At 38.2% G+C, this 237579-nt stretch overlaps 36 protein-coding genes, 1 long non-coding RNA gene and 5 pseudogenes across 51 annotated transcripts; 13 read left to right on the top strand and 29 right to left on the bottom strand.

The window, feature by feature from the left end:
• The first annotated feature begins 486 nt into the window (after positions 1 to 486).
• Positions 487 to 3061, top strand: LOC110767704 (protein HOTHEAD-like). The gene is made up of 5 exons (XM_021971327.2): positions 487 to 647; positions 736 to 1380; positions 1545 to 1945; positions 2148 to 2701; positions 2811 to 3061. Exons 1-5 carry the CDS (start codon positions 560 to 562, stop codon positions 2869 to 2871), a joined length of 1749 nt encoding a protein of 582 aa, XP_021827019.2. The 5' UTR covers positions 487 to 559; the 3' UTR covers positions 2872 to 3061.
• A 5080-nt stretch (positions 3062 to 8141) lies between these two features.
• Positions 8142 to 10401, top strand: LOC110767701 (Pyridoxal phosphate (PLP)-dependent transferases superfamily protein). Its single transcript, XM_021971323.2, has one exon. It carries the CDS (start codon positions 8298 to 8300, stop codon positions 10215 to 10217), a length of 1920 nt encoding a protein of 639 aa, XP_021827015.2. The 5' UTR covers positions 8142 to 8297; the 3' UTR covers positions 10218 to 10401.
• A 411-nt stretch (positions 10402 to 10812) lies between these two features.
• Positions 10813 to 13625, bottom strand: LOC110767703 (Pentatricopeptide repeat (PPR-like) superfamily protein). Its single transcript, XM_021971326.2, has one exon. It carries the CDS (start codon positions 12642 to 12644, stop codon positions 10845 to 10847), a length of 1800 nt encoding a protein of 599 aa, XP_021827018.2. The 5' UTR covers positions 12645 to 13625; the 3' UTR covers positions 10813 to 10844.
• Positions 13626 to 13753: 128 nt separating this feature from the next.
• On the bottom strand, positions 13754 to 15490 carry LOC110767705 (TCP family transcription factor). Of its 2 annotated transcripts, none has more exons than XM_088248238.1 (2): positions 15389 to 15490; positions 13754 to 15080 (listed from the first exon to the last, which is right to left on the bottom strand). In XM_088248238.1, the coding sequence occupies exon 2, from the start codon at positions 15051 to 15053 to the stop codon at positions 13908 to 13910; it is 1146 nt and encodes a 381-aa protein (XP_088104364.1). In that variant the 5' UTR covers positions 15054 to 15080; positions 15389 to 15490; the 3' UTR covers positions 13754 to 13907. The 2 variants fall into 2 exon arrangements, with proteins under 2 accessions (XP_088104364.1, XP_088104365.1); XM_088248239.1 differs by having other exon boundaries at positions 13754 to 15066; positions 15389 to 15475.
• Positions 15491 to 16669: 1179 nt separating this feature from the next.
• LOC110767564 (Peroxidase superfamily protein) lies at positions 16670 to 17986 on the top strand. Its single transcript, XM_021971143.2, has 3 exons — positions 16670 to 16929; positions 17011 to 17199; positions 17293 to 17986. Exons 1-3 carry the CDS (start codon positions 16708 to 16710, stop codon positions 17854 to 17856), a joined length of 975 nt encoding a protein of 324 aa, XP_021826835.2. The 5' UTR covers positions 16670 to 16707; the 3' UTR covers positions 17857 to 17986.
• A 788-nt stretch (positions 17987 to 18774) lies between these two features.
• Positions 18775 to 21707, top strand: LOC110767760 (subtilisin-like protease SBT4.3; annotated as a pseudogene).
• Positions 21708 to 21729: 22 nt separating this feature from the next.
• On the bottom strand, positions 21730 to 23202 carry LOC110767588 (2-oxoglutarate (2OG) and Fe(II)-dependent oxygenase superfamily protein). Of its 2 annotated transcripts, none has more exons than XM_088247722.1 (4): positions 23021 to 23202; positions 22605 to 22846; positions 22177 to 22390; positions 21730 to 22006 (listed from the first exon to the last, which is right to left on the bottom strand). In XM_088247722.1, the coding sequence occupies exons 1-4, from the start codon at positions 23159 to 23161 to the stop codon at positions 21884 to 21886; spliced, it is 720 nt and encodes a 239-aa protein (XP_088103848.1). In that variant the 5' UTR covers positions 23162 to 23202; the 3' UTR covers positions 21730 to 21883. The 2 variants fall into 2 exon arrangements, with proteins under 2 accessions (XP_088103848.1, XP_021826863.2); XM_021971171.2 differs by having other exon boundaries at positions 22605 to 22852; positions 23021 to 23200.
• A 5527-nt stretch (positions 23203 to 28729) lies between these two features.
• Positions 28730 to 34391, top strand: LOC110767756 (MADS-box protein SOC1-like). The gene is made up of 8 exons (XM_021971398.2): positions 28730 to 29231; positions 29353 to 29542; positions 31578 to 31659; positions 33322 to 33383; positions 33480 to 33579; positions 33676 to 33717; positions 33829 to 33870; positions 33981 to 34391. The coding sequence occupies exons 2-8, from the start codon at positions 29361 to 29363 to the stop codon at positions 34110 to 34112; spliced, it is 642 nt and encodes a 213-aa protein (XP_021827090.1). The 5' UTR covers positions 28730 to 29231; positions 29353 to 29360; the 3' UTR covers positions 34113 to 34391.
• A 3110-nt stretch (positions 34392 to 37501) lies between these two features.
• On the top strand, positions 37502 to 41328 carry LOC110767667 (uncharacterized). Of its 2 annotated transcripts, none has more exons than XM_021971274.2 (4): positions 37502 to 38457; positions 38547 to 38635; positions 38775 to 39869; positions 40062 to 41328. In XM_021971274.2, exons 1-4 carry the CDS (start codon positions 38238 to 38240, stop codon positions 40809 to 40811), a joined length of 2154 nt encoding a protein of 717 aa, XP_021826966.2. In that variant the 5' UTR covers positions 37502 to 38237; the 3' UTR covers positions 40812 to 41328. The 2 variants fall into 2 exon arrangements, with proteins under 2 accessions (XP_021826966.2, XP_021826967.2); XM_021971275.2 differs by having other exon boundaries at positions 40065 to 41327.
• Positions 41329 to 48688: 7360 nt separating this feature from the next.
• On the bottom strand, positions 48689 to 51939 carry LOC110767666 (junctophilin-like protein). The gene is made up of 7 exons (XM_088247825.1): positions 51604 to 51939; positions 51450 to 51481; positions 50724 to 50821; positions 50513 to 50595; positions 49969 to 50046; positions 49801 to 49899; positions 48689 to 49222 (listed from the first exon to the last, which is right to left on the bottom strand). The coding sequence occupies exons 1-7, from the start codon at positions 51691 to 51693 to the stop codon at positions 48941 to 48943; spliced, it is 762 nt and encodes a 253-aa protein (XP_088103951.1). The 5' UTR covers positions 51694 to 51939; the 3' UTR covers positions 48689 to 48940.
• Positions 51940 to 52398: 459 nt separating this feature from the next.
• Positions 52399 to 56211, bottom strand: LOC110767663 (pfkB-like carbohydrate kinase family protein). The gene is made up of 7 exons (XM_021971267.2): positions 55879 to 56211; positions 54782 to 55026; positions 54020 to 54232; positions 53721 to 53918; positions 53466 to 53606; positions 52949 to 53065; positions 52399 to 52847 (listed from the first exon to the last, which is right to left on the bottom strand). The coding sequence occupies exons 1-7, from the start codon at positions 55898 to 55900 to the stop codon at positions 52707 to 52709; spliced, it is 1077 nt and encodes a 358-aa protein (XP_021826959.1). The 5' UTR covers positions 55901 to 56211; the 3' UTR covers positions 52399 to 52706.
• A 2306-nt stretch (positions 56212 to 58517) lies between these two features.
• On the bottom strand, positions 58518 to 61482 carry LOC110767665 (MADS-box transcription factor 6). Of its 2 annotated transcripts, none has more exons than XM_021971268.2 (8): positions 61226 to 61482; positions 60196 to 60298; positions 60030 to 60091; positions 59844 to 59943; positions 59415 to 59456; positions 59078 to 59119; positions 58878 to 58990; positions 58518 to 58774 (listed from the first exon to the last, which is right to left on the bottom strand). In XM_021971268.2, exons 1-8 carry the CDS (start codon positions 61405 to 61407, stop codon positions 58669 to 58671), a joined length of 750 nt encoding a protein of 249 aa, XP_021826960.1. In that variant the 5' UTR covers positions 61408 to 61482; the 3' UTR covers positions 58518 to 58668. The 2 variants fall into 2 exon arrangements, with proteins under 2 accessions (XP_021826960.1, XP_021826961.1); XM_021971269.2 differs by having other exon boundaries at positions 60196 to 60271; positions 61226 to 61473.
• Positions 61483 to 62856: 1374 nt separating this feature from the next.
• PGM (phosphoglucomutase) lies at positions 62857 to 68425 on the top strand. Its single transcript, XM_021971266.2, has 22 exons — positions 62857 to 63325; positions 63450 to 63515; positions 63693 to 63737; positions 63834 to 63926; positions 64073 to 64125; positions 64242 to 64293; positions 64398 to 64466; positions 64656 to 64724; positions 65044 to 65166; positions 65256 to 65305; positions 65511 to 65589; positions 65691 to 65755; positions 65836 to 65903; positions 66158 to 66276; positions 66374 to 66448; positions 66568 to 66683; positions 67187 to 67328; positions 67479 to 67560; positions 67630 to 67676; positions 67785 to 67862; positions 67973 to 68078; positions 68152 to 68425. The coding sequence occupies exons 1-22, from the start codon at positions 62963 to 62965 to the stop codon at positions 68217 to 68219; spliced, it is 2028 nt and encodes a 675-aa protein (XP_021826958.2). The 5' UTR covers positions 62857 to 62962; the 3' UTR covers positions 68220 to 68425.
• A 6728-nt stretch (positions 68426 to 75153) lies between these two features.
• GA20OX2 (gibberellin 20 oxidase 2) lies at positions 75154 to 77054 on the top strand. Its single transcript, XM_021971185.2, has 3 exons — positions 75154 to 75891; positions 75983 to 76304; positions 76400 to 77054. Exons 1-3 carry the CDS (start codon positions 75317 to 75319, stop codon positions 76664 to 76666), a joined length of 1164 nt encoding a protein of 387 aa, XP_021826877.1. The 5' UTR covers positions 75154 to 75316; the 3' UTR covers positions 76667 to 77054.
• Positions 77055 to 82084: 5030 nt separating this feature from the next.
• Positions 82085 to 83299, bottom strand: LOC110767709 (carboxylesterase 20). The gene has a single exon (XM_021971337.2). The coding sequence runs from the start codon at positions 83186 to 83188 to the stop codon at positions 82208 to 82210; it is 981 nt and encodes a 326-aa protein (XP_021827029.1). The 5' UTR covers positions 83189 to 83299; the 3' UTR covers positions 82085 to 82207.
• Positions 83300 to 84781: 1482 nt separating this feature from the next.
• On the bottom strand, positions 84782 to 85963 carry LOC110767571 (carboxylesterase 1). The gene has a single exon (XM_021971150.2). It carries the CDS (start codon positions 85858 to 85860, stop codon positions 84928 to 84930), a length of 933 nt encoding a protein of 310 aa, XP_021826842.2. The 5' UTR covers positions 85861 to 85963; the 3' UTR covers positions 84782 to 84927.
• Positions 85964 to 86333: 370 nt separating this feature from the next.
• LOC110767597 (carboxylesterase 1 pseudogene) lies at positions 86334 to 87581 on the bottom strand (annotated as a pseudogene).
• A 603-nt stretch (positions 87582 to 88184) lies between these two features.
• LOC110767706 (Protein kinase superfamily protein) lies at positions 88185 to 92267 on the bottom strand. The gene is made up of 5 exons (XM_021971333.2): positions 90929 to 92267; positions 90319 to 90732; positions 90172 to 90219; positions 88638 to 90059; positions 88185 to 88468 (listed from the first exon to the last, which is right to left on the bottom strand). The coding sequence occupies exons 1-5, from the start codon at positions 92046 to 92048 to the stop codon at positions 88449 to 88451; spliced, it is 3024 nt and encodes a 1007-aa protein (XP_021827025.1). The 5' UTR covers positions 92049 to 92267; the 3' UTR covers positions 88185 to 88448.
• A 5708-nt stretch (positions 92268 to 97975) lies between these two features.
• LOC110767740 (PTI1-like tyrosine-protein kinase At3g15890) lies at positions 97976 to 100232 on the bottom strand. Of its 2 annotated transcripts, none has more exons than XM_021971371.2 (4): positions 99909 to 100232; positions 99674 to 99821; positions 99278 to 99540; positions 97976 to 98872 (listed from the first exon to the last, which is right to left on the bottom strand). In XM_021971371.2, the coding sequence occupies exons 1-4, from the start codon at positions 99998 to 100000 to the stop codon at positions 98230 to 98232; spliced, it is 1146 nt and encodes a 381-aa protein (XP_021827063.1). In that variant the 5' UTR covers positions 100001 to 100232; the 3' UTR covers positions 97976 to 98229. The 2 variants fall into 2 exon arrangements, with proteins under 2 accessions (XP_021827063.1, XP_021827064.1); XM_021971372.2 differs by having other exon boundaries at positions 99674 to 99818; positions 99909 to 100230.
• Positions 100233 to 103397: 3165 nt separating this feature from the next.
• On the bottom strand, positions 103398 to 104708 carry LOC110767570 (transcription factor bHLH118-like). The gene is made up of 3 exons (XM_021971149.2): positions 104298 to 104708; positions 103782 to 104150; positions 103398 to 103668 (listed from the first exon to the last, which is right to left on the bottom strand). The coding sequence occupies exons 1-3, from the start codon at positions 104640 to 104642 to the stop codon at positions 103606 to 103608; spliced, it is 777 nt and encodes a 258-aa protein (XP_021826841.1). The 5' UTR covers positions 104643 to 104708; the 3' UTR covers positions 103398 to 103605.
• A 1781-nt stretch (positions 104709 to 106489) lies between these two features.
• On the bottom strand, positions 106490 to 107787 carry LOC110767777 (transcription factor bHLH118-like). Its single transcript, XM_021971423.2, has 3 exons — positions 107453 to 107787; positions 106850 to 107191; positions 106490 to 106710 (listed from the first exon to the last, which is right to left on the bottom strand). The coding sequence occupies exons 1-3, from the start codon at positions 107663 to 107665 to the stop codon at positions 106639 to 106641; spliced, it is 627 nt and encodes a 208-aa protein (XP_021827115.1). The 5' UTR covers positions 107666 to 107787; the 3' UTR covers positions 106490 to 106638.
• A 1800-nt stretch (positions 107788 to 109587) lies between these two features.
• On the top strand, positions 109588 to 111345 carry LOC110767711 (transcription factor bHLH118-like). Of its 2 annotated transcripts, none has more exons than XM_021971341.2 (3): positions 109588 to 110085; positions 110356 to 110733; positions 110857 to 111345. In XM_021971341.2, the coding sequence occupies exons 1-3, from the start codon at positions 109792 to 109794 to the stop codon at positions 110947 to 110949; spliced, it is 765 nt and encodes a 254-aa protein (XP_021827033.2). In that variant the 5' UTR covers positions 109588 to 109791; the 3' UTR covers positions 110950 to 111345. The 2 variants fall into 2 exon arrangements, with proteins under 2 accessions (XP_021827033.2, XP_021827032.2); XM_021971340.2 differs by having other exon boundaries at positions 110353 to 110733.
• Positions 111346 to 112696: 1351 nt separating this feature from the next.
• LOC110767674 (Protein kinase superfamily protein) lies at positions 112697 to 114990 on the bottom strand. The gene has a single exon (XM_021971283.2). It carries the CDS (start codon positions 114801 to 114803, stop codon positions 112863 to 112865), a length of 1941 nt encoding a protein of 646 aa, XP_021826975.2. The 5' UTR covers positions 114804 to 114990; the 3' UTR covers positions 112697 to 112862.
• A 3350-nt stretch (positions 114991 to 118340) lies between these two features.
• LOC110767776 (glycosylinositol phosphorylceramide mannosyl transferase 1) lies at positions 118341 to 121334 on the bottom strand. The gene is made up of 5 exons (XM_021971422.2): positions 120886 to 121334; positions 120398 to 120797; positions 120136 to 120299; positions 119965 to 120035; positions 118341 to 118780 (listed from the first exon to the last, which is right to left on the bottom strand). Exons 1-5 carry the CDS (start codon positions 121182 to 121184, stop codon positions 118620 to 118622), a joined length of 1095 nt encoding a protein of 364 aa, XP_021827114.1. The 5' UTR covers positions 121185 to 121334; the 3' UTR covers positions 118341 to 118619.
• Positions 121335 to 131832: 10498 nt separating this feature from the next.
• On the bottom strand, positions 131833 to 133862 carry AHG1 (Protein phosphatase 2C family protein). The gene is made up of 4 exons (XM_021971147.2): positions 133155 to 133862; positions 132666 to 133052; positions 132487 to 132559; positions 131833 to 132279 (listed from the first exon to the last, which is right to left on the bottom strand). Exons 1-4 carry the CDS (start codon positions 133692 to 133694, stop codon positions 131945 to 131947), a joined length of 1335 nt encoding a protein of 444 aa, XP_021826839.2. The 5' UTR covers positions 133695 to 133862; the 3' UTR covers positions 131833 to 131944.
• Positions 133863 to 141160: 7298 nt separating this feature from the next.
• LOC148297068 (uncharacterized) lies at positions 141161 to 142012 on the bottom strand. Its single transcript, XR_015833402.1, has 3 exons — positions 141946 to 142012; positions 141414 to 141544; positions 141161 to 141283 (listed from the first exon to the last, which is right to left on the bottom strand). It is a non-coding gene; the product is annotated as an uncharacterized LOC148297068 (long non-coding RNA).
• A 1540-nt stretch (positions 142013 to 143552) lies between these two features.
• SBT1.3 (subtilase 1.3) lies at positions 143553 to 146380 on the bottom strand. The gene has a single exon (XM_021971204.2). It carries the CDS (start codon positions 146185 to 146187, stop codon positions 143839 to 143841), a length of 2349 nt encoding a protein of 782 aa, XP_021826896.1. The 5' UTR covers positions 146188 to 146380; the 3' UTR covers positions 143553 to 143838.
• Positions 146381 to 158318: 11938 nt separating this feature from the next.
• LOC110767734 (alpha-L-fucosidase 1) lies at positions 158319 to 160348 on the top strand. The gene is made up of 3 exons (XM_021971364.2): positions 158319 to 158928; positions 159025 to 159264; positions 159590 to 160348. The coding sequence occupies exons 1-3, from the start codon at positions 158387 to 158389 to the stop codon at positions 160281 to 160283; spliced, it is 1476 nt and encodes a 491-aa protein (XP_021827056.2). The 5' UTR covers positions 158319 to 158386; the 3' UTR covers positions 160284 to 160348.
• Positions 160349 to 163588: 3240 nt separating this feature from the next.
• LOC110767600 (cytochrome P450 704C1) lies at positions 163589 to 166166 on the bottom strand. 2 transcript variants are annotated; one of them, XM_021971184.2, is made up of 6 exons: positions 165816 to 166164; positions 165261 to 165476; positions 164870 to 165160; positions 164443 to 164763; positions 164113 to 164316; positions 163589 to 163991 (listed from the first exon to the last, which is right to left on the bottom strand). In XM_021971184.2, exons 1-6 carry the CDS (start codon positions 166125 to 166127, stop codon positions 163794 to 163796), a joined length of 1542 nt encoding a protein of 513 aa, XP_021826876.2. In that variant the 5' UTR covers positions 166128 to 166164; the 3' UTR covers positions 163589 to 163793. The 2 variants fall into 2 exon arrangements, with proteins under 2 accessions (XP_021826876.2, XP_088104359.1); XM_088248233.1 differs by having other exon boundaries at positions 163814 to 163987; positions 165816 to 166166.
• Positions 166167 to 169867: 3701 nt separating this feature from the next.
• On the bottom strand, positions 169868 to 172752 carry LOC110767608 (pentatricopeptide repeat-containing protein At5g66520 pseudogene; annotated as a pseudogene).
• Positions 172753 to 172981: 229 nt separating this feature from the next.
• On the bottom strand, positions 172982 to 177418 carry LOC110767720 (cytochrome P450 704C1-like). 4 transcript variants are annotated; one of them, XM_088248231.1, is made up of 8 exons: positions 177287 to 177418; positions 177011 to 177159; positions 175008 to 175060; positions 174623 to 174810; positions 174256 to 174546; positions 173834 to 174154; positions 173517 to 173720; positions 172982 to 173405 (listed from the first exon to the last, which is right to left on the bottom strand). In XM_088248231.1, the coding sequence occupies exons 1-8, from the start codon at positions 177401 to 177403 to the stop codon at positions 173199 to 173201; spliced, it is 1530 nt and encodes a 509-aa protein (XP_088104357.1). In that variant the 5' UTR covers positions 177404 to 177418; the 3' UTR covers positions 172982 to 173198. The 4 variants fall into 4 exon arrangements, with proteins under 4 accessions (XP_088104357.1, XP_088104358.1, XP_088104356.1 ...); XM_088248232.1 differs by lacking the exons at positions 177011 to 177159; positions 177287 to 177418 and adding an exon at positions 175955 to 176276 and having other exon boundaries at positions 174623 to 174838; positions 175008 to 175211; XM_088248230.1 differs by lacking the exons at positions 177011 to 177159; positions 177287 to 177418 and adding an exon at positions 175477 to 175650 and having other exon boundaries at positions 174623 to 174838.
• Positions 177419 to 178878: 1460 nt separating this feature from the next.
• Positions 178879 to 181184, bottom strand: LOC110767642 (cytochrome P450 704C1-like; annotated as a pseudogene). Its single transcript, XR_015833619.1, has 6 exons — positions 180850 to 181184; positions 180422 to 180637; positions 180021 to 180311; positions 179611 to 179931; positions 179298 to 179497; positions 178879 to 179207 (listed from the first exon to the last, which is right to left on the bottom strand). The product of XR_015833619.1 is annotated as a cytochrome P450 704C1-like (transcript).
• A 612-nt stretch (positions 181185 to 181796) lies between these two features.
• On the bottom strand, positions 181797 to 185128 carry LOC110767719 (Peptidase family M48 family protein). Its single transcript, XM_021971348.2, has 3 exons — positions 183947 to 185128; positions 183674 to 183822; positions 181797 to 182315 (listed from the first exon to the last, which is right to left on the bottom strand). Exons 1-3 carry the CDS (start codon positions 184886 to 184888, stop codon positions 182066 to 182068), a joined length of 1341 nt encoding a protein of 446 aa, XP_021827040.1. The 5' UTR covers positions 184889 to 185128; the 3' UTR covers positions 181797 to 182065.
• Positions 185129 to 185418: 290 nt separating this feature from the next.
• On the bottom strand, positions 185419 to 190236 carry PRH75 (DEAD box RNA helicase (PRH75)). The gene is made up of 14 exons (XM_021971347.2): positions 189590 to 190236; positions 189300 to 189434; positions 189077 to 189217; positions 188869 to 188980; positions 188366 to 188436; positions 188074 to 188228; positions 187852 to 187963; positions 187575 to 187676; positions 187437 to 187497; positions 187170 to 187338; positions 186999 to 187095; positions 186788 to 186882; positions 186268 to 186401; positions 185419 to 186066 (listed from the first exon to the last, which is right to left on the bottom strand). Exons 1-14 carry the CDS (start codon positions 190064 to 190066, stop codon positions 185852 to 185854), a joined length of 2076 nt encoding a protein of 691 aa, XP_021827039.1. The 5' UTR covers positions 190067 to 190236; the 3' UTR covers positions 185419 to 185851.
• Positions 190237 to 191826: 1590 nt separating this feature from the next.
• LOC110767716 (Embryo-specific protein 3, (ATS3)) lies at positions 191827 to 193407 on the bottom strand. The gene is made up of 3 exons (XM_021971346.2): positions 193184 to 193407; positions 192982 to 193089; positions 191827 to 192279 (listed from the first exon to the last, which is right to left on the bottom strand). Exons 1-3 carry the CDS (start codon positions 193301 to 193303, stop codon positions 191956 to 191958), a joined length of 552 nt encoding a protein of 183 aa, XP_021827038.2. The 5' UTR covers positions 193304 to 193407; the 3' UTR covers positions 191827 to 191955.
• A 917-nt stretch (positions 193408 to 194324) lies between these two features.
• On the bottom strand, positions 194325 to 196288 carry GT18 (glycosyltransferase 18). Its single transcript, XM_021971345.2, has one exon. It carries the CDS (start codon positions 196131 to 196133, stop codon positions 194682 to 194684), a length of 1452 nt encoding a protein of 483 aa, XP_021827037.2. The 5' UTR covers positions 196134 to 196288; the 3' UTR covers positions 194325 to 194681.
• Positions 196289 to 200829: 4541 nt separating this feature from the next.
• Positions 200830 to 202468, bottom strand: NEET (2 iron, 2 sulfur cluster binding protein). Of its 2 annotated transcripts, XM_021946740.2 has the most exons (3): positions 202082 to 202468; positions 201481 to 201611; positions 200830 to 201149 (listed from the first exon to the last, which is right to left on the bottom strand). In XM_021946740.2, exons 1-2 carry the CDS (start codon positions 202363 to 202365, stop codon positions 201509 to 201511), a joined length of 387 nt encoding a protein of 128 aa, XP_021802432.2. In that variant the 5' UTR covers positions 202366 to 202468; the 3' UTR covers positions 200830 to 201149; positions 201481 to 201508. The 2 variants fall into 2 exon arrangements, with proteins under 2 accessions (XP_021802432.2, XP_021802431.2); XM_021946739.2 differs by lacking the exon at positions 200830 to 201149 and having other exon boundaries at positions 201237 to 201611.
• A 2048-nt stretch (positions 202469 to 204516) lies between these two features.
• On the top strand, positions 204517 to 210478 carry KEA5 (K+ efflux antiporter 5). The gene is made up of 20 exons (XM_021971343.2): positions 204517 to 205019; positions 205143 to 205186; positions 205486 to 205547; positions 205684 to 205768; positions 205867 to 205928; positions 206246 to 206321; positions 206502 to 206576; positions 206677 to 206748; positions 206889 to 206972; positions 207071 to 207139; positions 207241 to 207318; positions 207431 to 207519; positions 207774 to 207870; positions 207967 to 208020; positions 208581 to 208676; positions 209004 to 209192; positions 209289 to 209366; positions 209598 to 209642; positions 209744 to 209839; positions 210088 to 210478. The coding sequence occupies exons 1-20, from the start codon at positions 204797 to 204799 to the stop codon at positions 210130 to 210132; spliced, it is 1719 nt and encodes a 572-aa protein (XP_021827035.2). The 5' UTR covers positions 204517 to 204796; the 3' UTR covers positions 210133 to 210478.
• Positions 210479 to 210801: 323 nt separating this feature from the next.
• Positions 210802 to 213640, top strand: PBS2 (cysteine and histidine-rich domain-containing protein RAR1). Of its 3 annotated transcripts, XM_021971162.2 has the most exons (6): positions 210802 to 211036; positions 211661 to 211663; positions 211802 to 211884; positions 212066 to 212220; positions 212835 to 213070; positions 213174 to 213640. In XM_021971162.2, the coding sequence occupies exons 1-6, from the start codon at positions 210932 to 210934 to the stop codon at positions 213267 to 213269; spliced, it is 678 nt and encodes a 225-aa protein (XP_021826854.1). In that variant the 5' UTR covers positions 210802 to 210931; the 3' UTR covers positions 213270 to 213640. The 3 variants fall into 3 exon arrangements, with proteins under 3 accessions (XP_021826854.1, XP_021826855.1, XP_088104906.1); XM_021971163.2 differs by lacking the exon at positions 211661 to 211663; XM_088248780.1 differs by lacking the exon at positions 210802 to 211036 and having other exon boundaries at positions 211661 to 211689.
• A 2597-nt stretch (positions 213641 to 216237) lies between these two features.
• ERL1 (ERECTA-like 1) lies at positions 216238 to 222735 on the top strand. The gene is made up of 27 exons (XM_021971445.2): positions 216238 to 216591; positions 217045 to 217183; positions 217285 to 217356; positions 217459 to 217530; positions 217626 to 217697; positions 217773 to 217844; positions 218012 to 218083; positions 218242 to 218313; positions 218412 to 218483; positions 218580 to 218648; positions 218755 to 218826; positions 218941 to 219012; positions 219090 to 219161; positions 219246 to 219317; positions 219391 to 219462; positions 219556 to 219627; positions 219719 to 219790; positions 219872 to 219943; positions 220021 to 220092; positions 220183 to 220254; positions 220349 to 220420; positions 220505 to 220576; positions 220650 to 220723; positions 220835 to 220966; positions 221054 to 221392; positions 221560 to 221930; positions 222006 to 222735. Exons 1-27 carry the CDS (start codon positions 216510 to 216512, stop codon positions 222390 to 222392), a joined length of 2961 nt encoding a protein of 986 aa, XP_021827137.2. The 5' UTR covers positions 216238 to 216509; the 3' UTR covers positions 222393 to 222735.
• Positions 222736 to 222932: 197 nt separating this feature from the next.
• On the bottom strand, positions 222933 to 226641 carry LOC110772364 (Cell cycle regulated microtubule associated protein). Its single transcript, XM_088249319.1, has 13 exons — positions 226417 to 226641; positions 225962 to 226120; positions 225680 to 225842; positions 225267 to 225372; positions 225002 to 225052; positions 224761 to 224855; positions 224623 to 224659; positions 224430 to 224492; positions 224286 to 224342; positions 224155 to 224198; positions 223777 to 223855; positions 223547 to 223609; positions 222933 to 223440 (listed from the first exon to the last, which is right to left on the bottom strand). Exons 1-13 carry the CDS (start codon positions 226586 to 226588, stop codon positions 223375 to 223377), a joined length of 1155 nt encoding a protein of 384 aa, XP_088105445.1. The 5' UTR covers positions 226589 to 226641; the 3' UTR covers positions 222933 to 223374.
• Positions 226642 to 229641: 3000 nt separating this feature from the next.
• Positions 229642 to 234997, bottom strand: LOC148297067 (disease resistance protein RPM1-like; annotated as a pseudogene).
• Between the last annotated feature and the right edge of the window lie 2582 nt (positions 234998 to 237579).

Raw genomic sequence — 237579 nt, 5'->3', positions numbered from 1 at the left:
ACTTGAAAAAAAGTATCTGCCACTGCCACTAGTAGCGAGCAATAAACCTTTGAATGTCAAGGCATGCAAAAACAGGCACTGGGGCGGTGCCAAAAATTTAACTGTTGAATAAGACTTCGTCAAGATGTACAGAATAGAAGCTAAACCATACCATTAATATCATGTCAACTTTACTTGTTGCCTTTGTAAATTCCTCAAAAAAACAATGATATTGATTTTTCTACTAATTAGATACGATTAGCTAGCTAATCCCTAGTTAGTGAGCACAGATGGAAATGGTGCGTTCGTATTATCAAACTTCATGAAGGACGTTGTATCTTTACATGAGTGGGTGAAAAAATTAATGTTGTTGAACTATAAATTTATGATCTCTTTAATTAGGTCTTTTTGTGTGCACAAAGAACGTTAGGCCACTAGGCCTTAGGGTTTAGGGTTATTTAAAGGAGAGTAGCTGGTGTGGTTTTGGATAATTAATTCGAACAAACCCCAGATCACAGATATATTGCAAAAATAAATTTTATAGTCTTTGGGGAAGGTGGTTAAATTGGAAACACACACAATGGGTTTGGGATCCTGCATGATCACATTCTTTGGAGCTTTTCTTTCTGGGTTTCTCTTCTTTCTTCCCATTTCTTATTCAGATAAAGGTAAACAGGATCATATTTGTGTTGTGCAGATCAAATGTTTAATTAGAGACTGTTAATTAATTATCATCAGTTTGATTCATTTATGCAGCTCCAGACTACACATTTGTCAAAGAAGCAACATCAGCTCCGGCAGTGGTTTACTATGACTACATAATCATTGGTGGTGGCACCGCCGGTTGTCCGTTGGCCGCAACTCTGTCTCATGGTGCAACCATTTTAGTCCTTGAACGAGGCGGCTCGCCTTATGGCAATCCAAACATAACCAACATTGCCAACTTTGGCCCCACTCTTTTGGACACCTCTCCCACGTCCCCAGCCCAGCAGTTCACCTCCGAGGACGGAGTTTACAACATCCGGGCACGCGTGCTAGGCGGTGGCTCAGCAGTGAACGCCGGGTTCTACACCCGTGCCAGCACACATTACGTCAAGGAGGTGGGTTGGAACCATAATTTGGTCAACCAGTCTTATGAATGGGTTGAGAAAGTAATGGTCTTCAAACCAGAGATTCTGCAGTGGGAGAATGCCTTGAGAGATGGTTTGCTTGAAGTGGGAGTGTTGCCCAACAATGAGTTTACCTATGATCATTTGTACGGGACTAAAGTTGGAGGGACTATTTTTGATGCAGAGGGTCATAGACACACTGCTGCAGATTTGCTTCAGTATGCAGACCCAAGAAAGATCACTGTCTATTTGCATGCAACTGTGCAGAAAATTTTGTTTAGATATATTCCTGGTAAGCAAATTTTTACTCTAGAAAAATCACATTTTTAATTGAGAAGAAAGTAGAAATATGTTTAGTAGCTAGCTACCTTTGGTTTTGAATTTTTGTTGGGTTTAATATTTATGAGCTTAATTATGGTGTCACTTGTTATATATGTGCATCTATTTTTGATGCAGGAAGAGCAAGGCCACAAGCTTATGGTGTGATATATAAAGATGCATATGGGGTTTGGCACCAAGCATACCTAAAGAGGAACTCCAGTAAGAATGAGATAATCTTATCAGCTGGTGCTATTGGGAGCCCACAGCTGTTGATGCTGAGTGGTGTGGGGCCTGCTTACCATCTCCGGGCCCACGGTATCAAGGTGGTGGTGGACCACCCCATGGTGGGCCAGGGGATGGCTGATAATCCAATGAATGTTCTGCTCATTCCCTCACCAATCCCAGTTGAGGTCTCCCTGGTTCAAGTTGTGGGCATCACAAGATTCAATAGCTACATTGAAGGAGCTAGCGGACTGAGCCTTTCTATTTCTTTGGCTCATAGGCTTTCCAATAACTTCAAGCGCTTCTTGAATCAGGTTCCTATTTCTTACTTCTCTCATTCTCTGCCACCATATGCATTTTTGGCACATCACACATGTATTAGTTGTTACTATGTGATCAGGTCACATATGAATTTCATGATCCTAGACCTAATTAACCATGTGGGTTATTTGATGTGCACAGATATGCAAAAAGGGAACTAATTAATCAACGAGGGTTTGATTTTTACATTTGCAGACTGAGCACCCGCCTTTCAGAGTTTTACCAGAAGCCATAGCCAGAGCTGCTGAGATGGTACATGGAATTGCGAACAGAACAATCAGAGCCGGAGTCATACTTGAAAAAATCATGGGTCCACTCTCCACAGGTCATCTTGCTTTGAGGAACACAAACCCTGATGACAATCCCTTTGTCACATTTAACTACTTCAAAGAACCAGAGGACCTAAGGAAGTGCATTGAGGGCATGAGGACCATTATAGATGTTGTGAACTCAAAAGCCTACTCAAAGTTCCGTTATAAAAACATGCCCGTGGAAGCTCTCATTGACCTGATGTTGACTTTGCCGGTGAACAGGAGGCGAAAGCACGCGAATGCCACATTTTTGCTGGAACAATTTTGCATAGACACTGTGATGACCATATGGCACTATCATGGAGGGTGTCAAGTTGGGAGGGTTGTTGATAAAGGATATAGAGTTCTTGGTATTGATTCTCTGAGGGTTATTGATGGTTCAACCTTTTATCACACCCCGGGTGCTAATCCTCAAGCTACTGTCATGATGCTTGGAAGGCAAGTATACTTGGAAAACATATCATTTATACATAATCTTCACGAAAATCTTATACTAATTGCTGATTAAACCTGCATTTTGGTTTCGTTTGTTGTGCATGTGGTGCAGGTACATGGGGCAAAGGATTCTGCATGACAGATTAGTCCATGGATCAAAAAAGAAAAATTGATCTGGTCACTTATGTTTCCCAAACATAAAGTCGATTAGTGATTACTGGAACATATGTCTCTGAGACATTTGATTAATATTGTAGAGATTGGAACATAAAATTTGAAAATCTATATAGTTGATGTCATGTTTATTTACCTATCATCACATTTGGTGTTGAATTGATCAGATCTGGCATGGTTCAAGCAAAACTGTCTGTACTCTGCTTGACTAGATTAGCCTTCCTGTGAATAAATTATGCCTTACTATTAAAGCTAAATTAGCTCTAAAAATAATTAGTTAGTTTTTGTTTATTTTGTTAAGAGCGTAATTAGGAAGGAAACTAGTAAGGAGGTGAGGATGACACAATACAAATGCAAGCACTTTTAGAACTTTTGATCACATGGGCTGCTCTAACTTCATGAAGTCCTTCAGGCAGGCCTTATTTTTCTTTAGTTGTGATGATTTTTTTGAACATCGTTCGCAAAAGAAAGATTTGAAAAATGATTACCAAATTAACGAATGAGGCATTGCGCACAATCATGGCATGGTTAGAAAGAGATACCCACAGAAGGACTGAAAGTGCAGCAGATTAACTAAAGTCAAACTAATTTGGAGTGATGGTTCACTATAAAAGTGAGACTCTTTTGTATTCAAGACAGAAATTACTAATATGCAGACGTAGGCAAAAAAGAAAAGAAGACGAATAAGATTAGGATATTGTGTTAGCCCTTCTTTCTCAGCCCCTTATAATAATATGGGGAGGCATCTCCTTTCATCTACTTTTTCCCTGCTTCAACTTCATTGCACATTTTCATAGACACAGAGTGGAAGAATCTCATATGCTAGGAAAGAGCGCTTTCAAGGCTCGGATAAGGAGGAGAAAAATCTAGCAGCAGAATGAGCCCTGGCCCCAAACAAAATCCCTGAAAGCAGCCCTTGATGGATGTTCATAGCATAATCCTCAGGATATGCCATTTGTGCTTACTGGTTTATTCCATCTCTTGGAGTCTTTGAGCCCTTATATAACTTGTGCCGGGCCATCATTGAACACAAGCAGAAGCAGCTATACATACTAGAAGAAGTACAATTGTCAAATAAGCAAAGCAGTCATAGGGCTCCTCTTTCTTGGCAGGCACTGGTGACTGATGCAGCTACAAATGTACAATCACTTTCATTGACCTGCCAAAGAAGAGTTGCCCTACGATTGCTTTGGCTTAATGAAATTTGCAGCCTGTCTGGTCATGCAGTAGAGCCCTGTCATGCAAAACATATACGGCAAGGTATAATATTAGGCTAGGCTAGCCAAGGATATACGTAGGTTTTGTCATATTTGAAAATAATGGTAGAGGTAGAGCTGTAATACTTAAGTTATTTTTGTTGTACAAAGTTGTTTTGCTTTGTGACTAAGCAAGCAAGCAAAGTGACTTTGCACAATGCTGGGAAATAGTGTGATTTATATAGGTGGAATGGAAGGTGGAAGCCATATATACAAGCAATTACTAATTTCCCTAATCCCTTTTGTCATTTGTGGCCATATATAGCTTTGTCTGAAAGGATGTTCTTACTATGTGCTTATACAATGCATATCAAAATAAAACTATTCTGTATAAAAGATCACTAAGTTTCTTTTCTACAGCTATTTTTGACACTCAAGGGAAGTCTAGCCGACCAATGAAGCCACTTTTTCAAGGTAATGGATTTCTTTTTGGATAAAGTAAAGAAGCAAAATACAATTTGGTTTGGGATATATAATTGTGATCGTAGTCAGGTATCCCCCACTCCTGGTTTGGAAAGTATTTTTAGGGCTCTTGTTTCTCGAAATGTCCTTCATCATTTATTCATCAGAAATTCTATAATAAGGAGTTGTGAAAATGGTTCAATCCCATTATCCAATAAGAGGGAGAAAATATTGAACTTAAAACTTTTTTTAGTAATTGAATGATTGGATTGAACCCCTCATTTAACCAAATCCCCTTATTGTAGCATCTCCTTTCATTCATAGGGTCCTTTTAAAACCACATATGGGGTTGTTTTATGGGCCTTGACCTTGCCCAAGATCAAAGTAAAAAAAGATGATGAGTTTTCATAACATCCCTAAGTCCATAAATTACAAGTGGGTTTTCTTTTCACTATAAAAAACTTTAACTTTCAAATGGGCTTGGATTGCAGAGATTCATGAATGAATTTTAATTTGAAGGCAGGCAGAGGTATCAAGAACCCAAACTCGTGTTAAAAATTAGAAATTAGATAGATTGTCCACATCTCAACCGCAGCCTGAACCTGCTAGAGACTGATATAATTCCAACACCGTGAACGTTATTTCATTTATTTAAGAAATTGTGAATATTGACTGGTAAACCATAATTAAGGTTGATATATTCTTGATCAGTTTGAAACTTTGAACTAAGATTTTCTTTGTATAATACATAACATATGTGTGTGATTATAAATTGCGAAGCCCAACAACCCTTTATAACATTTTTATATACTAATGTTGTTTAATTTTTTTATGTATAGAAGCAATGAAATATTAGACTATACTTATATGCCTTGTGGCCCAATGGTAAGCAACCATGCCTTCTTAATTTCTCTAACACTTATCTTTCATTCATGTCGTTTGCTTTGCAATTAATTTCACACGCAATCACATTCGTCCATTTTATTTATTTTAGGTGAATCACACTCTCTTCTTATTTGGTAGACTACTTGTCTCTGTCTCCAAAAATTATGAGGCAGCCCTGAAAATTACAAGCCTATTAGTTTGAAGGGTTAATTGTTTTATTAGTCCCTAAACTTGGATCCGATTTGCATTTGAGTCCCTCAATTTTCAAAATTGTTTTCGTGGTCTTTCAACTTCAATTTTGTTAGGACAAATGATTCTATTTTCAATTTTGTTAACTTTTCTGTTAAATATAGGGGCAAAATGGTATTTTTGTATCAAAATTGATTAAAAAATAATTTAAAAAACTATCAAATTAAAATTAAACTCTCCCTCTCTTCCTCTCCCCCTCTATCCCAATTTCTACTCCCCTCAAACTTTTTTTTTTATATTGTTGGTTTTTTATTTGATTAGATTTTATTGTTATTTTAAAGATATAATTTTTTATTCATTTTTTTAAATTTTAAAATACCATTTTACCCCTGCATTTAATGGAAAAAGTTAACAAAATTGACGGTAGGGCCATTTGTCCTAACGAAAGTGAAGTTAAAGGACCACGGGAACAATTTTGAAAATTGAGGGACTCAAATGCAAATCGGGTCTAAATTTAAGGACTAATAAAACAATTAACCCAAGTTTGAATGTGATGTGAGACAATGCCTCCCAATAATAATAAGTTGTCTCTTTCAACAAGTTGAAGACTCAAACCACACATGTTGCTGCTGCTATCAAATTCATAAATTTTTTGCTTGCCATACATATAATTTGGAATATCAGAGGGGGGTAAATCGGTGCTAGTTTATCTTAGGAGACTTTTCAAGTTGAGGCAGTTTCAACTGGAAATTACCAAAGACTTCATGACAATTTTTCTTTTTACTAAAAAAATCAACGATTGAGATAAATTATTGAGTGGTACTGTAATTAATTGTCAAAATTTTATACGCATAATAAATTATAAGTGAATATATCACCAATTGATGTAGTAATACTATACCACTCAATAATTTCTGGAGGAGTGATTTAATTAGTTGATCAATTCAATGCTTCTCTTAATCCTCAAACTCCAAGCACATAATTCCTGCTTTCAAATTGTGATCTTTGAACTTGGAGAGCCCAAAGTCAATTATATGACATTTTTTTAATTTTGGGTACATTTTCGTCAATATGCGAGATTTAACAAAATCTTTGTACGACTCTTTCCCATCAAAGATTTTAGATCCGTGTGAAGCCTGTTGTTTCCTTGTTTCTTTATCTTTATCTTTATCTTTTTCTCTTTTGCTTTTTTCCTCATTCCGAAACATCAAGGACACTCCAACCACTGGCTTTCTCTTTTTCCAGTTTTGAGCTTTTCTCCCTCACTATGTAAAGAATGGTTCCTACGCTCCATGTTTTTTTGGCACATGATTTAAATTTAAAAACCCAACAATTATTCAGCAGTTTATCTTAAATATTCTAAATTTTAAATAAGTTTCTATAAAAAAGAGAAAAGAAAAAAAAGTTAGCTGTAGATGTCGTTGCTTCTAGAACGACCTGCGTATGTAACATTAGAGTGTTCAAGTAATGTTCACTGTCATCATGCCTCTAATTATTTTGGCTCGAAAATGATGTTTTATAATTATTCATTATGTTTCCATTCAATTTGGACCTGTCGTTAGAAATTGTAGATAAAGATTAAACCATTGTTTGGTTGAGAACTTTGAGACCAATGGTGCTGATTGCCGACACCAATATTATTAATCCAGTGTCAAATTTTTGTTTTATTGAATCTTCTTCTCATTTATATTTACATACAAACGACTCACTCGTATAGTGATTTGAAGTAATTGTTCCCCCAAGTAAGATTCTGGGGTCAAATCTTAGCATCCGTATTGTGTGTGTGAGTTTAATATATATACCTCTCATTAGGAAAGGTCCTAAAAACAACAGCTGCACATAATAGGCTGTTATATTCAAAATTTAGCCCAAATTATACTGGAGAGCTAATGTATTTCTGGCCTCAGATTTACACAATAATAAGAAGGCGAAGACAGTTGGTATATTTAATAAAATTAAAAAAAGATAAAATTGGCTAGTACAATTGGCATGCATAATTTCGATAGCGGCACAATCAATGGGGCTTCAAAGAAAACTTCAAACTTAAGCCTGAAGCAAGTTGGCAAGCACCAATAATGCCGGCCACAATGCAAAAAGCCCTTTTTGTCTTCCCCACTTTTGCCTGTTGCTTTCTCTTCCACCCTCTGCTTTTCACAAAAGACATACACAATTAGAATTTTAGTGCTTCTAGTTTTTACATTAAAGTTAAACAAACACTGCATAATTCTAATTTAAATTGGAGAGCTCCTTATAATCAATCCATTTTACATAATTACTTACCAGTGTCCATGCTCCGCATGCACATGTTCATCATGACCTTTCCCTCTCAGAGTCTCTGCAATTAGTGCTTCAATTCACGCCTTGTTGACTGAGTGACTGGTCCAAAACAATTGACCCCCCATGACAAGTTTGCAAAGTAAACCTTGCTGCTGCTTAATGCGTGGTTAAGCATGCAATTAATGATAGAAAATGTCAACTAAGCCACCTTGTTAAGCATCGTATTTTAGACTGATCTGACCTGTTCAAACTAATCATACCATGTCTATAAACCAACCCGGCCCAAAACATACATGTAAGACAAAGTAAAACTTCTGCAGTTTCTTTGTTTCTAACAAGAAGAACAGTCGTTATAAATATAAATCATTGCTTCATGATTAAACCAAAACCACAAAAATACCACAGAAAACAGAGAGATGCAGTCACCTTGTTTGAAAGAGGTCTCAGAAGTCTGCCTTAGCAGCTGCTGCTCCGCCCCCTTGTTTAAGTTGTCGGCGCATCACGATGCCATGCCCAAGTCCAGAAGCACTTCTGCAGCTTGCCGCCGTGACTTTGCAGCCACGACTTCATCATCCATCTTCCCAAACATCCAGTTCACCAACCATGAGTCTCTCCCGTCATTGCAAGAGTCTTTCTCTGACTTCACCAAAGTTTATCCTCGATACCAGGAGACTGCCCAAGTGGACCAAATAAGAGCTCAAGAATACTACCATCTCTCACAGTCAAACCACACCTGCCTTGATTATATTGGCATCGGCCTCTTCTCCTCTTCCCAGCTGCACAAACAGGAATCTTCTTCCCAACTGAATTCAGATTTCCCCTTCTTTAGTATATCCTACAAGACGGGGAATCTGAAGACACAGCTACTTCATGGCGGCCAAGAATCAGCACTGGAATCTGCAATGAGAAATAGAATCATGGATTTTCTTAATATTTCTGCAAATGATTACAGCATGGTTTTCACCGCCAACAGAACATCAGCTTTTAAACTTGTGGCAGAATCTTACCCGTACAAGACTAGTAGAAAGCTTCTGACAGTTTATGACTACGAGAGTGAGGCAGTGGAAGGAATGATTATTAACTCAGAAAAGAGAGGAGCCAAAGTCATGTCAGCAGAGTTTTCGTGGCCGAGGCTGAGGATTCAGTCGGCGAAGTTGAGGAAGATGGTTGTGAGTAAGAGGAAGAAGAAAAAGAAAAGGGGTCTTTTTGTCTTTCCAGTGCATTCTAGGATAACTGGTTCCAGATATCCTTATGTATGGATGACCATGGCTCAGGAAAATGGGTGGCATGTCTTAGTTGATGCTTGTGCATTGGGGCCAAAGGATATGGATAGCTTTGGCCTCTCTCTCTTTCAACCAGATTTCCTCATTTCTTCTTTCTACAAGATTTACGGGGAAAACCCATCTGGCTTTGCATGTCTCTTTGTCAAGAAATCTGCTATTTCATCTCTAGAATCTTCTACAAGTACAGGAATTGTAAATCTTGTCCCAGCAAAGAAATTGCTTCAGATAGCAGGGGATTCTTCTGGTACCGACACAGAGCTTGAACAGATATCTAGACTTGGCTTGCAACTAGATGCATTGGGCACAGCAAGTTCTTTCTCTGGTCTGATATCCAATCACACAACACAGACAAGAAGATTGGAACGAGAAGGCTATGAGAGTACAGAAGAAGGTGCAAACCGGACAGGACTAGAAACTTCAGAGATATGGGAATCAGAGACACAAGCCAATTTAATAAAGGATAAAAATTCCAGAAGCAGCAGAAATGGGGACAGCCTAGAGGTTGTATGCAGGGGCTTGGATCAAGTGGATTCACTGGGGCTAATGATGATCACTAACAGGGCAAGGTACCTCATCAATTGGCTGGTGAGCTCACTGAGAAAGCTTAAACATCCTAACACAGAGGGATTTCCTTTGGTCAAAATATATGGGCCAAAGATCAAATTTGACAGGGGACCAGCTCTGGCATTCAACGTATTTGATTGGAAAGGAGAAAAGGTTGAGCCTGTTCTTGTACAGAAACTAGCTGATAGAAACAATATTTCTCTTAGCTATGGATTCTTACATCATATCTGGTTCTCGGATAAGTATGCAGAAGAGAAAGGGAGAATCCTAGAGAGAAGAGAAGGTGGAGTGAAAGGAATGGATGCAAACAAGTTGAAGGCCAAATCTGATCTAGGAATATCTGTGGTTACAGCTGCACTTGGATTCCTAGCCAGTTTTGAAGACACATACAGGCTTTGGGCTTTTGTTGCACAGTTCCTGGATGCAGACTTTGTGGAGAAGGAGAGATGGAGATATACAGCTCTTAATCAGAAAACCATTGAAGTTTAAGTAACATATATTTATATATTTGTTTATTATCTAATTGATCCCCAAGTATAGAAAATCAAACATCCTCGCAGACAAGATTCTGTACATATGGAATTTAAACTGTAAGAGGAAAACAAAAATGTAGTACAGTTTCATTCATTCTTTCAGAGATAAGAGTTTCAGAACCTTTCAAAAGATTTCATTAGCTTGTTATGCAATCTTATATTTGGTTACCTAAATCTTACCCTTCAACAAATTTAAGTCTATTACAGCTATGAGTTGGAATGAATTAAATTATCTTCATAGGCTCAGATAGAGGGGAAATCTAAGTAACAAGAGGAGGAGGTTCAATCGGTGGTGAGATCAAAAGCCCAGATAGACACCTTTCCTCTAAAGAGAATATTCTAAGTTGGAACCATCGAATCCCCACTCACCAAAATATCAGAATTAATAACATAAAAATAGTAGCACAAAATTTGAAGCAGCTATTATTGCCCAAATCTACTTCTTGTAAAATTGATGCATGGGTCTTTAAATTAGGATACTAATAATGTCATGAGTGTTACTTGTCCTGATTTAAAGAGTAATATGCCAAAAAGTATGAAATGGCCTCAACTGAGAAAAACATGAAGGTATATACTTATCTTATCAGGAATGGATGGGGAATATCCCTTCAAGATAGACTTGATTAGCAAGGATGTTCAATAGTACATGGATATCCTCATGTTGAGGGTGGCTAGTATCCCCAACTAAAAATTCATGCGCCTTACCATCCACCTCTATAACACTAGACCCGGGGAACTTTTGTATACCTTTCTTCTTCATCAACCTCCTTACCCTTGTTACATCAGCCCATCTTTCATTAGTGGCATATACGTTTGATAGGAGCACATAAACCCCACTATCTTGCAACTTGAGTTGCAGGAGACGGTCTAGTATTTCTTGAGAGAGATCAACATCACCTTTGGCCTTGTAAGCACTTAGAAGAGCTCCCCATATCAGCACATCAGGTTGCATGGGCATAGTGTTTATCAATTCCCGAGCTTCATCCACGAGTCCAGCCCTACATAGCAGATCAACCATGCATCCATAGTGTTCTAACCTTGGAGAAAGATTGTAAGGTTGTTTTATCATCTGATAAAAGTACCCACGGCCTTCATCAACCAAACCAGAATGGCAGCAAGCTGTCAAAATAGCTAGAAATGTCACTGCATTTGGCCTGGTGCCAGACTTAGTCATGTCTTCAAAATTTTGGAGTGCCTCATGCCCATTTCCATGCATTGCTAAACCACCCAGTAACGCATTCCATGTAGAGACATTCCCACAAGGCAATTCATTGAAAGTCTGCAATGCCATCTTTATACAACCACATTTCGCATACATATCAATCAGAGATGTTCCAATATGGATATCCCATTTGATTCCTCTACGATCGATATACTCGTGGACCCATCTACCATAATCAAGAGCCCCAAGACTGGCACACGCTGAAAGCACACTAGCAAGTATAATTTTATCAGGCTCGATGCCTAAGCTTTGCATGTTGCAGAACAATTCCAGTGACTCCCTTGGACGTTTACATTGTACCAATCCACTTATCATGCTAGTCCAAGATACAATGTCCCTTTCAGGGAGCTCATCAAATATTTTCTTTGCATCACATAAACTCTCACACTTAACATACATATCCACAATAGCATTGCCTACCACCAAATTTGTACCCAATGAACGCTTGAAGATTAATCCGTGAATCCGCTTCCCCACCCTCAAATATCCCATTCGCCCACAAGCCACAAGTACACTAACAAAAGTTGCCACATTCGGCTTCACATCCATCCTGAAAAACAAAGATATAGCCTCGTCAAACAATCCTGCTTTAACATAGCCAGATATCAGACCAGTCCAAGAGACCACATCTTTCACAGGCATCTCATCAAACACTCGGATGGCACCACCACAATCACCACAATCACCACAAACGCTATAGAAATGCACAAGCGAGTTCTGAGCATAGACATCACACTGAAAACCCATCTTAACAACCACCCCATGAACCTGTCTTCCCTCTCCCTTTCCCAAAAACTTAACACAGGATTTCAAAACCGCTGGAACAGTGTACATGTCAGGCATAAACCCATCTCTCACTATCCTTCTATAGAACAAAACCGCCGCCCTTGGCTTGTCACCATTGGCATAGCCAGAGATCAGCGTGTTAAATGGAAAAGAGCTGACGCGCCAATCAACTTGTTTCAAAAAGTCACAAGCGTAATCAACAGAATTAACATTTTTTCCGAGAAAACCAACAACATTGTTAGCAACCAAGTCATTGCAAGCTAGGCCAGAAGTTACTATTTGTGCATGGATTTGCTTGAAACATCTCAAGCCGCTGCACCTATCAATCAAATCCAAGAGAACCCATTTAAGAGAATGCATAGTACTACTCATCATATCAGCTACACAATGTCCATTTCGAGAAACAGCACTCTGAATTCCCCATTACCAAAGCTCCCATCCATATAAAGGAAACGATAACCTCTTTCTTTACTATTGTGACCCAAATTGAAAGGCATAACATAGAAAATTCCATTGTTAACCACAAGCGTGCTCATAAAGAGAGAGCATTCATTGATGCATCCAACTCAATTGTAGTTTCGACTTGAGAGAGACTTCAAAACTGGAAAGAAAAAAGAAAAAAGAGAGAGAGAGAGAGAGAGGTGAACTGAGCATTTGCAGAGGAACATAAACTTTGCCGAAGTATCCAACTCAATTGTAGTTTCCAGTTTCGAGTGAGTTCCAAACGCCAGAATTGTGATCAGACCCTTCCATTGCTTCGAATTTGAGCACGAGCAACATCGAACATCCTCGGATCGGATTGTCATCCAAACGACGTCGCTCTTTTCGTTAATTTTTGTTTGGGCTTCTGAACACCCGCTTCATCACACACGTTTTGGTCTTATTTGTAAACCCACAAAGAAACATGTTCTGGGCTTGACATAGTACGGTCCATGCTGTCTTGTGTTAGGATTGGACAGGATTACGTTTATGAGCCCTTTAAGACGTCTAATAAATTGGGCTAGGACATCCATAAAATTACAATCACAAGAACAGCTACACATGAGACGCGTGTAACGATGGCCAGCCTGGAATTCTAAAAAGTATGACCTAAAAGGATGGGCGGGGACCACCACGAGGGGTCAGCGTAAAAATAGAACCAGCCGGACCCGCATACCAAAGGACACGTGCCTTCATCGCATGGAGATGACCGCACTTCATGGCCCACACTGAGCCACTCGGCTTGGCCCACCACGCCCCACCAAAACTTTCGCTACTATTGTGGAACCCACCAGAGCACCACCCTGCACGTGCGCAACCCAACCTCAAGCGGACTTCTTCGCTTCCTTTTTGCCCTACAGCCCGAAACGGGTCTCACCTCACACGTGCAACACAACTTCACGTGACCAGGAGTTTGCAAAAGATTATTTCCAATTGCGAAAGATTAAAGTTTAAAGTTTAAATCAAAAATTGAATAGTAATGCTACTTGCTTGCTAGCAAAACAGAAGCAAAGAAAAGGGGCCTTGCATTGGTAAAACCCAGATTAAACAAAACCAAACAGGATGAGTTTTTTTTGTGCATTACAAAAAGGCCTAAAACGCTAAAAACACCCCTAACCCTAAACTAACACTAGAAATTTGTTGACTAAAAAGCTCAATCTAAGGCTTAGAGTATGGTGTTTGTGAATTTGCACCCATGAACTGAAGCTCTCTCTTATCATAAATCTCCAAAGAAAAATCCCTCAACATCTGAGTTGTTGTGGCACTAGCAGCAGCAGCAGCACTAGCACCAGTCTCACTACCAGTAGAAATGGTGTTCTTATTAGCTCTGGTTCCTGAGGCTGTGCCCAAACTAGGTCCCAAACTAGACGAACAACTCCCCCCCGAACCCGAAGTGGCACCGCTCGAAATCGAACCCGAAGAGGCCTGCAACTGCACATCCCCACTAACAACGTGAACACCTGGTTGAAAAGCCGACAAGAAATTGGAGATGGGTCTTGCTTGGAAATTGAAAATCGGGGTAGCAGCATCCGCAGCTGGAACAGCCCAAAGCTGGGGCTGGTTTGGGTTCATAGCCCCGTTGTTTGGGAACATGAAGAAAGGCCCAGCTGCACCAGTTGCCCCAACTTGCCACATGGGCACCAACCCATGTGCCCCACCGCCACCGCCTCCGCCGCCATAGCTCATTGGGGCCAACCCACTAGACACAGAGCTCTGTTCATGCACATCAACGAACTCACTGTTCGACCCTCTCTTCCGTCGCTTTCTGGGTATTTCAGTAATCTCACCGTTGGGTCTCGCCGGTGAAGTTGTGGGTATCTTTAGAGTGCCACCGACGGAGACGGCGATGGCTGGGACTGTGCCCGTGCCCGTGGCTTGCATAATAGCAGGCTCGGCGTGCTCGAGCAGCCACCTTATGGTTTCGCCGTCGGACTTGTGGCCAAGTTCTCGGGTCAGTTGAAAAATCCTGGCTGCACACGTGGCGGGCATTCGGATCCTCCGGCCCCGGCCCTCCACCTTCGTGTGGCGGTCCTTCGACGACCTCTTTGCCGCCACCACTTGTTTCTCCGGCGACGTAGGAACCGGCACCTGAATAAGACCCATAGGCAGAGATCCTTCGTCCAGTTCTTGCACTGTGTCCGTCAGCTCTTCTTTCATCGTCGGCGCCGTCAACGAAAATATTTTCTCCGGAGGGTCCGCCACTGATGGGTCGGATGCTGAGGTGGTGTTGTCGTTGCTACTGCTATTGCTGTGCTGTTCAAGCTCGTTGCTTTCTTCAAGGCTCTGCCTTTGATTCGGTTCCATCTTCAACGAAAGTCTGAGAGAAAAAATCTGTTGGATTTCAAGAATCGCAGCGACACTCAGAAATTTTTGGAAAGCAGAAGAAAACCCAGAAAAAAACACACGAAAACAAGCTAAAAGAACGAGGAAATTTCACGAATTTAAAATCAGTAAATCTGGGTTAGCTGCAGAAGCAGAGCAAGAACAGGGCATGATACTTTGACTGGGTTTGGAATCTCTGTTCATACTAAGGGGACTAATTGAACAAATAGAAAGTAAAAAAACAAAAACAAAAATTGTTGGTAATGTAAAACAATTATGAAATCAAGGAACAGGAGAAAGGAGAGAGAGAAACAAACCCTAGAGAATCAGAAGAGCCCCACTTATCCTCTTTTCTCTTTGCGAGCCCTACCACCACCAAGAGGGACCCTCAAGCGCTTTATTTATTTATTTATAGCGGATGGGGGTCCTATCAACGGTTCGAGACTCTTCACACACATCCTGGGCCATGGAGATGGTGACACGTGATGGTTCCCTGTTTTGTTTAAGAAGGTACGTTTTTTAAAAACCTGGTGATTTGATCTCTCGGTGTGATTTTGTGGGTTCAGAACCTCCGGATTGGGCCTTACATAGAGGTGATCGCCTGCAACGCGGTCCATTTGATGATGAGTATTACTAATCATGTCATGCCACCTAATCATCATCAAGAACCCTCAAAAGTCATCCTTATCCACTTGTGGGCCCCACACATCCCACGCATAAGATTCTTTAGAGAGAGTAACCGATGTGGTGGAAGCCACTTACATTAACGATTGACAACCATTCACACGCACGTTTGTGAGCAATTGTCGTATCTTTGAATGATATTAGATTTGGTCACATACTAGTTCATGCTTTTCCAAGAATTTCATTTCCTTATTTTCTTTTCAATATTCTGATTTTTAATGTAGCAATTAACACACAATAAATTTGCTTGAGAAAAGGGTATTTGTTTGTACAAGTCATGATATATGCACATAATTTTTTTTCCTAGTCCTCGACATGAAAAAATGAATCTCAAGTCCAACTTCACCCTCTTCAATATCCTATTTTCTTTTTAAACTTGTTCGCATTTGAATTAGGATATAGTTATGTGAGTCTCAAGAAAATAATAAGAACCTTCCCAATTCCCAACAGGAAAGAAAAAAGAGAAAAAAAGAATAGTTTAGTATATAATGTAATTTGCAGTAGCAAAATGTTGTACTCTCTCTCACCAACCCCACGCATAAGCATAACCAAACTTGATAGATATAAGCCAACAGTCACTTTAACATTAATGGTGTAACAATGTGAGTTTTGCTTCTTTCTTCTCTTTATATTTATAAATTGGAATACTTCAATTTGAATCAATCAACTAGACGTTGATCCTACTAGAAAAATAGCTTAGGTAGCCCTAATAATTAGGTGGATCACAGGCCAAAAGCTCTAGGTCAATTTTGCAGTACATACAGATTGAGGTTGTTCCTCCATTGAGTAACTTGAAAGTACGATCAATATGTAATGTACACAAAATATTCCTCAAATGTGTATATACTTGTTATTAAAATCACTATATATACTGGTTCCATTGAATTTTCTCAGCACATTCGAATTAACATCTCTTGGTTTTGTGAATTTTGTATCTCTTTGTCCTATAAAAATGGCAATGTATGCACCAAAAACAATCTTGTTCCACACATTAATCTGTCTTCTGTTAACTATGGCTTCACAGTCAAAAGCATCGCTCGATTCCAACTATTATCATCAAACGTGTCCACAAGCTGAGAAAATCATATTACAGACGGTATATAACGCTTCCATGCACGACTCTAAAGTCCCAGCTCGTATCTTAAGGATGTTCTTTCATGATTGTTTCATAAGGGTATAATCTCTCTCTCTCCATATTAATATTAATGTAGAGTTAGGTGTATAATTAGCTTGTGTTTGCTTATTGGTTACTTAGGGATGTGATGCATCGTTGCTGCTAGACTCAACCCCAGGGAACCAAGCAGAAAAAGATGGTCCTCCCAATATCTCAGTCCGATCATTCTACGTGATCGACGATGCCAAAGCTAAGCTAGAAATGGCATGTCCACGCACTGTTTCTTGTGCTGATATCATTGGCATTGCCGCAAGAGACGTAGTTACCATGGTACGTCCCATACGTTTATGTTACTAAATTTATGTTGCCTGACAAATGTTTATGTATACAAGAACAATATGTACATTATTTATTTCTTGATAGTCCGGAGGTCCTTACTGGAATGTGCTAAAAGGGAGGAAAGATGGTAGGGTTTCAAGAGCTAACGAGACCATCAACTTACCAGCTCCAACTTTCAACGTATCCCAATTGATCCAAAGCTTTGCTAAGAGAGGCTTGGGTGTTAAAGAATTGGTTGCCCTATCTGGCGGCCACACTCTTGGGTTCTCACATTGTTCTTCTTTTGAATCCCGGCTTCGAAATTTTACTTCATTGCATGATGTTGATCCAAGCATGAACGATGAATTTGCTCAAAAGCTAAGAAAGAAATGCCCAAAACCAAACAGGGATCGCACTGCCGGAGAGTTGTTGGACTCAACCTCCTCAACTTTTGATAATGATTATTACAAGCAATTAGTGGCAGGAAAGGGCTTGTTTGGATCGGATCAAGCGCTGTTTAGTGATTACAGGACTAGATGGATTGTTGAATCATTTGCTAAGGATCAAAGTTTGTTCTTTAAGGACTTTGCAGCTTCTATGGTGAAACTTGGAAATGTTGGCGTGATTGAGGATGGTGAAGTGAGACTGAATTGCCGAGTGGTGAACTGATCAGACAGAGAGAGAGAGAGAGTGAGTAATAACCCAAAGATTTTTCTCTTACTATATTGTTCCCAATTTGATAACCAATGATGTAACTTTGATTTCTTGTTTTAAAAATAAAATAAAAGGAAAATGCTTAGTAACCCAACAATGGTTAGTGACACGAAACTCTCTTCAAGAATGTTATTTATTTAACTTATATAATCTGCAGTCTAAACTACTCTAAATTGTGATCTTTTAATTTTTAATTAATTAAGTTTCCATCAAGTTTGATTAGCTATTTGTTAATGCATAGATCCAAAGTTTTCACATTTTAAAAGGCCAATGTTTTTTTTTTTTTTTTGAAGTATCAAATTTTGTTATTAAAGAAATAATCACGAATTCACTTTGTAAGTGTTTCCTTTCATGAAAGGCAAAATTAATGATAATAAAAAATAAATAGGTAGGTAGGTTCCCCTGAGCGATCACAGTTTTTTATTTTTCTTGTTGTTTGGTCGAACACTGAGCACGATCACTTTAATTCACATAGTTCGTACACATTTATGTATACCAATCGATTAAAATAATTATACGTACGAATACGATCTCAGCATGATTAGAGTAGAAGATACAGAGCAATATTATTTGTTCCCCAGGTGAGTTTTAGTTTTTTAATTCCAATAATAATAAAATGGATTGGGTCGTCAAAGGCCCGGCCCAGAAAAATCACATGGGGCTTAAACAGTAGTGGCCTTAGTAATTGGAGGGAAATACCGATAAAACACAAAACCTTTGGTATATTTGAAAGAGGAGAATATATCATATGTCATATATGTAGTGATCTTTGAATTACCAGAAGTGTTTAAATGGTTAAGTCAATTGGTTTAAATTATGAGAGAGAGAGAGAGAGAGAGAGAGAGAGAGAGAGAGAGAGAGAGTGCCCTAATAATGGCCGTAAAATTAAAGTAATTGTGTGTGGCTAAAAAAAAATTACCACTTATTTATTTATCTATAATTTATATATATTAAGACTTATAACGTACTTGTTTCATCGTGCAGTACTCTAGCTGCAAAGGAATCGCTGATATACAGCAATAGCAGGAGTTTTAATGGATTTGTAGCTAAATTTTTAGATGAAGCAGCTACAATACTTGGAGGTGAAGTAAATATAAACAATTAAAAGAGTCACTATTTGTGAATATTATTTGAGTTTTGATAAAATCACATTCATTTACAGGAGATGGAAGACGTTGCCTCAGTAACGGACTGCTGCAGCTTCATACAAGAAGATCATGGGACTTCCTGGGATTACCTCGGTCCCATGTCAAGCATAGAAAAGGGGGAGATGAAATCATTGGAATGATGGATTCAGGTGATGATCACCAACAGCAAACAAAACTCTTAACACCCAATAATAAAACTTTCACATGCAACAAGTGAGAAACAAACCCTTTTTCCAGTTTGGCCTTCTTACTAATTTGTCCTTATGTTTGAAACTAATCTAATGTACAACATTTTGACAGCAAAATCATCGGAGTGCGATACTATAATAGCCAAAACTTTTACGATACTACGGACATCATACCTCTGAGGGACTCAGTCGGACATGGGACTCACACAGCCTCCATTGCAGCAGGTAGAGAAGTGGCAGGCGCAAGTGTCTTTGGCTTGGCTCAAGGAATTGCAACGAGTGGAATTCCTAATGCAAGAATTGCTGTGTACAAAGTTTGCTGGGCAATGGGATGTAGCATTGCAGATATCTTGGCTGCTTTTGATGATGCAATTGCTGATGGAGTTGATATCATATCAGCTTCTTTTGGGATGTCTGCAGCTTACACCTTCACAGACCCGGTTGCAATTGGATCCTTTCATGCATTAAAGAAAGGGATTTTGACCATAACTGCTGCAGGGAACTATGGACCTCTTCGTGCTTCTATCAGTAATGTCTCACCTTGGCTACTTACTGTGGGGGCTAGCACTATTGACAGGAAGTTTGTGACTCAATTGGCTCTTGGAAATGGAAAAACCTTCATGGTGAGCAATTCTTACCTACCCTACTCTATAACTTTTGTCGTCCAAGAAACTTTCATCTCTAAAACTTTTTTCTCAAGCTAACAAGCCCTTGATTTCTTGACGATACAAAGGGGAGTGCTATCAATAACTTTGATCTTAAAGGAGACATGTTTCCCTTGATTTGGGGAGGAGATGCTTCAAACTATCCAGTCAATGCAAACTCCGAAACATCAAAATACTGCAATGCTGGAGATTTCGATTCACAGAAAATAAAGGGGAAAATTGTTCTCTGTAACTACCGATCAAACGATGCTGGCATTCTCCATACAGATGGAGTCGGAGTTGTAATGCCTTTTCAATCTGTTGACGATCCTGACTTCTTGTTTCGAATTGCAACAACACTCATCAGTCCAGAAGAAATTCCCAAAGTACCGGACTACATTAAGACTTCCAAGTAAATAACCAACAAACCGACCTATGGAAAGTTTTATAAACATTTATAACTTGGTACTCGTTCTTATTTTGTACCACTAAAACCTCAGGAATCCAAAGGCAACTATTCTAGTTATTGAAACATGGAAGGATCTATACGCACCATATGTACCCTCTTTTTCATCCAGAGGACCTAACCTAATGGTGCCTGATATTCTGAAGGTAAAGTATTGCTTTGTTTTGCCCTATAAACTACTTTCAATTTATATCTACTCTCACAATTTGATCCCTGGAATCAAATTAATAGCCTGATCTGATTGCTCCGGGTAAATATCCTTGCGGCTTGGTCACCGGTTGGAAGAGCTTCAGTTTACAGTGAGGACACAAGGAGTGTCAAATACTATGTAGAACCTCAATGTCTTGCCCACATGTAACCAGCTGCTGCTCACCCACGCTGGTCTCCTACAGCAATTAAATCTGCACTTATGACCACAGGTATGTCAAACAATCTACTCTTTGATTTCCTAAATTCTTTACACACCTTAATGTTTTTCCAATACAGCATACGTTGTGGACCCAAAAAAGCACGAAAATGAAAGAGAATTTGCTTACGGGTCGGGTCTCCTCAACCCAACCAAGGCAGTTGATCCTGGGCTAGTTTTTGATGCATCTGAGAAAGATTATGTTGACTTTTTTGCAAACAAAGCTACAACACCACCACGGTAAGAAAAATTACAGGTGACAAAAGTGTTTGCAGGGGCATCAAACCTGCTAGGGCATGGACCTCAACTACCCCTCCTTCTCTCTAGCTGTAGAAGATGGCCATGAGATCAAGGGCAATTTCCATAGGACTGTTACAAATGTTGGTAAACCGGACTCAACCTACAATGTCAGCATTGTCATGCCTGATTCTATAAAGGTTAATGTGGAACCATCTGTACTTTCATTCACTGATGTTGGAGAGAAGAAATGTCAATGGACCACACATAACTCAGGTTCCAATCATATCGGGTTCTATCACACGGAAAAATGGAAAACATGTGGTGAAATCCCATTGGTAATTTACAATGTGCTTCCATCTGTATTCCTTACCAATCCGGTACATCGCACACAGAGATTATCCACCCATCAGACACATATATCACCAGGCGAGAAAAGTTCTTTCCTAACTCACTAAAATAAGAATTGTCAAAGAAAAGAAAAATAAGCCTATATTGCCCAGACAAGGTGCGGAGGATCTGGTACTCTGGTTCTATCATCTCTTAATGTAGTAAGAAAACAGAAATAACATTTTCTTCTATAGTGAAGAATGTACTTACATTTATTTCTCTTTCTGGTTTATCAGCCAGAAGACAAAAGGTATTCCGATAGATATATACTATCTTTTACATTTTTTTTTCTATTTCTTTTTGCTTCTTGGTAGGTATTCCAAGTGAATTTCTTTGGAAGCATGTAATATCTTAAGAACAAAGAAATTCCAGATAAAAAATGAAGCAGTGTTCGTGAAGAGAATACACATTTCTGCTACTACATTTTTCAGTTATGGAGAAACCTTAAGAAGGCTTTCAGCTTTTACATGCTTATATCAGATAACGATCAAGCACTTAGCACATCAAGCAAATACTACATCGGAACGAAAAACATACTTGATACCCTTAGTAACGTTTCGAGCTTCATGCAACAAACATTTGTCTCCATGTATGTGTAGAAGAGCCATTCCTTCAGTGGGAGGCACCTACAGAATTTTTAAGTAGGATTAACGGGCGCTGCATATTCCATAAAATGCTACGATAAAACTAATTCAAGAAAGAGAGAAGATTTTAATTCTTGAAAAAGTTGAAGATAAAAATGAAAGGGAATAATAGAGAATAAAAGCAATATGGTATGAACAAAAACAGAACCCACCTCTGCCACAACAGTATTCCTCGAACCGTAGAAGACAGTTTCTCCTCCAACCAGAGGCTCTGAGGAAGAACCCTTAGGACTGCTCTTATCATTTGTAGCTTTTGGTTTGAAACCGCCACTCAAGTATATTAACAAAGTATAATGGGTGCGTTTTCCGTCTCCAAGATCATTACTTTCATCAATATGCCTTCCAAAGCGCTGCCCAACCTTGTACCTGAAAACACATGGCAACCAAAATAATTAAGTTTCAAGGTGCACAAGCCAACAAAATTCAACCTTTCTATTTTTGTTTGTAATCAGAGAAGAATTTCTCAAAGAACAAGTAAAATCCACGTCCCTTAATGAATGAAATCAGATAATGGACCAGCTCAAAGTTACAAATAGCTTTTGAATTGGTTCGATCGTGTTCACAGAATGAGATTACCAACCTATAGAATCTGATATTTGGGTTTAAGCCAACAGCAGCCTTCCCTCGAATTTTGATATCAAAAAATAATTTGTCAAGACCAGACTCCCAAATTGTGCCTGCAAGAACAGGATCATTCACAGAGATTCTATCATTGTCTCTATAAGCTTCGCCTTTTGTTGGGCCAAGACTCCCTTGGTGAACAAACCCAACAGATTCTGCAGCTTTAACGAAAGCCTTTGATTCAGCAGATGTGAGGAAATTCTGCACCTGAATACATTGCCTAACTATTAACAACCATGACTCAATTAATATCTTGCAGACGCGTAAATGTTCAATGGTTAGAGAAAATGTATCCATCTAAGAAGAACCCATATGCCAAAATACCAGAAGAAAAACTGAATTTCAAAAGAGATGCAATCTTTTTGCAGTTCTTACAGTAAAGAGATGAGTATCTTTAAGACAAGTTATCTGAAGATTTGATTTTGTTTTGATGGTTGGCCACTTTGACGCTGTTTTGCTGGAATCAGCTTCTCTTCTGTCTCCCATTTTCCTCTTGTTTGTTCGTGTTTCTGCCATACGATACGAGTATGGCTCGCCCTTCTTTTTTTTCTCGCCTACTCTGTTTTATGAGTTTGTCCAGGCCCATTTTCTCGAGTTGTGGCTTGTCAAGGCTTTGGCGTAATTGGGCTGAGCCTGCAGCTTACTTTTACCGTCCATTGAACCATTTGGTCCATTGCTATTCTTTTTACACCACCATGCATATATGCATTGTCGAGCCGAAGTGAAAAAAATAAGAACAAAAATAAGCACGCCACCATCACCATGCAACGGAACTGATTCCTTCGCTTTGATTTTGTTCATGTTTATCTAAGTGATTTACTAAATATAAAACATTTTTTTGGAAGAATATAAAACTTTTTTTTTTTAATGAAGAAAAGTTTAAGGGGAAAATGGGAGGGGAGGCTACACCATTACAGGTCAGGGCATACTAAATAAGGCCTCTTTGAGGACTTATAGAGGGGGTTCTTAGCCCTTTTTTGAGTTTTTACCAATTACCCATAAAGAGGGATTGTTTACAACAGGACTCGAACTTAAATTTGGACAGCAAGGGGAGAACGATCCTTACCAACTACGGAAGAATATAAAACAGCATAGAAACCCCTAGGAGTTTTTTTTTTTTTTTTTGTGGTGAAAACCAAGGTATCCCTCGCGCGGGACTAACCCTCGAGGTACTGTCGGGCGCAAAGCGGGGACCTCTCCCAACAAAGTCTGCTCTATTCGCAAGCGCCTGGGATCGAACCCAGGATCTCTTGTTTAAAGGATCCAAGCCCCTTCCACTTGGACCAACTCATGTTGGTTAGGAGTTATTTTTTAATTTTTGCCAAAATGAGTTAATTTTCAAGGTTAGTATATTTCAGCCCAGCTAAGTAAATATTAATCCGTAAAATATTGCATTGCCGGTAGCAAATATAATTAGAAGGATTTTATTTTATATAATAAAAAAATTTATAAAATAAAAATAAAAACAATGATTACTTGCGCATTTCAGATGCCATAAATTGAAGCGACTTGATTGAAACCTAGCATCGATCAACCACCAGCACCACAATCATCAAATCCCATATCACAGCCTAGTGTTCCACTGAGATAGCTAGGAAATCTTCCTATATCCTTTTTCTTTTAGGCTTATTTTTTGATATACCCCTGAAAGTGTATTTGAGTCTCACTTTGTCTCCTGAAACTCATTTTGTCTCACTTTACCTCATTTTTCCTACATTGTTGTTTCGCTTTACCCCATTTTTCATAAAATATTAATTAAAAATTAATTATTTACAATATTTTTATGAATTTTAAGTTTTAAAATTGAAAATTGAAAATTGAAAATTTATGAAAAATGGGATAAAGTGAGATAATAATGAATTTTAGAGGGCAAAATGAGACTCAAATCGCTTTCAGAAAGTATATCAAAAAATAAGACTAAAACTAATTGCGCTGAAGTTCATCTTAGCCTGTCCTACGTTTGCTTTTTCGCAATTAAGTGGAAGCTTGAATCACATTGCCGATGTAGAAAAGTAAAAATGGCTAATGCAATGCCAAAATATTCATAGAATGAAGCTGATCAGCAGCCCGACAAAAGACAAAAACTAAGGGCTCACCTCCACTAAATATCTTCGTTAGGAATGAAAAAAATAATATTCTAGGACATTGGATTGTATGGATTTTAAGTTTTAAAATTGAATTTTTAATTTTTAATTAATATTTTATAAAAAATGGGGTAAAGTGAGACAAGAATGTAGGGAAAATGGGATAAAGTGTGATAAAATGAGTTTCAGGAGGCAAAGTGAGACTCAAATACACTTTCAGGGAGTTTATCAATAAATAAGCCTTTCTTTTAATCATCAAAACCTATATCCCAATAACCATATGACATATGTGGGAAAAACTTCTCTAGCGACATGAGCCAACCGAAAAGCTTAAACAACTTGAAAGAATCACTCTCGAAAATAACTTTTCTATAATCCCTTTCAACCACCATAATTTCCCCAAATCTAGTCTAATGACATCAATGACAAAAATAGCCGCCAATTGGCATGACTCTAAAGAGACTAAAAACACCCAGCAAACTAAACTAAGTTTCTGAAATCATGAGAGAAAAATCCAAAAAACTCATAGAGTTTTTAGAATTTATTGAACAAACTAAACCAAAATAAAAAAGCTAAGCCGGCAAAAGAAAAACCAACCGCCACTAATCGTCATTCAGGACATGACATAAAGATCGCCACCTAGTTACTCCAGGGCCTCACCGCACCAATTAACAGTGAATCTACCATAAGCAAGTTGCAACACCTCAAGAGCAACCTTGCAAGATGAGATATAACCAAAGCCAACCAAGATTTGAGACAATAGATATGCCAAAATAAGAGGATATCAACATAGGTTCACCAAAAGCCGAAGAACATCAAAGATCCGATGAGATCTAGAGAAAAACCCCTCGGATGTGAAGCTTTCTCTCTATTAGCGGTTAGGTTTTTGTGTGTTAAAAAAAAAAAATCAATATTAGGATTTAGGAATTGATCATCAAACATTCAAAAGGTTTGGAACTTAATGATACACATTTTGTTCTATATCAAAACGGCAAGATTTCCTCACTTACAAAAAAATTTCAAACGTAACAACTTCATTTTCAAAAGACAAATATGTAACACAATAGTCTAGTAAAATATAAATTTTTTATTATTATTATTATCAAAAAGCAATAGAAAAGTAAAATGAATAAGATTTGTTCTCACGCGTGAAAAGGCTAGTACATAATAAAAGGGTGCTGTTAAACAAACCCTAAAATTAATTGAGTACGCCCTACTACCAAACTATTTAGTGAATTACTAATTTACCCATATATAAAATGACCAAAAAGAATATATTGAATTGTGAAACAAATGTAATTTTAATAAGTACACCATACTCATCATATTCAACCATAATTAAACGTAAGCGAAATTTTTTAATAATACTAAAAAAATCCTAAAATAAAATTATGTGGGCTTGTTAAATGGGCTAATCTCCCCCCTCCACCCACGGCAGCCCCTTCCTTCTCCATCACCACCACAATTCCCGTTCCCCTCACCCACTCCATCTCTCTTTGCCTCTCTCTACCCCTACGTCTTCCTCTCTCATTCCCTCCTGAAAGCACCATCGTCGTTCCTCTTTTCTTCTGAAGTTTATGGAGTTTAGGAGTTTTGTACTTTCCAAAAACTAAATATCTCCGCTTTGCTCTTGACTAAATTATGTTATGCACTTGTAGGAATGTTTGTAATGGAAAATGGCAAGCAAAGTTGTGGGATTAGGCCATAGACGAAGAGTACAAGGGTGGGGAAGGAGGCAGGGGCTGCCATGGGTAAAGGGGGAGATTGCGAACAAGCTATCCTTGTTTTTCTAATTTTCTAATTTTTAAAAATTATTTTAGGAATTTGTTTATTAATTTAAAGGACAAACTACAGTAAAACCCCCCAACCTATAGGGTCATTTACAATTTCATACCCGATTTTGGGGACATTTACAAGTACATATACAACGTTGCGGAAAACTTATAAATTGCCCCCTCCGTTAGCGAGATCGTCAGGAAATCTGTTATCTACCTACGTGGTGAATGTGGGGTCCATTTTTTGATGATGTGGACTTCCACGTGCACAAAAAATTAATAAAAAATTATTTTCTGTTTAAATTATTTTAAAAAATATCTCTCTCTCTCTCTCTCTTCCCAGCCTGCAACGAACCGAGAACTTTCTCTCAGAACCCAGAACCATCCCAGCCATAACCTCACCTCCATCTCCAGCCATCATCATCGTAACTCAAGATCCCAGCCCTATATGTATAATTTGTTTTCTTGAGAAGATGAGTCATGAGCCACAAACGTGTTGGCTCAGTGCATAGGTAATTCTAATTTCCAGATTTAGATGAGATATACACATCATTCATATCATAAAAGAAGTTGATAGAAAAACGTATGAGAGTTCCAGATTGAATGGGACGTACTTGGGATGAATTCGTACGAATGTTCCAGATTATTGGCTCTTCCAGGGATGGATTTAGGCAATTATTTTGACTCATTTTCTGTCTGAAAACCCCAATTTTTTTTTTTCTGCCCTTCTTCTAAACTCAACAATGGCGTCTTCCTCTGCAATCAAAATTGAGGGTCTTATCGGCTTGATTACTGTTCGGTTAATTAATGCTAATTTCATGAAATGGAGATTTCAGATTGAATTAGTTCTGCAAGGATTCGATTTATTTGGGTATTTTGATGGCTCCATTGTTCCTCATCCCAAATTTGCACTTCTTACTGCAGGGGGTGTTTCTTCTCAAATTACTGTAGCTTATCAGGAGTGGCTCAAAACTAATAAGGCGTTACTAGGTTTGCTCCTTGCGACTCTCTCTGATGAGGTGATTGATTATGTAATTGGCACAAAGACGGCTAGTGAGGCTTGGTTCGTGGATTGTGGGGTGGCTGGGGTTGCGACCGGGGCGGGGCTAGGTTCTTGAGTCCACGTCATAAAAAAAATGGGTCTTACTTTTGACACGTCAGCATTTAACAGATTCACTAACAGTCTGACTGACAGAGGGGGCAAATTGTAGGTTTTCCGCGACGTTGAGTTTGTACTCGTAAATGTCTCCAAAATCGGTTATGGAATCGTAAATGACCTTATAGATTAGGGGGTTTACGGTAGTTTGTCCTAATTTAAATTTTTAGATGAATTAAAAAAATTAAATAGACCCACCTTTAATAGAAAATCTAACGGAAATTGACAGAGGTGGTAGATTAGCACCAAAACTGAAATTTAGGTGGCAAATAGTTAAATATTTTTTTGTTGGGTGGTAAATTTGCACAAGGGGTATTTTTGGTAGTTAAATAGGGTGTACCTAATTAATTTTATATTTTGATTTAAATATTAAGATATACTTAAATTATAAAATGTACTCAATTAATTTTAAGGTTTGTTTAACAACACCCTAATAAAAAGAGCTAATCCACTGTGAAGAAACTTATGATAAAGTTAAGATATTAACTATAGTGAGTATTCTGTTTTCTTTTTTCAGGCAAGAGATTTGCTTGCCAGGCTTCCAGCCAGTATTTTTTTGGTTGATTAGCCAATGCTAATCCTTCCTTGAATTATCCCAAACACGTCCTCGTCTCGCTGCTAATACTCTCTTTCCCACTTATTTTATTTCCAACCTTATAAGCCTGCTTCGTTAACTAATAAGCACCTAAAAACGAAACAAATTTAAATGATAAAGAAAATGAAAAAAGTTAGACTCGCCACTCAAGGTTAGCCACGTGACACTGTCGTCTCCCATTGGAAAATATGACGACGGGATGCTGACAAAAGCTGATGTGCTGTCCTGTTCTTATTGGCCAGTCACGCAAAGTCATTGTACGATGATCTTGACATTGCTCCATCTCAAGACAATGAGGGATGAATAAAAACGAATGCCATTTTTTATTATTCCCAATGCGCTTCCGAAAAAGATCAATAAAAATATATTCCCTCTTTTACTTCTTCTTTGTTTCTTAATTTTGCCAAATAAGAGAAGCCATGCGCATTTAAGTATTGTTTTATCTCATTTTTTTCACTGTCTTTCTTTCCTCTAATTCTTATCCCTTTCTTTTTTTAGTGGGGTAGAATTTTTAAGACAAAAGAAGACACAGAGAATAATGGAAGTGAGCTATCGATCAATATGGAAAAAAGGGGTCGGGTGGCCTGAGGATAAAGAAATTGGAACATCCACAATCAGATAAAAAGAAAGTTCTTCCCTTCTGCACTGCACTGTGGACTATTTCTAGGGTTTCTGATTTCCATATTTGTATTCTATCATCCTCCTATACCCTTGTGTTGTGTCCTTTGTTGCTCTTTTTGGGTAATTCATGTCTATGGGTGGCGTCTCTGGGTTCTATTTTTAGAAACCTAATTTAACATCTTTTTTGGGGGCTTTCTTTTATGAATCCTCCTGGGATTTCATCTGCTAATTGTTGCGATTTTCTAAACTAAACCTCTCCTGGGTTTGCTTGGTTGTCACAGGTCCTTCACAAATTTTTCCATTTTTCTCTACTAGCTAGTGTTCGAGCACTTCAAATCTTCGAGGGAGTTTCCAGGTGTAACTCTTCTCTACTAGCTTATTTCTTGAGCTATATATGTATAGCGCATCTTTACCAATTTTCATGGTATTATTATTATCTCATTATGATCTTGTAATTAATGATGGTGATGATCTAGGCTAGGACATGGTGAGAGGGAAGATTGAGATGAAAAGAATTGAAAATGCCACAAGCCGGCAAGTGACCTTCTCCAAACGTCGAAATGGGTTGTTGAAGAAAGCCTTTGAGCTTTCAGTTCTTTGCGATGCTCAAGTTTCCGTCATCATCTTCTCTCAGAAAGGCAGGCTATATGAGTTCTCCAGCTCTGAGTATGTTTCTGTATTTTTTTATATATACCTCATATGTATAAGTTTGAAGCCCCATTTTTTTCTTTATCTGTATGCTTTGTTTCTTAAAGATGGAAACATCATTTACTTTTTATGGTGTTGATGAGCAGGTATGGGTTGTTGTACTGGTTTTGAGGCCAGTGTGTACGATGATACAGACATATATATATATATATATATATATATATATATATATATATATATATATATATATATATATATATATATATATATATATCTATATATATCTATATATAAAATATAGATTTCTAGCTTTCTATCCACTCTGGTCTTAAATTAAAACTTGACTTTCTATTTTATGTTTTATTTGTACCAACCGCATCTTACAAGTTACACATCTGCTCGTTTATAATCTAGTCAAATTGAGGTTTCTTTCTTGCTGCTTTTTAGGGGATTAATATTTGTCTTTTCTAACAATTTATGCACACTTTATAATTAGCGCATTAATATTGAATGAGATTTCATGGGGCTTTTCAAGTTTCAACTTAGCGTTTCTCCCTAAATAAATTATTGAAACTAGTGGTTCTTTGTTTTAATGCCTTTGTGCTTAACTTCTGGCAATTCAACTTCTTATTCTACTAACTAATGATTTTGTCCAATATTTCATCATTTCATGGAGTACTTGTCTGTGCATGCAACCCTTCTAGGCTTGCATTATATATGTTGTTAAAATTTTAGAGGGATGGATCAATATTCACTACTAATTGGTCCAACACCGATATTTTCTTCAACTTAATCACTTGTGTAACTCAACATGTGTGTGAGATTTTATCATACTAGGGCTTGGTGCTATTAGTATAGAACCACTCACTTATGTATTATATTTTATTTTGTCAATTTCCCAATATGGGGATTTATCACGGCAAAAAGCTCTCATCGGTAGTTCATGATATAACAACTGACAAAACAGCTACAATTAATTCTAAAACTTCTTCAGATTTGTAGGTATTCATGTGCAAGTTCATCACTTAATATATGCATTTTAAGTTTTGTTAAATAAAGGAGTAGAAGATGAATTCAACCCAAAAATCTTAAGCTCCTATGGTGAAGAAGTCAAGTCTTGCACACACAGCAAGGACCATATCTGTAGAGGGACGGAGCTACCGTAGAGGTCCCCAAAGATGAAAACTGCAGTATCATGAGCATTGTCATTGGGGTAAAGAACATGGTTGTCATGGTTTAAACCATATTTATTTCGTCAGAATGAGCTACATTTTGAATTGGGGAGCATGTTTACATCTTTATGTATAATCGTTCTTATCTGCAGCTTCAAATTGAGGGGGTATATTTCATTCATTTCTATTTGCAATACAAATCTTCCTTGAGGTTCTATGTGGGGTGAATAAAAAATTTAAGTTCCAATTTGGTTATACTTGTTGAGGTACTTGATATGTTCATCTTTCTTTGTTTGGCGGGCATTGGAAAATAGTGTATCCTTAGAGTGGTTTAAGAGCTCACGTGGATTTAGGCCATGTTGGGTGGTTAAACTAGGCTATGGTACCAATTGTTAAGAGCACATAGGTAGAACTGGCCCCTAAAAACCGGCTTGTAAGGGAAGGGTGCCCAAGAGGTCTTAAACCACTCTAGGATATGTTAATTTTCCAATGTGGAATCTTGAGTCCCAACATCTAATCCCTCTTTGATGTATGAAGTGTAATGGGGTTTCTTAGCTAGCTAATTCTCAGTCCAAAACAAAATTATTGTTCTTATTAGTTCTTTCTTCCCGGCCCCCAGTACTGTTAAGATCATAGACTCATAGTACATGTGCCTAGTAGTTTGTATACTCTATCTTCTGGCATTGAGCATAACACAAATAATCGTCTTGTTATATGGGAAACCTGAATAATCACAGAACACCATCATTGATGGTGAAAAAAAAAAAACAAGGTTTAATTTTTTGAAAATATCATATTAGAGATTTTGTGATTGCAGTACTATATTTAATTTCATTAATGTGAGTTGATTGATTTTGACCTTTTTTTGTATTCTGATACAGCATGCAAGATACTATAAAACGATACCACAAACATGCAAAGGCTGGGCAAACCAACAAGATTGAAGTGGAAGAATATGTGGAGGTTAGAAGCTCTATCTTGGAATTTGGATTAATCCATCTTTGAGAAGTTGTTATAAAACAGATGGATGAATAATCTTTGGCCATGTTTGATGATTGGGATTGGATTAGGAAGGTAGAATTAGATTCCATTGGATTGGAAATGATAACACTAATCCAATGATGTGTTCGATACTTCACATGATTAAGGAAGGGGTTTTGGATTAATTAAAATGTGCTATTAGTATTAGACGTATTCCAATCTAACTTAATCTCAACCTTTTGGCTCTAGTAGGATTAGACATTAAAGCCGTACAGCCCTCCACTGTTACATCTCTAGAGCAATCGTTACCTTTGGATCATATATAGCTCGATCAACATACACATGACCAATCTGATTGTTAATACACACGTGATTGTTCAACTGATTAGGGTTAAGCTGTTAGTTTAGTTAGAAGAGAATCCTTTTAGTTATTAATGTAAGCTTCACTCTTTGGCTATATAATAGCCTCCTTGTAATGATTATTGCATAATAATGAGAAATTCAGTTTTTACAATTCCCTTTAGACATAACACAATCCATGTTGTTTTTAGGCTGCTAAACATTTTGACTAGGATTACGAATCCTATCCAACTACATAATCCAACTCACCAAACGGACCCTTAGTAACTTAGATAGAAACAAGTATGATGTAAAGACTAATTTAGTCATACTGATATTAGGGGTAAAAACAAAACTTCTACATTTTTTTGCTTTTTCAGATGAGTAACTTTATAAAATAGAAACGAGTATGTAACTTTACTACTTATTTTTCATGACAATGACCTCTTTTAGCGGAAATGATTTATTTCAGGCTAGAAGCTTATAATTACAAACCTAAAGTTTAGAGTTCTACACCTATATATATATATATATATATATATATATATATATATATATATATATATATATATGATGAAGGGATCCTAGTCGATCGGCCTTGTAGATTCACAAAAATTAATTTGGAATCCTTTGATAGATAGAGAAAAGGGTTGTAAATGGTGTGTCAAAGCATGGTGTAAAGAAGAATATATAATATATACATGAGTTAAAGACTGAAACTTAGAGCATTCCACTCAATGCGACCAAGCAGTGTTTCCCAAAAGTAACGGAGGAGTATATGAACAAGATGCTAAATGTCAAAATCTGTTAAAATTAGGCACACAATTGAACAAGTTGCACGTATTTTGGCTCTGGGAATCATGTATTGCCAAAGGTAAGCATGAAAGAGGCTATGTCAATGAGTTTCTGGGGTTGTTCTTGCTTTTTCTTCCTATTTCCTACTTGGTTCTGATACCTAGTTATTAGTCCAGACATATGAAGTGTTAAAAACATGCAGACGCATTTGTTTATGTACAAATATGGACTTGTTGCTTCGTGAAATATAATTTCTTGGATTTCATAAGTTCAGCTACACCTACACGTCCGTCTTCTTACATGTAATTAAGCTTCATGTTTATTTATCAACAATGGGACTTGGTACATAAATGATCATCAAATCAAATAGGGTAAAAGAAGAGAAGTCGGGGAGGGAAGAAGGGGGGCTTCAAGTTGTTGAACTAGGTTAACTTTTGGCAAGTCCTATTACATGTCGCTCATGACATTTTATTCGTTTACAGTTGACAAGTTAAACCTATTTGCATGCAGCAATTGAAGCATGAATCGACTGCCATGGCCAAGAAGATAGAGAACCTAGAAGCTTCTCAACGGTTTATGGCTTAGTTTGATTCTTCGCCTGTACTTTTTAACTCATCTAACATTTCACTAGACAGGTCTTCCTAAACCCTGAATTTTGTATATCTCAGGAAGCTTTTGGGACATGGCTTGGACTCTTGCTCTGTCGAGGAGCTCCAAGAGATCACTGGCCAGCTGGAGCGAAGTGTACGCAACATAAGAGAGAGAAAGGTATATATATTTCACCTGTTCACTTATTTCCTGCCATTTTTATCAGTTCAATAGGAGAGGAGAGGTTAAGTTAACTAGAAGTGATTTCCATTCCAGGCTCATTTATTTGCGGAGCAGATGGAACAATTAAGGGCAAAGGTATTTATTTCAAGTGCCACAGACTAATAATAGTAATTTGTACGTATAGCGTTCAAGTACTTGTTCACTGGTTTTAATTAACACCAATATCTTTATCTCCTTGAAAATCAGGAGAGGCTCCTCTTAGAAGAGAATGCAAAGTTAAGTGAAGAGGTGAGCCTTTAAATTTGAACCCCTGTTTTACATTACCGCTACCATCACCACCATGGTGCCTTGTGAGTTTTCTGGTTTTTGTCTTATATTTTTCTGCATTATTATGATAGTTTGGTGCACAGCCGAGGCTGCAGCAGCTTTCAGTTGAAGAAAAAGGAGCTGTGAGCTACTGGAGTCAAAGTAGCCTGAGTTCTGAGGTGGAGACTGAATTGTTCATCGGACCGCCGATAACGCGCTGTTGAGAGATCACAGCCGCCCAATCGTCCTCTAAGTCAACATCAGATATAATAATATTAATGCTCGTCAATAATCTCTAGACAATGCCATCAAAAATACAAATAAACAAGAAAATAATGTAATATGGATCACGTATCTTTGTTAGGACGTGCTCTCAAATAATAAGGTCAAACAATAAAAGATCTAGGAATTGATTTCCTCCGACTCCTTTCACCCTGTATGTATATCTTGCAAAATTTGACATTGTAACATTATATATAACTGTATTCAACTTCATTTTTTAAGACGTTTTCTATTGAGAGAGGTTATAGAATACTAAACTCACACATACTACACGGATGTTAGAACTCGAATTCAGAACCTTGCCTGAGAGAGTAAATATTCTAAACCACTGTACTAATGAGTCCTCTGCCAAAAGTGTTTTTAAAAAAAGAACTTGTATTCAACTTCATGACAATGATTTGCCTAGCTTTGTACCTACCTCCCCCCACCACAAAAATAAAAAAAGAGGATTGGTTGGGTTGTATAACTTGGGCTGGCCCAAAAGATAGTTGTAAAAATTCATTCAAATTGGGCTTCATGCATGATTGGAATTGGACTGAGGTTCATCTGTTTGATATTTACAGATCCATAAAAACTATTTTTTTGGGCTTAGAAATGAGTATTTTTTGTTTTTCCTAATAAGCACTATTTGTAAATTATGTTTGTGTTCCTAATTAAGCACTATTTGGTCGTAGAGAGTAATTTCATATCTTACATTACATAAGTGGAATTTCGTAGAGGAAATTTGGGTATCTTTCTCTGTGTGTCTTAATAATGGTTGCCTGCTGCAACATGATTTAGGCATGCACAAAAATAAAACAAGGAATGGGACCTCTTTGTATCTAAGTCTCTATTACAGTATGTTTCTCCTTGTTTTCCCATCTTCAATAATTAGTTTCTTCTTTTTTATTTATTTTGTCTGTCTATACAGAATATGTCCCACCATCAACCCTACAAAAGTCCCTACTAATCTCTCCAGCTACCCTGTCAAACTCTAAGTCCCACCATCACCATTCATCATTCACCAGTCGCTCCTATCTGTCTAACTATAGACATAGTTGATAATCATATGGCCCTAGCTAGCTAGGCACTGAATTTGGTTTTTTCCTCTTTTTTCTGAGTTAAATGTGACAGGCAGGGACTGAGTTGTTTTATTATATTTGTGGTGGATTCCCGGGAAGAGGACCACTTTGAATTTGAAATAGCTCTCTCTCTCTCTCTCTCTCTCTCTCTCTCTCTCTCTCATGGATTCAATTTAGAATGTAGAGCAAATGTAAGTCGTCAGGAATATGATGTAGGGGAGGAATCTACCAAGTTTTGCGCAACATCTGAATCAGATGACCTCACCCCTTTATCAGATACTCTTTACAAAATTTAGATAGGATAAGGTAATATCCATAATCTTTATATAAAAAATTACTTGTCCCACTTCCTACTAAATATACTATATCATTGTGCTAATCATGTTACCATCAGCATGTGACCCTGAAATTGGTCGAAACCCATTTCTTAAACACAAATGTCATCGATACTAGTGTAATTTTAATCTTGTTATACACCATAAGAAAAATAAATCAATATAAATCACTGCACTTATACAAAAAGCGCAAATACAATGGAGCGATCCTTCAAATAAACTTATGTAAGTATTTCCTGCGATTTTAGGACCAGCTGAATTAGCTTCATTTTTTTTTTGTCTGAACCGCGAGGTGGTCATGGATGAGCCCCAACTATGGGTGGCACCTTTAAGCCTTAACCACAATCCAGACTAATCCCCGCCCTCACCGGGTCGGCTCGTAAGGGGTAAAGTGCTGGCCAAAATGGTGACTCAATACGAGAGCAGGGATCGAACCCCTGACCTCTCTTAAGGAATGAGAGTGCCGAACCACTCACACCAACCAACTTGGTTAAATTAACTTCATTTTTAACTTTGATGATAACATTGTAAATCTTTATAGAATTCTGACAATTGGGTATGATTTATTTTTATTTTTCTCTTGAAACATAAAACTTGAATAATTTCAGTACGTAAAAAAGCCAGGTGTCATGTCAAGGAAAGAATAGAAGCATTTTAGGTTTAAGCCATGCTTGTGGTCCCCAAAACTCAGAAAACGCTCTGGCCAGTCACCGAAAAATCTGAGTCAAGTGGGATTTCTATGCACAGTTTTTGGGGTCCATATGCATGGCATGATGGCAGCCATTGCCATATGGTTTGGTTTCATCTGTCCAATTGTCCTCCGCTGCCCTTCCCATGTCGGGTGAGATTTCTCTGTTCACGCAGTGGCTGAGTGGCTGAAGCAACAACACAGTCACAGTGCATGATTTTAATTTCAAACGAAATTTGGGTCGTTTTACAATATATATATATATATATATATATATATATATATATATATATATATATATATATATATATATAGGCTCTGCTGCGTACTTGTTGTGTATACAAACAAACCAAACTTAGCAATGGTACGTATAAAAAAAAAGGTAAAGATTGGCCAACAACTTTTATATCATTAGTCTGTTAATTATGAATTTCATACATGCAAATTAGGAAACGAAATCAAATTCTTAAATGGATGTTTGTAAATCTCAATCCCCGTGTGTGAGAAAAGTAAATATAAAAAATTGGGATGTTTTCTATGTAAATGTAATATACCGACAATCGTTGCAGTATTCATAATTATGTATAGCTTCAAACTTATGGAAATTACTGTTCATGACTATTTACCCCTCCTGTGACAGAGAAGAACGCTGTTTAGGATTGTGTAAACAGTCTTCTGATCCATGATGGTTTAAGGTTTAACATATATATAGAAACTACACACACACACACATATATATATATATATATATATATATATATATATATATAAGGCTGCATGCATATGTTATGTTATATAAGAATTTCTCTGTCACAGGAGCCGTACGTATATGTTCCTAAGAAAATTGATGTGATCCTCCTGAATTCAAGTGGAGCTTATAATATTTATATTTTGTGATAAGAATATTATACGTACTACATTTTGTTTGTTAATATTGTGGTTTGATCCAAGAGAGATATATATAGGTTATGAAAATTTCAAAAAAATTGTTATAATTATTACTACTTGTGAAGTTGTGAAGGAAGGAGGAGGAGGTGGAATGGTATGGTACTCAGTCATCAATTATTGAAATCAATGACACCTTTGAGTTTATGATACACATTTGTACTGTCCTTGAGGCTTGGGTTAAGTTAAGCCTATAACCATGGTTAGTTTGTTATGGCTAGCATCAGAGAGAAAATCAAACTATACACCTTTAAATAAATATTAGATGCTCGCAGATCCCCAATATACACCTCCTCGTCCTCGTATATCAAAAACCCATCAGGGGCTGTGCTGTGTGGGAATCACTTTGACACTGCATCTACAGTCAAATATATATATATATACATATCTAAAGCGAAAGAGAGTGCTAAAGAGGTGCGTGGTCATATCGTCATCTTTTTCATTTCTTTGCATATAAGTTCCATTTCCCAATGAGAGAGAGAGAGGGAGAGGGCACAAGTAGTTGTTTTCTTGGTTTTGGTCTGGTAAAAGCTTGAGAGTGAGTGTTTAAAAAACAACACCAAGATAAAAAGAGATAAAAGGAGGTAGTGTGGGAGAGAGAGACAGAGATACCCGAAAACTCACACTGACCCCTTTGCAGTTTTTGCTATATACTTATTGATTTCCTCAAATCAAATTGTAGCTCTCTCTCTCTCTCTCTCTCTGTCTCTGTTTATGCTTCATGGATCCGCTTTTAACGCTTCTTCATGAGATCACAGCATCCTCCCCAGTCCCCACAAGCTTTTCCGCTTTTCTTTCGTTCCAAACTCTCACAAACCATGACCAGTCCTAGTCTATTTTTCTTTCTGCAGCTGCTCTAAAGTCTTACTTAACACTACTGGCTGCTTGCTACCTTCTGTCCTTTTCATCATTTCATTCCTGTTTTCCCATTGTTGGAGAAGCAAGCTTTTCATCCAGACCCACGATCAATCTTTTTGGTTCTTGTTGAAAAACCAAAGAGAGTTTTTTTTTTCTTTTTCATCTTTTGGTTTTCTAGTTATGGGCATGAGGGAGTGGTATTGGGGTTCTGGAAGATCTTCAAAGAGAGGTAGAGGTGGCGGAGGAGGACCAGCTGAGAAAGACATGACCACCTCTTCTGGTTGCATGTGTGCTGTCTTTCAGCTCTTTGACTTCCATCAACTTCAGCTTGCCAACTTACACCACCCACAGCAACCCTCTTTCAACACTTTCCACCAAGAAGATCTCACTGTCCCCAAAGGTCCTCTCTCTCTCTCTCTCTCTCAACGTTTTCTTTTAAGAATATATATTTTTGAGTAATTAACAATGTAGTTTTGTGGAATTCATCAGGTGTTGAAGCACCTAGGAACAGCTTGGATTCATCAGAAGGGACTTCACTGTCATCTACCACAAAAGAAGAAGAAAATTTAAATAGTCCAGTAAGTTTCACTACTACTAGTACCAATGCTGATATATATATATTTTTTCTCTTTAATTTGTTTCCCCCTTTTGGTGCTTTTAAAAAGTAAGTAATGATGATATAATAATGATGGAACTGGACCCTTTTGTGTTGTGCAGATTTTGAAATTCCAGATGGGTATGCAGATCAAAACAAGTGGAGGAGGAGGAGGCAGAACATCTTCAGCTGATTTTTCATCAGATATTAGCTCACCAGGAACAAAGACCCCCAATTTGGTAGCAAGGTTAATGGGTCTTGACCTTCTTCCTGATCAAATCCAATCACCCTCTTCCACTTCATCATGTAGTAGCACCACCACTCATGCAACTTCAAAGTCAAAAGTTCGGACTCGGAAAGCCCTCCAAAGTAGACCAAGACGACATGTCGTGGATATGAGCGACGCTACTAATACTGCAGCAGCTGGTACTCGTTCACTGCCTGAGACTCCAAGAATCTCATCAGCCAGAAGATCAGACGTTGATCTTCATCACCGCCTTTCGCTTCAAATCAACAAAGAGAATGTTGGGGTGGGGGGTGCTGAGGAACTGGATTTTTGCAGGTCTTCATCTTACAAAAGGAGGGACCTAAAGCTGATTAATTTTGGAGATCATGAGAATGTTAAAAGCCCAAGCCACTATGCTAGGCAGATTGTGAAGCAGGTGAGAGAAAGTGTTAGCAGGAAAGTTGGTTTGGACATCACAAACACCACCAGACCAGTTAACAGAGACAAGCAAGGCAGAGATGAGGTCCTTCACCAGCTTAAATCCAAGAATGGTAATGCTGCTTCCAAGAGTTTAATCAGCAAGGAAGACTGCTCTCCCAGGCTCAGATTCTTGGGGCCCAAGACTACTACTACAACGCCTGCATCATTGACAGCCAAGGATCAAATTCAACTATTTCCTCCAAAACCCAAATCACCTCTCTCATCTTTACCTCCCAAGCCAAAGCCTGTGCAGCAGCCACTGAAAGAAGAAAAACAGCAGCAGCAGCAGCAGAAAAGCCAGACATCAATTCAAAAGCGTAGAAAATCTGCTCATAAGCAACAGGAGGAAGCATTTGTTAGTCCATCAACAGCTACAAGAGCCATCCATAATAATATTCCAGCTGACAAGAAATGCAAGAAAACCCAATTATTGTCAAGCAACAATGTCCCTACCATTCTTCCAATCAAGAAAGATCCTTCACCTCCAGCTACCAAAATCCCCCAGAAACAGGTACATGTTTGTCAAGTTTTTATTAATCTTAACTGGGTTGAAATTTAATCAAAGATCAAATATTCCAATGTTGCAAAATTATTCTTGGTAGCTAGCAAGCTAGAGTTCGTAGTACTTTGACCGTTTATATTATTCTCTCAACTTAAACTTATTATAATTATTGTTTGTTGCAATGCGTTATGCAAAATAAAGCAGGCACAACAACAAGTATCTGAATCTGACGCCCAACAATCGAAACGTAGGTGGTCACAGTTATCTAGTTCCACGAGCCAAATGTACAAACAACAACAAGAGCAGCAGCAAGTGAGCCGGAGGACCCCCCATGAGCTCGCCACCCGAGACATCATCAACATGCCTAACGGTGGCGCCACCAGTTCAGCCACCGCTGCCGGCTCTGCTGGTGGAGCAGCAGCAGAGGCAGAGCTGCTCCAGTACGTCACAAGAATATTAAGCCGTACTGGCATTGATAAAGACACCCAAGTTTCCTTCACCAACTGGTTCTCTCCGTCTCATCCACTAGACCCTTCCATTTTTCACCACCTTGAAAATTCTAACGTTGTTGATGTTACTGGTCAACTTGGTCAAAGGTGCAACAGGAAGTTAATGTTCCGTGTGGTGGATGAAATTTTGGTGGAAATTTTGAGGCCATATATCAACATGAAGCCATGGGTTGCAACTAGCTCAAATAATATTGGCATGTGGAATAATATGAATGGGTCAGAACTGGTTAACATTTTGTGCCACAAAATCCAGAGGTTTCCGTGTGCCGACTGTCAGGTTCTTGAAGACATTGACGATTTAATTGACAAGGACATGCCTGCAGAGTCGAAGGTGCAAAGTGAGATGGCGTTTGAGGAAGAAGGAGAAGGGATCGTTAGGGAGGTAGAGAAGGACATACTGGACACACTCATACATGAAACGGCTAGGATCCTATGGTTTTGAATTTTTTTGATCAATTGAGTGCCAAAACGGCGCCGTAGGGTGCATGCAGAAAGGGTCAGAGAGTGGACTGGGGTCACATGGGTGGTTCACGTGATGAGATGCTATTGGTCCGGGGGGGTGGGGGTGACGTGGCAGATTGGGAGCTGTAAAAATGTGGGGTGGGTGACACGTACGGGCTTGACAGCCCCGACAGCAGTGACAGAGGACCCTCAGAGTGCTCAGAGGAGGGAATCCATTGCCTTCTCTCCAGCCTCTTGTAATTTGTAAATTTTTGCTCTCTCTTTCTTTCTCTCTCTTTTTTCAAAATTATTTGTATTATTCTTTGCTTATTATAAAAGTTCGACGTTATATATAAGTAAGTACATCTTGTTTTGGTCTGGTACGGATGTCTAATTTATCATGTAACATATATATATGGATAATATGGTCTACCACTACCACCCACTGTTGTATCCGTTATAGTTGCAGTTGCAGGTATCTCCACCATTTCTTTATTTGTAACACAACAATCAATGCCAATTTGTTACCATTTGGGATTGCGAAGAGGTATATGCCATGGAGAATCCTAAAGGATTTGGTTCTCATAAATATATATATTATTGTCATTGGGGTCTGAGCTTTTTGCTGTGCTCCAAATTAGGTGGGTTCTCCTAACTAAAAAGATGGTTAATTTGCACAGCCAGTGGCGGTACAAGAATGAACGTGGCTTCTGATTTCCTCAAAAGAAAAAGCTAATACACAAAAAAGTAAATTCTGAAAAAAGCCAACCTAAAAGTTGTGCATGCAATCAAACTTTTATGCATATATGCGTATGCATGCATGATTGGAAACGTTTAAACAAGGAGGAACCACTCGCGCTCGCGCGCTCTCTCTCTCTCTCTCTCTCTCTCTCTCTCTCTCTGGTAGCGGAAGACTGTATTAAAGAGGAGGAGGAGGAGGAGGAGGAGGAGGATTAATTTGATAATAATGCAAAGCATACATCTCTGCTCTTATCTTCTCCTCTATATTTTAAGCCTCACGTTATATATACTAGCTAGGGACAGTTAGGTCAAACAACCTATAGAGGAAGTAAAAAAAAGCGTTTTAGTTGCCATTTAATGTTTCCAATAATAATCTTGCATATAGAGCAAAAAAGCGTGGCAGCAGTGACTGACTAGTGAGCTAATAAAACGCTACAGATATAGAAAGAAACTGAGCGGGAAATTCAAATCAAATGCCATATTGCAAATGACATAATAATATATATGCATGTGGGTTGGTGCATATAGGAGGGGAGGGTGGGGTTTAATTATTGGTGTTGACGAATGCAGAGAAATATCAGGGTGGAGATCTGAGGGTTGACTGCATCCAATTAATGATGATTGAGGCGTTTGGGGTAAGAGCTGAAGTTACCTATAGCTTATGGATCTGTATTTTTCTAAGCTTCCCTCCCTTCCTTGAGATGTGTGATATATGAGTTTGGCACCTCTAAACATTAACTTTAAAGGGTATATGAAATTCACGAGGCTGGCTAGAATGAGAGAGAGTTAATGGCTTGATCGAAAAAATGCAGTACTTGTTTCATTCATGCTACCATAACGTACGTTTTTGTTGTGTAAAGTATTTACTCATGTCTCATTTATATATGCCATGCCACCATAGAGAGAGAGATGAGAGAGAGATGAGAGAGGCAGAGGGATTTTACTTGCTTTCACTCAAATGGGCAATATATAGAGAGAGAGAGAGAGAGAGAGAGAGAGAGATGAAATCGATCCATGTTCATTTCCCTCTGACGTGACAAGTTAATAAAAGAGAAGAGAGCGGTAGCCAGTGAAAATGATGGAAACTTTGAGCTGGGTTGGGTTTGCAGGTTCAAAATTTGAAGAGTTGCCTAACTTTCGCCTGTTAGTAAAGTCAAAGACAAAACATAGACATCCCTAAATGGCTTGTCTACCACCTTGTTACTTTTCCTTGTTTTCATATTCCTTGTTTTAGGGATGGAAACTCTCCATGTTTCCCTCCATGTCTTGTGCATTGTTTGTAACTAATAATCACCTTGTATACTTGTATATCTAACCCTTCACTAAGTAAGAAACTCAATTGGCAGATTTGAATTCTCTGCAAAACCTATCTTGTTCTTCTTATTATACATTCTCAACTCTCTCAATTACACTATCTTTGGCATGGTATCAGAGCAATCGATTTTGGTTGCCTCTGCATAACCTTGTTCTTGCCTAAATCTCTACCTATCCTTGCCCATAATTTGCTGTTATATTATTCCTACCTCATACTTTGCCTTGCCTCAAAATTGGTCTTGATCACAAGCCCTTTTTGTGCTCTTGTTTGCTGAAGTTTTAAGCTATTTCTTCCTCTACATCCTTTTATATACTTACCTCATGGGTGACACCAACGACTCCATCAACGACTCCACGGACGACTCCTCTAAAATCGACTCCACCAAGATCGACTCCACAACACCACCAGTCATTGAAGCTTATGCACTAGTGCTAGAAGAAGATAATCGCCAATCTTCCATGCTTGGCGGTGGGAGTGCAATGGCGGTCAAGCCATATCGGCCACCACACCGTACGTCCTCCGGACTTCCCCCCCGGGGTCCCAAAACTGACAATGCAAAGGGAACTGAGAAGTGCACTCATTGTGGTGGTGATCATCTTGTTGAGAAGTGCTTCAAGCTTCATGGTTATCCTGAGTGGTGGGATGCTTTCAAATCCCGCAACAAAACACCCAAGGCAGCATGTGTTATAACTACCGATGCCTCTCCATCTTCCACCCTACTCTCCGACTCCGAATCAGGTACACAACCCACTACATGGATAATTGACACAGGTGCCACTGATCATATGACTTTTGACTCTACTATGTTTTCCACAATATCTTCTAAGTCTCGTCATCCTTACATCACTAGTGCCAATGGAGTCCCCTCTAATGTTGCTGGTGAAGGAACTATATCACTTTCCCCTTCCTTATCTTTATCTCATACACTACTTGTTCCCTCCATCAATTGCAATTTGCTGTCTGTTGGAAAATTACTTGACTCACATAACTGTTATGCCACATTCTATCCTTCCCATTGTCTTTTTCAGGACCTCACGACTCACGCGACGATTGGGCATGGTAAACGAAGAGGGGGGTTGTATTCCTTGACGGTCTCTTCACCACCAAGGGCAGCTCATACTCAAGGTTCCAGCTCACAAGCTCGCAATCAACATCAGATTTGGCTTTGGCATCGTCGTCTAGGACATCCATCCTTTGGCTATCTTCAACGTTTGTTTCCGTCTTTGTTTCGTGGCCTAGATCATTCTCAGTTTCAGTGTGAAACCTGTGTATTGGCCAAAAGCCATCGAACTGTTTTTCCCTTAAGTGATAATAAAACGGAATTCCCTTTTGATTTGGTTCACTCTGATGTTTGGGGTCCTGCTAAAGTTTCTTCCAATGGCAAAAGATGGTTTATTACATTTATTGATGATTGTACTCGCATGACTTGGGTATATTTACTAGCTCATAAAAGTGACGTTTCCGCTGCAATCCGTGAATTTCATGCTATGATTACCACACAGTTCCAAGCTTCCATCAAAGTATTCCGGTCTGATAATGGTGGGGAATATGTGAACAATGTCTTGGCACATTTCTTTCGAGACCAAGGCATCATTCATCAAACCTCCACATCTTTCACTCCGCAACAAAATGGTGTCGCAGAGCGAAAGAATCGACAATTACTTGAGGTTACTCGTGCTTACATGCTGGATAAATCGGTCCCTCACTACTTATGGGGACATGCCCTTCTTTCTGCAGTATATGTAATTAATCGAGTGCCGAGTAGTGTTTTGAAGTTTGAAACTCCACTGAACACCTTGGCTCGTCATGTCTCTCTTCCTACAGTCCTCAAGCTGCCTCCTCGCATATTTGGTTGTGTTGTATATGCTCATGTTCCATCTCATCAAAGAAGTAAGCTGGACCCTTGTGCCATTCGATGTGTGTTCGTTGGGTATGGATCAACTCAAAAGGGATACAAGTGTTACCATCCTCCTACTCGTAAGCTCTTTGTCACTATGGATGCCACATTTCATGAAGATTTATCCTACTTTAAAGCTGCTATGCCCCCTTCTCTTCAGGGGGAGAGAAGGAATGAAGAGAAGGAAGAAAAGGAAGAAAATATCCAACTCTGTGACAAAACGACCGGTCGCAACCCAGAAGCGATCGGTCGCTTTCCTGAAACGACCGGTCGCACTGACCACAGCGACCGGTCGCATTGCTCCAGCGATGATGAAGATCGACTCTGTGACAAAACGACCGGTCGCAACCCAGAAGCGACCGGTCGCTTTCCTGAAACGACCGGTCGCACTGACCACGACCGGTCGCCTTGCTCCAGCGATGATGAAGATCGACTCTGTGACAAAACGACCGGTCGTAATCCAGAAGCGACCGGTCGTCGTGACAAAACGACCGGTCGCACAGAATCCAGCGACCGGTCGCCAAGCACCAGTGAACTTCAAAATTTGGACAGCGATGAAGGTATTGGAAAATTGTCGTTCTTATTTGGTGAAGATCCCGGAGGAGACAATTCAAATGGTTGCTGCGATCAACAACAAAATACAACCCCTTCTTCTCAACCATCGGACCAGTCGTCTCGTGATGAGGAAACACTTGAGGTAATTCCCGAAGCACCTAATGCTATACCATACACTCTCCCACCTAGGACCACTAGAGGAAAACCCAAGCCTCAATATTGTCCTGACCTTACTGCCAAATCTAAATATCCCATTAATAACCATGTTTCAACTCATAGATTGTCAAAGTCATATGCATCATTTGTCAATCAATTATCTACTGTATGTGTTCCAAATAAGTGGCAGGATGCTATAACAGATTCCAGATGGGCTGAAGCAATGGCGATTGAAATGGAAGCTCTGGAAAAGAATTCTACATGGGAAATGGTCCAGTTGCCACAAGGGAAGAAACCAGTTGGATGTCGGTGGATATACACCATTAAATACAAAGCTGATGGATCCATAGATCGATACAAAGCTCGATTAGTGGCCAAAGGGTATACACAAACATATGGAATTGACTACCAAGAGACATTTGCACCTGTTGCCAAGATCAATACCGTACGTGTTCTCATGTCATTGGCTGCAAACCTTGATTGGCCACTTTTGCAGTATGATGTAAAGAATGCATTTCTTCACGGGGAATTGCAAGAAGAAGTGTATATGGAACCACCACCAGGGATCTCCATGGCACTTGGTCCCAACACCGTGTGCAAGCTGAGAAAATCATTATACGGGCTAAAGCAGTCACCACGAGCCTGGTTTGGAAAATTCACAGATTCTATGAAGCGCTTTGGGTACACTCAGAGCCACTCGGATCACACTTTATTCTTAAAGCGTCGTGGTGACAAACTTACGGCCCTTATCATCTATGTTGATGATATGGTGGTTACCGGTAATGACAATGAAGAAATGAAGAATCTGCAGAAGCTCCTTGCTAGTAAATTTGAGATGAAGGAATTAGGTGAGTTACAATATTTTCTTGGCATAGAAGTTGCTAGATCAACACATGGCATATTTCTATCCCAACGAAAATATGTGTTAGACTTGTTAACAGAAACTGGAATGCTTGATTGTAAGCCAGCTGACACACCTATTGAGCAGAACCACAAGTTAGGGATGTATCCAGACCAAGCACCCACTGACAAAGAAAGGTATCAAAGATTGGTTGGGCGACTGATTTATCTATCACACACACGCCCCGACATAGCTTATGCTGTGAGTATGGTGAGTCAGTTTATGCATCAACCAAGTGAGGCACACATGAATGCAGTAACTCGGATCATGAGGTACTTGAAGGCTGCCCCTGCCAAAGGGTTGATATTCTCCAAACATACACATATGAACCCAGAAGGATACACAGATGCGGATTGGGCAGGATCCATCACAGATAGACGTTCTACTTCTGGATACTTTACATTTGTGGGGGGCAACTTAGTCACTTGGAGAAGTAAGAAGCAAAAAGTTGTGGCTAGATCAAGTGCTGAAGCAGAATTTAGGGGAATGGCTCAAGGAGTTTGTGAATTGCTCTGGTTACGGAAATTACTGAAGGATCTGGGAATTAAACCATTGAAAGCTACAAACTTGTACTGCGACAATAAATCAGCTATCGAGATAGCACATAACCCAGTACAACACGACCGTACCAAACATGTGGAAGTCGACCGACACTTCATCAAAGAGAAACTAGAAAGGGGTATAATCAAGTTTCCATTTGTAAACTCGGAAAACCAACTTGCTGACATCTTGACGAAGGCCGTATCAAGTAAAGTTTTCCATGACTCACTGGACAAGTTGGGCATGCGTGATATCTTTGCACCAACTTGAGGGGGAGTGTTAGTAAAGTCAAAGACAAAACATAGACATCCCTAAATGGCTTGTCTACCACCTTGTTACTTTTCCTTGTTTTCATATTCCTTGTTTTAGGGATGGAAACTCTCCATGTTTCCCTCCATGTCTTGTGCATTGTTTGTAACTAATAATCACCTTGTATACTTGTATATCTAACCCTTCACTAAGTAAGAAACTCAATTGGCAGATTTGAATTCTCTGCAAAACCTATCTTGTTCTTCTTATTATACATTCTCAACTCTCTCAATTACACTATCTTTGGCATCGCCAACATCTTAATGCAGAAATTAAATAAATTGACAGGAGCACAGGGCTTGACCAACTACTGTCCTGAATTACTCCACACACACAGCATCTTCATGAAAGTTACTCTGAACTCAATCAATGTTATGATTATAATTGCATATATATCAGAGCCTATGAGACTAGTAGAGTAGTAGACTTAGCGTTAGCAGGTAGGTTAGGTAGGACCAAGGGGTTAGCCCACAAACAAACAGCCAAGTGGTCCTTGTTGGTTTCGTTGCTAAATCAGCTTATTATTCTCAATCAATATAAAGTTTAATCTTGGATTTATTTACCCACTTCTTTTAATTAAGCTTGAGACATTTTAAGGAGGTGCACCAACTTATTGAACAAATGTTTAAATACAAGCGATGGTCTAAATTATAAGAGGAGAAGGGTTTTTCACACACACTACCAAGGCGCAACGAGGGCTTGAACGCAAGTATGCAAGTGAATGCCTTTTTCCACACAACTATACCCCTTTAGCAACTTATCCAATAATGTTTCATTTGTTTCATATATAAGTTTACTCTCAACCTTATTTATTCACAGTAAATTAGAAATTATTGTATTAATTAATGACCACAACATGGTGGGAGAAGGTGTATGTTTTTATCACTCATCTGCCCCAACAAAGAGCCCGGGGTCCATAAACGGCCTAATTTTTGACAAAAGGATCAAATAATGCAGAGAAAAGATAAGACGTGATTTCGATCCAAAAAAAAAGATAAGACGTGATGGCACTAGAAAGACTTGCACCTACTTCACTTTTGTTATACGAAAATGGGCTCTGGCAATAATTTTTTCAAATCACAACTCTTTCGTATCATATTTATTCATAAAGTTCAGCTGTACTGTTACGATTTTCCGTAATAACTCTCTCTCTCTCTCCCTGTCTGTATGTACAATTCCGAGCGCTCAGGTTGGCTGGTTAGATAAAGAAGATCTGCAGTGTGTGTGTGGAGTGGCAAGCGTAGCATTGTGTACCACCACTAGCAAGTAGCAACAAAATTACCTGTCATGTTAGTTAAAATTTTGGTGTACCTTCCGAGTAACGGGCTAAAAAAATAACCTACTTTTGGAATGTTAGACAATTCCACGAACCCTATACCCCATTGAAATTAGACACATAACTTAATTGCTTCTACATGAACATGATCATGATCATAATCATGTCATATAATTTGATAATGATGATGAATAATTAACAACTACTTTCTTGATTTTTGCTTAGTAAGATTATATTGGTAAAAATACACGGGTGGGTGGGAAGAAGCAATCAGAAGTCAGAAAGGTCAGCTTGCATTTCTCATACGAAATGCTAAATACAATTAAAGAATACAGGGGGAGAAAAATGGGCTAAATAATATATTCAGTGATTGAGCGGAAGTAATGCTGCTACTTATCATCCAAGAGCTTCCAGCACAGAGAGAATCCAGAATAGTGCTCCTAAGCATCAAACCCAGCACCTGTCCAGCCAGGGGCGGGAGGTCCCCTGCCCTTGGGCACAGCTCCAATTCCCCTCCCTTTTCCTTGGAATTGACTTTTCTTCTTTAGTCTTCCTTCTCCCTCAGCAGAAGGCTGCTGATTGTGCCCATTTGTGACCAAAACATTTCCACCATTTCCTGGATTAGGGGTGTTTTCAGTGACTCCTCCTGATTCTGTTGATCGGGGAACTGTAGAAGCATCTGGCGCCGTGCCACTTTGAGCAACTCCCATTGATTTCCTATCCTAAACACAGTTCCAAGTTCAAGCTATTAGCATTTCTGTACTAATGATTATATAAATACATATATAAGCATTTGAGTGACCCAAGTTGGTGCCAAGTATAAGATTTCCAAAATATGAATGTTCCCTAGGCATGTAATTGTTAAGGAAAAGAAGCAACTTGATTTGGCCCCTAAGGTAGGCATACCCCTGGGGCTCAAACTTACAGTGAAATATCCCAGATTCCTATATGGTATCTTTCAACTAACTCCTGCACTGCATAGTGCATACAGGAAATGCAATCTGTCTGACACCAACATGAAGCAAAAACAATTTCGTGGAAGATAATGAGAAAACAAAAATTTACAAACATGCAAACTACACTGAAACATAACCTTTCCTTCATCTGATAAACATGCTTGATGCAGTACAACGTTGCATACTTATGAATTACACACACACATACTATGACTAAACTTCATTACTATTACTGATTCTCAGACAACACGAAATTCACTCCAATCAATAACCATGATGACAATGCCATCTAGCCCATCCATGATGTTATAAATATGATCCTCAAATATGAAAAGATAACATACATAAGAAACAGAGGTCGATGATCTGCTTGGGTTCAAAGCTTCAAGTCGTCTTTTTAACTCCTCCAGTCTTGTAAACTGAGAACTGCTGCTTTCTTGTACCTGTTAAACCAACAGTGTCAGAACCAATTTTTCATAACTGTAACCTAAAGGATGCGTTTAACTATGTACCAGTTGGTTTAAGTCTTCACACAGATTCTGCTTGATAGCTTCCTCGTCCTTTACAACCTGTACTGCTGCTTCCCACGCCTGAAATACATCAAAACAAATCAGACTGCATAGACAATAAAATTCATGCACCATTGGAAATGATTTGACACATAACCACATTCAGCTGAGTGTATACAATCATCAAATCTCTATCCATTCGTTGCAGCTATGAGTTTTGTGATGAATCTGCATTCATGTGTCTTCATCCATCCCTGATGAATTGTGTATGGCTGGTGTAACTCTTAGATTTTCAACTTTAACTCCACCACATCACCCAATTCAATCTTGCTTTATTATAATTAGACAAAAGCAGACCAATTTTATTCAAAAACTTTGATCTTTAACTATACTAGGTCATCTTGCTCAAGTTGAATAAAATGTATCAATTTTCATGAGCATTTGGGAAACATGCAGGAGAGTTTTGTTCAATATTTGATGAACGCCAAACAGAGCAATACTATGTAAGGATGAAGGCAACTCTTTTCTATAATTAAAAGGAACGAACCTTTCGTGCTTGTTCTTCCTTCAGCTTGGCAGCATGAATTCTCTCTGTTGACGTCTCTATTTTCTTCCTCAAATGTTCAAGAGCTTAAGAAGATGCACCATACACAGAAAGTAAAAGGAAAAATACGATTAATCAACTTTTAATATACATGAAGAGAAGAAAACTCATCAAACTGCAGAATATGAGTAACTAACAACGATAAGGCAACAACCTGATTTTTTTGGCCCAGCCGTGAGCTTCATCTCCATTGAAAGATTTGCCAGCTCTCGCTCGACATCACGAATTTTAGTATAATTTTCTTGAATGTATCTGAAGCCATTCATCAGTTTCAAATCATAAATAATTAATCTTCCTGAATATGGGTAATTACAATACACTAATACAGCAATGCCCGTTGAAACAAATCCAAGAAACATAAAGACATTTGAGGACCAAAAAAGATAGAATCAACAACTGAACTGATGATCCCGTGTTCTAAATTAAAGCATTACATAATTCATGACTCGAACACAGGAGAACCAAAACCAGAGAAAGCTTCCAATTTTAAAAGTATGTTGACTTCCCACACCTCTTGACCACAATTGTTCACATCCTCGAACTGATTACAAAACAGTTTTTCCATTGCCATTATTTCCAACTATTGAACTAAGCTAAAGAATCTCCCTTGAGTTCCGGTTTAACCCTAAACTTCTTGTTTTCCCGGATCCCTAATTCTCAAGCAAATTTCATTTCTAAGCAAATTTCATTTCACTAAATGCAGAATGCAATGATCATCTGATTCATTTCTGTCATAGATTGGAGCAATCATTCAAGTGTAATTACTGCATTAATGCTTCAACACACAATTCAAGCAATTAAAATTCCCTAAAATGATACATATAAATATTAGCACATAGTAGAGTGAATAGAAATGTGTGTTCAAACGAAGCCTACTTACTTCCTTAATTGATTCTGTTCTTCCTCGATGACCTGCCACAAAACCGAAACAAATACACATTCAACAAATCGCGAAAAACAGAAAGAAACAGAAAGAAACAAAAAGAAGAAGGAGAAGAAAGACGAAATAGAGAAATTGATATAGAGAGAGAGACCTTCTCAGTGTATGTAATGACAGAAGCCTCTCGAGCAAGGCCATCGGCTCCGATCTCAGGCAGCAGAGAAGGATTCGAATTCGAAGCCATTATGTTTCTTATTCGAATTTGAACCAGATGGCAATGGCTTCTGATTCAAACTCTCAAACATACAAAAACCCAACCCATTTTCTTTTCTTTTGTTTTCTTCCCTATATATTCGATTAGTGAATACGTCGTCTTCTTCCTTTCTCTCGTTTCTCTTTCTGCTCAAAAGAAACGTGATTATCCTTTTCTTAAATTTAGGAAAAACATGTATTTTGATGGAGATTAATTTTTTTTGTTACAATAATAAACTTTTCTTGAGATTACTTATTTGAAAATGATTATACAGTCCGATGGATTTAATTTGGTGGGCTTTAATCCGTTTCGACGGGCAGCCGCAGGTCATTTACCGCGAGATTATTTGTAATGACTAAACTGCCCTTGTGAAATGGATCCCCCTCATCATGCACGGATTATTGGATCTTGTGGGCTATATCATGTGCTGCGCCAACCGCACATGCAAACGTCGCGGTAAAAGTCCAACTGTTACGTATTTTGATGCCAGAAGTCCAACGAATTGTGTAAAACCACCGTTGTTAGTCATTATACTCTTTTAATTTTATAATTTTTTAAAAATACATTTTCAAACACAAGACTTCGAGTGTATAAGTAAGTAACCACTCGAGCTACAAAAGCATCTATTTTTAATACGTTGGGATCTAGAAAATTAAGCATGAAGAAAATTCTAAAAATATATAAAAATTAAACAACTTGTTTTAAAAAAAAGTTTCATTCACAAATGCAATTATGCTAACATTTTGGACTTCAAAATTTATTGGCTGGCAGTGGTTTATATTGATAAAACCACTACATCAGTGTACACTTTCAAAGCAGAGAGACACCTCCTGAGTGCTCAAGTGTAATAAAACAAGCCAGGGTGGGGCTAATACGAAACTTTATAGTAGGGAGGTCCTCCAGGAGCAAAAAGCTCAAAGGTATCTCAGCAGGGGAAATGAAACTCAAATTACACTAAGGTTGATGGATGATACATGAATACAGTGACTGACTGACTCTCGTCTCTACTTTTTATCAGCAACCTGAGCTAAGCACCGAAGCACAGCTTCTCTTGTTGGCATTGCAGGAATGGCTCCTCTTTCTGTTACTGTGAGTGCACCACATGCATTAGCAAAGAGTAGAGCTTCTCGTAGCCCCTGCTCATTCTGCAAGTGAAATTTTATGGGTGAGTTTCAGATGCAGGAAATATATGAAAGTATTCAATGGGGGGATGATTTTCTCAATCCCTTGCAAGAACTTTATGCACCTGAAAAAGACTCAAGTCAGAAGCTATGCTGTTCAGTACCCCACTGACGAATGCATCACCGGCACCAGTCGTATCAACAGGTTTAACTTTAACACCAGCAACCCGGCCCCGAAATTTCTGAGGAATATTGGTTGGTGTCAATTTTCTTATAACCAATCAATGTGATACAGAGAGTAAAGTGGAAAAAAGGCGAACCCCATTCCTATTGTTCCACAATTTTTTCTTATAACAAAAATATGAATGCCTCTTCACTACCAGATGAGCCATAACATGGTGTTGAGGCCACTGACTTTGTAAAGGGGGGCCAAGTTATGCCAACAATTGTTTTTCCAATTAAGAACAATGCGATGACAAACTTTTACAGTTTCTATCTTATACGGTGTGGAAAGGACAAAATGGCATGATTGTTCTCGAAATAACTTACTGAAGTCAGAAGTAACATAGTTTAGTGAGCTTTTATCCAAGATAGGAGAAAGACAATGAACATAGAAAAATAAAATAGATTTCACAAACTTACCTGAGTGTAATATCTGCAACCCTCTGATCCTTCAGTTACTACCAACAGTTTAAGGTTGGGATTAAAAAGCTTGGTTAACACCACATTATCATCATAAGGATCATCACCGCCAGTCAGGAAAGTGATTTCATCCTCACTTATCTGCAAGTTTGTATATAAGAAAAAACCTGATGAACACCAAGGCTACAGATACAAACAGAAGATTTGCACCTATGCAACAGCTATACATGAATTTTGTATCTTCAGGTATTATACCTTGATTATATCTGCTTGATCCCATATACTCATTATGCCCTTCCGTGCAGCCTCTTCTGATGGCCACAATGGCAATCTTAAATTTGGATCATAAGAAAGGATGCAACCAGACTTCTTGGCAATCCTCATCGCAGCAAGATGGGTTGACCTGCATGGTTCGTCAATCAAACTAATTGAACCATAATGGAAGATTCTTGCCTGCAGTCAATATCATCTGGATCAGTAAACTTCTGAAAAATGGGCAACCTTCATATATTTTATGCACAGTTTCCTAATTCAAATGAAAAAGAAAGGCACACCTGTTGAATGAGATTTATGTCGAGTTCTGATTCACGTAGAAGCATATCAGCACTTGGATTACGGAAAAACAGGAATTCACGCTCTCCATCAGCTCTGAGCGTAACAAATGCCAAAGCAGTTCTTGCACTGGGATCAAATCGCACCCCAGAATTGTTAACATTGTTTTGCTTTAAAATGTCAGCCAACATGTAGCCAAATTCATCATCACCTACCTGTAATGCAAGTATGTATTAAGTTAAAACAAGGTCAAAATATCATACAGAAAACTCAGGCAGTTTTAAGATTATGCAATGAATGGAACCACTAAAAACCACTAGCTTCCGTAAGAAGACAGGGTCCTTATTATATTGGAGAAAAGGCTAGTAGGATAACATATATATTAAAGAAAAAAACTTTCAGAGTGCAAAGATGTCAAATCTAAAGGTGGTCCCCTGAAACTGTGAGAAAACATCGTTTGAATTACACTTCTAGAGATTGTGAAATGGGCTATATACAAAGAATTGAGAAAGATGCATATTTTGAACCATCTAATACTCAAAAAGACTCAATATACAGTTAACAAAGGGTGGAGAGGGAGATTCAGCAAACAGGATGAAAGTGACATTCTATTTGTCATAGTTCTTACAATTACAACAAAAGGTGACTATAAAATCTTTCGCCATAACAGAGATCCCAGGAGAAAAGGTAAAAGCAAAAGGAAAACATGATAAAACTAACTTAGACAGAAGCAAAATACAGAGGAGGGAAATACTCTAATGCACCTTGCCTATAAAACCTGATGAACCACCCAGTCTTGAGACGCCAACAGCCACATTAGCAGGAGCACCACCAGGAGCTTTTTTAAACGCAGGTGCTTCAGCAAGTGAAACTCCACCGACTGTGGGCACAAAGTCAATCAGCATTTCCCCAAAGCAAACAACCAGGGACTTGTCATCTTTCGACCCTCCTTTTGCATCTGAGGAAGGATCTTTAGAATCTTCACCCAGAACCAATTTTTTATCAAGAGCTGCAGTCACATAATTTGAGCATTACAAATCAAACAACAAAAAGGAAAAAAAATTGTCTTTCAACATACTATTTCTCGGCCACCATGTTGCATATTTAGCTGTCCTGGTTTGGATATATGCTTAAGGTCAATTAATACCCAAAATTTCTTAATTTCGAGACATATATTGGGGAAAAGAATTAGCAGCTACAAGATAAAGCTATAAACTGCAAGCCAACTGGTTCAAAATCAAAATCACACAGTTGCACCAAGAAAATACAGATGATGTGATTCGGCATGTTTAGTCAACTAAAAAGGTTCTTCTTTACAGAACAACTGTTTCCCAACTAATCTTCTACTGTTCATTCTGTAATTTTTCAAACAGCTTCAAGACAGTTCACAGATCAACAACCAAACTCATGTTCCGTATAAAGCTTAACATATAATGAATCCATATAAAAGCAAGATTTTTTTTTTCTTCAAATATATTAAGATTCTGGATCAACTGCTAGAGAGCAGTGACATGATTTTTCCCTTGAAAGAAAAGAATTTACGATTAAAGGTGTCTCAAAATTCGGTGCAGTGAACTTTGTAACAGAGATGCAATCAAACATTAAGAGAAAAATATTCATTACTGCGAAAGGAAATTGAACAAAACAGAAACCCAATACAAAGAAAAGCCCAAGAAGAAAGAAATCAGAAATCTTTTTTTGCAAATAAGCAATCTTCAACAAACAAAACTAGCTCGAACCCAGATTATGAAAGTTCCCAATGAGATACTAAATGGAATCAAAATCCCAACTTCAATTAGGAGGCATATAATAAAAAAGCAAGTGTACATGTGAAAAACAGGGAAATAAGTGGTAAACTAACCTGATGTGAGATTATTAGCCATTGTAGGAATGGAATTCAAGAGACTGAACTTTAACCAGAGAGCAGAGTATGCAACAAGAAATGGAGAGGGAGGGAGAGAGAGAGAGAGAGAGAGAGAGAAGGTTTGGTGTTGGTGGCTTGGTGAAGTGTAGTTGGTGGTGTTAATAAGGAGAAGGAAACCAAAATAAAGCAAGTAGAGGCTTAATAGGAGGGTAAATTTGCGATCTTGAAGTCGTCTGAGATTGTTGAAGCTGTTATAAAAAGCAAAAGAAACACATATGCAGCCATGGCAATCTCGCAATTTTATAACCCAGATCCTCAGCCTATTCTTACCTGTCTTAGCCTAAATCTTGCCTGTCTTTTCTGACCCATAAAATAAATAAAAATTATATTCCCTTTTCCTCCTGCAATTTTTTCTTTTTGCTTTTTTATTTATTTATAATTATAAGTCGTCAGGGCTACGTGTAAAGCATTTTATATTAGAAAATAACAATTTAATTAACACATCACGCGGTAATTTTTGTTTTTATATTAGAAAAAAAATAGCTTCGCTATTTTGATACAAGCGCAAGAAATTTGTAGTTTAAAATATGTACCCTGCAATAAAGTCATATGTTCAATAATCCCCTTCTTCAATAATGCTTTATGTTAAAAAATATATATATAATATTTTAGTATGGATTTGTCCTTGGGCCACATTTGTCTTGAATGGTCTGAGTGGAGGAACTGTTTTTCCTAGAAAACTTTGCATCTTTATTTACAACACTTACGAACAACCAGGTGGTCGATTGTCCACACATTTTAAAGTAAATTGTTTCTGTTAAACAAAAATTATTTATTAATGAAAAGGAGACAAATTGAATTTCTTGTTTGTAAAATTAATTTAAAAAAATGGTTAGAAGCAAGCATGCCGAGCGCAGGCGTTGGACATTTTTGGGCAGCATCCTTATCAGTGTGACTACTGGACTATGCAGCATCTTAAATTTGGAGTGTTTAGGTACTTTTATTGATTAATAAAATCCTTAATTAGTTTATAATTGGTTGTGGGGACCACTTTTCAAATTAATAATAATAATAGGATTAAAATTAGAGACCAATATTAACGTCAAAGCTTTGATTTACATGCTTAAAATAATAATTACAGTAAGAATCCAAATCCCAAATACAGTCAGCTTGGGGAACAAGCTTTTGTCTTTTTTTTCTTTCCATGAAAACTACATGCATACACAATCCCAGCAATTAGCAATAATATCAAAATAAACACAAAATACTCAGCCCATCATATCGTATTTGCACCACCTAGTAACATGCTCAGGGCTCCCATCCTATCAACGGAACTAACTGCACATTGACCAAACGTTAATTATCAAAACAGATTAATTAAAGGTACACCATCAAGTTTTTTGTTTTCTCCTTATCAGCTATTATCTGCATCTCATTATATTATGCGCATATGACCAGTTTTATGCTGTTTGATGGTTTTTTAATGTTGTAAAAATGTTCCAACAAAAAATAAAAGTTGTAAAAATGTAAACGTTATGAAACGGACCCTTAAAATAGAGAATGATTCTAAAATAAAGAAGTTTGTAGTTTAAGTGGTTAAGAGTAGTTATATCTCCACTCGTAATCTTGTGTTTGAATTTCCTCACTCTCCTAAATATCTATTGTAAAAAAATAAATAAATAAAACTGAAAAATAGAATGTAAATAGATATAGATAGGTAGGAAGGAATTATGTTTGTGGATAGATGTCGATATCGGTGGTCGGGAGACCGACAACCCCCCCAATGAAAAGCCAAAGCACAATCCTCGTGGCAGCATGCATGCCGTGGAGTCGAAAGCCAATTCGGAAAGCCAATACGGAACTTGGGAAAAAGGCAAATGCCGCCGCCTCCTTAATTATCCTTTTGAAAACATTATAGCTCTCAGCCTCAAAGTGGGAATCCTTGGGAAAAGATTTTGGAACTTAATCATGCATTCATTGGAATAAAACAATGCACGATCAACCATTTAAGAGATTAAATCATGCAGCACAACAGAACATATCCTTCATTTTACATATATATATATATATTTGGATTTCTAAAATAAATAAAAAACTTAGTTGCAATGAGGATAACACTGTTTTATTATTTTCGGCCAATAATGTTATGTCACGTGGAAATGTTATCATGCATGTCATAGGCTCATAGCGTTATTGGTCGGAGATAGCAAAATAGTGTTATCTCATGTTTCATGGAAGTCTTTCTCCTAAAATAGTCATGGACAAATCTTTTGATTGCTAAATAATTCAAGTTATTTGAGAGCCGAAATAAGTTCACCTTGGTGTTTTCAAGCCACACAAAATCCTCTAATATTACGGAAAGAACAATTAATATGACATTAAATTTGCAGCTGCTCCCACCCCACACCATGCTCCTCCCCCGCACCACACCACCATGCTCCTCCTTTCAATTGATGTACCCGGGCGACTGGTTGATATGGTCCATGTTTCGAAAACGAAAGTTCATAGCTAGTTAAGCTCATGTGGAGTACATATATGTATAATTTTTTGGGGGGATAACAAAACAAAAGGAAAAACAATTGACTAAAGTGGAAGAATGTTTCATTTTATGCATCGAAAGAAAATTTCTATGGATATGCTAACTTAATTATGTCTTCATTACTTTAAATTAATAATGTTTCAATAATAATTAAACATGTCTTGAAAGTACTAGTTATGCAGGCAAATCAATCGCTTGCTTCGCTTGAACAAGTTATAGTACATACATATATATAATGTGATGAACTTTTAAAGAAGCCAACCCCGCTGGTTGCAGTTACTCTTGCTCCCACCCACCATGGTCCTCCTTTGATCATCATCAGTTGCTTTTTCTTGGGGGACTGGTTGGTGATCCCTGTTTTATAAATTGAAATTTTATATCCACAACCACATTTATCAAATATTATTGTTGGTGAGAGCATATATGAGAGGAAAAGGATATATGATCGAATGTTTACCATATCTGTAAGCGTAAGGTGGGATCCTCTGATTCAGTGCGATTGTCTTTTGTAAGTGGAAGCCCCCCCGGACTTTGCAGTGTTGCTTGAGCATGTCCTTCTACTTCCTCAAGCTGAAATTTCAAAATAGAAACGTGGAACATTGAAAATCATCACACGGTGGGGCTCTGGGAATTCAATACTAATATTGTTAAAAGTACCTCGGATTTGAGCTGCTTATTTTTCTCTCCAAGATCGTTTTCCTGTCAATTCACACAGAAATTATTATATGATGTCAACTTAGAAGGGGAATAAATGAGGAGTGTAAAAAGTTTTTTCTTTTTCTATTAAGTTAAAATTCCATCGCCCTTCTAAACATTAGGGAAAAATCAAACATGCACATTGTATACACTCGAGCATATCTATCTAGTACTCTTTAAGGAATTACATGTACAAAGTTATGGCCAAATTCCAAAACAGATCAGAATGAGAAGAAAATATGTATCTTAATTGAATGTAGCTTCAACTTCATTTGGTTCAGGATGGCGATATTCATACCTTTTGGCGCAGTTCTTCTAATCGATCATACATCATCTCCGTCTGCATATATTATACAACAGCAAGAATGAATATTATACGAATCAATAATCATGGCAACGTTGTGAGTATATTTATAGCTTAATCCAAGATAGAACAGGATCAAATAGTTTTTGCTAATGATCCTTATGCACGCTCGAATTCTTGTAAGGGTTCTAAGCAAAATTCAGCTATCCGTCCTTTTTTTTGTTCGTTTATAAAAATGTCAAAGTGTACTATCTTTCAAAAGAATTTAGAAAATATCCTCCTTTCCCTTTCCTGTACTCATCATCTGATCGGCTATGGCTGATATATCTCCCGTTGACCGTGGTAACTAAGACGTCATAGTTAGGGATCTTTGAGTATTTGACAACATAACATGTGAGACTATATAACACATATTACTAGTACCTTTCGTTGTCTAGCTTTTGAGAGAGTTTTGTCAAGTTGATTCTCAAGATTCACCAGTTCTTTCAGGCGAAGCTTTTCAAGATCTTCTCCAAGCAAATGCCTAAATATGCGAGGTTAAGAATTCATTGCATATTGAAAGAATGATGAAAAAAAAAAGCAATAGATTTGAATTATGATATTACATACCTCTGTGAAAGTTGAAGAGACTCGTATTTGACCTTTAATTTTGAGACCTCTTGGTATAAGTTCTGCATAAGACAATAAAAAGATGAAGAAAATATAGAAATGAGACCGAGAAAGAAGGCCCTCTCATTCCAATGTGATATTGCACAAGGTAATTATGAAATAGCACCTGTGTTTCATTCTCAGCAACATTGCCTTGTAAGGAGTAGCAACATTGACGGTACCGCTCAAGAATTTTGTTCACGCTAATCAAAGAATGAACTGAGTTATGACTGAGAGAGTTGCATATATATCAGTAATCATGAAAAGCATTGGTAAAAAGATGACTGGATATGCTAACTTTCTTGGCTTTTTTTGTTGAAGAATTTATTTGACATTGAGAACAACCATGAGACTGGATATAATTGAGATACAGTAATCAATCTATATGTATTATATATATGAGCAGAATAGGAAGAGCTCTTGATTACTCCCGCAACCGCAAAAACTTAATTGAAGAAGGAAACATGAAGAGGAGCTTATAAAGATACTCTTTTTATTATTATTAAAAAACAGGATCCACAAAGCTACTTAAGACCAAAAGAAAAGCAAAAAATTAAGAATATTTAAACTACCTAAGTAAGTGCTGCAGTCCGCAAAATGAAAGCTAAGCTAGTAAGTAACAGAAATGTACCTAAATTTTCCATATCAGAAAAAAATGATGTGATAGGTCAAGCCAAAACCGACAGGTCATGGATTCTACCTCCTTGGCAAAAACCAATAAATCTCGACTCTTGAATTCTCTCTCTCTCTCTCTCTCTCTCTCTCTCTCTCTCTCAGCCCAGACATAATCAAAGCAGGTACTGAGGTAGATAAAAAGAAAGAAACCCTAGATATATAAAATCCCAAAAGAATAAACTGAGAGGAGAAAGAAACCCTAGCTAGGATGACGACCTTCAGTACCTCCAGTCAAGACCCATCGGAGTAGCATAGGCTCTCAATACAAAGTCTCCCCCCATCGGAGGAAACAAAATTTATTGTCACCGAAAACAAGCAATTAGGTTCACCAAATAATCATATATAAACTAAGAATTCTTATATGCACACAAACTTATTTATGATGTTTTAGGAATGAAATGAAACAGAACTTGTTAAAAAAATCAAGAACAAGGGAATTAATAATTATATAAAAAACCAGAGAAATATGTATATATATATACTCAGTGCTGCCAAACTCATAAAGCTTGCCACGGCTGGAGGAGATGATGAGGGCAACTTGGGCATCGCAGAGCACAGAGAGCTCGTAGGCTTTCTTGAGCAGACCATTTCTTCGTTTTGAGAAGGTCACTTGACGGTTGATCTTGTTTTCTATTCTCTCCAACACGACTCTCCCTCTCCCCATTGATGATTGAGAGATATTCTTTTCCTCGTTTCTTTCTTTCTCACTCTAATATTATAAACGTATGTGTATTATACTGCAATTGTAATTGCACCACAAAAAACAAACAAGGAAATTTTAAGTTCATTTGTTTTTTTATGGTTTGTGGCCCTATCTATCTACGTCACTTTGTGAGAGACTGAGAGTTAGGGAGGGAAGTGACATAAACACGTGTCGACTAACGGGCATCGGATAGTGCTTCTTTTCACTGATAACATTATAAAAAGACCCCTACAGCTACAACCACTCAGTTTACTCCTAAACTCTAAACTTTACCATTGCTAAGTCTACTTTAACCAGTCTGCCAATACTATCTCGACACGTATCCGAAGCTCCTGAAGCCATTGAGCGCGCCTTGTACGATATAGTTGGTTTTCTAAAAAGTCCATCGTTTTCCTTTCCCAATTGGTCATTAGCTTCATAATTAATAGCTTTTTTTTTGTCAAGTGGTAATTTTGTTTCTTCCTAAATAATATCAGTTTCTATTAGGGGTGAGCGCAGTCTGATTCGGTTCGGTTTTATCTCGCATCCAAATTGAAATTTGTATTATTTAATCAGTGCGGTTTGGAATCGGATTTTATTTATTTATTTTTACAAATTTCAACAAAAATTTTATTTTTGGGCTTTAAAATTCTCAAATTATCCAATTTCATGCAAAGAGAGATGATTGGGCCTAGAAAAGAAATGTGCTTTGAAGTTGGGCTTGAGGAAATATTAGTAATGGGATTAGAAATTAAGCATTGGATTTAAATAATTTTAAAATAAATATAAAAAAAATACACAGTTGATCCAGTCTAGTTTTGTAAGGTGTGAAATTGACACCAAAATTGATTTGAACCGGTTTGGTCCGATTCAGTGCTGGTTTGTTGACTTTTTAGTCAGCACGATTTTTTTCCTGTTTTTTCTATTCGGTGCGGCTCGATGTTCTAGTTTTCCAATCTCGATGTCCACCCCTAGTTGCTATATTCATCTTAAAAAATTAAACTTATTTATTTATTTATTTATGAAAAGACGATGATTTTAAAAGAAATCTTCCACCAAAGTATTTTGGATGATAATGAGAGTTGTAAAGGATTACATTGAGTTGGCAGTTGCTGGGTTGAAGGGTGTAGGATACACCCAATATGGTCTGGGTTGGGCTTGATTTGAGTTGATGGGTGTTTGGGTACAAACCCCCACAAACCCAGACCATACTGGGCCCTTGCTTTTGGAAAGCTTTTTGTGTGCCTCTAGGCCTCCTCTCCTAGGCTTGCTGAATTAAATATATAAAAAATAGAAAAGAAAAACTGAGCCTGGTATCTTTTTAATCAAATGATAAAGACTCTCAAAAGCATATACTACGCAGCTGTCACAATCTAAAACTGGGAAAGTAATCAACTGCTTAATTTATACCTTAGCCGAAGTGATTAAACAAATAAAAAAGATTTTGCCGAGAAAGTATGGAAAACAGGGAGGGAGGGAAAGCAAAGCACTTCACATGATGACATAAACTTAAGATAAGTGATGATACCCAACGTACATGTGGCAGCCATGGATTTTCCAAACTTGTATGAATCTGTCAGCATTCAGGCCTAGATCTTCCCCAACTTCTTCCATTCTCTCTCTCTCTCTCTCTCTCTCTCTCTCTGCCTCTCTGCTCTGCAAACAAAAACTCTCAAGAATGGCGCTTTCTCTTAGATTGCACAACCTTCTCTCACCCACCTTCAGACCCAAACCAGCATCAGTTTTAAATGCCTCCCTCTCTCCTCCAAACCCATCTCTCTCTCTCCTTTTCTCTTCTCTCCCACACCTGCCTCTCAGAACCTCACACTCCCTCACCATTAAGGCCACCTCCTCCTCCCCTTCTTCTCCAACAACGGTTGCTGATCAACAGGGAATCAAGGTCTCTCAGTCTATAATCTATGTGTTTGTTGTATCATGCATACATGAATGTGTTTTTCTCTTTGAATCTGTATTCGTTTTGAATTTTGGCTTGATTTAACAAATGGGTTTTCTTTTTGTTTCAGATTAATCTGGTTCCCGCTAAACCAATAGAAGGCCAGAAGACTGGAACCAGTGGTCTCCGAAAGAAGGTTGGTTCTTTAATCTTTTCGTTATTCTCTTTTGTTTAATTGAATGGACTTAATATCATCTAAAGGAAATCAAAATTGAATACTTTTCTTCCTACATTGTCTTTGCAATGAAACAAAAGAGCACTTTGGCAACTGAATGAAGCCTGATTCTCTTCCCGCAAAATGTTTGGTTTATAGGTGAAAGTTTTTCAACAAGACAATTATCTTGCAAATTGGATCCAGGTTTGAATACTTGCACTTCTTTATGGTGTTGAATTCATCTCTTGTTCTTTAGTGCATTGTGGTTTTGAAAGTGATTTAGAATTTTCTGCTCTGTAGGCGTTATTTAATTCATTGCCTCCCGAGGATTACAAGAATGGGCTATTGGTTTTGGGAGGTGATGGTCGTTACTTCAATCGTGAAGCTGCACAGGTGCTTTTCAATGTTTCATCCTTTATTTTCTTGAACTCTCAATGCTGCATTAAATTTTGCTGTTCGCTTTTTACTTTCAGTCTCCGTTCATTTAAAAAGAAATCCTACTTTCCGTGTTTATAAGTCTTTGTGAATTTGTAATGCAGATTATTATCAAAATTGCCGCAGGGAATGGTGTTGGGAAAATTTTGGTTGGCAAGTAAGTGTCTTGTTTGGCAGATATTTCCAGTGGTTGTGCCTTTATATGTTTGCCCTTCTCAAGTAATACTTTAGGCTTCAAATATATGAGCTAATGATGAACTTTTGTTAATGCAGGGAAGGAATTTTGTCAACGCCTGCAGTTTCTGCTGTAATCCGAAAGAGGAAGGCAAGCCGCAATATACTTTATTTATTTTAGCATCCTGGAACATCATGTATTATTGAACTCATTTGCCCTTTCTCTTCTTTCTAATTAATCAATACGTTTTATAGGCCAATGGGGGCTTTATAATGAGTGCAAGCCACAATCCTGGTGGACCTGATTATGATTGGGGTATTAAGGTGAGTTCTTATGCACACATAATGTAAAGAATGGATGCTGCAATATATAATCTGATAGGATCTAGTCTTCAAAGTTTCCATGTCTCAATTAATTTTTTTGTCCCTGAATATGTTTCAGTTTTGTGTGTATGCTTTGCAATTTCTCCAAATCCACTACTTCCTGATATCTGACTCATGTTCACTTTCCAGTTTAATTACAGTAGTGGTCAACCTGCACCTGAGTCCATAACCGATAAGATTTATGGAAACACCCTTTCTGTAAGTATCTGGTTTTATATGCATATTTGCTTCATTTTATATTCTGCTACTGGTACTTGTTAAATGTTGTTAGTTTATTTGTTTTCCTGCTTTCATGTCTTCTTCTGGAGTTCAGTGCAGCAAAAGCTCTAGTATCAAAATTAACAATTTGAAAAACAGCTAGTTGACAGATAACAATCTCCAGTAGGAGAAGTTGACCTCTAGTTATATGTTCTTGAAGCATAAGCTCCAAAACTTATAACTATGCATCAACTTTCATGCGCTCTTGCCATACGGTTCTCTATTTGATTTGAGTTTGAATCATATAAGTGCAATGCAGATCACTGAAATAAAGATAGCAGATATTGCCGATGTTGACCTATCTACTCTTGGAGTTATAAAGTATGGAAACTTCAGTGTTGAAGTTGTAGATCCTGTTTCTGACTATTTGGAACTCTTGGAGGTGGGAAACAAAAATCATGCGTCTTTAGAATTTTTTTTATGACAATTAATCTAGTTTGAATACCACTAATTGTATGGGATTTTGTGCAGAACGTGTTTGATTTCCAGCTTATTAAAAGTCTTCTACAATTAGAATTTAGGTATATTCATCTGCCCTGTACCAAGGATTTTTATGGTATTTGAGTTTACTTTCAGTCTGGATATGGGTTTATAACCAGTAATTTGTTAGTAACTGGGAATCACTTCCTATTCATTCATGCCATGCTTGAGTGTAAAATTTCGAATAGGGTAGCAGAAGGTAATTTCATGATTTTGCGTTATTTCTTAATGACTGGAACTTTTCAGGTTTCTATTTGACGCAATGCATGCTGTTACTGGTGCTTATGCAAAACCCATCTTTGTGGATAAGCTGGGAGCCAGTCCGGTATGTTAGACAAATAGGAGAACACGAAAGTGGTTGTACTCTGTATATTATCTAATAACTATATTCCTGATGATGAGAGATGTCTGGCATGTCATGTATAGGATTCAATTTCAAATGGGGTGCCTCTGGAGGATTTTGGTCATGGTCATCCAGATCCTAATCTTACGTAAGAGTTTAAAAATTAAATTGATGCTACCTTGTTATTATGGCTGGACATTGCTAATTTTGACTTGTGTTGTCAAATAGATATGCCAAGGATTTGGTGAACATTCTGTATAGTGAAAATGGACCTGACTTTGGGGCAGCTAGTGATGGTATGTTAACTGACTAAGGAGGTAGAATTTGTGTTAATGGCTTCATGACTAAAGAAGCATATAGTTTTATTTAGTATATCCTGTTGATGTTCTAAACTTATTTGTGCTAACCGACAAAGCACGGAAATGCTGAATTCATAGATTATACAATTTTTTTAACAATTGTTTTAGAAGTTTCAATGGACATACCATTTTGTTGAATAACATACAAATTTCATTTTTTTGAATAACATACAAATTTCATTTTTGATTAGGGGATGGTGATAGAAACATGATTCTTGGTAGAGGCTTTTTCGTTACTCCTTCAGACTCTGTTGCAATTATTGCAGCCAATGCACAAGAAGCTATTCCATACTTCCGGAGTGGCCCCAAGGTCAGGCACCTATATTTCCAGCTTTATTTGTCTGCTGTGAATTTTTGTTTCAGAGCAACCATAAATGACTCTGTTTCTTCCCTTTAAAACTATTTAGGGATTAGCTCGATCCATGCCAACAAGCGGTGCACTTGATCGTGTTGCTGAAAAATTGAATCTTCCTTTCTTTGAGGTTTGGCTCTCTTTGACTATTGTATTGATAAAAGCGTAGAATCATAATGTATTTCGCGCAGTGGTTTATTCTTACGAGATACTCCTCTAGTAACATATGATGTTCCTTCTTGGGCTCAGGTTCCCACTGGTTGGAAGTTCTTTGGGAATCTTATGGATGCTGGGAAGTTATCTATTTGTGGGGAAGAGAGTTTTGGAACAGGTTCTGATCATATCCGTGAGAAGGATGGCATATGGTATGTGTCTAAATCTATATTTTAGGGCAGTCACAGTGGTCCACAGTATGTCTACATTAAATAAGATTTTTACTATCTGGGCTGCTTATGAGCAAATTCTCTGCTTAAGTTTAGCTTCTTGAATCTTTATCTATCATGGGATTTCTCACTTTTGCCTTATGTGATTTCCCACCTTTTTCTTCGGTGAAACACCCCCGTCATATTTGCATAGTGTATAGTATTATTACAGTTCTGCCCAGACATAGGCCCTCTTTTAATTTAGTAATTTTAGTTTCTTTTATCAAAAAGTTCTTGGCATACTTGATATGTTGCTCTGCTTCTAGTTCTATATAATCACTATACTATCCGTTTCAGCACTGTTATTTTGGTAATGACACACCTGATCCTTCAACATTTTATAATGTGACAAGTCTTTCTGGTTCATGGGCATATATTTTTCACCATTCTATCGCAATCAATTGTTACTTCTTGTGTGAAATGACTCATGTATTTACAAATGACAGGGCTGTTTTAGCTTGGCTTTCAATCATTGCATATAGAAACAAAGACAAAAAGCCTGGGGACAAGTTGGTCTCTGTCTCAGACGTTGTGAAGGAACACTGGGCAACCTATGGAAGAAATTTCTTTTCTCGATATGACTATGAAGTAAGCATCGCAACTGCGTTTTTAAATCATAATGCACAATCACAGTCTGTACTTCAGTTTCAGTTTTGGAACTTTTTAAGTCTACAAACCAGATCAATTTGTATTTTATTGGGATAAGTGCAGTTTTTTATATAAGTGACCCTTATCCAGGAATGCGAGTCTGCAGGCGCCAACAAAATGGTAGATTATCTTAGAGAATTGATCTCTAGCAGCAAGCCCGGTGACAAGTATGGTAAGTTTGTACTTCTACTTCTCTTGATACTACCATGACCTTTGGATGCTGAAAGTTATCATCCCACAGGAAATTATGTTCTCCAATTTGCCGATGACTTTACGTACACTGATCCTGTAAGTTCCATTACATGTTTTCCATCTTCCTTTAAATGTGACTTCAAGCAACTGAATTCCAGTTTTCTAGATCAACATGTTTGAATCCAATCTCATACAATCTTGCAGGTTGATGGAAGTGTGGCGTCAAAGCAAGGTGTTCGGTTTGTTTTTACGGATGGATCAAGGATCATATATCGCTTATCAGTAATAACCTTTCTTCCTTTATTTTTCTTTTGATTGTGACTTATTTATCCTTTAATTTCGAGACCTTATTTTCTATTCAGTGGAAATAACTTTTAATTTCATATATATAGGGAACTGGTTCAGCAGGAGCAACTGTTCGAATTTACATCGAACAATATGAGCTAGATGCCTCTAAACATGATGCGGATGCCCAAACGGCTCTGAAGCCGTTAATAGGTTAGTTTACTGCTGTTCTGTAACAAAGGCTTACATAGACTGTTACTTATTCATTTTCTGGGTTGTGCTTTAGATTTGGCGTTATCCGTATCGAAGCTGAAGGACTTCACTGGAAGGGAGAAGCCCACAGTCATCACATAAGCACCAATAACACCATGACTGGTTTCATCTGCCAAAGTGTTACTCTAAGCTTATGCCCGAGGCAGTGAGTTTGGGGAACATATTCCACATGTTCAATTTTGGTCTACGGCGGGTAGTTCCAGATTTCTGGAAAAATAAGGCCTAATTCTTGTATAATATGGTTATATATATGAATGTGAGAATAAAGATATCAATTCCTTGTTCAAGAGGTGATGCCCTTTTCTTCTCGTTATTGCTTTAAAAAGCACCTGAATTGAATAATACTCAACTCGTAAACTGTACACAGAGCAAACACAGTCTCTCAATAAAGTTTCCAAGCTATACAATGCCATGCCAAAACAGGGGAGAACAGGGGACCTTTGTTGACATGTTTTACCTAGTACTTAAAACACAATATCATCTAAACTGAATCCCTCTTTAATCCTCCGTTAGAAAAGCAAAGGTGTACCATAATAAGGGTAATGATCCATTTCGAAGAGAATTCTTCACCCTTTAAATGAAAAGAAATTAGGAAACCAGGCACTGCCTCAGTGCCACTACCGAGTAGCAGTAATCCCACGTCTCTCTCAGAAAGGCAATGTGCAAACCTAGTAGCCATTGGTGCACAGCTATGCCAACATGTCATCACGGTCGTCCCTTTTGGATGCATGATCAGGTGGGAGATTTGATTATATTCTTCTGATCTGAGTCTGACGACCAAGAAACAAGAGCTACTGTGAGATGGATGGATCCTATGGTTTCATCTGAAGCTGATCGGATGTCCATAATATGAAACATCCAATAGCAGGTTCCCGACCCTCCTATATGGGGGCTGACTGTACAGCTTAGACAAGCAAGACTTAGACTTATACCTCCTAGAGTAGAGTAATCTCTCTCAAAGTGGCATAATGGCACAGCACGTACGCACTCTACATGGGAAATGGGATATTCTTTGCTTTTTTTGCTTCTTCTACTCAACTCTCCATCCATCTTCTAGTATATGATATATCAGCCACTACTTCAAAACTCAATCTTCACTTTATAGGGATGTGACAGTCTTCTGGTGTCTTCTACATTTTGCTGGGTGTTTCTTATCACATCAACTGATCTCATGGTTGGTTTCAAGATTTCTTCCATATGGCTCACTGATGGGTTTTTTCCCACTGATACAATCCATTTCACATATGCAAAGTTGTGCATTTGGGTGGTAATAGCAGGAACCAAGAATGACAGGAATTGGGTCCCCTTTGTTGTTATTCTAGTTGTACTATTGGATCTGAGGACAAAACTGCTATAGGAGGAACAGTTCCAACTTTAGTTCAATGTTCTATTCTAGATTTTTGAAGATGACACGAGAGCTAAACCGTATCCATCGATCAACAAGCAAAGTGAGCATAAAATAGATCCAGCCGGCTTTTCTCTCTTTCAAAAGTCCAAAACCAAAATCAGCACCAGATTGTCTTTGCCCCCCATTTCCAATATGATCTAAATGTCCCTCCAGACCCACCAGCAAAAATAATGGTACAGACAATGAGAAAAGCAAGCAAACCTTTTAGTGGGATATAGTAAGAGGATGGAACTGTGTTTGTCCTGGTTGTGACACACTTAAAAGTATAGTTGTAAATAGATCCTACCTTGTTGGGTCTATCAGTTTCATGGGATCTTGCTCTTCAACTTGAAAGAGAAACTCATTTGCCCTACTTTTTATCTGCATGACATTGTGACAACTCCACCATCATGTTAGTTGCCTCAATCATGTCCCCAACCCTCTCTCTCTCTCTCTCTCTTACTCTCTCTCTCTTCCACCTACTGTCTCCTGTCCTCTAGTGAGGGTTTTGGGATGTATAGGAAGTATTTGAAACTGTTGGGACAAATTATAAGTTCTGGTGCTTCCAATTATATATATATATATACACATTGAAAACTTCTATTGAGGAAACCCTCAAATAAGTGTAGAGCCCTCAGCATTATATTTCACTAATCTAAACCGTCTATTTTGTCGATATTCATTCAAATATCATCTTTACAAAAAATCACTTGAATTTGATATCATTTGGCCACTTAATTAAATTATTGAAATTCAAGTACTTTCTTAAAGCATTGTGTTCATTGATTTTGTTGGTTTCATTAGATGAAATGAATGAATAGAAACAGTCTTTGAGAGCAAAACCTAACATGTTTGACCTGTTTCTTGAGAAAACTGTGAGTTTTACTATAATAAGAACACACTGATGATTATGGGTATAATTACTGATTATGACTGTTAAGATTGGCTGAATATGGCCACTGAAGATCACACTTGAAAGATATTTAAAGAGTCAAATATTTGATCCCCCATTACACAGACAATGAATTAAGGAACACCACTTGTGCTAATAGTGGTCATCTAATCAAAAAGAGAAGCTAAATGATGAAAACAAAGAATCAATCGATAGTTATTTCTCAAGTTTGGGTTTTTACATGTTGTTACCTTCTTTAAGAATGTCATTCAGTCATTGACTTCGTGATTTGAAACATCAAACCAAAAACAAAACGAAGGAAAGAAAGTAAAATTTCCACTTCCACTAACAACCATTTCCTTGTTTGTTTTGTCCAAACTCTTCAAACCACTTTACACACTTGTATATATGCATTTCAGATATTTTGTTATGCTCCAACATAATTAGCTAAGCCGTACATATTTGATCCGCCCTGCCTTCCCACTTAACAAATAATCCATGAAACAATGGGAGAAAAGGTAGAGACTTCATGCAAGTCAACTAGACAAGCAAGTTTAATACTACTATTTTTGTTACTTGAAGATGTGATTCGATCTCAGTGCTTCCAACACACACTCCATTCACTTTTCCAGGAGAAAAACATAAAACAAAAAACCCTTGTTTAAGATAAATTTGCATGTTACGCCAATTTGGAGATCTAGAATTACACATAAATTTTCTTATATATATACACTTCTTCTCTCATCTCATCTCATTCACATTGGAGTAGTTCACGTATTTCAAAAGAAACGCGGTGTGTTTAATCTACACTTGCACTCTCTGTTTTGCAAACACCGATTCCATTTTTATTGCCACAGTGGTGTCTTTCTTATGTAGATGTGCTTCTCAAATTTACCGATCCGACATTGACTTTATAAGGAGTAATCAATTGGCATATAAACAATTACACTAATGTATCGTGACGCATTAGTAAAACTTAATACTCGTTTTGTACCGTACCTGGCTAAATCGGGCCCAATACCGGCATGCGTGGTGTTGGTGGACCTGTGAAGGTGCGTTTGGGACTCAAACCCACCAGCTTGGTGTACGAAGAATGTAGCTGTAGGCAATAGACGAGTACATGCATGCATGTTGTGTGGCTGCTGCTACCCTATTAGATTCACAGCCAGATTTCGGCTGTTTCCGAAATTCTGATGAAATAAAATTTGTTATTTACGGAAAGAATAGCAAGGGCAATATCTCAATCTCTAGTGTTCTGTTTAAGCAGTGTTTGTACAAGTGATTAGGTAGGTTTGTCTGTGTACCCAAATTTACATTATTTATATATTGTTGCGTAGAGAAAAGGCCGAAGGAGAAGAGAGCTTGATGAGGTGGATGTTTTATGACATAGATGCATTCAACACTCAAGTGATATGACTTTGCATTTACAACTTACAACAAAGGGGCCATGGAAAACTGATAATTGTGCCAATTGCCGACAATATATAAGCAATCACTGGACCCTCTAAACCACGTAAACTTTTTTAAGTGCACGCACATTTTTGAATTAGCGCATAACACATGTAATAGGACTATTTAAAATCCAATAAAATATGCTTCGATTCAATTCAATTCAATTCAATTCAATTCAATCCAACTTTAATCGATTTGAATGATTTGAGTATATTTAGCTTTACATAGGACCAAAATGGCTATACAACAAGCTACCAATAGTGGTCACTGGTTATACATGCAAATGATGTGAAAACTTAGCTACCTGCATAGTGTTGTTATACAACACGCTTTTCTTGTTATCAACTCTTTTCTGTCACACTCAATCAAGGAACAGAACACATAAATTATGTGAAAAAGCATCAATTTTATATTGCATTTCCACAACTTTGGTCAATTACTGGCTCATTGTTTCTTGGAGTGTCCATTTGATTATATTATAATATCTGATTATGTTATAATGTTATTAAGAGTTGCCGACGCACAAGTGACTGTCATCTATTGATTGATTATCAATGGAAAAAGTGACTGTCATCTATTGATTCATCATCAATAGTAGTGCGTGAACAACTATCAATAGCATTTCACAATTAGATTTGCTTAGATATATAGTCCTGAACTGTGTTGGAACAGTAATACTTGTATGCATATAGTCTGCAGTTGCTAGCTTTTTGGTGTCTGTGGAATTGGAAACCACAAGTAGCCAGTCGACTCATGAAGAGAATATCACTTAGAAAGACAAAGACGCATGTTTGTGGCTATACTATCTTTTGTCACATTTTACAAAGGTGAAAATAGGATAATAAAGATTGCATAGAAACGAAAAAGATTTGATTTCTATTGCCACATAACTATTTGTCCCTTCTTTTGTATGATTCGTTGGAGCTTCTGCTTCTGCTTCTGCTTCTCCTTCTTGTTGCAAGTGTGACAAATGCAGTTCACCACTTTTCTTTTCTAACAAAATATAAATATATACACACAAATACACCCAACACCAAAAAAATATATATAATATAAAATTTTGGGTTTGTTTTTTCCCCTAAGCATAGACAGCAGAAAGAAATCACGATACCTGTGACTGAGACCAGTTCAAGTTTGACATTTTTGCTGCAAAATGATGTCCTTTGGAGGCTATTTTGTCAATGCACTCTGGAATATTAATTCTTGACCTATAATATCAATTGGTATTTTGTCAATGCACCCCCCCAATTTTTCTTAGAAACCAGAATCTTAAAAGGTCCACCAGGAGATGTCTGATGAGATGGCATATATGGGGCGAAAAAAAAAAACCAATCTTTTAGTGGAAAATGAAAGAAGGCTATATAGCTCAAGTCTGTTGCCGACGATATATATCATACGGCACTCACAGTCACTTTTCTACATAAAGTTGTTGAAGGCAATCAAGTTTCTGAGGGACTGGTGGTTTTTGGTGCAAAACTAATAGGCTGCTGCTCATATTCATATATATGCACACGCACGACAGTGTGTTTCAAACCCACCACCCCACCACCCCACCACCACACCACCACACCACCACACCACCAGTATCATGCTGTCTAGTTGCCTTTAATCACTTGACCTTGATTGCCACGTCCTTTACTGTACCCACCTAATGGAAGATTTAAATAAACACATTATTAGAATCGTGGCAAGCTATTAATTAATCAAGAGGTAAACCCCCTTAACTTCTTAATTAATGAATTTGTTTTCAACTTTTTATTAAACAATCAAAGTATTGTCTCCCCCACAACCACAACCACTCACTCACAAACGGGTCAAGTTCTACTTTTTCCCACATTCAAGAGGAGAAGAGGAGAAGTGGAGAGAATTCATCTACCAATTGAGATTTTAAAACTATATGGTGTATATGTTTACCAAGAAAATTTGCAGGGTGTAAATTTAAATTTTTTATTAAGCTTGTTGATCCTGCATTATTGTAGAGCAAATTCTCATGAATCAATACAATTTGTCTCTTTGTGATGCTTTGCTTGTTCATCAGTAATTAAGTCTAAAGTATGTACTGTTCAACTTGTTCTTGTCCATTAAAATCTATTCCAAGGACACCATATATATTCTCAACTGTAAAATCTTGTCTTGGTACGCGATGGTCATAGCATTTATTTTCCCACTTCATGTTCATTATCAAAAATATTCCTCTCCTTGCATGCCCTTCAAAAATCATCTTCAAAACCATCTTACTGAGCTGACAGCATGCGGTGATATATCTGTCACCATGTTAGACCCTACAGACAGAGTACTACAGATGGTGACTGTTAATTAAGGCCACCATTTGGTCAGCTATTTCCATGACATGCAAACCTGAATTAGTCTCTCCATGTTGTACATCAGGCAAATCCTTGTGACATGCAATGCAAGCCCCTAAAATCCATTTTTCAACGCTTGCCAGTTGCCAGATTGTAGTGACATGCAAGACCCTTTGCCATTCCCATGTGACAAGTAAGCCCTGGGGGCCTTAATTAGTCTCTGTGTGTTGTTCATCTGGCAAATTCTAGTGACATGCAAGCGACCTGCATGTTGTTCCATCTGTCTGGCAAGTTCTAGCGGCATGCAAACCACTATGGCTTTGCCAGGTTGCGATGGCAAGCAACCACACACCCCCACCACCCCCCCCTTCCATGGCCCCTAATTCCTTACCCTCTGTGTCAGTCATTTCTTCCTCTGCATTTGTTTGTCATTTCCTAAATCCTAACGTTGGATTTGCAGCCATGGCCATTATTATAGCCCCTGCCGATTGCAAAACCTCTGCATGACCTGAGTAACCATTTTGTGTCAGAATAAGTTTACTATTAATCAAAATTTGAAGTGACCAAGAGGAATTGGTTACTGAATTTTGATAGCTCTCTCATAGGCACTGAAAATGGTTGGTCCAATTATATAATACTACATCGAAACATAATTTACTATATATAGTATACACTCACAAATCATTTAGAAATTTATTCTTTCTGATTGAAAATAGTACACACAGTATTATTTGTTGGTCTAGTAATGGCACTAAAACCTTTGTACGATTTAGTGGGTGACATTAGCATTTTGCCTCCACAGAAGGAAATGCCAAAACACCATTGGGAAACGCTTTCTGGAAACAACAATAAAGACAATAAACTTCCTTGAAGAGGGTTCCAATTCCCAATTTTGCCAATTGTCAGGCCCCTCGCCCTGCAAATTTTCTCTCTTTTTAAAGTCCTTTCCTGCAAACAACATAATGTGAAGGAAGAGAGGGCTAGCTATAAGATTCCAATTTTTGTTCACTCATCCACCCAATAACCGGCCTTGGCTTTTCTCTCATCATACTTCTCAAACTTATTTCACTCCCTCCTTCTCTCTGTATATCAGTCAGCCTCAGAACCAATTCATCCCATTCTCTCTATCTGTTAAGTTAATGCAATGGCAATTGAGTGCATGATCACAACAACAAGAAGCACGCAATCCATGGCTCAACCCCCTTCCCTAAAAACAGAGCACAAACAAGATGACCAAAAACCATTAGTTTTTGATGCCTCAGTGCTCAGGTACCAGACAGAAATACCAGAACAGTTCATATGGCCTGATGAGGAAAAGCCCTGCGCAAACACCCCTGAGCTCCAAGTCCCTCTTATAGACTTGGGTGGTTTTCTCTCTGGCAACAAACAAGCTGCAATGAAAGCCTCCACAATTGTAGGCGAGGCCTGCCAAAAGCATGGCTTTTTCCTTGTTGTGAATCATGGTGTTGACAATCAACTCATAGCCGATGCTCATCGCTACATGGATGATTTTTTCGGGTTGCCTCTGTCTGAAAAACAGAGAGCGCAGAGGCTAGCAGGGGAGCACTGTGGCTATGCCAGCAGCTTCACTGGTAGATTCTCGTCAAAACTTCCATGGAAGGAGACTCTTTCTTTTCGCTACTCTGCAGATAAAAGCTCATCCAGTATCGTCCAAGATTATCTCTGCAGTAAAATGGGAGAAGAATTCAAGGAATTCGGGTAGGCACAATGTTACTTTAATTTCCCATTAATTGATTCATTTCCTTAATTGGTTCTTACCATAATATGACGTTCTTCTGGTTTTGTTTAGGAGGGTGTACCAAGATTACAGTGAGGCTATGAGCACTCTTTCTGTTGGGATCATGGAGCTTCTGGGCTTGAGCCTTGGGGTTGGCAGAGCCCATTTCAAGGAATTTTTCGAAGACAATGATTCGATAATGAGGTTGAATTACTACCCACCATGCCAGAAACCTGATCAAACTTTAGGCACCGGTCCTCATTGCGATCCAACATCTTTAACTATTCTCCACCAAGATCAAGTTGGAGGGCTTGAGGTGTTTGTGGATGATAAATGGCATTCCATTAGCCCAAATTTAAATGCCTTTGTTGTTAACATTGGTGACACTTTCATGGTGAGCAGCAGCAGCATTTGAAATCGTTCTTCTTTTTTCGGCGACTTTATTAAAAAAATTGTTGCTGATTAATTTTGTTGCTGCTTAATTTATAGGCTCTTTCAAACGGGAGTTACAAGAGCTGCTTGCACAGGGCAGTGGTGAACAGCCAAACACCAAGGAAGTCTCTTGCATTCTTCTTGTGTCCCAGAGATGATAAGGTGGTGAAGCCACCAAATGGGCTGGTTGATGATACTTCGTGTCCAAGAATATATCCAGATTTCACATGGCCTATGCTGCTGGAGTTCACACAGAAGCATTACAGAGCAGACATGAAGACTCTCCAAGTCTTCTCAAACTGGCTTCAACAGAAAAGCAGCTGAATTTTTACCAAAAGGGTATGGGGTATGGGGTCTTCTTCCTGCCAAAACTATGAGAAAATGACATCATTGAAGGAGATGAACAGAGGCGGTAGGCCTGAGAGTTTTGCTAAGAGTTGAAAACTTGAAACGAGTTAGGACAAAGGCAAAGTTAGAGGAAAAGCCAGTTTTTTTTTCTTTTTTTTTTTTCTACTGTTTCCGTTGGGTCTTGTAATTAGCTAGCTAGTTTTTCTTAGTGACCAACAAAAAGCCAGACAAAAAAATTGACATAAGGAACCAATAAACTAAGAGCTGGTTTCACTCCAGTTTTTTTGTACTCTTTTACTTCTATAATGTAGAAGAAAGGTTATAATTTATATATAAATATATATATATGTAGCTTTACCTTTCACTCTCTCTCTCTCTCTCTCTCTCTCTCTCTCTCTCTCTCTCTCTCTCTCTCTCTCTCTCTCTCTCTCTCTCTACTCTAGCTTACTAGCTTTAATAGCTACTAGCTACAACTACATGTACATGGTGCCATAATTAATTAAGCAGCTTAATTTATTAAGTTAATCATAATCAGTTATCAACCGTGAATTAACAGTTTAACTAAACTGTAGCTCAAGTGGTTAAGAGCTTATGAGTTTGCAAACGATTGATTTGATCATGACCGTCCATCACTAAATCCAACGGCCAGTGGGTCGCACTATAACCAATAAGCAATACATGGGTTGGGTTAAAAGGTAGAGAAAAATCCAATGGAAGAGATGGCCCACCCTAATGGATGATTCAGAGTAATAGGATGCTAGAATCCATGGAGGATTGACAGAGCTTTCTTTCAAGTGTATTCATCTGCGAGAAAAACTTTAATTATATGCATGTTTTCTTGGATTTATTCGTTATTTTTTTTAATACCTGGAGATTTGGAGGCTTGTGCGGCAATATATATGTATATATAAAAGAAAGCAAAGGAATACTAGCTAAAATTGTCTTGGTGTTTGTCTTTAAATGCTGCAACATTCTTCCGATGATATTATAAACATATTACAACATTAATTTTGAACATGAGAGATAGGGGTGGCATACGTCTGTCCCCACATGACATGAAGCTCGCGTTCATCACATAATTATTGTTTAAGACAAGTTTTGTTACTAACAAGGTTGAAAAATACCATGCCTAGTCAAAGTAACAAAGGTTTTAACTTGTAACTTCGACTAATCGCCTTATCGTATAACCGCAGCGACTCCTAAATTGAAGGTATGCATTGTAGCTTGACTATAAGATATTTTGAGATTCAAAAGTAAATAATGAATCTCATATCGTATTATCTTAATTAATCTATTATCACCCCCGGCCATAAAAGTGTGGTTATTTGTTAGATATCTTCTTCATATTCTTCGTATCATTGTGCAATGTTATATGATAGCCAAAACTGTTCAATTTATCTTAACCCAAGAAATGAAAAAACTGTTTCTTTTTTCATGCCATATTTTTAAGGACCATTCATGATTCATCCAAGTGTGAGAATTCAGGGTTGAATCAAAACACTGCCCTATTTATTTGAATGATTTCCAATTTAGTCAGTTTGATAATAAAAGATAACCTTTAACCTAGAAGAGAGACAGTGTCGCTCATCAATCCAATGGCCAATGCCAATATTAATTATAGTACGTGACAAGGAACAAGTAGCTAAGGTTATATGAGAAGGAATTGATGCGATTTTCTTTAGGAAACAAAAATGAAGATGAAAATGAAAATGAAAATGAAATGAAAGGGAGAAAAGGCAAGAGGAACAGCCGCCACAGGTAAGGACAATGACAGTCCCATTCCCGTACTCGCTTCCAAAAGGCCCGCATCACGTGGAAACCATCTGTAGTTTGTTCTGGCACCACACTACACTTTTCTCTCTCTCTCTCTCTCTCTCTCTCTTCCATTTTCTTTCTAAATTTCTAATCCAACTCTCCAACACAAACATTTTGTGCACAACACACAACTATTCTCTGATCCATTAAACGACAACTCTTCGGATCTCTCTCATGGATACCCACCTGCCCTTGGGCCCCTTTCTCCCCTATCTATCTGTACCTTTCTTTGTCTTGTTCCTCTTTCTCACTTAACCCCCTAATCTAATCCCCTTCTTAATTGCTCCTTAAACACACTCTGTCTTCAACTAATTACTCGAATAAATTATGGACTCAAACGACGTGTCGCAGAAGGAAGCCAATACGTTTCATGCAAACCCCTGCTGCCCTGCATGAGAGAAGAAGGTCTCCTCGACACTTGAGTCACTTGGAGATATAATGAGGATCACTCACTCACTCACTCAGTCGAATCATGGTCGTATGCATTTGGCATTACAATTATATGAGAGTGCATTAATTATAATTAGGGAACGTGAACCATGTTTTCTCTTTTCTCTTTTTTGAAATTGGCGGAAAGGGAAACATTCTTGTTTTTACTGCAAATTTCAACAAGTAAATCAGAAAAAGAGAAATTTGTGGTGGCACATATAATTAAAAAAAAACAGTCCCATGACCGAAAAGGAAGAGAAACAACAGAAGAAAACAAAGCTTACTTTTTATATATAAATCAAATCGAAATGGCTCGTGGAGGTTTAATCATCATATATGTTTAGCTCCTCCATCTCTATCTAACAGAGCTTTAGGTCTGCCCGGCTCATTTTTTTATAAATCTGTCTTGTGTCATTTTCTTCATGTACGACAAGGAACATCCTTTAATCATTTTAACTCCAAGTAAAAATAACAATCCTTTAATCATTTTTCTATATATATATATATATATATATATAGAGGAATAGGAAACTCAGTTGATTAATATTGATCACAATCAGAAGATGATAATATTGAATATCAGATTGCCAGACGAGGTCGCTCCTAATCTTCATCTTGTTCAACTTTTCTTTTCAGTTTTGAGACGCTGGCTAGTAGCTAGAGCCACATATGATATGAAATTCTGAATGACGACAAAGACCATGATATTTCAGATCGAGTTAGGATACTAAGTCGTTTCTTTGCAATAATAATTAATCAACTGATATTTTCCATGAGGATATTCACAATTACGTGCCAGGATGTCCAACAAAGAGAACGCTTTAATCAATCACACAAAATCCTATTTCTTCCACGTCTTTGTCTTTTCCTCCAGCAATATATACTGCGATTGTGTGATGTATACAAATTACAATGAAAAGAGCTAGCATGCATGCAGTGATCGATATCTGATATCTGATATCTGATATATCTGATATATCTGATATATCTGATGTCTGATATCTGATATATCTGATATATCTGATATCGATTGGGATATATACATATATATATATATATATGGGAAGACGACGAAGCCCAAGCCCTCATACATACGCAACGCACCCCTCAGATTTCTTATCTTCTTTTTGCTACATGTACACGCTGAAAGTGATTACATTAACATATACGGCACTTACACATGCAGGTGTATTTTTCTTTTTCCTCTTTTATTAAACTAAACTAATTATGACGTCCTAGCTTACACAACAATTACATAAGTTTCTAACAAAATGCATGTGATCAATAATCCAAAATTATTAATAATAGTAGCTAGTTGTTTTTGGTGTGTAAATGATAGGAGGAGATTTCGCCACGTACCTATATCACAAATTGAAAATTAGGGTTTGGTGATTTCGTTACGTGATCCAGTTTTGTTTGTATTTGTTGTCACATGATAGGATTTGAGTGCATAAAAACGACTCAAGTCCATATCCACAGGTCGATACATGTAGAGATACCGTCATATAATTAAGAAAACGAAGCTTTCAACCCCTTACTAACTTATCATATGTGGTTGGAACTTGGAGGAGGAGTCGGAGTCGGAGTCGGAGTCGACTCACATCATTATTTTGTTTTCAACAACTTTTGTACTTTTACGATTAGTAATAGTGCCACAATACTACGTACCTTGTCATGTTACAATGACATCTGGATTATATTATTTGCATCGACTTGTCATCATTTGAATAGGTTTTGTCTGCATCTTTAGGGTCTCTATAAACTCTAGACTCTTAATCTCACATATCCCATTCCTTTTCTTTTTTGTTTTTCAAGCGTTTTCCTCTTTGTTTATTATTAACAACATAATTAAGACCCCTTAATTCAATTCAAATAGTTCATTAAGTTCAGTTTAATTTTGGGCTTCCTTTCATTAATTTCCTATATTATTAGCCATTTTTCTTTATCTTTCAGATGAAGCGTAGGCATGGTCCACCATTTGTTATATGTATGGCCAGTGGCGGCGTGGGCAAACGGCGGCCTTGCCCCCCTTTCTCCCAGCCAAAATTTCAAAACCCCTCTCCATTTGCTCGCCATCTTATACCTCTGGCCCCTCTCCGACAATACTCCCACAATACCAACTAAAGTACAAGTCAAACAATTTCTTCTCAATTTTATTCATAACTTAATTATTCCATTTAGTACGTACAATGTTTCTTATTATATATTTTAGTTAACAAATTTCTATTTTAGAGTGCGGTATATATGTTTCTTCTTATAATAGTGAGATTTGAACCTAGAACGAGTACACCTGCTTGACCAAACGACATAACCCACATTCGTTAGAATATATATTGCTAATTATTAAAGAATCTATACTTATTCGTTTTGGATTATGCGTTGAATAACTGGCGAGTCCAGCCTTGAGGGCCGATACTAAAAGCATTGGTGTTATGGGGTTATGGCCAACAGCAAAAAAACTGTTGGGTTTTATGATATGTGACCAGTAGAAATCTCTAGAGCATGATTCTGGTGCCCCACTCGCATCGTACGTGATAATATTAGGTTTTGTTCTCTCTTCGAATATGGTTGACCAATCACCACCATGAATTAGATTTTCGGTATATTTGGCTACTTAACAACCAAGCGTTTAAAGCCCAAAAGATGTAGCCTCTGTTGGGTTCAGTCTGTGTGGTTTCGAGCTACTTTGGGAATTGGGAGTGAGTGGTAAACCCTTTTTGGAATTTTTGGAAATTACACACAAATATTCATTTGAAAAAGAACACAAACCTTTTCATTTATCTTTTGTTGTATTACTTTTTATATGATTTTCCCGTCCACTGAATATCCGAGCTTCACATACAAATGGACAAAGGAGCCATCTTAATTGTTCGCTGGTACAAATTGTGACTCGAACAAGCTGAAATTTCTAGTGCTATTTTTGACCTTTTCAAGGATTCTTATTCTTAAGGCTGGGCCAACCCAACCAAGATTCTCATGGAAGGCCGATCACATATCCAAAAGTTTTCTAAAGTACGGATTGCTTCAGTAGCCCAACGTTCTCACGAAATACTTATGGTTCAAATTTATTGAACCTTTAGCTTCGCAAGGATTTGTAACTCAGTTAAGCGATTAAGAATATTTATCCATGTATCTTCTGAAGTATGGATGTGCTATCAAACAAATACATTTTATTATAGAAGTTCTTACATCATTAAAAAGATATTTTGATGGTTTATTTTGCAACATTCAGAAGTAAAAAAGCAAGCAACCAAGCATTTTCTAACTAGCCGATTAAGAAAATATGAAATTCTTAACAACCACAAACAGTGCCTTGGCCTTGGAGGCCTCAATAATATCAACCCCATGGTAACCTCCTTCAGCAAAATGGCACACCACGTGTACACCATTTTCCTCCAACATCTTCGCCACCTCAATCTGACGGTCGATCAATGGGTCCCCATCCCAGCCAGTCACCAAAACTCTCCACCCAACCGCCATTCGATCCAACTTCTTACAACCGTCCCCTACCGTCGGATTGCAATACTCGTGGTCACGACTGGCCCCAATAGGCAACGACAAGTCCCACATCAGATCCGACCAGCTCAGTGGGAACTCGGGGTTGTTCGCTAACCTCAACTCGGAGCCACTCCTCTGGCTCCCACTGAAAAACGGTTGCTGCAATATCAGCCCATGGATCTTCAACGGATGGAGACGGTCAACGTCGGCATGAAGTGCTGCGTGGTAGGCTATGTTACCCCCCGCGCTGATGCCCATGAGGAAAGTATTTGAAAGGTCAGCATGGTCTCTCAACCAATCATCTGGGGTGGTTTTGATCCAGTGCAGCGCTTCCGTTGCATCCTCATAGGCCGCCGGCAGGCGATGCTCTGGAGCGAGCCTGTACTCGACGGATGCGATGATGACGGGAACATCAGTGGCAAAGCTGACGCAGTAATCGTGGAATATGGTTGAGGCTGCACTGCATAAAATGAAGCCTCCACCATGGTAAAAAACGACGAGAGGCAACTTGGAGGAGGAGGAATGATCCAGTGCGTGGCGGGGCAAATAGATTCGAACCCAGGTGTTTTTTGATTCGTTGATGGGGATGTCTTTGGAGAGAACTGGGGTGGGAAGCTTAGGATCGGACGTGGGTGGGCTTTCTGGGAGTTTGGCCAAGCGGGTGATGGTGCCGTCAGGGTTGGGTGCAATCTGGAGGCCCTGGTAGTTATCAACGGTGGAGATGTCTTCTGCTTCACCTTCGCCTGCACCTGACATTGTTTAATTTTGTTAATTATCAGAGAAGATGATTAATATGGACCGGTAATGATTAAATTATAAGACAACTTGTGGCTGAAAATAACTTTAGAAAAGTCGTTATTGTGCAACCGACGTTTCAAAGCTGCCGAATAAGCAACTCTATAATTAAGCAAGAAAAGCTAAAGAACTACAGCTGTCCAACTCTAGCCATCAGTCAACTCAAGTATTAAAGCCATGTGCTTTTTCTATTTCAATCAATAAAATAAAACTACTCTGTTACTCTTTCAAAAGTTTTTCTTTTTAAATTAAGCTATTGTCCTAAATATTACCGACTATTCTCTAAACATCTTCTCCCTTAAACTAACAATTTTCTTTGATTAAAACGAATGCATAGAACCAAAAAATCATATATTCTACTCTTAATATTGATCATTACATGACCACAAACCCTTGATTTAGGTGTTTATTGTCTTTTTCTCAAGAATCAAATTCGAATCTCTTGATTCTCTTCTATCCAAATAATAATAATAATAATAATAATAATAATAATAATAAATCACAATAAAACAACACATATCACTATATGTCTTTTGTATATCAATAATGAATCTCTAAATAGAATAACAGATACAAACATTTTATTGTCAATTGATGCATCTTATTTTTCATCTCCTAAAGAGCATCTCTAACCGATATGTCAAAAGTGCCACATAGACATTTAACAGCTATAAATAACATCTCACACACTCCAACCGATGTGTCAAAGCTGATTTGGAATGAAGGCTGAAAATTGAGATGTTATTTTTGACATCCCAAAAGCAAGATGTTAAATGAATATTTTATTATTTTTTCTTTTCTATTCTTTTTAATTAAAAATAAATCAACACTAAAATGTAATAAAATAATAATTTAATTTGACATATCGAGTGGAGTGTAAAGCTATGTAAGAGCATCTCCAAGGGAGATGTCAAATACCAAGCATCAAATTTAAATTTGATGGCAGATGTGGCAATTTGATATTTACACAGTTTTACACTCCACCCGATATGTCAAATAAATAATTATTGTAACAGTCAAATCATTCAAGATAAAGAAAAAATAAAATAAAAAAGGAAAATAATAAATGAAAGTAGCAGCTAGCTTTCTTTAAAAAATAATAAAATATTCATTTGACATCTTGTTTTTGGTATGTCAAAAATAACAGCTGAACCTCCAACCTTCATTCCACATCAGCTTTGACAATTCGGTTGGAGTGATGTGAGATGTTATTTCTAGCCGTTAAATGTCTATGTGGCACTTTTGACATATCGGTTGGAGATGCTCTAAGATGTCAAATTGCTACATCAACCATCAAATTTAAATTTGATGTTTGGTATTTGACATCTCCCTTGGAGATGCTCTAACAACCAAGTGGTTAATTAACAATTTCTGATATTCCGGAATGATTTTTTAGTTGAATCAGAAAACCCAATGTGGAAGTTTCCAGGTTGATGCTTCGTTGGTGTTTATGTATGCAACTAGGTTTTCCATTTGCGGAAATGTATGCATCCATGGTTCTCCCACTAGAGAAAACATTTTCTGTAGCAAGACTAGTGCAGACATGCTTCAAAATTGTAACAAATATTCTAGTCTCGTTCAGTCTTTGGTATTATATGAAGCTCTGAACAATACAAACGTAGCATTATTCACTGATTCAGCTCTCAGCACTCAACAATTAATTATAAATTTTCTAATCATTAAAGATTAGCAATTATTAATTATAATTCATATATGAAGTTTTTCAACACGACAAACAAGGCTGGGGCTTTGGACGGGTCAGATACCTCCAAACCATGAAAACCATTGCCAAAATGGGTCATTGTCCGTATACCTTTCCCCTCTAACATCTTCCCCAACTCCATCTGACGGTCAATCAACGGGTCCCCGAAACAACCCGCAACCAAGACCCGACAACCCATTTCCCGAATCGCAACGCAACGCTCGAATTCGTTACTTACCGCCGGATTGCAATACTCATGGTCACGGTCTGCACCCACAGGCAACACCCATTTCCATGCGGCATCACAGACGCGAGGTGGCAAAATCGGGTCATCCTCCATCACCAGCTCCGACCCGGTCCTCTCGGACCCACCAAAGAACGGATGGTGCAATATCAGCCCTTTGATTTTCAGAGGGTCAAGATGATCACTCACTTCACAAGCGCGAAGCCCAGCATGGTAAGCCAGGTTCCCACCGGAACTCGAACCCATTAAGAAACAATTGGAAAGATCAGCGAATTTTGAGATCCACTCTTCTTTGGTGGTTTTAATCCAATGCAGCGCATCCACGGCGTCGTCATAAGCCGCGGGGAGGCGATGTTCGGGTGCGAGGCGGTACTCTAGGGAGACGATGAGGACTTGGAGTTGGAGAGCCATGGTTGAACAGAATTCGTGGAAGATGGATGACGTGGCACTGAGGAAGATAAAGGCGCCACCGTGGTAGTAAAAAATGATAGGGATTTTAAGGGTGGGTAAATCAAGGACCTCACGGGGGAGGAATAGTCGTACCATGGTTTCTGTTTTCGGGTTTAGGGAGATGTCTTTGGAGAGGACCCGAGTGGTTGGAGAGGACGGGTCGGGCTGGGCTGGTACGATTGGAAGTTGTATAAGACGGGTGTATGTGCCGTCTGGGTTGGGAATCAAATTGGACATGGTTCAACATAAAATCTTTTACTTCTTCTTCTTCTTATAGTGGTTACCCAACAACATAGGTATTTTTTTTTCTTCTTCTTTTTTGGTGGTTTGATTTAAATGAATTATATCCTAATATTTTTTATTCACTTTCATTCTCTCCACTTACACTCAATCTCAAGAACTTTTATTGAGATGGCGATGTATCCTTGAAAAATAAGTTTCGGAAATTGCTTAGCAGGTCCAAACAATGACGACTGTCTACCACATAATTTATACAAAACGTCAATTTCCTTTATCAGCGTCGTGTCGCTGTCACATGTGAGTACTACTCCACAACTAATTAATATAAGATGTCGATGGGTAATTCAGTAATTTCACATCTATTTTTATGTTGTCCTACTACGCCTACCACATGTATATGAATTTAATATAAAATGGGTTAAAAAGTCTTTGATGGTCCGGTAGGTGGAGAAATTTTGAATGGTTGATACTGATTTTGAACGTCTTGACCAATTGGCTCAATTTTAAAAAAAGTAAGCTTACAATCTTATAAAATCTAAACATCACGTTACAACTTGAATTCTTGAATTTATTAGAGCTGGAATATAAAACTTTTAATAACCACAAACAATTCATGTGCCTTGGAGATCTCGATATCCTCAACTCCATGACAACCTCCTTGGATAAAACGACCCACCACTTGCACACCCTTTTCCTCTAGCATCTTCACCAACTCAATCTGACGGTCCATCAGTGGGTCCCCATCACAGCCACTTACCAAAACTCTCCATCCAAGCGCCTTTATTTCATCCAAGTGCTTCGAACCGCCACCCACCGTTGGATTGCAATACTCATGATCACGGTTAAACCCACGAGGCAATGACAAGTCCCACATCAGATCACAACAACTTTGCGGCAAAACGGGGTCCTTGGCCATCCTTAACTCGGAGCCACTTCTCTGGGTCCCACCAAAGAATGGTTGCTGCAATATTAGCCCTTTGATCTTTAACGGCTTGAGATGGTCAACGCCCACAACTGCACGGAGTCCTGCGTGGTAGGCTATGTTACCTCCAGCACTGGATCCCATGAGGAAACAATTTGACAGATCAGCATAGTCCTTCAACCAGACGTCTTGCGCGGTTTTGATCCAGTGCAACGCTTCCATTGCATCGTCATAAGCCGCCGGGAGCCGATGCTCCGGAGCCAGCCTGTACTCGACGGATGCAATGACCACGGGCACGTCAATAGCAAGATTCACACAAAAATCATGGAAGATGGTTGCGCCTGCACCGAGTATTATGAAGCCTCCACCATGGTAAAATACCACGAGAGGTAGCTTGGTAGTGGGCGAGGGGGATTGATCCAGTAGATGGCGGGGTAGGAACAATCGAACCCAGGTGTTTTTTGATTGGTTGACGAGGATGTCTTTAGAGAGGACTGGGGTGGGAAGCTTGGAATCACAAGTGGGTGGGCTGTTTGGATATTCCGCCAAGCGTGTGATGGTGCCGTCCGGATTGGGTGCAATCTGGAGGCGATGGTAAGGATCAAAGGTGGGATTGGAATCGGACGCTGCCGTTTGATCGGCCATTGTAAGTTAATGGAGCGAGCACACTGAACTTAAGTGAAAAGTCTTCCCTTTGCGCATGGTTGTTCCTCCATCTACCTGAACCTTTTACAAGTGCTTGGTACTTATGTGGGCCTGCTTGTTTATAGGTGGAGGTTTGTTGGGTCTGGGCTTACAGATGGACCGAGGTGGGTTGAAAACCCTTAATTATTATATGAAGGCTTTTGTTTAAATCAATATTATTTATTTAAAGCTGTGTGTCACTGTCGGACCAAAAAGAGACACAATCTTGGAGCTGTGTACGGTTTATGCGACTCAAAAAAGGGCGTAATTGGCTGATAAAATTAAGTTGCAAAAACCACAGGAACTATATGAAATGTTGATTGGAATAGTTGGGTTTATATTGGGGCAATGAAGCCAAAATGGAGACACATTGGCCCCACAGGGGACAGGGCAGAGCAACTAGAGAAACATTTGCGCTCATTCTGTAGCCACATATTTATACTGTTGTTGTGTTTGGATGATAAACGAGTAGCTTAGAAATGATACACAACAACAACGCTAACTTTCATGCGTTCCATTACTTTTCAACCTTAAAGATTGCTAGCCTTTTTTTTGGTTTTTTGTTTTCTTGTTTTTCCCAAAGGTAACCAGGCTTGTTATTCATTGGAAATCTTGGTGGAAGACTTTTTCGAGAATTATTCATGTGTTCATGCGAAATTAAATACAAATTAATAAAGAGAGATGCAGTGTTCTTCTAGGTTAAAGATTTCGAGAGAAGAGGATATATATATATATATATTGTGCATGCCATGTCCAAACAAAACAATGCCTTATCCTATATAATATCCTATACCAATACCAAGCCCACTTCCCAGACCTACGTACCAATCAAACCTGTAAATAAACCCACTGCTACCTCTGGCAATGATACCCATCAGTTTTCAGTCTTTCCAACTGCATTTCCTCACCCTTGATTTGATGGAACTAACCGTAGGAGCTGCCTCTGCACCCAGTAGCGGCAGCTGCAACAGCCGCCATTTCACCTCCCCAACACACACCCTGAAAAACCCAACCATTTTCTTCATTTTAAGGTATCAAATTTAAAAACCCTCCACATAAAAAAGTACAAAAACTTTAACAAACCCCAATTCATTAATCATAATAATAAATACATAATAACAATAATTTGTTTAGAGAGAGGAGATAGAGGGTCACATCAAAGCCCCACCAGCTGTGGCTGACTGCAGCTGCAGCAGGTGGTGGTAACAATCGGCTGCGGTCGGCCTCTGCTCCGGGTTTTGATCCAAACACCGATTTTGAAGCTCCCTCAGCATCTTCGGCAAGCCTGTCAACCCACAGCTCCTCACCAAATACCCCACTCCCCACACGTCCACTTTCACCCCATGCAACCCCCTCTCCATCTCCGGTGCGTGCCTCACACGCGCCCCCGACTCCCCCGCCGCCACCGCTCGTCGCGGGTATATCTGTGGAGCCCCCACCGCCTCCTCAAACCCGCAAACAAACCACTCGTTCTCCCTTTCCGTTCTCCTCATCACTTTCTCCCAGCTTATGTCCCTGTGCATGAACGACAAGTCGTGCAGTGCCACTAAAGCTTTGGTCACGTACTTGAGCGCCTCCACAAGCTGCTCACAGTTTGTAGGCTTGCACTTGCACCCTCTTGGCTTGAACACCAAACCCAAATCTTTTTCCAACGACCTGTGGATAAATTCTGCATGGGGTATTCTGTGGTCGAGAAAATCGTAGATTTCTTTGACCGCGGTCCATTTTCGAACGTTGGAGAAAAATCGAGTCACCGTAGTTGGTGTCATTTCGACCATGTTTCTTCCATTACCCGAGTCAAGTCTCTCGAAATCACTATGGGGAAGCAATTTGTTGCAATTGGTGTTGTTGAAGCACCGATCGGCTAGCAATGGTAATAACCCGGCAATTCGATAACATGGGACTAGGGCTTTGAGTCTCTCTGAGGGTGAGGACAGATCAATGGTGGCTAAATCAGTACGATTTATTCGATCTTGAGATCGGCTTAATGCACAAAATGTCACCACATAACCAATTGCATAGTAGCCGAATATGTATGGAAGGTCCATGTAGGTCCATAAGATTTTCTCAACGATTGAGCTAGATGGGTTCATGTCATGGCTGTCTCTTAGTTGATCGGTTTCTTCTCCTCTCCATAAACAAAAATTTCGAACAAACCCCGTCACGTTCGGCCATTGATCTTGTAAGGGTTCGGTTGGTGATGAAGTGTTGGGCCTGCGGATGAAGACCATTTCGAGTGAACAAAATTTGGAGACGAGCCTATTGATGCAGTCGTCCCAAATGGGAATGAAAGAGTCTCTACTTGTGGCAGTGGACGCACTGAGACTGGGGTTTGTTCGGATGATGGGGCTAAGGATATCGCATGTGATGGCTCTACAGTCTAGCAATTCGGTTGAGGTGGTGAAGAAGATTTCTTTTCCTTGTGGTAAGTCGCGGTAGACGTCTTTTCGGAGTGGGAAGCGGAGTTCCTCCGGAGGCGGCTCTTGTAAGTACCATTGGAGCTCGGGTAAGCTCGGAAGCGATGGCGGCGAGGCTCCAAGACATCCCACGTAGTACTCAGTTGGGTCTTGAAATTCGGTTGAAGGAATAGCTGCAACAAAGCACATGCATATAATAATAGTAACATTAACCAAACCAATGTGCAATATAAAAGTTGATCACATAAAATGATCAAACTAATTCAATTTGGTTTTAGGACTTACATCTTGAAGAGGATTCTGGTAAGGAAAGCTGGACTTTTTCATTGAAGCCTAATTGGCATTAAATAAAAATGAAGTGTTTATATGTGGAATAAAGCAAAGAATTTTTTGACATGGGAATATCAAATTAAGAGATGCTATCAATTTTACCAGAAGTAGATGATGAAGGCTTTCTTCTGCCAAAGACTTTGACTTGTTGTCCAGACACAAACCGATCAACGGAAAAGCCTCTAAGAGGTCCATCTTCAAAGGCTTCCATGGTGCAAGCAACCATGGAATCATCAAAGAAAGTAAGCTCGTCGGCATTCAAGAAGCTCGAGCCTTGGAGCCTCACTCTCCCGCGGTGGTGCTCACCTTCTTCAGCCCACAAACTCACTGATTCTTCCCATGTCATTCGAATCTTTCCAATTCGACGAAGCTCCTTGGAAGCAGAAGACGAAGAGAGGCCTGCAGTGAAGTCTAGGGAAGACTGATCATGATGATGAAACCCTAGCAAGGTCCCTCTTCCTCCATGGTAAAACGGTTCCCCTCCACCGCTCATGATCATTACCTGCTTCTTGCTACCTACATATATGATAAGAGAACACTATTATATCAACCCATTGTTTAAAAAGAAGAAGAGGTAAAAACAAAACCAAAAGTAAAAATAAAAATGATAAGAGAACTATTATATACTCCATTGTTTAAGGATGATGGAACTATTATAAATATATATATGTTTGTGGACAATGTACATAACATACTATCAGATGATATATACCTGAGAGAGGGAACTCGTCTTCTTTGAAAGAAGGCGGTTGGGTTAGACTTCTTGTCACAACAAAAGCCGATCGACTATCGTCCCCAACTGAGCCTAATCTGCTCTGAGGTGTTCTCATTCTAGACCCCATGAACTGTGAAAGTTCCTCAAAAACCTCTTCATCAAAAGAGGCAGGCAACCTATGCAGCTTTCTCTCGTAGGGCGAAAGCCTAAAATAACTCTTCCCAACTTGTTCTCTCTCAGCCCCTCTCTCCCACTCGTAGACTTTTCTAAACTCTCCCAGCATATTATCCCACTTGGTACCTGCAGTTTTTGCGTCTCTGTTGACTCCATGCTTTTGAAGAAACTCAGCTACTTCCCTATCCTTATCAGCTCTTGTTTTGCTTCTGGTGTGAGGGGTACCTGTCTCTGTTGGTATTTGCTCTGTTCTCGAAGATGAGCCGGACCCATGATCTGAAGACCCACCAGCTGGCCCACCTTGATATTGAATCCTCCATCCCCTGGCCAACCACAACATCTCATTTGGTTTCCAAACTGGGCTGACATACTTTCCCTTTCTGAATTGATGGTTGTGCACTGGGTTTTGAAGATCTCCCTCGGTCTTGTTTGTGTCCTGCCCTGAGGTTGCGGATAGTGAAGGCAGAGGAGAGTGGGCCGGTGGTGATGAGGCTGTGTCTGAGGAGGAAGCTGCTCCGGTAGGTGTAACATGAGGTTGGGGTAATTGGGTACTCTTTGGGTTTGGGGATGAGGTTGATTCTTTGGCGAGCATTGGTATTTGGGTTTGTTTTGTCTGGGAAGAAGGAGAAGGTAGGAGCTTCCATTGCCCTGTTGTATATCTAGGTCTCTTGGGGTTCACAGCTGCCTCAAAGTGTTGCTGATCAAAGGGTGACGAAGATGAAGTTGCTGCACCACTTGGAACAAACAAAGGAGCAGGAATATTGAATGTGGCTGCAGCCGGTGGAGGCTGCGGTTGATGGTGGCGTGGTCTTGTAATTTCTGTTGGTAGTAATTGATCTTCAAGGGGGTCGTTTGGAGAAGGTGAAATTTGTTGCTGTTGCTGTTGCTGTGTTTGTTGTTGTTGTGGCTGCTTCTTGCTTGTATCCCCTTTGTTGTCACCCATCTCAAATGGGCCCAAAGTATTTTTTCTTTTAAAAATACTTAAATGAGTTTAGGTAAAGAGAAACCTTAGACTTAGAGAAGAACTAGAACAAGATAGAAGAAAGCTCTACCGTTAGTGTAGGGCTGTAGAAGTAGAACTAGTTTGGTTTTATTGTTCCAGCTTTGAACTTGGAAAAAAAAAAAGTTGAAACTTGATCACAAGGGAAGGGAGGGAGGGGGAAGTTTTTGGACTTAGGTAACGTTGCAGCCATATCTCTCCAACAGGGAAAGAAAGAAAGTCACAAAAGAAAGTATAGGGATCATAGCCCCCAGTTAAAAGCAGAAAAAACAGAGAAAAAGCAGAACAAAAAAGTCGTGGTTGTGGAACTGCCATTGAATATGACCCTTCAGTCCATTAATCACTTAATTAAGACAACCACAAAATGATAATTCTTGATTTGTCACATTTGACAACTATACGTGCATGATTAGGGAAGGGGTCATCATTGTACTGGGACTGAAAAACGCGGCTCTAACTTTGCTTTTGTGCAAAGCGCTTTTAATGTGTTTGTTGTTTTGTCTGAGAGAGAGAGAGAGAGAGAGAGAGAGAGAGTTCCCGCGCAGAGTGAGGGAGAAAGTGAGTGGGAGAGGTACGGCAGAGCGATGGGGACCGAACGAATCGATGGCTCTGCTCCAGTGAGTGACTCGTATGACTCTTTCTTTCACACTGTCTTATTTTTGTTTCTGTCCCACTCTCTCTCTCTTTCTCCCTCTCACTCATCATATTTATAGATCTATCCTTGTTGAGCAAAGCTTATTAGTACAGATTCTCTGCTTCTTTTAATCATTTGCTTCCTTTTAATTTGATACACACTAGATAATGGAGGGAGCTCAAAATAAATTCAAAGCATATCATACAATACATGCAACTTTTTCTTATCATAAAAAGCTTTTCATTCTTTTGGGTTCAACTTAATTGGTTTTTACTGCATAAAGCTTTTAATTGGTAGCACGTTTTTTGAGCCTCTTTCAATATCAATATGCATGCAGTGGTAATTGTGCGTGTGTGCGCCTTTTATTTGTTGATAAAAGCCTGCTGCTTCCTAATCCTAAGCACTCTCTATCTATCAAAGTCGTGAGTCTCATGACCACTTTGATGAAGATTGGAGCCAGCATTTGCCTTTAATTCAAATTACAGTTCATGTGTACGTATGAATTATTCAAAAACAAAGTGCTTCTGGCTTGCTTGATTGCAATTAATAATTATTGGTTAATACGTATTATTGGGTCATGCAGAGCAAGTGCGTCCGAGGCTGGAGCACAAACTTCTTTATGCCATTTCAAATATTACGCCTTCGATGGATATCACATATTCTGACAGGACCACCACCATGGATCTATGATCTATCTACCAATCAACCACTAGTTTCCAATCCAATGTGCATATGCCAAATTGTGAAGAAATTTAGCTCTATTTCAGGCAACGTCGTTATTAGAGACGTACATTTTTAGGGAGGGGTTAACTAGTTCATCCCAAAAAACTCATTGTACGTGCTTTTCTTGTGCGTGTGTGTAAATTAAGATCGTTTCATCAAATACATAAAGAGTGTCAAGAAAAATACCTAATTTGGGCCATGTTCAATCCAAACTATACAGGCAACAAATGAAAACACATAACTAGCTAGCGAGCGTATGCACTACCTAATTACGATTACACGAAACACTTAACTTTGTATATACACACTAGATGAAAATTGTGATCTTATATTGGTCTTTGGTTAAGCAGATATACAAGTCTAACATATTATGATTTTCATATAAACAAGCAAGCAAGTCAAGTAAGTAGCATATATAGAGCCACTGTATGAGTGCATGGTAGATGTTCAATTATGATGGTGAAGCTGTGGTTTAATTTCTGTGTAGATCTGCCTTTATTAAAATAAAGAACCCGTGTGTCTCTTTCTACCTCAAAATGCCAACTGCCTAGGAGATACAGAAAAAGGAGGCCTGGCATTGGCAAGTTACAAGTAGTAATGATACTGCAGAACGGCCAGCGCAGAGCTGTAACAAACACACTCACTGATCACTCCCCTCAGCCACCATATCCTTGTATTTCAATGCCTACCCTTGTCTTCTTTCGCATTATTTTCCTTTTTCTTCTAATTATTCCTATGAATATATGTATATGACAACTAGCATTTCATTATGCGACAAATTAAAGATTAAGGTGGAGAAACACTAATTTTTTTTCTTTAAGCAAATGAAATCATACATTATATATATTTTCGGTTCGATGTAATTATATTGTCATAATAGACTGAGAATTTTCAGTTTGTAATAAATGCAAGCAGAAGTTATTTATTTTATACAAACAAGGAGGACATAGGTGTATAGTAAAGAAAGAGGAGGAATCTTTTTCCTTCTTTTTTGCAAATACCAGAAGAATTGCTTGTAAGTTGTAGAGGGCATGCACTCAATTTGTTTTTCCTTTGCTGCTTGGGCTTTTGTGGAAATGCAGCAAATGCCTGGGTAAAAGTGGAGCCATTGATGAGTGGGATTGCATATATAGTAGATATAGACTGCGTGCATAGCCCTCACGCAAAGAAAGAAAATACCAGAATTTCGTTTTATGTAAAGTTATTATGATTGATCATACTGGATTAATATTTAATAATAATAATAATAATAATACTAATAACAATAGCTGCACTCTCTGCATATAGCTATAAGCTAGCTGTGCACAATTGATGCACTACCAGCCTGTGAGGCTGCTGCTGCTGCTGCTGCTGCTGCATAATTGTCATTATAATTAACTCATGTGAAGCTCTTGAAATTGCCGCTGGAACAGCCAATAGACTGAAAGAGAACCCAGGAACAATTTTCAAGTTTGGAAATTCTACTTGACCATGCTAAAATCAACATGAATGTTGGGGATTTTGACCCTATTGCCATTGCCTCTCGTGATTGCTACTATATATCTCTATCTCTATGCTATATGTTGTGGTTTGGACCACCAAGATACCCTATAAATAACATTATCTCTATATAAATGTACTTAAGTAGACAGCAATATCGTCTCTCTATTCTTGTCACTAGAGTACAAGGCTTCTATGTTCCGGTTTCATTGTCCTCCTCTCTTTATCTCTCTCTCTCTCTCTCTCTCTCGATACATGAGAGCAATGAAACTGGAACAAGGAAGTTTCTCTCTCGGCATTCACATATATTATCAGTGCAGGCATCGCTAGTATTGTTTAAATTTTCTCAAACCTTTAGCCATAAAAAGCAGAGAGTGACAAGCACGTAAATGGCATATATATGAGGAGGCCCTATCGATGCTCCATGCACACACCCTACATATATTGATACCTCTCTGCTTGTAGCTAGGCCGGCTGAGAGGCTCAGGCTCCAGCTCATTTAAATGTTCCTTTCAAAGGGTACACACACAAAGCAAATGCGTTCACAAGCATTATATGTAGTGTGTGTGTGCTTTTAACAATGCTTTGATCAAAGTTCACAGTCCTAGTATGGCTCTATATTAGCTACCATACCTTTATTTGTATGTGTGTGACTCCTATGATATTAGTGTCAACAACAACCAATGTAGCTAGCTTGACTAGGTTTCAGCTCCTTTAAACTACAAAAACATGTTTTGTTGGGATTTGGGATGCTAAAAGCTGTTCCCATTTCCATTTTCACTGCCTTCTTCTTCCTTCCTCTCAAACTCAATGATTTTGAGTGAGTACCCCTAAAGCATTGCTTGTGTCCGCTGGTCTAATAGTTTTATGTGTATCATCGTTTATATAACTTAAAAGGAGACAAAGCCGATTCTATAGAGTCAAACACAAAGTCCACTCTCTTTTTTGTCGTCAAAGTTTGAGCAACATAATAATTCAACTAAATATAATTGTTGTTATTAGATAATTAATTACATAATTGAAATAATGAATTGACTATATTAACTGTTGTGATCAATGTAGAAATTATACAAATCAAGACCATTATTAAACGCTGATCGAGAAATATTATTCAACTTTGGAAATATTGATAGCTTACCTCAAACCTCAAACCTCAAACCTCAAACCTCTAACCTCCAAGCCTCTAGCCTCGAGGGAGGGAAACTTTGCATTATATAATAGTGGGACTACTCCTACTTGGACACTTGATAGGGTGTGTGTACGTGTTTTACTTGGACTTGTGATTGATGGTAACCAACATAAAACTTAAAAGGGTGGGACACAGATGTCCTGGGCAACACAACAATTTGCATAGCTCGCTTGCAAATATATTCCTTAATTTTGTAAAAATTAATTTTATTCTCTATTTTGCCATTTTCCATTTTCCATTTTGCAAAGCCCTTTTCTGAACAAGGATTAATCTTTTAAGCCGGTATAGATGATGGACTGAAAAATGGAATAGCGAGGGTTGGATTAAATGACTAACTAATTTGATTCAATGGCTAAGAAGTAAGATCTCATCTAGACCTTAAAATAAGACCATCACAATAGAATTCTTGATAGAATGACTCTGATGACATAACACTTCGGGTCATTTTTGGGCTCTCTAATCTCCAAGAATTCTATAGTGTGAGGGCCTTATATATGGTCATTAGGTGATGCCCTATCTCTTAATCGTTGAATCAAATTGGTTAGCCGTTAGTTCAAATTAGTTAGCCGTATCCAACGATTAAGAGATAATACCTCATCTAAAGGCCATATAATGCACTCACTCTAGAATGATTCCTCTAATCTCTGCTTTTTGGGCCTCTTTTCTTGCTGGAGCGTGACATGGATTTTTTGTCTTGATCAAGTTTGGAACTATTCGAGATTTTGATTTCCAATTTGGAAGGGATTCATTAGTAGTTTTCTTAGAAAACACACAGCAACGCATCCGGTAGAACAACAAATATAACGAATGACATGCTTTCCAACATGCAAAGCAAAGACATATTTTTTATGTTATTAATTTTAAGATCAAGATGAATTATAATAATAATATGCCGTTGCTTTCACGCTTTCAAATTTTAATTTGAATAAATAATAGCAAAAACTACACGTATTCAATTGTCCCCTTCACACTAGAGCTTGTCGATCGAAAGTATAGCAAACTTCCAAACCAAAATAAATAAATAAACTTTGGTCCAAGAGAGTTCATCATTCCAAAGTTGTATATTTTCAAGCATGAAACCTTAATTAGTGCTTGCTTAACGTAATCTTTGGGTGTGCCTCACCATTCTCTATTTCCTTAAGACTCGGAAGAATCTTAAGGCTTGTTTGGTATTAGATTTGAATCCAATTTTATGAACTCAAAAACAGACTTTAAGTTAAAAGACAAACAAACACCCGTTTGGTAGGCCTATTTTTGAAAACTCAAATCCAAAATAAACTAAAAAACACCTCAATTATTAAAAACAAAAAATATCTGTTTTTTCAGTTTTTTTTTTCTAACAACCCACCATGCCTCTCTCTCTCTCTCTCTCTCTCTCTCTCTCTCTATTTTTTGTTAATTTCAATTTCAATTTTGTTTAGATCTTAAAAATAGTTTGGAGTTCAATACCAAACATGTTTTTAGATCTTAAGATTAGCATTTGAAATCTCATGTTTTTAAAAAGAATTATTGTTTTTTAGTTCACCTTTTTTAGCAGGATACCAGAACGAACCCTTAATATCTCCTAGCAGTATATTCGTGATTTGTTTACACATATTTATAATCTTCATATTTATTTTTTAAATTAAAATCAAACTGAATTATAACATTCCCATCCCTGTAAAGCTTAGCTAGTTGTGGTTTTTTAAATTTATAAATAGTTTATGTATACGAGAGGAGCGTTTCTTAATATGGAAAGTCAATAATGTCTTATGTATTTGAAGTATTTCTGAATGCATGAACCGCCGGACAGAAATTCCAAATAAATTAGTACGTATAAATAAAGGGATTAATTAATCAATATCAAGACAAACAGATGAGCCAGAAAGGAATAATACCTGTAGACTTGTAGTACAATATTGAGTATATTTCAAAATAAAGTGTGAAGACTCTATTAAACCTGTACACGCTCTAAAGACCAAGTCATGTTTTCTAGTTTCTCCATCAACTTACATGACTCATGATATGGCTCAAAAAGAACCTAAGGTCAGGTAGATACATTAACATTTCGATTTCACAAACGAAAAAATTATATGGCTCAAAAAGAACCTAAGGTGAAGTCATCTCCTCTGTGATCTAGCCCTTGTAATATTCTCTCTGGCATCAGATAGCTCCATACCATAATTTTCATGATCGGTGTCGGTTTCGTCGTATACTTCTTCTTCATCCTCAGTCTCGTCCACATGATTTGTGATCTCTTTTTTCCTTCTTCCTATTCCACCCTTAAGCCAATCCACCACTTCTATCATGGTGGGTCGATTATCAGGGCTGTTATCAGTGCATTTCATGGCAATCAGTACCGTGGACTTAACTTGTTCTCGATCAAACTTGCCCTTCAACCTTGAATCTGCAATTTGATTAAATAAACCCTTTTGGACATAAGGGGTGGCCCATTGAACAATGTCACGTTTCACTCCGCCGGGGAGTTTCTCTATCGGCTTCTTTCCGCTAATTATTTCTAAGAGCAAAATCCCAAAGCTGTAAACATCACAGCTCTCAGAAACTTTACCCCACATGGCATATTCAGGAGCTAGATATCCAAGAGTTCCCTTTACCCTAGTAGTCAGATGAGTTACACCATCCGGGATCAGCTTTGCAAATCCAAAATCAGCGACTTTTGCTTCAAATTCAGTGTCTAGAAGCACGTTGCTGGCCTTTATGTCTCTGTGAATTATATGAGGATTGACCTCATGATGCAGGTACCTTAACAATCAAACAGGCAAATGAAGATCGAAAAATGCGCTAGATAATACTAAAACTTAATCTATGAATTAAGAGTAATACTTGGATTTTATTGTGTTTAGAAGTCATAATGTACGCATATGTTCACAGTTTTGTACTTAGGAGTATCCAAAGTTAAAGGACCAAAATTAGAATCTAAGTTAACATAAGGTTTAGTGACAATTAGATCTTGACATCTGGTATACATATAAGGATTTCTGATCAATCTAATTTTCTAATGAAGTTAATCATAGCACTTTGAAGAAGCCAATAGTCTTCAGAAGAGTTTACTTTCATACAAATTTAAGTGACCTAATCAAGGGTTTACTTTCATATTTTATATAACATTTTTGGTTAGGCAAATTGGCGATTAGTTTATGTACTTACGATAGACCTTCAGCTGATCCAATGGCGATGCTCATTCGTCTTGGCCAATCAAGAAGGCAATCTGCTGCAAGTTGGCCATGCAAATGGGTGATCAAGCTATGATTAGGCATGTAATCGTACACTATGAGCCTTTCCTCACCGCCGGCATAAAATCCCCGCAGGCCTAACAAGTTTCTATGCCTCACCCTTCCGAGTATTTCAACTTCCACTGCAAACTCCATCTCTGCCTTTGCACTCATCGTCTTTAGTCGTTTCACAGCTATCTGCACATACACATGTGACCAAAGTGTTAGAAAAAATTCAACTAGAGAAGAAAGGAAACCGAATACTGATTGTTTGTATAATTAGAAGGAATTGAAATTATTCAAAGGAAAAAGATGGACATGATTGCCTTGCCTCGACGCCTTTACTTGTTCGACCCCAATAAACACTTCCAAACCCTCCTTCTCCAATTTTGTTGTCATGGTGGAAGCTGTTTGTTGCATGAAGAAGCTCCTTGAGGGAATATATATCCCACGGGTAATCCCTGTTCTTGTGCACCCTACTAATTCATCAAATCACCCCAAGAATTAACATGAAAATTGGTAACAATTAAAGATAATTAATCAAAATTGAGTATAATTATGTGTACCTGGTCTCAGCTGGTTCCTCTTGATCTTGAGAGACGCAGCAAAAGCAGTTCCAGGGCATTTTGGTCCTTGGAAAGAAAGAAAAAGCCTTCATAACTGAGGTATATATGGAGGGCAGTGGATTAATAATAAAATGGAGTTTGACTGTGAAGGATGGAGAAGAGTACAAAAGGTTGATCAAAGCAAGAAGATGAGAGGGCAAATATTTCGGAAGTTTTGAAGCAAAAGGGAAGGAGTCTTATGGTGAAGACAAAAGCCAGCCTTGGAAGTCAAGGAATTTGATGTTCAATGGTGAGAACAAAATGTTATTCTCTATCTATACGATCACAAGCAGCCTTCAACCTCATGTATTCTAGTGCTTTGTTAGCTTTTGCCCAAGCTATAGTTTTTCATTGGAAATGTCACATTTTTAATTTTCTCATTAATTAGACTTTCATAGAAAATTATTTTATTATTAATAATACGTGATATAAAATACCAATTGAGGTTTAGATGATATGTGTAACCCTTTTTTCTATAGAGTTGAAAGTGACACCATCACCCGCTATGACGTTGGCTCTGTATGTAACCATCAATCGCAACCTTTCAAAGTTATGATGCAGCACAAATTAACTATTGATTTTGCGATTAAAAAAAAATTGTTGGCTAAAACCAGCTAAGAATAGGTCACAGTCACCTATATTTATAATAATTAGCTGTAATTAACATATTTAATTGAATACTGAATACATTATTAACTCTCTAATGCCAATGAGCTTTAACCTGATGGCATGTACCCATCTTTTCTTTTAGATCCAAGAGCACAAAATGAAAAAAGGTATGCTGAAGCTAATCCTAGGATTGTCACAAATAAACTTATTTGGGTGTTGGTAGAAAGGGAAGAAATTGAGTCCAAGCTGGTCTAATTGTTATTACTATTTTTTTTAACAGTTGGTTCAATGATTAGGATAAAATAGTCCCTTTCCACCTTTGAAACAGAGAATTGCAATTTTATTGCTTGATTCATGGTAAATATATATATAATCGATTCTTGTTAATCAGTGACGTTGTAATGAGGATTAGATTGAGAACTTGCACATCAGTTGTTATATTATTAAATAAACGGATGGGATCTCACCAACTCTCATTTGTTTAGCCATTCTAAAGCTGATTTAACAACTAAATATTACCGTTGAGCCTCAATTTATACAAGCGATAGTCTAAATTATAAAGACATAGGGGTTTCTCACACGCAACCAAAATGTTATGAATTTAAACTCTTTTACATAAAATACAGTTTTTTTAGTGATCTGAGTTTAGGAAGACAATTAAACGAATATTGTTTAGGCTTGAATTCGGAGGCAGGAACCCTTTTACCAAGCTACGTGCTTAATCTCAGACCAAAATAAAGAAGAAAAAAGAAGGTATGTGCTTAATAATACAAATGATAAATTAATTAAGCACTTGGCCGCAAAAGCTTCCAATGAATCAAAGCCTCTGCTCATTGACGCTGTACAAACAAGAAAGAAGAATTTTGCACTTTCATCGAAGGCTCCCCTCCCATTGCTATATGCTATACAAAAGTCTTCCAGTTGACAATAGCCTATACAAAGTCTTTCAGCTTCTGCCTACCCCCTTTTTCTTTTTGAAAATAATAACAAATAAAAAGAAATCGAATAATCCAACATTATTGACCCCAAAATAAAATAAAAAAGAAACATTATGTAGTGCAATCCAATCCCACCCATAATTAGCATCTCAAATTGGAAGGGTCTGGGTTGTGCCAAGTGACACTACTTAGAGCTATACTTGCCGCAAATTTGGGCAGGGGACCAAGTACTCCTCAAACCTAGACTTTGGTTTGGGACTTAGCATATATATATATATATATATATATAAATCCTGGGTTGAAGTTTTCTTAGGAAAAAGTGTTCTTCTGGGCTGGCTTCGCTACAGCACAATGCACTCTCTAGGCTCTAGCTGTAGCCTGTATATAATTAATCTTGCTCTTAGATTTAATTACATGCAGAAAGCTTAGCTTAGCTGCCATGAAGGAACATTGTTAATGATAATTAGTACTATTTAAGGGAGATTGGGCCTTAGTTCTACCATCTCTCTTTTGTCCGAAGACTCATTGGGCTTTACTGTTTTTGGGCTTCTGGGCTCCTCTTATTCTAAACGAGTACGAATTCGATTTGCATTAGGGGGTGCTTGCTTTCTACTATACTTGCTACTATAGTAGAAAACAGAGAAGATGATGTGAAGTTCACCAATAATACGGGCATGCAATGGCTAAAAAGAAGAAAACACCAAAGGTTCTGCATTAAAAAATCAGAAACCACTAGTGTTAGGGCTCGTTTGAGGCTGCTTCTTTAGGAAGCAATTCTACTCATAAGCGCTTTTAATAAAAGCGCTTTTAATGATTTAAACACAAAATTCTGCATATACTTATCTAATAGTTCAAAGGCAGAGGAAAATTCTTTGCAACAAGTGCTGAGAAAGGAAGCTAGCTATAGCTCCAACAATTGAAAAACGAACAACCACTAACACTAGACTTAACATTAATCCTTTGATTTTGTTCATAAAGTTCGAATTCACCAAAGTTGATGTTGGTTGCAGAAATCGGTTCATGCTGGTGGAGCAAAGCTAAGTTATGAATACGTGAAGTCAATATCATCAACAAAAGCAATTACCCTTTTGAACATATACGAATACCAGAGCTGTAAGCCTGTAACTATATATACATCCATGGAACTTGGGATTGATATTAATTTCCAAGATTTTCAAGATATGTACGTATAGGCCGTTAGGTGGTAATCCATGTCAACATAAATAGAATTATATGTTATAGTAATCCATATTCATGCATGCATGTACATAGAAAACCATTAAATTGGAGTTGGTAGGATCATGGTCTACAACTCTAGGTGTAGTATCTATTCAGTCCTGGTGTTTCGTTTGGGAAGAAGAATCTCTACATTAATTTTATTTAAAAAATCATGAGTTTTGATTCTTGCCAACAACTCTATCCAACTATGATTTGCTTGCAATATATATAATCACAAGGAAAATGAAAAATCCTCTAACCCGGCTAGTGATATATCAGTTCTAACGAGAAGCACCCAGCAGCAAACTTAAACAACTGTGAATACATCAGTATGCCTTATAGAGCATACCATGAAAATATATATAAGATTAGCTAAGCATGCGAGTTTAAGATTAATATGGTCTAAAAGTTATATAATTGGACATTTAATCTTGATACACATGTACTTAAACAACAGGCAATGAAAAGGTTGCATGATCCATATTAAAATTTTATGCAGCATCAATAAATTTAATAATATGTTACTAAGTAATCATCAGAATAATTTGCACAGTTTCATATGCTGATGTATATATGATATTTAATGTCTCAATTATGCTGAATAATCTACAAAATTAGGATAATATGAATTAATATGTTGAACTATGAGGTTGACAACATGAACATCACAAATAATTTTTGTTGCTTTCTGTTGTTGCATGAACTAATGAGTTCACAGCATCAAAATGTACGTACAAGTATTAAAACAAGGCACTACAAGTAATGAAACATCAAACATTAGACAAATCACAATTACAACAAAAAATCTAGGGTTTTGATACATCAAAAAGGACAACTAATTCACGTAGCTAGGGAGGGGAATACCTCCTAACAATTAACGATATGCCTGCCACTCAGATTTGCAAATTTAGTTTCAGTTGCAAATCAGACAAATCCACACATTCCAAATCGTCAACCTGTGGATTGAACAAAAACTGTGAATAAACTTTCTTGGATAGCTTCCTACAATACCTATATATATCAAGATGAGTAGCTAAATTGAAAGGAACGACCATATATATATATATACCTCACACTGAATAGTGTGAAAGACCCTTTCGTTTACTCTGGTGGAAGAACACTCAACAACACAAAGGCCTTCAGCAAGCAACAATTTCAGCACTCTTGAAAGAGGCAACCCTTCATCCTCGCTGCAGCTACTACTTATCACAACCTCCACTCCCCCCAAAAAAGTTGGCCCAACCATGATATTGGTCACGGAGTTAGCCAAATCATGACCCAAAGTTTCATTTTCTAGACCAAACTCTTGTGCACTAGAATCATATTCATACAACCTTCTAAGCTTTTCTTTCTTAGCATTCAATTCTTGGATCTTCCTCTTCATTTGAGTTATATAATTCACCGTCTCGTTCATGTGCTCGGAGATTGAACGCTTTCCCTAAAATCCCATAATAAAAAACCCTAGAAACATTAATTATCTAAATCAAGACATTCAAATTCAATCCCCAATATAAAATTAAGAAATTAAGCGTGGCTTAAAAAAGTTATGTACATATATTTAGAGAGGTTGATCTTGATTCTTGACCTTGATCAATTCATGAGGGAGGAGGGATCGAAGAGATGCATTTAGAACTGCCATAAGTTGTCTTCTTTGGCGCTCGTTGTCCCTACGCACGATCTTCCTTTCAACCTTTACATCACTAGGATTTGCTTCATTATTGTCCGGATGAGCAAATAATATCATATGTTGCTGCTTGCCTTTTCCCATTTTCTTATTGTTATGGGATGGATCGCTTCCCTCTGGCAAAACCTCATGACCCGGCACCAGATCTTCTATTTGCATCATATCTTCTTGGTGGGGATCATTGGAAGAGATTTGAAATTCCAAATCGTTGCTTTGATCATTAGGATGATAAAAATTAGGAAACATTGAACAAAGACATGTACATGCAAATATTCGAGCTCCAAGATTCTTCAGAGTAAGAGTGAAGGTTGTACTTAAGGGCCTTAATTAGTGTTCTTAAGATTCTCCGAAATCTCTTTCCTTAATTGCTTGCTGAGGAGCTGCAAACGTGGCATTGGACCGCAAAATAAAGTCAGGGGTCATACATTAAATATTCTATTTGAATCAATAATCTTCTCACTTTTGGACTAAACCAATTACTGCCTGTCCATTTACTTTCACATTTGGGTGGACCACCATCTGTCGGAAAGTCGACAGTCGGCGCATCAAATGGGTTCAGACCATGGGCGACCAACCTCAATATATCCGGTAGTCCGAGACCCAAAAGCAAATCAATTATACTGCCCCTTAAAAATAATTTCCCTTTTTTTTTTTTCTTTTTTTTTTTTTTATTTTTATTTTTTTCCACACATGGATGTTTATTAATTTAATTCCTTTAACGGAAGAATTGTATTTGTAGTTACTTCATTTTTGTATCATACAATAATTTCTCGTGTTAGGACAACATAACCAACATGAAGTACCTATACATATTAATTGATCGAGAGCCTCCAATGCGTGCCAAACAATATTTAACTTAGGAAATGCAACAATTATATATCCAGATGAAGCTAGGGCTAGCTAAACAATATATATTGAAGGGCCACTGCCCTAGCATATCCTAATCCTCTTTCTTCCCAGGACTGAACTTATTATAGTGAATTATCGCTTTATCCGAGAGTTGGTGGTAACAAGCACAATACAAGAGGTGCACTTAATACTAGAAAATTGCATACAAGTTATTGGGCCACCATTTTTTATTGAAAACTTTGACCATGTGTTCCTATAAGGACGGTGGTCATATTATAATAATTAACCAAAGATTAGGGGGAGCCGCAATGCCAACAGTATCAAGGCAAAGATATGACAGATAGTCCTCCTCCTCTATTTTATTGTGGCCAGTCCATACATAATTGAACCAAAACTTGCTTTACAATTACTTCTAAAGCAATATGCATATATGGTTGTTAGCTTCTAAAGCAATATGCATATATGGTTGTTAGCAGAATGAAACCAATATGCATACAGAACCCAAGATCAGCTTCGCTGTCTAGTTTGTACCTTTCCTCCTTTGTCATAGAAATTTATTTTTATTTTTATAACTATATACATTTATAATTGTATCAACATCATCAATGACACATTTGGTTGTCATACATATCTCCTTGTATATTCATTAACTATAAAGTTTCATGCAAGGGTATTGAAGCAAAAATTGATCTTATTTAGCACACTCATGATCATCAATCACTAATATAGGTGCCAGTAAGGTACATGTTTTTTGGGTTATAACGGCTTTACCATTCATCGATCTATGTATATTGGCAAAGATAACATAACTATAGCCTAAAGAGTTTATTCGCTTTAGTGAATAAGAGAGAAAGGAGGCGAAAAGTAATGTAGTGAAGATTAAAATTCTTCTCTTTATTTGTTAGTAAAAGTGAAGTTAGTCTCTTTATTTGTTATCACGGTCTGCCAACCCCTTGTTTAAGCAGCCATGTTCAGCTTGTGACCTGCTGAGAGATCAGAATTTTGAGGTCATGTCTGCTTGTCCAACACAACATGCAAGATTAAAACCACAGCAGGAAATCAGTAGCGGTATAAATTGACATGAGCAACATTACAACACACCAACAGCTCCCAATTGATGCAAATCTTCCATGAGAAATTAGACTAGCTAGTAGAATGAGCTCAATTGTACAGATACATATATATATATATATATATATATATATATATATATATGTATATATGCATGGGTGAAGAAGATTGAGAGATACATTAAACAAAGCAATATGCAGCTGATCAGTTTACTACGATTCTTGTAAAAGTCGCTCACAGACAAAAACCTACGAACATTTATTACTCTTTCTGTGAATGAGCAGAAAAGCAGCTAACTAAACATATGTGTTGTTACTTAATTTCAAAATCTAGTCAATGATTCAGTCAGAATCTGCTGCAACCCACAAAAGTCTCCCCACGCCGGATCGCTAACCTGTGAAGTTGTACATGGAAAAGAAGTAATCAATGCACTAACTATAACCAGATACATAACTCATACATAAAAACCTAAACTGATTAAACAGCTTAATTTAGATGGTTTAGCGGATGATGAGACAAATGTAATTAATTACCTCAGATTGGATGGTGTAGACAAGCCTTTCGTTAACTTGGGTGGTAGCACAGCTGATTACAGTAAGCCCTTGTCCAAGCAGTATTTTTAGCAATCTTGATAGGACCAAACCTTGCTCCACAGAGCCACCCCTACTTATCACAATCTCAACGCCAACAAAGCAAGGGTGCACTGCAACTCGAGGACTCGTTGAAGAAGTTGATGAGCTAGCACTCAAACTGGGCAACGACGACGTCCCGATCTTTAGCTCATCTCTTCGGCGGCCAAGTACTTTGATCCTCGTTTGTAGGTGTTTGATATAATTCACAGCCTCGTTCATATGTTCTGCCAACGAACGCTTTCCCTGAAATATTCCACCAACATAATATAATCCAAAGCACATATATAGATCAAAAATCTAGAAAGAGAGAGAGAAGGGTTCATTCATATATTATCCAATAAATTTGTGAAGCCCTAAAATATTTGGCAAAATAATCAAATAAAACCCAACAAAAACTGAGAAAGCAATAATGAAACCATTTTTCCTATAAATCAATTGCAGTGAATACACAAGGCAGATGAGCTAAGTAGGAAGAAATCTATAAAGTACAAGATCTTTAATTACCTTGATATATTCGAGAGGGAGTACGGATCTAAGTGATGCATAAAGGGCGGCCATTTCTTGCCTTCGCTTCTTTTCAATTTCTCTGTGCATCATCTTCTTTTTTCCATCATCATTTGACTTATCTTGATTTTCTGCACTGTCTAAAGTCAATGCTAATGATGATTTTCCCTGCTGGCCTCCGGTGTTAATGGTGTTGAACATGCCGACATCCATTTGACAAAATCAGATCTTCTGAGATTCTATTTTGTTCGAATAAAGGAATAAATAGATGAAACGGAGAGGACCAACTTATATTTCTTTGCTGCAAACGAAACATTGTATATTAGAATACTGTCAAAACTCTCTTCAAGTTTTTTTTTCTTTTTCTCAGAGTGGCAAAGAAGGCAAAATAGTAGTTAGGGTTTTAGATCTTGCATATGGACCAAATTAAAATCCCAAGATTCCCAAAAGTCTCTTCCCTGGCCTCGCTAGCTGTATTAAAATATTGCACCGTGCTTAACGCTTCCCATGCCATTTGTTTCTTTTACTACTTCTTTTTTTCTTTACTTTTGGACATTATTATTTTGCAATAGATGGCATGATTGAAGCCTCTTTTTTTTTTTTTTCATAGAAAATGGCCAAAAGTTTATGCCCAAAATATAAAACATAGAATAATTGGACAAATAACAAGCTTTTGCACTGTTGTCAATAGTAAATTCTCTTGTATGTTACCAAGCTGGCGTATATAAACAGAGTTTCAATTGTAAAATCACTCAAATAAGACATCTTTGTAGATCCCACTTCAAATTTTATTTTAATAATCTGAACCATAAGTTTTTATGTCTTTCCTCAGAGATTTTCAACACACAAAATCACTCAAATCCAAACCGTTTAACCACTCAAATATATTTGTGTTTTCTTGAAACACCTTTGTTGTTATAAGTACATGTCTTAATGATTTCTAATTAATTGGTCTTTTTTTTTTTTAATAATAATTACAAATATAATCTTGGAATAAAAACTTATAAATGGATGATTCGGATCATTAAAATAATTTCATCCCTCATTGTACAATTGACAATCATATGGGACTGCAAGGTAGTTACGTTTGAATGATCTTAAGAGGAAGAAAGTAAAACATGGTAGAACTATTAACTATAAATAATATATATATATATATATATATATATATATATATATATATATATATATATATATATATATATATGTGTGTGTGGTGTGTAAAAACCCACGAGTCCAACGATCCAAAATATTATATAATCAACGCCATGCAACTTGTATGCCCTTACCAACTATGAATTGATGACCATGTTAATTACATAATTAAAGTCATCAAGTTGGGTCTAATCAAATTAATGGATAGATGTAGACTCTCTAAAAGCTTAAACCGTTGAGACCATTAATTTCATCATGCATGTCTATCACATGTTAAATTGATTTTCAAGTCCTGCTCAATCCTGTAGGATTCACTATATGCATAGTAGTAATTAATAAAGTAATTAAAAATGGTAATGTTAGGCTTACCACATTTGTACCATTAAAAATTGCATGGCATAGCCTTCGTATGTAAGCTAAGAAGTAGCTTAATTATTCCATCACACATTGATAAGATAGGTTTCACAACCACTAGTAATATTAAAATAGATTCGCTACTTTATTTTGTCAGGAAAAACAATTAGGAATAGTTAGCTTAGCTGTTTCTTCGACCATTACAAAATATTTGTCTCAGAAATGCAACATTATCAACAACTCCTTGTCCAACTCATAAAGCACGCAGGCAATTTCCTAAGAGATCTTCTTGATACTCCTTGTCCAACTCATAAATCGAGCTTCCTGTTTTTAGGGTCCTGCTACACTGCACAGACACCCTTGGGCCTTGCCCTACTACATATATATATATATATTAATTTTATCTTCCAGAAAGAATGTCTCAGTTCAAATTCCTTGTAATCAATTTAACGAATTGAGAAACAATCATCACTCATCAATATATACTGATTCGATACAATTATTAAATGGATAATTTATTTAGGTATGTGATCCACCACCTAATGTGAATGCAATTAACATTTGTACATAGGAACAGGGCAAACGAAACGGGCATATTAAAAAAATACTTTTAAGTGGCCGGTGAGGTCACTCTCTCTCTCTCTCTCTCACACACACACAGAGTCATCAGTCATCTTGTATCTGAAGAGAGATGTCAAACTTGAAGGAATCTTTGGGATCTTAGGCCCATCTAAGATTGATCATATCTACTTCTTTATATTAATCCTCCATACCCCATTTAGAGACAAGGCTGAAGCTAGCTGTTCAATAATTCTCAACTTGTGCAATAGATGATGTTTCCTTTACACCAAGGCAAGAAGCTGGTCTTCCAGACTTCATCTAATCCTCCCCAAAAGCACACAATTTCAGAAGATCGGATTCTTGGACATGCCATTAGCACGGGGAAAAGCCGCCGGCGGAAATTAGTAGCTGCTTTCAACTATGACATGATTGACCAGAATTCGAATGATCATAACAAGAAGAAGAAGATGATGATGCATAGGGAAAACGAAAGACAAAGAAGGCAAGAAATGGGTACCCTACATGCCTCACTCAGATCCCTACTTCCTCTTGAATTTATCAAGGTGAAGCACCCTGCCATCTCCTGTATTAATGATCTTTGTGTGCGTGAACTACATGTATCAAGGTCCTTCAGAACCAATATGATTTTTTTTTTCTTTTCGGAATTTATTCTTTGTAAAAATTGCTTTAATTTTTTACATCCAACATCGCGGTTTCGTACAATTAAATGAATACCATGTGAGATTTGACATCAATTCCTCTAGCATCTCTCTCATGGCTAGCTGCAAGAATATGACTAGGGTTAATTACGTATTGGTTGGGAAATTAAGCAGGGAAAGCGTTCGATATCTGACCACATGAACGAGGCTGTGAACTATATAAAACACCTTCAGAGTAGGATCAAGAGATTAGATGCCAAGAGAGCTGAATTGAAGAAATGTTCCAATATAATTAGCACCACTGGCACTGACCATGGGGCTACTACTGGAAGCTCAGATGGGCGTTCGCCAAGCTGTTTGACGGTCCACCCATGTTGTGGTGGAGTGCAAATCGTGATCAGTTGTAGGGGCTTCAGATCTACAAAAGATGGCTTATCCTTGTCCTTCTCAATCTCAAGGGTTCTGGAAGTGCTGCTGGAACAAGGGCTTGCCGTTGTTAGCTGTGTTTCCTCCAAAGGAAATGACAGACTCCTTCATACGATCCAGTGCGAGGTTGGTCGTACTCTAAACTCCTAATAATTTATTGATATGTTTAGGTTTAGGGTTTGTGTATGTATGTTTGGAGTTTCCAACATTGATCGGTTTTCCTGCATATAATCAAAATTTGCTTCTCAGGTAAATGATCTTGAAGGTATTGATCTTTCTGGCCTGGAGCAGAAACTAGCCGAACTAGTGTCTCCATATTCATCCAGATTTATATCCGAGTAACTTAATTTTAGTATATTAATTCGCGTGGAGTATGCTGCCTCGATCTTATTTTTCGTTATTATAGCGAGAATTGAACTTGGTTTAATGACTCTCAAGAGTGACTTCTTAGTTACATTTTCCCTTGTGAAATTAGGTTAAGTGCTTGCTGATTTTGTGAAGCCTTCCCAAATGTTTCTGTAAGATAAAGGAAAGGAAGGAATGCCAAATCTCTCTGTTTATGTACAACTTCTCAAGCTGAGCTTAATTTCGTGCAGGATATATACTATTGTGCCTTCCATAGTTTTTGAGAAAGGAGTTGGTCAGTTAAATTGATTCTTCTTCTTTTTTTTCATCCTCTATGGGATCCTTGTGCAGTTGAAGTCATGAATTGAACTGGCATTAATTTTGTGCAGTTTAGGAAGATGATATCGTTTATTTATATGCGGGGAAGCAAATTATATCATATATATATATATATAGACTTTTATATGGACCATCATTTATATACTCATTGGTACGCATGAAAAGTACATATTATATACTTCTTGTATTGGTAACATATATATATACTTCTTGTATAGTTCATGATGTCAATGTGATGGTTTCTATTGTAGATATTAATATTAAGTTGAGAGCAGAGGAAGCGCTGCCTCTGCTCACCCATGCAATTAGTTTTGTGGTAAATGATGGATGGGCCTTTGCCCCCTTGAGGCTTTTTTTCTATGAATCTTTTTTTGATGTCATCAGTATTGGCGATGTATAGTTAGTAGCAGTTTACGTCTCATCTTGTTTCTTAAAGGCACATATCACATGTTCAGTGCAGGATTATCAGGCTTTCGTCGTCTCCCTCCTATAATTAATTATAAATTATAATAGGAATATGCCATATGGTGGACAGCTTCAGCGACACGTCGTGTGTGGCCAAAAGGCGATTTGTGAGATGTTTAAAAATAAAAAGTATAGACTGGGCTCGGAGACTAATTGGAGACATTGCAAACCTTGGGCCTAAGCCGTGGCCCGTGGCCTTCCATTTACTCGTTACTCTTTTTTTGTTTTCTTTTTTTGGGTCGAATTACCAACTATTATAGCGGCTGCGTTATTTTGGAGGATAATAAAAACAGAGGCGACATGAGTTGCTGGAATGGAAAACGCAAACAGAGGCAATAGCAGCAGCATCATTATTCCCCCCAGATTTTTGTCTTCATGTGCGCATGGTGACAACAAAGCTCAATAATACCTATTTACTGAATCGTCTTTTAAACGTAGTGGCATCGTCACAGGACAATCGTCGTCCATGTTTAAATTTGTATCACCCTCTTCCAAACCTGGTTTATATGAATGTGTTTTTTTTCCCTCTCTACCATTACCAAAGTGAAAAAAGAATGTAAAAGGCATAGTCAACTTCGACAAAGCAGCAGACAGAAATGAACAACTACCCTGCCCAAAATTTTAAAATGATGAAAAGAAAGTTGCTCTCTATTTCCCCCTTTCTTTTTCTTTAAGGCAAGAGGGGGTCAACTAAAAGAACTTCATTATGCAAGTTGCTCGGATCGGATTCAACTTCTACAAAACTTATTCAAATGAGTAAGCTTGCCTTATCGCTAAGAGAATGGGCCACTCCAAAAAAGCAAAACGTGGAATTCCTGAAAGTCAGTGCAAGAGGAATATGACAAAGTGACAATGTTTTCATCTTTTACCTCCAATTATGATTACATACGAAGATGAAAAATCTTTCGGATTTGTAGGCCATACCATACCAGTAAAGAGATGAGCAAATGAAAGAAATTCCAATCATCTAAATTCATTAATAAGTTAATACAAATGAAAACTATTCCTTTTCCTTCCTTTCAATACACAAATCATCCATCATAGTAATGATCTGTAGCAGTATACCACCTACTGTTAATGAAAAAACAATATCATACATTAGAAACTCACCGGACCTTTGTATGGGACTTAAATGGGAAGCGTGACTTAGCTGAAGTGGTTAATTCAGGCGGTAGTTTGGGTGGTTCCAACTCACCCGTCAGCATCCCCACAACCTCTTTCATTGAGGGCCGTCGAGAAGGCACCTTTTGCAAGCAAACCAATGCCACAGTGATGCAAAGGATCGCTTCTTCTCGATCCAAAGAATGAATGGACTTATCTACAAGATCAACAAGCTTCCCTGCACGGGCAAGATGGCGAGCCCACGACAACAAATTCGCCTTTTGGAACTCGGATAGAGGCGAATTGGTTACCTGCAGTGGCCGCCTTCCGGCTATAACAACCAATAATAAGACCCCAAAACTATAAACATCACACTTCTCAGAAGGATCACCACCATAACCATATTCAGGGGCAACATAACACACTGTCCCTCTCATGCTCGGAGTACTACTAATGCCACCACTCTTGGGAATTTCCCCAGAATCATGGCTATTATTTCGACGCATTCCATCCAACCACCAATCAATACTACTCATACTGCCCCAACTCTTGCTCCTACTCTTCTTCTTCTTACTCTCCACATACAATTCTTCGTCGTCCGGCCAATAGTGATCCTCATTCTCATCAAAGCTCATTCCTTTTGGTTGCTTCTTGTCCTTCTTTTTCTTCTTCTTCTTTGCAAGCTCATCACAATACTCCTCCTTCCACCATTCCCTCGCAGGCCTTCTCTTCTCCTTGTTTGAATTTTTTGCAATCTTTTCCTCGTCCATTGATATCCACCACTCCAATCTCTTTCTATCCTTCTTCTTCTTCTTCTTCTTCTTCTTCTCGCAATTCCCAACCATTTCACTGCTGGACGAAGCTGTGGTTCCAATGGGCCTACCATTCCCAATCTCTTTTCCAATCCACTCCATCACATAGTCCTTGACACCCCCACTGTCCTGTCTCCACCACCAATCTTTATTCACTCTCTGTTTCCCTCCGTCATCCAAACTACCCTTATCAAAATCCCCTTCTGGGGACACCGGAGACAGTGGCGTCACCGACGTCTCTGGAGAAATTGGAAGCTTAGCTAGATTCTCCGGCGACTGATCAACACCGACATTTAACTCCTCAAACCCAGTAGTTGCCACACTCTCAGTTTCCTCAACCACAGACCCATAGTCACATCCACCATTAGTCTCCAGCTCCTCCTTCTTCCCCTCTACCCCATTATTGATCTTGCACACATCAATCACTACCTGACTCTCCGATTTCAACCTGGCAAGCCCAAAATCGGCAATCTTGACCGAGAAGTTGCGGTCCAGCAGAACATTACTGGGCTTCACATCACCATGAATAACAGGCGGGTCCAATCCGTGCAGATACCTCAACCCTTTGGCTATATCAACCGCAATCGAGAACCTTTTTCTCCAGTCCATCAATTCAGGGCACTTCCGATGCAAGAGAGCATCCTGCAAATTCCCGTTACTCATGAACTCGTACACCAGCAGCATACGGCGTCGTTTGGGGTCGGAGGAGAATCCGAGGACGGAAACGACGAGCGGCGAGTCGAGTTTGGAGGCCAAGAAGAGCTCGTTCTGGAACTCGCGCTCGCCCTGTAGCGAGCCAGAGTCCATGAGCTTGACGGCGACATCTTGGCGGGTGTGGGGGAGGGTACCGAAGAAGACGGAGCCGAAGCCGCCTTGGCCGAGGAGGCGCTCCGGGGAGAAAGAATTGGTGGCGCGGCGGAGGACGGAGTAGGAGAGGCGGTGGGGAGGCTTGGAGTCGGATTCCGGGGCGGTTCGCTTCCGGGTGATCTTGCGACAGCAAACTACAAGGAAGAGGAGAAGCGAAAAGGCGGCGGCCGTGGCGGCGGCGAAAGGTTGAAGGAGGTGACTGGTGCCGAGGGGTTGGGGTTGGGGTTGGGGAGCTGCGGGGGATGGGGATTGAGGGATTTGGCGCATCTTGAGCACCAAAACGACATAAAGATTGAAACTTTCTGAATTGCTAACAGTGAATCTTGCAACAATTTAGTGGCAGTTGGGAGGGAGGAGGAAGAATAAGAAAGTGGGAGTTTTGTGTTAGTCTTTTGAGTTGTTGAGCCGTTTGTCTCTGTATTTGTGCCGTGAATCACTGAATTGTGATGATGTGTTTCCTTTTTCCTATTTTTGGTCTGTTTTGTTTTGGTGGCGCTTTCCTTGTTTTTTTAGGGTATTGGCCAATTTCGCTTCTTTTTTTTCTTTTTTTTTCTTTTTTTTTAAATAAATAATTTATTTTCCTTTTACCGTTCTTTTTTTATTTCGCTGTCGTCACTTGTCACTTTTTACTTTTTACCTTGCTGCGTATTTGGCGCCTGCGCGCCGTTGAGTTTCTCTTGTATAGTGTTTCTCGTTTTATTTTTCTGTAAATTTGCGTTTTCCTACTAATTTGTGGCAAAATAATAATTTTAACAGAAACTCGCAATGCCATATCTAATTATGATGAGAGAATTATTGATTCGTGGGAAAAATAAAATAAAATAAAATAAAATAATGGATTCGTGTATTCTGTTTCACAAATTGGATTGTATTTTCTTGTTTTGATAATATTAACAGAAATATTTTATGAAGATTGAAGATATAGATTATGTTAAATTAGAAGATGATGGATTATGTATTTGAATCTAATTCTTTAAATTGACTGAAATGAATCTTATAGTTGACTGATTATTTAATTCAAATAGACAAATTATCATAATGTATAAACCAGATAAATTGTATTGGCAAAATCAACTTTAACATGCGCATCATAGCGCATCATAGAACGTTGATTAATGTTTTTTTCTTTCTATATGCCTCATCATCATTATTCAGGTGCGGTTACTTTCATCTCAAACAATAATGCATTATGCATGGGAAAAGGAAAAAGTTGAGACTTTCTAAATAAAAAAAAGAAAAACGCATAATTAGGATTTATTCCGAATCATCACATAAGAGAATTTAAGAAGCAAGTGATGTTATTATGTTGTCATTCATAGGCTTAGTCAAGTTAGTTAGAACGGATGTACTCCCCACTCTGCACCAAAGTTTGACTTTCTATTGAAATGTGCGATAATATACTAAATTCACACAATCTATACGAATGCTAGAACTCGAACCCAATACCTTTTTTGGAGGAGCAATTGCTCCAAACCACTACACTAGTAGGTTTTTTGCGATAAGCATGCTTTTATCTACACTAATAGGTATTTTCTTTTGCGATAATCACGCTTTTATTGTGAAAGAAACATCAAAACAAAATAGACATTGAAAAGCCCCGGAAAAAAGAGAAAATAAATAAAGAAATAAAATGGAAGCAGGTCATTTTCCTATTTTGGTTTTCTTCTAGGAAACGCCCTTAAAGACTATTAACATTTTCTTTCTTTTTTTAAAGATGGGTGGCAATTAAACTTGTAATTAACGCACACCTTGGCCCACCCTAAAAGAACAATAAAATGGGAGTACCAAACAACCCACTGCCAAAGTCTTTGGTATCTTTCTTTTGTTGGGTTTGACTTTTCATCTTACAGGCTGCCGTTGTAGCTCATTTCTCATATGATGCTTGCTTACTTACTCAACATTTTTAATTCAATTATTTTAATTTAAATATCTCTGTTCATTACTCAGTAAATACTATTTAACCCAAATTTCATGAAGGTCAATCCTGATCTCTTGAACCACAGGAGTCCAAGAAATTGTAATCACCTACCGTTGGATATTAATTCAATGGTTCAAAAAAGTTTCTTAAAAGGAGTGCAAGAGTGAGTGAACCGTTGAATTTATATCCAACGGTGAGTGACCACAAATCTCTTGGACTCCTGTGATCCAAGAGATCGGGACTGTAGCAAATGAACCAATATTTTACTTTAGTTTTTTAAATTAAGAAAACTAACTTAGATTAAGGGTCAAGTTGATTAAGGGAACAAATAAAAAAAATTATCTTCCACACTTTCTTTGTTGATGCTAAATTTACTTGGATTTTTATTTTATTTTTCCTAATGATACGATATTGAGGGGCCGGGAGGAGAGGTCAGCTTGATAAAAAAAAATTCTTTTTAAGAGGATCAGTTTTTATAATTTGAATAGTTGACTAGATCTTCTGAACCTCTGCTTTATTCAAGTCCTTTATTAATCCTTTTCTAGACTTTTTATTCTTGGGTCAAAAATGGGAAAACCAGGAAAATCAACGTGGATTGCTGCTCACCTCACCTGACCCAAATCCATCTATTCATTTATATTTTCTGTTTGCACGTGGAAGTATTCTTTTATTCCTTTTTATTTTCTTTGGACATTTATTCAGTAAGCTCTTCAATTGGAGAAATAGTTACATATTTCCGTTTCATTACACTTTTTCGTCTATCTCTATCTTTCTACAAGGGCGCATAAAGAGAGAGATAGAAAGAAATAAACAATAAAACGGCTTTTTTTAAAGAAAGATAAATTGATATAAGGGGGGGAGGGAGATTTGTATTTTCATATTTGAAGAATTTCCATCATATTTAATTTAAAGAGAAAAAAAAAATGACGAATGAAAAATGAAGTGATAGGCTGTCACATCATATGCAAAGAAAAACTTGGTTAAAATTGTATCAAAGTCAAACATAATGTAGATTTTTTCAACTTAATTTTGAGATTCCACGTGTGGAATTTTAGAGTTCCAACTTGTATTATTCGGTGGGTCCCAGTGTCCTACAGCAGGTGTAGAGAAAATTCGTTTCACAAAACACAAACAAGCTGGTAAGGGTAAATCCAAGAAAATAAATATTAAATAGAGAAAGATGAAGAATATAACAATTTAAAATATCTTTCACCAAAAAAAAAAAAAAATTATATATATATATATATATATATATATATATATGTGTAAATCTAAAAGAAAAGTATTATACAACGTGGTGGTCGACAACAACCGACCTGTCACTGCCTAAAAACAAAAGAGTACACATGATAACCAGCGCGCGGGCACACACACACACAAAATAATCCACGTGGCTAGCTGGGCATCGTCTTCACCCAGTCAACGAGGTTGACTGTTGATGAGATGATCACACGTGCAAAGAATCAATAATGATCAGAAGAATGGGCTTTAACCTGGTCCTTGTGAAGAATTGAATGAGATAAGGTATAGCTCGTTTAGAATTCATCACATCACATGAGAGGTTTGCTTTGCTTGTATACTCCTCTTGCATTATCTTGATAAGATTACAAGCCCATTAATAAAAGCCGGGCCTCCTCCACAAGCAATGTGGCCCTAGCGTCGACCTTTTAACAATACCGAGGGTGCTCCTCTCCAAGTTTCCAACCACCCCACCCCACCCCATTCATTTACACTAATAATTGTTTCTTAAATGTTCGGAATGATTGCAGATATAGGGTAGGTCAGTTAGTCCGAGTAGTGTGCCCGCCCTCTTACACCTACATTTGAATCTCCTTCCTTATAAATTAGATTAATTTAGAATAATTTAGACTATACACCACGAATGATTAATCCACTAAAGAAGATATAAATGATGAACAAGCAAACAATTCAACTTCTACCCCAACCTGTGTTCTGTACAAAACAGACCAACAATCAATGCTATTGCATTTTGATGGGAGGGTCAACAAAGAGAGTGCTCGCTCATCAAACAAACATTCTGGATTGTGGAGCAAGTCACGTCCATATCAGAGTTAGAGATTACGTCCTTGTATGTACCATGTCCCAACAGTCTATACAGACACTAAACTACAGGTGGGGAAAGCAAATTATACATACAACTCAAGTTACCAGAACCATTCAAGCCTCGCGTCTACAGCCTTAACGTTGGTTGGTACAAGCGGCATTCTTCCGAATAGGGAGATGAAATCGTTGAGGCACTTGTTCCTCCTCTTGCTGTGCCTTTTCATGCTGCTCATTCCAGATGATCCAATCTCATATGTCTTCCCTGCACAGTTAGTGGCCCCAGCTTCAACATGAAAATTTTCCAACAAAAAGCCTTAAAGATGAAATTTCTTAGATTGAGGACGACCAAGAGCCAAAGAGTACAACGACAAAGTTTAGGAGAACCAACAACGGATGGCCATCATAGTGTAAAAACACAAATGTGATAGTTGGGGTGGTGCTGTAAAGTAAAGGGATTTGAAATTCGAATATCTGAGCATTTTTGCTGAGCGGAAAATGTTATTTGAACCCAAAAACTAACGTCAGTATCATCAGTTTAGATATATTGAGGAAAAATGTAAAGAGGAGCAGTTACAACTTACAACTAAACAGCATTTATTAAGGAATTTGTCTAAAACACACCTCTGAAATTCATACATAGGATGCACCTTGTTATAATGCACTCAAGAATCAAGATCTTCTAGAATAAAGTTTTCTACTGGAGAAGAAAAAAAAAAAAAACCTTAGCAGGTTCTTGTCTAAAACCAATAGGCCTCCTCTCCAATTTTGCAGCTAATTTGATGACAGATTGTATAAAAACTTAGGTATTAATATGCATATGGTAATGGTCTTTCAGTCCTGATCTCTGCAAGCAGAAATTTGTATGACATAAATCTTTAACCAAACTCTATGACACACACTTGTCAGGTCAGACCGACGGATATACAGGTTGTTATTTGGAGGGTTTAATTAGTGAATTAGTGTTAGTTTTGACAGTCTGAGTTGTTAGCCTCACTGTTCTATTTGCTAAGAGGAGGTGGATGTCAATCATGCAAAGCTATGTAGTACTTAAAAGGCTCCACATCAGCTTTTGTTCTTTGTACTGAAATCCATATTCTTATTGACTGAGAAGGACTTCATTTCTCTCTAACTTTCTTCACAGGTGAAGGTGCTTAATTTTTTTACTGATGAATGAGGAAGTAAACAAGGGGAAGGTTGTCAAGCAGAGTACTCAAACTTGTTTTCAACCAAGCAGAAAGTTGTCAACTAGAGTGCACGTCCAACAAGAGCCTCCGTCAATAATTACCAAAGCTATTGATGGATGCAAGGTGTATTGACTATGCAGAAGACAAGCTATTGTGAAACTTTATACTAGTTATAGTCATTTGGAAAACTAACACAAACCCTGAGGCGCATCCAACGTAGTTTGCACATACATACATGTTAAGAAAAGAAAATCCAAAATACCTTTCACCCAAATTGGAGGAGCACCGGTGGCATTAGCGACAAGCAATGACATAGCAATATCTTCACAGTTTCTGCACAATCGAGCACAGAAAATCTTAAGTATAATAAGCAGCACACAAACAAATGAAGCCCCCAAACCCAAACGAAAAGATAGGCAACACATGTACATACCTCTCCCTGGTGACATAATCACGGACAGATGAGGGCATATTGTTGGTATACAAATTCAAGTAGTTCCTATGAAAGAATGCAGCTTTGGGAAGAAGCAGACTATATGTGCCCATCCACCAAACTGACCACCACCCCCCATACGTATATTTCTCTACGCCACTCTTCTGTTTAGAATTCAAACACAAAGATTAACCAAAATTACAATCAATCAGCACAAAGCTCAACCAAAAACTCAGGCACCCAAAAGAGCAAAAATGCTAACCTCCTTATCAAGCCAATGCATGCGAGGAACAAACCCAACCATAGTGTTGGGTGCAGATTGCCAGACCGTGAAAGCTAAATCCAAAGTGGAACAGGGGACTATTACATCATCATCAACAGAGAATATGGCGTCTGATCTAAGGTCCTGAATTGGCTTAAACCGATTGTTCAAATCGTCGTCTTGGCTCATGCTAAACTTAAAGTTGGGTTTTTTCGCTGCTAGTGACTTTGAAAATGCCATCTTTTCGAGACGGGATTTCATAGATTCTGAGGGTGGTTCGCTGTCCGTCCACACCACATGAATTGCTTCAACGCCACCACACGACACATAGTGCCCAATTGATTGCTTCAAAGCTGAGCTTCGCTTCCATGTGTTCATAAGCACCGTATATCCACCACCTCTGAAAATTATTTCTCTTTTGGTTAGTTATAAGTTCAAAATTTTCCGAATTTAATTATGAATTTACGAATGAAATTAGCTTTGGTTACCTAGAACTGGTGGTGGGGTTAGGGTGGAGAGGGACCCAACCCATCACAGAACTAAGCCTGGAGGTGACCAAAACGACGACGGAGAAGATGACAACGCACACAACGAGCTTGAGCTTAGTAGCCGCGCAGACCAGGCTTCGGAGCCGCCGAATGAGTTGGGAGCGGCCGGTGTAGACGCCTCTGGCGGTGGCTTTCTCCTTAGCCGGAGAGTAGATTCCGCCGTTCATGTCGGCTGCGGCTATGGCTGCGGCCACAGCACCGGTCGGGCCGGCGTCGCGGATGCCAATGATCGTGGACATTGGATTGAATTCAACTGAATGTCGTATGTCGTCAAGCTCGGACGGTCGTGACGTTTGGAGTAGAGATGGTCATCGTGATGCGTGCAGATGGAAGACCCAAGACAGTTGAGCACATGTCCACTTCCCCAGCTGGACTCTCCAGTTGGGAGATTGCTACGTGTCAGAATGTCAGAATGTCAGAAACGAGTGTGTATTTGGTGACAAACGGTGCGTTTCAGATGTGAGTTGGGCTCCAACTGGAGTCATGTTGGAATTCTCTTTTCTAGATGGCTCAGATCTTTTGGACTACAGCCCAAACAAGGGAAAAATGGACTTGCATAATTAAAACCTCTCTTCCTCCTTGCAAAATGATTTTTATTTATTTATTATTTTTAGTTAATTACATTTTTCTCATAGAAGAATTTGCTATACTATCAGTTCTCCACGAGCAGTGTCGGATCCAGGATTCGAAATCCGGTTGGGCGAAACTTACATTAAAAACTCGACGTTATGAGTGAATCTCATTAATAAACATAAAAATATACACCTAGTAGGAGGACATAATGAGCTTTACCATCAAATGCATCTCTATATATAAATAAAAGTTTAGCAACAAAGAAAAAACTAATTTGTTTCTTTAAAAAAAAAAATTCCAACAAATTCTTTGTTTTCTTGGGGTTCGGATTGTGATCCGACATAACAAAAGATAAACTATTTAATCCAACATCCCAAAAAAAAAATCAAATAAATTCTCATAATAACATCAATGCCTTTAATCAAACATTAACATATCAAGAACAAATCAAACATCTCAACAATACCAATATCAAATCAAACATCTCAACAAAATTCCAAAAATCAAAGACCTTATTAATTTCAACAAAGTCAGCAAATTAAAATTCATTCTTAAGTAAACGCTAGAACAGATTAGAACACATAACTTCTAACCTATTTAAAATATGTTAGATTCAATGTTGTCATATACAACATCTTAAAATTTGAGGTAGGTAATTAAAGAGGAGATAATTAAAGAAGAGAGAAATTTTAGGTTATGAATACATGTGGGTTGCTCTTTGGGTGGGCATAGGTTTGTATGTTTCACATGAATTGGCCTATTATATATGGGTATTTTTTATTTTTTAAAATTTTGGGGTAGGCAGCAGCCTACCTTGCCCTAGGCATAGGACCGCCCCTGTCCACGAGTGTCTAATGTATTGTAAACTTCAAGTATATCAACACATGCATCAATAGTAAAAAAATTATAAACTCATGAAAACATACATCGTCGGTCAATTATAAGTCACATTTCACTTAATAAATACCCGACTCTTGAAACCTTATAATATGCACCTTAATATTTAGGCTCCCTGTTGCGTAGATACAGCTGCACCAAAATGGATTCAGTTGCATCCTCAACTTGTGATACTCGCAAGTGCACGAACCGTTGGTAGTTTAGCGTATGTAAGTGCGAGGTCGATTCCACAGGGATTGGTGATTGAATGATCCAATTTAGTTTCCCTACACAAAACAGAAATGAAAAAGAAAGGAAATAAATAAAACAAGGAAGAAAGAAATAACTAACTCAAGCAGATTAGTTTCCAAGTTTCAATTATGGTTTTTGGATTGGTTTTAGCTAAAGTATGATTAAGCCATGGTGTGTGGTCATAACCTTGTGTTCCTAATTCCCTAATTTGATCATTTGTTGTCTAACCTAAAATTAAGCATTAGGAACCCATTAAGCATAGAAGAACAATTTAAACAACCAAGCATGTATCTAATCCCTGTTGTCGAATGTCCATACATACTCTTCCTATTCATAGTTCAATTCGAATTAAAGCATGGTGTCTACTCTTAATTCAAACCAAGATAGCTAACATGCAAGCCTAAATGGTGATCAATCATTCAAACTAGCATATTAACTTATAAGCATAATGAATAAGAACAAAAACCATAATTGAAACTTGGAAACTAATCAAACTTGAAACTAAAGAAAAGAATTTACATAATGAAAAGTAAAGTGGAACTAAGAAAAACTTAAGGAGAATTTCAGCACAAAGATCTCATTATAACAATTGAAAACTAGAAAGAGAAACTAAGAGAATTTGAGGGAGAGAAGGGAAGGGAGCTCTAGAGAAGTGTTTGAGAGCTCCCCCCCTTGGGGTGTGTTTACAAGCTTAGAGAACTTCCCTATTTATAGGCCTAGGGGAAGTGAAAATCTGAATTCAAAATGGCTAATGCATACAACACTTGTTTTATAAAATCTGAAATGGTTGATGCACTTGTATTAGAAAATCTAAATTGGGTGATGCACTTGTATTAGAAAATCTTGAATTGGTTGATGCACTTCACCAATAGATCCCACCAGCAGCCCTAGCTCATCTTCATGTCACCATGACCAAGCTTCCAACCAGAAATGATAGCTCATACCTAGCTCACCATGACCAAGCATCCAACCAGCACATGCTGAGGTCAGCATGACCAGCAACTTCAAGGGCTTACAACTTGGGCTTCTCTTAATCAAATTAGGACTTTAAGCACTCTAAATTGAAGTTCAGAATGTCGTCTTTCCAGCCATATGTTATTTGGGCCAATCCAAGGTCGGAGGAAGAAGATAAGGCCGAAACAAATTGCTAACTCATTTTCCGTGCTGATAAGATCCATCCTGAGCATGGTTCTGTGTTTGCTAGGTAACGGACTCCAAATTTATCCAATGGGACTGAATTTTGGATATGTTATAGTACACACCAATTGGAACAACTTTCATGAAGAATGTGGCCTCATTCGAGCTATGTAGGTTGTTGAAACAATGCTTGCAATATGACCTACGGAACTGGACTGGCAGGGGGCTGTAGCCAAAATGAGTTTGTCTTTAAGCTCTTCTTCCCTATATCCAAATCAGGCTTTAACATGCATGGATTGCATCATTTCCTATCCAAAGCCATCATTGTTCCCTAAAGCTGAAAGATAAACACAAAAAGGATTAAAAGTACAAGTTTAACTCAAAAACATAACCAAATCATAAGCTAGAAGGGTACAAAATGATATACAATTATGAACCGATCAAATACCCCCAAACCTAGATTTTGCTAGTCCTCGAGCAAAACAACACAAAACAAAGTTAAAAACAAAACAAGAAGTTAACTAGACCACTTTCGTAGGTAACTCGATTGCATTGAGCGTATGCAACAAGCCTTTAAACCTCTAGGCATCCCTAGTAGGAGGAGTTTTGTCTCCTGAGGGTTTAACAGTTACGATACCCACAAACGTTTTTCTAACTCTACAAAACAAAATGGTTAGAAAACTTATTAGATTTGTTAGTTCTTAAGCAAAACCAAAAACAAAAACAAACATAAAAATAAAAACAAAACACAAAACACAAAAACAAAAAAAACAAAATCAAAATAAAAACTCAAAACAATCTTTCCGAACATTTTGTGAAGAGAAATGACTCATGCACATGACTTAAACGTTTTGACAATAAAAGCTCAATTTTAGACGTTATTCACAAAGCGGCAAAGTTCAAAACATAATATGCTCAAAGTGTAGTAGTGTGATAGCCAAATGCAACAAATTCCCCAATCTTAGTTTTCACACAATTTCAAAAATCATACAAGCACAAATTCAACTTCAAATCTCACCAAAGTTGTCCTCTCACAAATGAATCACTCAGAAGAGGGCTATAATGCAACACTCAGTTATAAACATGAGATTAGAGTTAAACCATAAAGACTTAACTCAAAATAGAAAGATGAAGAACTTGCATTAATATGATCTCAAGAAGGATGCCAAACACTTAAAAGCAGAAAATGAATGCAATTCAACCACATGACATTTAAGATCAATTTAGGTCTTTAGTAAAGGTTGTAACTGGGCCAAGGGAGTAAGGTGAGTAAAAAATGAAAGGTATGGATAATACAAAGTCCAAGGAACTCGCAATGTAAGAGCATAAAATAATTGTTTACAAGACTTCGAATCATCACGATTAGATTTTTTCTTTTACATGATCAAAACTCCTTATACCTTCATTTACATTGATTGATACTCCTTTCCTTTAATTGAACAAACACCAATTTATTTTGAAGGCCCAAAAATGAAATTTCAATCAACCACCACTTAAATTTTCTCTTTTCTTTCACCAATTATGTGATTTTTTTTTTCTTCGAAATGTAACACCCATTCCCAAACTTAGTATGAAAAACACATCCCAATTAAAGCTCATGAGTTCCTTAGAAAGATAAATATTTGTTTTTCGGGCTAAGGCGAGGAAATAAAATTGGTAAATGAAAGAAAAGGTTTACATGTAGGCTCAAAATGGTTAACAATGGAAAATCATGCTTAAGCATGCATAAGGTTAGCTTGAAAGGCACAAACGATCCAAAGATGGCCTTAATATCACTTCTTAAATGTCATGAAATCAAATTGCATAAGAATGAATGACTTTTAAGTGTTCAACCAAATCAATGAATAATGAGATCAAACAACAACTTTGATGACAAGAAAATAAGAGTATGTATATAACACTCATGAATTGAAGTACAAGGCTCAAAAGCTCACTTTATATGGTTGGTTATATAAGTCTAATTTATGCTTCATACAATTCTTTAGATCATGCAAATCCTTTAATTGGAAAATTATGAAACAAATGGCAAGTTTAAAGAAGGTTTCAAGCATATCATGTTAGAACAATGCCAAATTAATTTTTTTTTTTTTTTTTAATTTTAAATTTTTTTTTAATAAAGAAAAAAAACACTAAAAAAAAATGAAATCCAATTTTCATTTAAGTCATGCAAACATTTATCACAATCTCATCAAATGTGTTCGGAAAGTGAATAAAATCAAAATAAAAATAAAAGCAAGACTCAAACAAAATAAAATAAAAATAAAAACAAGCAAAAAAAAAAAAATTAAATTAAGGAAAAAAATCAAATTTACATGCTAAACTCCAATACCCCCAAACCTAGAAATGAACATTGTCCTCAATGTTTAAAAATTAGGAACAAGCAATGTCATAGCAAGAAATGAAAGGTACTAAAGTAAATATAAATCACAAAACACACAAGAATTAAAATACACAAATAAAATAATTACAAAAATAAAAATTACAAAACAAACAAAAAATGAAACAGTAAACCCTAATCACACAATTCTGAAACCCAAAAAAAAATTTGAAGCCCAAAGCCCACAATGAAATTAACCCACCTTGAAACCCAAACAAGGTGAAAAACCGACCCAAAATGAATTCTGAAGCCCACACATTTTATTATTATTATTATTATTTTTTTTTTAAAAAAAGATAAAACGTGAATTATGAGCGCAAAGTGGGAATTCTGAAAAGAAAGCACGTGGTCCCTAATGTCGTCTCATGGATAGTCACGGGCAGAAAGCAGGAGCCACGTGTCGACGCATAGAGGCGCCGCAGACTCCACAAGCAGAAATTACGGGGCCATACAAAGTCGTGATGACTTTACTGAACGCGTCCGTTCAGAAAGGTCACGTCGAGATAAATGTGTTGGGTACGGTTGGAAAGCGAGAAGGTTGTGGGACTCGATGAATGCTGGAGATTCAGAAATGCTTAGACGCTGCAATGGCTAGGGTTTGTCAAAGACTATATTTATAAGAAGGAAAAAGAAGGGGATAAAAACAAAACCACAAACTCAGAAACACAAAAGAGAAAAGAAGAAAAAAGTGAGAAATCAAATGGCCTCTTCCTACCCATTTTCGTTGGATCTCAACCTAGCTCCACCGACTCAAACACGGGGCCAAGCAGCAGCACCAGTATGGATGCCTTACTTTGGCTCCTCACGGGGGCCTGTGTCTGTCAATGACTCAATACTCCTAGACAACGATGTTGCTATTGGAGTTGGCAGAAATTTAGTGACTCCCAAAGATATACGTGTGTTCGGGACAAGGGATGACAACCGGGTCACGAGTGATGCCCTGGCACTGAGCGTGCAGAGTACAGCATGTGTTGCAAGTTTGGGTCATCGCCTACTTGCGAAGTCCCATGAGGTAGAGGTGCTGAAAGCTCAGTTGGCGGCGGAGCGAAGTATGGTTGAAGATTGTCAAAGTGCTATAAAGAGCTTAAAAAGGGAGAGGTCAAGGATAGTGGAGGTGAATCGACACCAGCTAGAAGTATTGCGGGACGAGAATAAAAACCTATCAAAGATGGTAGAGTTGTATTCTCGCGACATGCGAAAGCAGCTGGAGGACCTAGACCGACCGGGTAAACGCAAGAAAGCAGATCACGAGAGTAGTTACGCTCAAGCTAAGATTGCGATCTTTGGGAGCTCAAGTGATGAGCCCCAAGAGGCTGTGCGTGAAGCCCCGGAAGAGGACAGCCAGAGGGCCAAACTCAAAGCTCCTATGGTCGAGACACCGAAGGCCAAGAAGAAATGATTTCAGTTTTTATTTAATTTCAAAGTGTATGTGTGTTTTTTTTTTTCTTTAATTGGGAAATAAAAACGTTAGCTATCTCAAAGAAACGATCGACCCTAAATTTAAAGAACGACAATCAAACAAAAACACGAAGACCCAAACAAGATTTTTTTTATTTTTTATTTTTAGTTAAGTAAATACACAAATAACTGCTTCTTCTTTTAAGAGAAAAACTTAAGGATGACCAGTTAAGGGCCTCAGAAAACACAGCCAGGGGTTCCGGGAAGGTTGGAGGGGTCACAATGGTCCCGCTTAAAACCCTAACTTCTTAGACACCGAAGGTGTCGCCTTAAAAAACTCCTAGACACTGTATAGACTGCGGTTGCTCACTGGAGTTACCAAAAATTTAGCTCCTTCAAAGAATATCCTATGAGTTTTAAATTATACTACCTAATTAAATAAAAAACAAAATAAATAAATAAATAAATAAACTGAAATAAACACGCAATTCAAACAAGAATTTAAAAGAAGAGTTGGGATTCTTGCACCAGGTGTCCAAGACGCATCTTTAATTTTGTCTCTTCTTCCAACTACATTATTAAGAAACCTGTCAAACAAGAAGAAAATAATTGAAAATAAAATAAAATAAAATAAAAAAAATAAAAACTGAAAAAGCAAAAACACAAACATCAGAAAACAGGGAGGCAAAAGTAAGTGAAAGTGTAGACATGCTCCCTTTTAAAAAAAAACGTGCTCGCAATTTGCGCCAGAAATGAAGGGATCCGAGAGAAAAGAGCACAGGATAGCACCCTCGAGATCCGAAGTGCTTTCGGCTCCCTCGTCTGTATAAGTCTATTTAAACTCATCTCGGTGAAGTAGAAGAGCACCCCGCATTTCTTCCTGCAAATTCAGAGAAAAACATCAAAAAATCCAAAAACAAAACAATGGCATCCTCATGCACTCACCTTGATGATCTTAACCTTGAATTGTCCCTTGCGCCACCGAATGCGCAGATAAGGGTTCCTCCAAACCATGTCTTCCCAAACTCCACATATCATCACGGTACGGCCTCAAACTTTGCTGAGGCAATGCCGAACAGAGCAGCGCTGCTGGGAGGCATGATTGGTAACAAGCTCACACCGACAGATCATCTGCATGTGGCACAGAGGTCTGACAAGGCAGCGGTGGAGGAGTCCCACAATTTAACTGTACTCCACGCGGTCTCGGCTACCAATTTGGGCATGGGATTGCTGGCGAGAACACGGGAGTGTGCCGTGATGAGCGAGGAAATAGCTTCCTTGAAGGCTATGGTGGCGGACTTGCAGAAGCGGCTCTATTGTGCCAATCAGCACGTGGAAGCACTGCAGAGAAAAAATGAGGACCATGTGGAGCTGCTGCAGATTCTGCAAGTAAGAGAAAACAGAGGCATGCCATGAAGATGAAGATGAAGATGAAGAAGTTGTTTTTATTTTTAATTTACTTGAATGTTTTTTTTTTTTTTTTTGTTTTAAACTTTTTATCTTTTTGAATGCAATGTTTGAATAAAAATGTGTTTTTAACACTCAGAAATAAACTAACTAACCACACCACGTAAATAAATAAACTAACCTAATAAAACAAAAAAAACATAAAAGAAAACCAAGAAGTTCCAAATTGAATTTTTTTAAATTTTTTTTTTTTGTTATTATTATTTACAACTAACTGACCACACAAAGAAAAAAAACAACAAAGAAGTTCCAAATTGCAATTTACAAGGAAAAATAAAAACCCAAATTTCAAATTTCAAATTTTTTTTATATATTTATTATTATTGTTTTTAAAACACACAAATATACAAGCAACTCACGGATGACCAGTTAAGGGCCTCAGAAAACACAGCCAGGGGATCCGGGAAGGTTGGAGGGGTCACAATGGTCCCGCTTAAAACCCAAACTTCTTAGACACCGAAGGTGTCGCCTAAAGAACTCCTAGACACTGTATTAACGGAGACGCTCACTGGAGTTACCACGAGTCAGCTAATATAAAAAATCTTTTTAATTTTTTTTTAATAAAAGAAATAGAAAATTAAAATTACTAAAATAATAACAAAACAACTAAAGAGAAAAGATTGGAATACTCCCCCTTGAAGCGATTAGGTCGAGCATGGATGCACTTGGAGGTCGCGACTTCTCCCACTACTCTACACTTCCTATCTTTGAAGTTGCCATCTCTCTCCATTTTTATTGAGCTATTTACATTGCTAAAACAAACACATACAAAAACTTGAAACGGAATTAAAGGATTACGAAATATAAAAAAAAACTAAAAATGAAAGGGAAAAATCAACACAAGTCCAATTCCATGCTTCAAAGCAACAAGCACCAATGGGTTGTGTAAGCTGGGACTTAAACCCAGTTCTCTTGCTTGTTGGGCAATTGTCCTTTTCTGTTGGACTACAAACACAACTTGTCCATTAACGTCATTAACTTTAAAACTTGAAATTGTCTAGTTAAGAAAAAAAAATAAAGTAGGAAAGCCAAATAGAATCAAACAATGTTACCGATCCCCGGCAACGGCGCCAAAAACTTGTTGCGTAGATACAGCTGCACCAAAATGGATTCAGTTGCATCCTCAACTTGTGATACTCGCAAGTGCACGAACCGTTGGTAGTTTAGCGTATGTAAGTGCGAGGTCGATTCCACAGGGATTGGTGATTGAATGATCCAATTTAGTTTCCCTACACAAAACAGAAATGAAAAAGAAAGGAAATAAATAAAACAAGGAAGAAAGAAATAACTAACTCAAGCAGATTAGTTTCCAAGTTTCAATTATGGTTTTTGGATTGGTTTTAGCTAAAGTATGATTAAGCCATGGTGTGTGGTCATAACCTTGTGTTCCTAATTCCCTAATTTGATCATTTGTTGTCTAACCTAAAATTAAGCATTAGGAACCCATTAAGCATAGAAGAACAATTTAAACAACCAAGCATGTATCTAATCCCTGTTGTCGAATGTCCATACATACTCTTCCTATTCATAGTTCAATTCGAATTAAAGCATGGTGTCTACTCTTAATTCAAACCAAGATAGCTAACATGCAAGCCTAAATGGTGATCAATCATTCAAACTAGCATATTAACTTATAAGCATAATGAATAAGAACAAAAACCATAATTGAAACTTGGAAACTAATCAAACTTGAAACTAAAGAAAAGAATTTACATAATGAAAAGTAAAGTGGAACTAAGAAAAACTTAAGGAGAATTTCAGCACAAAGATCTCATTATAACAATTGAAAACTAGAAAGAGAAACTAAGAGAATTTGAGGGAGAGAAGGGAAGGGAGCTCTAGAGAAGTGTTTGAGAGCTCCCCCCCTTGGGGTGTGTTTACAAGCTTAGAGAACTTCCCTATTTATAGGCCTAGGGGAAGTGAAAATCTGAATTCAAAATGGCTAATGCATACAACACTTGTTTTATAAAATCTGAAATGGTTGATGCACTTGTATTAGAAAATCTAAATTGGGTGATGCACTTGTATTAGAAAATCTTGAATTGGTTGATGCACTTCACCAATAGATCCCACCAGCAGCCCTAGCTCATCTTCATGTCACCATGACCAAGCTTCCAACCAGAAATGATAGCTCATACCTAGCTCACCATGACCAAGCATCCAACCAGCACATGCTGAGGTCAGCATGACCAGCAACTTCAAGGGCTTACAACTTGGGCTTCTCTTAATCAAATTAGGACTTTAAGCACTCTAAATTGAAGTTCAGAATGTCGTCTTTCCAGCCATATGTTATTTGGGCCAATCCAAGGTCGGAGGAAGAAGATAAGGCCGAAACAAATTGCTAACTCATTTTCCGTGCTGATAAGATCCATCCTGAGCATGGTTCTGTGTTTGCTAGGTAACGGACTCCAAATTTATCCAATGGGGCTGAATTTTGGATATGTTATAGTACACACCAATTGGAACAACTTTCATGAAGAATGTGGCCTCATTCGAGCTATGTAGGTTGTTGAAACAATGCTTGCAATATGACCTACGGAACTGGACTGGCAGGGGGCTGTAGCCAAAATGAGTTTGTCTTTAAGCTCTTCTTCCCTATATCCAAATCAGGCTTTAACATGCATGGATTGCATCATTTCCTATCCAAAGCCATCATTGTTCCCTAAAGCTGAAAGATAAACACAAAAAGGATTAAAAGTACAAGTTTAACTCAAAAACATAACCAAATCATAAGCTAGAAGGGTACAAAATGATATACAATTATGAACCGATCACTCCCTGACTATGTTATTTTGCTATTTTAACCTTTCATCACATTTTCTAATAAATCGCTTGTCCAATTGAACAACCACAATGCAACCCTTCATGAAAATAATACAATTATAAATTCCCACATATTCTTTTGCTTCTCTTCTTCAATTAGCCACTTTTCAAATGGACAACCATGACGCTCATATCGTCAAGGCTTCCACGAGCAAATGCGAGGCGGCAGAGCAGCGAAGCTGCTAGGTGGCTTTTAGAAGATACAAGCACAAGGCCGTTTATATTAGAATCAACTACAGCAGCAATAGGACTAATATGCCCGTCATCTCTAAGACACCTGCACGCCACCCTGCAAGCCATGTCATCCGACATCACATCCCAAATACCGTCGTCTGCCAAGATCAAGCACTCGTCTCGCTCTGCTTCTCTTTTTATGATGGAAATCTCAGGTTCCAATGTCACCACTGGTTTCAAAATGTGGCGCTCATCACCTGTGCATTAATTTCCAATCAAATAATTACCATCAAGAACACATGTGCTTAGATTAATGCTTAAGTAGAAGACCCGGATACGACAGGTGTCAATGAAAGATACTTATTCTTTCCAATCCAATACCCTTATGCATTGAGGGATACACGATAAATGGTCGCGATACTGTGAGTATTACTCAATCCTAGTTATTAGAAGATTTACTTTACCTGGACTCGGACAATGAAACATGTTGAGAATTCCATATACACGCACGCCATTGTGATAGAATAACTTTTCACGCTGCGACCAATTAAAGTAAGATGTAAAAGTATAATTTTTTGTACTATTTATTTAGCAATTTTGTTGATGTGAATTAATTGGAGGCAATTTGTGTTACAAAGTGAACCTTGTGATCATGGGAGAGTGGGAAAGGACTCCCGGCGCGCCCAAGAACGGCGTGTGTGGAACCAGAGTTGGCAATTACAATATGCTGAGCTGTCAAAATGGCCACGACAGCAGTGGACCCCGCAACCGGCAGCGCGTTGATATTGGGCTTGCACCCGCACGTGTGCCCCATTTTCCCACAAGAGCAGGCGTCCTGGGCCAGGCGGTGCATCCTCTGGAAGCTCCTCTCTAGGGCCGTCCGTACCAGAACAGGCCACTTCGCCTCTTCCTCCTGCGAAGAACCCAAGCTCAAGTTTTCATCACCATTGGCACCTCCTGCCGCGTACAACACGCGCCTTAGCTCCTCTGCTACGAATTCGTGCATCTGTTGTTTGCAAAGCGCGGAGACCTGAAATTCAGCACATGATTAATTCAATTAATCAAATCATAAAATGAGATTAATGAAAATTGGGTGATTTTTCAGATTTTTTTTTTAATTTAAAAAACGTACATGAGGGTGTCCATGACCATCGTAGACAGCGAAGAAATGCATAGGCCGACCACTGCCGGGAACATCATCGAAATCGAGCCGACAAAAGTCCTCCTTGACGAACACTGTATCGTAGTCATCCGTACTGATCTGAATCTGATCTGGACGCCCAGTCAGCGAAATGGTCCCAAACTCCGGCATCGGATTATGATGAAGCCAATAGCGCGGAACCAGTACAGCTGGCTGCAACACCACCACATGATGATCATCAGTTGGATCCACTGCCTCCGTCCCATCCTCCTCCTCCTCAAAATTCAGATTGATATTCTTATTTTGCCTCCGTTGTACATAATCAGATAACAGACAAGTCTGCTCATGGTCGTCTGAATTGTTCTGATCATGGCGTACAGGGAGGTAGTAGTGGCCGGAGTAGGACCACCGTGCCCTTCTGATCTCGATTCTCCGGCGACGGCGCTGTCGGCATTGCTCCGGTGTGTCAAACTCCCACTCCTTCCTCAGCACCATCTTGGACGAAACAAGCTCAGCTCCCTGCCTTGTCATATCACTGCTAGCTACCTACCTACCCAGTAGCTAGTTTGCTTGATTATGGTGTGAGAGCGAGGTCTGGACTGGAGAGACTCAGAGAGAAGATATAAAGAAAGGGATGAGGGGATTGACGAGAGAAACGTGAAGGTGAAGGTCCTGGAAGGAGGAACTTGGTGACTCGTGGAAGGAGACCAAGGTTGGGAAGCGCCACGAGAATGCTCTGCATGAGCCATGAAGCCACTACGTGGGGCCTTCTTGCTCTTGCTGCAACCGTCGATGTCAGTGACGAGAGATTATAGAATAGTACTGTACCACCACATCAGCTGGTGATACTCCCTCTTAAAATTTGACACGTGTTATTTTTTAAAGAAAATAAAAACTTTTTGGACAGCTAGACTTTGACATCCAATTTTACCCTTTAGAATGAAATTTTAAAAATGAAAAAAAGAATGAACTCTCCCACCCCAACTCAGATGCAATTACCCTTGGCCGCTGCCGCCACTCCTCCTCTATTTCTATTCCTCCGTCCTTCTCTCTCATGTACAAACGACAATCTTATTTTACATCTGGTGTTTGTTTTCACATTCAAATTTTTTTTTCATTTTTCTTCCTTAACAACAGCATCGTAATCATAATCTCAATTGTTCAATTTCCTCAATTCTCATCTCCCTAAAAAAGAATTAAAAAAATTGAAGAAATAGATTATTGTACAGCAGCCAACCACAACCCACCCTGAACCCAGCATTACCTCCACTTGTCGCCGCCCCATCCCTCTATTTGCCTTCCTTCCTCTCAGTTTCTCTCTCCTCTCTTGTCTTCAATTACATTAATGGATGCATGTCCAATTGAACCCAGTCAACTCATATTCGTTGTTTTCTAGAGAGAGAGATGGAGGGAAGAAGAGAAACAAAGAGGAAGAGAGAGAGAGAGGGAGGGGTTGGTGGGAGGAGAGGCAGAACGACGGTGGATGAATTTTGCCGAATTTTAAGTGTTTGGAAGGCTAAAACAGTTTGCCAAGTTTTTTAGTGTTTTGAAGGCTAAAACAGTAACTTCAAATTCAACTATAAATAAGCTATAACTTTTTTTCTAAAAAATGACACGTGGCAAACTTTGAATGGAAATAGTACTAACTGACGTGGTGGTACAGTACTATTATATAATCTCTCGTCAGTGACCAGTTATGTCCACGTCATTCTTTTGTGGCGCTGAGTGACATAGATAATCTTAAATTTCTTAAATTTTTATTTATTTTTACTGTGAAAAATAAAAAGAAAAGTGTGAAGAAGAGGCAACTTTGACTGGGCCAAAGTGCGCTGGTGTAGTTTGGAAATGTATATGGCCCATATAAAATGGGTGTATTATTGTTTGGGCAAGGCTCTAGTAAGAACCTCTAAATGAGGACTTAATATGAGAACACCGTTGGATATATCCAACGGCTTTCCAAAAAGCAGTTGCAACTGAAATTATTGCACTGAAACACTCCCTTCATCCGCATGCTTTCTCCTCTCTCCCTCCAAAAATATCACTCCCTCCAAAATCACTCCCTCCAAAAATATCACTCCCTCCAAACAGATGCTCTCTTGAAGAACACAATTTTTATTTTCTGGTTTGATATTCTCCTCCCTCCCTCTCTACGGTCTACCCCTCTAATTCTCTATTATCCTCTTCTTTCGCATGTTATGTTCTCTCTCCCTCCAAAAATATCCATTCCTCTAAAAAACAGATGCTCTGTTGAAGAACACCATTTTTTTTTGGTTTGATATTATCCTCCCTCCATCCCTACGGTCTACCCCTCTAATTCTCTTTTTTTTCTTCTTCTTCTTGAGCATGCTCTATCCTCTCTCCCTCCAAAAATATCCCTTCCTCCAAAAAAACAGATACTCTCTTGAAGAACACCATTTTTTTTTCCTGGTTTAATCTTCTCCTCCCTCCCTCCCCCACGGTGTACCCCTGCAATTCTCTTTTCTTTTTTCTTCTTGTTTGGTCATTCATACCATACAAAGCAAGTTACATCTACCTTTGTAATTCAATTTTCTGTTTTCATTTGGCTAGTTTGGTGATTCTGGTCTGCTTCATCAAAGTGGCCTTGAGTTCATTACTTGATGATTGGAGACCACAAGTGAGCACTTGGCTCTGGTTTTATACTGTTGGTTTTCAAATCTTTGAGTTTGTTGGCATATTGGTCCAGCCCATGATGGAAGAAGAAAGCAGTCTCCCACAACTTTCTGGCTCCTTCTCAAGCTTCACGTGATGAGTTTTGGATGAGTGCTTTTGAGATGTTCTTTTTATAATTAAAGGGAATATGGCTGGTGGCTAATAATATTGCATGGAATGATGATGTCTTTGGTGGGAGACAATGCACGGTCCAATGATAAAGAATGTTCTTTCTCTTTGGCTGGCCATCACGTGGGTTGATATGCGGTTTCCCTCATTAGGAGAGTTGCTGCATGGGTTTATATAAGGAGGCAGCAACCAAAGCTAGAGCAGAGAGAGCGTGTTGCACCAGAGAAGACGTCGTGAGACAGAGAGAGAAGGGTGAGAACACCATCCGAAAGCCATCAGTCTTCCACTCTAATATTGTGAGAGTGAGAGAGTTAATTGTGTACCACTCTAAGTGTTTAAGTGAGGTAAAAGTGGGAGAGTATAGTGTGGTGTCATTGTACTTTCTCTGTGTGTATCATCAAGCCCTGGGCATTGGCTTGGTAGGATCTCTCTGTGTGTAAGGACTATAGCATTAGTATCATTTATGTATCTTAATGTATTGAAAATAGCGTTAGTATGTATCATCTGTATCTTAATGGGTTGACAATAGTATTAGCAGTAGCAGATATCATTTTTGTATCTTAATGTATTGATAATAGTGTTAGTAAATATCATTTTTGTGTCTTATGTGTTGATGATAGTGTGTGTAGTATGGGTATGGGTGTTAGATCTATATCTTCATGTTTTCGTTATGATTTCAGTATATCTTATTTAAACTTTATATGTTGGAAGTATAAAATGGAATATGAGTTTGAACTTTGTTTCACATAGGCGAGTACGGTCTTATAATCAAATCAAGCAACTTCTATGGATAAACGTCAGTATTAAAATTCACAATAAAATACTGAGGAAACTAATTTATCATTGCTTGCACTCGTTTACAAGATGCTGACTATATTTATATACAAGTATTCTGCATGTGGGTATTGACTTTAAGAATAAAATAACATATCACTAATCTGATAAATATTCTGCACTAGTCAAGACCACATGCAGTTGTCTTGGTCCCACACCTACACTACCGTTAGTCCAGCTCTGTGTACATGCACCAGAATATTGTGTTGTCTGCTTAGTGATTATGTCATGTCTTCTTCTCAACACTCCCCTGCAAACTTGGCTCCCGGGAGACAAGTTTGGATACCAAATGAGAAAAGCGACCTTTGGATAGTCCTTTGGTAAAAACATAATTGAAACCAGAAACATTTCTTGTGATACTCTAAACCTTTCTTCTGATACTCTTCTCATACTCTGTTTAGCAAGTTTAAAAAAAATTAAAAAACCAAACAGATGAGCCAGCAACATAACACAAGCAAATATGAAACGATGAGTTCGAATAAAATTGAACAAGAAAATTATTTTAATTTCTGTAAGTGGTTGCTAACCTCCAATGTCCCAACACCAACAATAAAAACCATTTTAAAAAACCTCTTAATGGAAATCCTCTTCTTAAAAAACAAAACAAAAAAACTGCATTCCTGCTGCTAATAAACAAATTACCATTTCTTGAAGAGGCAATGGCTGATCTTGGTTCCACAGGTATGACCAATCTTTTCACTTCATTTAAAAAATATAAACATATCATCAATTTCATCCCCAACTTCATTTATAATAATTACCAAATTTGCAGGGCAACCAGAGCCATCAATGCATAGCTGGAAATGTATCATCTCAGTGCACGATTAATACCTATCACTGTCATAAAGGGATATTTGATACATTTCTGAAACGTAACCAAAGCTAATTAAACTCTACATGGTGCAAAAAGAGATGTAATCAAAGCTACTAAAAGATATAATCAATCAAAAACACTTTCATGAAAGTTCCACCTGCTTTGGTGCAAACATAGATATTAAGCCATAACATTTATCTAAAAGGCCTTAGACAAGCATATGAGCAACACCATTTCAGCACCAAATCTCACCATTTGAAGTAACTCATCTTTATTAAGAGCTGCATCAAAGAATAAAATGTGAGGGAATAAGATATCAAATTAAAATTTCAAGCAAGAACTAAAATTCCAGCACACATGCCCAACCAGTACAAAACGATGATTGAAGTGCCCACCAAAGAAAATTAAGTTTGAAGTGTTGTATTCTTAAGCTACTGATAATACCCAAATAATAACCAGGAGGAGAAATTTTCACAAAATCGTAATTACTCTCTGAAAATAAAACAAAAATAAAAATTCTAAATACTAACGCACAACTAGAACCCAAATTCAATCAAATTAAATCACAAATGCAAGTAGGATCTTGGATTCAATCAAATAAAATCACATACATATAGAATCCAAATAAAAACAAACATTCACATGGAATCCACAATTAAAGCAAGCTACAGACATCTAGAATTCAAATCAATCCTAAACTGATACCAAAACTTTGTATCAAGCATGGAGTTTAGAGCTTTACAAAATCACACCTTGGGAATTGTCACGCAGCCTTCACCTTCGAAGCAATTGGCCTCGAGCAATTGTCTTGTAGCTGATGAGGAGTTGAAGCTCTTGAATGTTCCAGTGAGAAAGAAGCCATAGATTGTTAGAGAGGGAGACAGAGAAGAAGCCACAGAAAGAGAGGGAGGGTTTCGATGGGATTTGATGTGTGTGTGTGTGAGAGAGAGAGAGAGAGAGAGAGAGAGAGAGAGAGAGAGAGAGAGAGAGAGAGAGAGAGAGAGAGAAATTTGCAAAGTCTGAGAAGGAAGAGATCTGAGAGAGCATTTGGGATTAAAGAATGAATTAGAGATTGGAGATAGAATATGACGCTTCTGTAAGGGAGAGAGAATTTGACCCCAAAAAAAAGACGCACCAAACTTAAATTTGGTGAAAAAAGGGCGGCACGCGAAAATTTTTGGGGGAAAAAATTATAAAGGCTTTTTATCAAAAATTTAATTTCTAAAATTCATAATATATAAATTTAAAATCATAAAAATACCCAGAAAATTCCTATAAACATCTTGTGATATTATCTTTTCTTTAAAGCTCCAAAATGCTAATTCTAAATTATAAAAATACAAATCAATAATAAAAAGTCAACTTTGTTCATAGACAACTTTGTTCATAAATAAATTACCAATTAGAAAAATACACAAGCCATAACAGATGGCAAATTTGATAAATGATACAACTAACAACAAATATCGAAGCCGTCTTTATGTGATCAAACAAACAATAGCTTAGGAATTTCTTTTTCTTTTTGGACTTGGGATACAAATAATTGGTGCTAAGAAATACGTATGTAGGGTTTAAATTGGTAGAGTTCAGGGTTTAGGTTTTAGCGGTTGGGGGTTTAGAGGTTTAGGGTTAAGGGTTAGGGTTTAGGTTGTAGGGTTAAGGGTTAGGGTTTAGGTTGTAGGGTTTATGTTGTAGGGTTTAGGGTTTACAGGTTTGGGGTTAAGGGTTAGGGTTTAGGGTTTAGGGTTTAGGGTATAGATGTTTGGGGTTAAGGGTTAGGGTTTAGGGTTAGGGGTATTATGGAAAACTTATTCATGCAAGAGACTTTTCATGGGGAAGGTTAAATGAGGAGGCATAGAGAAATGATATTCACAATTGCTCAATAGCGATTATCCCATTACTTGTTAGACGCGTGGAGGAATGCTATTCACAAGCACTCAAAACCGATTGTCCCATTGCTTGCAAGACACGAGGACAGACGAACGCTTGCTGCATCGTGTTTCTATTTTTAAAAAATTGTTTCTCTTTTGTCTCTCGATTTTGCATATCTCTCTCTCTCTCTCTATCTCTTATTTTAAAAATATTTTCTCTTTCTTCTCTCAATTGGCTCTCTCTTTCTCTTTTTTAATTTTTTTTTCTCCATCAGTTTCTCTCTCTCTCTCTCTCTCTCTCTCTCTCTCTCTCTCTCTCTCTCTCTCTCTCTCTCGTTCCTATCTTCTTTCCATCTCTATAAATTTTCCATCGCCCTCCGTCTCTTCTCTCCTCTTTATTTCTTCTTATTCATAGAAGTGCCCATTGACATACCAAAAAAACACAAACCGATCCATAACACACAAAAGGCACAGATTTCAAACATCAAAGGTGACCACTTTATGAACATGAGCATAACAAAGAGGGGTCACGAAAAATAAAAAGCAAATTTGAACCCAAAACCAGTAATGAATGAATAAGAAAACTAAAAACTAAAAACTAAAAACTAGAGCTACCCAGATGATAAAACAAGGGAAAAAACAGAGGAGGACGAGGCTAAGGATGTGAGAAGGAGAAGAGAGAGAGAGAGAGAGAGAGAGAAAAGAATAAATAAAAAAATAAAGAGTGGCAACCGAGAGAAGAAAGTGAAATCATAATTACACAAAGGAGAGACATGTAGCAAGCGTTTGTGTGTCCACATGTCTAGCAAGTAATGGGATTGTGAATAACATTCCTCTATTGAGGAATTTAGGTACTAAATAATTACTTGGGATGTGTATGTTTTTATGCTATCAACAAATAATAACTTGGGATGGGTATTAAATGATATTATGCATGTGCCGTCTTCAAAAACCAAGTTAATGCTAATACTATATGTGGTTAAACAAAAGCAACAAGAGGACAAAAAACCAGCAAGAGGACAAAACTAGTCAAACAGTAAGGACAAGAAAATAAACCAAAGCAACAAGAAGATATGTTGAAACTTGAAATCAACCATGTCGTCTTGAGTCTCACGATTAAAGGATAAAGAAACCGAAACCAAGGATAAAGAAACCGAAACCAACCCCAAACCCACCACTGGGATACATGGGGAATAGCTTTCAATATTCTGTTTGTAAACTGATCAACTAGTAAGGGGTAAAACCCAAACGACTACTACATTTTGTTTTCACATATGTACATTGGGAAGTGCTTTCAGGTTTTTGTATGACAATATGGCATAACATCCTTTTATCCACCCTTCTCATATTGTATCACGGTTATTGTATGACAATATTGTATGTACATATTTTCTTGGGCTTCTCAAGTTAAAAAAATAAACCTTTCTAATTAAACAACATGCACCTCTGTGTTCAGACTGAATTGCTAATATATTCACATCACCATAATCAAAACAAAACAGTGTTGCATGTGTGTTCACACGATTGGTAATACCTCTCAAGTTCAAAACTGAGGCAGTTAAACATTCAGCCATAATTATATATCTATATATATAGTAGCATTGATGTAAACACATTATGATACAAAACCACATTACAATAAACACATTATGATACTCACATAGATATGTGTTTATTGTATCATAATGTGATGTAACTCTCGGCAAATAGCCACAAGACACCAATTAAAGCACTCAAGCACTCATTCCATCTTTGGCTCTGATTTGACCAGAAAATTCCTAGCTTCATCATCCCTAACTTCACTGCATTGGGAACATATAGGAACAAAAATTCAAATAAATGACTGCTGAAAGAAATGAGAAAGATACAAAAACTGTAATTGACTTGAAAACAAGCACTTCAATAACCGGAAAGAGCATAAGAGCACGAAACCTGTCTATAGCTTCTGTCTTTGAAATCAAGGTGAGCTCTTTGGATGCAAGAAATTCACAGAAACTGCTGAGGGCTTTCTCCTGGCAGAATATACATAGAGTGCGCAGAAAATCATTGAACTTTTTCGGTTCCTGCAGAGGACAAATTTTCTGAGGTTAATATGCAATTGTCAGGTAAGCCACATCTGTCAAAGTACACCAGTACAACTAAACTAAAATGACACAAGTACGATATCCACCTCATTATGTAAGATTAATTTACTCATTACTCACAAGGAGCCAAGCAAATTTTCTTTTATGGGGAGAGGAAAGGTCCTTTTTTCACAAAATTTAAGAAGAAGAAACACATTTCAATAAACATATATACTCATATCTATACTACTCACATTACAATAAATACACAAAAAGGATACCTAAATCCATACGAATGACATATAATCAACACATTCAGATACAGACTCTGATACCAGTATCCATACACTATAATGAACACATTAAGATACTCATATGATACTGATATCCAAACTACTCACAGTATTATCGTGTTGGTTCAGATACACATCGACACTATTATCGGTGATAAAGGAAGACTAGATTGTTTATGTGGTCAGTTCATACTTAAGAGTATTCTTTCCATAAAACATAAATGACATTATCCTAGCCATTGTAAAAGTTTCCTACTGCATCTTTCTAAAAAAGATACTCATATGATACCCAAATCCATACTATTCACAATGTTATCAAGACATTCAGATACACAATCGGATACTTCTTTCTTAAAAAAAAGATACAGAATAAGATACCCAAATCCATATTACCCACTTATTTGCAAGATACAGAATAGAAATTCAATATGTCTTGTCAGATCACCCATATTCAAGACTAAAAGATAATCACTTAGCATTGACCCCTATGAAATAATCACCTAAATCATTCAAAATCAAAATTTTCGTCTTTGTTTTCTATACAACCAAAAACAATTAAATACTAAAGATATCATCATCAGCAACATCAGAATCATCCATACTTTCGTCCTAATCAAATTGGGGCTGCAACGTGAATTGCTATCTTTCAAGTTTCTCGATACAAAGTATCTTCTACAGCAAAGAGTGAGGAAGAGAAAGAGGAAGAGAGAGAAACAGTACCTTTGGATCTTGCCTTTCACGTTGTCGATGGTCTCAACCTCAAGAGTGATGGACTTTCCAGTTAGGGTTTTCACCCAAATAAAAAAGTGTCTTTCTGGTTTCTATCTAAGAGAGAGAGAGAGAAACGCGTGATGTGGATGACCAACGTGCTGGTTTTGGTTTCTATTCTACTACCCCTGCCTCAAAATCCAGATGGAAAACGGAATGAGATTTTGGGTTGTAAGATTTTGCACAAATGAAAACAATTTTTTCTTTAATCTGGATTTTGGGTGGCGTTATGAGCTTCTGGGTATTTGGGTTTTCAGATTTTGGGGTTTGTAGTTATAATTCACAAAACAATTAAATGCCGAAATGAAGGAAGAAGAAAAGGCGCGAATGCCAAAGGAGGGAAATTGTAGCGTACCCACTTACATAGTAAGCTTGCTTTTTCTCTACAGCCGTTGAGATTAGATCGGATGGCTGAAATTGATCCTCACATAGTGTCCTCATTTAGGAGTCCTCGTTAGAGCCCAGCCATTATTGTTTAGCCAAAAGTATCACAGGAGGATCCATAACAGGAATTCTATAGCGAGGGCACTTCTTTAATTGCAGTTCCATCTAAATGCAGGCCTAATAGTTCCCCCATAATCTCTGAAACATCTGGAAACTCAAGGTTTTGGCAGCCTTTGAGATTAAGAGTTTGAAGAGATTTCAAAAGAATACTGCTTGGAAGGCTCCTAAGTTTTCAGCAATTTTCTAGGTTCAAAGTAACAAGCCCCGTAAGATTATTAATTGACGACAGCAGTTCTTTAATTGCAGTCCCATCTAAATCAAGCGCTTGTAGCTCCTCCATAATAACTGAAATCTCTGGAAACTTCATAGGACTTGAGCAGCCAGAAAGATTAACTAATTTAAGAGATTGAGCAACTATGATAATTATTCATTGTGGCTGCAAAATGACTACAACTCTACTGACTGCAGAAAACAGTCCTCTGCATTCTCAAATTACATGCGAATTGAGCAACTATGAACTTATATTATAATCTAGCTCTGAACCACAACGATTGAATTTGCATACGAATTCGACATTGCATTACACATGGTTGTTCTGCTCGTGTTCTAATGTTGATCACTTGCACTAGCAGCAAGCTGGCTTATAATGGTAACAAACCACTAGAAGAGCAACAGATGAGTGAACTTCTTGGCTCTTTTACACAAAATTTGTTTATTCAAAAGCACTAAAACCCACATTCAGATTCATTCTTGTCAGGAAAAAAACAAAACAAAACTCCAGTGAAAGATTCACAGTGGAGGCAGCCACACGATAACAATTGGGCTTCTCACTCTGTGCACTCCATCCTTCCACACCAACCCTCCAAACTCAGGAGTTGCTTGCCGAGATTTTGTAGTGAAGGTGATTTTATAAGACAGCTTTTGATTGGCTCTGGTGAACTTCAGGGTCCGTGGCTCCACTTGAACATAAGCACCTTTGAATGGTGAAACTATGGCATGGTAATTCGACACCGGAGGGCCAACATTAGTTACTGTTCTGTGAAGGGTCAAAAGAGAAACATTGGTTCTCTCTGGGAACACAACAGAGATTGCTGGATAGTTCAAGTCCCCTGGGCTGGCCAGAGAGTGCTTGCAGCTTCTGTTTGAGTCCTTGGTGAAAACTTTGAGCTGCATTGGGGTTAGCCTTTGTGTACATAGAAATTCAAGATAATCCTGAGCCTCAATGTCATAAACCAAACCTGGGTCAAGAGCTCTCCTTGGGTTTATGTGCCCGGCTCCGTGATCATATGGCGTCGAAGCTTCAGCTGCTGAGGCATCTTGCAGAGGCTTATGCGTGTTGTCGTGAATATATGCAGTTGTCATCAAGGCAGATTTTATTGCTGCCGGGCTCCATTCGGGGTGCCTAGCCTTGAGCAAAGCAGCAATGCCGCTCACATGAGGGCATGACATTGAAGTCCCGGACAACATATTGAACTTCACTTTGCGGTTATCTGTTGGCAAGCTTGAAGGACCTAATGCTCCAGTCCAAGCAGCAAGAATGTTGACCCCTGGAGCCACCACATCCGGCTTGAGAATTTCAAGGCTCACAACATTGGGTCCTCTGGATGAAAATGCTGCCACAACTGGAGATGGCCTAACCCCAGTTCTCGTCCCAAGAAATGCCAGAGTTGCAGTGGCTCTTGGACTTGTTAAAGCATAATGCTTTATTGCTTTTGCTTCAGTTTCTCCTACAGCTACTGCTGGAACGAGGTGACAATCTGCAACAAGTTCCTCTCCATTTGCAGCTGTATTTGCCAGAATCATTCCTACTCCTCCTGCATCTTTCACTACCTGTCCCTTCTGCACTCTGGGGCTAATCCCTCGGTCACAAATCACAATTTTCCCAGCAACAACACGCCGATCCAAAGTTCCCTCCAAACACAACGAGCTTGGATCAGGGCTTGTTGAATTATTGCCCATGTACACAACAGGGTATTGCTTATTTATGGACAGCATCATTCTGCCTTTGTAGAGTGAAACCCCAGTCACAGTTCTGCCATTTCCAAGCTTAACAGTAGATGGGAAATCTCTGTCCATGGTGCTAGCACCAACTGTTGTAATCCAAGGGGACACATTGGTAAGGCTAACAGGGTCTGGTCCTCCATTTCCAGCTGAGCACGACACGAAAACCCCCATCTCCATAGCCCCAAAAGCAGCTATGGACAAACTGTCTCTGTAATAAGCTGACACTCCACCACCCAAAGAAATCGACAACACATTGACCCCATCCGCCACAGCTTTATCAACTGCTGATAGAATATCAGAGCTGAAGCAACCACCAACCCAACAAACTTTATAAGCTGCAATTCTCGCACCAGGTGCCATTCCTCTGGCTGTCCCATGAGCATAGCCAAGAAGATTAGCACCGCGTACTGGAGAGCCAGCAACAGTAGCTGCAGTGTGTGTTCCATGCCCATCTTGATCTCTAGGTGATTTAAACTCTGTTTGCTCATTGATCTTCCCTGTGGCAGCTTCATAACCTTGGTAGAAGATTCTTGCTCCCACAATTTTTTTGTTGCAGTTGTGTTTGGAGAAGCCTCGGCCAGTTTCACAAGCTCCTTTCCAGTGAGCCGGCACCGGCGACATGCCGGTGTCGTTGAAGCTCTGGCTCTCAGGCCAGACCCCTGTGTCAAGCACACCCACTATGACATCATGGTCAGTGACTCTTTGAGACCATACGTTGGTGGTGCTGTCATGTGGTTCAAGCCCAAGGAACAGAGGGCTCCTTGTAGTGTGGAGTTGGTACTTTGTGTCTGGGAAAATAGCCAAGACTCCATCTTGCTCCTGTAGCCGCTCAGCCTCTTCTTCACTCAACCGAGCAGCAACTCCATGAAAAGCATTCTGGTAAGTGTAAATTACCCTTTCTTGATCATGACCTCCATCTTCTTCATTTTCTGGTTTGAAGACAATTGAGTTTACTTTAGACGAGTACCAGTCTAGATGATTGGTGAAAGATTCTGGCTTGGCTGACTTGTCCATTTGGACAATGTAAGTCTTGTGTGCAAATTGGGTTTTGGCAGAGAAGGCAATGCTGAAGAACAGGCAGTTTGTTAGGATCAAAACCAGCCATTTGACTTGGTTTTGATCAGCCATTTTCATCAGGCAAGGAAGAAGAACTGTTCTTCTTTGAAGAATGAAATAAGGAAGAGACAGTAGAGTGGGGACTGAGGAGGATTATGAAAATGAAATTTGGAGGCTTGAAATATCAGAGAGAAGGGAGGGGCCTTTACTGTTGTGGGATCTTGTGCAGGCAATAAAGATGGTTGGTTGTTTCATGAATGCACAACGGGCGAGTAGATTTTGAAGAGCTGGCTAGTGGTTGTCAACTTGTCACTTGTCATGGTTCAAGGCAAATTCATTTCGATCGTAAAAAAAAAAAAAAGAAAAAAAAAAAGAGTTAATAATTAAACCAATATAAATCATATATTTCTTCTTCTTTTTTTAGGATCTTTATCATATATTTCTTTTCTGAACACTAAATTATATCAGAAAACATTATAATTTAGTCTCTGATCTTCATTCTAAGAAAAGGGTTTTAGTCGGCAAAAGCTACATTGCCATCTACTGGTGGTGATCAAAAGAGCTTAGAATATTATGAGGCAGCTTCACTAGGTAAGAGTGAGAAATGAGTTGTACAGAAACTCCTTTAATAGTGGTAGGGCTGCTTGTGTACTAAGATATGGTCATCCAGTCCTGCAACGGTCACAAGATGCTGGTAGACTCATGATCTGAGTTTTCTCTGCAATTGGTAAGTGAAAAAAATAAACGGCCATGTTTGGATCAATATTGATGCTGCATATCATCTGCGAATGATTTTTATTTTTTTATTTTTTTCAAACAAAGCTAATTAAGCCTGGTAATGTAGGTGATATATAGTCAAACTATTGCCTACAATCCTACTTGGGAGAATGAAAGAAATTAATGGTTTTGTTTTCAAACAATGCACGGCTTTATTCTAAACCTTTCCTGTCAAACTCAAATTTCCAAGACATTGCAGAATCTTACCAAATTATGCCGAGCAGAACTAACATCTAATTTGATCTGTCTCAGTATAACTATGATATGATTAGTTTGGTGATAATGTAGCTATATAATGTGCAAGATATTGCATACATATCAGAAGGAGAAAGGAGAAGAAAAAAAGAGCGTTATTTGGAAGAGAGTACATCTATTATTGTTGGTTGGGGTGGAAGATGAGGTTGTATGGCGAGCGAGTATGACAGCTCAATGGCACAAGTCCATATCAAATGAAAAAAGGTACATTAAATTCTGCTTTATGTGAGAAGAGTAAATACACACATTGGGGTCAGAAAAATGGCGACCTTTATATTATTTTCTTGTACGTAAATAGAGTGGAGAGGATATTTTGGAAACCCCATACGGAAACCTCAGCCACCCACTTGGGTGTTTTGGACGGTGATCTTAAGTATAGAGGTGGCGGTGGTGGTTTTAGCAGCCATGGCAATGGCATGGTTCATGGTACCAGTAGTAAATGCTACAAAAATTAAGTAGGTTTAGATTTAGGATGTGTAATATAATATCTAGAGTTGGTTTTAGCTGCCTAAACTGATAACTGCTGATAATAATTGATCATTTTGGTCAGCAGTTAATAGCTTCATCTTCATCCTACCAAACTCATTACCCTAAACCGTGTAAGACATTAATTTCTTCTTATTATCACCGCCAGTATTGCAGTGGCGAGATATATTTGGTTTTTACGAGGGGAAAAAAGTTAACAGGTTATGCATGTACCCTGCTAAAAATGTAAAATATTTGCACCATATTTACTGCTCTCAACGTCTGCATTAAACTCTCTTCATCCAGCATTCAAGGCTATCAATTTTTTTGTTTTTTGAGGGGAAAAGAAAAATAAATACTGGTATGGAACTTGCAAGTATAAATACCAGGTGGAGTTTTAATGGTAAAATTTGACAATTATATAATAATGCTCCAACTGAAGAGTGCTGACAAGGATTTGAAGACTGTCATCTCAACGTTATTTTTTGACAGCAACCAAAGTGAGCCGTCATTTCTTATTTTAATAATTTTTTTACTTCATATTTCATCTCACTCTGAAAACACGAGCAATTTGGGTAGCATTTTTACTCATCACTTTAATCATAGGTGTACCCTCACCACCATCCTCAATACTTGACACGTATCTATAGGTGTAATCATGATTTCATAAATACAAAGCAAAAGTTAACTATGGTTATATTTATGGACACGTATCAAGCATTGAGGATGGTGGTAAGGATACATATATAGTTAAAGTAGTGAGCAAAAATGCACCCATTTTCAGTCAAATAATATGGGTAGAATATTTTCAGATATATTTCATTCTCCGAAAGGAGGTATTTATAATACAGGTTACAAACCCTAGTAGGGTTTAATTAGGAAATAAGTGGAATCCTAATTACATAATATCTACACAAAAGGTAAAATAAATAAAACCCAAATAGAATAGGACTAGGACTCGCCAACACTCCCCCTCAAGTTGGAGCAAAGACGTTATGCATGCCCAACTTGTCAAGCGAGTTGAGAAAGATACTTGTAGAAACAGCTTTCGTAAGAACATCAGCTAACTGATACTCTGAACGGATGAAGGGGAAGGACACAATCTGCGCATCCAACTTTTCCTTAATGAAATTTCGATCAACCTCCACATGCTTTGTACGGTCATGTTGTACAGGATTATGAGCAATTGCAATAGCAGCCGTATTGTCACAATATAACTCTATGGGTTTATTAGGCCCAAAACCAAGGTCTTTCAACAATCTTCTCAACCATAGTAACTCAGATACACCATGGGCCATTCCCCGATACTCGGCCTCAGCACTAGATCTAGACACCACCTTTTGTTTCTTGCTCCTCCACGTAACAAGATTGCCACCCACAAACATAAAATACCCAGATGTCGAACGCCTATCTGTGGCTGAACCTGCCCAATCAGCATCTGTATACCCTTCTACATTTGTATGGCCATACTTGGAGAAAATTAACCCCTTTCCAGGAGTTACTTTCAGATACCTTAAAATACGAGTCACAGCCCCCATATGATCTACACTAGGAGAGTGCATAAACTGACTCACTATATTTACAGCATACGCAATATCTGGACGAGTATGAGCCAAATAAATCAACTTCCCCACAAGTCGTTGATAACGTTCTTTATCAGTTGGAACTTGATCGGGATATATCCCCAACTTATGATTCTGCTCACTAGGGGTATCAATCGGTTTACAATCCAACATTCCAGTTTCTGCAAGTAAATCCAAAACATACTTTCTTTAGGATAGAAAAATACCATGTTTAGATCTGGCAACTTCAATCCCAAGAAAATACTTTAAATCACCCAATGATTTCATCTCGAACTCAGAAGCCAGATACTTCTGAAGACTCTGTATCTCTACATGATCATCTCCAGTCACAATCATATCATCAACATAAATAATTAAAGCCGTCAATTTACCTTTATGACGCTTCAGAAACAAAGTATGATCAGAGTTACTTTGCACATATCCAAACTTCTTCATAGATGCAGCAAATCTTCCAAACCACGCTCTTGGAGACTGCTTTAATCCATACAAGGATTTCCGTAGTTTGCACACCACACCCTCCTTAGAAGTCACAGGGATACCTGACGGAGGATCCATATATATTTCTTCCTTGAGATCACCATGGAGGAATGTATTTTTGACATCAAATTGTAGTAGCGGCCAGTCACGGTTAGCAGCTAAGGATAAGAGTACGCGTACAGTGTTGAGCTTAGCTACTGGAGCAAAAGTCTCTGTGTAATCCACTCCATATGTCTGAGTATACCCTTTTGCTACCAATCTTGCCTTGTAACGGTCAATGGAACCATCAGCCTTGTGCTTCAAAGTAAACACCCATCTGCACCCAACTGCCTTTTTTCCTTTTGGTAAAGGAACTATCTCCCAAGTAGCATTCTTGTTCAAGGCTTTCATCTCAACATGCATTGCATCTACCCAATTTTGATCAGATAGAGCATCCTGCAACTTAGTTGGCACATATACACTAGATAATTGACATAAATATGATGCATATGACTTAGATAAACGATGAGTTGACATATAATGGTTAATGGGATATTTAGACTTGGCATGTATATCAGGAGAATATTGTACTTTAGGTTTCCCACGGGTAGTACGTGGGGGCAAAGAATAGGTAGGCATATCACTAGAAAGTACCTCATTATCACAACTTGATTGAGGCAGTGGCAGGGCAGAGGGGGGTCTTGTATCAATTTCATCTGTACGAGAGTCGCTAGTATCACTGTTATGTCCTTCTGAGAGAGGCTCGAAAAATTCCAAAATATCACCTGGCGACCGATCGTGACATTCCTGGCGACCGGTCGCTTCACTCGTATCGTCATTGTCGTCGCTCGTCGAGGCAGGCGACCGGTCGTTTCCTATGTGCGACCGGTCGTTTTCAGGCAGATTCGTTAGCGACCGGTCGTTCACTTCTATGCGACCGGTCGTATCTAGGCAGATTCGTTCACGACCGGTCGCTTCCTCCATGCGACCGGTCGCTTCCTGTTCTTCAAAAAATCCTTCTTCATGTTCTTCAGAAATTCCTTCTTCAGGTCCAACATCTTCCATATTTTTCACTCCGAAACTCTTCAATTCACTCCCCATCTCCCCCTGAATTGGAGATGAGGGAGATACATAATAAGGCACTTTTTCATGGAAAGTCACATCCAAAGTAATATGCACCTTCTGGGTAGGTGGATGATAACACTTATAACCCTTATGAGTAGAAGAATAACCAATAAAGACACATCGCAGAGCACAAGGATCAAGTTTACTCCGTTGATGAGAGTAGACATGAACATAAGCAACATACCCAAAAACTTTAGGGGGCAACTTGGAAACGGAGATAGGGGAAACATGGTCACCAAACACATCATGCGGAATCTTGAAATCAAGAACCCGGCTAGGAATACGATTAATCAAATAGGCAGTAGACAGAACAGCATGCCCCCAAAGGTGATGGGGAACAGACATATCCAACATGAGTGAGCGGGCAACTTCAAGCAAGTGTCGGTTCTTTCTTTCAGACACACCATTTTGTTGAGGAGTAAAAGGGGTTGTCGTCTGGTGAATAATCCCTTGAGTACGGAAGAAAGACGCTAAAGTATTATTCACATATTCACCTCCGTTGTCTGTTCGAAATACTTTGACCCGAGCATGAAACTGAGTAGACACCATAGTACAAAACTCTGGAAGGATGGAAACAACATCATGTTTATTTTTCAGCAAGAAAACCCAAGTAAGTCGGGTACAATCATCAATAAATGTGACGAACCAACGAAATCCGTTCGAAGTAACGCGAGCCGGACCCCACACATCAGAATGCACTAAATCAAAAGGCTTTGCAGCTTTACTGTCACTTAAAGGAAATACAGTGCGATGGCTCTTGGCCAAAATACATGTCTCACACTTAAAACTGGACTCATCACAGGAGCGGAATAAAGATGGAAACAGACGCTTAAGGTAGCCAAATGACGGGTGTCCCAAGCGATGATGCCATAACCAAATTTGTTGTTTGTCTTTGACACTGCAACTTTGAACAGTATTAACGACACGATCACGAACTGGTGCAGAAGGCAATGTCAAATAATATAACCCCCCTATCCGTTTACCATGCCCAATCATCTCGTGAGTCCTAAGATCCTGAAAAGAGCAATGGGTAGGATAGAAAGTAGCAGAAGCATTAAATGTATCAAGTAAGCGACCAACAGATAACAAGTTACAATGGATATTGGGAACTAATAACGCATGAGACAAGGACAGAGTTGGGGTGAGAGAAATGGTACCCTCGCCAATAATTGGAGAGGGCAAGCCATTAGCACTAGTTATGTATGGGTTACGGGTGTTACTAGACAACTCATCAAAAAATTTAGCATCATAAGTCATATGATCAGAAGCACCAGTGTCAATTATCCAAGTATTAGAGCCAGTACCTGGAATAGAGTCAGAGACACGCAAATTCGCAGAAGCAGCAGCAGCACCAACAATGGAATTATCACCCATGATTGTAGCAGAAACCCAACAAATCACACAGAGTATACAACAGAACACAGCACAGACACAAATCCGGCAGATGTACGAAGACAGTAGAGGCACACAGTAGAAGCACGAACACAGTAAAGGCAGATGCACACAGCGGAACACGGCAAAAGCACAGAAAATAGAGGCACGAACACGACAGAGCACACAGCGGAACACGACAAAGGCGCAGGCACAAGAACCCTAAAGAAATTAGGGCACACAGTAGAACACGGGTGGGCACAACACACACAGGTCACCAGAAAGTCGGCTCTGATGCCAAGTCAAATAATATGGGTAGAATATTTTCAGATATATTTCATTCTCCGAAAGGAGGTATTTATAATACAGGTTACAAACCCTAGTAGGGTTTAATTAGGAAATAAGTGGAATCCTAATTACATAATATCTACACAAAAGGTAAAATAAATAAAACCCAAATAGAATAGGACTAGGACTCGCCAACATTTTCTTTGTCTTTAATTGAATTTTTTACTATAAAATAATGAATAAAATTGACATATTGAATGGAATAGCATACTGGGTCTGATGTCAAATGCCATCAGTCGTCAAAATCAAATTTAACCTTTTGAATTTAACATCTTCCTTTGAGATGCTCTTACAAAAATTTATGTTGTTCAAGATTTAAATAATTTACCACCGAGATCTAATTTAGTGGAAAAAGAGTCTTAACTTATAGACCGGAGATCTCAGCTTCGAATTCCCACAGCATTATAATTGTGTGTGTGATAGATTTCTCTTCACTATAGTTCGGACTATCGCTTGTACTAAAAAACAAAAACCAAAATTTCCACCAACTTTTTTTAAAAACTTTGTTTCTTTAATTTTACGATGAGGGTAAGAATCAAGCTCTTACCTTTATATGCGGGAACACGAAAAAGTGATATCTATTGGAGCTAGAAGCTATGTTGCACGGACACGGGTACGTCGACACGGGAACCCGACACGGCGACACGGCGACACGGAAAATCTCAAAAAAGTAGGACACGGCGACACGGCGACACCGAAAATCTTAAAATAATAATTAATTTTCAATATTTCAATGTCACATAATTCCATAAAATAAAATAAATAACTCATGTTCATCATCCATACATAATAATTAATACACCACAAAATAAAACATAAATGATCTAACTCTCAATCTTCTTCAATCATCTATGTCTTCATTTAGAAAAATGTGAAAATGTGATTACATACAAAAACGTGAAAATGCATACATAAATTTAAAAATCACATGTTTCTTTCTAGATTCTGAGCCACCCGAGGCATCATGCTAATTGCCTCTATTTTCTCTTATTTGTAGAATCTGCAATAGCTCCGCATGATCATTGTTTCTCTTCCACAGTGCTTCTACATGCTGGTTGGCACAGTAGAGCCGCCTCTGCAAATCCGCCACCTGAGCTTTCAAGGAGGCTACTTCCTCGGTCAGAGCTCCACACTCTCGCGTCCTCGCCAGTAATCTTATGCCCAAATTTGTAGCGGAGACTGCTTGGAGAACAGTTAAATCATGAGACTCCTCCACCGCGGCCTTGTCTGACCTCTGTGCCACGTGCAGATGATCTGCTGGTGTGAGTCTACTAACAGTCATGCCTCCTGGCAGTACTACTCTTTTCGGCATTGCCTCAGCAAAGTTTGAGGCTGAACCATGATGATAGGAGGAGTTTGGGAAGATAGGGTTTGGAGGAGCGCCTACCTGAACATTCGATGGTGCAAGTGATAACTCAATGTTGAGATCATCAATGAGCTTAGATGAGGATGCCATTGTTTTGTTTCTGGATTTTTTTTTTTTTGATGGTTTTCCTTGAGTTTTCAAGAAATGCGGGGTAATCCTACACTTCACCGATGAACGGTTTAAATAGACATTTACTGATGAGGGAGCCGACATCCACTTCGGATCCCCAGATTGCCCGTTACTTTCACCTTACTTTTCTTGTTTTACCTCCGCGTTTTCTGGTGTTTTATGCTTTTACCCGTTACTTTCACCTTACTTTTCTTGTTTTACCTCTGCGTTTTCTGGCGTTTTCTAGTGTTTTATGTTTGATGATGGTTAAGCATTTGTTTAAATTTTTTGTTGTAGCATTGTATGCATTTAGGTTTAAAAATGTGAATGAGATGAGATTCATTTAGGTTTAAAAAATGTGAGTGAGATGAGATTCATTTAGGTTTAAAAAAATCTTTTTCCATTTTTAACCCATATTTTTAAAAATATTTCAAATCAGTCCACCAAAGTTTCAAAAATCACGTTTAGACCCCAACTTTTATTTTCAAAATTTCAATATGGTCCCTGCCGTGTCTTGACCGTGTCGGAGCCGTGTCTTGACCGTGTCGGCGGCGTGTCTTGACCGTGTCCCAGCCGTTGACCGTGTCGGAGGCGTGTCGAAGGCGTGTCGGAGACGTGTCGGCGTGTCGGCGTGTCGGACACTCCGACACTCCAGTAGTTTGGCGTGTCGGTGCAACATAGGCTAGAAGCCTACATAGTTTGATTTGTTAAAAGGCATAACTATCTATTTGCTTTCATATTATATATGTCACATCTTTGCCCTATAAAACATGACAGGAAAAAAGATCCACCAACTTTACCATTTTGAGTCGGCCCAAGAAGGAAAGAGGAAAGATGACACCGTGAAAAAGTTTAAAAATGGGTGGGGGATCGTCAATGGCTTTCTGACCATGATGGTCAACGGTTACCATTTAATTTCATTGATCAACGGCTACAATTGGATACCGATTGATGTTGTCGGCCCATGGGCCCTTCATGGCCTCATCATCATCTATGGGCCTTAAACATTTCCAGACCAAGCTAGTGCACTTTGGGCCAGTCCCCATTCCAAGCTGCCAAACCTTGTCACCTTTCTTCACTCTTTGTTTGGCCTCCAAGTATGCAAGTTCATACCACAGTGAAGAAGATGACTGGTTCCCAAACCTGTGCAACGTCATCAAAGCAGCCTCAATCTCCCCATCACCAAGCTTCAACCCTCTCGCCAATTCCTTCACCAACTGCCTCCCCGACGTCGGCAAACAAAAATGCTCTATCGCACTCTTGAAATTCGGCACGTAAATCTCAGCAGACTTGTCAATGAACCTCTTACGGATTTTTGAAACCCCGTGCCTAAATTTCTCCGACAATGGCAAGATTGAGGAACCGAGAACGGTCACATTCCAACGGAGGATCTCCCCAGCCACCTGTGGTAAAGTATTAAATATCCATATGTTAACGGAAATAATTGAGCTTTGAAATTTGAAGAAATATTAACGAAATTTCAGACCCTGCCTCTAGTATATCTCGCTTGATGGTAACGCCAAGTTTTCCATTTGAGTCCTCTTCACGTATGGTTGAAAGATAAGCTCTGTCATCAAAGGCTTTCTGGGTTCTTAGCGTCCGGAAAAGTTGATATTTTGAAGACTTAATATCTTGTTTTTTGTTTGTAAGCAAGATTGCTGCACTGCCCATTCGGAAGAGGCAGTTAAGGATCAACTTGGGCTGCTCATGCCCTGCATACCAACCTGTCGATAAAATTTCTGTACTAAGAACAATGGCATAGGAGTTGTTGTGAACTCGTAGAAGATTTTGAGCTAAATCAATGGCTAGAGCACTTGCACTACACCCCATGCCAGAGAGATTGTAGCTCTTGATGTCACTTCTCATTGAGTATTTGTTGATGAGAATGGAGCAGAGAGAAGGAGAGGGACAGAAACCACTACAGTTCACTATCAGAATGTCAATGTCTTGGGGAGAGAGTTTAGTTTTGGCCAACAGGTCATCCATGATGGGGAAGAGCACCATATGGACTTCTTTGATGGATTCTTGGTGATGGGATTTTGGTGGAATGTGATGCAAGGCTGGTGGGAGATAGGTTTCTTGGCCTTGTCCTGAAGAAGTAAGGACTTTGGCCATGAAAGCTAGACTTTGAGCATCAAAAGATTCAATCTTGGAGGCATTCCCAAGAAAGGTGGAGAAGGGGACTCTGCATGAGCTTGGTGGCTTCAAACATGAGAAGTCTACCAAATAGACTTGACCAGAATTGGAGAAGCAGTGGTTGAGGATGAAGAAAATGATAAGACAAAAAAGATAAATGAAATGGAAAATGGGTTCCTTGTTTTGTAGGATAAGTAAGGCTTCAATTGATGCTACTAGGACGAGGACCAAAAGTCTTTGAAGTTCCAAGAAAGCGGAATGAAGTTGCTTATTTGATAGAAGAGTGGAGGGGATATCGGGGTCAATGGTATTGAGCAGCAGAGGATCATGAGATTGCTTAGAAGGAGGTTCCATGAGAGAGAGAGAGAGAGAGAGAGAGAGAGAGAGAGAGATTTGGTTGGTGGTGGAGACGAGATTGATGTTAATAAGCTTATAAATGGAGGGGCAGTGCAAGTAACGAGGGTCTTGGATAGCGAGAGCGAATTGCAGTTGGCAGGTGAGGCTCATTGTATTGCAATAATAACCAGAAAACAGTTTCAATGACCATCCTTTATGGTGGTGGTGGTGGTGGTGGTTTAGTCAAAATGTTGTGTCAGGAAAATGCAAACATATTAATTTCAAGATTTTATGGCTACTTTATATCATATATGTCATTATTTGTTAAAACTAAAACAATTCAACGGTCAATAGGGTGAGGGCTTGAGACAGCAAAATGCTGAAACATGACATGAAAGTTGAATGCCTATCTTTCTTGTATTATGTATTATAAAGGTAATCTGGCATTGCTACTTGTGGTACATCACTTTTTTGCATTTATAATCTATACGATGCTATGGTGAGGACCGAGATGGTATACAGACTTCGACTTATCACATCACCTTTTGCTCTCGGAAATTGGAGTTGTCGTGGATAATTTTTTAAAAATTCTGGGTAAGCGTGTGCTGCTTGGTATCTGCCTGGGTTCCTTGCCCTCTCTTTGGTGGATAGAATTAGCGGGTCAGTGAGTTGGGCCCTCATCTGAAGCTTACATGCTTTAACTCATGAGATGATCCACAAAAGGCATGCATTAGCCCAGGATTTATGGGTTGGCCTGCTAAATTTAGTGCGGCATTTAGCAGGCCAGACTACTGTGCTTGTTTTGGAATTCTTGTCTTCCCAATCGTTTGCTTTGCATATAAAGTGTTTCAATGGGCTCGTTTGAGAGTGCTTCTGGAAGAACTAAAAGTGTTTATGAGAACGTTTGGCTAAAAAGTTTAGAAGCATTTATGGGCACTCTCTCGTGCTTTCTATAAAGCACTTTGATTTTTTATGAAAATTTCAACATCTTTATAACAAAAGGATTTTTATTAGAAGTGTTTATGAGCATAAGTGCTTCCTAAAAAAGCAGGCTCAAACGAGACCGAAATGTCGAATCCCTAATTAAAGTGACAATTTGTCCTTCACGATTGAGCACAACCCATTATGTTGCGCATGTTATGCACTGAACCGGTCATATTCCTTTCTCCAATAATTTCTTCAACAAACTGTCAATAAGCCGGCCAACTCTAGAAAGTTAAACTCAGACAAACCACGTAGTGGTTGTTTTGCCTAAAAGCTCACAGGAAAAGAAAAGGCTAAACTAACCCGTGAATATCATATACAACAAAGGATTGCGCAGAACAAAGTGAAGCAAACAAAACTTGTTGCAAAAAGGTAGATAGGATGTCAATGTCGTTTTTGCCTCCATGCTTGGCTTCCTCTATTTGTAGAATATTCTTTACATCATGTCTGGTCCTGGTCCCGGTCCCACCTCTAAATCCCTCAATAATCTCTGAATTATGTGTAAAATTCAGTCCAAATCAAATCATGTTGGCATTGCCTCATATGAAGAATCTTGACCTTGTTGTCATGCTTGCTCATCTTCTTTTAGGAGTGTTCATCAACTCGTGCCTGATTTTCTTCTCCGTCCACTTACATTCAGTTTAAAAGGTTCATAGATCAGTGCACATCAAGCTGCATATTGCATATTCAATCCAGTCCAGTTGAAATTGGATTAAAACTAATGATTTAAAACAGAAATTTGATAACATGCATAAACCAGGTGAAACTTATCAGCTTAGGGGCACAATGGGTATTATCATAAAGAAATTGAAAACCCTACCTAAACAATCGCTGACTCATCAGCAATCCATAAAAGAAATGCTTAAGCTTTACATTACATGACTGTAATTCCACATTCCTATATAATACTATTTCTTGCACATTAAATACATAACTAAGAATAGAACTAAAAGAACCAAAGGGCATTATGCCTAAACTATGGTGCTTTTTGTCCACAATCACATTCTTTCAACTATGCACTTTCACCTTCTCCGGGCTTGAGCTGGTGCCAACACCACCACTGCCAATTCTGCCCCTTCCCTCATATGCCCAGCTGAAATGGCAACAAAGGGAGCTCATCATGTTCCTCCATTTTGGAGTGAACACATTCACTGACTCTGAGTGGGGCACAGGCCATGAAAACCCAGCAATCTTCAATCCAGTTGGGCTCAATGCAAACCAATGGCTGAGCACAGCAGCAGATGCAGGCATATCATTAGTCATACTTACTGCAAAACACCATGATGGGTTTTGCTTGTGGCCTTCTAAGTACACTGACCACTCTGTGGAAAAAAGTCCATGGAAAAATGGTCATGGGGATGTTGTGCAGGAGCTTGTCAATGCAGCCAAGCCCCTTGGGGTTGATGTTGGGCTCTATCTCTCACCTTGGGACAGGCATGATCAAAGATATGGGCATGAGATTGCATACAACCAATACTACTTAGCTCAATTGCAAGAGCTACTCAACAGGTAAGAGCCAGAGACAATCAAAAGTTAATGCCAAAGTAATTAACTTTAGTAATTAAAGTAGAGAGTGTTTATTGATAATTTTCTTTTTCTTGATAGATATGGGAGTGTGAGAGAAATTTGGTTTGATGGAAGTAAGGGTAAGAATGCACCAAACATGTCCTATTATTTTACAGATTGGTTCTCCATGGTGAAGGAGTTGCAGAGCTCCATTAACATATTTTCTGATGCGGGTCCGGATGTTAGATGGGTTGGAAATGAGAAAGGCTTTGCTGGGAGTACATGTTGGTCCACCATTAACCGGACCTCTCTATCAATTGGAAATGCAAGCATTGAAGAGTAAGTATCATTTTCATTTTTTCTGTGCCTCAGGTGGAATCTGCTATATCTGGTTTGTACTGTGTGCAAGCCAAACTTCAGTTCTTGTTTTTCTAGTTCAACCAAGTTCATTTTTCTTCTCTTTGTTAATCAAATTCAAGGTACTTTTTCTGTAAATAATTAATTAAACCATGCTACTTTTCCTTCATTTTGGTAATGATTAATTGACAGCTGTGGCTGATTTAGCTTAACATGTGCAACATGAGCACTGGTCGATGACTTGATGTTAATTTAGGAAAATGACATCTTAACCACCATCTAATCGATATCTTGTAATTGAACGCAGTTATCTCAACAATGGCGATCCAAAAGGGACAGATTGGCTGCCGGCAGAGTGCGACGTTTCGATCCGACAAGGATGGTTTTGGCATAAATCACAAACACCTAAGAGGCTAAGCCAGCTACTTGAAATTTACTACAACTCAGTGGGACGAAATTGTGTGCTGCTGCTCAATGTGCCTCCTAACTCAACCGGGCTTATATCAGAAGCAGATGTTCAAAGACTGAGAGAATTTAGAAGGGCAATTGATACAATATTTTCTAACAATTTAGCAGAGAAGTGTTCTGTCAAAGTTAGTAGCCAAAGAGGAGGCAAAGGAGGAGGCTTTGGACCTGAAAATGTGCTAGACAGTGACCATTTGCGGACATACTGGGCTCCAAGGGATGATGACAAAGAGGGCCATTGGATTGAAATCAGAGGTACAGGCACAGATGGAGGGCTGAGATTCAATGTGATTAGGATTCAAGAGGCAATTGGGCTTGGTCAGAGGATCAAAAGGCATGAAATTTATGTGGATGGTAAAAGAGTGGCAAATGGAACCACAGTGGGGTTCAAGAGGCTTCACAGACTTGAAGAGGGAGTGATCCATGGCAAAATTGTAAAAATTAGAATTGAAGAATCAAAGGGATTGCCTTTAATTTCTTCCATTGGTCTGCATTTTGATCCCTTTTGGCACCCAAATGGGCAGCGACCTAAATAAAAAGGGATGAAATAGAATAAAGCGAGTACTGATTGTTCTCGTGCTCTATTAATATTTTTGTTGAAGCATTTTTTTGATGCCCATGCTCTGCCTTTTCTGTTTGAAATACCTTGTTTTCTATCCCAGAAAGTAGACAATGACAATAAAAACAGCACTGATTGATTCCTCTTTCTTTGCCCGTGCCCTGCTCTGTTTGAAATACCTTGTTTTCTGCACTACAAGACAGACAAAAACTAAAGCACTTTTTGCAACACTAGAGAAAGAAACCCACTTTGGAAATGGAAAATGAAAAACTATGGCTTGGTCATGAAGTCATGTAAAAAGTGTAAAGCTGCTCGGAGATATTGCGTTTTGTCATGTGCTTCTCCAGTAAACCCTTGAATTATTTTTCAGATTTGTTGCTTGCTCCTTTAACTTCCTGTGCAATATTTTCTTGTATATAAAGATGCTTGCATTGCACTCCGATAAAATCTCTTCATTATGCTTCATTGGTCAATGTCATTCAAGTTGATGCTCATGCATCTGCTGTTTCTATGTTGCACAAGAGAATGAGCTCTGATTTCCTGGCCTTTAATAATAATATGTTTATGCCCAGCTGCCAATGCTCTGTGTTTTTCTGTTTACTCTGTTTTCTGTTCTAGAAAGACAATGGCAGACAAACTTAAGGCACTTTTCATAACACAAAGGAAACAATGTCAATTTCATATTGGAAAGTGAAGCTACGGACAGAGCCGGTCCTGGGTTTTCTAAGGCCCAGGGCGAATTTTCTCAAGTGTGCCCCTTTATACAAATTAAACCAAAAATTTAAAAAAAAAAATATATATATATATATATATATATATATATATATATATATATATATATCAACTAATTAATTTTATTAAAATGATAAGAATTTACAAAAGATAAGGAAGAACACTTTGGGGCCTCATTAAAACCTTGTTTGGGGAAAACCCAATGGGACAAAACCCCAAACAAAGGAAAAAGAGTACCCCGGATTGTAAACATTGCATTAAAAAATGAAAACTACATATTTGAGTCTACATGCTTCCTCCCGAATCTCCGTAAGCATTTCTTGATTTGATCAATCTTCTTTTCATCCTCCACAACTAATCGAAGCAAATAATCATCACATGTACCTACAAAAAAAAAATAGCAATGAAATCTGAACCACAAAACATCATTTAAAATGTCTTCTTGATGCACTTTTAGATGCAAAATCATCAATTATGCTATCATATTTAATGTTTTCTAACATATTTAGTTTCTCTTAGGGGACCTTTTTCTACAAGTAAATCTCTCATTTTTGCATCAAGATTATCCCAAACTCGTGGATCATAAATGTTCAAATCAAATCTTGTTTCTTGACATTCATTTTCATGGCAAGGTTCATCAATATTTTCATTTTCATCAAGATCACCAATTTCTTCATTCACATCATTCTCATTTTCTACTAATTCTTCCAATTGAATTGGTTGTTCATATTCATTTGGTAAATCTTCATCTAAATTTTCAAGTGAAGCATTGGTTTGTTTAACAAAATATTTATTCAAAGACCCTCTTAAACTTTGAGCAATTTCTTCTTCTTTTTTCTTTCTTTGTCTCTTGAGATTTCCGGAAAGTTGTTTCTTAGGAAACATTTTTTAATTTTTATAATAAACACAACACAATAAAAAACAATAAAACTAATTAACAAAGAACAATAAAACCTGGATTTTGAGCTTATTTTCTTCCACTTGAAACTTCCAAGTATAAAGAACAAGAATCCCAGCCAAGTTTTCTGTTGAATCAAATAATAAATAAGAAAAAGTTAACAAAGATATGTATTACAATTTACAAAATTTATACATCTACATTCTATATGTATCTATATAAAATAAAAATAAAAAATTACCTTCAAAGAAAGGCACTAGTCTAGCTTGTGGATGATTTATTTTGGAGAAGAGGAGAAGAGGAGAATCACCAAAAAAAAAAAAATTGCTTGAGTTCAGAGAAGAGGAGAATCACCCAAAAAAAATGCTTGAGTTGGGTTATGAACTGAGAAGTCTGTTTTGTGGCTGAAAAAGTCTGTTTTGATTTATTCCATAATTTGTTTATTTATTTTATATTATATTGTACAATTAATAAGGACTTTCTTACTCTTTACGTTTCTTGAGATTGAGTATATAGAGACTAATTGTGATTGATTGACTTCCCTTTTTTTTTTTTGGTGAAAACCAAGGTATCCCCCGCGCGATTGCGGGGACTAACCCTCGAGGTACTGTCGGGTGCAAAGCGGGGACCTCTCCCAACAAAGTCTGCTCTATTCGCAAGTGCCTGGGATCGAACCCAGGACCTCTTGATTAAAGGATCCAAGCCCCTTCCACTTGGACCAACTCCTGTTGGTATTGACTTCCCTTTTCATTGAGAAGTACAATCGGCAACTTCCTTCTTTTTTTTTTTTTTTACACATATATACATAGGTTTAAAAAAAAAAATTGGGCCCCCTTCAGCTGTGGGCCCCGGGCTGTAGCCTTGGTGGCCCTTGCCCAAGGCCGGCTCTGGCTACGGACTATGGTTGGTGAGTGTTCAGTGGGATGTATAATCTTAAAAACTGGGCATTTTCCAGTAAGTATTTAAGTTAAGAATTGATTACATACTTCTAATCTCGGCTGTTGGATTGCATCTAAGAGACTACCAACACTTTTAATGAATGCAATCCAACGACCAAGATTAGTAGTATGTAACCAATTCTTAACATAAAATACTTATCGAAGAATCTCCCCTTAACAACCATGAAAAGAGGCAATCACAAAAAGCAAAGATTTTAGTATCTTAAGGCCCAAGGCAGAAATCAAAAATTGTATTCCAGCCCCGTTGGCCCAAGGCCACCCAACCCAAAACAGATACGTGGGCTTCTCTATTCAACACACGTGTACAGCTAGTGGATCACAAGATTAGGCCCAAGGCACCCAAACGGCGATCTTCCAAGCACAAAAGCTTAGTAGAGTAGAATTCTATAGTTAGGGCCTTATTAAGGCCCTTAGATCAGGCCTTATCATTGACAAAAAAACAAAAAAATGTATTATCTTTTAACCATTAGATCAAATTGGTTAGCCGTTGGATCACATTGGTTAGTTTGATTCAACTGTTAAGAGCAAGCAAGGTACAATTGGGAGTGAATGACACTCGATCTTCCGAATTTTCAGGCTGTTGTTGTTGGACCTTACTTGTGGCGAGCTGTTAATAGGGTGCTGCAGAGACTGTTAAGCAAATAAGATAACTCTCAATCAAGAGCGAAAATGAAGTGTATAAAATCACTGGGATGGAAGAGAAGAAATAAATATATCATTGATTGACAACATAAGAGAAGATAATTATTTTTATTGAAGACCAATTATTCATAGTATACTATGGCGATAAGGTGGTGAAGCAATGGTCCAATGGAAAACAATAATGATCACAACAGAACGCTGCTTGTTTTAGTGCGATCATTAAGAGCAAAAGTGGAAGTTTAAGGCATATATCTACTTAAGGGCTTGCATTCGCAAATCTTGGAGAGGCTTGCACATAAAGGCCTCCATCAATATGGTGGGTAAACTTGGTCCTGTAGTTGGCCACTTTGTTCCCATCCCTAAGCTTCAATATGTAGCTGCCTAGAAGAACAGCAGAGAAGATCATCATCTCTCTATAAGCAAACTCCTTCCCCACACAAATCCTTGGACCTGCCTGTGTAAACCATAAATCAAATTTCTTCAGAATCACAATGATTTCGGTGTTCTGTTTGCTTCACCAAACCAAAAATAAAAATAAAATTTTGTAATATGTGTTAGTAACATTTTTTTCTTACACTGAAGACTATGTGTTTGAAAGAGCTTTCTTGCTGGACAAGGCCATTTTCGTCCAGCCATCTCTCTGGCCGAAATTCTTCTGCATCATCACCCCATATATATTTCATCCTGCCCATGCCATAAGCGTGGTATCCCACTATATCCCTTTTTTTGACACTAAATCCATCTGGCCAAGTATCATCAGATGAACAAACCTTCGCATTCTATGACACCATCACATCACACAAACTTAATTTTTTCATTAATAAGTAATAATAAATAAAGGATCCAAATTCAAAAAATTAAGCCAGCTCTTGCAATTAAAATTGCATTCAGATGCTTAAAATTACCAATGGAACTGCAGGGTAGAGCCTGCTTGTCTCAGTCAAAGCTGCAACCAGATATTGCATTTTGCTAAGGGTTTCTTCAGTAAGGTTGTCTGCAAGCTCATCAATGCTTGAATTATCTTTCAGATTTGTTGCCTCTCTAACTTCCTGTGCAATCTTTTCTTGTATATCAGGATGCTTGCAGACCATATAAATAAACCATGTAAGAGTGCTAGCCGTTGTGTCTTTTCCGGCAACAACCAGACTGAAGATAATGTCTCTGAGGTACTTTGGATCAGTCTGTCCTGATTCCAAAAGCCTCGAAACAATGTCTCTTCTCTTCACCTGCCAGTGCCACTCATTCAGTTGCATTAATAATAATAATACTAATTAGTAATTCAATTAATCTAGAACAAAACAAATATGTACTGGAAGCCAAAAGACAACTCACATGTAGATCATCTCCTGAATTTCCAACTGTTTCAGTCTTGCTTTTGATTAAGTTATAAACAAACTCATCTGCCACTTTTAAACTCTTCCTTAGCGTGGCTTCTGATCCAATGTTTAACAACTTTTTAATCTTCCAGGAGAAATCAACGCAACGATACAAGGTCATCTCATTTAGTACATCAAAAGCATTGGAAAACCGGATAGCTTCTTCATTTGTCCCATTCATGGTGTCTACTTCGATACCAAGGAGAACCTTGACGATTGAATCTAAGGCTGCTTTCATAAACAAATCCTTCCCAAAAACAAACAAAACATCAAGATTAAAATATCTAAAAAAGAGATCAAATAACAATGCTATATATGTTGTTATTGAAGAATTGATGCAAGCTTACTTGGATGTCTATTGCTTGGTCGGAGGTTGCAGCTTCAGAAATTATCCGAGCAAGTTTCACACCATGGGTTTTGAAAACTGCACCGCTGAAGTCTCTCACTGATTTGGTTAATAATTCATTGCTTGCTACCTTCCTTTGATGTACCCATTTTTCGCCATCCACCGCGAAGATCCCATCACCCAGACCATCTGACAAAATGGTGTAGAGGTACAACCCCTGCAGCAGGTCAGGATTTGAAATCTTTGGCATGTTGATTTGCTTCTATTGAAACGTAACAATATATTTCACTAGTTTTAGTATATAAAATATATCTTTTTTTTAGAACGTATATAAAATATATCTTAGATAAAGAGGATAAGGAAGGAATTATGCATGGGCTAGTGGTTAGTTACTGAAGAACAATTGATAGATACTCTAATTAAAGTCTCCCCCCTAGTAGTTGACCTCTCTTCAAATGCGCGACGAAAGCTTAAAAATAAAATAATATAATAATAATAATTAGAAATTTCCTAATAACATGAACTTCTCCCTAAAGTCTGATATATATATACATACCCTGCCATAGTTTGCAAAGTTGGTTTTGAGGAAGTATTCCACATTTGCAGGATCCGTGGTGAAAACATAATTTTGGAACAAGTTAAGCACCCGATAAGTTTTGTTTTTGAATGCTAACTCAGTCATGTAATCGTGTAGCCTAGAGAAGTTGATCAAGCCGCTTAAGACGGTTGCGCCTACAGGATGGTATCTCTTTTTGTTCTCAGTACCCAATCTTCTAGTATGGGATCTGATCACAAGTAGAGCGAAAATTACTGTTAAACTTATTGCTACGGGAGTGGAAAGGAAATCCATGACACTGACAGAACTCATGGCTGGGGCTGATGAAAAAGAGAAACCTTATATCATCATATATACACACTCACAAGGCTTTTTATAGTGAGGATGTCATTATTCTTCTTAAAATCAAGATTTTATATTTTTTGAGCTGTAATCCATGACAGAATTCATGGCCCCGGGGATGATGAAGAATGGAAACACGTGTAGTATTATTATGTACAAAATTCATGTATGAAGTGACCGACAACAAATTTTACATTTCAACATCTCCAACTGATACTTGGATAGAGTTTTAAAAGTTGACGGCAATCAGATATTCATAATGAAAGGCCTCATTTGGCTCGACCACCTTTGTCCTTGGTTCATAATCTTTATGATTCGAAATATGTCGGTGGGGTAGCTGTAAGAACCCAAACGAGAAGTGGCAGGGAAGAATAGGAGACATAGTGGCTGGTTCTTGCATTCTTCGAGCCAGAGCCGGTGTAAATATGCAAGATTGTTTTCCTAAGACTTGCATTTGCGATTTACATATACAACTTTTCGAAGGAAACCCATGTTTAAAATCTTAACCAACATCAAAAGCAGCAAGCACAGAAAGCAAAAAATAGTTTCTTTTTTCTTTGCAGATATGTATTCTTGATAAATTAGCAACAATTAATTTCTTCGATATTTATTCTTGCAGTTCAGCTGTCCAGGCACGACAATACGAACTCGACCATGCCCATCGAAGCTGTTTATTTGTGGCGTGAACAGCTTCCCTCTCAGCATTTTACTCTGCAGCAGCTCAGCTTCATTGACTGAGAATCGGTCGGCTACTCCAGCCGTCAGCTGTATCGGGATGGGGCTCTCTGCAGAGATTGCTTCTTTGCTGCTTTGGCGGTATTGCAACTAGGGGGTGTATAAGATCCAATTCAATCCATTCAAATCAACCGATCCAGTCCAATTCAATTTCAATCAGTTCTGACGATTTGGTGGATTTGGTGGATTTGATTGGATATGTAATTTTCAAAACTGACATTATTGGATTGGATGACGGATTATGAGAAGGGATTTTTGTAGACATGTCACCTGACCTCAGTTTCAATTTGTCACCTTAAAGAAAAATTTAAGAGAAATGTCATCATAATTTTTCAAAATTCATGATTTATCATCTGACTTTAACACTATCCAATTTTCCATCCATTTTAAGGGTATTTTTAGTCTTTTCTATTTTCAAGGGTATTTTAAAAATAGAAAAATCATTATATAAAAAATTTATACATGGTTAGAGAGAGAGAAGAGGGGGTAGGGGGGAGGGGAGGTCTTGTACGATGTGTTTTGGGGGCGGGTGAGGTTGGGGTGGGGAGAAAGGGAGATAGATGTCTATTTTTTTCTCTATTTTATTTCTTGAAAATGGAAAGACTAAAATACCCTTAAAAATGGATGTGTTAAAGTCATATGACAAATCATAGATTTTGAAAAAGTAAGGTGACATTTCTCTTAAATTTTTCTTTAAGGTGACAAATTGAAACTGAGGTATAAGTTCAAGTGACATTTTGACAACCCTTATGAGTGAAGTCCTTCCCTAGACAAATCCTTGGACCTGCCTGTGTAAATCATAAATCAAATTTCTTCCAAATTCCAATAATTACAAGAAACATAAAATGTGACATGTGTAATTATGATAACTCACATGTACCTTGCCGTAGTTTGCAAAGTTTGTTTTGAGGATCTATTGAACAGTTGCAGGATCTATGGTATATACATCACTTCTGAACAAGCCAAGCAACCTGTTAAAATTTACTACTGCTAAGCGTATTGCTATTGGAGAAAAGGAAGTGGAAAGAAAATCCATAACACTCACGGGGATGATGAAGAATTAATGTATAGCAGGAGGAAGAGTGTGTTTGAAGGGGTTGAACAACAAACAGGTGTTCTACTAAAGGATTAGGACATCTAGTTCAAGTGGTTGCCTTATCATATAAAGTCTGCAAAAAACAAACTGGCTATAATATAAAGTTGGCCGCAAGCTTTGTGGTGCATGGTGTGTGCAGAAGATTGGAAAGAAATCACATGGCTGACCAAATTTCTGTGGGACATGCTCTTATCCAAAAATAATTAACATGAGCTTTCTACAAAAATAATTGAGTTTGGTAAGAAATGAATGAATACTGAGATTAATTGCGGAATTCTAAGTAATAATGTTTCTCTTGTTCATCTTCCCAAACAGATTCAATGCCTCATCAAGATTACCCAACAAGAAACAACATCCCAATCAATCATCATTTCATCAAACAATTTACGTGCACTCTCCAAAACCCCCACATGTTGAATGCATACTCTTCGACGAATTTTGAACAAAAATATCAACCCCCGCATTCTCGTACATTCTTTCAACATTTACTTGGGCATTGAAGCTCGGGCCCGGGAAGCCACCAACCCTGCTCGTACATTCTTTAGGGTTCATCCCCGGCATTGGTTTTTTATTTTTTTTATTTTTATAAATACAAATTTTACAAGCATATATTTGTCTGATGTACTGTTCAAAATAATAGATTTAAATAGTACAGCCGCGCGGCTATACTGTACAAATAATATATTTAAATAGTATAGCCGAGAGGCTATACTGTTTAAAATAATAGATTTAAATAGTATAGCCGCGCGGCTATACAAATAATAAATTTAAATTGTACAGCCGCGCGGCTATACGTTTACAAATAATATATTTAAATAGTATAGCCGCGCGGCTATACTGTTTAAATATATGAAGACGGCTTTTATTATCCCACCGAGTCTTGATTTCCGAGGCCGAACATACCCAATGCATCCATCCGCATTTGAATAATTTGAGTTCTGATCTCTGTCAAGGAGTCCCTGAATTTGCTGAAGGATGACCATTAGGAAGTCTGGATTATGTTGGCTGAAGATTTATTTAGCAAACCTGTATGCCGGCGGTGTTGAAAAGCTTTCACATGAGGGGCGACTAGCATTCGTGGATAATCACGTTGATGATATGTTTGATTCAGCAACAAACCCTGTTAAAGGAAACCGTTGGTGGTTAGTAGCTGAAGATCCTTCACAGTTCCTGGCTGCTTGTATCAGTCTCTTAGAAGCGTTAAATAACCCATCACCACATACGTACTGTCATTTCTCATTTGCCCATCCATCCCATCAGGTAAATTACTTATTCAAGCTTTTTAGGATCCCTGTTCTTTTATTTAATATTCAAACCCATATATATATATTCATGATCATGATCTGTTACTCATTTTTATATTGTTCTTCCATCTTTAAATTTCCATGAGCATAATTCCTAACTCTTGCATTTTCCATGTTTATCTTACTAATGAGCAATAATCTTTTTAGGATGGTTCATGCAATGGCTTACTGCACTTTGCAGCCTTGGGAAGAGATAGTGTACGTGGGTTTGTGCATGTTAATGTTATTGCACTTTAAATGTGACTTTTGTTTTCAATGTTTCTGGAATACTAGTTTGCGGAGTTTGTTTTGAGGATGTACTCAACGTTTGCAGGATCAGTGGTGATAACATAATTTATGAACAAGTTCAGCGCCCTTTTAAGTTTTGTGTTTGTATGCCAACTCTGTCATGTAATCGTCTAGCCTAGAGAAGTTCATCGGGGTGTTTATGTAGTTTGTGATAACAGGATGGTATCTCTTTTTGCTCTCAGCCCCCAATCTTCTAGCATGGGATCTGATCATAAGTGTAGCTAAAATTACCGCTAAACTTATGGGAGGTATCGGAGTAGAAAGAAAATCCATGACACTCTTGGGGATGACGAAGAAAAGAAACACCTGGTTTCATATATATATAAATATATTTTGGTGTGTGTGATTTAACAAAAGCTAGCCAATTTTTATATATATTTTTTTTTGTGCTCAGACAACCTTTTGAGGCTTGAAACCCAGCTCAAATCCTCCAAGAGAAAAAGCCCAAGCCCTTCCAGTTGCAGGCCTAGAGCTGCCAATCTATCAGCAACGCAATTTCCTCCTCTGCCAATCTATCAGTAATACTAAAATCTTTATATAGTAGCCATTTCTGACAGCTAGACACCAAACTATAATAGCATTTGCACAGCAATTTGAAAATCAGAATTTCAAGAGGGAACCATTCCTTTGGGCGAGAGTAGTACTAGCCTACTAGGATGGGTGACCTTCTCCGAAGTCCTCGTGTTGCACCCACTTCTTTGATTTATTCTTTAATAAATGTGGATCTTCATACAATATTTAGATAGATTTTGAAAGCTACCAGTAACAGCTATTCAATCATAAACTTACAGTCCAAGGACTCCTTTGGCTCACCACCTTGAACAAACCCCGTTATAACGGAATTCCCAAATATAATTTTTTTTCCTGCTTATCTTCCCAATGACACTCATGAGGATGAAGAACGTATATGGTCAATGGATTTATCATATACAGAGGAGGAAGAGTGTGTCTGAAGGGGTTAATCAGATAATTTCACTAGCAAACTGAAGACAAATGTCGAGCACAGACTGAATATTAGAGCGTACCTTGAGGAATTTCTTCCAGCAAGTGAGCTCATTCCATAAGGGTGCTTGATGATCGTTAACTTCTCAGATCGCAAGATCATAGTTCTCATCCACTTACCTATGAAACATTTCATTGAAAACAAATAGACACCTGCATTTCCTCATGAAAACTGCACCCCAACTGACTTTTCATGATTCTCATTAGAGTGATTCTGTAAAGCGCATGCCTTTCTATTTAGATATCGTTATTCAACTGATACAAGACCAACAATGCTTCCTCCATTACAACATCTGGTGATCCTCTCACAGAGAATTCAAGAACAATCCCATCGATTTCAATCATGCTAGAGCCTGGGACTTCCTTTTTTATCCCTCTTTCTTTCATTAAGGATTTGATTCTCTTTACGTCATCAAATCTATTAGCTTTGGCATATATATCACACAAGTTAACATAAAAAGCATGGTTCAGAGGTTCCAAACCAATTAAATATTGCGCCAGCCTTTCTCCTAACTCGACCTTTCCATGTATTTGACAGCCTCCGAGTAATGCACCCCAAACAAATGCATCTGGCTTCATTGGCATGCTTCTTATAAACCGTTCTGCCTCTTCAATCAGCCCAGCACGACTAAGAATATCAACCATGCATGCATAGTGATAGAGCTGCGGTTCAATTACGTAAACACGCTTCATCACATCAAAACACCAGCGACCTCTCTCTACTAAACCAGAATGAGCACAAGCTGACAATAGCCCGACAAATGTCACATGGTTTGGCTTCACCCCAGTTGTTTCCATCTGTTTAAAAATATCAAAAGCCTCATTTCCAAACCCATGGAGAGCCAACACTGAAATCATAGCTGTCCATGCCAGAGTATCCTTGTTGGGCATTTCCTGAAAGACCTCATACGCTTTGTCCACACATCCACACTTACCGTACATGTCAACCAGAGCTGTCCCAATAACCACATCACTCTCCAGGCCACTTCTCCTCAGGTACGCATGCACCCATATCCCATGATCAATTGCACCAAGATGAGCACAAGCTGCGAGGACACTGGCAATTGTGATCTTATCCGGTTTAACCATATCACCACTAGTGATCTGCATTTCATGGAAAAGTTCCAAGGCCTCCTTTGGCCGACCACCTTGAACAAACCCAGTAATCAAGGAATTCCAAGTAATGATGTTTCTCATGTTCATCTTCCCAAACAGATTCAATGCCTCATCAAGATTCCCACTTCTCAAATACCCCTTTATCATCGAGTTCCAAGAAACAACATCCCTTTCCAACATTTCATCAAACAATGTACGTGCACTATTCAGAAACCCACATGCAGAGTACATACCAATCAACGAATTTTGAACAAAAACATCATTGTCGAGCCCATACTTAATGACTTGTGCATGGAAACTCCGGCCTGTGCCGCCATCAGACCTACTCGTGCATTCTTTTACAAGGAACGGAAAAGTGAGACAATTAGGGGAAATGCCATCGCAGAGCATTTGCTTATACAGCAACAAGGACCCAAAGGAAGAAAGAGTTTCATCCTCACTACTGATTTTTGTACACGCATATGCTCTGATCATGACGTTATAGACGTAGAGATTCGGATCCTTTATGACCCGAAAGACATGGGCAGCGTATCTGTGAGAACCCGAATCAGAATCAGAAATGGCGGAGAAGAATAGGAGACGGGTAATGAGGAAAGCTTGGTCATCTGTGGATAAAAATGGAGACTTTATGATTTGGGTATGAATTTTCTTAAGCTCTCTAATGTTCTTGAACTCCTCGAGCAAGTGTAGTAGTGTGCTCCTAAGACTTGGCATTTGGATTTTCAACCATTCATTCTCTGGAGATTTAAATGGCAGAGAGATTTATATATCATTTTGAAGGAAGCCCAAGTCTTAATATTTCACCTTTCCACTCCTTTGTATATCTTCAGCTTATCTTTTTTAATTGAATCAGAACGACCACACGCTAATACGAATAAAACTTGTTAAAAGTAATTATAAAGATTCAAATTCAGAAGGGTCAGCAGACAATGTTGTTTATATCAGCTTAGCCTTGCAATTGTGTTTGAATTATAATTACCAGTGGAACAGCTGGGTATAGCCTGGTTGTCTCATTCAAACCCAGGTACGACCGGAAGTAAATGACACTCGGTCTTCCGAATTTTCAAGGGCCGATGCGATCATGCGAGCCTATCTCTGGCTGAGCTGTTACTAGGGTGCGTGCTGCATACTTCTGGTCAACTGTAAAAGTGAGTTGGCTATCTCAAGTACCTTCTAATTCCGTGGTATTTTATCTTTAAAGTTAGAAAATGTCCAAGATCTATTTTCAACCGTATCACATTTGATTTCAATGAGATGAAAGAAAGAAATATATCATTACAACATAAGGGAAGATAATTAATTTTATTGGAGATCGAGCAATTATTCATAATATAGTGATAAGGTTGGTCCAATGCAAAACAGTAATGCTTACAGCAGAACGCATTTGTGTCATCAAATACGTAATGAACGAACTATAGGCTGCTTCTTTTGTTATGATAATTAAGAAGCAATACAATAAATATATAGAAAAAGTACTGGAAGTTTAAGGCATACATATATCTAATTAAGGTCTTGCATTGCATGCGCAAATCTTGGAGACGCTTGCACATAAAGGCCTCCCTCGATATGGTGGGTGATCTTGGTCTTGTAGTTGGCCACTTTGTTCTCATCCCTCAGCTTGAATATGTAGCTGCCAACAAGTACAGCAGAAAACATCATCGTCTCTCTATGAGCAAAGTCCTTCCCCAGACAAATCCTTGGACCGGCCTGTGTAAATCATAATTTAAATTTCTTCAGAATTAAAATAATTTCTCTCCAGCAAACAAGAAAACATGTGTAATATGTGTCAGTGATGATATCTCAACATTCTTTCCTTACACTGAAGGCTGTGAATTTGAAAGAGCTTTCTTGCTTGAAAACCCCATTTTCGTCGAGCCATCTCTCTGGCCGAAATTCTTCTGCATCATCACCCCATAGAAATTTCATCCTCCCCATGCCATAAGCGTGGTATCCCACCATATCCCCTTTTTTTACACTAAATCCATCTGGCCAAGTATCGTCACATGAACAAATCTTCGCATTCTATGACACCATGACACAAACTTGATACTTTGTTCATTGATAAGTGAAAAAATAAAGGATAGAATAGATCCAAATTCAGGCATTAGATTTCAGATGCTAAAAGATAAAATTACCAATGGAACTGCAGGGTAGAGCCTGGTTGTCTCAGTCAAAGCTGCAACCAGATATTGCATTTTGTCAAGGGCTTCTTCAGTAAGGTTGTCGGCAAGCTCATCAATGCTTGAATTATCCTTCACATTTGTTGCTTCTCTAAGTTCCTGTGCAATCTTTTCCTGTATATGAGGATGCTTGCAGATCATATAAATAAACCATGAAAGAGTGCTAGCCGTTGTGTCTTTTCCGGCAACAACCAAACTGAAGATCATGTCTCTCAAGTACTTTGGATCAGTCTCCCTCGATTCCAAAAGCCTCGAAACAATGTCTCTTCTCTTCAACTGCCACTCATTCAGTTGCATTAAAAATAATAATAATAATAATTTAATTCAAATAATCTAGAACAAAACAGATATGGACTGGAAGCCAGAAGATAACTCACATGTGGATCATCTCCTGAATTTGCAACTGTTTCAGTCTTGCTTTTGATTAAGTTATAAACAAACTCATCTACCACTTTTAAATTCTTCCTTAGCATGGCTTCTGATCCAATGTCTAACAACTTTTTAATCTTCCAGGAGAAATCAACGCAACGATACAAGGTCAGCTCATTTAGTACATCAAAAGCATTGGAAAACCGGGTAGCTTCTTCATTTGTCCCATACATGGTGTCTACTTCGATACCAAGGAGAACCTTGACGATTGAATCTAAGGCTGCTTTCATAAACAAATTCTTCCCAAAAACAAACAAAACGTCAAGATTAAAATATCTACAGAAGAAATCAAATAACAATGCAATGCAAGCTTACTTGGATGTCTATTGCTTGGTCGGAGGTTGCAGCTTCAGAAATTATCCGAGCAAGTTTTACACCATTGCTTTTGAAAACAGCACCGCTGAAGTCTCTCACTGCTTTGGTTGATAATTCACTGCTTGCTACCTTCCTTAGATGTACCCATTTTTCGCCATCCACGGCGAAGATCCCACTACCCAAACCATCTGACAAAATGTTGTAGAGGTCCAACCCCTGCAGCAGCAGGTCAGGATTTGGAGCTAATCATGTTTGAAATCTTTGGCATGTTAATTTGCTTCAATAGTTTTAGTATATAAAATATGTTAGATGAATGAAAGTAAGGAAGGACAAGATATGTAATTGCATTGATATAGTAGTTACTTAAGAACAATTGAACACATACCCTGCCATAGTTTGCAAAGTTTGTTTTGAGGATATATTCCACATTTGCAGGATCTGTGGTGAAAACAAAATTTGTGAACAAGTTAAGCACCCGATAAGTTTTGTGTTTGCATGCTAACTCAGTCATGTAATCGTGTAGCCTAGAGAAGTTGATGAGGGCGCTTAAGAAGGTTGCGACAACAGGATGATATCTCTTTTTGTTCTTCTCAGTACCCAAATGGACTCTGATCATAAGTATAGCTAAAATTACTGCTAAACTTATTGCAATGGGAGGTAAGGAAATAGGAAGAAAATCCATGATACTCATCCGATGATGAACGAAAGAAACACTTGTTACATATATATAATGTTACAGCACCACTTTATCTCCCAGTGGAGTGACATCAAATTCATAATCCAAGGCCTCGTTTGGCCACCCACAAGGTTATAATGGAATCCCAAATAATAATGTTTTCTTTATGACGACTTACTTACAGCCAATTTATGCTCTGACCACGTGGTTGCAGAAGGGGAAGTGATAACAGCTGTTAGCATAACTTATGAAAGTTCTTTAGAAGGTTTTACAGAAGAGGAAAGTTGAGATACAAATGTATTTCACATATTCAGAATGGCCCAGCGTGCCTTTACGATTCCTGAGCTATTGCTTTTATACAGAAAAGGAAAACCCTAGAGAGAGCTAGGGCACAAAAAAGGTATAGAGGTATATTCTATAACTCTATCTCATCTATACACGTTAGCACAAGAGAGATGACCGTTGGTCCTTTGCATGACTGTCCTTTGGCTTTGTCTTGGAGTGAGTTTGGGTGTGCTGAGAGGACTGTAAGTTTTGTGTTTGCGTGCAAGCTCAGTCATGTAATCGTGTAGCCTAGAGAAGTTGATCAGGACGTTTAAGAAGGTTGTCACAACAGGATGGTATCTCTTTTTGTCCTCAGTGCCCAATCTTCTAGCATGGGATATGATCACAAGTATAGCTAAAATTACTGATAAGCTTATTGCTATGGGAGGTAAAGGAGTAGAAAGAAAGTCCATGACAGAACTCATGGCTAAGGATGATGACGAAAAGAAACCCTGTATCATCGTCGTATATATATATACACACACAATGACACTGAGGTTGAGTAACCTTATTTTTCTTAAAATAAAGATATCATATTTCTGAGATGCAGACACCGTTGAGTTTTTAGATTCTCTTTCAAGGATTATGCACATTTAATGTTTCCGTTTCATCTCACCAACTGTGTAATTTTGCACATTTTATATGACCAAACAACTTAATGATTTTGTTAAGGGTAACCTAAAATATAGAAGGGTCCAATCGTCGAAATACATTATACGGTACCCCTAAATAGGATGTATGCACTTATGTTACATTATTTGTCTTAAAACAATCAATTTGAAGTGATTTGATTCATTGAGCTCAAGGCCTAGAATTGGGCTATTATTATAAAATGATGATGATATGGAGCTATGAGTGTGGGGATCCATATGGAGATGAGATGGAACGTAGGTAGGAGGCAGATATAGAGGCGGTGACGGCAGTGGGTATGTAGGTGGAGGAGGGAGGTCTTATTTTGATACCATTACCAATTAATGGGTTACCTTTAACAGAGGCAGCATTAGACATTGAAAATTTCCAGGAAAATACGAGGGGAAGAATATAAGAAATAAATATGCTGATTTGTTTTATTAACCCTCCTTTTTTTTTTCTTAAAAAAAAAAGTGTACTATGAATGAAAGCTTGTAATAGGACCCCTATACTTAAGAGGTGTACATCAGTATTCAATAAGGATTTTTAGAAATTTTATAAAATTGGGGTAATATTCAAAAAGAAGATGCCGTCTATAGTATTCAATTAGTACACTAAGCCAAAACCTTTAGGGAGAAATAAATAAAGAAGACGCCATCTATGTTTGCAACCAAACCAGGAATGCAGCCAACACTAACAAGAATTAATCATATGATGTTATTACTGAAAAGGTAGGAAGTGTATGAACTGTACTGTACCTTCGGGAAAAAGGAAGCCTTAAGAAAAGATTGGACATTGTGTTGACAACATCAGGCATAACAAACTGATAACGTATCAGTTGCATGATTGCAAACCACAGGTTCTTTGTAATGCCCTCTGCAGAATGTCGAGCAACCGCATGCCCAACCTATCACCACCCAGAAAGAGAACTTTATCATCTTATTATCTTCACACAATTGTTCAACTAATTAACCAATCAAATCATATAACAGCTCTAAAGAAGTAAACAAAACCAAACAATGAAATCTTCATACCTCATGACCAATGATCGTAGCTATCTCAGCATCACTTCTAAAATGTTTCAGCAACTCCGTGAAGACGACAATCTTCCTGCCAGGCAAGCAAAATGCATTGAAGCCCATCTTCAACATGGTGCTTAAAATTTTATCATACTCAGGAAATAAAAAGGGATTAGAATTTGGACGCGAGATTTCATATTTCTTTACACAACTTTCTAAAGGAAGCCCATGTTTTAAATTTTAAGCATCATCAAAAGCAGCAAGCAAGCACAGAAAACATAGATTAAAATTTAAACTAAAAGAGAAGAGAACCCCATATTTCACATTTGTTTGTATATCTTCAGCATAAGTTTCAGTTGAAAAGAATCCTCCAACCGCAAACAATTGCAGATAAATTTAGCAACAATTAATTTCTTCGAAATAAAAACATGTCGTAATAGGAGGATTACAGTTCAGATGTTCAGGCACGACAATACAAACTCGGTCATGCCCATCGAAGCCGTTTATCTGAAACGTGAACAAGTTCACTCTCACCATTTTACTCTGCCGCAGCTTCAGTGACTGAGAATGGTTATCGATTTCATCTTCGCCGCTTCGGCGGTATTGCAGCCTCGGTTGGGCCCAAGGCAACCCAACCCAAAACAATGACATGGGCTTTCTTATTCAATACATGTGGAGGGATCGTGGATCGTGAGATTGGGCCCAATGAAAGCAAAGGATGGAGTCCTTCTATAGTGAGAACCTTATATATGATCCGAAAGACATATATACATCAACTCCTTCTATTTCAGCATGTTTGTCGGAAAGCAAACTTTGTAGGATATGCTTTGGCAATGCTAGGCCGTGATCAAACGCAACTTTCCATTTGGTCCTCTAATTTTCCTTTTTATGTTGTTTGTAAAGCTTTATATGATCTACGGAGTTTAGGGATCCGACACAGATTCTTGTTGTAATTTCTTTTGAATTTGAAAAAATCAATTATATCAAAAAAAAAAAAATATATATATATATATATATATATATATATCATTCATTAGCAACATCACCCCCATAGAAATTTCATCCTGCCCATGCCATAGTTTGCAAAGTTCGTTTCGAATCGAGGATGTATTCAACAAACTTTGAAAACTCATTCATTTGGCCAACCATCTTTGATCCTCTGATCACGACCTTACAGACGTAGTGCTATGCCGTACGCGAAGTGATATAAGAGCTGGTTATTAGCATAACTTACTGATCATCGTTATTACAAAGACAAAATTATGTACAAATCCAAGCAATGAGATAGAAGAATGAAACATATATATATATATATATATATATATATATAAAGCAAAAATGCAGAGAATGGTAAAATATTCAAAATACCGAAAAATGCTCTTAGTTAATGCAAATATTAAGAATTGAAATTATTAATTAAATGAGGATAATATGGTAAATTCACACTTTTTCATATTAGAAAAAAAAAATAAATAAAATAAAATCAGATAATAAATCCTATTTTTATGGAACACAACTACCCATTATCTTTTTTAATTCTAAAATAAATTTAAATTTTTTTAAAAAAAAAGCCTCTCACAAGTGCGCTAGTTAACAAGAACAACATAAGATCAAGAAGATGATTAATTTTATTAGTTGGAGATCAATTATTCATAGTATACTAACTACAGTGATGATAAGGTTGTGAAGCAATGATCCAAATGGAAAGCAACAATGCTTACAACACAAGGCATTTGTGTGATCATCGAACTATAGTCTTGGAGAGGCGTGCACATAAAGGCCCCCATCAATATGGTGGGTGATCTTGATCTTATACTTGGCCACTTCATTCTCATCCCTCAGCTTGAATATGCAGCTGCCTAAGAGCACAGCAGAAAAGATCGTTGTCACTTTATAAGCAAAGTCCTTCCCTAGACAAATCCTTGGACCCGCGCTGTGTAAATCAAAAATCAAATTTCCAATAATTACAAGAAACATAAAATGTGACATGTGTAATTATGATATCTCAACATTTTTCCTTACACCGAAGGCCTTGAATTTGAAAGAGCTTTCTTGCTGGAAATGGCCATTTTCGTTGAGCCATCTCTCAGGCCGAAATTCTTCATCATCATCACCCCATAGATGTTTCATCCTCCCCATGCTATAAGCGTTGTATCCCACCATATCCCCTTTTTTGACACTAAATCCATCTGGCCAAGTATCATCAGAAAAACAAATCTTCGCGTTCTAGGACAGCATCAAACAAACTAAATTTGTCAATCAATAAGTAATAAACAAAGGATACAAATTCAGCAAATTAAGCCAGAGATTCAGGCATTATATTTCAGATGTTAAATTACCATTGGAACTGCAGGGTATAGCCTGGTTGTCTCAGTTAAGGCTGCAACCAGATATTGCATTTTGTCAAGCGCTTCTTCAGTAAGGCTGGCTGCAAGCTCATCAATGCTTGAATTGTCTTTCAGATTTGTTGCTTCTCTAACTTCCTTTGCAATCTTTTCTTGTATATGAGGATGCTTGCAGAGCATATAAATCAACCATGTAAGAGCGCTGGCCGTTGTGTCTTTTCAGGCAATAATGATACTGTAGATCATGTCTCTCAAGTACTTTGGATCAGCCTCTCCCGATTCCAAAACCCTTGAAACAATGTCCCTTTTCTTCAACTGTCATTCATTCAATTGCATTAATAATAATACTAAATTAATTCAAGCTAGAACAAAACAGAGGGACTGGAAGCCAAAAGGTAACTCACTTGTAGCTCATCTCCTGAATTAGGAACTGTTTCAATCTTGCTTTTGATCAAGTTATAAACAAATTCATCTACCACTTTGATATTTTTCCTTAGCGCAGTTTCTGATCCAATGTTTAAGAACTTTTTGATCTTCCAGGAGAAATCAGCATAACGATATATGGCCATTTCATTTGCTACATCAAAAGCATTGGAAAACTGGGTAGCTTCTTCATTTGTCCCATACATGGTGTCTAGTTCGATACCAAGGAGAACCTTGACGATTGAATCTGAGGCTGCTTTCGTAAACAAATCCTTCCCCCAAAAAAGAAAACACATCAAGATTAAAATATCTGCAAAAAATGATAATAATAACAATACAATGCGATATGTAATTATTGAAGCCTTAATGCAAGCTTACTTACTTGGATCTCTGTTGCTTGACCGGAGGTTGCAGCTTCAGAAATAATCCCAGCAAGTTAACACCATTGGTTTTGAAAACCGCCCGGCCCAAGTCTCTCACTACTTTGGATGATATTTCACATGCTTGATACCTTTCTATGATGTAGCCATTTTTCGCCATCCGCCGTGAAGATCCCGTTGCCCAAAAGTTCTGACAAAATGCTGTAGTGGTACAAACCCTGCAGCCGGTCAGGTTATGGAGCTTATCATGTTTGAAATCTTTGGCATATTGATATGTTTCTATAGAAACGTAATGATATTTTTTACTAGTTATAGTATATAAAATACTTTAGATAAAGGAACTGGAATTTGTTCGGCCCTGTTTTACAGAAATGCAAGAATGACAGTGCAGTATTCTGGACTTTATACTTGATGTATATATAAAACATACCCTGCCGTAGTTTGCAAAGTTTTTTTTTGAGGAAGTATTCCAAATTTGCAGGATCTATGGTGAAAACATAATTTACGGACAAGTTAAGCATCCTATAAGTTTTGTGTTTCCATGAAAGCTCAGTTATGTAATTGTGTATCGTAGAGAAGTTGATCAGGACGTTTAAGAAGGTTGTAGTAACAGGATGGTATCTCTTTTTGTTCACAGTACCCAAATGGGCTCTGATCATAAGTAAAGCTAAAATCACTGCTAAACTTATTATTGCAATGGCAGGTAAAGGAGTGGAAAGAAAGTCCATGGCAGAACTCATGGCTGGGGACGATGAAGAAAAGAAACCCTTTACCATTATCATAAATCAACTTCGAATCAGGGTATTTATATGTATTGAACTTATTTCTCGTCTTAAAATAATCAATTTAATGAAAGCTAACTATAGCATATGGGCATGATGAGATTAATCATAGGGAGCTACTGAGTGTGGAGTCCGCATGTAGATGAGAATCGAGATGGTAAGTAGGCGGATATTGAGGCGGCGGCGGGGTGCTGTGGTTACATCGGCAGAGGACCTTTTTTACACCAATTTAGAGAGGCAGCGAAAGACATTGATAATGTCCAGGAAAATACAAGCAAAAGGAAATAAGAAATAAATAAGCTGATTTATTTTATCCACCATCCATATTATAAATTTATAATCGTGTTTACTAGCTACTAATTAATAAGCAAATTAAGTACCATACTACACTTGCGTTGAGTTTAATAGTTTGGTGGAATTAACCGAATCCTACACCAAGCTCAATGTGATCATCATCTAATAATAGCCTCCTAATCCTGGACCTCCTTTGGCCAACCACCCTGAACAAACCCAGTTATTATGGAATTCCAAATAATAATGTTTTTCCTATTCATCTTACCAAACAGATTCAATGCCTCGACAACAAGACTTCACATACTCAAGAAATACTACTTTTTAAAAGAAAACACCATAATTCACATTTCTTTGTATCTCTTTAGCATAAATTTCTGTGCATATTTTTAAGGCTGCAGAAATTTCCGATTTACACTTGAAAGTTAAAACCAAAGACAAAACTCGGTTGGAAAGGATCTTGCCGCCGGAAACATGCAGATACAGGGATCCTCTCCAAAAGTTAAAAATAAAAAATGGAACTGTGGCAGGCAGGAGTTAGGAGTTACATGGTGATCAAATGTAGGGGCCGTCCTAAAGAAAACCTTCAACCCCACGTCCAGCTCTTACATCCCGGTATATGGCAAGTGCTTCTTCCATTATCTTAGCTTGAGCAAGCAACTGAGCTCTCTTTTTACCGGATGGATGGGTTGAAAGATAATCTCTCAGTGCAGATTCACCGGAAATTTTGCCCAACTTCTCGTACACCGTTGGAGCCACTCTAGGATCATATCCCGCAGAAGCAACCAACAGCAGCCCAATGTGATCCGCTTCAATTTCCATCCTAATCAAGAGAAAGAGCATGAGCACTAGAACATGGAAAATGATATGTTTGTGCTGCTCACAATTGTGTCAAGCTATCAGCAGTTACGCAAACACAATGACATAATAATTATGAGAAAAACAAAATATAAAGAGCAAATTTATTTAAACATCCAATCGTGAATCCAAACAACTCTGATCTGGTAGTAAAAAGCTATTCAGTAAGTCCAGAAACACTAATCCTACAACATTCAAAACGACATACACGTTAGATTATGAAAATGTTACCACTGCAGTAAGTAAAAATACCATTTTTATTCTTCTTCTGCTCAATATTACAGTGGATACAATTACAGACCAACAAATCATCATCTGTCCACAAGATTTAGTAATATAGATTTTCCAAAATTAAATCCTAGATAAACAAACCATTATATAGTGTGAAATATTAATAGGTGCAATGAGGTTCATTTTACCCAAAAAACACTGAAAATCCTTATAGAAACCAAACAAGGTTCCTAATGGTCAGAAACATGAGATGAAATTACATTTAGCAAGTGAAAACACTGAAATGAATACTGATGTTAAAAATAAATATTAAAAAAAACAAGAGTTTTATGGGCAAAACATAAAGAGTAAACGAACGAACAAGAATTCACCACTAGTGATATAACGATGAATCTAATGGATCTTTCAGTAAGAATCAACAAGACAAATCCCAACGGAATCACATTTCACTGTAAATCTAATGGATCATTCAGTAAGGTAATATTGGAGGTCAACCAGAACAGTGGAAGAAGTCTCTCTCATCTTTCCCGGGGAAGCATTAGTGCCTGGGAGTGTCAAGGGTCTTTGTAACAATACAATTCCCTTTTTTACATTTGCTGGAAACCCATGGGTTTTTGTCTTTTTTATTTGGTTATATCTAGCTAGTGACAGAATATTTAAATAACCAGTAAACACATATCCATATAGCAAACATTTCATGTTGAGCACATTTCCAGACTAGCATTAATCCATTGTTTGGAACAATGAAGCTCCAACTTGAAATAGTAAAAGCTTTTTTCACATTAAGTCAAACTGTCAAAATATTTTCCAAGGCTCTTTAACCATTTTTGGGAGACTTCACATGTTCAAACATCTTAATAGAACCAGGTCAGAACCTTTAGTGAACAAATATGACCCATACCATTATCTAACCCGTAAACAACTCCATTCCTAGTACACTAAGCCAAAACCTTTAGTGAGAAGTAAATAAAGAAGACGCCATCTATGTTTGCAACCAAACCAAGAATGCCATCAGAATGAGCCAACACTAACAAGAATTAATCATATGATGTTATTACTGAAAAGGTAGGAAGTAGATGAACTGTACTGTACCTTCGAGAAAAAGGAAGCTTTAAGAAAAGATTGGACATTGTGTTGACAACATCAGGCATAACAAACTGATAAAGTATCAGTTGCAGGATTGCAAACCACAGGTTCTTTGTAATGCCCTCTGCAGAATGTCGAGCAACCGCATGCCCAACCTATCACCACCCAGAAAAAGAACTTTAACATCTTATCTTCACACAATTGTTCAACTAATTAACCAATCAAATCATATAACAGCACTAAAGAAGTAAACAAAACCAAACAATGAAATCTTCATACCTCATGACCAATGATCGTAGCTATCTCAGCATCACTTCTAAAATGTTTCAGCAACCCCGTGAAGACGACAATCTTCCCGCCAGGCAAGCAAAATGCATTGACAACAGGTTCATCCACCACCAAAACCTCCCAATTCAGATGATCCAAATGCGAAGTAGCAGTTTTAGTACCTCGTTCCTGACCCGTCTTCCTACTCTTCTGAATCCATTCATCATCAAGAATCTCATCTTCACGGGACCACTTCTTCACCTCTTCTCCAACGTCCTTCAGTGCCATCAAAGTGTCATGCCCACTACCTTCATGTGCCGGCTCGAATCTATCAGAGGCATACTCCAAGTCACTCCAGCCCACCTCATGCCTTAACCCTCTCTGCAAAGCCTCAATTATATCCTTGGCAATCAACCTAACGCGGACGCTGTCTGGGTGTATAGCAGGCAATATTTTCCCTTTGAAACTGGCTTTCAATTGCTCAAACTGGGACTCTCCCATCTTCTTCTCCAAGGCTTTCGACAAAATCACAAAATGGGTTCGCTTCGTGTAGGGAATAGTCTCCAAATTCCCAAAATACACAGTGATGAAAACCCCAGAACCCACCAGAACCACAATGAACATGTTTCTAGGACTCTGAAACCACTTACGGGGGCCTCTCGGTTTAAAATGGTGCACGCTGTTCCGATCGACATAGTAATATCTCTTGGCAGAATCAAGAAAGGGACTAGTGTACTGTGTTCTTCTGGTAAATCCAAGTTGTGGAATTGATTTTTGTGAAAGAGAAGAATACCGAGAAAACCCAGAAAACTTATCTTTGTTGGAGGCCAAAGTGGAAGACTCGGTTGAGAAGGCTCTCGAAATGGGTTCTTTAGCTACACCTTTGGGTACAATCCTCGCAGTGAATCCGCGAAAGGCATCTACTGCAAGCTTTGCTCTTCTGTAGCATCCCATGACGAACAAGGTCTCAACTTTAAAAAATGAAAAAACTTCTAACAACGATTTGAAATTTCAGCGAGAAAATATGGTTTGGATCGGTGGCTCTTCTGGGTTTAAGAGCGGGAACCGAAGAAGTTGAAGAAGAAGCAAAGAACTCTGCCTGTCGCCGAAAGAAAGGGCTGGAAGAATCGGGGGGAACGAAATGAAATTCGATGAGGGTGCGTATACGACGACGTGTCGTGAGCCACAAGCACAACTGTTTTATTTATTTATATAAAAATTTTGTTGTCTAATTGGGACCAACGGAACCCGGTACGAGAAAGTAGACCTTGAATAAACACAATGCAATCATTAATCCAAATAGTCTAAGTCTTAAAAAGATAGTGCAAAATCAACTCTTCTCAGTTGACAAGGTAAAATTCCAATTAGAAAAATTATATTTGGAGTTGAACGCGAGTTATATGAAATATTTAACTATCATCAGAGGTCACAAGTTCTAAGAAATTATCTCGAAAGGAAATAAGATGAGAAAGAACAAAACAACAGAAACACATAGCACTCATCTTTGTTTATATCTGGTAAATAGAAAAAGTTACAAATTAGAAACCGTTCTTACATTCCACGAACTTGAGAAGCAGATAGGAAAAATAAGGAAAATCTCATTGACTAGTAAAGGGTTAAAAGGAAAAAACACAAACTAGGACCTAATAAACGAGAACAAAATTGTAGAATAAAATAGAGAAAGGGGTTGACAGAATAATAGGCTATACGCAAAACGAACAAAAAAATGATCCCTTAATGAGCCAAACCAAGGCCCTCTACTGAATATTTTCTTCATTGTCAAAATATGCTCTACCCCAACTCATCAGATCAACTGGCTTCTCGTCCCTCCACCACTTGAAACCATTGTAAATGCAACCTTTATTGTTTTGTGTTGCTCACAACAGATTAAGTGTTGAGGAACATTGATAGAAGGTTTCACCATTTGTTTCCATAGTTGCTGCGACCTCTCCCACCACCGGATCGGTTTGAAAACCTATCATTTCTTCTATCAGAAGAACCACCACCCCTGCCAAACCTTCCACCACGGAAGCCACCACCACCGCCAAATCTTCCTCCCCTTGCTTCTTTTTCTTGTAAATTCGGCAGTGATTCCAATACCTCTATGCTCACACTAGCCGCATTTTCCTGACCTGCACCCAAAATACAGATGATACAACAAGTATCAGACTTGTAAGACAAGAAAACCAACCAACTACAGGACAAATCTGTCATGACGAGAATTCCCATGTCTAAAAGGAAATAATTGAATAAGGCGAGTTCCTGGTACATTTGTATGCACGAGCAATTTTTGTACACCCATGATAATCACACTGATGTGAAAAGAAAAATACCAGCAAGAAACATATCCAAATCTTCAGCTGCTACATCGAACACTGCCCCTTTTCCATCAGCTGTTAGCGCCATACCCTTCACTGACTCAACCTTCTCCTCAGGCAAGAACCTCCTCAAGACCCCATAAGCAAAACTGAAACAAGGTTGGTGCAAATCAGGAGTCAAACATGATCAAGAAATTAACTCGCCAACACTAAAAAAGATAAAAGATAGGGTTAACCAGAAAACCCACTAACTGGCGATCTGAAGTACTTTAAAAAACCATTTTACTAAAAGTGCACAAACTAAATCAATATAAGATATAACTATAGATACTTGTATATTAAACCATTCATGATATGGTAGAATGAAAAAATCACAAGGTGACTCCCATTCCAATAATCAACATTAGCAAGTACTTGTATCCACATGTGAAACTAAAACAGAAGAACAGGACAGCGGCGAGTGCATGTCCTTCTTTTAGTAATTATGCATGAGACATAAAATTAAAACACAAGACAAAAAGTGAAAAGTGCTTACGACGGTGAATAAATAGGTTTTCCAGCCTCGAGGAGTACTGTGACATGGTTCTCCATAGAGGATAGAAGTGATCTCTTCTTTATCTCGGTGTAGCCCTGCACACAATACAATAAACAACTTATAAGCTGATAAATAAAGAACATGAAATACAATGACATTTTATTTTTAAATAAAAAGGCACATCAAATAAGGAAGAAATAGAAAAGCTCACAGCAGCCTTAGCAAGCGCTTTTGCCAGTAGTTCTACAGCAGATAGTTCAGAGGTCTTAAGTAGCTCCTCGGCAACAGACTTGAAAGCGGGAATTACACTGAAATTAAAAAAGTATTAAAATATGAACCTGATCACATCAAAGTGCTACAAGCATCGCCATCTCAACTATACCTATCAGAGATTCGGGTTATCATTTCTGCTGCATCCTGACCTACTGCTTTGGCAACATCAACTGGCTTAGGAGCACTTATGTGTTCGAATTTCACCCCTGACTCTCTTTCGATTTTTGAAACATTTGACCTTCTGGGATCATAAAGCATTACAGCAACTCCAGTATTGCCTGAAAGAATGGACACACCGCTAAGTACCACATAAAAGTACAGCCATTAAATAATAAAATACAAGAAAACAAGAAATGCCAAATTTTTCAAGATTTACCTGCTCTGCCTGTGCGTCCAGATCGATGGATATAGTCTTCAACATCACGTGGAGGTTCACACTGAAAAATAAACATTAAAAGTAAGTATCTGAGATTGATAAAAATTACAAAGCTTACCAATATGCACAGACACAAACCTGGATAATTAATTGAACGTCATTGATATCCAATCCACGCGCTGCCACATTTGTGGCCACTAATGTCATAAACTTGCCAGACCTGAAACCAGAGAGTGTGACCTGAAAGTACCAGACCACGGAGAGGAAAAAATAGATTCTCGGATTAGAAAAACAAAAATATTTAGCTTTATTAGAAAAGAAATGTTAATGTCAAAGGAAAGAACCCTGAAATTACATAATTCAGTAAAATTGAACAGACACAAGGGGAAAAAATACATGTACTTAAAAAACTTACCTCGCGTTGACCCTGCTGTATGTCCCCATGCAAAGCACGTGCTCCAGGCAGCAACCCAGCAAGTTCAGAAGCAGCTTCCTTAGTCTCAGTGAAAATGATTGTGCGGCCTCCACTGAGTCAGAAACATACATTTCAGTACATGAAAAAAGATTTACAAACAATTTACCCAAAACTAAAGATAGAAAGCATGCATTATTGTTCACTAGGAAAAAAAAAACCAACCTGCTATAACAACGAATGATATCAGGAATAAGTTGTGATCTTGCTGAACTGGAGCAAGGAAGAACAATATGCCTAACATTATGACTGGCCTTCATTTTTTCATTACCAACCAGATCAGCAGTTTTCTTATTTGGTTTAAGAAACCTAGAAGAAATCTGAAAACAAGAAAAGTAAAATATCATTCATGTGCCAAGGATGGAGGAAAGGTCTAATGTCAGAACAAAATCCATCTATAACCAAAACAAGTTTCAGGTATACAAACTGAATTCAGGATCTCAGTTAAGATACTTACGCCTTTCACCCAATCCGGCAAAGTTGCACTGAAGAGAAGCGTTTGAACTTTACTTACATCCCCTACCTTTCCTGCAAACCCAACGAAAAGATATTAATTGCCATTTAAAATTCTTGCCACCAACCAAATTAAAGAGTAGTGACACAGCACACAGATCATAGCACTCTGAAAATGTTTAGCTGCAACATAGTTTGACTTTGACACATAAATTTTGCACGAATAAGTAACAATTTTGAAAACCCATTTATCCCCTGTCAACGAAAGAAACTTTGACAGTCTAATGTCAAAAGAACATGATTTGACAGCAGTCAAATAGCAAGAGAAGTCTTCGCAAAACACAAAGATAATATAATCACACGTTTCAGATTGACATGTACAATTTTAAAAAAATTTCACTAACCACAAGCATGGATACTAAATACTAAATGGAAGATATGAGGCAGTCACGGAAATAATCAAACATGCTACCAAAAATGGATGTTGACATTACTGCAAACGCATACCTAGAATGAGTTCAACATCATCAACAAACCCCATCCTCAACATTTCATCAGCCTCATCAAGGACCCGGAACTTCAAGGTACTTAAGTCGATATTTCCCTTCTCTATATGATCCTACAAATTTCCAAAAAATTAATTTATAATTACAAGTATACCGTAAAGTGCCAGAGCTAGCACAAGAACTCAACTATGATGGACAATAGCCAATACCTTTATACGTCCGGGTGTTCCAATAACAATATCAACCCCTCTCTTCAACTTATATTCTTGAGGCTGGTAGGGAGATCCACCGTATACACAACATGCTGCTAACCCCATAGCACCACCATAAAACTCAAAGTCGGCAAAAACCTGAATGAACCAAAAATTGTCTAAGTGAATACTCTCAAAGCAACAACATTGCAAGCATTAGGTCCGGGTAAATTAAAAATACCTGTTTCGCTAGTTCCCTAGTGGGTAAAAGTACGATAACAGTTGGAGCTCTACCATAACCAGTCTTTCTAAATGCTTTTGCAGGGCCATTTATTAAAGACTCCAAAATGGGCAACACAAAAGCCAGAGTTTTACCCTGCAATATTGCAAAACAATAAGTATACAATTTAGAAATTGAATTAACAAGGTAAGTATTTCAATCCAATTCTACCAAAGAATATATTTCAATCCAGATAAACAAACCATAAAAGAATGGAAAAAAAATCTGCCCTTATTAGTAAATTAAATTACCTGGCCAGTGCGCGCCCGACCCACCAAATCAGAACCATCCAAAATGGTATCGAAGGTCATGGCCTGAATGGAAAACAAGGACTCAATGCCCTTCTCCTTCAATTTGGCCTTCAACGGCTCGGAAATCCGAAACCGCGAGACCGCATTAGGATCCTCTTCAGCCTTTTTCACCTCAATCTTGGGCTCCTCCTCTTGTTCCACCTTGGCTTTCTTCGACTTCTTCTTGGTCTTCTCCTCGCTTTTGGACTTGGCATTCACGGCCTCGCCGAGCTCCGAGCTAGTCTCGCTCCTATCTTCGTCGGCTTCGACATCCAAAGCCTTACGTTTTTTAAGCTTCGACTCTTTCTTCGCCTTCTTCTCAGTACTTGGAGAGTCGGCTTCTAGGGTTTCGCTTTTCGACTTTTTCATCTTCTTCTCCTTTTTCTCCTTTGGAGTGGTCTCGGCGAGTAGATAATCAGATATATCTAACGAAGGCATGACGTTTTAGGGAGAGAGAACGTGTGTATACGTCTGTGTAAATAGAGAGACAGATAGAGGGAGAGAACAAACGAGAGATAGGCGGAGCTGTAAGAGTTTGGGGTTTCTCCTGCTACAGAAAGTTGTGGCAGTGAGGTGCGTTAGCAGGAGAATGAGAGAGGAGAAAATAAATTAGGGTTTCGCGGCTTTTATGGTTGTAGCGGTGAAGGCTTCTTGGGCCGTTAGATCATGTACCGCTACAAATTTTGGTTTCCTACCGTTGGATTTCCAGGGTGCTCGTCAGTTGTAAAATAGTACGGCAAAAGAAGGTAGCCCGGTCAATGCACAGCACACAAACAAAACGTGCCATCCCAATATTGTTTTTTGGCTTTTAAAAGAGAATAGCTCAAACGACGCCGTTCCCATCCAGTATTTGCTAGGGCTGTGCAGGATCCAAACCAATCCACTAAAACCGACCAATCCAATCCAATCCAATCCAATTTTCATTGGTTTCGACAACATTGATGGATTGGATTGGATTAGAAAAATAGAAATCCAATTGGATTGGATCGGATGGCGGATCAAGAATTGAAAATCCAACTTAAACCGAACCAATCCAATATACACATTAATATACTTTCATATTGTATAATATTTACATTTCATCTTGTTTCTCACTAATATATTAATCTTACTTTCGAAAAAATCAAAACGTTAACATATTAAATATAATATTATATTAATTTATATTAAAAATTAATATATTAATGTCATATCTTTCATCATATTGAATTTTGAATTAAATGTTATGAAAGATTATGAAGTTTTTTTTATCATAATTATTTTTTCATACAAACCGATCATCCAATCCAATCCAATCCAATGTACATTGGATCGGATTGGATTGGATCCTGACATCCAAATACATTGGATTGGATTGTAAAATTTGTAATCCAATAGAAGATTGGATTGGATTGGATTGGTAAAAAACCATTGGTTTCGAACCGATGCTCACCCCTAGTATTTGCTATTTTCTCTTGTAATTTTTTTTTTTTGGGGGGGGAGGAGGGGGTTGCCTGAATGATAACACCCTCCGTTGCTAAAAGAATTGTTATCATCAGTCGCATATGAATGATAACGACCAATAACTAGTATTTGTTTACACCCAAAATAAACAGCCAATAAGGGCAAGACACGTGGAGGAAATTGGGCTTGGTCAGAGCCGCTCTCGGCACCCTACCTACCGATCTCTCCATTAGGGCAACGCCCTCTCCTGGGACACGTGGCGCGCTCCTAAGCGACGCCCACAGTCCCACATCGAAATAATCAACAAAATGCACACCTCCCAAGAGCTATAAAAGGAGGCCAACTATCCCAAAATAGAGGTAATCAGAACTTACGGCATACAAGCCTATTGATCTGTCAGTTGAACTTTCTATTCCCGAATTTACTTAAGCATCGGAGAGCCTTCGGCCGGTACCACACCGGTGCTCTAGGTCTTACCGTGCATTTGCTCATATTGCAGATTACGAAGACTACCAAGGCATCAAGGACACCGAAGGCACAAATTTACTTAGTTGACCATCTAAGTCAGGAAACCACTTTTTGGCGTCAACAGTATTGATCAGACTTTTTTTTTGGGGAGGCTAATTACGCCAATAAGCCCCAGATTAACCCCAATTCCCAGACTTGAGAGTTAGGACATTAATTGTCCGCTGGACATTCTAAGGATAATGTATCGTAGTTAATTGTGCTCTTAACAAAAATGAAACTCATAGTAGTAATCTAGTAAAGAAGGGGATTCATATATCGCCCAATCCGTAAGAAAAATACAACCTTCTGTTTTTTCTAAACACTGACATAAAAGTATAACTATGTAAGAGGCTAGGAGCATAGGGAAAATACTAAGATTACAATTGAAGAAAAACAAGAAGCCCAACAATGAGATATATAAGCCATTTCTGGGCAGATGGCTGGGAAGAAGAGGAGGCAGTGTTGCACAAGTTAAAGCCGTACCAAAGATCACTGGGAATGAAGGTGTTGTAGGAAAAGGTAACAGCCCTGGAATTGTGGCCATAGATTTTCACATTCTCAGGTTTCCAACCATCCGGTCCTGTTCTGTAGACATACAGATAACAGATTTGGTAGGCACAGGGTCCGTATATCTCGAATGTGTCTGTAGAACACCGTTCGAATGTTCTTGAAGATGGATCGTCCAGTCGCGGTGCATAAATCTGCCCAGAAAAAAATGATCCTGTTAAGTTACATAGGGAGCCAAATCTAAATACTAATACATTGGTGTTTAGCATTTAACACATTAACTTGATTCTAAGTTTTCTAACAAGTTAAGATGTATATGCAACCATATCCAATCCTAATGCATTTGGTTTTCCATTTTGACACGTTAGATTGATTCTAAAAAGCTTGGGTGTATCTGCAACCAAATCTAAGTGCTAATACATTAGTTTTACATTCAACACACTAAACCCAAACTTTAAAATAAAAAATATAAAAAAGTGCACCTTATACTACTAAAACAGCATAATACAATTCCTGTGGGATGGTGGGACTAAGAAAATACTTTATTTTTTGTTTGTTTCTTGCCAAATTTACAAGAAAAAATTGGAACCTAACTTCCTTCCATTGGTTTCTCCGTGTTCCAGAAACTAGAACTAAGCAAGATAATACTTTTTAACAATCCTAATAACTTTTGATTAGAAGTTAATACCAATTACAAGGGTAAGGGTTTCAATTTCAAGACATGGGTTGGTCTTAAATTCCCCTCAGGGTCAATTTGTGCTCTGTTCTTTGAAATACCCATGCTGTACGCTTGTTTTCTAAACACAATCCTATCATATATTACGATTAACCCTCTTTTTCTGAAGGCAAATTAGAGTAAGTAGAGAGAGAGAGAGAGAGAGAGAGAGAGAGAGAACCTGGTTGCCATAAGCATCCCCAAAGGAGATACTGATCTGGTCCCTTGTGTATCTCGTTGAGGAGCAGCTTGTGGTTATAATCGCCGTATAAGAGCAAGTCCCCGCATTCTTTTGTATGAAAGAGAAGATGAAAATGTTAGCAGAAGTTGAAAATATATCAAATTAAAGGAAAGCTTGCTAATTTGCCGATTGTTGTATTTACCTTTATCTGGCTGATATTGAAATCTTTGGCGGGTTCAGGCTGTATGATGCTTGATTTAGCTTCTGAGAGCGTGAGGAGGAAGGCAACTTGGAGAAGCAGCAAAGTGAGCGCCTTGATCATGTTTGATTGTTTTCTCCTCTCAGAAAGAATATGACTTGCGGAATGCGGAGGAGTCAAAGAAAAGCAAGCGTTTTGTGAAGAAGATAATTTTGTGGAGAAGGCGCCTTCCACGAAAAGAGTAAATCATTTATGTCCATCAAGACAAATAAGGACAAATCCGTCTTTAAAATTAATTTCTATGTTTTCTTCATTTTATTTTGGGCTAACGACAAAAGACTCCCTCAGAATTTGGGGTCATTCTCAATACGAGTCATGGATTTCAATTTCATCAATTTACATATTTAGTTTAAACCGGACGCATTGCATTTCGGCCAATGGGCCTATGGGCGCATTTGATCGTGAGCAAATACATGTCCAGGGCCAACATAGCTATCAGCCCAAAAGCAATTGTAAGCAATTATCGGGCCAAAAGCAATTGTGAACAATTATCAGCCCAAATTATTTAATAGATGTTTTTTTATTACTACTTACAAGCAATATGGAGAGGAGGAAATCTAAACAAACCCATGACCTCGGATGCCCTCGGATGCATGAATAATGCTCTTGATTTGAGTTGCTAACATCTTGCATTTAATACATGTTTAAAGATGGGAAAAGATTTGTCCCTGTATTGAAACTGTATGAGAAAGGTGAATTAGCTTTGTAGTGCTGTTCCACAATTCCGCCCTAGGAAAAAGGACAAAAAGATGGATAGATTCCATTTGAGCTTTTATCTTTTATTTTCCACTCCTTGGAGTTGGAATTGGAAGGTTCAAAAAATAAAGAGACGATTTTGGGTTCCTTCCTTTATCATCTTTAAAAGGAGAGAAGAAAGCATCACCACCCTGCTCTTCTAAATGAAGCACTCCCGTTATACTGATATTGCCTTACGGTGGGTGATCATTTAAGGATCCAGAAGAACATGACTGCTAGATTAAGTCTATCAAACTATTTAGCAATTCATTATTATGAAGTCTACCAAAAAAGAAATCAAATACATCAATGATATTTGTCATTCAAGGCATGCTATATGGCCCAAAAATAATTATAAAAAGCCATTTATCTGATACCAATTTATTATCTTTCTCTATCCATGCCATGCTCCCATCCACCTCCAACCGAACAATATGGACCACACTAGTCTCTGTGTGGCACTACATTATCACTTCACCACCTACAGCTACTCGTTGCATTGAACTCGTAGTGACTAAATATATCACTCAACTGTATACAAACTATAATGTAGCCAAAGAATTAGATACAAACTTCCCAATGCCCATTTAACCCTTTTCCCCTACAATCTGGGAAATTCCTTACCCATCCAATTTATGTGACCCAAATAAAATTATAAGATGTAAAAAACTGCAAAAAATAAATAATAAATTTACCGCCATTTCTTTCATTTCCATCTGAACCCCCACTCACCGTGCTCCTTGAACCTCCTCAATACCCCTTCCAGCGCAATATCGAAAGCATCCTTCACACTCTCCAAACCCTCCTGAGGTTTCGCATACAAAAACTTGGGTATATAATCGATCACTTTCCCTCTCATTCTTTCAACCTCCTCTCTGCTGAACCCTTGAAGCACGTTCTTTATCGACGTACCGTTTATAACCGCGTTACGGTCTATGTAAACGGAGTAACTCTCCGGTTCGCCCGGTAAAAACCACTCGTACTGTATGTAAGCGGTTCGCTTCCAGAAAAAGACCGGGATCGAACCGGCCACCATGCAGTCGAAAATCGACCTCCGCGTGAAGCTATCGCCTCTCGGCTGCAAACAAAAATCCGAGTCCAGAAACGTTTCGAGGATCGCTGAGGTGCCGTTCGAGCACTTGGTCCCCGCGCAGTCCACTACTCGGCACGACTCCGACTCGCTCTGGCAGTGACTCAGTAGAAGCCCTCTGAAGTCGTTCTTTATCGCTCCGCGTTTCGCTCCTGCGAAGCAGAAGAGCTTCGTGCGGTTGCGCGTACGGACGAAGCTCTGCCACTCGGCAACGTCGGAGTCTGACCTGGGGTGGAATCCGGTGGGGTAGGGAACACCGACGTCGAAATAGTCCCACGGGTTTCGCTCTATCAGGAGACGCGTGATGTTTCTCATGCCGGGGAGGTAAATGCAGCGTGACCCCCAATCTTGGTCGTTGGACCGTCGAAAGTCCCACGTGATCCGCCCCATCGTGATGAAATGATCCCAGCCCTCGGATCTTTTGTAGTACGGCTGGTCCTGGACCCACCTAAGCATCATCTCGCAGTGGCGGTCGCGGTCCTGTGCGGTACTGGAGTTCGACCACAAGTACTTGCCCACCGCGAGTCCAGCGTAGAAGGGGATGTAGAACGCCGTGGCCGATTCTGGCTCCATGACCCGGCATTTATGGTTCAGGATCCGATTGTGGAAAATCACCTCCGAAACGAACTGGTCCGTCCAGTACCACGCAGGAGCGAGATTCTCCGGCACGACTCCGGCGATTCCCGTCGCCTGCTGGCCGAGCCCCTCGTTCGCCAAGGCTTTGCAGCGCGAGCTCCACGGGTTGAGGTCGTCGCAATTTTGTAAAATCTCTTGGTTGAGGGTTTTGGGGAGGTCGTAGACGAAGACCCGGCCCGACCCGCATCTGTCTTCAGGTTCGGGTACGCGTTCGGGTTTAGGGGAGTTCGGAGGAGAAAAATGTTGGCGAGAGAAAGGGAGAGAGCGAAGAGTGAAGAGGAGCAGGACCTGGAGGGCGAGTATGGCGAAGAGTAGGCATGTGCGAGGGTGGTGGATGAGCTGGAGGAGTGAGTTGAAGGAGTTGAGCGGGTCCGGGCTTTTGGGCCTTTTGAGTTGGAGCTCTTTAGACGGATGCTCCGAAATCGAAAGCATCAGAGAAAGAGGAAGAGAATGGCAGAGCTGATAGGCTTTTCCCGGCTGGTTTAACCGGAAAAATGGTGGAGTTTTCAGAGAGAGAGAGAGAGAGGAGATAGAGAGAGGAAAGTGGTGCTGTTTTGTTTGTTTCGAGTGGAGGTGTGTAGAGCTGTGTGAAGAAGGAGGTGAGGCAAGGACACGTGTTCGGTGTGATGACCGGCTGCTACGGGAACCGACAGAGTGCAGACCGGCACGTGGAAGTCCGTATATTGGAAATTTTGAAGTATTTCTTAGTTGAAGACGGTGGAAGTAGAGGAGGCTCCTGAATAGAATACATGTTTAAGAAGTTAACTCGTGACCAGGGACGAATGCAGCTAATGGGCTGTATGGCCTATAGCCCATGCCCAAAAAAGAAATGATTTTTAAATGTGATGTAGTCTTAGCCCAAAAAAAAATATATCTATACCTAAATAGAAGGAATAGCCTATTTCGTACCTGCATTCACAGCAAACAGAATCAAAACTTACTTGAAATAAGGTTAATACACACCTACCACTTGATTGATAGATTGATTCGCTTAGTGTTAACTCTCCCGGTTTCTATAGCAACAATAGAATGTGCATTTTCTTCTATGAGACTTATCAAAAATCGACTTCAAAACAAGATAGATGATGAGTTTCTTGCTGATTGTATGATACTTCACATAGAAAAAGAATTTGCTTGTAGTATTGATAACGAATCAATAATTACTGATTTCAACTCTTTGAAGCCTAGAAGGGTACAACTCAAATAGTTGTATTATGTATTTGCATTTCATGTTTATTTATTATTGTCTTTTTTTACTAGTTTATATCTTATGTACTAGATGTATTTTGAGGGTACGGCCCAATATATCCCCTTGATTAGGTGTATAATTTTTGTTATCAATGAAATTCACTAGTACTGTCGAGTTTGTTTATAAGGGAAATCCAGCCCAGTGTATTTTGAAATCATGGATTCGTCCCTGCTCGTGACGTCGTCACAGCACGTGGTGCGTGAGATGCAAGCCTAAGACAGAGATCTTAGCACCTGTTAGATTAATATCTTGGACGAGGGCAGCGTACATCGTCGGTTCTGGCTTCACGTAGTTGGATGTACTGTACATTTGTACAGTTAATGTATGCAGAAGTGTAGAATACTAAGGGTCTGTTTGGCTCGTAAAATTGCTTTTTGACAACAAAGACGCATAGCGTAAAAACTTAAAAGCGCTTATGATTGTGTTTAGCATTAGTACTTAAATTTTCAATAACATTTTTGACGATATTCGAGACTTTAAAAAATCATTTATTAATAGAAGTGATTCTAAGTATTCTCAAACAAATACAAAATACAATCGGTATGATCATACGGTTGGTTTGGTTGGCGCGTTCATATTGGGTGACGTCGGGGTGTTGTTGGGCATAGCAGCTGTACCGATGGAGAGATGTGGCCCTTGTTGATGGGGCTGACTGCCGACAAAAGCAGTCGTTCTGGTGGTCATTTTTGCAAACAGTTTTTATACACGGCTGAGGGCTCGTATGCAAATACAAAATTATCAGCTGCGTTGAGGGCCCCGGATGTTGAAACATTTTCTAATGATTACAAACGTGGCGAATTATCAACGGTGGAGGAGGTCTAAGTGGGTACCAATTCCCAAGTGGTGAATTTGATTGAATTTATTCAATTTTATGCAGAGGGATCCATAATTTAGTATGAGCTTGTGCATAATATGTGCATACAAAATTCAATGTATAATGTCACACATAATATGGTTACTGTTAAATTACGTTACTATCTATATCTGATTTTTCTTTAAACGAAATACATATCAATGTTAATGCATATATGATACATAATATAATCAGTTTCTTTAAATGACTTTAACGAAATATATAGTATGTTAGTGGCGTAGCCAGGAATTCTCTCAAGGAGGGTCAACATTATTAGCTTGAGAAAACTGTGAATATTAACATAATATATTTTTATTGTATAATTTAATTGTTATCTTCCAAAATCATAACCGCATCGCTTAATCAAATCATTATACATTGCTCAAAAGATAACTGAATAGCTAGTATTGAGAGATTTACTTGACTGATGGCCGATTCAATAACAAAAACTATAAGAGAACTCAATAAATGAAAGAATAGAAAGATTGAAGTTAAAAAGGAAAAATGGAGTAAAGATAAATATAGGAAAAACTATATCATAATAAGTAAAGAATAGCAATCAACTAGAGTTAGAAAATTAGAAGGGTCATCTATAAAAGAAACCCAAGAAAATCAAATATATCACATAACAAATGCATTTGTTGCATAAATTGGAGGAGGGTCAGCTGACCCTTGTGGGCCTTAGTTGGCTCCGCCATTGTAGTATGTGTTAATGTTGATGCACATTAGATTATATTATGTTAATTTCTATATCTGATTTTTCTTTAAACACAACAAACGAAATACATAGCGTTTGTTAATGTCTACATAATATGATTACTGTTATATTATGTTACTATATCTTATTTTTATTCAAACGAAATTTACTAAATACATACCATGTGGTCATGTTAATGCATAAATAGTAATAACAAAGTTCATTATATTTTTCAAATGAATCTAGTGGCATAAATAGTACTAATTAACCAGTTATCGATATTCGTTAACAATATATCGTGGTGAGTGAACAGCACATGGGTGGGATGCTCATGAGAGTGAAGGTTTCAGTGAAGCGTGAAGCTCCATAATGAGGCAGCCTACAAACATGGATGAACCTAGGGGTGGGCATCAATCCGGCTGAACCAAACCATAATTACCGGTTTGGTTTTCAAACCGTTTGACTTTTTTTTAGTCAAAATCAAACCAAACCGGACCGTATATTGTTTGGTTTGGTTTGGTTTTGAGTTTTTGTAAACTGGCTTAAACCAAACCGGACCGTTTATGTGTATATTTATTTATTTTATTTTATTTTATATGTGTAATACTCTAATTAGTTAATAACTATATATGAATATTTGAATTGAGCTATATTAGTTAGTGAAATATGAAGTTTTATGACCTTTTGAGCTTTAGGACGGTTTCGTACTCTATAAGATGATTTATGTAAGAAGTAAGTTGTGAATTTGTTGGTTATAATTGGGCTAATAATGTTGAAAAAATGCAAAAAGAAAGAGAATTGGGCTTAGGCCCAAACCGGCCGAACCAAACCGTCTTAAATTGGTTTGGATTGGTTCGGTTTCCCTTATAACTTTTATCCAAACCGAACCAAACCAAACCGTTATATTTTAATTGGTTCGGCCGTGGTTTTGACGTGAAACCGATCCAATCCGGACCGTGCCCACCATGAACCAGCACACGTTATGACGGTGCCTCGCTTTCAAACTTATCACATTTTTTAACATTAAAACCAAAGTATGATCTTAATTTGTCACCGCCTATAGTTATGTATAGCCGTGATTGTCATTTGATGATTAATCTATGATAGTTTTCAAGGACATTGATGAATTGCTCTAAACCACTACATTAGGGGAGACTCTAGGCACAAGCAGGCAAGGCGGCCGCCTAGGGCCGCCAACTTAATTATTCAATTTAAAACTAAAAAGAGGAAACTCAATAAAGCCCACTCATTGTAAAAACACAAAAAAGAAAAGAAAAACTTTCCCAATTACTCAATTCAAAATTAAAAAGAGAAAACTCAATAAAGACCCAATTATTTTAAAAAATTATAGCTTAAATCAATTGACCTAGTTGAATCAATTAGGAAATTGAAAAAAAAAAAACATGGTAGAAAAACTTGATTATGTGAAGTTAATTGATACTTTTGAATCGAAAAATGCAAGATGCATGATGTTTTGATGCATTTTATAAAGTTGTTGCATAAATTACATATTGATTGTTTCTTTTATGTTACAATTGTGAATTTAAGTTCATATAATATATTTTTTTTCCACTTATTGGAAAAAAAATCACATAAATATACATATAGAGAGAATGCCCTATTTAAGATGTTCACTTAGGGCCTCCAAAAAGTAGGACCGCCACTGCACTACACTAGTGGATCTCTTTACCCTATTGAGAAGCGATAACAAACTAAAGTCTCACACTCTACACTTATGAATTAAAATATAATTGCTTAAGATTGGAGCGCAGGACACGGAGGCACCATAGTTGTATAAAATAGTGTTTGCATGTGGAACAACTTTCATGTCTTCCTATCATTGGCAGTCAGTTTTCAAGATCTAACTAATGAAACAGAGTTACCAACTAATTTAATATATGCGATTTTGAAAACACGACTGATGTTAAACAAAGTATTTTATATTATATTCGTCCAAAAAAAAAAAGTATTTTATATTATATTTTTTCTCATAACTCAATTGCACCGAATGACACTAAATTTTGAAGTAAAATAGGTTTTTAATACGGCAAAATCATATGCAGTGAAAAAGTCTAGTTTAAAATAAACCTATTTTTTTCCCTTAAAATTCCTTCCTGTTACACGTAACGTACCCTTTTAAATTTCTGAAAAATTTACTTTAATTCAACAACGCGACTCAGTTCCAACTTGCCTCGTACGGGTTGATTTGACCAGTTATTAAGCGTGACCATTCACTTGGAAAAAATCCAAGCCCATTCTCACTGGTTTTGGAATCATGGGATGATTAGAAATGATTAATTGCTCTCTTTTTCTTTCGCTTTTGAACAGATTATCATAAACTGACATATATTTTTCTTGTTTAACATGGTCACTTGCTTTTCTCTCAGAAAAATAAAAACATGGTCACTTGCTTTAATGATTGTTCTTAATCATCTTTTGCTAAGAAAGTATGCTTAAAGTGCATAATTAATGCGCCACTTCTGTGCAACGTCATAATATTTACAAGTTTCCAGCTGTGTCCCCCAACTTGAGCTTGAACAGATAAAATCAGATGGCAATACTTGCTGTAACAGCCGGTACATGCCAAAACATGAACACAAGGAAGACTGGCCCGCCCGAGAATCCTTCTGTGCTTAAGTATATTGTTACCTAAAACAAGAGGAGGCTGTCACCTATATGTTTCTAGGGTATAAGTACTTGAACGGAGAACACGAGAAAGCTTATGTCGGGAACGAGTAAACCTAGAAAATCTTCAAGAAGAAGGTGCATATTATTCCACAAGAAATGGAGTCTAAGTCAATATTGTTTAGGAGCGTCAACAGGTACAACTCGTCCGTTATTTGAAATATTACGATTATACTGCTTACATGAAATTCTAACAATACACTTACTGTTCAGATCTCAAATAAACAGTCATTTTCATTTCAAAACAATACTACTGAGATCTAACAATTTCAAAACAACACATCCGAATAAATACCTCTACTAACACCGAACCGAAATGCCGATTACTGCTTCTTGAGGAGCAATGGTCCAACGTTGTCACCAGTAGCTTTATTGTGCTTCACATGGCTTCCATCGCACAGAGGGAAAGTCCCTGACCTCCAACACCTATTTCCAAACAACCACAACAACCAAAATTACTAAGCCCCCCTCCCTGCACTTACCAAGTGCATATGCAACAGACAATCATGACACATTTTTAGCCAGGCATAAAATAAATAAAAGCAAATATATTTCACATTTCACATTTCTCATTGAGCAAATGTCTCAGTCAGTCTTGGCACCGACTTAGAGCAAATGTTCAATAATTTATGCTCCAAAGCACCAAAGTTCCAAACACAATGCTTCAGTCTACTAATAAATTGAATCTTACAAAACCCCTTAACAGAACTTTAAGACTGTATTGTATCGTAATCGTATCCGCGTATCCGTGCAACATAGCATCTAATCTAGAACAATAAGCAGCAGATATACTTTCAAATATTGTTTACACAATACAATCAGTCTTCAAGGTTTGATATTTCCATAATTAATACGATCAAAAGTTCAAACAGTAGGAACATGAAATTGGAACTTACCTGCAATAAACTGTGAGGGGCTTAGAGAGCTCAGTGACGACAACAGAGTCCACAACCTTTTCCTCGCTCTTCCTAATTTCAGGGTTTATGGGTTGAGCCTCTACTTTCACCACCACCATGGGCTTCATCCTTCTGCTATAACCACAACCAGAAGAAGAGGAAACAGGGTACGCCAATTGGGTCCCGAAGGTGATAGCTTTTCTGCTACTCAGTTTCAAACCCTCCATTGATGGTTTTCTGTGACCGCAAGAAGCTAATCCGGCCGTGCTTACAATCGACGCCATTGTAATGGGTCTGGAGATTTCTTGCTCTCAAACGAAACGACTGATGGGTTAGTTAGGCGGAAGGTTGGTGGTGCTTCGGTCTTGGGACTTGTGGATGGCACACTCCACAGTCTATTTCTATGGTTGGGTTGGGTGGGTGGCGCTGGGCGAGACACGTCACCTGTTGTCTGGTAACTTGGGCTTTTTTTTTGGGTGAAATGGTAACTTGGGCTTTCGAGCCCTCAATCTCTTCCTTTTTTATTTCCATGCCAAAACACAGGTTCAGGTTGAGGCCCTTTACCTTTTGGGGCTGACCCGACTGAATATCCCGTTGGGCTTGTTACATAGCTGCCCAAAAAGAAATTTATCAAAGACGAAAAAACAAATTTTAGTTAATTGTCTGACAAAGGGATATTCTAAACATATAAGGACATATAAGGAGGGAGATCGAACTATGATGCAACGAATAAATAATAGGTAATAGTGGCGGATCCATGATTAAAAAGCAAAGTAGGTGAAACTTACCTTAAAAACTCGACGGTACAAGTGAATTTTATGCATAAAAATAAAAAAGATACACCTAATCAGGGGGACGTAACGAGCCTTACCCTAAAAAATGCATAATCCTTTACGCAGCTAACTAATTTGCTCAAGGGAGAAGAAGTGGAGACCGTCAATTGAAATCAATTGGGTTTGCTTTGCTCTTTTTGTTTTTTTGAAGTATAATATAAGTGGGCATGGCCCATGGGATTGGAGTGGAGACTGTCGGCTGGCATGGAGCATTTGAGTTGATATTGCTTTTATTATTTTTGTTAAATGAGAAAGTTTGAGTGGGCTGGGCTATTGTTTTTGTTAATGGGGGGAAACATTTGAGTTGGTTGGGGTTGAGTAGGCAGAAGAGATATAATTGTATTAAGTATTGGATAATATTTGATTTGGCAAAAAATGGAGTAGGCGGCTGCCTACCCTGCCCTTAGGGTAGGACCGCCCCTGGGTAATGGGGTATGAGTTTGCCAAATTACTTGATTTTAAGGGTTTGAATTCTATCAGATAAGCATAGTTAGGCCCCGTTTGGGATTGCTTTTTTTGGCCAAAAACCTGCTTCACTTTAAAGTTAAGCAGTTTAAGGTGTTTGGTAAAAAGAAAATATCCCGATTATTTTAAAAGCAATGGCCTTTTGACAGCAGCTTTTAAAAGCAGGCTCTAAATTGCTTTTCAAAGCTGCTTTCAAAAGAAGCAGAGATGAACATTTGATGAATTTTTTTAATTCCCAAAATACCATCATTCATTTTAAAAAATGACACCACCTCCACTTTCACATCCAACTCCACCACCACATTCACTACCTCCACAACCACCGCCACCACATCCTCATCCTCCACCACCACCACCTCCACCTCCACATCCACAACCACAACCACCACCACCTCCTCCAAAACCTCCAAATCCACCACCACCTCCACATCCAACATCACCACCACCACCACCACCTCCTCATCCTCCTCCACCACCACCACCACCACCTCCTCCAAAACCTCCAAATCTACCACCACCTCCACAACCAACACCACCACCACCACTATGCTGCCACTACCACCACCACCACCACCACCACCACCAACTCCACCTTCATCACCACCACCACCTACACTCCATCACTACAAATACCACCACATGATTAGTACATAACACTTTTAACATCATGTCTATTTTAGTCATTATTCACAGTTACAACAATTTTATATTAAAATTTACCAAACACTTTTTACACTGCTTTTTGTATTAACAGCACTTTAAAAATATTGTTTATCAAACATGAAGCTGCTTTACTTTACAGCTAATTATTTTCAAAGCACAGCAGAAGCAACTTTTTTAAAAAGTGACAGTAATTCTAAACTAGGCCTTAAACTCATAATTACTTGTTCCATGCGAAAAGCTTTGGAGTATAAGTTTGACAAATTACCAATTATTGATGAGGAAATTGCAGCGCCAGCACCCACTAAAGTTGATTTGGGCACCAAATGGGCCCTGAAAGTTCACGGACAGAGAAAGGTCGTAACGCCCACATGAGAAAATTACGTCTGTAAGCCTGAGAAGACGAAATTACCCCAACGCATACGTTTTCACGAGGAAAAAACAAAAAGACAAAAAGAAAAGAAAAAACGCGAAATAATTTTTCAGGTGTGCGATCCCGCCCTGAACAACTAAAAAAAATTCCCAATTAACCACCAAAAATTATGAAAACAAGACACTGACTTTAAAACAGGTCTCTCTTTCGCAATCTGAGAAACGTCTCCTTTTCTTCTCCCACGCTTTGAATTCAATTCAATTCCACTCAAGCTCTATTCCTTTTGAAATTCAAATTCCGTTCCTAAAATTGGGAGGGAGAGAGAGAGAGAGAGAGAGAGAGAGAGAGAGAGAGAGATTGGATTGGTTCAGCTTTCCACATTTGATGGCGAAGAGAAAACGAGTGGTGTTTGGGTTTTGTTATTGTCTTCTGACGATTTTGATTTACGCGAGCGTTTCGTTTTCCGCGAGATCTGATAAAGAAATTAGGGAGAGGTTCTACGGGAATATGATGAACTCGTCCGCACCGGATTCCGGTGACGGCACCATTGCGAAAATGTTCGATCGGGTTCTCGAGAAAGAGTTCTCTGAGAATGATCAGCCCGAAGGTTAATTAATTATTTTTTTGGAATTTTTTTTTAACTTAACATTTTGCATTTTGTAGTTATTGTTTGGTTTATCATCTTAATTCTAGTTAGTTAACATTTCATTTTGCTTTTCACTTTGTCTAGGATCTGATGTAAGCAGCTTCAACAACAGTGTGGCTGATCAACAAGTAGGTTTTGTTATTATTCTCATCTTCTTGTTCCAATATGCAATAATGTGGTTGTAACAAGAAAAACTGGGAATAATTTGGTTTATTTTAATGCCAAAACAATTTTGTGGCGAAAGCTTTTCACTGCTTTAGCTCAACATACAAAATCAATCGTTGCTTTTATTTGTTGTCTCATTTCATCTTACAAACTTCTGCTTTGTAGCTTGAGTGTGCATATGTAATTGTGTGATTGTCGTTGTTTCTTTCCTTTTGTCATGTATGTTATAATGTTAAAGGCAAATACCGATTGTGTTTTGCAGGCTGTACTGGAGACTGTGGCTAAAATCACTCATGAGAAGAGAAATGATACACAAGAGGCAAAGTATGTGAATGTTAAATGGTCTTTCGATGTTAAGACCATTGTTCTGTGACAAGATATTAAATTCGTAATGGAATAAGATGTGCGATTTTGCTTTTATGTAGTATTATATGCCATTTTGTGTTTGTTTTTGCTTCAGTGGCACAAAATCATTTCAGTTTCAAGGTGTTTTTTCCCTGGAGAACGAAGATTCTGAAGAAACAACAACCTTGATTGACAAAAAGGTACTTTGAAAGCTGTTGGCAGAGATTCCCTGGGGTTGTTATAATTGTCTTTAGCTTCATTTTAACCATATTAACTTATTTTACTTATTTAATGATAGGATAATGTGTTTGTGATGTCAAACAAGAAATCCAAATATCCAGTACTTCAAGTAGATTTGAGGTATTTTTATGTATTCCTTCCCTGACTATCATACGTGGATAAATTCAGGGCCCATTTTCTCAAATGTTTCTGGAATGAATTTACATGTGGCATAAACTTTTATGTCTTTGGTTGTTTTTAATTGATTATGGATTTTATAATCTAATGCCTGTAAAACAGTATGTTATCCCTCAAATAGCCCCAAAGGTCTTCCTTTTTTATAACGAACTAGTGATACTGCATTCCCCTGCCTTAAGAACAGTTATTGCAGTTTCTAAGTTTTGAGTTTACTTCTTGATACATGTATGATTTATGGTTAACACTTGACATTTTGGCAGGTTAATTTCTGATTTGGTGGTTATCATAGTTTCTGCTGCCATTGGTGGAATTTTGTTTTCTTGTTTGGGACAACCGGTTTGTCTTTAAATTTTAGCCACCCTTTTGCTTTTGTTCATAGTTTTTCTTATCTCTAACTTAATCTTCCACTATATTTAATGGTCTATATGACCCAACATTATAAACTTTCAGCTACATATAGCGATTTAAATGTTGCAGCTGTTATGCTATCTTTTCTAATTTATATGCTTATGATAGGTTATTGTGGGCTACCTTCTTGCGGGTTCTCTTATTGGACCAGGGGGTCTGGAGTTCATCAGTGAGATGGTACAGGTACGTTGTGAATTGTGATCAGCCAAAAGTTCTATTTTTGCTGATTTTAGAGTTCTAGTTTCTTTATAGTTTATCCTCAAATCTGCTACTTCTGTTACAGGTTGAAACTGTTGCACAATTTGGTGTTGTATTTCTTCTTTTTGCTCTAGGTTTGGAGTTTTCTTTGGCTAAGGTATGTTAGACTTGGGAAATTTTAGTTTTCTGTCTGTTATGCAGTAAATTATGAAATTTTCTAATTCATATCCTGAGGGTGAGGGTGAGGATGAAAATCACCTTTGTTTAAGGAAGCCATTTAACTTGTTGTTTGTGCAGTTAAAAGCCGTGGGCCCTGTAGCTGTTCTTGGAGGCCTTCTTCAAATCTTAACATTTATGTTCTTGTGTGCCATAACTGCTGTGGTATTGTATTCAATCTTGATAACCAGTTTTTTGTTACAAGTAACTAGTTAATTCCTGTCAAAATAAACAATAAGATTGCTGTTTTGCTTATTTTGCAGTTGTGCGGAGCAAAGTTGTCTGAGGGAGTTTTTGTTGGTTCCTTCTTGTCAATGTCATCAACAGCAGTGGTATGTTTTTGAAGCCTTAATAATATGATGTCACTTTTCCTCCTTGGTTGTTTCTTTCTGAAATTTGCGTGCACATTCCTTTCTCATTTCCTTTTTACCAGGTGGTAAAATTTCTTGGAGAACAGAATAGTAGTAGTGCTCTTCATGGTCAAGTAACAATTGGAACACTCATTTTCCAGGTAGGTTTTGAACTCTGAAAACTCAGATGGTATGCTTACTGATAACTAGATGGCATTTTATGCAATAAGCTTTGTTTATGATGCTACATTCATTCACTGTGGATTATTTCAGGATTGTGCTGTTGGTTTACTGTTTGCTTTGCTCCCAGTTTTGGGTGGTCATAGTGGCCTTTTCCAAGGAATGGTATCAGTGGGGAAGCTGTAAGTCTCTGCTTCTGTGCCTTCTTTTATGGCATTTTTATTTTATTTTCCCATGTTGTATCGTCCTTTTTCCTTTTATTTGTTTCTATTCCAAAATTTTCTTTTGTTATAATGAAACTGAGTCATTTTAATCATGTTTTTTTTTCCATGCTCGAGTTTACCATTTTTTTCTCTTTGAAGTGGTCCTTTTGCAGTCCAACATCCTAATAAAGAGCTTGTTGCAAATTATAATTTGTAATTTGTTGTGTCTTCAGGCTGCTAGTGTTGTCTCTATATCTTGCTGCTGCCTCTGTATTGTGTTGGTCATTTGTTCCTCGTTTTCTGAAATTGATGATGCACTTGTCCTCTCAAGTAAGTTTTGATTGCTTAGTAGAATGAGCTAGTTACCTTTCTGTATTGACTTTTAATAACTAACTTGGCTCATCTATAATTTTTATGGTGAATCAGACAAATGAGCTTTATCAGCTTGCTGTTGTGGCTTTCTGCTTATTATCTGCTTGGGTAAGTGGACATTTTGTATTCATTTTATATCAAGGCTAATTACTACTCATCATGTTCATCCTCAAATCTATGCATATCTATTTCCTGCTCCATCTGCATGCTTTTGAGTGCTGAGCTGGTTTTGACACATTATAACCACTACGCTTCATTATGGGTCCAATGTTGGCCGAGTATTGGGTACTGAGGTGTTGCTCAACTTGGTTTTCCAGAATTTCTGGAGAATACAGTTTTTATGTTACATTTCTAAAATAGGACTTGAATCTGCTCAGTTGGATGGGAATGAATTGATGGATGGCAAGATGAGTGCTTTAAACTTGGAAGTTGAAATGCCTGACTTAAATTGGATATTCTAAGTACCTTGAGAAAAGAAGGAAATATAAGCCTTTGTTATGGAATAAGTTTCCCTTCATGAACTTACTCTGAAGCTAAGATGGTGAATTACCTTTTCAGTGTGTGGATCACGGAATAACAGTAATATGGTTCTAATGCACAGATCTTGCTACATATTTGTAATTCTCAACACTGTTTTAATACTATTGAATCTCTTGTAACCTTTTCAGTGTAGTGATAAGCTGGGCCTTAGCCTTGAGTTGGGTTCATTTGTGGCTGGAGTTATGATATCAACCACTGACCTTGCACAACATACTTTAGACCAGGTACTCTTCTGGATTTCCACTTGTTACCTAATTTATTGTTGTCATGTTCATTTGTTTACTTTTGTTTTTGCCCCTTCTTAAGTTATATACTCGTTGGACTTTATTTTTGGGGCTTTTTTTAACTATGTGGTTCGTAAACTTAGTAGCTTACATTGTTGTAAATGCATTTTTATGTTGCAAGTGTCAGGGTCATGTATTAATATTCTTTTTGTTTCTCTGAAAAGAAAAGTAAAAGCAGATGCATGGACATCGCTTATGAATCATTTTTTATTTTCATAAGACAGTGTTAACATTAATGATTGCATTCGATGTTTTTGTACATTGTAGGTGGAACCAATTCGTAACCTTTTTGCAGCTCTCTTCCTTTCAAGTATTGGAATGCTCATACATGTACATTTCTTGTGGAGCCATGTGGACATACTGTTAGCATCTGTTATTCTAGTTATAGTTGTAAAGACTGCCGTAGCTTCTATTGTTACTAAGGCCTTCGGATATAGCTTTAGGACATCATTTGTGGTAAGTTGATTTATAAGATTTGAGTCATATCTTATCTACAGCAGATAAACTAAATTAGTTGCTTCCTAATTTTTAAAACTTGATTACTTTTTATAGGTTGGAGTCTCACTTGCTCAAATTGGAGAATTTGCTTTTGTCCTCTTAAGTCGGGCGTCGAATCTTAATCTTGTTGAGGTAACTTATCTCTCTTTATGGTTAGTCATAGTAATCTAGGAATGGACTATACGCATGCATTCGCAAGTTGTGTGGTTTTAAATTTTCTTTTTGAATAAAAACATAGGAATCAGTTGAGAAAAGTAGAATTGGTTAAACTATTGAACTTCTTCATTTTCTTATCCGCATATTATCCTCTGATTTCATCTTCATTTTCTTATCATCGTCTTTTCAAACTATTATTCTTTACAGGGGAAGATGTACCTGCTTCTTCTCGGAACGACAGCACTAAGCCTGGTAATTTTATTTTATTTTTCCTTGGCATCGAAAGTGACTTCCATTCTCTCTCTCTCTCTCTCTCTCTCTCAAAATACTTACCCTAGTAAATGATGTTACAGGTTACAACTCCACTCTTGTTTAAGTTGATTCCTGCCATAATGAACTTAGGTGTTCTTATGCACTGGTTTCCTTCCGAGGGCACCCCATATAACGAGGTCTCTCTCTTTCCCCCTCTCTGAAGCACATGCATGCATGCTGACACACTTGCAAGCATGGTATACTTTTGAAGTTTGAATGAACCATGCAGTGGATATTGCCCGTGGCTCTTCTCATCTCTCTTTTGAAATGAATATGTGTGCAGAGGGCTGGATATGCATTCAAAACTTGAAAAGTATAATTTGCTTCTGAAAGCTATCCAGAGTTTTTAAGTATTTGCTCATTTCTTTTTTCCTCCACTTTACAGGAGAAAGCTTTGATGATTGAAGCAGAACACAACAGAATATTGTGACCTTCTTTGTCTATCGAGTCTCTTATCAAGTGAAGATTCAGTTGCAAGATTTGTGAATATCAGGTTTCGATTTCGCTGCCAATTCCATTGTAGAGGTTGCAGATGACATTTCTGGATATTTAATTTCCAGCTCGGAGCTATCATGTATATAAATATTTTTTGTATTATTTCGAGTATTCTGTAAATAGGAATCTATGTAGGGTTCCTCTCCAAGTGTGCATGCTTAGTCTATTTGGAGAAAGTTACTGCAAATACTACAGATTTAGGAAATTGTATCGTACCCAAAAATTAACTTCTGAAGCATTTTTTGATGAAATACTACTACTAACTGAAACATTTTTGGCCTTGCTGCGTTTATGTTGAAAATTTGCTTCCATTATGGTATAGAGCTTTAGCACATATTAGATCAATGCAGATGCCATATAATCATTAACATCTCAAATCGGACTATTTTCGTTACAGCGAATGAAATAGAATCCCAGCTTCATTCATATTTAAGCGACTTTTTTAATGCAAAGACTTCAGACCAAAACTTTCTCTACGAGCCGACCCGTACCCAGAATTAATTGGGCTAATGGACTCCGGTGTCGGATGGGAAAGTGAAGCCCAAGAAGGGGACCGAGGCGCACTTTCTAGAAAAGAGACAGTGGAATATTAAAGGCAAACCAAATCCAGTACGAATCCGTCTTGAGTTTTGTTGGACTTGCGGTCTTTCTCTTTTGGTCTTCCCTCCTCGGTCCTTCTTCTTCTAGCTTCCCTTCTCCTCTTTCTGAATTTCTTAGGCAGACCAAGAGAGAGAATGGAGGGTCAGCAGACAGCTCTGTTTCAATGCCAGCGAATTGGCTGTAACGCCAAGTTTTCCGAGGACGACAATCCCGAAGGTTCCTGCCAATACCATGATTCGGTACTCTCTCTCTTACTTTCAAGCTCCTTCCTTTTTCTTTTCGGTTTTAGAAACAACAAAGAAAAATTATCTTGCCAGGCACTGGTTTTGATGTGAAAGAAGCTAAGCAAATTCTCGTTTTCCTTTTTTTTTTTTTGTGGTTGTTTCCGCAATAAAATCTACTTACTCTTTTGCCCGAGTTTAGTTTCAAAATTAAATGTCCACTGAGATTAGTGCGGTGCAGCTGCTGCCTCAAATTCTTCTTATTTATTTATTTATATTTTTTCTTGACTGGGAGATTCTGTTAATTGAGTATTTGGAAGTTCAATCAATTATTGTAAAATCTTTTACAATTGAAAGTTGGCCCCCGTGTATAGGAGGACTGTGTATCGATTTGCTGCATTGATCAGTATATCTATCTTTGTGTAAATTATTTCGTTATATGACTCAATTCAAATTTATTTAATTCTTTGATCCAAATGCTGCACATTTTGTATCTAAAAGGGGCGTTCGCGTGCATGCTCTGATTATAAATGATGAAACTTTTTATTGTGCCTTGTGAAATCTTGTTACTGAATAGTAATTCAGCTTATTGTCTTGCATGTTCGGCTTGGTTGATTGCGTGGGCATCTTCAATTTTTTCAGGGAGTAAGTATATGCCTATTGATTTAGTGGTTAAATTGCGTTCCTTTATTTATATATCTTTTGGAGTTTTTGAAATGTTCCTCTTTATTTTCTCTTTTAGTTCAATGCCATCACTTAAGCTCAATATCTTTATTTTTCCAGCCTATATTTCATGATGGGATTAAGGAGTGGAGTTGTTGCAAGAAAAGAAGTCACGATTTCAGCTTATTTTTAGAAATTAAAGGGTAAGTGCTGAATTTTCACTAGGATTTAAGATTTGCCTATAAGGCGCTCGCTAGAACTTGAAACAAAGTTTATTGTTAATCAAAAAATTTTAGTCTTCCTAAATTGATTATGCATTTAAACTTTTGTCAGTATAAGTTATTTAACTATCCTTTTCTGTCATTTTTTTTTATGTGAATGAAGTTGCAAGACAGGTAAACACACAACAGAGAAGCCAGTGTTGCTAAAGGCGAAGCCTAAGACTCCTGTTTCTGCTCCTACCGCTCCCCCTGCAACTGATGCATCGTCAAAAGAATCCTGCTCTAGGTGTCGGCAGGGTTTCTTCTGTTCGGATCATGGTAATTTCATTTGGATCCCTTTTTCTTTAAGCATTTGAACATGTCCATTCTTCATACTTGGTGTACAGGAGGTTGGTTGGTTTTTTCATGGAAATGATATAATTTAGTTGCTTAGAATAGGTGGAAGAATCTATGTGCACACAAATTTTAAGTTTGATATGACTATGAGAGGTTCTAATATTGCCTTCTCATTGTTATTTTGGTGAAAAGTTAACTGATAAAGATATCAGTGATATGGATATTTGAAGAAAATAACAATATTAGGATGCGATATAAGGTGATTTGTTAAGTTTGAATACACTGAAAACTTATCCTTCGTTATGTTACTGGGGAACACGACTTGGGGGAAAGAGTGAACATTCCCTTCTTCAGGTTTTGGAATCTGAGAAGGTGTAAAACACGACCAGTTATATGAATTGTTTTCATTCTCTTCTTTTATCTTCTCAATGACTGGGGAGTGCCCTCTGTGGAAGCTGATTCTCTCACTTTGTCATTATTTTTTCGCTCTTCACATTGTAACCGAAAAAAAAAAGCTCCATATTCCCAAACTTATCCATTTTCTAGCTGTTTGTTTTGCATTTTAGGTTGAAGCAAGTGAATTTTTTTTTGGTTAGGTTCACAAGCCAAAGAAATGAATTCAAAGCCTGTAAATGTGGCCACAACTCCACATGCTGAAAGCATTACAGATGTTGACGGCACTTCTGCTCCATCTAAAAAGATTGTTGGCATAAACGAGCCCCAAATTTGCAAAAATAAAGGGTGTGGCAAAACTTTTAAAGAGAAGGATAACCATGAGGCTGCATGCAGTTACCATCCGGGGCCTGCTATTTTCCACGACCGAGTGAGAGGGGTGAGTGTCCTGCAATAGTCAATTCAGTCCAATATGTAGTATAGTATGCCTTATATCTTTAACTGTATAAGTAAAAATGATTCTTTTCTTTCTAATATTGCAGTGGAAGTGCTGCGACGTTCATGTAAAGGAATTTGATGAGTTCATGAGCATCCCTCCATGCGCTAAGGGGTGGCACAATGCTGATCCAGTATCTTAAACAAATCAGTATCTTAAACAAAGCAGATACAGGGAGAAGGATGAAGTGGTTTTTGCTCTCTTTTTGGTCCTACATTTTGTTTATTCAACTGATGCATTTCTGTCAACTCTCATCCAAGAACATTGAGCTTTTCTGTTTCTAATCAATTTTAGATATATAGTTGTCAATTTGTCATGCCCTGTATTTTTGTTGAACTTATTAAGGCATTACTTGTTCAGATGTTAATTTTTGTGTGCAATTAGAGTCTTATGAGCTAGGCCTGCCCTGTGTGGCTCTCAGATTGGATCATGGTTGGGCTTTTAGAACAATTAAAACCCAATCTAGAATGAATACAAATTCTGTGTCAATATTCTATTTTCATATTTTACTCAGATTTTTGGTGTACTCTAAAGCTGTGCACGCATTGAAATAAACATGAGCATCGTACTAACAGTTAAAGAAACAAAAATTTGGCATGAAACAATAATAATAAGAGGACGAAAAGTGAGTGTAAAGAGATGAGAATTATAATTATGGAGGGGGAACTTATCACGTGTCTTATGATGGGTATAATCAATCCCCCTGTACCCCCCTTCTTTATACTCCCAACCAAATCCCACGGTCCCACAATAACCTCTTATTTAGTTCCGTTGCTTTCTGATGGCCGGTTTGAGCCCTTGTTTGCTTTGCAATTTTCGTAACTATTTGGACATTTATGCTACTTTATCAAATATGTTAAGAATGGATGTTTTTCAACACAACAAAATCAAAAGCTCAACTGGTTAAGAGCAGTTATTCGTGTATTCAAGATTTTGTGTTCACTTTTACACTGAGTTTTTGTTTTCGAATCTCATTTTTCCTAATATCGAACTTATAGCTCATCCCTCAATATTGCTGATATATTAAAAAAAAAAAAAGAATTAAACCAAATTACAATTAATTTTGTTCCGTTGAATTTGGCCAATGGAAAACCCGCATAAATGTAAATCAAGAAAAATTTGAATCCACTTGAGTGGAGTAAAGAAGGAGGACCCCAAAAGAAAACCCAAGTGAAATAATAATTATTAACACATGGAAAATTGAATGCATGGTGATGAGTGGAGGGTCCCCAAGTCCCCACCAAACCAATGGTTTAAAAGTGGGAACTCATAAATGTCACGCCCGTAGTACAATTGCTGACGGCGGGTCACCGGCTGCTTCTACGCCGGTCTTGTCTTTGGCTTTAGCCTCTCAGGCTCAGAGCGCAGTCTGTCTGGCTCTAATGTACCACCTTAGCTGTCACTTTTCATATTTTTTAACCCTTTGTTTCTATTATTTAGGGGTAGGTGCCCTTATAGCCTCAGGCCTCAGACCAAGGCATGTGTATGTATATGAATTATGTATAGGAGGAGACGCCTCTTTGCCTCCACTGCATTTATATGGGATGTTTCGTCTTGTGGGTTTGCTGTGGTTAATGTGGCTTGCTTTAACGGGTCTGGGTTATCTTTGTCCATAGGATAAACCCTAATTTGGATTGGAATTTTTTTAAAATAAACTGACCTAGTGACCTAGTGACCTATATATCTTTTGGGGTTTTTGATTAACCAATGGACAGTGGCAGGTACGTTTCTCGAAGCCAACATTAGCAGATTAAGATTTGGATCTTAAACCATAAAATACCAACTGGTGCCAATCCCAGTAAGACCACAGAGGAAGAAACTTAAAAAAATAATTAACATGAGAGCAATTCCCAGCTTTAAACGAAGGAAGCCTGTTCGTTTGTTTATAGGGCGAATGCTGCTGCAAAGCTGCAGATGCTGTTGCCAACGCTTATCCAACAACAACTCTTTTTGTGTGCTTATTTAGTGATTATGGTTTTTAAGTATATCGAACTTTGCAAATCTGAGAAACCCATTAAAAATAGAATCTTTGTAAAGTTCCATCCGTCTGTTATTCTTTATATTAATTTATGATCATATGATAAAACCTACGCGCCTATTCTTAATTTCTGTTGCTAATCTTACAAAACATAATAATTAGGTAAGCCTTTTGTCCCTACCATCATCATCATTCTATAATTTCCATGATAATATCTTCATTATTGAGAAGAAGAAGGTTTTGGCTTTGGGTGGTCAACTGTATTGGACTTTTTGTCATTCCAGATCAACAACGCAATAATATGTATAATAACTTTTGTACGTATAATTGTATTATTAAAAAAGAAATAGCAAAACAGTGTTATTTCCGTTATAAATAAGTTTTTTTTAGCACAAATCAATTATTATTTTTTCAAACCAAGTCTATATGTCAACATTTTGGGTCAAGGGCAGATTGCAGTGGTAAGTAGACCAAATATATATGAACTGTGATTTCTTGGAAAGGAAGTCGTCATTGTTTGAAGCTGGTTTTGTAGCATAAAAGGCTGAAAAAACGCCAGAAACCCAAAGAGGATTTTCCCTTTGTCAACTTGGCTATTGATTTGATTGTATACATGTACTTAAATAATTACAAAATTTGGACCCAAAAGCAAAACCTAAAAATAGAAAGAGAGAAAACAATTAAACTCAAACCAAGAAAAAAGAAGCAAGTCATTTCTTTCTTTATGAGACAAGCAACAAACAAGACAAAAAGCCAAAATTCCTTGGAAGCATAAAAGACACCAGAGTGGCAATAAGACTCTTCCTCTCTCGTCTGAAACCAAACCAGAAACAACAAAACCAGACCAAACCATACGACCCAGTCTTCGCTGCCCTTCATCCCCACGCTCCATAGGTAGAGAGTGGGAAGAAGAGCGAAAGGGAGGAGGGCAAGTTGGTCAATTTACAAATGTGTAATAAATATATACAGTGATAATAGAAATAGGTGTCGAAAAATGCATGAGCTTTGGAAAGCGCTTGGTACGAATGACGGCCGCTGCCGTTTGCTTTTTTACAGTCTCTGAGTCTCATCACTAACGTCGCTTCACCGCCGTTTATACACTACATACATACACACACCTCTTTCTTAAAACACGCAGAGTAAGCCAGACAGACAAAGATAGAGAGAGAGAGTGAAGAATTCAATTCTCTCTCTTCATAACACTCCCTCAGTCTGCCTTACACTTCACGCCAAACGTCTGCTCTCTCTGCTTCTCTCTTTCTGTTAGTGGGGTATTATGTGTGAGGTTGAAGAACCCAGAGCTTAGCTCATCTTCCTCTTCTGTTCAGTCCCCATTTTCCTTTTTCTTTCTTTTACGTCTCTCTGTTTTGGGTTTTTTGCCATTGGAGCTTTAGTTTGTGGAGGATGGAGGAAAGGGTTGTCTTCTACGTTGGACTAGCTTTGCTTCCGCTTCTCTTTCGCTTTGCTTCCCCACTCAACGACGAAGGTAGCTCTCTCTCTCTCTCTCTCTCGCTTGCTGCTTCTCTTTCGGCTTTCATGCTCAAAAGTCTCTCTTTTCCTTGGATTTTCGTTTGGTTGCCGAGAAAACGGAGGAAATAACCAGAACTGAACACATGAAAAACTTGTTTCTATGTTTTTTGAACGTTATGCTGATCGGAAAATGGACTCTGGTCACCGTTGCACTCTATTTTTAGTCCGTTGAGTTATGCCATTCTGATCTCACGTTTTCTCAGCAGCCGAACGCCATACCCAACATGCCACACCCTATCAGTGCTTCCAAGTTTCAATTTTTGTGTTATGGGTTGAACTTGGTGTCCTCAACTCAAGCGTCTGAATTATTATACTATTTAAATTGAAATTATTTTATTTTTTGTCCTATAGCTGGGTATTATTAAATAATCTTATTTATTTCCCTGGAATATTTTATTTGGGTGCCCAGGAAAAGCGTTGATGTCAATTAAGGCTTCATTCAGCAATGTGGCCAACGTGTTACTCGACTGGAACGATGCCCATGATGAAGATTTCTGTTCTTGGCGAGGAGTTTTCTGTGACAATGTCACCTTCTCTGTGGCCTCCTTGTGGGTTCTCTCTCTCTCTCTCTGAACCCTTTAATCGTTTGCTGCAGAATTTGGTTTTGCATATTTGATGGGTTTAATATTCTTTTGTTTGTTGTTTGAAGGAACCTGTCCAATTTGAACCTGGGTGGAGAGATTTCACCAGCCATTGGAGATTTGGGGAACTTACAATCCATGTATGTTTCAGTTCTTTTGATACCATTTGTATCTTCTTTTATTTTTTGGTGCGATAGCATTGAACGGTTTTTGATTGACTTTTCTGTATTTATAAATGGTAGAGACTTGAAGGGGAATAAGCTTACTGGTCAAATACCGGATGAGATTGGCAACTGTGCTTCTCTTATGCATTTGTAAGAGTTATCCTTGATGTTTAACCTTTTCTATATTCGTCCTTGGAGTTTGTTTCTGTTCTGGTTTCGCTGAGTAGTTTGTGTTGAAACTGCAGGGATTTATCTGATAATTTCCTGTATGGAGACATACCTTTCTCCGTTTCCAAGCTTAAGAAGCTGGAGCTTTTGTAAGTGATATAATCATGGAGTGCCAGTAAGATTCATAAAAGTTCCTACAAACTAATCTGATTCTATTTATGCAGGAATTTGAAGAACAATCAGTTGACTGGTCCCATCCCTACAACTCTAACCCAAATTCCAAACCTAAAAACTCTGTGGGTTCTCTGCTTTACCCTTATACTAGTATGATTTAAAATTGAAAGCTTGTTATATTATATAGTAAAATTCAGCTTCCGACAATTGTTGTGCTAAGATGTGTTTTCACATAACATTTGGACTAATAATTTGTTTCTCTTTGGGTATGATGGTTTGGCAATTGAAGTGATCTTGCTCGGAATCAGCTTACTGGTGAGATTCCTAGGCTAATATATTGGAATGAAGTGCTGCAGTACCTGTAAGTGCCGTAAACATTGTTACAAGCAAGATTTCAATTTACAGTGATTCAAATTTATTGGTTGTGGTCAGTATATGATTATTTGTAGCAAGGCTGTAGTATATATGCTACAGAATCCTCAGTATTTCTGATTCTTTTGGTTGAAAATGACTTTACAGTGGATTGCGTGGAAACTCTTTGACTGGATCACTGTCACCAGATATGTGTCAATTGACGGGCTTGTGGTACTTGTAAGTGATCATACAACCTAAAGTCAACTGTTTTTGTGTCATTCGTTCTCTATCATTTTGTTCCTGTTATTAATTTTTTATTTTATTTTGTCCAACAGTGATGTTAGAGGCAATAATTTGACTGGTCCCATCCCCGACAACATTGGCAACTGTACAAGCTTTGAGATCCTGTATGTTGTCTTAAAATTTTTAGTCCCCCTTCCCTACACAAAATAACTGAATCTTTTGTTTGAAACTTTCGTAATGGTTTTGTTTTGGAACTACAGGGATATATCATATAATCAGATAACAGGTGGAATCCCATATAACATTGGATTTTTACAAGTAGCTACGCTGTAAGTTTTATGGCTTTTGACAGTTGTAGTTATTGTGGACTTCATCTGATGACAAGGTTATAAAGCCTTTTTTGTTTGGGTATTAAGGTTATGGTACTTTTGTTAGGTCGCTCCAAGGGAATAGATTGACGGGAAAAATCCCTGAGGTGATTGGTCTAATGCAGGCCCTTGCTGTTCTGTAAGTGAGCTTAATTGAACTTTTAGGATTTTATTCCAGTATGATTTTTGCAGCAATATTCTTTTTCCTTAGTAGAGAGTTAATTTGCTTTTTAATTTCCCATTTGTCTTCCAGGGATTTGAGTGAGAATGAACTGGTAGGGCCAATTCCACCAATACTTGGCAATTTGTCCTACACAGGGAAACTGTAAGCTCGGCTTGCTTTGAGGGATAATGTCACCTTGAATGCTTCAGTATTTTGTCTTAACACGTTTGTTATTTCAGATATCTCCATGGCAACAAGTTGACTGGGCCAATTCCTCCTGAGCTTGGCAATATGTCTAAACTTAGCTATTTGTAAGTAGCTTTATATGATGCAAACCTATAGATGTAATAGTTAAATCTGTGTGACTGAATTTGCTTTACAACTTTTATCTGCAGACAATTGAATGACAACAAATTGCTCGGTACAATTCCTGCTGAGCTTGGGAAGCTGCAGCAGTTGTTTGAGTTGTGAGTAATTATTGTCACCATTCCTGTTGGTAATCCCAGTGTTACATTTACTGACATGCATGTTATGCGTCAGGAATCTTGCCAACAATGAACTGGAAGGTCCTATTCCACATGAAATCAGTTCCTGCACGGCGTTGAATCAATTGTATGATATCTGATTTCTGACTTTAATTGAACTTCAGTGATGTTATGCATATTGATTGAGTTTCATGTTCATTGATTGTTGATTTTATTTTAGCAATGTACATGGGAACCACTTGACTGGGTCTATCCCTCTGGCATTCCGCAATCTGCAGAGTTTAACTTATCTGTGAGTTCTGCTGTTTTGAACTTTGTTTATCACTTGGGGTTCAATTGATATTGCTTGTAAATTGATAGTATTAAATTTGTTGGACCTGCAGGAATTTGTCATCAAACTATTTTGGTGATAGAATAGCTATTGAGTTGGGACGCATCATCAATCTTGACACACTGTAAGTTTCTAGGTGTCCTGTGTTTTGTTGCCTCAAGCTTTTAATGCAGATTTGAGTGACTGTATTGTCACATTTATCCAGGGATCTGTCTAGGAATAATTTTTCAGGCCCTGTTCCAGCTTCTGTTGGTGATCTTGAGCACCTTCTCACCTTGTAAGTTTACTTCACTAAGTACTTGCTATATAGGTTCATTGTTTGTGGCACCTGACTTTTGATTTGTTTACTCGCAGAAATTTGAGTGATAATCATCTCGATGGTTCTTTGCCAGCAGAATTTGGGAACCTTAGGAGTGTTCAAATTATGTAAGTTTCTATTAGGACTATTTGTAATTAGGACTTTTATTGATATCTTTGCCCTCCTGATATGTTCGTACCTTAATGAATGTCTTACAGTGATATGTCTTATAACAATCTTTCTGGAAGTATCCCAGCAGAATTGGGTCAGTTGCAGAACCTTGCGGCATTGTAAGCTCTTTTCCCGCTTTATCACGTCATGTCCCAATTTTCATGCTTCACATATTTTGTCATATTAATTCTATTTTGTGCCATATTATGGTAGGATACTTAATAACAACAACTTGCATGGAAAGATACCTGATCAGCTAACCAATTGTTTCAGTCTTGCCACCTTGTGAGTTCTGTTTCTTGAATCTTTCCCATTTTCATTCTTGTATTTCCTAAACCCTTCTTGAATGCTGTTTCATCACAATTTCAGGAATTTCTCGTACAACAATTTATCTGGTGTTATACCTCCCATGAGGAACTTTTCACGTTTTTCACCAGACAGGTTCGTGGGGGAAAAGATGTGGTTAATTCCTTTTTTAAATATTTGCTTGTGGTAAAAATGTTTTGTGTTTCAGCTTTATTGGAAACCCATTGTTGTGTGGCGACTGGTTGGGATCAATATGCAGACCTGGTGCTGCAAAATCTAGGGGTAAATTTTAACTATTTTCCGTTATTTTGTGCTAATGGAATCTAAGGCATGTCACGATCATCTAGGTTTCATCCGAATTTAACAAATTATCCTTTTGACTTCTACTCTCAGCTATATTCTCCAGAACAGCAGTTGTTTGTATGACATTGGGCTTCATCACAGTATTATCCATGGTGGTAGTTGCGGTTTACAAATCCAACCAAGCAAAGCAGTTAGTCATGGGATCTAGCAAGAGTGGGCAAGGCATGTAAACCCTTCGTATTTTTAAAGTAACAATTCCGTTTGTATTTTCATTCCTCCAACCTAATTAACATTTGATTTTCTTTCCAGGTCCTCCTACACTTGTAATCCTTCACATGGATATGGCCATACACACCTTTGATGATATAATGAGAATTACTGAGAATCTCAATGAGAAGTATATTATAGGGTATGGTGCTTCTAGCACAGTGTACAAGTGTGTACTGAAGAATTCCCGACCAATGGCAATTAAGCGAATCTACAATCGGTATCCAGACAACATGCGGGAGTTTGAGACTGAACTTGAAACCATTGGCAGTATCAAGCATAGAAATCTTGTTAGCTTGCATGGGTATTCACTGTCGCCACATGGAAATCTCCTCTTCTACGACTATATGGAGAACGGATCTCTGTGGGATCTGCTTCATGGTTAGCCTTGCTTCACTGTACTTGTTGCTTATTTCTGACAGAAGGAATATTTTTTAAGTTTATTTAAGGTTATATCGTCATGTGATATCTCCAAGCACAATTTGAGTCTAGAATATGCTGTGAGATTAATTGTCAATTGCTGATTCTTTTGCCAACGTTCGTGACAGGACCAGCAAAGAAGGTTAAACTTGATTGGGAAACAAGGTTGAAAATAGCTGTTGGAGCTGCACAGGGACTTGCTTATCTTCACCATGATTGTAACCACCGAATTATTCACAGGGATGTTAAATCTTCTAACATCTTGCTGGATGAGAATTTTGTGGCTCATCTCTCTGATTTTGGAATTGCAAAAAGCATCCCAGCTGCAAAGACCCACGCATCAACTTATGTTCTTGGAACAATTGGCTACATTGATCCCGAATATGCTCGAACTTCTCGGCTCACTGAAAAATCTGATGTGTATAGCTTTGGGGTTGTGCTTCTTGAGCTACTAACTGGGAAAAAGGCTGTGGACAAGGAATCCAACTTGCATCAATTGGTACGTTTGTGATTCATGTTTGTTCTATTTAGGTGGCAATGTTACTAAACTAACATTGAGGTATGTTTGTCTCAGATATTGTCGAAGGCGGATACAAATACAGTAATGGAGACTGTTGACCCAGAGGTCTCTGTTACTTGCATGGATTTATCTCATGTCAGGAAGACCTTCCAACTTGCTCTGCTGTGCCTCAAGCGAAACCCTATTGAGAGACCAACCATGCATGAGGTTGCACGGGTTTTAGTCTCCCTCCTTCCTGCACCTCCCACAAAACATTGTTCTGTTTCAAAGGGCATTGACTATGCTAAATTTGCGGTTGACAAGGGACAACAGCAACCGAAATTGCAGCAGCAGCAACAACCGCAACAGCAACAGCAGCATCCTGTTCAGGAAGAGAGTAATTCATCTGATGCTCAGTGGTTTGAACGGTTTGGTGAAGTTATATCTAAGAACACACTTTGAAGTTTCTTGTCCCTTATGTTTTGCAACGCTTTGAAGGTGGGATAAGGATAATCCCAATTTTGGTTCAGATGGGTTTGAGTGCCTTGCTCTAGCAGATGAATTCAATATATATGTCCTAACGAGACAGCTTTTGGAAGTTGCAACTGTCGCATAGATCTTTTGTAACGATGTCGTATAAGAAGACTGAAAAATTGTAATTTTATGATGACTTACTTTGTTGATATGCTCATGATCAGACAAGGGAAAAGAAAAGAAAACCCTGATGTCAGATTGTGTTCCGGTGTACCTACTGGTTGGTTAATTATTTCACTGTCATGAAAGTATCCACAAAGATTTGGTTGAATGTCTGAAGCCATTTGATTTCTGAAAATGGGTTTCACGAGAATTTATTGTCGGTCAGATCATTCAGTCTTGAGCTGAAAAGAACGTCCAAATTAATTTTTACACAAAGGACGGGTTTTTCAATGTCACAGGTAAAGTCTATTTCTTGGTTTCAGCACCAGAACCAAAAGATAAGCGGGCCCCTTTTTCTCTCGAAAATGAACAAAAAATATTTCTTTTCATGAACTGGGAATTTAAGACATTCAATTCTATTTTTCCCTTTTTTCTTTCATATTTTCTTAACAAAGTGAACCTGTAGGTACATGCTCGTAACGTTCACAACATAACAGCAGAAAATAGAATACCCAACCTCAAATCATGCCAAAATGATGCTTCTTTGACCGCATTTGCCATCATCAACAATTTGATGGTCTATGAGCGGTGTGTAGAAAGAAGCATTCAATTAAGTCAGATATATGATTTTGATATATCTAAAACTTGGCTAGTCTTTTGCTTCTTCAGAAAATTCAATGAGCCAGAAACTATTCTCGATTAGGAACATTGTGAAAGGCTGATGTTGTACCTCAGAGTTGTCGATGAAAGGAGCTTGGTCTGTTTTCTTTTTGGTTTTACAGACGGAGATTTCGAAGAGGTTAAAACCTTAGCAGGCAAAGGCACTTTTGGACTGAGGTTTTGCATTGTTCTGGGCTTCAGATGCAAGGGAGAGCTGGCAATCATGTCAAGATAGACCGTGAAGAGAGAGAGTTAAACATAGACTTCTCAATTTTCACATTTATACAATTATATCCAAAGACATTTAGATCAGATAGTACCTTACTAAATAAATCTGTTGGTGGCTCCTTCAGAAACCTCTTGTCAATTGCAAACTTGAATTCCTAAGGAACAGTTAAAGCATGGTTTTAAAACTTAGTTCAAAACAAGGTTTGTCTTTTGTTTTTGAATTTTGCTGATATGCGTAAAGACTTTGTCAGTACATTAACCTTGGCAAGGAGAAGCTTAATTCAAAGCCTGTAATGTAAATGTATACACAGATTTAGATTACCTTCTTTTTAATAGAGCAAGCTGTGCATTTGTAAGCCGTTCCACTTTTCTCTTGTGTTAAGGCATAGCCAAAGGTTGGCCTGTGCAAAAGAGTAAGAACAACATTAAGATAGCAACAATACATCTCAATTAAGATTACTCTGTAAAGTTTCTAATAATAGCTGCTTGAAGATTATAAACAATGGAATTTACAATTCATCAAGGTGGTAAAACTGATGCCTAACCGTGTGTTCGAAACTGAACTTAATAAAACTCTTGGATCAAGTGTTGAACATGGGAAAAATTTATGAGTGCAAGGTAAAACTATATACAGAGAGGATACAATCGTTTATAGGTTTTAGCTTCAAAATTGACAAGCTCTGAAAGCAAAGATAGTTACCCTTTAATCTCTGTATTTTCATTAGAATTAGGTGCATTTGTCACCTGCAATTAAAAGATTATTATGTCATGATGAGAGAGTGGAGAAAGAAAGTTCACATCCAAATAATGTAACAAGTTTTGGAGGCTTACGTTATTATATGTCTGTTGCATTGCATAAGCTCTTGCCGATGTCCTGAGGTTAAACACCTGATAGCAATCAAACAAAGAACTGTTAAGAATATTATGAAAGGAATTTGATACCTCAAGTCACTTAGTAAAATGTTTTATGATAACCTGAAACTCTGTTGCTGGTACCGTGCTCTTTTTAGGGGTAGGCAATGGAGGAGCCTCGAGAATCTGCAGAGGCCAATATCAAAGAAATGAAAGATCACAAAAGAGTATTGATTTTTCGTTCAAATACTATTCACTTGAAGCGCAAACTTTTATTTTTTCTATTCAAGAGGAGTTCAAAGGAATAGGAACTTGCTTTTGCTTGTTCTCCTGGTTTGGCATTAACCTTATACCTGAAAATCATAGTGTATAAGATGGCCCAACAGCTCATTAGGGAGACCTTCATGTATCAAACCCAAATATTTTACGAAAATCAAGCAAGAAGTGAATGTACCTACGTCTTTGTGCTCTATGTGCCGTTTCCAAATTCGGTTCTCTAGGAATGGTTACTTTAGGTCTAGCATTTACTGTGATAACATCACCTCCAACCTGCATTGCACCACGAAAAACTATTTTTTTCTTATTTGGTATGAAAACAAAATCTCTTCGTATGATTTCAAGCACAAAATCTTCTGCTTTTTTGTTTTTTTAATTACGAACAGCAAACACCTCAATGCAGTATGTATGTACATTACCCTTATTGGCACCTTGTGCAACCAAAAAGGTTGATGCTTAAGTTCAGCAACCTGCTTCACAAAATTATAAGGGCCCTTCAGAAATTCATTTAGAAGATTGATCACTATTGAACTTCATATGTATCATAATTGCATGCATATACGCCTCTGGTATACAGAAGATAAAGAACCAATTTGAGGAAAAAGACTACATGTACGTTCTCCAGGCATCAACAAAGATCAAACCAAAGATGCCAAACTACCAAATAAAAATGAGTTAGTGCACCTTGCGTAAATAGCCAGCCTCCAACTTCTGTCTTTTAGTACAATGGGTATCACTGGAAGGAGATTTCTGTGAATTAACATCAGCTTTCCTAAGCTTCTCCCCAAACCTGTGTAATCAAGAGTCGAAAATGGAAGAAATAGAGAAATAAAACACCAATCAATAAGAATAAGAGATCATCCACAAAAGAAACATCATCAAATTTGAAAAAGTACGTGTCCCCAGTACACGAAACGAAAAATGCTTCACCAACTTTATGCACAACCTGCTAAATGGCAATCTTGTCTTACCAATCTTTAGTAGGACATGATGATACAGTGACACCTTTGAATACTGCAAAATGTGATTTATAAATAAAGAAAAGGCAAGGCAATTTTGCCAATGGAGATGACAATAGAGGGAAAAAAAATTAGCACCTCCTCGATAACCGGTTCAAGTGAGGTTCTCGACGATGATTTTGCTTGGCCAACTGACTTGCTGTGGGTTTCATCAAAGTTGAAATCCTTGATAGAGGCGGTGACTTGGCTGGTGAGTTTGTTTTAGGGTTTTGAGTATCTTGAGCCATGTGATTAGAAAATTCTAATAATGTGGAAACATGAACATACAAAAGAACAGTAAGAAACAATATCATGCCTTGTTAATCATAAGGAAGAATAAAATTGATATTTAGTAAAATTAAAATTAAAATTAAAATGTACCTCTGTTATTCTCATCTACTGCTGTAGAGACCTCAGCTTCCATGCAATTATTTGAATCACTGTCTCTAATGCCTTCAACATCTTTGGATTCAGCAGAGGTTTTTACAGGTTCCACAGGAATGGCTTTTTGCCAATTCATCAACAATTTTATAATGAAAGCTAAAAAAAATAACAAAAAATTAAGAAAGAAAAACAGAGAGTTAGTGGTAGACTTTTGTAAAGCACTCAATCAATACAAGTAAGAAATTAATCTACCTGCATCCAAATTGTTACAAAGAAAACAATACAAAATTAATACTAATTAAGATGCAAAATTAACTAAACACGTAGATATTGAAATCAAATTGCAGAAACGATCGTCAATTGAAACGGTCGTGATTGAAGATGATCCAAATTCATTGTTTGGGAATATGATGAAGCAAAATAACAAACAAATGTTTCTCTAAATCGCTTACGCGAAGGCGGATAACTTCCGGCGAATTGGAACCAGTCTTCGGCTTCCGTGGCCTCCAAATCGGAATCGGGCTGAGTGAAATCGTAGAACTTAGGCGCATCGAACTCGTAGTCCAAATCAATTTCATCGCCCTCGTAAGCTTTCCTCATAAAATCCTTCATTTCTTCGTCCATTTTTCTCTCTCTAAACCTCGTTTCAGGCAAACGAACCAATGAATTCCATGCGTTTAATTACTTTGATATTACAAAGATATAATTTTTATTCTCCTTTTGATGATTCTCCTTTTCTCGGAAACTTAGACAGCGGACTTGTGATGTTCGGGTTGAAAAATTTCCCGGGAAATCAGAATTTAGAGAGAGAGAGAGAGAGGTGGGGTTATATATGTAATGTTTGATTATGAAATTTGAAACCCTAATTGACTGCTATGATTTGTGAAGGAAGAAATTGAATTTCTTGACTTTTTAGTTTTGGTGCGAAAATTTCGGGCTGGTTTAAGAAAACAAACTCAGCAGCAAGAAAGGAAAGAGACGATGACAGAAGGAGGTTGAGGACGAACCTTTTTTTAGCGCCGAAGTTTGGGACATGCTACGGTCCAAAAATTTGAACTTGTGGGCCCAGGCCCACTACTTGGTTATCATGCGCCCCCACCTCAACCTTGGTAAGCCAATTTCAATAATCTTTTTTAAAATGTATTTCCTAAATTTTTTATATAGTAACTATCCTTTTATTTCAACAGATAAATATCTTGAATTTTTCTGTACCAAAAAAAAAATCTTTTTTTTTGTCATTCGTTAGGGAGGGGGAGAGAGATGAGTAATTTTTTTTTTTTTTTGCCAATCGTTGGGAGAGGGGATATTAGTTAAATTGGTTCTTTACAAATTTCTGCCAATATCAAGCGTCGAACCTAGGTGCCAATGTGGGGGGGAGGGGGGAAAATTGCTGCCAAACCACTGCAGTTGAAACCCACCGGCAGAGATGAGTATTATATTAGGTTATTTCAAAATTATCTCCTACGGGAACATTGACAGGCCCATTCAAGCACAAGAAGGTGCAGCTGCACCTCCCCTTTCTAGAAAAAGCCTTAGAGGCACCGGATTTACCCCTCTGCTATGCTGCCCACCAACTGTATGAGTAAATGACACAACCATGTTCTTCTTTGTGTTGCTGCGCTGTGCACATCATGCCTTTTTATTTTATTTTATTTTTTAAGTCTTAGCCAAAACGACGTCATTTTGGATCAGGCAAAAAAAAAAGGGAAAGGGAAATGTGCAATTTGAAGTCATTAATGAAACAGATTGCCAAGTTGCCATCCCTTCCAGTTTGAAGAATCCTTGCACGTATCACGATATTCCCAATTTGAATTTCATCGACTTGGTTTGGAGTAAGGGCCAGTTTGGTATTGCTGTGCTGTGAAAATAATCGCTGTCAGATTTGCTGTGAGAGAAATCAGCTGTAAGATAAAGCAGTTTGGCGTTTGGTAAACTTTTTGTTCAAAGTGTTTTTTTGTATTGATTCCCACATAATTAGAAAATAATTCTTGCATAATCATCAAACCCAGTGCCCTCTTCGAAACTGATTCATGCATAATCAAAAAATGAAAGTACCTCATTAGCTGTTTTCCCTAATAGCTTTCTCTCACAACAATTTTTAATAATAAGTGATTTTTTCATAGTTTACCAAACGGGCTAGGCTTCCCAATTTTTTTTTAAAATCACTTATCACCCCAAATAAGCAATGCCAAATTGGCACTAAGGGCCATCATTTGGCCCACGGGCTCATGAGCCGATAAGGGTCAGTTCGGACCATCGAGAAAAAGCCCAGCCTGGACGGTTGTGGGCCATGGGCCAACCCGACCCAATATTTAGTGGGCTGGGCTTGGGCTTAGGTGTCTAAAGCCTAGCCCGACTCATAGGCCTGGCCAATTTGAGCCCACTAAGGCCTGACCCGCAGGCCCATATATTTTATATAAATATAAATTTAGTTTAAAAGTGAAGGGAAATGATGAAGACACACACAAGGGGTTTCGAACCCCTACCACTTTCATCCCAATCAACAACTTATCCACCATGCCATAGACAACTTAAAGCCATAGACAACTTAATGATTATATGCTACACCATTTGATATTTATATATGCTTCATCAAACACCTTGCCACAACTAAATTTAAGCCATATCAATAATGTTGGAGCTACATCAAACTATGTCAACTTAGAAGGCACTTCTTTAATGTCATCTTTTAGAGCTTTACGGTGAAGAAAATGTCACAAGAGTTCATATGAGTTTTTGTTGTAGTTTTCTAAATTTTAATTTATGTATTGTGAATTTATGAAATGAACAACGAAAAAAATGAAGACATAAACATATAGATAAATGTAAATAGAGAACTATGAAAAAAGAAAAAAAAAAGAAAAAAAGAAGAAGGTAGAAATGCACCGAAACATAGAAAAAGAATAAAGAATTGACAAAATATTCAATATTAAAAAAATACAAAATAAAGTAGGCTCATTTTGGCCCGGCCCGGCCCGATGGGCTTTTTCAAGCCTAACCTATGAGCTGGGCTTGGACATTGAATTTTAAAAAAAAAACCCAACCCAATGTGGCCTGTTATTTTCTCTCTCATTTTTAAAGCCCGTCCCGACCCGACCCAAGCCCATTAACGAGGGTTAGTTTGGAGTCATTGGATTGAATGATACTTGAAGAAGCCTTGCGTTGAGTCAAGGTCTTGTTCCAATTTGATTTCTTTTTTTTTAAATATATTTTTTTCTTATTATGTCTTATTATAATTTTTTTATTCAGTCAAGGTCTGGTCCTAATAATGAAAAAAACATATTTGATTTTCGTTTGTTCTTTTTCTTTTTCATAATATGTGTTAATATATATATATATTTTTTTTTTTTCTGTTTTCATTTCCTCTCTATCCGTATGATAAGTAGCAAACTCGAAGAGGAATAGGCTACGTCACAGACGATTGTATGATTAATTATGATTTCTTTGTTTAATTGTTAATTTGATATGTATTTCGATTAGATTAATTGATATTGATTTTTGCTAGATTAATTATTATTTGGTATGAATTTTAGTTGATCCTCCCCTGAATATTGCCCCCCCTTTCAAAAATTCCTAGGTCTGCCATTGTACGTGAATCGAACTTGGGTGCACTTGAGGGGGGAGGGGGAGAGTTTGGCTCTTCATGGAGCTGCTATCAACATTTTGATTCATTCTCATATACTTAATCATAAAGAAGAACAATTATTATTAACAGTAATAATTAACAACAATTAACAATAATGAAGAAGAACAGAACAGAGCCTGTTGTCAACAATTTGGAATTATGAAGAAAGTCTCATAGACGCCACATTTTGTCCCAGCCTTGTAACTGAAGATAACATCCCTTATGTGCTCAACAATCCAAAAATGTTGGCCATTATTTGGATCCACATCCCTTTTTAATTCTTTTGGCATGTTGATAAATCTAAGAGTTGTTAGATTTCTCAGACGGTTTAATGCTGGAGGGCACCTCCTTCAGTTGTGGGGAAGGCCCTATTTGTAGCTCTTTGAGAAGAGGCATAGCCCCATTGTCTATGATCAAAGAGTTTAGTCCCTCCAAGTCCCTGAGTTGTAGGACCTTGAGTTTCTGAAAGCCTCCTTCAAAATGCAGCTGAGCATCGTCATATGCCTTGTATGAGATCCCAAGATCCAACAAATTAGGTAGATTTTGAAGGGCTTTTAGTGGGGAATCTCTCAACCTTGACCAGAAAATCTGTAGCTTGACGAGGTGCGGAAGCTGCGAAATCCAGTTTGGCAACTTCTCTAGACTCCCCTTCAAGTAGAGAATCCGGATAAATTGTGGTGGAGTTGAAATGGATTGTAGATCAAGGACCTCATCTTCACTTATTGTACTTACTTCTAGAGATTCAAGGTGGTTCATGTTTTCAACAGAAGCACATAGAGCCCTTCCATCTTCACGTTTCAAGTTTTTTAGGCCCAACTTCCTCAGCTGCCTTAACTTTCCCAATGCTTTGATTAGGTTGATCCCTCCATGATTTGCCTCCACATGGTATAGCTTTTGCAATGCACGTAAACATCCAATACCGTCATGTATCTTCACTCCCCGCTCGAATGTCATGCTAAACTCTATGTTGTAGTCACAATAGTAGGCCAAAAGATGTCTCAACTTAACAAGCTTATTGATCTTGGCTGGTATTTCATACACCAAGCTTATTGATCTTGGCTGGTATTTCATACACCAGAGACTGTTTTAGATCCAAGGTTTCTAGGTTTTGCAGATTACCTATGGACTCCGGAAGAAACTTCACCTTTGTATTCCTTAGGCTCAAGTACTTCAAGAGATACAAATTGTTGTGAATTGAGCACAAAACTCAACTCACCCTCCCCTAATGATCTTGTTGTTGATGGACTTTGTGACAAACACAATTATGGATGAATCACACACACTACACTTGAGAAACCAACCGAGCACAAAATGACACAAGAATTTATAGAGGTTCAGCAATTGCCTACATCCTCTTGGTGATCCCCTTGAGAGATTCACTAATGAAAGAATAAGTTACAACTTTGGTTTACAAAGAAACCCCCTTAGAACTCTATTCTCTCCCCAAGCTCTCTTTTCTCTCTCACCCCTTGCTCTACACTTTGATACACTAGAGAACTCTTAAGCCATGATTTGCTTCTTGCATGCTAAACCCCTTTATATAGCCAAATATGCAAGAGTGTGAATGCAACCTCACACTATTCAAATGTTGGCTACCAAACTTAACCATGGATGGCTGCCAAACATTCCACCATTTTGTGCCACCAAACAAGTCACCTATTTTTGACAAAGATGGCAAGCCAATATTTACTCACATGGGCAACTCCAAAATTCTTCTAGAAATGAGTCAACCATGTCATGGAATTTAGGTAGAAATCCATAGCACACAAAAGAGGACTTTGTATCCTTAGGTGAGCCAATTTTTCCAACAATCTCCACCTTGGCGAACCTAAAACTCCATGTGGAAATCATTGCCTTTCAGGACATCTGTTATGTCTTGAGAATCGTCCTGATAACTCCCAAGAACTCCACCTCAATCTTTAGCATGAAACAAGATTGAGCAAGCTCAAACAATGTTTGAACTTTGCTGCTGTGACTGGCTTTGTTAGACAATCTGAAGCATTTTCAGTTGTATGAACCTTCTTTATCATGACGTCTCCATCGTTCACCCAATCTCTTATCCGGTGGTATCGTACATCAATGTGTTTGGACCTCCCATGGAACGCTTGATTCTTCACTAAGTATATAGCACTTTGACTGTCACTTTGTATCACCACCAAGTCTTGAGCTATCCCGAATTCCTTTGCCAATCTCTTCAGCCATACTGCTTCTTTAAAAGCTTCCGTGAGCGCCATATACTCCGCCTCTGTAGTAGACAAAGCACTAACCGATTGTAGCACCGCTCTCCAACTAATCGGTCCTCCACCACAAATGAATACATATCCTGTGGTGGATCTCCTCTTGTCTAGATCTCCTGCATAATCAGAGTCCACATACCCCGACACACATGCCTTTCCTTGTTGTCTTTCAAACAATATACCAATCCTCTTGGTGCCCTTCAAATACCTTAGAATCCACTTTGCTGCTGTCCAATGTTGTTTCCCTGGATTCGCCATGTATCTTGACACTACACTTACGGCTTGGGCTAAGTCGGGGCGTGTGCACACCATTGCATACATGAGACACCCTATCAAGCTTGCATATGGAACTTTGCTCATTTCTTCCTTCTCTTCATCCGTAGAAGGACATTCCTGCGCACTTAACTTAAAATGCTCCGCCAAAGGAGTAGACACAGGCTTGCAATCCATCATATTGAATTTTTCAAGTACTTTGGAAATGTACTTACTTTGTGACAACCATAGCTTGCCTGAATTTCTGTTTCTCCTTATCTCCATTCCTAGGATCTTTTGTGCAGGGCCAAGATCCTTCATGTCAAACTCCCTTCCAAGCAATGTCTTCAATTCCTGGATTTTTGACATATCTTTACATGCAATTAGCATGTCATCAACATAAAAAAGCAAAAATATGATATTACCATCCTTGAATGCATGAGTGTATACACAGCAATCTGATTCACATCTTCTATACCCAATCTTCATCATGAAAGAATCGAAGCACTTGTTCCACTGTCTTGGAGATTGCTTCAGCCCGTATAAAGACTTTTTCAACCTGCAAACCAGATTTTCCTTGCTTGCTTCAATGAACCCTTGAGGTTGGCTCATGTAGATGTCCTCCTCCAAGTCCCCATGGAGGAAAGCAGTCTTCACATCCATTTGTTCCACCTCCATGTCCTTTTGAGCTACTATGGAGAGTAGTAGCCTTATAGAAGTATGTTTCACCACCGGAGAGAAGATTTCATCATAATCAACTCCCTCCTTTTGCAAGTATCCTTTGGCCACCAACCGAGCTTTGAATATGGTGGCTCCCTTCTCATGCATTTCTTCTTTCTTCCTAAACACCCATTTGCAGCCAATAACCTTGCGACCTTCGGGTTTAGGAACTAACTCCCAAACTGAGTTTTGGTGTAGAGATTCCATCTCTTGCATCATAGCTTCCATCCAACTTTCTCGTTCATTGCTCTCAATAGCCTCTTGGAACGTGGTTGGTTCTTCTTCACTAGCATTTAAGGCATAGTGAACTGCGTCATTGTCCCATCCAAACCTTTGAGGTGGTTTGATGGTTCTCCTGGGCCTGGACCGAGCTATAGATGATGGCTCCACCAGTTCTTGAGCCTCTTCTTCTTGAGTTTGTTGTTGTTGTTGCCCAGCATCTTCCTCCTCAATGTCAGACTCCACCTCCTCCTGAACGTCTTCAGTTGGCTGTTCTTGTGAAGTTTTCCTGGACACCTTCTTGAGCGGAACTTTAATGGTTGTTTCTTTCTCAACAACATCCTCCTTTGCATATGAATTCTTGACTTTGTTCATAGGCATGGTCTTCTCATCAAACACAACATCTCTGCTGAGTATCTTCTTTTGGTTCACTGGATCCCATAGCTTGTAGCCCTTCACACCACTTTCAAAGCCGATGAAAATGCATTCAAGAGACTTTGGCTTCAACTTGGATCTTTCATCACTAGGAATAAGTGCATATGCACTGCATCCAAATACCTTAAGATTAGTATAATCAATTGACTTATTAGACCATACCTCCTCTGCACATTTGAACTCAAGATTTCTTGACGGCGATCGGTTAACCAAATAGGAAGCGTGGTTAACTGACTCTGCCCAAAATGATTCGGGCAATCCTGCATGAATCCTCATACATCTCTCACGCTCCATGAGAGTTCTATTCATCCTCTCTGCAGCTCCATTTTGTTGGGGCGTCTTCTTCAAGGTAAAGTGCCTCTTAATGCCTTCGTTTCTGCAAAACTCAAGGAACTTGTTGTCTTTATATTCACCACCATTGTCACTCCTTAGGATCTTGATCTTTCTTCCGGTTAGGTTCTCAACTTCTGCCTTCCACTCTTTGAATTTGGTGAAGACCTCAGATTTCTCCTTCATGAAGTAGACCCAAACCTTCCTGGAAAAATCATCCAAGAAAGTCACGAAATAGCGAGCTCCACCCATTGATTTAATCGGTGATGGCCCCCATACATCCGTGTGAATATAATCTAGCACACCTGTGCTTTCTTCCTCTTTATCTCGCTGCTTGAAAGCTACTTTTGATTGTTTTCCCATGGTACAGAATTTGCAGAACTCCAGCTTGCAGCTTTGAACACCTTTTAACAACTTTCTGTTGTGTAGTTCCTGCATGCCCCTCTCACTCATGTGCCCTAGCCTCAAATGCCAAAGCTGAGTTTCATCCTCCGAGTCCTTGCTTGTGGATACAGCTGCTCCACCTGTAATTGTTGTACCACACAATCTATATAGACAATTAGGTTGAACTTCTCCCTTCATAACCACAAGTGAACCTTTTGAGATTATGAGTTTCCCTCCATTAGCTTTAATTGAATAACCATTCTTATCAAGAGTTCCAAGGGAAATAAGATTCTTACGCAACTTTGGAATGTGTCTTACCATTCCAAGCGTCCTAACAGCCCCATCATGCATCTTCACCTTGATTGTACCGGTGCCTTTGACTTTACAAATTGAGCCATCCCCCATCATAACTTCACCACCTTCTTCTTTTTCATATGTGTCAAACCACTCCTTGTTTGAGCACATATGGTATGAGCACCCGGAATCCAAAATCCAATCGGAAGAGGAACACCTTGAAGAATTAGCAAATGCATTAGTTTTAACATTGCCATTAACACATAAAAGCTCACCATCACTTTCTGTGACTTCCTCAGCTGTGTTTGCTGCATTCTTCCCTTTGTTCTTCTTCTCCTTCCATATGGGGCAATTCTTTTTCCAGTGCTCCTTTGACCCACACTCGAAACAACCTTCTTTTGCCTTGGATTTTGACCTTCCTCTGCTGCCTTTCTTGCCTTCACGCCTCTTTGAACGGCCCCTCTCTTCGGTCTTAGCAACTAGACCTTCACCTTGAGGGTTTTCTCTTGAACGTTGGGCCATCCTATGGTGCGTCATGATGTCTTGCACCACCGGCTCAAAATCCAGAGTGACCTTCCCGAACATAAGAGTAGTTCGAAAGTGTTTATAGGATGGAGGTAAGGATGTCAACAACATAAGAGCTTTATCCTCCGTACTATAATTAACTTCCATTCTCTGCAAGTCAGCAACACATCTATTGAAACTACTTAAATGTTCCATTAGATTACCTCCCTCCTCCATCTTAAGATTTAGGAGTTCTTCCTTTAGGAAGAGTTTGTTGGACAGCGACTTCCCTGCAAACATCTCTTCGAGCTTCTCCCATGTTTGCTTCGCTGTATCCTTCAACACGTTGATGAGGACCTCATCGGAGAGGTAGTTTTCGATGGCTCATCTGGCTAACTCGTCAAGTACACCCCACTCATCATCTGTCATACCTGTTGGCTTCTTTTCCTTGCCCACCAACACAACATGGAGATGTTGTTGTGTAAGGGCTGACTTCATCCTCCTTTGCCAAAGCGTGAAGTTCTCCTTCCCTGTGAAGGGCTTTAACTCCACCTTCATGTTGACAGATTGTGGCAGCCTCTGCAGCATAGAGCTACTTTCACCTTCAGCTTCCTTGTCACCTGCCATCTTCAACACTCTAGCAACTTGCTGCTCCAACACAGCTCTGATACCACTTGTTGTGAATTGAGCACAAAACTCAACTCACCCTCCCCTAATGATCTTGTTGTTGATGGACTTTGTGACAAACACAATTATGGATGAATCACACACACTACACTTGAGAAACCAACCGAGCACAAAATGACACAAGAATTTATAGAGGTTCAGCAATTGCCTACATCCTCTTGGTGATCCCCTTGAGAAATTCACTAATGAAAGAATAAGTTACAACTTTGGTTTACAAAGAAACCCCCTTAGAACTCTATTCTCTCCCCAAGCTCTCTTTTCTCTCTCACCCCTTGCTCTACACTTTGATACACTAGAGAACTCTTAAGCCATGATTTGCTTCTTGCATGCTAAACCCCTTTATATAGCCAAATATGCAAGAGTGTGAATGCAACCTCACACTATTCAAATGTTGGCTACCAAACTTAACCATGGATGGCTACCAAACATTCCACCATTTTGTGCCACCAAACAAGTCACCTATTTTTGACAAAGATGGCAAGCCAATATTTACTCACATGGGCAACTCCAAAATTCTTCTAGAAATGAGTCAACCATGTCATGGAATTTAGGTAGAAATCCATAGCACACAAAAGAGGACTTTGTATCCTTAGGTGAGCCAATTTTTCCAACACAAATCCCCAACGTATTTAGGAAGATGGTTTAGTGGAGCATCCGTGAAATCCAATACTTTCAAAAGTTTAAAGTTTCCATTCAATGTATTGAGAAAAGACTCAGGCCATTCTTCTTGGTTGAAAGTAAATACAGAACGAATATGACTGTTCAATGCTTCCTAAGGCACCAGAGGGACTGCTACTGCTGTCAATCGAGAGATGTCGAGTTATTTGGTTAGAAGATGACTCATCTTTTGATAAAACATAACAGAAACTCGAATCCATGCCCTTTTTAAGAAGGACTTCGCGCAAAAGATCATGAACTCGACAGCTTCTAGCTTTTCCATCAATGTGAACTTTTGATACTTGAACCAGGCTTTTGATATGTAATTGTGGTCTCAATATGCTTGTGTTGATCTTTTGCTTGGAGCTTGGAAAAAACCGTTGTAAAGGAGAGTCTTAATAGATGAACAGTTCGTAATTTTTTCTTCGTATGCTTTTTGGTTGAGTTTGCAGACGACTTTCTGATTGGTGCTGGCTTATCTCGAACCAAGGAAATTTTGACCTTGTCTTCTTCGGGGGCATAATAGAATATTTTCAACATGATTCATGGTTATGTGCCATTAAACGTAAGCATTTGGCTCATCCATTAACTTAAGCTATTAGATTTGTGCTGCGTGTCTGCCACCCATGAACACATTGCAGACTTGGCTTATTTCAAATTCAGTATTTAATTCATGAGGATTGAGGTGTTACCTGGGCTGTTAGGTACTAAAGAATGGACTTTCATAACAACTGGCAAGTTGCTATTTTGTAATCATATCTAACCAGTAGGACCAGCCAATCATTTTCATAAACTAGAATTGACTTGTTGCATTGCTTAATCTCCTTGAAAATGCCAATGGGTTTCCTCTGGTTTTCCATAAAGACCCGCTCAACTCTCCTTTGAAAACTGACGAAGGACCACCACTGATCAGTGGTGGTAGGTGTGGGAGTGATTTTCATCCCTAAAGAATATGCGTATGAAGATCCCTTCTTCCTCTTCGCTTCTCTCTCCCTGCAAAACAAGTGAAAAGACCACACCTGGGAGTGTTGGCCAAAGGCCCTCCGATGCCTAAGTTAGGTCGACTGTGTGTAGGAAAAACAATAGCTAACAAAGTGTGCGGAGATTTATCTTGGGGAGAACCGCGTAGTCGGAGCGTGTGTGGTGGCCGAAGCCTTGTGTGTGTGTGTGAGAGAGAGAGAGAGAGAGAGAGAGAGAGAGAGAGTGGTGGCTAGGGTTTGTGAGAGGTGATTTATGCAGAGTTTCAGCTGTAGGTTTAGAATTACCTCAAG

This window comes from Prunus avium, chromosome 2, assembly GCF_965620075.1.
Source record: "Prunus avium chromosome 2, drPruAviu1.hap1.1, whole genome shotgun sequence".
Classification (NCBI taxonomy): domain Eukaryota; kingdom Viridiplantae; phylum Streptophyta; class Magnoliopsida; order Rosales; family Rosaceae; genus Prunus; species Prunus avium.
Note: the sequence above shows the minus strand (reverse complement) of the source record. Positions and strands in the feature narration are given on the sequence as shown.

Excerpts from the sequence above, each read along its gene's own strand:
- LOC110767704 (XM_021971327.2), top strand. The coding sequence starts at position 560 with ATGGGTTTGGGATCCTGCATGATCACATTCTTTGGAGCTTTTCTTTCT. Across the intron at positions 648-735 it reads CATTTCTTATTCAGATAAAG|CTCCAGACTACACATTTGTC; the intron begins GTAAACAGGATC and ends TCATTTATGCAG. Across the intron at positions 1,381-1,544 it reads TTTGTTTAGATATATTCCTG|GAAGAGCAAGGCCACAAGCT; the intron begins GTAAGCAAATTT and ends TTTTTGATGCAG.
- LOC110767701 (XM_021971323.2), top strand. The coding sequence starts at position 8,298 with ATGCAGTCACCTTGTTTGAAAGAGGTCTCAGAAGTCTGCCTTAGCAGC.
- LOC110767703 (XM_021971326.2), bottom strand. The coding sequence starts at position 12,644 with ATGATGAGTAGTACTATGCATTCTCTTAAATGGGTTCTCTTGGATTTG.
- LOC110767705 (XM_088248238.1), bottom strand. The coding sequence starts at position 15,053 with ATGGAACCGAATCAAAGGCAGAGCCTTGAAGAAAGCAACGAGCTTGAA.
- LOC110767564 (XM_021971143.2), top strand. The coding sequence starts at position 16,708 with ATGGCAATGTATGCACCAAAAACAATCTTGTTCCACACATTAATCTGT. Across the intron at positions 16,930-17,010 it reads TTCATGATTGTTTCATAAGG|GGATGTGATGCATCGTTGCT; the intron begins GTATAATCTCTC and ends TTGGTTACTTAG. Across the intron at positions 17,200-17,292 it reads CAAGAGACGTAGTTACCATG|TCCGGAGGTCCTTACTGGAA; the intron begins GTACGTCCCATA and ends ATTTCTTGATAG.
- LOC110767588 (XM_021971171.2), bottom strand. The coding sequence starts at position 23,161 with ATGGCAGAAACACGAACAAACAAGAGGAAAATGGGAGACAGAAGAGAA. Across the intron at positions 22,853-23,020 it reads AAGATACTCATCTCTTTACT|GTGCAGAATTTCCTCACATC; the intron begins GTAAGAACTGCA and ends CAATGTATTCAG. Across the intron at positions 22,391-22,604 it reads CCAAATATCAGATTCTATAG|GTACAAGGTTGGGCAGCGCT; the intron begins GTTGGTAATCTC and ends ATGTGTTTTCAG.
- LOC110767756 (XM_021971398.2), top strand. The coding sequence starts at position 29,361 with ATGGTGAGAGGGAAGATTGAGATGAAAAGAATTGAAAATGCCACAAGC. Across the intron at positions 29,543-31,577 it reads TATGAGTTCTCCAGCTCTGA|CATGCAAGATACTATAAAAC; the intron begins GTATGTTTCTGT and ends ATTCTGATACAG. Across the intron at positions 33,580-33,675 it reads GCAACATAAGAGAGAGAAAG|GCTCATTTATTTGCGGAGCA; the intron begins GTATATATATTT and ends TTTCCATTCCAG.
- LOC110767667 (XM_021971274.2), top strand. The coding sequence starts at position 38,238 with ATGGGCATGAGGGAGTGGTATTGGGGTTCTGGAAGATCTTCAAAGAGA. Across the intron at positions 38,636-38,774 it reads AAGAAAATTTAAATAGTCCA|ATTTTGAAATTCCAGATGGG; the intron begins GTAAGTTTCACT and ends TGTGTTGTGCAG. Across the intron at positions 39,870-40,061 it reads CCAAAATCCCCCAGAAACAG|CAGGCACAACAACAAGTATC; the intron begins GTACATGTTTGT and ends TGCAAAATAAAG.
- LOC110767666 (XM_088247825.1), bottom strand. The coding sequence starts at position 51,693 with ATGGCTTCGAATTCGAATCCTTCTCTGCTGCCTGAGATCGGAGCCGAT. Across the intron at positions 51,482-51,603 it reads TCATTACATACACTGAGAAG|GTCATCGAGGAAGAACAGAA; the intron begins GTCTCTCTCTCT and ends GTTTTGTGGCAG. Across the intron at positions 50,596-50,723 it reads GGCTGGGCCAAAAAAATCAG|CTCTTGAACATTTGAGGAAG; the intron begins GTTGTTGCCTTA and ends CATCTTCTTAAG.
- LOC110767663 (XM_021971267.2), bottom strand. The coding sequence starts at position 55,900 with ATGGCTAATAATCTCACATCAG. Across the intron at positions 55,027-55,878 it reads GGCTAATAATCTCACATCAG|CTCTTGATAAAAAATTGGTT; the intron begins GTTAGTTTACCA and ends ATGTGACTGCAG. Across the intron at positions 52,848-52,948 it reads CTGACTTGAGTCTTTTTCAG|AATGAGCAGGGGCTACGAGA; the intron begins GTGCATAAAGTT and ends TTTCACTTGCAG.
- LOC110767665 (XM_021971268.2), bottom strand. The coding sequence starts at position 61,407 with ATGGGGAGAGGGAGAGTCGTGTTGGAGAGAATAGAAAACAAGATCAAC. Across the intron at positions 60,299-61,225 it reads TATGAGTTTGGCAGCACTGA|TCATAACTCAGTTCATTCTT; the intron begins GTATATATATAT and ends CAACTCTCTCAG. Across the intron at positions 59,944-60,029 it reads TCTCTTCAACTTTCACAGAG|GCATTTGCTTGGAGAAGATC; the intron begins GTATGTAATATC and ends TCGCATATTTAG.
- PGM (XM_021971266.2), top strand. The coding sequence starts at position 62,963 with ATGTGGCAGCCATGGATTTTCCAAACTTGTATGAATCTGTCAGCATTC. Across the intron at positions 65,590-65,690 it reads ATAAGCTGGGAGCCAGTCCG|GATTCAATTTCAAATGGGGT; the intron begins GTATGTTAGACA and ends TGTCATGTATAG. Across the intron at positions 65,904-66,157 it reads CTTTGGGGCAGCTAGTGATG|GGGATGGTGATAGAAACATG; the intron begins GTATGTTAACTG and ends ATTTTTGATTAG.
- GA20OX2 (XM_021971185.2), top strand. The coding sequence starts at position 75,317 with ATGGCAATTGAGTGCATGATCACAACAACAAGAAGCACGCAATCCATG. Across the intron at positions 75,892-75,982 it reads GAAGAATTCAAGGAATTCGG|GAGGGTGTACCAAGATTACA; the intron begins GTAGGCACAATG and ends GGTTTTGTTTAG. Across the intron at positions 76,305-76,399 it reads ACATTGGTGACACTTTCATG|GCTCTTTCAAACGGGAGTTA; the intron begins GTGAGCAGCAGC and ends CTTAATTTATAG.
- LOC110767709 (XM_021971337.2), bottom strand. The coding sequence starts at position 83,188 with ATGTCAGGTGCAGGCGAAGGTGAAGCAGAAGACATCTCCACCGTTGAT.
- LOC110767571 (XM_021971150.2), bottom strand. The coding sequence starts at position 85,860 with ATGTCCAATTTGATTCCCAACCCAGACGGCACATACACCCGTCTTATA.
- LOC110767706 (XM_021971333.2), bottom strand. The coding sequence starts at position 92,048 with ATGGGTGACAACAAAGGGGATACAAGCAAGAAGCAGCCACAACAACAA. Across the intron at positions 90,220-90,318 it reads GCCTTCATCATCTACTTCTG|GCTTCAATGAAAAAGTCCAG; the intron begins GTAAAATTGATA and ends AATGCCAATTAG. Across the intron at positions 90,060-90,171 it reads ACCAGAATCCTCTTCAAGAT|CTATTCCTTCAACCGAATTT; the intron begins GTAAGTCCTAAA and ends GCTTTGTTGCAG.
- LOC110767740 (XM_021971371.2), bottom strand. The coding sequence starts at position 100,000 with ATGAAGGCTTTTTCTTTCTTTCCAAGGACCAAAATGCCCTGGAACTGC. Across the intron at positions 99,541-99,673 it reads GAACAAGTAAAGGCGTCGAG|ATAGCTGTGAAACGACTAAA; the intron begins GCAAGGCAATCA and ends GTGTATGTGCAG. Across the intron at positions 98,873-99,277 it reads GGATCAGCTGAAGGTCTATC|GTACCTGCATCATGAGGTCA; the intron begins GTAAGTACATAA and ends TTGATTGTTAAG.
- LOC110767570 (XM_021971149.2), bottom strand. The coding sequence starts at position 104,642 with ATGTTTCCTAATTTTTATCATCCTAATGATCAAAGCAACGATTTGGAA. Across the intron at positions 104,151-104,297 it reads TCCCTCATGAATTGATCAAG|GGAAAGCGTTCAATCTCCGA; the intron begins GTCAAGAATCAA and ends ATGGGATTTTAG. Across the intron at positions 103,669-103,781 it reads TTCACACTATTCAGTGTGAG|GTTGACGATTTGGAATGTGT; the intron begins GTATATATATAT and ends TTCAATCCACAG.
- LOC110767777 (XM_021971423.2), bottom strand. The coding sequence starts at position 107,665 with ATGGATGTCGGCATGTTCAACACCATTAACACCGGAGGCCAGCAGGGA. Across the intron at positions 107,192-107,452 it reads TCCCTCTCGAATATATCAAG|GGAAAGCGTTCGTTGGCAGA; the intron begins GTAATTAAAGAT and ends GGAATATTTCAG. Across the intron at positions 106,711-106,849 it reads TCTACACCATCCAATCTGAG|GTTAGCGATCCGGCGTGGGG; the intron begins GTAATTAATTAC and ends ACAACTTCACAG.
- LOC110767711 (XM_021971340.2), top strand. The coding sequence starts at position 109,792 with ATGATGTTTCCTTTACACCAAGGCAAGAAGCTGGTCTTCCAGACTTCA. Across the intron at positions 110,086-110,352 it reads TTCCTCTTGAATTTATCAAG|CAGGGAAAGCGTTCGATATC; the intron begins GTGAAGCACCCT and ends TGGGAAATTAAG. Across the intron at positions 110,734-110,856 it reads TTCATACGATCCAGTGCGAG|GTAAATGATCTTGAAGGTAT; the intron begins GTTGGTCGTACT and ends TTTGCTTCTCAG.
- LOC110767674 (XM_021971283.2), bottom strand. The coding sequence starts at position 114,803 with ATGCGCCAAATCCCTCAATCCCCATCCCCCGCAGCTCCCCAACCCCAA.
- LOC110767776 (XM_021971422.2), bottom strand. The coding sequence starts at position 121,184 with ATGTCCACGATCATTGGCATCCGCGACGCCGGCCCGACCGGTGCTGTG. Across the intron at positions 120,300-120,397 it reads TGCATTGGCTTGATAAGGAG|AAGAGTGGCGTAGAGAAATA; the intron begins GTTAGCATTTTT and ends AATTCTAAACAG. Across the intron at positions 118,781-119,964 it reads TCCTCCAATTTGGGTGAAAG|GGAAGACATATGAGATTGGA; the intron begins GTATTTTGGATT and ends CTAACTGTGCAG.
- AHG1 (XM_021971147.2), bottom strand. The coding sequence starts at position 133,694 with ATGACAAGGCAGGGAGCTGAGCTTGTTTCGTCCAAGATGGTGCTGAGG. Across the intron at positions 133,053-133,154 it reads ATGGTCATGGACACCCTCAT|GTCTCCGCGCTTTGCAAACA; the intron begins GTACGTTTTTTA and ends GCTGAATTTCAG. Across the intron at positions 132,280-132,486 it reads GTTTCATTGTCCGAGTCCAG|GTGATGAGCGCCACATTTTG; the intron begins GTAAAGTAAATC and ends ATTAATGCACAG.
- SBT1.3 (XM_021971204.2), bottom strand. The coding sequence starts at position 146,187 with ATGAAAATGGCTGATCAAAACCAAGTCAAATGGCTGGTTTTGATCCTA.
- LOC110767734 (XM_021971364.2), top strand. The coding sequence starts at position 158,387 with ATGCCTAAACTATGGTGCTTTTTGTCCACAATCACATTCTTTCAACTA. Across the intron at positions 158,929-159,024 it reads TTGCAAGAGCTACTCAACAG|ATATGGGAGTGTGAGAGAAA; the intron begins GTAAGAGCCAGA and ends TTTTCTTGATAG. Across the intron at positions 159,265-159,589 it reads GGAAATGCAAGCATTGAAGA|TTATCTCAACAATGGCGATC; the intron begins GTAAGTATCATT and ends AATTGAACGCAG.
- LOC110767600 (XM_021971184.2), bottom strand. The coding sequence starts at position 166,127 with ATGAGTTCTGTCAGTGTCATGGATTTCCTTTCCACTCCCGTAGCAATA. Across the intron at positions 165,477-165,815 it reads ACTTTGCAAACTATGGCAGG|GGGTTGTACCTCTACACCAT; the intron begins GTATGTATATAT and ends GACCTGCTGCAG. Across the intron at positions 164,764-164,869 it reads ATTCAGGAGATGATCTACAT|GTGAAGAGAAGAGACATTGT; the intron begins GTGAGTTGTCTT and ends TGGCACTGGCAG.
- LOC110767720 (XM_088248232.1), bottom strand. The coding sequence starts at position 176,215 with ATGTGCATAATCCTTGAAAGAGAATCTAAAAACTCAACGGTGTCTGCA. Across the intron at positions 174,547-174,622 it reads ACCAAGCAATAGACATCCAA|AATTTGTTTATGAAAGCAGC; the intron begins GTAAGCTTGCAT and ends GTTTTTGGGAAG. Across the intron at positions 173,721-173,833 it reads TCTACCCTGCAGTTCCATTG|AATGCGAAGATTTGTTCATG; the intron begins GTAATTTTATCT and ends ATGGTGTCATAG.
- LOC110767719 (XM_021971348.2), bottom strand. The coding sequence starts at position 184,888 with ATGGGATGCTACAGAAGAGCAAAGCTTGCAGTAGATGCCTTTCGCGGA. Across the intron at positions 183,823-183,946 it reads CTACGATCATTGGTCATGAG|GTTGGGCATGCGGTTGCTCG; the intron begins GTATGAAGATTT and ends GGGTGGTGATAG. Across the intron at positions 182,316-183,673 it reads AAGCTTCCTTTTTCTCGAAG|GATGGAAATTGAAGCGGATC; the intron begins GTACAGTACAGT and ends TCTCTTGATTAG.
- PRH75 (XM_021971347.2), bottom strand. The coding sequence starts at position 190,066 with ATGCCTTCGTTAGATATATCTGATTATCTACTCGCCGAGACCACTCCA. Across the intron at positions 187,096-187,169 it reads ATAACCCGAATCTCTGATAG|TGTAATTCCCGCTTTCAAGT; the intron begins GTATAGTTGAGA and ends TTTTAATTTCAG. Across the intron at positions 186,067-186,267 it reads TTTGGATATGTTTCTTGCTG|GTCAGGAAAATGCGGCTAGT; the intron begins GTATTTTTCTTT and ends TTTTGGGTGCAG.
- LOC110767716 (XM_021971346.2), bottom strand. The coding sequence starts at position 193,303 with ATGATCAAGGCGCTCACTTTGCTGCTTCTCCAAGTTGCCTTCCTCCTC. Across the intron at positions 193,090-193,183 it reads TCAATATCAGCCAGATAAAG|AATGCGGGGACTTGCTCTTA; the intron begins GTAAATACAACA and ends TTCATACAAAAG. Across the intron at positions 192,280-192,981 it reads GGGATGCTTATGGCAACCAG|ATTTATGCACCGCGACTGGA; the intron begins GTTCTCTCTCTC and ends TTTTCTGGGCAG.
- GT18 (XM_021971345.2), bottom strand. The coding sequence starts at position 196,133 with ATGCTTTCGATTTCGGAGCATCCGTCTAAAGAGCTCCAACTCAAAAGG.
- NEET (XM_021946740.2), bottom strand. The coding sequence starts at position 202,365 with ATGGCGTCGATTGTAAGCACGGCCGGATTAGCTTCTTGCGGTCACAGA. Across the intron at positions 201,612-202,081 it reads CCCCTCACAGTTTATTGCAG|GTGTTGGAGGTCAGGGACTT; the intron begins GTAAGTTCCAAT and ends GTTTGGAAATAG.
- KEA5 (XM_021971343.2), top strand. The coding sequence starts at position 204,797 with ATGGCGAAGAGAAAACGAGTGGTGTTTGGGTTTTGTTATTGTCTTCTG. Across the intron at positions 206,577-206,676 it reads TCATCAGTGAGATGGTACAG|GTTGAAACTGTTGCACAATT; the intron begins GTACGTTGTGAA and ends CTTCTGTTACAG. Across the intron at positions 209,643-209,743 it reads GAACGACAGCACTAAGCCTG|GTTACAACTCCACTCTTGTT; the intron begins GTAATTTTATTT and ends ATGATGTTACAG.
- PBS2 (XM_021971162.2), top strand. The coding sequence starts at position 210,932 with ATGGAGGGTCAGCAGACAGCTCTGTTTCAATGCCAGCGAATTGGCTGT. Across the intron at positions 211,885-212,065 it reads TTATTTTTAGAAATTAAAGG|TTGCAAGACAGGTAAACACA; the intron begins GTAAGTGCTGAA and ends ATGTGAATGAAG. Across the intron at positions 213,071-213,173 it reads TCCACGACCGAGTGAGAGGG|TGGAAGTGCTGCGACGTTCA; the intron begins GTGAGTGTCCTG and ends CTAATATTGCAG.
- ERL1 (XM_021971445.2), top strand. The coding sequence starts at position 216,510 with ATGGAGGAAAGGGTTGTCTTCTACGTTGGACTAGCTTTGCTTCCGCTT. Across the intron at positions 218,649-218,754 it reads TTTTTACAAGTAGCTACGCT|GTCGCTCCAAGGGAATAGAT; the intron begins GTAAGTTTTATG and ends TACTTTTGTTAG. Across the intron at positions 219,013-219,089 it reads TTGTCCTACACAGGGAAACT|ATATCTCCATGGCAACAAGT; the intron begins GTAAGCTCGGCT and ends TTGTTATTTCAG.
- LOC110772364 (XM_088249319.1), bottom strand. The coding sequence starts at position 226,588 with ATGGACGAAGAAATGAAGGATTTTATGAGGAAAGCTTACGAGGGCGAT. Across the intron at positions 225,843-225,961 it reads AGTAGATGAGAATAACAGAG|AATTTTCTAATCACATGGCT; the intron begins GTACATTTTAAT and ends CCACATTATTAG. Across the intron at positions 224,660-224,760 it reads CATAGAGCACAAAGACGTAG|GTATAAGGTTAATGCCAAAC; the intron begins GTACATTCACTT and ends TATGATTTTCAG.